Here is a 288,358-nt window from a genome sequence, read left to right as displayed (position 1 = left end):
GATTCTGAGTTCCTGTCGCCAAAGCTGCTGGTCCAGGAATGCACGCCAACCTCCTGTTCTCTTAATGAGAAACGGAGAAAAAAGGCCCCGAGTAGAGAGAGAAGCAAAGGAGGCGGACGGAAGCTGGGGGCAAACTGGGTGGGAATGAGGGATGCACAGCTAGCCAGAGGCCAGCAGAGTAGCTCCGTCCATCACTTCCTGACCGGGGGCAGTCCTGGGGCTTGCTCCCTAATGGCAATGTAGGAAGCAGGGGCCTGAGAATCTGCTGGACAACTGAGGGGGCACAGCTCTGCATCTCTGTAACATTGACTTTAGAGTGTACGTGCCAGCTGCTAAGGTTTGTCCCAAAGTGCACATCAGGAACTCCCTCACACACACACACACACTCACACACACAAACACACACACACACTGACAAACACACAAACACTCTCTCACACACACAAATACACTCACTCTCTCCCTCACACACACACTCTCTCTCACACACACTCTCTCACACACATACACACTCACACACACAAACACACGCGCACACTCTCTCACACACACATACGCACACACATAAACACACTTTCACACACACAAACACTCACACACACATATACTCTCACACACATTCGCACACACTCACACACACTCTCTCACACACATATGCACACACATAAACACTCACACACAAACACTCTCACACACACAAACATATACTCTCTCACGCACACTGACACACACACACACACACCTGCACACACGGACACCGGAATAACTTTGCAAAAGTTGCAACAGGACATAGTCATCCTGACCTGGAGAGCCCTGTCTCATGTTTTCCTGGCCCACTTTTGGTCAGCTTTTTCTGTAATAATGTCTTGGGAACAGGTGAAACCAGCCCTTGGGCTTCCTTTTGGCCTTTCATGGAAACCGGATGCTGGGAGGCCAAAAAATGAACACCCCTGGGGCAACCCTAAGTTTATAAGGAAGGGGAGCTGGTCAATGAAGGTTTCTCTTGTGAGCTTCATGCAAACCACATGGAGGTGCACTGGATCCCCCAGAGTGTCCCTGGTGGGAAATAGCCTCTGGTGTCCCCAAGGGTACACAGCTTTCAGATCTGTCTCCGAGGTTCACTCTTCCGTCTCTACAGTCCTGTTGCTTTAGTCACTTCCTGAATAAACTACTTCCATGTAGGCAGTCCCAGGCTTGCTTTTAACGGAGAGGAAATGAGCACTCTCCCCCAAAGCAGGAGAGCTGGAGATACACAGCCTCAAAGCTCCCCGGCTTCCCTGACTGCCAGCCCCGGCCAGAGGCTGCTCTGAGAGCAAATCACATTGTGTCTAAAAGATGATTTAAGGTTCTCTGTGAGTCACTGGGAGCAGAGTAAAGGAAAACTAGAGAAATTAGGCTAGTTTACCCTAGAGAAAAGAAAACAGACAGGGTTAATAAGTGACTTCAATAAAAATGCAGCAGTGTTGAGTGAAATGACGGTCACCCTAAGCTTTCCTCTGCTGGTCGGCAGGCCGGATATGGTGAGCGGCTATCACTTCACATAAAACCCTCTGTGATTATCTAGACACTTTTTCAGAATTCACAGAGCCCGTGGGCAGCAAGATGGCTCAGTAAAAGCTCTTGTCGAGTAAACCTTAGGATCCAAGCTCAATCCCTGCATCCCAGAGAGAACTGACTCCTGGAAATTGTCCTCTGATGTGCACATGTGAGCCAAGGCACGCGCGCGTGCACACACACACACCATACCACTCAAACACACACAACACGCACACAAACATACAATCATACAAACATAAACACACACATATCACACACCACACAAACACACAAACATACACACACAATCATACAAGCATATACACACAAATATATACACACACCACACATAGACACACACATACACACCACACAACAAATACACACCAAATAAACAGCAAAGCCTTGTCATTTAGGATTTTTCTCAAATGGGTCTACTCCCTAAAAGGTGGATCTAATTGATCTAAGACTCACAAATGTCCCTCGTACAGGATATTACACAACAGAATTGTAATTTAATTGGATTTTTTTAACTACAGCCTATGCTTTCTCATGAGGTCTTGTTGCCCCCTAGTGGCTTATTTGTTCATTACAACTTTTATCTGGCCTCCAAGTTTAAATACCCTAAAATAAACACTGATCAATTAACGCTTCAATTCAACAAAGTTGTGTTAGATAGAAGCTGGGCTGGTTTGTAAGAGTCAGACAAGTACACAATGCATCATTAGTTATTACACAGTGTGATGTCACCAGGAAGTAAAATTATCATGGCCCGGGGGATGATGTAGGCAGAGAGGTGGCTTTGGTTTTGGTTTTGTGTTTTGAGACAGGATCTCACTAAGCAGCTCGGGAAAATCTCGACTCCTTCATCCTCTGGCCTCAACATCCCAAGTGTGGGCATCGCAAGCATACACTACCACTGTCTGTAACATAATTTAAAAGGAGCAGCAGATAAGGCCATGAAAGCCAAGCTCAGAAGGGTGGGATGGAGCTGGTTGAGAATTCTGTGAAAACAGAGCTGGTCTGTGCAGAGTCATTGGGGGTCAAGCTCTCAAGTGACCGTGGCAGGAGCAGAAAGCCCTGTTTGTCCAGAACACTGTGAGCAAGGCCCAGGGGACCGCAAAGAGACTGGACCAAAACCAGGAGACTGTCCATAAATGAACGCACAGATGGGGAAAGGGGAGTCCTCTTGGGACAGAGTCTGGTTAAACTTCAGCGTTTTGAAAGGGTGCAGCGAGAGACTGGAAACACTTTGAATTGAGTTCCACACCTGTGCAAGCAAGAGTGGAAGTCAAGAGACAACATTTGGGGGTCAATTCTTTCTACCATGTGGGCACAGGTTTCTGTTTAACTAATTATCAAACCTACTTTTTTTTTTTCTTAAAAGATGTTCACTCAGCCAGACGGTGGTGGCATGCACCTTTAATCCCAGCACTCAGAAGGCAGAGGCAGGCGCCAGTCTCTGTGAGTTCGAGGGCAGCCTGGTCTACAAGAATTAGTTCCAGGACAGGTTCCAAAGCTACAGAGAAACCCTGTCTCAAAACAAAAACAAAACAAAAAAACCTGCCCCCTCATCTATATCTTACTATCCTGGATGGCTACAGGAAGCTAGCAGAAGTTCTCATCTGGGTGGTGAAAGTCAGTGTGGTTAAAATTATGGTGTTGTTAGCCAGGTGCAGCAGTACAAGAAATCAAAAGGCTTGGTAGGTCAGAGTTTGAGGCCAAGCCTGGGAAAAGAAAAATTCTTCCAGACACAAGCATTCATGGCTGAGGCAAGAAAACCACTGCAAAACTTAGGGCTGGCTGGGGCTACATAGGCAGTTCCAGGTCAGCCAGGGCTACATGGGAAGACTCTGCTTCAAACCACCAGAAGATACTTGTTAATTGCTATTGTCTTCCCTTTAAGATGAAAACAGCTGACTCGCATCCACGATCTACTTTTCCTGTTGCTGTCATTACCTTGACAAAATCAACCTACGGGAGAAAGGCTTCATCCAGCTCACAGTTCAGGGAAGTCAAGGCAATAGAGCGTGAAGCCTCTGATCGTACCTGTTCGCACTCAGGAAGGATGGGGATTGTGCTGCAGCTCAGATCTTCCTTCTTACACGGTCCAGGATCCCAGCGTGGGCTATGGCACCACCCACAATGGGCAGGTTTGCCTACCTCAGCTAACCTGACCTAGATAACCCTCACCCAGGCACATCGGGAAGCTAACCTAGTGCGTACAGGCTTGTCTCCAAACTGACCAGATCTTGACATTAACACTAACATCATGAAATATTTAACACTAGCATCATGAAATATTTGAAAGAATATCCCCCAGAAGCTGGAAATGATCAGTGACGCCTTTAATCCCGAGACTCAGGAGGCAGAGGCAGTTGGACCTCTGAGTTCAAGGCCAGCCTGGTCACACCAGTCGATCCACACAGAGTTCCAGGATAGCCAGGACTATAGGATACACAGCTTCCCCAAAAAATGGAATGCAAAATCTCCCAGAACTAATTCTATGTCCCACGTGTGTAACTGATCTGAGTGTTCCACTTACAGCCTTTGGGACACTGCTTGAATTGTGGCCCTTGACATCATTGCTCTCTCGATAAGAGAGTAGAAGCCATAGCCACTTATCCCATAGCTGCATGACTCTAGCAATCAATTCTGTTGCTATAGCGAACAGCCATCCTAATTAGTCTTTTTCTTGAGGGAGCTGGATCTTCACTTTTTCAAAGAATATTCCAGAAAACTTGTGTTCTCTGGACAATAGACATGGGGGTTGGAAAGAAGATCCCGGAAGAGAATTCTTCTCTGCAGAGTCTCCGCTATTTGAATGTGCACTGTGAATCTGCAGTGGAACACAGCTCCTTCCAGATTGACTTGGTAAAGGGAACATTTTTCCCAGACCCAGCGCTCCGGAAGGGCTGGCCTGTGCTCTCACCACACGGCTCTCTGACCTACCACCCACAAAGCAGAGCGACTGCTAATGTGCCGTCCTGAGAACAAGGGCAGCAGGCAGAGCGCTGTGCAGAATGCAGCACACTCAGACTTTGTTGCCATGGAAACCACTAAGCAACAAAGTGACAAACAGCCTAGGAAGCAAATGTGCAATGGCCCAGTAACTACTACGAACATCAGGTAGTATTTTTCTGTTTACAGACACCACTTACACTATTTTTTTCCCAGCTCATTTGAGTCGGGCACTAACGAGGCTGGTGAGAGGGACACCAGCCATCTCTGTGGCTCCAGTTTTGACTGCAAGGCCTCTGTCTTCTTTCCAACCCCTCCTGTCAAAGATCTCCGGTGAAAGAGCCCTAAAGAGCACTTACTAGGAGCACCAAAGTGCTGTGTGATATTTTGTTGGTGTTCTGACAAATAAAGCTGGCCTGGAGGTCAGAGGGTGGAGCTAGCCACTAGCTAATCTTGGAGGCCAGGAGGTGGTGGACACACCTTTAATCCCAGTACCTGGGAGAAGGCAGCAGGGAGATCAGGAATTCAAGGCCACCCTGAGCTACATTAGATTGAACCAGTCCTAAAAGAGAAACAGAACCTGGCAGTGGTGGCTCATACCTTTGATCCCAGCACTAGAGAGGTGGAGACAGGGTAGCCACCCATTCAGTCTGAGATTTCGTAGAGGTCTCTGGTGGCTGCTGCCCTGCTCCTCTCATCTTACAGCTTTCCCCAATAGCTGACTCCAGGTTTTTATTGATTGAGACTAATTAGATTCACGCTTCACCAAAGGGCTCTTTCTGGCCCCCTTTCAAGACCTCAACTGAACACTTGACTGCACAGGGGGTTCTGCTGTTTCCACCACCTCGCTGAGATAGCTGTTGTGTGTCCTGGTGTCACTATTAACTAACCCTACAAAATGTTCCTTAAAAAAAAAAAAAATCAGCACGCCTTTAATCCCAGCACTCGGGAGGCAGAGGCAGGCGGATCTCTGTGAGTTCGAGACCAGCCTGGTCTACAGAGCTAGTTCCAGGACAGGCTCCAAAACCACAGAGAAACCCTGTCTCAAAAAACCAAAAAAAAAAAAAAAAAAAAAAAAAATCAAAAATCAAAAAGTTGGAAAATATGCATTCTCACCTACTTCCTGGAGACTCCCAATGTCCACAACAACATGAAAGTTTCCAGAAATCCTTTAACTACAAAAAGAAATGTTTTTGCTTAACCTGAAGTATCTTAAATCAACCTGACCTTGGGTTCTTTTTGGGGGGCGGGGATCATATTTAACAGAACGTATCCTGAAAAACCTTCATGACCTTCAGAAATCATCTGTAAAAACAATGGGTTTTTGCTTATTTAGCAGATGATTTTGTTGTTTTGAGAAAGGGTTTCTCTGTGTAGCCCTGGCTGTCCTGGAACTTGCTCTGTGGACCAGGCTGGCCTCAGAGATTCACCTGCCTCTGCCTCCTGAGTGCTGGAGTTAAAGGTGTGCACTACAACCAATGGCTAATCAGGTGGTTTATTTTTATTGAAATATTTTCTCCTGTTGCTTCTTAACTGGCTGGCCATTCCACTGTACCACCGTTGATGTCATAGATGATGTCAGGAGAGTGGCAGCCACCCAAGCTGCAACTGCTGTTCAGTACCCAGGATCTCAATACCCAGAATGCTCTCCGGCAAAAGACTGGTGTCGCATCTGCCAAGGCAGTGTTGACAATCTCACCAAAAGTGTATCCCATGGTGTTTAAAAATATTAACAACAAAGCAATCAAGGGCTCATGACATAGACCGTAACACATTCTCTCATACACCCAGCCCTCCTGACAACAGGCTCCAACCTGTGACTTCATTATGGAATAAGATACTCAGTTCACCAGGATATAACTACGCACAGCCCACACAGTCTGGGCCTCGAGTGCAGAAGCCAGGCACTTACCATGTCTGCCTGTCTCCTCAGCTCTCTGATGCCAGCTAGGCTCAAACCCAGGGCCTCATCCGTGCAAAAGCTTGACTACCCAGTTCCCTAGACTCTTGAGTCGAACTTGTCAATGGTCATAGTTGCATACCGTATGACTGAAATTTTTTTCAGAGAGACCTCTCAGCTTTTTGTTCATAACAAAAACAGCGTGGGAGGCGGCACATAGGGGTCTGGCGTGGGTCACAGTTCTTTAATACAAAGTGTTCAATTAACACATTGAACAACTGAACATATTCCAGGTACAGGAAAAGATGGAAACAGATTATTAAGATAAGGTAAACAGACCGCCATCCACATAACTGTATCATTTTAATTCTTGTTTCAAGCTGCACACTGTAACAGATGACAAAAGCAGCCAAGACTCCTGTGGGAGTCAACAAAAACAGCTGCAGTCCACGTCCAGCCAGGCATAGATCTCATAGAACCCGAATTCACACCTCAATGGCAATTCTTGCAAACCGATACTGCAGAGAGCCGGGCGGTCGCAGCAACACCAGGCCTCTTGTGGCTGCCGGCTGGCTGGACAGCATTTCCAGCAAGCCAGTCACACTAACAAACCCTAAGGCTTCTCCACAGCCCACAGCCATAGAGAAATCCCCCTGTGTGACGAAGCCCAGGAGGACTCTGGAGCAGTGTGATGTCAGTCCCGGGAGGGGGCCTGACCAAAGCCCCCGTATCAGAGCTTCCTGCTCAGCTGTGGGTGCCCCTGCCAGGCCCGACGAGGCAGCGAGCTCTCGGCTCTGCCTCTTCTCCATTTTCTTCTTTTCTTTCTCTTTCAGAATCAGGCTTTTGAATGGGTCGCTGTGTCTGGATTCCCGGGGTCCATGGTAACACGGATCCCGGCTGAGCTGGAGCAGGTCCTCCTTGGACGGGACACAGATCATGGCGCGAGGCTCGGGGCTGCCCTTCCTGAGCAGGGACAGGCTGACCCACACCAGGGCTCTGGGGAAATCATCCAGAATGGACAAGTAGGCCTTTCTAGTCAGTTCTCGCTGGCCACTGCAGGGAGCCCGCCTGGCCTCAGAACTGGGCCCACACCAAGCAGAGAGTTGCTTCAGTAATTTCCTACTCCTACGTGAAGTAACAGACATATAAAATTATAATTAAAAAACATTTAAAGCATATGATATATTTATTTATAACTAACATTCCTCTTTTCATGTGCCTGCCATTCTGAAAAACTTAAAAAACCGTGCCAAACTTAAAAACAAAAATTTTAGAATTGGTGCAGAAAAAAATAAGGCTTATAGAAAAATAAGACAGATCTTAGGGATATAATCAAAGCAAGAAGATAGAGTTTAAGGACAAAGAAGGATATAAAATGAGGTGAAAGAGGAGCACTATTCAAATGGGAGCACATCACAGCATGCTGAGAAGCGGAGCTGAGTCCACAGCAGCATCAAGGGCGGTGATCCCTGCACATGGATGCTGCAGCATCACCATGCTCCCTGAATATGGACGCTGCAGCATCACCATGCTCCCTGCACATGGACGCTGCCGCATCATCGTGCTCCCTGTATATGGACGCTGCAGCATCACTGTGCTCACTGCATCTGAACGCTGTGCTCCTTGCACATGGACACTGTGGCATCCTCGTGCTCCCTGCACATGGATACTGCAGCATCACCATGCTCCCTGTATATGGATACTGCAGCATCACCATGCTCCCTGCACATGGACGCAGTGCTCCCTGCACATGGACACTGCAGCATCACCATGCTCCCTGTATATGGACGCTGCAGCATCACTGTGCTCCCTGCACATGAATGCTGCAGCATCCCCGTGCCACAATGAATGACTGATGGCCCACCCACACCCACTAATTCCCAAGAACTGGAAAGGCTAACTCAAAACAGAGGCTTGTCACCCATTGGGGTCCCTGGTTTAGGACAATATTTCCAATCATCTCATCAGTTAGTACCGTGTCTCAAATCGAAAACTGCTTCCCTAGGCCGCCTATCACACATCAAAGAACCAGCTCCCTTTCTCAGAAAGTCACCAATCAGCATAGGAGCAATATTAACTTTCACATCCCAAAGCACGTTCAGTACAGAGAACAGTTCAATGGATGTGGCAGCTGCCTGCACTTACCGCAGAACACAGAGCCGGCTGGCGGCGGCAGCGGCGGCGTAGCTCTCACTGGCACCGTGCTCTAAGACCATCTCGGTCCCTGCCTGTGCTTGACAGCCTGTGTCTTCTGGCTTTGCGGGGTGGTTTTCAGACATGTCTGCCTCATTAGACTGGCAGAGCTCTTCGGGGACACAGGGCACTGCGAGTTGTCTTGGGTTGTCTTGAGCACCAGGTACTGAGGTTATAGGAGATGCCTCTTGGGCCTGAACCCTGGACTCCCACTCCTGAGTCAGCTGCTCCCAGGGACAACAGAAAGGTGCCAACGTGCCAAACTTAACATAGTTAGGCCTTTTGGCGGGAGGGCGTCTGGTGAAAAAAGAAATCAATTGTAAACAACTGAACAGTGGAGAATTCAAACAGCCAAGACCGTTATAACACATCTGCAGCCAATACGCACACACAAGACTCCCCAAGGAATGCATGATAAAGATCACCAACCCTGCTCATGAAGCTCCCTGTTTCCTCTGGTCTTTTTTGTTTTGTTGTTGCCGTGTGCGTGCATGTGTGTGTGCGTGCAGTACTGACCTGCCTAGAGCGCACTACTGTCCACCAGGCTGCCTGCAAACTCTCAGAGATCCCCCTGCCTCTGCTTCCCCCTGTGCAGGGTGTATGCCGCTGCACCCAGACCTTTGGTTTTTAAACAGATTCCACATCTACAAATGTATGAGGCCTCTGAAAACTAAATGCAGTACCGCAGTGCTTACCCTGAGAGCTCCAATCACGGTGCCCCTGGGGCTGGGCAATGTTATCCCTGGAGATGCACAAGGGTCTCCCTCACTTCTGACCGGAGAACTGCACTAACTGTGAGTAAAGAGAAAGACTGTGTCCTGCAAACTTTTGTTACGGGCAGGGTACCTGGAAGGATGCACAGGAAACCGACACTGTGTGTTTGGATGGTAGCAGGAACATACCGGGTCAGAATTCAGGGAGAAGTTCCGCTGTAAACCACAGGCCCCTGGAAAGACTCAAACTACTGCAGGGTTCTCAACCTTCCTAATGCTGCAACCCTTCAGAAAGGTTCCTCATCTTGCAGTGACGTATTATAAAATTATTTTCATTGCTACTTCACGACTGTAATTTTGCTGATATTACAAATCATAATGTAAATATTTGATATCCAGAATATCTGATATTCAGCCCCTGTGGGGGTCTTGACCCACAGGTTGAGAACTGCTGTGCTAACTGGACCTGTCGTCAAATCGCCTTCTAAACATTTGTGTTTATATTTATAGACTAGCGCTGCTCTCAGCCACAGTCAGAGGAGCTTCTTCTGCAGTGGGTGACAATTAATGCAGTCTTACAACTTGCCAAAGTACCTAGAATAAGTGAGCACAGCATGCTCAGCCATAAACAGCACAACTACATGGCCCCTTCTATGGCTCAGGGAACTGTGGTGCAGACAGACACAGAACCGAAGGAGGGAATGGATGCTATGCCACGCCGTCTTCTGGACACGGCAGAGCCACACATACTATGCCACGCCGTCTTCTGGACACGGCAGAGCCACACATACTATGCCACGCCGTCTTCTGGACACGGCAGAGCCACACATACTATGCCACGCCGTCTTCTGGACACAGCAGAGCCACACATACTATGCTACGCTGAGCCACAGCAGTCATGGACACATGGAGACCATCCATACAAGTCCTGCAAAGAGCAAGCTTGTCAAAACTACAGCAGGATCTGGGAGGGGCTCACCAGGCCCTCTGAGGAGCTCCTAGCAGTTAGTAGTTCCCAAGAAGGGGAAGTCATTTTCTTCAGTGGTGCAGCCATTGTTAAGCTGCCCATGTTCCAGTACACAAGTCTATACCTATACAGACAGCCCTAATCAAAAAACAAGAAAGGACAGGAAAACAGGAGGACCTGGGAAGAAGTCAGTAGGAACAGGGAGGGGGGTAATAGAGGACAAGGGGGCAGCAAATACAATGTATGAAATTATCAAAAAAATAAAAAGTAAAGAAATTAACATTGGTTATTCTAAGGAAGAAAGGAGGGAGGGAGGGAGGGAGGGAGGGAGGGAGGGAGGGAGGGAGGGAGGGAGGGAGGGGAGGGGAGGGGAGGGGAGGGGAGGGGAGGGGAGGGGAGGAGAGGAGAGGAGAGGAAAGGAAAGGAAAAGTAGAGTCTCCATAAAGTCCGGGACAGACGGGTCTACTCTGTGCCTACAAGAGCCATGGTGTCTAGAGGGGTGTTGGATCCAACAGTAGGCTTGAAATAAATGTGCTGGATGAATAAATGATTCAAACAAAAATACACAGAGATGTATATTTTCAATGACTGAAAAAGTAAATGATTCTATTTCATGACACTGAAAATTTTACGAATTCCAAATGTGAGCGACCATACATAAGACCTGGCTGGAACTCCACCTCGCTCCTTTGTTTACATCTGTGGCTGCATCCCTGCCATGGAGACCAGGAGTCTACAAAGCCAACACTGCCATCATCCGGCCCTTTACAAAAGAAGCTTGCCAACATTTGGTTTATGATCATTGTTTGTTGATATGGAAACCAACACAATATATGATTAAATGAAAAGGTCAGGTCTCAAAATAGTATGGATAAACATTGATTTTTATAGAAAAATGTGCACTTTTGGAGAGAATACATGAAAAAGTCTAAATAGTGAAAACTCAACTACAGTCCGGGAGGTACACAGACACACAGCGCATGACTGCTGGAGACCTGGTGCAGGATCAAGTCACGACTCAGCCACTAAGTCACTCATCTGCCTATCTCTCAACAAACGGGCCAGACCCCTGCCTGTCTCTGTGGCTGTGGTAACGAGCAGGGATTCCCGACTTAGCCTTCCTGGTGCTTCCAGCAGAGTCACCGCAACATTCAACTGTCTTCTCCTTCATCAAACAGCAAACATTAGTGAGGCCAACTGCACACCACCTATGGCTGGATCCACAGGCACCACTCACGAGAGGGAGTTTCTGTGCTTCCGAGAGCCAACAGTTTAACGGGAATACAGAGTCCTATGGTCCACTTCTCTATATATCAGAAATAGAGGCCCTCACCACTCATTTCCAACGAAAGATCAGAGACTACAAGGATAAATACTAAAAGACTAAAAACAGCACATGTCTGTTTGGACGGCAGAACGGTAGCAGTATAAAGTGTTCTACCCACCTCCATGGTTTCATTAAACGCTTATAAATCAGCCTTTTAAAGCAGAATCTCCACAACAGTGGGGGTGGGGTGGGGTGAGATCTATTAGCAAGCATCTGAAATGCTTGTCTGCAGTTCAGATGTCCATCACACAAGTCAGAAAGTAACCGAGAGAAGGGCTGGACCATATGGGCCTCCAAAGGCCAACAGAGAAGCTCCTGGCTGAAGCACTGTCTTCTCAGCCACCTCTTGGTAAGAGAGAAAGAACTCAAAGGGAAGCAATTGCGAGGCTCCCCAAGCCATTAGGTGATTCAAACAGACACTTCTCCTTCCTGGAGACAGACCAGAAGAGTAGTCCCTTCCTTACCTTTTGTAGCATTCTAGAAGATCCTTAGCTTGATCTTCAGCAAACAGAACCCCAGCAGGGCAGTCAGGGAAGTCACCTGGGACGTTAGGTGATCTTCGATACTGAGAATGCACTGTCGTCTCCTTCAACCCCCCAACTCTTGCACCTCGGAAGATCTAAAAGAAACGACAAGAGGCCCTGTCGGTTTACTGATTTGAAATTGTTTAACTGTCTTTATAAGCTACAAGGATTAATCCTAAAATATTAAAATGAGAAATAAGCTAAAAGCCCATCAAAAAGGTAACTGGTAAATACATGCTAGGATAATCCTATAACCAAACACCACACAATAATGAATGAATGGACTTCAATACACGTGGAAAAATCCTCAGTACCCAGAGAATAACACAGGTTGCAGAAGCACATAAATAAGGCATAGAGACTAAAAACATGTACTTTACAGAGATACATGCATTTGATAAAGGTATGAGAACATGCACGGAGGAAAACAAACACCAAAATCATAATGGTGTTACTTCAGGAGCGGGGAGACTGGTGTGCCAGACGTGAAGCCCTGCCAGTTCTGTACGCTTAATTTTCTAAGTGGGACGGCAGGCCAAAGGTGCACAGCCCGTCAGTACATAGGACCTTATCTTTTCTATGTGAATGAAATAATGCCTAATGGTCTGGGGGATGTAGCTACACGAGAGCGTGCTTCCTAGCCTGCTAAGACCTTCAGTTCGACTCCTAGCACTGAAGAAAACAGAAAAAAAAATCCCTAATTAAAAGAAATTATAAGAAATTAAGTGGAACAACTTAAAAAAATAAAATAAAAAACCCTTCCTAAATGATAAACAGACTGCTCCTTGCACTAGGCATAATTGCCAAAAATTAACTACCTGCATGAGACCAGCAGTCTGACGCCGGCACGCCTCTTACCATCTCTAGCAGAGTCATGCTTAAACTAACCGGAAAATACACACAACACGGATTTTAATAAAAATGTTGGCTACAGTTAGGAAGACCAGGCAGGTCTTGAACTCAGAGATCCGCCTGCCTCTGCTGGGACTAAAGGCGTGCACCACCACCACCCAGCTATTGTTACTACTATTTAAAAATAAAATCATTCTACTTCAAAAACTTAGTATTGTTTATGACTAGGGTGTGGGAGGTGCCTGGGAAGAGTATGTGGGACAAGGGTAGACAGGTGCATATCAACACATAAAGCAAGCGCATATGGAAATATCGCAGAGTAGCTGTACAATTAATACATTAATCACTGTGTTTAAATATTGCAACCATTGGGTGAAATCAAAAGGCAACTTACAAATGGAATCCAAAAAGCCATGCCCCAACCCTTGGGAAGGAGGACATCCCAGCCACTTCCCCAGCCCAGCCGGTCTTCGCCAGTCACTTTTCCTGGCTGTTGGATCAGAAGAATAGGAATCTTGGATTCATGAGGCCCTAAAACAAGCTGTGACCCTGGCACCAGCAATTCACTTCTCATCCGATTTAAATCCTAAAGGGGAAGAAAACAAGTCAATATAAACAGTCACTGTCTTCTAGACCTTCCTTCTAGACCTTCCTAGACCTTCTAGACCTTCCTAGACCTACTATCTTACTAGATCTTCTAGATCTTCCTAGACCTTCTAGATTTGTAGACCTTTTAGACCTTATTAGACCTTCTAGATCTTATTATGCCTTCCAGACTTTCCTAGACCTTCTAGATCTTCTTAACCTTCTAGATCTTACTAGACCTTCCAGATCTTACTAGACCTTCTAGACCTCCTATATCTTACTAGATCTTCTAGATCTTCCTAACCTTCTAGACTTTGTAGACCTTCTAGACCTTATTATACCTTCCAGATCTTCTAGATCTTCTTAACCTTCTAGATCTTACTAGACATTTTAGTTTCCTAGACCTTCAAGATCTACTTAGAACTTATTAGACCTTATAGACTTTACTAGATCTTCTAGATCATCTTACTAGATCTTCTAGATCGCCATAAAAGGAAATTTACAAAGTGAGTTCCAGGTCAGCCAGGGCTACACAGAGAAATCCTGTCTTGGGGTGGAGTGGGGGAGAGAATATATAAATAGGTACATGGGACACTGAAACATAAAATCACTTTGTAGTCTCTAAGACAGTGACTCTCCCCGTCATCCATGATATTATCACTAATCCTGGCATGTTAGTTACCTGATCTGAGATTTTATTCTCTGTGACACTCCTACAGATATCACGGCTCCAGATGAAGCTGTGGGCACACTCCACGGGCACGCCCTCCAGAAGCAGCTGTCTAACTTGTTCATTATCTAAGAGGGAAGAGAAAGAGCCTTCAAACCACACTTTCTCTCCGTCAGTCCGAACACTGGCAGACGGCAGTGACGGGCATGTCCCAAACTAGAAGACAAAAACTAAGTTATTCTTATAGTTGGTTTCCTAGCCCTTGAAATAACAAAGGCTTTTCTTTGATATTTACTTCTGTGCAGACACACAATTATAATACTAATAATTATAAGTTGCCCCTTGAATTTGAGATAATCAATTTCTAGAAGACACTTTCCGTTACCCTCGGTTCTCTTAGAACTAACTTTACTGAGCTCGTCACTCCAGTCTGTAAAATGCACCTCTCCGTTCCTTTAAGGAGAGCAATGTTTGTGAACTGTCCTTAGAATATCAGAAAGGAGGGTTTTCAGTGATGGACACTTCCACACCATCACTTAAACATAACAGAAAAAAGTCCTTCAAATCTATGTTGTCAGACTGAAGAATTAAAAATCAGCTGGTGAGCCGGGCGGTGGTGGCGCACGCCTTTAATCCCAGCACTCGGGAGGCAGAGGCAGGTGGATCTCTGTGAGTTCGAGACCAGCCTGGTCTACAAGAAAGAGCTAGTTCCAGGACAGGCTCCAAAACCACAGAGAAACCCTGTCTCGAAAAAACCAAAAAAAAAAAAAAAAAAAAAAAATCAGCTGGTGAGGAGGGGACAGCTATTGTTCCAAAACGCCAACACGAAACTCACTCAAAAGCACATTCCTGTGTGGGTCTGCGGCTGCGGAAAAATAAGTTGGGAGTGACTAGGCACTGGCACGACAGATTCCAGGGAGGACAAAGCTGCAGAGAGAGGCACTAATGTCTACAAACGCTCTTTCTCCTGGAGACTGAGCAGCAAGGCCTAAGGTGCCGTGAGAGTGTTCACGAGCACTGGAGTCCATGGCTGCCCTGTACTGTGAGAGTGCTCACGAGCACTGGAGTCCACAGCTGCCCTGTGCCGTGAGAGTGCTCACGAGCACTGGAGTCCACAGCTGCCCTGTGCCGTGAGAGTGCTCACGAGCACTGGAGTTCACGGCTGCCCTGTGCTGTAACTGTGCTCACAATCACTGGAGTCCACAGCTGCCCTGTGCCGTGAGAATGCTCACAATCACTGGAGTTCACGGCTGCCCTGTGCTGTAACTGTGCTCACGAGCACTGGAGTCCACGGCTGTCCTGTGCTATAACTGTGCTCACGAGCACTGGAGTCCACGGCTGCCCTGTACTGTGAGAGTGTTCACAAGCACTGGAGTCCACGGCTGCCCTGTACTGTGAGAGTGCTCACGAGCACTGGAGTCCACGGCTGCCCTGTGCTGTAACCGTGCTCACGAGCACTAGAAAAGGAAAATATGTCTGCCCACCTGCCATTCTGAAGGCAACCAGACTCCTTCATGGCTGTGGTGGTGGCAAGGACATATGGCCAAAGAGTATTTCAAGAGCAATTTTTAGAATGAGCTACACATATAATGTAGCTCAGAATTTTCTTTCTTCCCTTTTGTTTTGTTTTGTTTGCTGCTAGCCGGTGAGTGAGAAGCCAGAGTGCACGCTTACAACACACACACTTAGAACATACCCCGCCACTGACCCCTACTTCCTGCCTCCGAGGCCAACATTAAATAAAGCAAGCTCTTCTCTAGCAAGAGCCAATCCAAACAATCTATTGAAGCATATTGGTGACTGCTACAGACAGTGAATGAAGGAGAGCACACAGCACAAAGGTGGTTTGGGGTTTTCCTTCCATTTCCCCAGTGCTGGGACTCGAACCCAGGCCTGTGCGATGTCAGGTACGAGCTCTAGCGCCACCCTACACCTCCAGCCTCAAAGACCGGTCACTTACACAGTGAACCGCTGTTAATGAAGCTGAGAATACAGCAGGCTCCTAGGAACCTTTTCCTCTAAGAGCTGCCCAAGCTTCAGTTTATTAAGAAAATATGGAGCTTGTTACCCAAAGCAGGCAAACTCTTTCAAGCTAGAAACATTTGAGTCGATTTTGCTATTGCTGCCTGTTCAAGTCAAAATGGACAGAGAACAATTTCGGATATAGGCAGCCTGGGCAGAAAAGGAATTAGGTCTGAGCTGTCCTACTGCTGAGTCTTCTAAGGACTGATCTTTCAACTGACCCAGCCCCCCGAAAGTGTACTTCTACCCTTTGTTTTGACTCAGCTTGCTATGAGAAAAAATACAGATATAATTAATTACTAATTCAGCTAATTCACATGAAGAGTGTACTCCTTGCCAGTCATTTGACTCATGCCTGCAAACCAAGCACTCAGGATGCTGAGGCAGGAATACTGACATGTTCAAGGCCACCCTGGACTTTATAACAAGTTCAGGCCAGCATAGCTACATAGAAAGTCCTTATCTCAAAACAACTAGGGACTGAACTAGGGCCACACACATATAGGCAAGCATTCTACTGAACCACATCCCCAGCCCGAAAGTATACTTCTTTACGTAGCTCAACATCAAATAAAAGTATCTTCATAGGAATTACAGTACTTAAAACACGTTCTAATGATCACAGCACTCAGGAGACAGAGGCAGACAGAGCTCTGTGAATTCAAGGGCAGCCTGCTCTACAAAGGGAGTTCCAGGCCAGCCAGAGGTACCCAGTGAGATCCTGTCTCAAAAAAAAAAACCAAAGTAATAGCAACAAAAACAGGCTGGAATGAAATCCACGACAGTGTCTAACAGTGAATCTTACAGTAGAATCCAGATCATGTTTCACAATAGACTTTAATCTTCTTTAACCGATTCATGCTAAACCTGTTAGAAAGGGTGTTAGAACTGCCCGTCCAAGCATAGATAACGAGGTAGTGAGAGGGATGCAGAGTCCACCCGTGGCTCTGAAGTGACCACAGCTCCACACGTAATTCTCTGGAGACCCTCCCACTTACGCGGTTTCACTAGACCACTGAATGAGACAGCCACAGCAAGGCAGTCTTAGGCTCCATGGTGACTAACTTACCTATGAGTCTTCAGATCCTCAGTCACCTTTTATGTGGACCTCTGACGAGGCCATTTATTGGTCCCTAGTAAGCTAGCTAACGACATGCAGAGAGGATGGAAACAAAACTGTGAAGTTGTTATGACACACTTAAATGTCCTCCCAAACTCAGAAGCTAGTTTCAATGGCTCTCCTAATTAATGTGTTTAAATGACACCATGCCAACTGCAGCCAATCCTGGATCAGTTTAAAACTTTAGTCAGTCCCAACCCACCTCCCAGCCAAGTAGCTCGTGTGGGTCCCTCTACTCTGTCAAAAGCATGTGGTCTGATACTTCAGCACCTGGGATGGCCTTGCCAGGATTCGAACCTGGATCATCTGTATGGTCAGACAGAGGCTTCCAAAGAGCACAAGACCAGCTGCCGGTGCGTATCCCTTCCTCACAGCTAAAGTCTAAAGCTCCAGGCACCTGGGAGACTAGAGAGAGACATACTAGAGAAAACTGAGGACTTTGGGGAAAACATTAAACTTGAGCAGCTAGCTGTGTGGTTTACACCTCCCTCAAAGACACTCTCCATGCCACGTCCTCAGACACACACCTCATGGGACCCAACAGCTCGACCAGGAACATGGCAACACCTTACCTTGGTGCCTTTCTGGATGCGGCAAAGCTCTGGACCGCTGTGGGGGCAAATTTGTTCTCGGATCCCTCACCGTCAATCCCAGAATAGTACCTGCAGGAATTTCCGCTGGTGAGGAGACTCCTTCAACAGAACAGAAACAGGGATGCGTTAAACAGAAGCTTATATAGAGAAAGGCTCGCATGGGGCAGGTGCGGCTCAGTGAGCAAAGGCACCTGCTGGAGGCTGATGATCTAAGTCTAAGCCGTGCGGTGAAAGGAGAGGACTGAGTTACACACACACACACACACACACACACAAATACAAATAAGTAAATGTAAAAAAATGTTTTTAAATCACAATATGTATCAAAACAATCTTGGTTATAGTTTGAAACCTTTCAGATTTTTCCTAATGAAACTATTTTCTTGGGGAAATTACTTTAAAATACGTATCACCTTTCCCCACTAATTTACTCAGAAAATAAATTAACGCTTTAAAAGTAAAGTTTCTTGCAAAATAAAATTTAAAGGACATAAAATTATCTTCCAACATGGATTGGCAAGTTTCTCATCAGCTACACATACAAGAGGCAGTAAGCACAGACATTGGGTGAGCTCCTGCTTGGCCGCTCACTTGTAACTTCAGAATGTCAGTGACTTAGAATATGAACAACCTTATTTCACAGGCATGAGCACAATGCCTCAATCTTGAACTCCAGCTTCTTACTTGCTTCTCCAGTTACATGACAGCAAATAAAGGCAACAGAAAGCAAGACTACTCACTGGGGCCAACTGCCAACTTCTCTGCCCCACTCCCCACTCCTCCCTTCCCCTCCTCCCCAGCACAGCAGATTCTCCCTCTTTCTACCTCCCAGCAACTGAAACACGGCTTCTTGTCTTTGATGAAGGACAACGCCATCAGAGCTCTTGCAAGTGTCGCTCCACCAGTGATGGGCTGTCTCCTCTGCATCCTCTTCCCCCTGGAAAACAAGAACTCCTCCTCAGCAGCCAGGCCTAACAACTGGTGAGTCAGTCCTAATGATCGCTATGTTGTACGAAGGTTGTAACACAGTTGGCTCCAATCCCTTTGTTTCTGAGCGTGAGAATAACTCCTTCACCAGGAGCAGCAGTGAGGATGCAACTTACTTGATAGAAATTACCACCAGACTAACACTCTAATTAGAGACGTCACACTTTTCAAAGACGCTATTTAATCAGGCACCGCCACTCTTCCTTGTGCGCGCTTCCTACGGAGGCGCCGGCCCTCCCCCACTCACCACCTCCTCTCTAATTTAACAATAAAATGCTCCCTTCTCACCAGGCCAGCGCTGTGCTACTCTTAGCAACACTGGATAAGATGCATACACACTTCACTAACGCCCAGGCAAGGCTGGGATTTGGCAAGGTTTCCACGGTGCTTCAAGTATGAGATACGTGACAGTGATTAGTGCTGGACCCCAAAGTGGTAACTTGTAAGACGGGGCCACCTGACAGAACACAGGCAGCAGAGCTAGGTGGTGTGGAGCACCGGCTCCAGAACCAAACCTGAATTCACATCTTTACTCCATAACTTATTAGCACATGGAAGATCCTATGCTAGGCACTATGCTAAGCCCTGGGGACAGAACAGAGGACAGAACCGGGCAGAACCGGGCCTGCCGACCATTATGAATCGCAGAGGCCAGTGAGAGACACAAGTGTTATAAGCACAAGAACCAGACTATACTAGTAAGCAGAGGAAAAGAAGAAGCACAAGGAAGGGTTCCAGAGGGAATACAGACTGCATGAGCCGGGCTGAAACTTAAACAACGAGGAAATTTTAGCCCAGCCAAGAGTAGCACAACAGAATGTTGTTAAAAAGGCAGAAAGGAAATAGGTACGAGTCAAGGGAATTGAAATGACACATTCTAGACCACAAAAAGCCAGCACGGCCAAAGGGTGAGGAGAGATTAAAAGTCTAAGATGACACAGGCTACACTACGGGATCTGAGTTTTACCTTAAATTACATGAGAAGCTACTTGAGAATTTATCATCTCAACAAGCAGTGAATTGACTGGGTTTGGAATATAGCTCAGGGACAGCTACAGCGACTGCCTGTCTAGCAAGCAAAAGGCCTGGGTTCCATCTACAAAAAGCAATGCAACAGAAACAAAAAGTGAATAAAATGTTAAAAGATCGCTGTCCATCCTGAGCAGGAATAACAAGGGAACGTCCTAACTCCACTCCAGGACTCCAGGCTGAGACAGCAGAAGGCAAAGGAGACAGAGAGGGGCTGCTGTCGTGTTTGTTGAGCAGGTGAGCCTCAGTTTGATTACTGTCTTTGCCCACATCAAATCTGAGGCTCACCTGCTAAATCAACTGACTAGGATGGAAAATAAAGAGATCTGAACCCAAAAGGAGACCCCTAACCACACCTCATGCTCTAGACCAGCACTGCCTATACGGCAGTCACAAGCCACAGAGAGAATTAATCTTAGTTAAAATTTAAAAAGGTACAAATTCAGTATCTCAACCATTCAGTTACATTTTTAAGTGTTCAATGATGTCATGTGAGTGGTGGTTCTCAATCTTGAGAACACAAAGGAATATCTTCCCTGCTTCTGATCCGAAGTGCTGAGTGGATATACTTAACTTCCCAGAAAATCTATCATAAGCTAAACTAAAAAAAAAAAAAAAAGAAGGAAAGGGGGGAAGAAAAAGAAGGGAGGAAGAGAAGAAAGAAGAGGAAGAAGAAAGAGGAGGAGGAGGAGGATGAGAAGAAAGGAGAAGGAAGAAAGAAGGAAGGAGGAAGAGAAGGAAGAAGAAGGAAGAAAGAAGACTAGCAGACAATTTCAGAGATTTTTTTAGAGGCATTCCATTGCTCATCAATGAAGGGGATATTACCTTCTATAAGAACCAGAAAAGCAAGAAAAATCTATAATTTAAAATTCAATTTGGCTAGCTGGGTATGATGGTGTAAACATTTAATCCCAGCTCTTGGGAGGCAGAGGTAGGCAGATATCTGTGAGTTCCAGACCAGCCTGGTCTACAGATCGAGTTCCAGGACAGCTATGGCTATAACAGAAAAACCCTGTCTCAGAAAACAAAAGAAAAAATTCAATTGAATTATCACATCCATTGAGATTTAATCTTCTAGAAGTGAAAGTTTAAAAAAAAAAAAAAACTTTGTTAACAAAACAAGTTGGGAAATACACGTTTAAGGAACAACCGATGGGTTATCAGATCATACGTTAGGCTTACAGCTCTGCCTGGACCAGCACAACAGTCACATTTACTCACTGTGTGTAGAGGAGCAGCCCTCAGCGCCGAGGTCAGGATGCAGTGGGAAAGAGGACCGATCAGCCGGAACCTGTTCATCTCCATCGTCAGATCACTGAGAAAAGGCCAATAAACAGAAATTCATTACTTATGATGTCTATACCACTGGCAAACATTGGGACAAGACACAGCAAACATAGCAGCACACAGGACAAGGCAGCCAGCATGACTCAGGAGGCAGAGGCAGGCAGATCTGAGTTCAGGACAGCCAGGGCTACACAGGGAAACCCAGGGAGAGCGAGGCCTTCCGCGGTGAACGCAGCTCCTACCTGATGACAACCCCTGTAGGAAGACAGACCCAGGAACGCGGCTGGCACGGGTCTCTAGTCCCATCGCCAAGAGTTCTCTTGGTGCGTCGAGCGCTCTCTGCATCGTCTTTCCTTTTCCTTTTCTGGCCTATGCTGTCATCAGCTCGTTCAGGCTGACTTTCCTCTTGGTCTGATGTCGGGAGTGGGTCAGGAACGGAGACACCTGAGCTGACGGGTTCTGAGCACTGGCACACTGCTCTCAACTCCTCCAGGACAGCCTACGGAGTCGTTACACGTGGACTTTAGATCCTCGGACTGTGAACACACACTCACTGCTCCTGCAGAGGACCCGGTGTCTCAGCACCTACACAAGGGCTAACAACTGTCTGTTACTCCAGTTCCAGAGAATCAGACAGCCCCTTCTGGCCTCCCTGGGCACCAGGCACATACATGGTGCACAGATATACATGCAAGCAAAACACCGACACACATAAAAAAATAAATACATTCTTAATGCCGGGCGGTGGTGGCACACGCCTTTAATCCCAGCACTCGGGAGGCAGAGGCAGGCGGATCTCTGTGAGTTCGAGGCCAGCCTGGTCTACAAGAGCTAGTGCCAGGACAGGCTCCAAAGCTACAGAGAAACCCTGTCTTGAGAAAAATAAATAAATAAAAATTTAAAATAAAAATTAAAAACGTGTGTGTGTGTGTGTTTAAGTTAAATGCAGTGTTACAAATTGAATTGGTGGAGAAGGGTATATTCATTGTGGTAATCATTACATTTTATATACATATATATATATATCAAATCACCATATTCAAGGTAAACATAGCCATTCTTTGTTCAATAGTTTTAGATAAAAAGAATTTTTTTAAATAAAGGAATATCAATCAGGTATGGCACATGACTTTAATCCCAGCACTTGGGAGACAGAAGCTGACAGATTACGCCAATCTGAAGCCAGTTTTGTCTCCATGGCAGATGCAGGACAGTCAGTGCTACATAGGGTCAGTCTCAAAAAAAAAAAAAAAAAAAAAAGGATAGAAGGAAGGAAACAAAATTTAACTGATTCATTAGTAAAAGTATCATACCAAACTGACAGTCAAACTTTTATACCACTGAAATTTCTAAAAGATCGTCTTCCGGTGGTAGTTAAGAATGTAACAGTGGGCAGATGAGACGGCTCCGCAGGTAAACAGGACTGCCACCATTCTGAAGACACGACTTTGATCCCTGGTCCCCACACGGTGGAAGAGCGGATTCACACACGCCGTCCTCTGGCCTCCACATCTATACCCACACACTGTATAATAAACAGAATGCGACAGAACAATATACCAGCTTAAGAGTCGGATGAAGCCAGATCCACAGCTGCCTATCCTCAGACGTATCCCCTGGGGTCTTCCTAGGCTTCCAGAGAAATGTGACAGGCCCCAGCGTTTCTCTGGGATACGTATTTGCCCGGTAAAGCACAAGACTCCCTTGTCGCTTTCCAGACAAGCAGTGAACCGCAGCGAAGGTCAGTCCTGCAACAAACACAAACAAAACCCGTGACTTCAAGTGCTCGCGAGCAGCACTGTTTCCTGAGGGCCGTACTATTAACCACTGTCGGTCTCCACGAGAGAAGAAGCTTTAGTTCCTTCATTTAAGTTACAGCTTAAAAGAGAACCAGACACACAGAGAGCTGTCCAAAAAGATTGGTTAAATGAATGACTTCGTGAGTTTCAAGTTGTCTCCACCTAAGTTCACTCCACAGAATAATGACTCACTTTACACAAAAGAATGCTATTAAAGATTTAAGTATCAACTCAACCTTTCTTACGTTAACACACGCACTAGGAAGAATATCTCACACACTGTCATATTAAAACTATGAAATGTTACAGTAGACACTCATCCAACAAATTTATGAACACACGAAGATTGAACAGTGCCCGGCTTTGGAAGCGATTACCTGTGTCTGTGCTACACATTTGAGAAAGCGCCCTCAGTATTTCTTCCTCTTTGCCCTTCAACTCCAAACAACAGTAATACGATACGTCCTGAACAAAGAAAAAACATAGTTAAATATGCTATGATGTGTTACGTGGCTTAAAAAAAATGCTAAGAAGCCAATGCTATATTAGAAAACCTGCTGAGAGATGCAGGAGGTTAAGAGCATGTACTGCTCTTGCAGGGGACCCAAGTTCAAGTTCCTGTACCCACTTTGGGTGGCTTCACAACTGCATAACTCCAGCCTCAAAGGGGATCTGATCTAACACCAGAAAAATAGAAAACCTGTTCTAAGACACAGATCAAACCATCCAAACTGCTTCCACAACTCAAAATCCACAGCCTGCCTATCACTATACATTAGCAGATATTCTGAAGCCAATCTGAGTTAAAAGGTCAAAATGAATCTTAATTTAATTCATAACATATAGAACTCTGACATTAGCAATGAACTTGCCCTGTCTCCCTTCCATGCTGTCCTGGCTATGCCAGTCTGACTAACGCACAAGGAAACCGAGAGTACAATCTTGCTACTGTAGTTAGGATGAAGAGAGACAGGGCTGAGTACTGAAGAACCCTGAAGAACTGTGGCAACAGCTACAGCCTTCCCTACAACCTCACAATCGGTTCTACCGTTCCCTGCATTGCAGGAGAGGGCACCAACACACCAAGATGGCTATTTGTGTAACGCTACATGGTTCAGCAGAAGCAGCATTCATGCCGGGACCACTGACACCCAGACCAACCCTAACCACAGCAGCTTGAAACAAGCCCATTTTACTCAGCAATCAGAACCAAAAGACAGAATTAGAGCTGTGCTTTGGACAGATCCCAAGCAATCTCTACCATCAGTGACCCAGAAAACTTCCTGCCAACAACGGCGCCCTCTCAGTTATCCGTGACCAGATGGACCTTGCTCAAATTTGTATAACCAGACTCCCAGCTCAGTAGCTGTCTGGTGAGTTACCCAGACCTCCGTAACTTAGTCTCCTCGTCTATAAACAGAAACTTCCTACCTCATGCTGTGGTGGTTGTAAGGACTGAATGAGTGGACACACGGAATGCATTGAAATAGACTGTCCTAGTCCAGTATTGACTAGTATGAGACCCCGTCTCAAAAACAAAGAATGGCACACATCCCTTAGATGCCCATCTCTCCCGCTAAGGCTGCTTCATCTCCAGCACACAGCCGTGTCCCAGTCCTCACAGAAAAGACTTATCACAATGATATTCTTTGGAACAATCAAAAGCAAGTTCTGGGAAGGCTCCCAGTCCAGCAGCAAAGCACACCTGAAGGAGGCAGAGGTTCGTCATGGCGCGGTAGCTGGCCCGATGGCTCTTGGACGTGGGCCTCTCCCCGAGGCAGTAGCCCCACCTCTTCACCATGTGAAAGCGTTTGGCATGCCAGATGTGAGTCTCCAACCATATGTTCTTCTTCTGTCTACGGTTAAATTCCAGCGTCCGGTTTATGTGACATCTTCGGGCTTTGTGGCATTTATTTTTTGAAAGTTCCTTTTTCTGATGAGCAGCTTTCTCTGCCTACAGTTTAAAGAAGAAAGGCTGACCCTGTTGGTAAGCACCTCAGGCCACGGCTGAACGTTAGTTCAAACGACTATAACACATGGGGTGGAGACCTCAGGCCACTTTGCTTAACTGGTTGGTTTGGAGTCTTCCCCACACTGGTCAGAGAGGGAGACAACGGAAAGTGAAGATTTCAGAGGCAGGAAAAAGGAAGCAAAGATCTAACACTTGCTAATGGGGCAAGCCTCATCTTTTATGAAGATACAATACTTATAAAATTTCAACACACAAGGCTGGAGAAATGGCTCAGTGGTTTACAGCACACTGTTCTTGCAAAAGACCCAGGTTCGATTCCCAGCACCCACACGGCGGCTCACAACCATTTGTAATTTCTGGCGCCCTTTTCTGACTGTCTGGGCACCAGGCATGTACATAGTACACATACACACATACATGCAGGAAAACACTCATACACACAGAACAAAGTAAACAAATGTAAAAGTGTTCAACATAGTAGCACAAGCTTCCTGTGGCTATTAGCAGACAGCAAGATCAATCAAACACTAGCTTCTTGCTTTAACCTTTACATAAGAAATACAGAAATGGGGTTGGAGAGATGGCTCAGAGGTTAAGAGCATTGCCTGCTCTTCCAAAGGTCCTGAGTTCAATTCCCAGCAACCACATGGTGGCTCACAACCATCTGTAATGGGGTCTGGTGCCCTCTTCTGGCCTTCAGGCATACACACAGACAGAATATTATGTATACATAATAAATAAATATTAAAAAAAAAGAAATACAGAAATGGAAACACCAATTCATTCATTTAAACATGCTACATTTTGCTAAGAAACAAACCTCACATTTGATTGATAAATGCAAAATTCCTGGTTAGTTTTCACACTTAAATCTCTTCTATTATTAAGCTAAACTTCTTTGAAAACAAACTCTTTATAGTTTGTAAACCCCTTGAAAGATAAGGATTTCAGCTTGCTGGATTCTAACCCGCTCCCAGCACAGTACCAACACACTGTAGGCATTTCATAAATACATCTTGATGCATATAGTAAAGACGGGTAGCTTAGACAGTTTTAGAGTAAAGCCCAAACATAATCAGATCTGTATAAAAAGATTAAAACCAAGTTCAAACTGCAATCCCAGCACTGGGGATGTAAAAGCAAGAAGATCGGTTTAAGTTCCTCCTTAGCTACGGATCACATTTAAGACCAGCCTGTGCTATGTGAGACCCTGCCTCAAAAAGGAAGGAAGGAAGGAAGGAAGGAAGGAAGGAAGGAAGGAAGGAAGGAAGGAAGGAAGGAAGGAAGGAAGGAAGGAGGGAGAGGGGGGCGGAGAACAGAGGGGTTCCAAATGCTGTAATTTAAACTCTTGGAGTGGGATAGGGTCTCACTATGTAGCCCTGGCTGGCCTGAAAAATCACTACATAGACCAGGCTGGTCTCACACTCAAAGAGCTCCCCTTGCCTCTGCCTCCTGAGCCTTGGGATTAAAGGACTACTAAGAGCAGCTATAATATCTAACTACCTGCTAATGTATCTAGAGAATGTGGACAGGGCTAGATAATCATCAAAACAAAAATATTCAAGCAAAGTTAAAAAAAAAAAGTTAATAGTAGGTGTGATTTCTTTCGGGCCAACACTTGTGAACCCTTCTGGGAACTACCAACCTAAACGTTAACACTAAGTGGATGCCCACCTCTTTTTTGGCCAACTCCTGCAACCGTCTAGGAAGGCGTTTGACATTGTGGCTCATGGCTCTTCGCCGCATGTGCCGTGGAAGAGTCTGGAAAACCAGCGAATTCGATGACTTCTGGGCCACAGCTTTTAACATAGCACTGATTTCAGCAGCACGTGCTTGAGCAAAAGTAGAGGCTGTAAGGGAAATAGCAAGGTCACTACTGGGTTTCAGCGGGATTGGATCTGAAACGAGCGCTTACAGCCAGACACCACGACTCCCACGAGTAAGCGCCAATACTGGTCATTTCTGTGTTGTAGTCCCTGGAGAAGATTCTTCAGTGTTAACGCTTTTTTCCAAGTTTTCTAAAAGAATTCTATTTTCAAGCTAGGAAAAATTTTTATCTTCCTAAATATTCTAGTCCGTAAATAAGGTTAGCCAACTTTGGAGTTGTGAAGAACAGAGACTGTAAGCTGTACAGTCATGGCACAGAATCACAACCTGTGCTTCCTATCTCTTTAGCTGTGCACTGTGCTGTGTGTACACGGCTACATGCACCCAGATTCATACGTGCAGGGGCCAGAGGAAGACATCTGTGTGTTCCTGTCACTCTCTGGTCTCCAGCTGAACTGGAATCTCACTGGTCTGGTTGGACTGGACTGGCCAGAGAGCTCCCGGGGTCAACCATGCCCAGCTTTTCACATGCGAGTGTCCCAACCCCTAATCACAATCGTTCTTAATCACAATGCTCACAAATGAAAAAAACAAAGGGCAAAACTTTATTAAGAGCTTGATTTCAAGGGGGTCATCACTTTCTGCTTTTTCAAAACCTGTAATAATTATTATTGGTTTTTTCGCTGAAAGCAGAATCAGTGTCAAGCTTCTCTTTCTGCATGTATAACTGGTGCTAGTGAAACAAATTCATCTAAAACAGAAATATCAGAAAGCACACCTAAGTCACGTTCACAGAACACAGAGTGTAGGTGACGGTGGGGACGGAGGTGTTTGTGGGGATGGAGGTGATGGTGAGGATGAAGGTGGGGATGGAGGTGAGGATGGAGGTGATGGTGGGGATGGAGGTGACGGTGGGGAACGGAGGTGAGGATGGAGGTGATGGGGATGGAGGTGACGGTGAGGATAATGGTGGAGATGGAGGTGACAGTGGGGAACGGAGGTGAGGATGAAGGTGGGAATGGAGGTGAGGATGAAAGTGGGGATGGAGGTGAGGGTGAAGGTGGAGATGGAGGTGAGGATGAATGTGGGGACGGAGGTGACGGTGGGGACGGAGGTGACAGTAGGGATGGAGGTGAGGATGGAGGTGAACCTGGAGGCCAGGCTTTCAATCCCGGCTTCTACACCATGTGCTCAGCCTCTGCAGGACTTTCAGAGGGAAAGGGAGAAGGAAGTTAGGGGAACAGCTTACAAACAGATTGATGAGAGGACTCAGAGAATCTGAAGAGAGAACACCAGCCTAAGGATGTAATGGTGGGAACTCAGGCTAGAGGTGAGCAGTGGTTAGAACAGAGAGGGGGGAGCCAGGCAGGGCAGCAGACGGCAGCGTGCCGGCTCTAGAAACAAAGAGCTCAATCTCCTTACCCACACCTACCGGTTATGTATTTGGGGATCTCCTGGGATGTGCCCTCAGGCCCCGCTTTCCAGCCTCCCTTTTTCTTAAACATGATTTTGGAGGAAGATTGCTCATTCCCGTCAGACTCAGGGAGCAAGTGGGGGCTCATCTTGTTCTGCCACTGCTGTGAGGTTCCAGAATGAAGTTCTAGGAAGTTTTCAAAAATAAAACAAAAGAAATACATTATGAGAGGTAGGATTACCATAGAGAATTAACCTATTAACCCTACAACCATAATACAATTTTCATTATTTGCCCATACTCGTGTGTGTGTGTGTGTGTGTTGGTGTGGGTGTGTGCACGCATTTATGCATGAGCACAGGTTCCAAGGACTGAACTCAGGTCTCCAGGCTAACCCACCAAGCACTTGTACACTCACAGGCCCCACTATCTTTTCTTCTAAGAAGAATCTTGGGTAGCAAGGTGACTTTCACAAGAACAAGCCCAAAGTCACAAAGTGAGTAGGCAGCACAACAGGTACTCACGTCAGTGTGACACAATGACAGATACAGCCGATGATCGTGTCAGTATGACATATTGACAGGTACAACAGTAATCACATTGATGCGCCAGGTCAACAGAAACAAGGAGATTTTCTCCTTTGAGATTTCCAATGTAATATGAATTATTAATCAAAGCCCTATAATTGTTATGGTATAAACATCTGCAGACAGGAGAGGTCAGGGAGAACTGCACAGGGTTCCTGGCTATTCCATTGGAATGTGAATTAGGCCTCTATAACCTTAAAACACATTGGAAGGTTTGTCACTGTGAGCTATAAATGAGATAATATTTGAGAAGGCTATACCACATAGCAAAGTTGCAGAAGATCCATTTTTAGATCAAATCTAGAGCTTAAGAATTTAAATCTAGCCGGGCGGTGGTGGCGCACGCCTTTAATCCCAGCACTCGGGAGGCAGAGGCAGGCGGATCTCTGTGAGTTCGAGACCAGCCTGGTCTACAAGAGCTAGTTCCAGGACAGGCTCCAAAACCACAGAGAAACCCTGTCTCGAAAAACCAAAAAAAAAAAAAAAAAAAAAAAAAAGAATTTAAATCTAGGGGCTGGAGAGATGGCTCCAAGGTTAAGAGCACTGCTCTTCCAGAGGTCGTGAGCTCAATTCCCAGAGACCTCATGGTGGCTCACAGCCATCTGTAATGAGATCTAGCAAAAAGTAATTTAACTCAAAATAAAGTAGAAAGAACACTGTGTGCATCTTACCTTGTTTTTGAGATTGGAAAGGTCTCCCCGCTCCAAAATTGTGCTTTCCACCTCTTTCAGCCCTAAAGCCAGAGGCTAAAGTCACATTAGTGGGCTGGTTCCTCATTTTCTTAGCATGTTTTCTTTCTTTTGCATTCGACATTTCTGGAAAGAAAGCAATACACTTAATAGACGGAGAGAAAACTCTTATTTCGAAAATAATGAATTGCCAGACATAGTTGTTCACATCAGCATTTGGGAGGCAGAGGCAGGATGCTCAAGAGTTATCCTTAGGCACACAGCATGAGAACAGCCTGCCTACCTGAGACCCTATTTCAAAACACAACAAAAGGATTTAATTTTAAAGCGGGCCAGCAAGATGGCTCAGCAGGTAAAGGGACTTGCTGACGAACCTGATGGCCTCCATTCAATCCCCGGGACCTACACAATGCAAAGAGAGAGTCTACTCCTTAAAGTTGTCCTCTAACAACTACATGCTCACTGTGACATACCCCTAGGCCCCCACACTAATAAACACCAAACGTAAAAACAATAAATTTAATAAATGTTTATACAGCTCAAAATTTGATGACACCAAAACATTACCATAGTCATCTATAGCAGATATTCCAAAAAAGCCATGAATGGTATCCATACCTAAAACTCATTTCAACAGAAACACACATGAAGCAGAGGCCCGGATCCCTCATCATCCTTCAGCCTTGCACACATGGAGCAGAGGCCCTGGATTCTTCTCTACTCTCCCACGGACAGAGTAAAGCAGAGGCATAATGACCAGCACTGCAGTGATGGCATGCCAATGACGGCATGCACGCTCCACTGTGGGATAAAGGACACCCGGAACCCTTAAACTGAGGTGATGGAATTTAGAGGCAGCGTTTGTGTTCCAGTCCCTGCGTGGCCACTTACTGCCACTTACTGTCTCCCTAAGCCTTAGCCTCTCTCTGTAAAACAAGAGACGAGCACCCACTCTCACGGTTTCTGTAAGTACTGGATAAGAATGCAGAGGGCAGAGTAGTGTGGCATTTAGTTTCCATGTGTTAATAGCTACACTGAAGCTGGACTTTTCCAATCTGGGTAACCAGTATCCTTAAAAACGTTTTTGCTGCCAGGCAGTGGTGGCGCACACTTTTAATCCCAGCACTTGGGAGGCAGAGGCAGGTGGATCTCTGTGAGGCCAGTTTGGTCTACAGAGTTAGTTCCAGGACAGCTAGGGCTGTTACACAGAGAAACCCTGTCTTGAAACCCACTCCCCCTGAGAAAAAAAAAAAGCTATTGAGGGGGTAGATTTGAGACAGGGTCTCTCTGTGTAACCTTGGCTACTAGCCTCATACCTACAGAGATCTGCTTGCCTTTGCTTCCTAAGTGCCAGGATTAAAGACATGCACCACAAAAAGAGGAAGAAAGGAAGGAAGGAAGGAAGGAAGGAAGGAAGGAAGGAAGGAAGGAAGGAAGGAAGGAAGGAAGATGGATGAAAAAATAAACAGGCACATCTACTTCAGAAAGTGCAAATTGGTTTTTATCTTTAATAAATAAACTCAATAAATCTTTAATAAATAGTAAATTTACACCAAATACACTAAAGAACTGCTTTAAAATAAACTTCTTTATGATATATTATCGGTAACTGATTTGTACATCTAGATCATATATCGGCGTCGTGAGTGGGAAAACGTTGAAGCCCTGAGCTAGAGGAAGATGACGCCCCTGACACCGGACCCCAGTCGCCCTGAAGCGATCTTGCAGAGAAAGGAGGTAGGGGATGACGAAAGGCAAACCATACCTCTGCTTAGTTCCCCCCCGAATGACCCACCCCGTCTCTTTAGGGAACCAGAATGGGATACAAGTGCATTCCCAGCGTGAGTTCTGCCTGGCAGAGCAAGGACGAGCATAAAGCTCCAGGGAGCGCAGCAGCCAGAGGCTCCGGGCTAGAAGAGGACCCGCCCGGGCAGCATGGACCTCGGCATGAGAAAGATGCCCTGAGCCGACCCCGCCACTGCAGGCCGGCGTGCGGCCCCACACGCGGCCCCCACGAGCTGACGAACCCCGCTAGGCACCAGCTCCTCAACACCAACCTGCCAAACTCTCTGAGGGTTCCGCGGGTCAGAAAGCTCCCGCCGCAGCGGCTGAGCGAGCGAGCTGAGGACGCATGCGCCAGCCAGCAGCTTCCTCCACGTGTCCCGGAGTCGCGCGCGAACTACAATTCCCATCGTGCCCTGCGAGCCACACGGGGGCGGTACCTGAGACAAATAGCCTGGTGCCTAGGGTTGTCTGGTCAGAGGAGTGAGAAGAGTTTCTGTAGAGTCTTCTTCTGGAGGGTCTTCGTGAGAAGATTAGCATGTCGTCCATAATCAAAAAAGTGATCAGCACCGCAAAAGCCCCGGCGGCCATCGGTGCCTACAGGTAATGATTCCCATGGTGGTAGCACAAGGACCGGGTGTGCACGGGTCGCCCATTTGGAACTGCGGCCACTGGAGGTCTCAGAACCGACCCCTTATAACACGCAAGGAAAATGAGCCCAGAAGGGGGGACATTGTATCCAGATACCCCTCGGGGAATAGGGGAGGCTTAGTGTGCCCAGAAGCTCGCCCTCCGGGGACTTTGGCCCCATCTGGAGCTGCCTGACTCCGGAGCCAAACTTGCCTAAACTCGCTTTCTTTGGTTAGAAGTGGGGACATTGCACCCAGATCCCCCTCAGGGAATAGGGGAGGCTTAGTGTGCCCAGAAGCTCGCCCTCCGGGGACTTTGGCCCCATCTGGAGCTGCCTGACTCCGGAGCCAAACTTGCCTAAACTCGCTTTCTTTGGTTAGAAGTGGTATCACCCACCCACACCCCCAGACCTTCGGCTTTTGCCTTTGTGGCTTCTGGTTTTGGCTTTCGTAACAACTTTGTTGAAAAATAACAAACTAGTCATAGAATTCTCATTCCTTTCATGGGTACAATTCAGTGGCTTGCACTGTGCGCAGAAGTTGTCCAGCCATCACCGCTTTCTACTCTCGAAACCTTTGTATCCTTCCTGAAATAAGCTTTCGTTCCGCATGACCTCTTATTTACTTCCCATCGCTATAGGATTTACCTGTTAAAGATGTGTCCTCACAAAAGTATCCTACATTATGTGGTCTTCTGTGACGGGCTTCTTTTACTAGCATGAAGTTTGAACTAATCCTTTCTTCGTTTCCGAGTAAACCCATCAACAGATGCTTGTTGCATGTGAACAGCTGATCACAGCAATATTCAGCAAGTTTCCGTATGTCTATCCAAGTCCTTGGTTTTTACAACATGTAGGCTTGCCCTGTGATGTGTGTGAATGGTTTGTTCATGTTTATTTATCACTAATATCAAATGCAAGCAACATCAAAGGCGATTTTCTGAGATGGCCCTATATACTATAAATACTATATACTATAAAAAAAAAATGCAAACCCTGTCTCGAAAAACAAAAAAAAAAAAAAAATGCATGTACTAGATGGAAAAAAAATCACCCTCTGGCATTTATCTTCACTTGCCAGAAGTGCTTTTACATAGAAATGTACTCCCTTCTGTGGGGGCCTGTGAAGGACAGGGTCTCACTATTGATGTAGCTCAGACTAATCTGGAACCTGCTGGTCTGTTTCAGTGTTCTTAGCTCTGAGTTGGGGAACAGCACACTTCTTAAAACCTCTCAAGATGCCTCGGCTTTAAAAGATCCCTGGATCGTATCTTAGGTGTTCTTGCAAACTTTCCCCTCATTAATTCCTTTCTAAATCTTCATTCACTAAAGTATGTCTAGAGCCAATTTTCCATTTGTAAGAGTAGTTTCTGATGTAGTATCTCTTCACTGTGAATCAGAGCTGCAGATTTCCTTTCTACAGCTGCAGCATTTGAAAAGCGGAAGATGTGTAGTGGGTGCCAAGTACTTAACTGATACGAAAGTGTGTAAGAAGTGATCTGGTGAGAAAGGTCTTCACCTATATAACAACAAGAAAGCATTCGTGGGGTGGCTGGAGAGATGGCTCAGAGGAATAGAGCACTGGCTGCTCTTCCAGAGGTCCTGAGTTCAATTCCCAGCAACCACATGGTGGCTCACAACCATCTGTAATAAGATCTGGTGTCCTCTTCTGTACTGCAGGATACATGAAGGAAGAAACCTATATACATAATAAATAAAAATCTTTTAAAAAGAAAGCATCCGTGGATGCTCCGTGGCAGGCACCTTTTTCTCTTCAAGTTGTCTCAAGGTCAAGCTAGCTGACTAGCTCAAGGTCATAGGGTCGGTCTGTAAGTGACAGCTTGGTTTGAACTCAAACCATAGCTCCCTGAATACCACACTATCAAGAGAAACAGCATTCAGGTGTGGAAGAACAGTCATTATTATTATTATTATTATTATTATTATTATTATTAATAGGGTTGGAAATGAAACTTGATGGTGTGAGAGACCAAATGAAAGGGAGGAAAACTGATTCTCTTATTTGGAGCAGAGAAAGAAAAAAAGATTTAGAAAACTCCTTGTGAAAGGTCTTTAGGTTAAATTTTCTTTCTTTCTTTCTTTCTTTCTTTCTTTCTTTCTTTTTTTATTTATTTATTTTTGGATTTTTTGAGACAGGGTTTCTGCGTAGCTTTTGATTCCTGTCCTGGAACTAGCTCTTGTAGACCAGGCTGGTCTCGAACTCACAGAGATCCACCTGCCTCTGCCTCCCGAGTGCTGGGATTAAAGGCGTGCGCCACCACCGCCCGGCTAGGTTAAATTTTAAAGGTTGAACTTCCCGTTTATGGCAGTGTTGTGAAGTTTGACTCTTTAAAGTTGAATTGTTGAGGATTTGCATTCCTACTGGAGGAACTAGCTGAAATGAGGGCACAGAGATAGAAGAATACAGGATGTACAGTTTTTGGGGAAAATAGTTTTGCAATTGAAATGCTTTATTTTCCTCCCAAACTATGTACTGGGTGTTTTATAACTTCATTACACATTTTCTTTGAAATGACTCACTTTCACTTAAATTAATTTTTTTTGCTTTTTTTTTTTTTTTGCTTTTTCGAGACAGGGTTTCTCTGTGGTTTTGGAGCCAGTCCTGGAACTAGCTCTTGTAGACCAGGCTGGTCTCGAACTCAGAGATCCGCCTGCCTCTGCCTCCCAAGTGCTGGGATTAAAGGCGTTCGCCACCACCGCCTGGCTCACTTAAATTAATTTTTAAAGGAAACTTTATCAGAATAAATAGGAAACAGTGCAACAGAAAGTAACTATTTAAAAAAACTCAAATAAAAAGTGTTAAGGTCAGCTCCTAAGTTGCAAAATTCTATTTACGTACTGCAGTTGGCTCAAAGCTTTGGGCTGCTCTTTTTGTTTAAAGTGTTTCTGGCTGGGGCTGGAGAGATAGCTCAGCAGTTTAGAGCACTGACTATTCTTCCAGATGACCCAGGTTCAATTTCCACATGGCAGCTCACAGTTGTCTGTAACTTCAGTACCAGAGGACCTGACACCCTCACACAGACATACAAGCAGGCAAAATACTAATGCACATAAAATAAAAATAAATTATCTTTTTTATTTAAAAAAAAAAAAGGCATTTCTGGCTGGAGCTGGAGAGATGACTCAGCAGTTAAGAGATCTTCCAGGGACCCAAATCTGGTTCCCAGCACCCAATCATCTGTAACTCCAGCTCCAGGGGATGCAACACCCTGTTTTAGCCTTCATGGGTATGCACATGGGTGGTGCACATACGCACATGCACATAGATAATAATAACAACTTTCCATGTGTTCCTGGCTGAGGGTGGAAATAGCTCAGTGGAAAAACCTGCTGAACATGTGTGACTCCCCACACTATTTTTTTTAAAGGGATAGTTTCTTAAACTTGTTTTCTGAAAATAGCCTTTTTAATCCTTAATAAGAAGGGTCAGAACCACAATTGCTACTTCTACTGATGCTTTCTTAGCCCTAACAATGTTCCATGTGCACAATTAATATTACAGGCTCCATTTTTAAATGTAAGAGCTGACATACAATAAGTTGAATAATTTGTCAAGGTCACCCCCTAAGTGATGTAACACAACTTGAAATCAGTGTGATGAACTCCGGGGCTGATTCCGAACCATTTCATTTGTTGTCCCAGCTTAGAAGAATTGAAAGACAACAACAACAAAAATTCTCTTCATATGATTCACTGTCCATGGCTAACCTTCTGGGAAAACATTGAAAAGTTGACGTTAAGAGTATCCCAGCAATCGGGAGGCAGAGGCAGGCGGATCTCTGTAAATTCGAGACCAGCCTGGTCTACAGAGTTTCAGCACAGTCAGAGCTACACAGAGAAACCCTGTCTCAAAACGAAGAGTTGGATTCTGTCAGGGAGAACAGAGTTGGACTTTGGATTTAAATTCTTACTTGACTTCTTTTTACTTGTGTAGCCTTGCAGAGAGACTTTGTCTTAGTTGCTTCTTTATCTCCTAAATAAACATGATAGTAACCCTAGTTCTTAAGCTTAAATAAGGAAGCGATCAATCCAAACAAATTTTTCCTGAAGCCTAGTAGCCCGGGTGTAAGCCTTCCTCTTCTGTTTAGAACTGCTCTACATAGATACCAGAGAGTCTGATCCCCATGCAGCACCCACACAAGCCCTGTGTGGTGACCCTCCTGTGACCACAGCAGGTGGGAGGCAGGGACAGAGAATCCCCAGAGCCAGCTGATTAGACAGACTAGTCAAATCACAAGTTCTAGGTTCAGCTGAGAGACCCTGCCTCAGTATAATATATAAGGTGAAGAGAGGTTGAAGAAGAAAGACTCCTGATGTCAACATCAGGCCTCCACGGGCACATATGCACCAAAACTCAAGAACATGTATACACACACACACGCTCCAAACATACATAGAGGGAGACAAGAAAACATAGCAAAATATTTCTGATTGACTTGGAACTGGTCAGGTCACTTTTTTGTCAAGCTGCGTGCAACACACACACACACACCACATATGCATACAAGAGAGAGAGAAGAAAACATAGTATAATATTTCTAATTGACTTAGAACAGGTGAGGTCACTGCTTTGTTAAGCTGTGTGCAGGGAAGAGACGCAACAAGAGCATGCCAGTTTGGGGGGTTGTGGGGTGGTGAAACGTCATGGTGTTTGAACTTCCCACCCTGCATTCTGATCAGAGGGAGTAAGACCTGCTAGAAGGCCATTTGGAAATAAAGGCTTTTGTGCATGAAGTTTGTGGTGCGCACACTGCTGAAATTCTAGGTCCTGCAGAGAGAATTCTAATGTGCTGATCTTTTCAGTCCACAGCATTGGGATGGATGGCTGTTGTCACTGCTTAGCCGGCTCAGCACATTTGAGGATGCCGAGGACAGAGTCTGGAGAGATGGCAACATCCGTGTGTGCCGTTCCATTTTGTTAGCACTGTCGTAATGCGGCACAGATTATGACTGGGAGCTTAATTGGAACGTTTTTGAGAGTTTTACTACCCTTGGTTTCGGGGTTGGTTTGGTGTAGGTATAGGTGTAATTTTTTTTTAAGACAATCTCACTCTGTCCTAACCAGCCTAGAATTCACCACACATACCAGGCTAGCCTCACACATGGTGATCCCAGGAATTCTAGGTTTGGATCATCATGCCTAGTGTATTTCTGGCCAGGAAGTAAAATAAAATGCTTTTAAGTGTCTGGAATCTGCACAGGTGAGATGGTTCAGCAGGGTAAAGCTCCTGGGAGCTACACGGTACAGGGAGAAAACTGACTCCTCCTCCAGTGTCCACCGTGGACACACACACTCATACACACACTCACACACACACACTCACACACACACTCACACACACACACACTCACACACTCTAAATAAAATGTATTTCAAAAAATGGGGGCCGGGCGGTGGTGGCGCAAGCCTTTAATCCCAGCACTCGGGAGGCAGAGGCAGGTGGATTTCTGTGAGTTCAAGGCCAGCCTGGTCTAGAAGAGCTAGTTCCAGGACAGGCACCAAAAACTACGGAGAAACCCTGTCTTGAAAATAAAAAAAAAAAAAAAATTAAAAAATGGGGAGCAGGAGAGATGACTCAGTAGTTAAGAGCATTCCCTGCATCTGCGCAACACCCAAGTTTACTTCCCTGTACCCACATCAGGTAACTCCAGGGGATCTGATGCCCTCTTCTGGCCTCTGGGCACCCACACACAATGTGGCGTACACTCACACAAACACACGTAAGTAAAAATAAGGTTTATTGTTTTATGTGTATGAAGGTTTCGTTTGCGTGTATGTGTACATATGCTGCATACATGACGGGGCCAGAAGAGAGTGGACTGGAGCTAGAGACGTTTGTGAACTACCCTGTGGCTGCCTGGAATCGAACCTGGGTCCTCTGCAAGAGCAGCTAGTGCTCTTAACAACTCAACCAACTCTCCAGCCCCCAAATAAAATCTTTGAAAAATAAAAATTACAAGACAACTTTAGAACCTAACAGCTGGAAGAGTAGGATTTGTAGGCCCCAAAAGTATCAAGTAGCCAATTGGTTTGTTTTTTGTTGTTGTTTTTTGTTTTTGTAACAAATCTCTTTAAGCTGGGCGGTGGTGGTGCACGCCTTTAATCCCAGCACTCAGGAGGCAGAGGCAGGCGAATCTATGTGAGTTTGAGGTCAGCCTATTCTTCAAACTGAGTTCCAGGACCCTGTCTCGAAAAACCAAAATAAATCAATAAACCTTTGAGAGGTGATTCATATAACTCAAATAGTCTCAGCTTTGTTATTCTGAATAAATAGATTTCTTTTTGCTATCATAAAGCTTTTGTTTATTGATACAAAGAGTTTTGTTTAAACTCTTTTATGTGTTGGGAGAACTGAAGATATTTTTGTGAAGGGCCTAGTGTGGGTGTCCTAGTTCCACAAGGGTCAGCTAATAGTTAACTAGTTAACTAATGGTACTGTTCAACCTGAGAAAACTCACACATTAACAAGCTCAGTAGTTATCTGTCTGAAGATAGAGGTGGAAGAAAGCCAAGAGTCGAGAAGAACCGTGGCCTCTCTGCGTTCTTGGTCGAACTCCAGCACTTCAAGGTCCTGCAGAGAACACGGCTTTGACAGCCAGGACTGGTGGTGCTGCGTGCTTAGAGGGCACAGCAGCAGTCGCAAACACAGCATGCGTGTTGTGTGCAGAAAATCACCCTATACAGCTGCAGTGTGGTTCTCTGCCCTCAGAAGTTTACAGTCTGGGACATTTAACATTCCTTAAAGCCGAGCATAGCAGCACACGCCTTTAATCCTAGCACTCAGGAGGCAGAGGCAGGAGGATCACCATAAATTCAAACCAGCCTAGACTACACAGTGGGTTTCAGGTCAACCAGGACTACATGATGAAGCCCTCTCTCAAAGGCAAAAGCAAACCCCCTCCAAAAGTACTATTTTGAGCTGGGCAGTGTTGGCACACACCTTTAAATCCCAGCACTTGGTAGGCAGAGACAGGCAGATCTCTGTGAGTTCGAGGACAGCCAAGGCTTCAAAGAAACCCTTTCTCAAAAAAAAAAATTTTTCAAAGAAAGTATTATTTTAATGAGGAGACCTCTGTGATCTAGTGGAAACAGAGAGGTGGAGGGTGGGGTTGTCTCAGTGTATGAAACCGCAATGGAAGAGAAGGTGATTAAAATACATCTTTATAATGCAATATGCTGTAGCTGTTAAAAATTAATCAAAAAAATGCTGGGCGATGGTGGTGCACACCTTTAATCCCAGTGGGAGACAGAGGCAGGTGGATCTCTGTGAGTTCGAGGCCAGCCTGGTCTATAGCTAGGACAGCTAGGACTGTTACACAGAGAAACCCTGTCTTGAAAAGCCAATAATAATAATGATAAATGAAAATTATACATACAGAAGTTCACAGTAAGCTCTGTGAGGAATGGCTTGCTCTCAGAATGCGTCTACAGCTATACAGCAGCAATAAGTCACCTTTCCTCCACCTAACACCTTTTCTTAAGGGCTCCTAACAGTTTGTCTTTGCTGGAATTCAAACCATGTATAGTCAGCCGCTGAATCCAGCAGTGGTTTGTTTTGTCTATTGGAATGCTGTTCCCAAACAGTCATGTAAAGTTTTTGGATGTGTTTTCATTCGCGTTTACATAGCTGCCCGAGGGATGGACTAACACTGGGTAGCATGTTGAGGATATGATGAACGTTTAAGAAATGGCCCTGTCATTTTCCAGTGTCCCTGTTGCCCGTGCGTGAATGCTCGGGCTCGGGCGCTTTACTTTCTCCAGTGCATTTCACTCGCGCAGGTGCGGTGTTTCTGCCACTGCTGTGATGTCAGTGGCATCTTAGATTTGCGCACGCTTGTGTGTGTGTGTGTGTGCGCGCGCGTGTGTGTAGCCCCTTTCCTGTACGCCTTAGTTGTTTGTGTATCTTATGGAGTATCTGCCAAAATCAATTGCCTGTATTTTATTAGGTTGTATATCTTAATATTATTTAGTTACAAGTTTTTCATATATTCTGGGTACAAGTCCTTCTTTAGATATATGTTGTAAATATTCTCTCCCACCCTCTGACTTTTTTACATTCTTAAGTATGTCTGTCAATAAACAAAATTTTAATTTACCAAAAGTCAAATATATCAGTTTTGTATTTTACAATTTGTCCATTTTATATCTTATTTATTGCTATTTTAGCATTGACTTTTATGTTATCTCTTTTACATGTATTATCGGCTTTTGTTCATTTCAGCCAAGCCGTGCTAGTGGACAGGACTGTGTACATTTCTGGACAGGTGGGCTTGGATCCTTCCAGTGGACAGCTTGTACCAGGAGGGATAGTAGAAGAAACCAAGCAGGTGAGTCACCTCACATTAGAGGCCCTTTCTGCCACTGATCGTCCATGGCCCTGATTAGTTTAGTAGACATCAGCCGATAAATGTGTTTTCAGTCACTCACTACTTGATATAAGATTTTGGAAAAAAAACTAATTTTAGATTTATTTATTCTATATATGTCTTAATTAGGGTTTTACTGATGTGAAGAAACACCATGACCACAGCAATTCTTATCAAGGAAAACACTTAGTTGGGGTTGGCTTACAGTTTCAGAGGTTTAGTCCGTTATCATCATGGTGGGAAGCATGGTAGCATGCAGGCAGACATGGTGCTAGGGAGGGAGCTAAAAGTTCTACATCTGGATCCATGGGCAGCAGGAAGAAAATGAGACATACTAGGCCTAGCCTGGGCTTCTGAGACTTCAGAGTCCACCTCTGACAAGGCCATAGCTCCCAATACTGCCAGTCCCTGTGAGCCTATGGGGCTGTTTTCATTCAAACTGTCACATCCACTCCGTGCCCTCCATGGACTTATAGCCACATCATAATGCAAAAATGCATTCAATCAACTTTTTAAAATGTCCCCATGGTCTATAACAGTCTCAACGTTGTTTAAAAGTCCAAAGATTGGGAAGGGACGGCGAGGGAAAGCAACGAAAGAGACATCTTGATAGAGGGAGCCATGATGGGGCTAGGGAGACTCCCAGGAAACCACAAGGATGACCCCAGCTAAGCCTCCTAGCAATAGTGAAGAGGGTGCCTCCACTGGCCTCCTGTTGTCAGACTGGTGACTACTCTAATTGTCCTCATAGAACCTTCATCCAGTAACTGATGGAAGCAGATGCAGAGATCCTCAGTCAAGCACTGGGCTGAGCCCTTGGAGTCCAGTCGAAGAGAGGGAGGAGGGATTATATGAGCAAGGGTGGTCAAAATCATGATGGGGAAATGTAATGGCTTACAATAAAGTAGTCCCACACTAGCTCAGAAGGGAGTTTAATAATAGGGGTAGACTCAGAGATCAACAGTCCTCTGCACCAGCGGGGAACAGGAACCGAATCCAGCAGCCAAGAGAGGCTGCGCGTGTTTTTACATCTATTTCTATAGTACCCAAGACCACGCCCAATTATGTGATTGTATATATTAGTATATTTTGTGTGTGTGTGTGTGTGTGTGTGTGTGAGTGTGATTATATAACATCGGCATCTGACCTTTCTGGCTTGATTCACAGGCTCTTACAAACTTGGGTGAGATTCTGAAAGCTGCAGGCTGTGACTTCACTAATGGTGAGCAGCTGGGTCTTTGTTCAGTGTCAGTTGGTGGGTTTTGTTGTTGTTTGTGTATCTGCAGTGCCCAGGATCCAACTCAGGGCCTCATGCATGTTGGGCAAGCAAGCATTCCACCCTTGAGTCATTTGATATCTCCTTGGTCTTTGTGAAGGACGTATGATGCCCAACAACATACGTCCCGTCTTAATTGTTAAAGATTGTGGTTTTAATGGTGTGGGAGACAGCACTGTTTCGTTCCACTTCTTCACTCCCTGCTTTCATCGAGATAGCCACAAAATCACACGCTGTTTTCCTAAGTCTTGTTTTGAGTCTGACGAATAAAAACTCTGTCTTCTAGTGGTAAAGACAACTGTCTTGCTGGCCGACATAAATGACTTTGCCACTGTCAATGAGATCTACAAAATGTGTGAGTAATTTGTCCTTATTCCTGCTTACTTTTCAAGGGAAATAAATCTGGTAATGTAAATGAGTGTCGTTGTCAAGTAAAAGTGACAGAGATGTCGAAATGCCATTTTATCCTGAACCATCTTCTGCTTGGAAGCATACAGTAGGCCTTATGGAAAAGATCGAATGGATTTCTATCACAGTTCCTAGGAATAGAAGTACATAAACCCTGCAAGTTCATTTTCCTAAAGCCTAATTTTATTAGGTTTCTTTGGCTTTTTAAACCCTTCCCCAAAATGTTTTCTAGACATATAGCCTTATTGCTATGATAAGGTCTCGCTAATATCTTTGTTCTGGCTCTCTCAGAATCAGTAGGGAGTTACTTAACATTCCCATACTTGGTCTCTTTGTATGTAAAGAGGGGACAGTCTTCCTCTACCTTAGGAGGCTGTTGGGATGATTAAATGAATTGCCCTGTAAAGCACTTGGAACAGATGCTAGCACTGAGCAGATGCTACTGCTGGTCGTTGCCATGGTTGGGGAAGCGGGTCCCTGTCTCCTGGTGAGATGACATAAATGTGTGGTGTGGGGAAAATAGCCTTATTCTCTGCAGAAGAAATGGCCATAGAAGGCCAAAGTTCGTAGGAGAGTCCTCACTGAAGATAAGGAGCCACTCCCTATTTTGATACCTGTCCTATGCGTATCATTTAAGGCCCAAACCATCCTCATCATTACAAAACAAAAATGCCTGATTATGTCTCTCATTGTTTTACAAAATATTTAGGAAAGCACTAGATGTCATAAAGTCATGTGGCAGAATATCTTGTCAGACAGTCTAAATTGAGCTTTCTGAGGTGTCATTTGTGTCTGGGAAACAGCCGGGCTGCGAGGCAGTTCCCGGACTCCCGCTGCTCCTGCTGAGACTAACCTGATGTTGTTCTACATTCAGATTTCAAGAGCAACCTTCCTGCCAGGGCTGCGTACCAGGTTGCTGCTTTGCCCAGAGTAAGTACGCTATAAGATGGCAAGTGCGCATGGGCATACGAAACCCGTCTTTCCGAAAGGACACCCAAGAATAGTACAGTCCTGTTTCTCGGAAACAAAGTCTAAAGGCAAAACCCTGATACTGCTATGTACTTAGAAAAAAAAAGTAGGAAATCTTATAAAGCAACACACAGGCATGACCCAATCCAGAGATTTAAATTATGAGGAAAAACCTTAAGAGCAACAGTTTCATAATGCTGCTTAGGGAATGAGATTGGTGCTGAGGGTTTAGTTCTGTAGTACAAGCCTTTCCTGGAGGAGTGGTGGGTTGCTGGGCCCCTCCTGTGTGTCACCCTGCAGTCTGACTTCCTGCCAGTCCTCTACCTTCCGTAAGGACTTCTTCAAATGGAACACAGTGTAGAATCAGTGGAGACCTCAGGACAGCCTTAGCTCTAGGTGGAGGAAGCTCTACATACCAGCAGGGTGTTTTAACACTCTTGCTAGTTTCTACTTAAGAGTATTGGCCAGAGAATTTGGGTATTGGTACTATTATGTATCCTCACCTGACTCTCATTGAATAAAAAGAGTCTAGACTTTCCACTGGAACGATGCTCTCTGAACCGGTGGCACACAATGCCACCATTATGGTTTTGGTGTCCCCTCACGAGGGCCTCTTTTCCTGTGTGTCCTGCCCAGGCTGTGTACCTAGAGCCCAGAGGCAGATCCCGCTCACTTTCTGTAACTTGCCAGTAAAGACCTGGTGTCACCTAGCAGTGTCCTTTGCTGTTTTAATTAGTTACTGTTAATTAGTTACTGGAAAGGGTCACTGGGTGTAGAGCTTGGAAGCAAAAGACATGGGTTTGGTCATCTGCTGTTTATCTTTGCAACTTGGGACCACTTGACCAGCCTTTCTAAGGCCAGTGTCTCATTTCATGACTAGGGCCGCTGCAGGTATCAGATGAGCTAACGCACCTGAATGTACCTAGCATGGTAGCCTGACCTGTGGCAGGGTCTTAGTGGATTTTTTTCTATTCTTTGCTTTCTGTGAAGAGACAAAAGGTAAAAAATGCTGTGTTGCCAGATGAGGGTGGTGGCCCACACCTTAAAGCCCAGCACTCTGGAGACGGAGGCAGAGGCAGGACGATCTCTGTGAGTTCGAGACCAGCCTGGTCTACAAGAGCTAGTTCCAGGACAGGCTCCAAAACTGCAGAGAAACCCTGTCTCCAAAAAGAAAAACAAACAAACAAAAAAAGCTATGTTTCCATTAGTTGCATCTGTTTTTAGAAGGTATTATTGAGCCTTAATTTATATCAAATGATGGAGAAAGTGACTCTTGTTTTCTTTCCAGGGAAGTCGAATTGAAATTGAAGCAGTTGCCGTCCTGGGGCCGTTCAGCTCAGCATGACTATAAGTGGCCACGCTGAAGTTGACTCTGGATCTTTTTAAAATGTCTTTCACACCTTAATTTTTACGAATGATGCTGGGAAGTATAAATGTGACCAAAGTAGCTGAGGCCATCAAGGAAACAACCTCACGCACGGAGAAATGAATTGGAGATTCCTAGGCACACTGGCTGATGTCCCAACTGTACTTACACACACTCACGTTGCTGAGTGAGGGAAGGCTCAGCACAGCTACTCATGTGAGTAGCAGGAAAGGGAAGGTGAGCTGTTGTTCATGACAAACAGTAAGAGCACAGCTAATTGATTAAATTATTAATTTGTTCATGTGAAATATTTAGTCCTCATGTTAGATATAGGGAACTAAATCAAAATAGTTAAACTTGAACAGTACAGGAGAATAAAGTGACCAAAATCTTACACAGATAATATTTTTCTAATGGAAATAAAAATAGATGTGTAATTTTACCCGGTGTGGTGGTGATCTCTTATTTTTTGACACTTTAATTATACATTTAAAAATACTGCCTAGGTGGTTTTCTGGTCTTCCTTTCCTGTCTTCTCTGGGGGGGTTGGGAAGCCATCCAGGAGCATTTGTATCCGTTAAATCTGGGTTTTTACTAATTCTGAAAAAAAAAAAAACAAAAAAAAAAAACACTGCCTAATGCCAGGCATTGTTGCACATACCTTTAATCCCAGCACTCAAGAGGCAGAGGCAGGCAGGCAGCTTTCCATGAGTTCAAGGCCAGCCTGGTCTACAAAGCAAGTTCCAGGACAGCTAGGGCTACACAGAGAAACCCTGTCTCAGGAATAAATAAATAAATAAATAAATAAATAAATAAATAAATAAATAAATAAATAGGAGTTAAACACATTACAAGATACCTAAAAAGTCACCCATATTTCTTTGCTATTATCATTTTTTTTTTCATTTTTGTTGTTATTTTTGAAACAGGGTCTTGCTGTGTAGCTTTGGCTGTCCTGGAACTCACTTTGTAGACCATAGTGGCCTCCAACTCAGAGATCTGCCTGCCTGTGCCTCCCCAGTGCTGGAATTAAAGGTGTGCATGTGTCACCACACCTAGCCTGTTGTCATGTTCGTATATGACCTATTCATATATACTCTCAGAGTATATAGAGCCTGCCTTGTTCTGAAGGGGACAATAGATCAAAAGGAATTTCTATCTGTGTATTAACAGTTCAAAGTAACACACCAGAGGAGGCTTACAAATACTTCATTAATTCTAATAACATGTTTGCTTAATCAAAGTTGTAAGTGCTGAGCCAAATAATCCTATAAAAATTTTGGCCATAATTTTTCCTGCTTAGTCATCAGTAAATGCCATGGTCACACAATGGTAAAGAACATTTGTCATAGACAAGTATTCTTATGATGCCAAATTTAGGTTGGCTCCTGTGAAGAAAAAGAAAGAAGAGCCAGACCTCAGAAAGACTTACGGTCTCCTAACTTCTGTTTGCTCGGCAATAGCGACCATTCAGGCTTCATAACTATTTTTAAAGAGAATTCCAAGCTGGAGATGTAGCTCAATGGATGAATGCTTGTCTTGGAAGCTTAAGGCCTTAGGTTCAGTCCCCAGGGCCACAGGGGAGAAGGTAGGAATAATAGTTTCAAAAACCCCATTCAGTTCACTGTCCAGCTATCACTCCCTGCCAGCCAAGCAGATCCACTTAGGCCCGGTTGCTTCCTCTAAAACACTAATTGATAGATAGCTATTGTTATAGCAAGTACCACTGAGCCATCTCTCACTGTTCTCTCTAGGGAGTTGAGTGAACAGACTCCAGAGAGCTGTGCTCAGTCAGTAGACTCAATATTCCAGCAGAAGTCATGTTTTGACTTCTTATAACAAGTTTTGAAAACAAAAGGAAAATAATCCTTTATGTACATGCATGTTAAAGGCAATGATTTTTAGTTGATTAGATCATGTATAACATTTATCTTCTGAAGTTTCTTCAATGAATGTGTATTCATTTGTTACTGAGAAAAAGTTTTGGTAAAAGCTTTCCCTTCACTTACAACCTAAGTACTCCATGTGTGTCTAGAGAGTCCCTACATAGAAACTTATTTTTATACCCCCTTCACCTCAATTGATTAACAACCTCTGATGAAGTAACTCCTCGGCCGTCCTACGACTGAGCCGCTGGGGTGAGGTGGCAGTTGGAAAGATCACCCCGGGCCCAGGATATCTCTAGTGAGAGCTGGAACCCAATTGTCTCTCTAGAAACACCCTGTGCTTGGAGTCTCTAAAAGCACAAATGTACACCCAGCTACAGTTATTGGACCAAGTCATCCGACATTCTCTGACCCTTTAAGTGTGGAGAAGGCACTTCCCTTTAAAAAGTGCCTCTTTTGGTTTTGTTTTGTTTGTTGGGTTTTTTGGTTTGTTGTTGTTGTTGTTGTTGTTGGTTTTTCAAGACAGGACTTGTAAGAAAACATCTGTTCACAGCGGATGGGTGTTTCGACTGCTTCCAAAGCCATAAGCTACACTGAGCTCTTACCATATAATATAAAGTACAAATGGAAAAGAATACCATAGGTACGGACTGTGGTTGATCCCAGGAGTCAGCCTCACACTTCCATCTGATGGTCCTCCCAAGTAGTTAACACTTCAGTCAAGAGTTTTCAAGGTCTGGCCTGGCTATTTCCTAGATTTGAGGCTAGCAAAATAATGGATTGCCTTCTGTAGAGAGCATTTATTCACCATTTCCTTCCCCGTTAGGTACAGACTCTAATAAAATTATCTTTTCTTAAGATTTATTCTTATTTGTATGAGTGTTGCGCGTGTGTGTATGTGTGATACATGTATGCCTGGTGCCTGTCATTTTCCACGGCACATGGAAAATGTGCAGCCTTTCACTGTAAAAAATGCCAAACCTTGCAAGAGAACGCTAGCAGCTCTAATTTCTATCACAAGCCAGAAATATTAAGTGTAGTTCATCCTGTGTCCTGGGGGTATTCACTCTCATCCCATCATTATTATAACTACGTAACTCTGCTATCATGAGTTCCTAAAGTTTTACTAATTTCTCTCTCCTACATCTAAAACTTTCCTTTTAGGGTCTCATTTTATCCTGAATGGACCACAAGGAAGAAAATCACCTTCACATTCTGAAATGATCTCACAGTTTTTATTGGTAACAGCTATTGTCACTTTGAATGCATAATTATCCTAGTACCTAAAAAAACTGTCTAGCTTAGCAGTCTTATGGCAAAACACAATAAAAAACAACATTATTTTCCTGGTTTCTACAGTCAGTCTATAACCACAGAAAGATGGCATCTGCCCCCAGAGCCTCAAATTTTCCTGCCCTTTCCTATAACAAGCTGTGTACAGTAGCCCTGCCGTCGCTGTCCCCTGCCGTCCCCAGGTCCGCAGCTTCTCCTGTTTCTTGTTCTTTGACTTCAGCTTCTTCACTTCCTTTCTTGTGTTTCATCTCTGCTTCCATCTTTTCTCCAGTCTCACCTAGAAAAATCAGCGAAAGGAGACACTAATAGTCGCTTGCTTAGCAGTGTGTCCTGGCTAGTTTTATGTCCCCTCGAGAGAAGCTAGAGTCATCTGAGAGGAGGGAGCCTCAAACGAGAAATGCCCCCATGAGATCCGTCTGTAAGGCATTTTCTTAACTCATGATTGATGTGGAAGAGGCCAACCCGTTGCGGGTGGTGCTATCTCTGGGCTGGTGGTCCTCGGTTCTATAAGAAATTAGACTGAGCAAGCCATGGGGAGCGAACCCGTAAGCAGCTCCCCTCTATGGCCTCTGCATCAGCTCCTGCCTCCAGGTTCCAGTCTGAATTCCTTCAGTGATGGACGACAAAGCCAAACAAACCCTTTCCTCCCCGACTTGCTTGTGGTCATGGTGCCTTATCACAGCCATAGTAACCCTGACTAAGACCCACCAAAACCACAGTAGGCTTCTCCCATGCTGTCTGCCAGCATTTCCCTCATTCCCCAGAGCCTCTGAAGACACAATGTCACGCCGCTGAACATCCCTGGGTCTTGGCCTGCTTATAAAGCTAGGATGAAAATTTCCCTAGGAAACGTTTTGTTCGGGGATAAAAGATTGCTCGGTGGATAAGATGTACGTTCCTGCTACACAAATGTGAAAACTTGAGTTCAAATCCTCAGTGCCTACATAAGAAACTCAGTACAACAGAGCTCATTTGCAATGCAGTGAAGATAGGCAAATGCATAGAGCTGATGAGTCAGAGTCATCACTTAGAACTAACGCCAGGCAGTGGTGGTGCACGCCTTTAATCCCAGCACTCGGGAGGCAGAGGCAGGTGGCTCTCTGGGAGTTCGAGACCAGCTAGGTCTACGAGAGCTAGTTCCAGGAGAGCTAGGACTCTTACACAGAGAAACCCTGTCTTGAAAAACCAAAGAAAAACTTGAAAAAGAAAGAAAGAAAGAAAGAAAGAAAGAAAGAAAGAAAGAAAGAAAGAAAGAAAGAAAGAAAGAAAGAAAGAAAGAAAGAAGCGATTTGCTGGGAGCTGAACTGAGCCTTGAGAGAATGTGTTTCCCAAATATGGAAGTCTTTTATGTTTGGGTGACATGAACCTCGACCACCTCTGGCCCCAGAGCTGGCCTCCATCCCCTTGGAGCCTGTCCAAGCAGTCAGGCTTCCCTCCTTTTACCTTCAATGTGTTGCTCCTCTTTATCGGTATGGATTTCTCTGGCCATATCCACGTTTGCTGCCGTCTCTGCAGCTCCTGCCAGCTCCTCCCTGCTTCCAGCGCTTGCTTCCGGTTGAGATCCCTGGGTGTTTCTGGTCCCATCAGGAGTTTCACAGAGTGACTCATTCACTACAGGAGTTTGCACAAGCTGGCTTCCGTCAGGCACTTGCGGTGTTTCACTCTCTTTGAGAATTCTTTCCAGAAGTTGGGGCTGCTCATCTTTGCACGGTGCTTCCTGAGGTTGCTGCTTCTCACTGCTTTCTGCAGACTGACCCCCTTCTGCTACTTCGGGAGAGTTGTTCTCTTTGGGAATTGCTTCCAGAAGCTGAAACTGTTTGTCCATCGAGGTCTCCTGAAGTTCCTTTTGTTCAGCATTTTCCACAAACTGATATCCTCCCGACATTTCTGGAGAGCTGTTCTTGGGAATTGCTTCTACAGTCTGGGGCTGCGCGTCCTTTCCCATTGCTTCTTCAGGCGGCAGTTCCGTTTCCAGAGGAAGAGCGCTCTCCGGCACCGTTTCTAGAAGTTTCGACCCTCCGGCAGCTTGTGGAATCTCAGAGTCCTCCACTGCTCTGGGGGAGTCCCTCTCTTCTGGTGTGCTCAGAGGCTGGCTCCCGGCTTCTGTTCCTAGAGGTTCAGTCTCAGCATTTCCTTTCAGAGACTGGGCCTCCGTCCTTGTTTCTACATCTTTCTTCTTTTCCTCCGTCCCCAATGTTTCATCGTTGCCTCCTGGTTGAAGTAGATCAGATTCTGACCCTTGCACTAGAGGCTCCGTCTTCTTTGTGGGTCCTGACGGCTCTGCGGCATCCTTTCCAGAGGCCTCATCATTTTCAGGGGATGGTTGGTGGCAGGATTTAACACCATTGGCTGTAGGCACCACGGAAGCCTTGGGCCTCTCTAACGGGACCTGGCCAGGCCGTTGTGCACTGCCGTAGAAGGGAGCTTTTCTCCCTGCTGTGCACGGCATGGGTTGGGCCACGCAGAACTTGCTTTGTTCTCCAGTGGATGAATTCTCATTTGAAGGTACTTTTTTTTTTTTTTGAGCATTTAGTTGTAAAATAAGTAGAACAGAGAGAACAGAGTTATTATTTAGCTATCTTGAGAAAGTTTATTGACATCAAGCGGATTTAGTTGTTCAATCAAACCACGACCCTCACTCCAAATCAAAGGCCTTTAATATCGTAAACCAAAACACCTCACCTTAATCATTAGCGTCCTGTGACCCAGCTTTCTCCTGAGCATCCCATCAAGGCTTCCGTCCCATATTCTAACTTACCACAACTACCTTGCTTCTCTTTTACTTGCCCTTTCTCCTCTTTAGCTTCCCCTGTGTGGTCCTCGGGCTGTTAGATTCAGAGTGGTGATGTGGGATTACCCTCTGTATGCTGTGAATACCATTGGTTAATGAAGAAACTGGTTTGGCCTGATAGGGTAGATAGGCAGGGAAAACTAAGCTGAATGCTGGGAGAAAGGAGGTAGAGTCAGAGAGAAGCCATGTGGCCCCGCCAGAGACAGACACTGGAACTTTACCCGGTAAGCCACAGGTACATGGTGATACACAGATTAATAGAAATGGGTTAAATTAAGATGTAAGAGTTAGAAAATAAGAAGCTAGAGCTAATGGGCCAAGCAGTGATTTAATTAATACAGTTTCTGTGTGATTATTTCAGGGCTGAGCAGTCAGGAGTGAAACAAGCGGCCTCCTTACAACAGAGAGGGCCTCTGAAAAGGAAAGGCTGTAAAACAGAGAAACTCCTACAGGTGAAGACTAGTATAGAGAGTATAGAGTATAGAGACATCCAAACCTGAGTTTCATGCCATGTTAGGGGGACAGGGAAAAGTGAAATTCAGAACATAGGGGAGCACATGGTCCACTTAGAGCTGCTCCAGCTCCTCCTGCATCTGCACAGCCTTGGGGGCAGAGATCTCAGGGCTGACGTGTGATGTGGTCACAGCCTTGGGGACAGAGCTCTCAGGGCTGACTGTGACGTGGCAGTGGGTGCCCCTCCATCTCAGATCCTGTGAGGCATCCCAGCACACTAAGCAATGACTCTGAGAGTGCTTGGGACAGCTTAGAGCAAACAACTGGGCAACATGTTTGTACTCCTGGGTTTGTGACCCCATACTCCTACTAGGTGACCTAGTACCCCCACTACTGGAGAGCCTTTAGAAAGTGATGCAGGGGATCACCCAAATGCTCTTTGTAACAGCAGAAGCTGGAAACATCTAAGAATATATTCCACTGGGTGAGATACTGCCCCATGAAAGAATATGGATGTGAAGACCGTGTGACAGAGCCTGTAAGTGCGAACAAAAGATCAGCGTGCACGCTGGGTTGATCAAACAAGGGGGAACAAATGGCGGACGTCAGAACAAGGTCTGCTGTGTAGCGGATAGCCCACAAAGTCAGGTTTTGGTGTTACAGGTGGTCACAACTAAGCTAAAAGGAAGGAAAGGATGGAAGAAGAGAAGGAAGAGAAAACAAACCAATTATGAAGGGAGGGAAGCTGAAAGAAAGTAACCCCTAGCATCACAGTGGGTCTGCAGATGATATTCTCTTCTTGCTGCTACCAGTCCTAAAAGGTGTCTTCCTTACTTTCCTGTTCTTTCCCTAGCCTGGTTACATACACACACAATCTAAAGACTGCCCTGACCCTCGGTCTCCTCTTCTGGTTCCCCCTTCTCTGGGGCAAATATTTTCGATCTTTCAGCTGTTTGGGAGGATAGTCTTTTGTTGTTGTTGTTGTTGTTGACGGAGACTGACCTCCTACATTGGCTTCACCTCCTAATGCTGGGATTGTAAGTGTGCCCACCACACCCCACCTGAAGAATGCTTTTCTTTAGGCACCTTAGGATATTTTGACTTGGGGCATTTCAGTTAACTCCTACTGTGGAAGAACAGGACCTTGCAGCTCATTTTTCTAACCTACTCCACCATCATCCCACCCTGTCCCATTACACATTCCTATCTCCTTTCAGGTCAGTGACTGTGCACTAAGAATCCCTTAAATCATGACTCTCTCATAATTTAGAGAGCCATGTTTTCAATCTGACTTCAACAGACTCTCTAATGAGCATGGTTTCTAACAAAAAGAAAATTTTCAATTAAACACTTAAGTGATACATAAAGGGAAAATCTGAACGACCATGAGAAGCACAGACTCCGCCCTCAGGTATCCGAGAGTCCTGTGAAACACGGCAACAGTCACTAAACACAGAGGAAAGAGATCTGGCAAGCTCTGAACCCTATGAAACAGCTTCTTTAGAGTGCCCAAGAATGCCAAGGAGGTCTGGAGGCTTCAGGGCAAGAGAGCTGGAGGTCAGACTAGAGTGAGGTCAGGGAGGCGTCTGTAGGTGGCGCCCATGAACTTAGAGTGAAGCTTGAAGAACAAGAATTGTGGCCAGGGCTTATTAAAGAGTTGACTGAGTATGGGGAGTGGCAGATAGCTCAGAAGTACTACCTGGGTCCAGAATTCATGAGACCCTGGGCTCGGTTCTCAGCAGCTCAGGTAACACATACACAGCCATTTTTCTCTTATTTTACCAAGAGAAAATAGTTGTTTATAGAGAGATGCGTACATAAATATTCACTGCAGCTGTTTGTGATAACCAGAAACTGTAAACTAAATTTTCATTGGGAGATGAATGTGTATATTGAGGTATATTCACACAGTGGAATGTCGTACCAAGCACGGTGGCTCACACTCGGAATCCCAGCACCCGGGAGGCGGCTCACACTCGGAATCCCAGCACACGGGAGATGGTAGCAGGAGGAACACAAGTTTAAGGCCAGCCTGGTTTCCATAAGGAGTTCCAGGCCTACCAGGACTACCCACTGGGACCCTACTCATACAAACAAACAAAAATAGCAATGTGAGTGCAACAAGCTGACAATTCATTAATTTTCAAACAACAAGGCTGCATAAATGAAGACAAAAGAGTATATATTCTACGATCATGTTTGTTATTTGTTTGAGACAGGGTTTCTCTGTACAGCCCTGACTGTCCTGGAACTCACTCTGTAGACCAGGCTGGCCTTGAACTCACAGAGAGCCACCTGCTTCCGCCTCCCGAATGCTGGAATTAAAGATATGCCCACCACCGCCCGGCTGTATGATCATATTTTTATAAACTAGAAAGCTAGTCCAACTTGCTCAACAGTGATAGAGTGCAGAACAGTGTTTGAGGCCTGGACCTGGGACAGGAGGGGAGACTTCCAAGAGGCACGAGGAAACGTTTGGAGAAACAGAAACAGTCACAATCAGGATTGCTGATTCCCATGGGTGCAAACCTTTCTGAAACATCACAGTAAACATGTGCAGGACATATCATCAACATAGCAAGACATTTCCCCCAATCTGCTAGTTTTAACACAATAAAACAATGTGGGAAAAAACAAACTGTGACCACGGGAGTAGTCAGATCAGAAACGGATTTTGAAAAGTCTCCTTCTTGCTAAGGTCTTAGTTCAGTGCTCTAGAACCCCCGATAGGAGAGATAGAGCGGGGTGCAATGGTGGTAAGAGGGAGAGTCTTGGGTACCATTGGTTAATCATGCGGATCCTGGAGACAGAAAATATGGGTGAGGGTTTGGGTTCAGAGAGAGAGAGAGAGAGAGAGAGAGAGAGAGAGAGAGAGCTGCATGGTTTTGTCAGAGGCATGCGGTAGAGGCAGGCATGGGTTGTGCATAGAGAGGCAAAGTCTGGGAGGCAGCCAGACCTTGACCAGAAATGCATGTTGCCTGTGTCTGGAAAAGGGCAGTTTTGACATAAGGCAAAAAAACGGGGTAGGTATAGGTGTGTGGGGTGTGTGTATTTGTGTGTGTGTGAGAGAGGAGAAGGGGGAGTGGAGGGAGGAAGGGAGAGGAAGGGAGAAGAGAGGGGGAGAGAGGGAGACACGGGGAAGGGGCAGAGACAGAGGCAGAGAGATTGTATGTCTCTACACCTTGCTCTACAGACTGAGCGTGACTCTTACAGGAAGGAGCTGAGATGAAAAAGAAAAACTCAGCAACAGTTTTTTGAGTGGCCAGGTACAGGCTGTCTGTGTTAAGGGCTCATATGACCAAACTGAGAGAGGTCTCTCTTCATCTCCCTTCCCCACCTCATTCATCATACATGAAACTTTCAAAACACCAGCAAGAAGGCATTGTAATGACAGTGTTTTCCTGGAACCACAGGGAAATCCATCGCCCCAAAGCAGCTCCCTTTGCTCCCACCCAACTGTCCTGGTAGGAACTGCCTTCAGGGTTAACACGAAAGTGTGTTACTGTATTAATCACAGATGTTTGCCCAGGGACATTTCCTAATGAAATAGCTACTATAGCAATCAGTACTGTCGGTGAAACGAAGCAAGCCATGTTCACCTCCCTGTGCCTGCTGGGTGCATTTCCAAGGTGTCCCCTTTCCAAAGCAGAAGGCTGTGAGGTTTAGGTGTTAACACACCCAAAACACAGGCTCAGGTTTTTATACAGAGTTTTGTCTTGGTTTTTGTTTGGATTTTCGAGATAGGGTTTCTTTGTGTAGCCCTGGCTCTGTAGACCAGGATGGCATTGAACTCAGAGATCCACCTTTGGGAGTAAAGGCATGCACCACCACCACCACCACCCAGCTTATACAGAATTAACAGCAAATGCATTTCAAACGAAGTTAACTATGTAAGACTAGAGTCAATTTGCTAAAAAGGATTAACACAAGCACCTGAGACTCCATAGTAGAAGGTGAGGGTTAAGTAATCTAGACAACATCTGAATTAAATCAGCATATATCTCCTAAGAACCTAGAGAGCTTAATATAGAGGTTTTGTTTTTTTTTTTTTTTTTTTGGTTTTTCGAGACAGGGTTTCTCTGTGGCTTTGGAGCCTGTCCTGGAACTAGCTCTTGTAGACCAGGCTGGTCTCGAACTCACAGAGATCCGCCTGCCTCTGCCTCCCGAGTGCTGAGATTAAAGGCGTGCGCCACCACCGCCCGGCTAGAGGTATTTTTTTATTAGCTGTTATTTGACAATCATGAGAGGGCTTTGGTACACAGGCCCCCGAACACTGTGAGTTGTCAATGTTGATCTACAAAAGCGTATCATTCTCACAGTGGGCTGTCAGAGGCAGCTCTGGGCTGGGCACTGGAATTGTAGCAGGCCACGGAAAGGACCCTCCCCGGCTACCTTAGTGCTTATCCTCTGTAAGAAAATTCAAACAATACCTACTTTCTCATCAACTACAACTCGGTACTCCTACAGTTCCTCACAGCCAAGCATCCCATGGCCTCCACATGACCCCCTCCTAAAGCAGACAAGGTGGAAGCACCTGTAGCACCCAAACTTACTTTGATCCACAGACAGGAGCCAGCCTGTTGCCTGTCTATATAGTTACATAATAAGTGCTGAGGACAGATGCACTGATTGCATCCAGAACTGTTTAAGGATACGTCGTCTTTCTGAGTCCTCGGTTTCATCAACGCCTACCCTGCTCTGGGCCTAATCCTTTGATGCCCATTATCTCTGACCCTGTTATAAACTGACAAATGTGCTGCGACAGCTAAGCCGGCAGACCTCTGTGGCAAGCACCCGTGGTGATAGGCACACAAAGAACCTAAATACCAGGCCGCATTACTGGAAGGACTGGAACCAGAGCTAACATACCTGAAATCCACATTATGGTGGAAGCTTTTCAATCAGGTTCATTGCCCTGATGGGAAGTGAAAAGTCTCTACCCAGCAAATACCCGGGTCAGTACTTCCTGTGCTGTGCCACGCAGCATCCGCAGCATCCCGAGCATCCCGGGCCTCCCAGGGAGTGCTCCTGGAGCGTTCTGTGCAGCTGCTGTAGAGGCGCTAGGTTCTTAGACCTTTTACCTTAATTCTTCTGTTGAGAAGTCCTTCCTCTCCGGATCACAGCACCTGCCATCTGTCTCACAAGCACAGTCACTGGAATTTACTACTAGGTGACTTGGGGAGTTAGTGTGCAACAGCATGAGCCCCCACAGAGTGCGCCAGCATCCTCAGGTTCTTTCCTCGCTTCCTTCCCAGTCCTAATCTACAGCCAAGAGCGTCAGGGAGCTATTCTGGATGATCTTACCCACCGCCCTTCACAGTGTGTGGATGCATCGTCCTGCTACCGTGACTCCAGTTCCAACCCCAACATGTGATTCTATCTACCAGTACATATTAATAGGGTCCTCACTTCGAGCAGAGATGAACTTAAAAGAATATTTCATGCAATTGAATTAAAACTAACCAAAAACACCTCTAGAAGTGAAATTTAAAAATCGATTTTTTAAAAATATTTATTTATTTATTATGTATACATAATATTCTGTCTGTGTGTATGCCTGAAGGCCAGAAGAGGGCACCAGAGCCCATTACAGATGGTTGTGAGCCACCATGTGGTTGCTGGGAATTGAACTCAGGACCTTTGGAAGAGCAGGCAATGCTCTTAACTGTTGAGTCATCTCTCCAGCCCCTCGATGTTTTTTAACTACCTGAATTTTTATTAAAATTCTTTTTGGCCATCAAAGCAAATGAAATAATTTTTATTTTGTTTTTCCTTTTCAAGACAAGGTTTCTCTGTGTAACAACTCTGACTGACCTGGAACTTGTTCTGTAAACCAGGCTGACCTCAGACTCACAGAGATCTGCCAGCCTCTGCCTCCCGAGTACTGGGGTTGAAGGTGTGCACCACCACCACCCAGCTAATGCAAAGAAATTTAAAGGCAAACTTAATGTAGAGATTTAAGTACAAGCTTTCTCATCTTGCTGTCCTGAGAAAACAGCCACAGAAAATGCAGAAGGAATCTGAGTCTGTGTTCCACCCAAACTTTACTTAGAAAACAAGCAGTCAGCTGCATCTGACTGGCAGTCCAGTTTGCCATCCCTGTCGTGGGAAGTAGCTAAGCTCTGTCCAGATGCACTGTATCTGTTAGCTCTTTGATTCCTCAGAACAACTTTAAGAAACAGGCATCACTATTAACCCAACTTTACAGATGAGGCAAAGAAGTGGGAGTGACTGGTTTGAAGTAACACAATCAATAAATAAATTTGAGCCCAGAGAGTCCATCTATAAACTCATATTCTTTCTTTTCATTTTTGAAACAGGGAGTATTATTCTTTTGCTGTATCTTCCTCATGTTGGAATTACAACTATGTGCCACCACAGCTAGCAGGACCTACATTTTTCTTTTTTTGTTTTTTTTGTTTTTTTTTTTTTTTTTGAGACAGGGTTTTTCTATGCAGCCCCAGATGGCCTGAAACTCAGGCTGGCCTTGAACGCAGAGATCCACCTGCCTCTACCTTCCAAGTACTAGAATTAAAGGCGTGCGTCACTACATAGGCCCTGCTTACCCACATTCTTTTTAATATTCATTTTTCATTTTTAAATATTTATTTTTATAATTTTTGATTGTGTGTGTGTACATGATTGTAAAGCCTTTAGAGAGCAGAAGTCACTGGGTCCCTGAAACTGAAATCACACTAGTGGGGCCACCATATGTATGCTGGGGATTGAATTTGGGTCCTCTGGAAGAACAGCCAATGCTCTTAATTGCTGAGCCATCTCTCCAGCCTCTAGTTTAAAAATTATGTATCTATAATATGTCTGTGGTGGGGGTGAGCCTAGCATACATGAATGCACAGCCTAAGGAGGCTAGGAAGGTGTCAGGTCGTACATCTTACAGGTGTAAGCCTCCCCACGAAGGTTCTGGGGACTGAGTATAGACCCTTTGCAAGAGCAGTGCATGCTTTTAACCTCTGAGCTACCTCTCCAGTCCCCAAAACCTGCACTGTCAATCAATGTGTGCTGTTTCTCATCGTGTTGAAACATATACACAAATATGTGTGCTCCGTACACACAAAGTGCATGGTAACCAAAGCTTCCAATAATACCATCTATTCTAGGGCAAGAAAAATAAAAGGAATTAACTGAGAGAAACTATGTGTTTTTTAAAATCAGAGAAATGGGAAAATATAAAAGGACAAGAAAATCGGCATATAGACAAAAAAGGAAAAAAGTCATTGCCATTATCAATGATAATAGAGAAATAATCAAAGAGAATGCCTTCAGGAGGACACAGTAGCACTGGTCTTTATTGGCTAGTGTGGCCGACAACAGAGAATACACTGGTAGCTATGAAGGAGCCATGGCTGCACACACCAGTGCTGACCTCCTTGATGTACATGGAATAGGACAAAGGAAGGAAGCTGCTCCCTGAGGGTTGGGCCCTTGACACCCTGCCTGGCTGTTTCCTGAGGACTGAAGGATCCCTACCACACCATCAGCCATTCCTTTCCGCAGGCTGAGAAACACAGACAACATGGACAGCACCTGGTAACGCACGTCAGCATCACCTGGCAAATTTCACCAACCTCTGCAACGCTTAATGCCTAGGGGCACTTTCTTCACATCTTCATTCTTAGAGAGCAGAGGTTGGACACCCTTGGACTCATACCTAAGAATGCAATACTCCCCTAAAATACACTCATAACTTTAAGGAAGTTCCCAAGGAGAGGGTCAAAGAAGGTAATTAATTACCAAACCTTCTGCGGTCACTGAGGACCTGGGAGACTTTTACACTCATTACACGCATGTGTCAATACCACATTCTAGTACTTCAATTAAAAAATATCATGACCCCGTCCTATCAACACACACACACCAGATCTCACCCATGTGGAGCTGATGCTTTAAAATACATGTTGATTTGGGTCCTCTGGAAGAACAGCCGATGCTCTTAATTGCTGAGCCATCTCTCCAGCCTCTGATAAAGCTTTGAGCGAGCCTCTGAGACTGTGCATGAGCCCGGATGGGCCAGCCTCGCGGAAACTTGGCTTCATGTTGTGCTTTACTTCAAGTTTGTTGTAGTGCTTTTCTTTCCTACAAGCCAGAGAAATTGCCATGCGCCCAACAGTCCCCCAGCCTAGTGTGGCCTGAGCTACTTTTCATTTTCTTTCTGTGTTTCCTGGATCCCCATTCTTCTGCTTTTTCTGAGTTCTCTTATCTCCACAAATCCCTCACCGTTCACTTGCGATAGTTATTGGCTCCACTCTTCCTACAGGTAAGGTCATGATATGGTTAGATCCAAGGTTCTGCAGGGCCGAGGCCAGACTGCAGGTGAACTGGAGGCTCTGGGCAAAGTAGGAGCTTTGGGTCACACAGGGGCAGCTGCTCGTCACAGGGGCAGATGCTCGTCCCTACACAGCTTCCGTTTTCCAGCTATAATTGGGACTTAAGATTGCTTTAAGGCCTCTGAGAACGCTACAGTAGGGCACAAAATGAAGCTGGAATCAAACAGTTGCCCCCTTTCCCGCATCCTTGCCTTCAAGCTTATGTCCTGAGGTGGCCATCTAAATGTCTGAAAGCTTTCTGTTGTGAAAGATTTAATGTTAAGGCTACCAACTTATGCTACTGTTATGGAGGCATTTGGGCAGTTTTCTATTAAAGTTATAAACGTGCACCCCCTTTACCCAGCAACACCACTTCTGAGATTGGTCTGTAGATACGCTTGTCCGTAATCAAAGTGATGTCTGCACAAAGGAATTCACCAGAGGTTGTTCACAACAGGAAAAGCTGGAGACAGATCAGATGTCTCTCAGTAGGGGACTGATCAAATAAGTCACACGACAGATTATTTTGCAGGTATAGAAGGGAGAACAATGCCTCCATGGTGTTAGGCTAGATAAAGGAACATTGGGCAGAGCACACTATGTTTTTACAAATAAAGACAGGGAAAAAATATTTGCAATGCATTTTAAAAAATACCTCTTAGCTGAGGGTGATGAGGACATTTAGAATCCCAGACACCAGGATGTTGAGGCAGGGGCATCACCAGCCTGGCCTATATAGTGTGATCTTGTCTCAAAAATACCAAAAATGATGGCCTGAATGGTTTTTCACCAGATGAGGTCCTAGAGCAAAAGAAGTGGATAGAAGCCCTTATCCACAACCCAGAAGAAATCTCCAATGGATAACCATTAGCAAATGACAGTCTGGTTTTCTCCAAGGGAGACTTACTGAAGAAGCCAACCACTCTTAGGGGTAGGCCACTTGCCCAGTAGGAGATGGCCAACAGAAAATGAACTCAACGGCATCTTTGGAGGTTCCTTATCTCATAATGTCCTGTCAAGCCTTTTTTTGACTTTGTCTTATATTTTTATTTATATTTTTCTTCTCTTTTTTAACCTTACAGATTCTTTGTTCCAGCTTAGTGTTTTTATGGTATCCCTTATTGTGCAAACACTCGTGTGTCTCTGCATCTATATCTGCTTCTTGTGCCTTTTCTTAGGTTCTTTTTCTTCTGTTTGCTGTGTGTGTGTTTTTTTAATCTTATTACATTATATTATATTTTATTATTATTCCCTAGAGTCCTACTTATTTTCTAACGGCAGATGAAAATGATAAAGCCAGACTGGGTGCGGTGGGGAGGAGTAAAGGGAGGGGAGCCACAATCAGGATGTAATGTGTGAGAAAAAATATATAGTTTCAATAAAAGGAAAAATACCAAAAATAAAAAATAAAAACAAAACTCAAGGGAAAAATATAATAAAACAAGCAAACAATTGAATACAAGCAAACAAACCAAAATCCTGCCTGTGTAGGGACAGCACATCTGTAATTCAGCATTTAGGGACTCGAGGCAGAAGGAGATCCAGAGGATAGAGGGGAGTCCAGGCAGGAGGAGAGCCAGAGGATGGAAGGGAGCTGAGGCAGGAGGTGAGGCATAGGATGGAGGTGAGCCTTAGGATGGAGGGGAGCCCAGGCAGGAGGGGAGGCATAGGATGGAGGGGAGCCCAGGCAGGAGGTGATCCATAGGATGGAGGGGAGCCCAGGCAGGAGGGGAGCCAGAGGATGGAGGGGAGCCCAGGCAGGAGGGGAGCCAGAGGATGGAGGGGAGCCTTAGGATGGAGGGCACTGTGGTCTATGCAGTGAATTCAAGGTCAGCCTGAGCGACAGAATGAGAGCTTAAAACAAAATAAAGCACACCACCACCAACAGAAACACCCAAACTAATAAATGTTGGTGACTAAAGAGTCGGTGCTGAGGGGAAGGCGATACTCTCCGTACATGCCTTCTTCAAAAGTCTTCACGTTCTGAACAACACATTCTCATTCCCTGTATTTTATCTAAATTGGTCATGGAACACCTAGGTCCATGCCAAAGACATTCTGAGCATTCAAAACTCAATCCAAAGACTTTTAACACCTGAAAAACAATCCTGTTCATATAATATCTGTATGGAAGAAAAACACTCTACAAATTAATGTGAATGTTAGTGATGCTCTCCAACTACAAGGTAACAGTGATTGAGCAGGCAGATCTCTTGAGTTCCAGACCAGCTAGGGCTGTACAGGGAGACCTTGTATCAGAAAAAAAAGCCACCCCCAAATAATACAGTTTTGGTGATCTGATTTGAGTATTTTCAAATGGAACCTGACTGCAATTACATAACGTTTCCCATAATAGCTCAGAACAGAGAGAAGGAGGTGAGCGTCTGGTAGTCTTTCATACTCTCCTGCCATTCTAGACTAACTGCTGTTCCCTTTGTAAACCTGCACTTTTGCCATCTGGAACGGTTCTCCAGACTGAAGCTTCCTCTTCGACTTAATTTTTCACCAAGAGCCTATTACAGACTAAACATTGTTAGGCACAGGAGCATGCGGCTAGTGAATGCATGTGACGGGCATTTAATAAACTTGGACTGTCTTTACCTAAAAGCACAATACTCCAGCTTTAGTTGTATCTAGGATTTAAAGAAATTTTAAGCTGTAGAGAGAGGAATGAATTATTTATAAGGCCTCTAAGATCACAAAGTTGAAATGCTGAAAATACAATAGTATTCAATTACAAGTGTATTGTCCCATGGAGACTCACAGGCAGTACACCTGTTGGTTGATTCAGTATATGTTTCGAGGAATTTATGCCAGATAGTTGACCAATTTTATACACACTTCGACTTGATGGCAAGTGTTTAATATTTCTTTTCATGAAAACTTACAACAAAAGAAAGCAAGGGTAAAAAACAAGAGTTTAACTCATATGAATTGTTAATACAGTGATCAAATATTTTCTGAATGAGAGAAGTAAAGCTCCCATTCTATTGATTAGATACATTTGCCAGTCCTTGAGTTACATAGTTACATTTCTGGTGTGTGTGTGTGTGTGTGTGTGTGTGTGTGTGTGTGCTGGGCATTTTGCCCAGGGCCTTGGGCATAGCGGCCCACAGGCTCTTCCACTGAGCTATACCCACTCTAACAAAGGGCTCTGCTTTTTAACCCAAAATACCACCAAGAGTGGATGAAAGAAACTGTGATAATATCTCATGAACGCATCAGTGTTTCTTATGTTTCGCATGTGGATACCAGTAAGGAATTACCATGGAGCAAGTGCAAAAATCCATCTGGTTTTATAAAATGAGGCACGAACATGAAGACAATTTCTGAGTGCACTGGCCTCGAAGGAGCCTGTTGAGCTATGAGTGTTTCCGAGCTCTTTTAGGGAAAAGACTCAGGAGGCACTGTGCACTAGGAATAGACTTTCCATGTCTTTATACTGTCGGTATTCAAGGGATTTGAATCATTTGCACATACTGTTTTGTCTACTTCCTCGCTTTCTACTTGTTTACAGAAGGCAGAAATCTCATTGGCCACACCGCACAAAAAACAACAGCTACATGTTTCTGAGTAGAACATATTATATAGGCTGAGCTCTAAAGCAGCTTGCATGATAATCTTAGGGTCTCTGCCACCAAACAAAACAATCAAAAATCATTGCTACTGTAGTAACACAGGATGCTCACACCCACGAAAAGGAATCAGAAGATAAATTTGCCCTTAAAGTGAGCTTTGATGTCCCAGCACTCGGGAGGCAGAGGCAGGCGGATCTCTGTGAGTTCAAGACCAGCCTGGTCTACAAAAGCTAGTTCCAGGACAGGCTCCAAAACCACAGAGAAACCCTGTCTCGAAAAACCCAAAAAAAAAAAAAATTATAAAAAAAAAAAGTGAGCTTTGATGAAGACTACAAGCTGCTTGAAGAATCCACTTAACTATCAATGCCCTAAATGCTAGCAAGTTATAATTTAGGAAGTGGGCTGACTGTGAAATGCAGTCATTCTTGAGTTCATTCATCTACATCTGTTCTTTCTACAGTGTCTATCACTGTCAGAATGCACTTGATAACTTGTCTCCCGTGTTTAGGCTGCATTCTCAGCTTCCCTGAGTTACCGGGGCAGCTCCGGCATCTGTGTACAGTAAGCAGATGATTAAAAGGTGCCGGCAGAATTTCTTTACAGCAATGAGTGATGACTACCTTCTGTCACGCACACATGCCTCAAGAAAGTGTGTGTGACCTTTTAAAACCTCTGGAGGAAGCCAGGCGGTGGTGGCGCACGCCTTTAATTCCAGCACTCTGGAAACAGAGGCAGGCAGATCTCTGTGAGTTTGAGGCCAGCCTGGTCTACACAGTGAGTTCCAGGACAGGCTCCAAAGCTACACAGAGAAACCCTGTCTGGAATAACTGAAACCAAACTAAACCAAACCAAACAAAAAACAAACAAACAAAAACTCCAAAATCTCTGGAGGAACCTAGTATATGGAGGGGGAAAGCACAAATGTGTGTGTTCTCTACATTTTTATCAATCCGGTGATGCTGAAGCGTCCACGGGAGAGCAAACTAGAACTCTCAACGGGACATTTCTCATATATATGGTGAAGAGAATGTCGCAGCTAGGTCAGTTAGTAATTTATCGCCGAACCCTCGTTCCCGCCTCGTAAGGCAGTTCCCAACTCTTGGCACCGCAGCAGAAGCACCCGGATGGACACACCAGTTCCAGCGCTCTCTTCCTCAGGGAAGGAGCTTGCCCCCTGCTGGCGAGGTTGTGCCAGGGCTGCACCCTCTGCATCTCTGGGCAGCAGAACACTGAATCCCCCAGACCTAGTTCTCCGAGCCGGAGTGAGTCCGGTATGGGGCCCTTGCTCACCTCCGCTGCGGAACCTGCTGCCGTTGTCCGCCTTGTTGAGGGCGCTGCTGGAGCAGCCCATTGCGCAAAAGGGTAGTCACCTGGCCCAGCCTCACGCGAGTATCGGTCGCGAGGCTTGGATGCGATGCTCACCGCAAGCCCAGCCGCTGAAGTTTCTCCCAACTGTGTGATCTTGCTGCCCAAGAGTTCAAGGCGCACGCGCACAGCGGGGGCCCTGGGTACTGGGTGCGCACCTGGAGGGGCGAGGAGACAGGCAGATAGAAGCAGGGAGAGCGGAGTGCAAGACAGCTGGAGGACCAGCAGGTAAGAGAGAGTAGGGACAACTAAAACCAAGGAACCAGCTGGACAGGAGGTGGAGGGTGCGGGGAAGTAAATGGGAAAAGGCTCCGAGATGGGATGAGGGACCGAGCTAAGCACTGGGAGGGCTGGTGTGAATAAACGTCCTAAATAGCCAGGGAGGGGAGGCGGCGGCTGTAGCCAGAGGCTATTGATTGGTAGACTAGATGTGCAATGACAGTCTTATCCTCTTACATAACTCCTACATAGTTACCACAAGGAAGTTCAACAACGGATCTGAACTGTTAGACCTGTCGGGTTCTTGATCCATCCAGAGCTACACCCATGGCTTTGGTACCGTGCTTCTTTTTGGTTGCTTCGATCTGGAGCAGTACCCATAATCTTGCTTTGTCCTTTTAATTAATTAAGAAGTTACTATTTTAATTTGTTTCTTATTTGAGATAGGGTCCCTACATAGTCCTAGCTGTCCTGAAACTCCCTATGTAGACCAGGCTGGCCTAGAACTCACAGAGATCCACCTGCCTCTGACTCCTGAGTGCTGAGATCAAAGGTGTGCACTACCACGCCAAGGCATTAATTTTTATTTTTACACGTCTGGGTGGTCCGTGTGCTACCTGTGTGCCTTGAGCCCATAGAGACCAGAATAGGGCATCAGATCCTCTGGAACTGGAGTTAGAGATGGTTGTGAGCCTCTACGTGGGTGCTGGGAACCTAACCTGGGATGTCTGGAAGAGCAATTTATGCAAGTGCCCTTAAGTGCTGAGCCACTTTTCTAGCCTGGTCTACAAGAGCTAGTTCCAGGACAGGCTCCAAAGATACAGAGAACCCCCCCCCCAAAAAAAACCCAAAAATAATAAAAAAATGAACCTAAGAAATATCAACTTTCTGGGTGGTGCACACCTTTAATCCCAGAGGCAGGTGGATCTCTGTGAGTTCGAGACCAGCCTGGTCAAAAGAGAAAGAAAGAAAGAAAGAAAGAAAGAAAGAAAGAAAGAAAGAAAGAAAGAAAGAAAGAAAGAAAGAAAAGAAAGCAAGCCAATTAACCCAAAGACCAAGTTCATAGATAGCACTTTAGTTTCCAGAAGTGTCCACTATAGCAAGCGCACAGAGGAAGTATTCTCGCTTGGTTCTTTATATCAAAGGGTATAAAAACCTTATGCTACCTTAGATAGAAAATGGCAAGATCAAACAATATTAGAGAGGGAGAGCATTACTCTGGCTGGCTTTCGATTCAAGGATATGAAATGTGAAGACAGAATCAGAAACACCCCTCATCTGAGCAGAAAGGGCTACAAGAGAAGTATTTCTGCCTCTACTATGGGTAGAAAGGGTGGGTAGGTGGGTAGCTGCCCTTTTCTCTTGCCCCTTCAGTGTTCAGAATGCTTGGACGAGGGCACATTGATCATTTACCAAGTTTTCATCGTCCCCCTTCTTATCAACATGTTTATCAGCATGGTTAACGTGCAGGTGGCTGGTAAGAATATGAAGGCTGAGTCACACAAAGCACCAAGGCATGCCTTACCGTAAACATCAAGTGATTGTTAATGAATATGATCATTTTAACCGCAGGACAGCAAGGTTCGATGCACTGAACTAACAACCAGCAGATGAACTTGCTAGAGCTGTTTGTGCTCTCACAAGGAATGCAGCCTGCCACTTCTAATTCTCATAGCAAGCAAGAAAGGAAAAACAAAACAGGGAGCACGATGCATGTAGGTGCCTGTGGTTTTCAGTCTTATTTTGTTTTCAGAAGCCTGGGGTAGAAATTTTGGTGAAGGAGAAACAAGGAAGATCCTCATGTTTTTTCTCTCATAATTACCTGTTGTTATTCTCTCAACATTCCACTGAAATGCTAGATACAAAGAAACAATTCAAGAGCGATAACATCCAGATGCCAAAGTCAAAACATGTACATTTCATAGCTTTGGTGTGGAGGGTTTTTTTTTTTTTTTTTTTTTTTTTTTTTTTTTTTAAGACAGGGTTTGTATGTTGTAACCTTGGCTGTCCTGGAACTAGCTCTGTCCTTTAACTCACAGAGGTTTGGCAGGTGGTGCTGTCTACATGCTGAGTGTTACAGCCTGGATGATACTTCCATCATGGAGTCAGTTGTGTTAAAGTCTTCGAGCCTATTAAGCCTGGGGCCTTGTTACCTAACTGATGTCTTACAAGACACCAGTTTGAAAATACAATACTTAAAAAAAATAGTTTATTATTTAAAAAGAACTTTTCATGCATGCTATAAAATAGCTCAAGCAGAGCTGAAATATATTACAATAAAATTGTCCAAAACAGGAAAAAAAAAAAAACAACAACCAAAACCAGAGCTGGGCATGGTGGTGCGCGCCTTTCATCCCAGCACTCTGGAGGCAGAGGCAGGTGGATCTCTGTGAGCTCAAGGCCAGCCTGATCTTTCCTCTCGTGAAAATTATTTGCCAGTTAACTCTGCTTGCCACTGTCCAGCCTTCTGGTTTTGCCTCCGCTCTACTTTTCAAGGCTTCATTTGCACCTGCCTCCAAATTTCAGTTAATATTTCAGACTTCAACTTTCAATCCTAATTTATTTTTGACACATGATCTTGAGTGGCCCAGGCTAACCTTGAATTTTCTCTGCACGCAAGGATAGCCTTGAACTCCTAACTCTCCTGTCTTCACCTCCTGATTGTTAAAATCATAGACATGGGAGACTACATTTGGTTTTACTTAATCTTTGAAAAGTTAATCACTTTCTTTCTAGTGTTATCCTCCATAAAAAAGATTAATATGGTCTATGACATTTTTATGACCCTAAGTTAAGGTTTGTTAAATGAATGTTCACACTTGTGAACAGCCATTGTTCTTTAACTATTCTACCTTTTTTTTTTTAAGACAAGGTTTCAAGCCTTTGAACTTGCTATGTAACTGAAGGTGACCTAAAACTAGAGCTTCTGATCTGGCTCCCTCCGCCCCCCCAAGCACTGGGGTTACACAGTAAGTATCAGCACACCCAGCTTTGGGTGGTACTGGGGATTGAATCCAGGACTTAGTGTATGGTCAGCAAGTACTCTACCAATCAAGATACAACCTCAGTACTTCTGAAAGCACCTCGAAGGTGCCTTCACCAGCAATACAAAGGACCTGGTGCATGGTCTCATTTGGGATGAGTACATGATGTCCATAACAAGTTCTTCACATAGCAGTTAGACTTACACCTTACACCGTGTCTTAGCATGACTTAGTTTTGAGTGCGGTCCATTGGACCCAACTACCTACCAAGAATATCTGAGCGTGGGGAAAGGTGAAGATGCATACCTGAATGTCTAATGTGAACAGGAGGACATCAACATTCCCAAACTGTACCTGAAGAGAACTGTAATGCAAAGCGCTCTTAAGCAGACATTCCATTTCATAATAGCATGACAACCACAAACCAAAGAGGTCAGCAAAGAAAAGCACAGGATTTAAGGCCTGGGGGGGGGCGGGGGGGGTGCTGATATTTTAACCAGAAATGTCACTACTCTAATCTAGGCTTGTCATTGAATTTCAGATGAGTGTTTGTTAGACTTAAAGTTCATTTAAAGATTAGTATGTTGACAGAACGAGGATAGTAGAAGGCAATTATCTGGATTTGCATAACCTTAAGTAATTTATGCCTAAATGTTAAAGCAAATAGTATGATAATCTAACATTATTGTTTGGTCAAATTCACATCAAAATGGGCCCCAAGAGTTGAGTAAGTTTTAATTGTAAAATTATCTAATCTACATACCTGGTTCTGTTCCTATTTTTGCAATACATTTGCAGTAAAAGCTTGAGAATCTCATAGGGTGTGTGTGCATGTGATGGTTAGTTAGGTTAGTTTCTTTTTTTATTTAAGATCAATTTACTGAGATTGCTTGCCTCTCCTGGGATTAAAGGCATAGGCCACCACGACAACAAGGCTCAAGGATAACTTTTAAATTATTTTTATGTCAGGGTGGAACAAACCCAAACCTTTCATCCCAGGCAGAGGCAGAGAGATGGATCTCTGTGAGATGGAGGTCAGCTCAAGCTGTTACACAGAGAAACCCTGTCTCGAAAAACAAAGAAATTATTAGGGGAGGGCTGTGAGTGTGTGTGTGGTATTCTTCCCTCTCCCAACCTCCAGGGCAAAGTAATATACCATACAACTTATTTACTAACCCGATCTTCCTTTTTTGTGCTATGTTTGCTAGGTAGAGGCCATGGACCAATTTCTGATGTGCTTTCCAGTAGCTGGCCAGCTAGTCTCAGGGATCGGTCTATGTTCGGAAACGAAATTACATGTACAAACATGCAAAGACGTGTTTGGGGCATAGGGTGGAGATTTAGGCATAGAATTCAGGTCCTCACGTTTACCGGCTTAACACTCTCAGCAGCCCCGGGCTTGTTGGTACTAGTAAGTAGTAAAAAGCTTTCAATCTTTTTTTCTCTTGAATATCTCACGTTTCATTTATACGACGGTCCAAGTTTCACAACGAAAATTTTTTAAAAATAGTTTTATTATGGTTATTTCTTAACTTCTGTATACGAATGTGCGTCCAAGCGCAGATCAGAGAACAAACTGCTGGAGCAGGCTCTCCCTTTCCACACGTGGGTTTCGAACTCAGTCCATCCGCTTGGCGGAAAGAGCATTTACTCGGTGAGTCACTTCACCGAGTTTGGACTCATTGCCGGCCCCGTGCAAAGGTGTCTGGGGAAGCCTGCGGCCGGAGGACAGAGTTGCCTGCGCTCACGAAAGGCAGACACGGGGAGAGCTGGGTCTTGTTGTCTTCCCGGAGCCCGCCGGGGGCGACGTCAACCAGACACTAACTCAGCAGCGGCAGGACCCAGGTCGCCGCCGCCTCGGCTGCCCTCGGAGTTCCCATGCAACTCCTGTTCTCCGCGGTCTCAGCCCGCAGCATCGGAACACAAACCGAGACCGCCAAGCTACACCCGCGGCCGGGTCATGCTGGACCCTCGGCTGGGCTACGCTGAACCCGCGGCCGGGCTACGCTGCACCCACGGCGGGCCATGCTGGACCCGCGGCCGGGCTAAGCTACAGCGTCCGCCCAGCCACCGATCTAACCCGGTCCCCATAGCAACCCACCGCGGCCGTCCGCTCCTACGCGGGACCCTTCCGCTTGGGCTCGGCTACTACTTCCGCTTCCGGTCCCAGCGTCCCTCGGCTCGCCTAGAAGGGCTTTGCATTGTGGGAGCTCCTTCCTTTCTCGCTCCCCGGCCATCTTGGCGGCTGGTCTTGGTGGGTGAGCTCTGCCGGGTGGGGGGGATCGGGCGGCGCGGGGAGCCCCGCTGCTTAGCGCTTTGCGCTCCCGATGCTAATCCTCTCTTCTGCCGTCTCTGTGTGCTAGGTTGGGGGCCGTCCCGCACCTAAGGCAGGAAGATGGTGGCCGCAAAGAAGACGGTGAGTGAGGCCGCCCGGGCCCGGAAGCCGATTCACGTGGAGAGCCGGGCCTGGGCCGGGGCGGGTGGATGGGAGCCCCGTGGTCGTCCGCGTGCCGCCGGCGTGCAGAGAAGCTCACGGTGCCTTAGAGGGTCCAGTTCCCGAAGTCTGGAACCGGGTTTGGTTTTGAGATGGCTGCACCCGGTTTTCAAGTCTCCGATGTTTGCCTTGTAGAAAAAGTCTCTGGAGTCGATCAACTCTCGGCTCCAGCTTGTTATGAAAAGTGGGAAGTACGTGCTGGGATACAAACAGACTCTGAAGATGATCAGACAGGGCAAAGCGAAATTGGTGATTCTCGCCAACAACTGCCCCGCCTTGAGGTAATGGAGGGGACCGGAGCGTGTGGGGCCAGCGCTGGGAAGAATGGGTTGGATGGCTGCTGCCTGGTGTTTGGACCTTGGGTGTGTGTGTGTGTGTGTGCTGTAAACGTGCCTTTGGAAACGTGTGTGGCAGGAGGAAGACAAACGATACACGTTTAGAGAAGCACTGTCTTAGTTCAGAAAAGTTCTGGCTGTTTTATGGAGCTGAAGGTGTCATAAGATCACCCGTTCAGCGGTGCCCAGTTTTCTGAACATATGTTTACCCTTGGTTCACTCTGAGTTTGGACCTGTTGAGTGTTGTAAGTAAGCTAGAGAAACGTGCCGACTAGAAGCCCCTGGATTTTCTGTGGCACTTGCGCCCCGTTTCAGTCTTTTATGTAGGGAGTCTATACGTAGGGGCAAAATTTGGAGTATTTGGCCTTACTTTAAACCTTTCAGGTGTGTGAGGGATTTTTTTGTTTGTTTATATTATTTAACTGATCCTTTATAATAGCAGTATAGACATTCATTGTTAAATACAAGCTTAGACCCGGGTACGGGATGGATGGGGTTCAGGTTCCATTTTCTTTTCTTTCTTTCTTTTTTTTTTTTTTTTTTAAGATTTATTTATTGCCGGGCGGTGGTGGCGCACGCCTTTAATCCCAGCACTTGGGAGGCAGAGGCAGGCGGATCTCTGTGAGTTCGAGACCAGCCTGGTCTACAGAGCTAGTTCCAGGACAGGCTCCAAAACCACAGAGAAACCCTGTCTCGAAAAAACCAAAAAAAAAAAAAAAAAAAAGATTTATTTATTATGTACACAGTATTCTGTCTGCATTTATGCATGCCAGCCAAAGGAGGACGCCATATCTCATTACAGATGGTTGTGAGCCATCATGTGGTTTGAGAGAATTGAATTTAGGACCTCTGGAAGAGGAGCTAGTGCTCTTAACCACTGAACCATCTCTCCAGCCCCAGGTTCCATTTCTCATAAGCTCCTTGTGGCACTATTGATGGTCTGTGGAACTTTCACATTCTAACCATCTGTGTCCACTGAGCTGGCACTGAAGCTGTTACTCTTTAATAAGTGGTGTCAAACCCCTATGTAGTCCTCAGGGTGCTAGTGGGTGAGCCTACCTTCCACTCTAATTTGTTAGTTAAAATAGTACGTAGTACCTGTTGTTGATTTGACAAATACATAAAGTTTTGGACACTGCTAAGTTTAACTTTTTTTTTTTTAAGTTTATTTGTAATTGTGTGTGAGAGAAGAGTGAGTGCATGTGACCTGGGACTCCAGAAGAGGGTGTCAGACCCCCTGGAGGTGGAGTTGTGAGTGCTGGGAACTGAACTTGGGGCTTTGGTAAGGAAGGAATACCTCCAGCTTTGTCTGAGCTGTTTATCCACATTGACTTTTGAATGTCTGTCATACCCTTTTCTGCTAACCTGGATACTCGTAGTTTTTAAGTACCTTACACATCTTAAACCTGTTTAGTAGTTTGAAACGTGAATACCACATACTTGGAATTGAACACCACACAAACCAAGTAGGTATTTATAAGCTTTACTTGGAAGTGATCAGTTACTATTAAAAGCCTCATCAGTTTGTGGTAACAGTCTATGAGTATCTTGGTATGGCATTTTATTTTGCTTTTTTGTTCCCAAAGGAAATCTGAAATAGAATACTATGCCATGTTGGCTAAAACTGGTGTCCATCACTACAGTGGCAATAACATTGAGTTGGGCACAGCGTGTGGAAAATACTACAGAGTATGCACACTGGCCATCATTGACCCAGGTATGCTTTTTAAATCATACAATGTTTATACAACAGTGCTTCTAGTAAATCTCTGTGGCTTGGGAATAAACAGTTTGGGGCGAGTGCCTGCAAGTACAGTCTTGTGCTTTGAGCTTAGGGTCAGTGCCTTGCAGAGCACTGCGAATCTTCTCGCTGTTCTGGTTCTGTGATAACCAGGGCAGGCTAGACATTCGCTACAGAAAGGCCGTGCATGTGTCCCCAGACCTAGGTCTGTACCTAGGCCTGGTTTTCTGAATGCTGGTGACAAGACCGGTCTGATTGATGACATGTGTTCTGTGTTTTCCTAGGGTGGTCGAGATTAGATTCTAAGGTATTTTTAATAGGTCTCAAGAGTGACAGCAACCGCTGTAATAATCTGTGGATAGGGGCTAATCTGTCTCCTTGACTTAAGAACACATAGCCAGCCGGGCGGTGGTGGCGCACGCCTTTAATCCCAGCACTTGGGAGGCAGAGGCAGGTGGATCTTTGTGAGTTCGAGACCAGCCTGGTCTACAAGAGCTAGTTCCAGGACAGGCTCCAAAACCACAGAGAAACCCTGTCTCAAAAAACCAAAAAAAAAAAAAAAAAAAAAACCACATAGCCACTCTAGGGAAGTTCTGTGATTATCAGTTGCCATTACATGAATTGTAAAACTATTATTTTTTATTTTTTAGGTGATTCTGACATTATTAGAAGCATGCCAGAACAGACTGGTGAAAAGTAAAAAGTTTTCCTTTAATAAAACTTTACCGGAGCTCCTTTTAAAAACTGTGTCCGTTTGGGTTGTTTCTTCCTAGCTTTTGGTTCTCTTACCTTGAAGGTAGGATTAGTCATTGAAAGCAAATACCAATTTGCTGGGGTTTTTTCCTTTTGGTAAAGTAGTACACTATCTGTGTAAAATGTGGGATCAGAAGTGTTTTGTTTGTTTGTTGAGACAGGGTTTTTCTGTAGCTTTGGAGCCTGTCCTGGAACTAGCTCTTGTAGACCAGGCTGGCCTTGAACTCACAGAATCCGCCTCTGCCTCCCAAGTGCTGAGATTAAAGGCGTGCTCCACCACTGCCAGGCCCAGAAGTGTTTCAAAGTTTGGATTTCCAGTGTTGAATACATGTACTCTTGTGTTCATTTAATATGTATCTAATCAGAAGGCCGTGGTTTGGGTACTTTCTGTGGGTGGGTATGTTTCGAGTTTCATAACTACCTTCTGTACCTAACCGTAAGTACCAAGGCACGACCTCTCACTTAAACCTAGAATTTGGCAATTCCAGCTAATTTAGCTAGGCAGCTTCCTCTGCATCCTCTGTGTCTCCTGAGAGATGGCATTGCAGACTGAGTACCCTGCACATCCACCATTTTATGTGGGTGCTGGAGGTTCTAAGTTTCAGCCCTCAGATTTGCACAGGAAGTGCTTTGCCATATAGTTGTTATTCCCAGCCCCTGTAAAGACAGGTTTGTGATTTTAGTCTCGGTATTTATTGTGTATTTGGGTATGTGTGAGAGGCATTGGTGTAGCAAGACTTGTGATTGACAAAGCTGTGTGGCACGGAGAGGAGTGCTGTTTGAAGTGCTTAACGTCTAGAGTATAAGGGTCTTCCGAGCTTGCGTGGAAAGGGGTCTCGGACAGCCCTAGAGTGAGCCTGGGTCTTCAGCTAATGAAGTTATCCAGGAGGGTATTCTGTCACTCCGCTCCAAAACGTGAAAGTTGGGATTTTGGACAAAGTACATCTCAGCCTGGTACGGATGCCCTGTGTAATCTAAGCTTTTGAAGGAAGCTTTAGGAGTATCAGGCTTCCCCAATGCTCTCCTTCCATCCACTCAGGTTTTTTGTGATTGAATGAGACATAGGAGCTGAGGATGCTTTCTGTGTATTGTCCAGAGAGTCAGAGTGGACTGGCCTTAATAGTACATAGCTGGGCGTGTCTCCCACTGTGACAGGTGAGACTGGTTTCAGAAGTTAATCTAAGGTGGATGTGCTTTGGAGAATGACCTTATCTTCATTATTACATCTCCCGTTTGGGAGCAGCAAATAACATCAGAGAACCAACCAGTCTCTCATTTCTGCTTCTATCTGGTTGTGCCCCCAGTTCCCATCCCCACCCCTAGATTTTTTTTTTTTTTGAGGCAGGGTTTCTCTGTAAAACAGTCCTGACTGTCCTGGAACTCAGAGATCTTCCTGCCTCTGCCTCCCGAGTGTGTGAGTAAAGGTGTGCGTCCCCACTCTCACCCCTGATTTTACACTAGAATGTTTCCAGGTTAAGGTACTGGCTGAGTTGGGTTTTAAACGTTCTAAATTCTTGGTGGTGTGCTCAAAATCAGGTATTAGATCTTTTACACACATTGGTTAGGTCTGCCTTTTAGAGCTATTTCCATGGTTAAGAGTGTTTCTTTAATGAATGGTAAACCGGAGAATCCCAAAGCACAGTTCTTAGATACTATCTTGTGGGGTTTGTATGTAGTTAGTGACATGGCTACAGGCATTTAGAATATTTCTTTAATGTGTGGTTTCTAGGGCTTTGAAGGTAGCGATCATATGGTATAAGATTTGGATTTTAATTTATACATAGTTTTTGTCTAGTCATTGTGTCTGCAAGAAGGGTTAAAAATGAAGAGGAAAGTTTAAAACCAGCCGATAGGAAACACCTTGGGTGTGTTTGTGGGATAGCTGATAAGTGCTGTTGTGCAGTGGCTGCTGGGAAAGAAGCCAGATCAGAGTTGAGTTGCTCTAATGTGAGGAAGTGCAGGGGATTCTAGCCCAGTGGACTTCTGTTAGGTGTGGAGACAAGTGCCAAAGAAGTTGATGTTGAGGGGGCTGGAGAGATTGGCTCAGCGGTTAAGAGCATTGCCTGCTCCTCCAAAGGTCCTGAGTTCAATTCCCAGCAGCCACATGGTGGCTCACAACCATCTGTAATTGGGTGTGGTGCCCTCTTCTGGCCTGCATTCATGCATGCAGACAGAACATTTGTATGCATATACATAAAGTTGATGTTGAGTATGTTAAAAATTGCAAGCAACACTCTGTGGCAGATGAACAAACTGTCTGACACAATTTGAGCTTGCTAAAGCAAGAAAGTCTAACCTATTCCCGTGTTCTCTTCCTCGTGAGACAAGCCGTTATATAGGCTCAAACAATATTTAAGAAACAAAAATTGCATTTATGGAATTCGCCAACAGTGTATGACGAAGAAACCACATTTTAGGCAAGTTATGAATGGAGCTAGCTATATAACGTGGAAGGAAGATAGTCATGTTTCAGGGAAGATTTTCTCTGGTTCATCTTTGGAGCTTTGCTGTGCTTTTTCCTATGGTGACAATGTTTTCTGCCCCCATCCTGGGCTTACTTGTATTTGATTGGAGGACAAGTCCAGTCGAAGCTAGATGACATCTAGGTCGTTAAAAATGAGGGGGGTCCCCCTTCCACTTTTTTTGTTGTTTTCCGAGACAGTTTCTCCGTAGCTTTGGAGCCTGTCCTGGAACTTTCTCTTGTAGACCAGGCTGGCCTCGAACTTACAGAATCCACCTGCCTCTGCCCCCCAATATCTAGTACATTTGCCACTTAATTTGCTGTCTCCCATCTGGTTCAGAGAGGACGAATTCATTCTGTCTTCATCTACTCAGTATAAGCCCCATCTAGTGAGGCACTGACTGCTGAAGAATACAGATATCACGGGTGATACTGAGCATTTAAAACACTGGCGAATGGGGGGGCTTGCAACCCTCTCCTACAACCTGGGCACCTGCATACGCGGCATTTGCGTACACATGTGCCTAAGAATTGTTTTTAGATTTATGAGTATGAGTGCTTGGCTTGCAGTTATACTGCACGCATTCCTGGTGCTCCTGGAGGCCAGTAGAGGGCATCAACTCCCTGGAACAACTTAATGGATGGCTGTGAGCTGCCACGTGTGCTGGAGAACAACCTGAGTCAACTGTGAGAACAAGTGCTCTAGATTGCTGGGCCATCTCTAGGACAAAGGCATGTTTAGTGTTGCCCACATGCATTTAAGTGCTCCATGTGCATGCCCAGTGCCCAAGGGGCCCAGGTGCTGGTGCTGGCTCCTCTGGAACTGCAGTTAGAGGTGGTTGGGACTCATGGGTGCTCAAGACTGAGTCTGGGTCTTCTGCAAGAACAAGTGCACTTAGCCACCAAGCCATCTCCAGTTTTGTTTTTAAAAAATGTATATGAGAAGTGCGTTGCTGGATGGTGATAGCATTTGCTTTTACTCCCAGCTCTTGGGACGCAGAGGCAGGTGTTCCAGGACAGCCAAAGCTATAAAGGGGAACCCTGTCTCATCCAACAAATAATGCTTTGAGTTGCTAGATGTGAATGTACCCAATTCTCAACCCAGCAAGATAGTGCTGTGAACCTGATTTTACAGATGAATATAGGTTTACAGAATCAGCAGTGAAATGGAATACAAAATGCTTAACCAGTTGCCAGTGCAGCTGGCAAGCCCAATGCTGAGAACACTTATGCAGACAATAACAAAGCTAAGTATCTTGGATTAAACTACATAATTTAGACATTCATTAAAACTATTATAAACAACTTATAAACAAGCACCACGCATTGAAAAGAACAAGTTAATTTTAAAAAGACCCCCATGTGTCTGTTTATGCATGCCCATTGGGTCCCTTGTAGCTGGAGTTAGGACTGAGCACAGCTGGTAACCCTGTCCGGCAGCAAACGCTCTTAACTATTGCATCCAGTCCCTCATCTGCAAAACATGATGCCTTGCCTGTAGGCCTTTGTTTCTCATGAAGCTTTCCTGTGTTGTGTGTGGTTGTGCCACTAGAGGGAGCTTGAATAAAGGCCAGGCAGTATGGGCATGGTTCTCCCTCAATCTTTGTCGTGAAAACATTTATTCTGAGTTAGAACATTTGCACCTGGGAAGATTCTTCAGATAAGATGGAGGAGGCCTAGGAAATTATTATTGCACTCAGCTCCCTGTGGGAGGACATTTGATGAGAGCAAAGTATCCATATTTTGGAAAAACAAATGATGGGAAGCTGTTACTTGTTAAGTGCTGTCTTGAGGTGGTCTGCACATACATATATATCTTGAGCGGCTGATTGTGTCTGTTCATAGAAATTACTGAAATGCTAGACTTTGTCTTTGGATTTTTTTTCTGATAGGATCTCAGTATGTAGATCAGGCTGTCTTTGAACTCACGAAGGTATACCTGCCGGTCTCCCAGATTGTCATTGACTTTTAAAATTGATTTGAGGGCTGGGATGTGACTCAGAGAGTGGTTTCCTCCATGCATAATCCTTAGCACCACATAAACCAGGTGTGGCGGCACATTTCTGTAGTCCCAGCACTCAGGTGAGGCTTGAGGACAGCCTGGGTTACATGAGATACTGTTTAACAACAACAAAAAATTAGTTTTGGGTTTCACTGTGTCTTGGTAGGGATTTTGGAATTTCTGCAAACAAATAGCATTTCTGTGGTATGGACTACCCAGTGACTCAGTTCTGATGTTTAGGCTATTCCTAACTTGTCGCTTTTGTACCCTAGTGTCTCTGCTCTGCAGGTCTCTCTCTTGTGTATGTTAAAAGCCATTTGGTTTGAATCAAATGGTATGGCAGCTGCTATCATTACAGGTCTCTGTTTCCAGAGCCTGCCCGTGTACTCTCCCTAGCAGCCTGTAAGAACCTGTATTTCTGCATTGGTAGCCACCGCTAGTCCAAAAGTGGTCGTACCAAGCTCATGAGCAAAAAAAAAAAAAAAAAAAAAAAAAAAAAAAAAAAAATTTAAATTTGTTTTATTTTAGGGGGTATAATAGATTTTTTTTGTCATGTATGTATATTTTATATTTAAAGTTACAGTGAGACAGGGCTTGGTGCCACATGCCTGTATTACCTGCCAGTGCAATGAAGCAGGAGAATTGAGAGTTATAGGCAGCCTGAGTTACAACCTCAGCAAATTTGAGACCCCATCTCATATTTAAACTAGGAATTTTACTCAACATCATTTTCTGGAGTGGTGAATTTTAATGTGTAAGACTTATTGCAGAACATAGGTCCCATGACTTTATCCATACGTCCATATACATCAAGGTAAATTCTAGTACAAAAACATTAGCAATTTGTGGGGTCAGTTTTCTGCAGAATTGTCAAATGAGATTTCAGTGCTAAGGCAGGAAGGCAGAAGCAAATTGTACCCACAGCAGGTCACATAACACGAGACAGCTCACTTATTTTCAGGGTAAACTCTTTAGACTTCAGAGGGACCCCTCCCCCTTAGTGTCTCCATTTTCTCTTTGTACAGCAGTCCAGTGTCCTCTGTACTGGTTGTGATTTGCTTTACAGCTTAGAGATTTGACTCTGGTTGAGCTTTGAGGCTCCACCACGTTTTTTTTTTGAAATCTTTTTGTGATGTATAAACACAGGAGAGCATTTTTTTTTTTTTTTTTTTTTTTTTTAATTTTCGAGACAGGGTTTCTCCGTAGCTTTTGGTTCCTGTCCTGGAACTAGCTCATGTAGACTAGGCTGGCCTCGAACTCACAGAGATCTGCCTGCCTCTGCCTCCCGAGGACTGGGATTAAAGGCGTGCGCCACCACCGCCCGGCGACCGGAGAGCATTTCTAGTCTTCATCTGTATCGTAGGCGGTTTTCCAAGGCTTCCATTCTCTGAGTCATTTCTTCTAGTAAATCTCATTAAGGAAGAGGAACCTGGATGCCTGCTTTAACTTACAATCAAGTACAACTTGAAATGATTACTAAAAGTTATTTTAAAAAGACTTTGGGCTTAAAAGCAAACTGTCTCATATTTTAAAACCCTTATACATTTATAGTGATTCATTTAACATGCCATTAAGACAATATATTTAAAAAAATTCATGTTAAGCTCATTTTCAAAACATCAAAGCCAGATATTTCAGTTTGAATTTGGGTTTTCCTTAAGATTTTTAAAAATGTTTTCTAACTACATCCATGTTGCTTATAATTTACCATAGTGCTACTCTGGGAGCCAAAACTGATTTGGGAAATATATAAAGAAAAGGATCGTGCCTTACAGGGTAACGGGAAGTCAGCAGAGAGGTATGGGAATTGGGTTCATTGATGGCAGACCAAGAGCTGAGGTGCAAGTGGCCTTGAATGCTCTTTCACAGCCTTCAGAAGGGGTCGAGAGGGACAGGAAGAAATAGTTAAGTATTTAAGCCCCGTAATTCCTATCTGCTCCCACGACAGAGTGACAGCCCAGTTTTATCTGTGTCATTTACTGTCAGGAAGATTTATTCCACATGGAGGACCAACCCCTCTTTCCCATCCTTACAGGAAGAATTGCATGTTCTTGGTAAGCCTGTTGGCATGGGTAGTTCAGAATTAAGCTATTTCTCTGTGGACTAGTTGATGCTCCCTGAGCTCCGTATCAGCCAGCTTCAGTAAGCTTACTGTAGTTTTAAGTTCAGAGCAGCTGGCAGTGTGTTCAGTGTGTAAAAGCACCCATCACTCTGTCATCCCGGAGCATTCCTGTTTAAATGAGTCACTGGACTTTGTTCCCTTGGTAGAATTTTTCATCTCTTAAGAGTGCTGATATAAAGGATCTCGGCTGCCAAGAAGAAAAGGGAAACACCCTGTTCTTCAAAATCTGCACATACATGCAGCTTCTGCATGGTTAGGTTAGGGTTGAAGGTTTAGAGATTAAACTGAACCTCTTCATTCTACAACACACTTTGCCTAGACCTGCATTCCTAGTGTTTATGCATTAGAGTTAACTGCCTCCCCACTTAGGCTTTATATACTGCCTGATGCCCTTAATGCTGCTGTTCCTATCCTTGCCAGCAGATGACAGCTTGACCATGGCCACTAAGCTTGGCTTGACTTCCACTCTCAACACTGATGAGGCTGCCTGTTATAGAAAGGGCCTTTCCTGGTTCAGCGTTGCTGGCTTGGCTGATGAAGTCTGCACAGTTATCTGTAAAGTTTTGCTACTCTTCTTTGCATTGCATACAGAGCATCTATTGAAAAAGGATATAGCGCTGGGTTAGTTTTCTTACTTCTTCATTTGCAAGGTTCTGGAACATTATAAGGTTTTCACATTTGCATTGGTCTTGGCTTTCTTCCAAAGGACTTCCTGAGGAAGCAGATGGAAAGAGTTCACCTCTGTCTTTCATACACTTCCCAGACACATCATAATGGTGCTGAGTCAGTACACAGGAAACCATAATGAAAGAAAATGCTCAGCCTCTTCCACACATCCAGACCCAGGGAATTAGGTACTGGGAAAGGGGCTTTCGCTGCACAGTGGGAGTCAAGACTACTGCTTCTTTTAGTTTAGCTTTTACTTATTTACTTAATTTCCTCTTTTTTTTTTCCTACTTTAAGTCTGTTGGCAAGCTGAAAGGCTGTTGCAACTTATCTGGTAGTGATATTTCACTTGGAATTACCTGAAGACTTTGTTGAGTGGGAAAGCTTTTGTGTAGATCGTGAAAGATTGTCTTCTTCAAACAGATATCTATGCTGCACTGCAAAATTAGAACAGGAGAGTAGGTCTCGGATATTTATGGTGATTGGCTCAGATTCTGTAAGGAGAGAAAACCGAATTCAAACCTGCTTCACGCTCTTGTGGTTTAAAGCAGGCACCAGCTGGTGCAAGGCATTGGGTATTCCTCAGTAGAGAGCTTTGCTTTGAAATATTCTGTGACGTAAGCTGTCAGGATAGGTGGTAGCCACCAAATATGGCGTCAAGGACAGTAAATCCCTTGGCTGGCATTTAAATCTATGGTCACTTTACAGCTTGTGTCTGCAGGGAGACGGAAATGAAGCTTCTGCTTCAGTGTGGGTGGATCATACAGCCTTTGGAAGCTCACCTGTTGGCTGGTGGACCTGCTTTGGTGGTTCCCCTGCTGGGGAGTCCTGTCTTCCATCAGAGTCTTCTAGAGCTGGGAGGAAAGAGATGGCTAAAGAGTGGCGGTTTCGCACCTGCTCTTTAGAACACTGCTAGAACCCAAAGATTCTGTGATGTATGACCATGGTGGAACAGTTCTCTCTCTGAAGAGAACATAAATAGCATCTAGAGAATGCTCCCCTCCCCGTGCCATGTCAAGGAAGGGAGGCAGAACAAGTTTCTGAAAGATACTTGTGTAATCCCTACAGCTCTACCGGCGACATTTCCCTGAGAATGAAAGAGCAAAAATGTGCTCCCCGCTTTGGGATCTGGAAGGCTTTCCCCTGTGGCTCCCCTTCACCCCAGGGGAGAAATAAGACATCATGGGCTGCATTGTAAGTGTGTCTGAACCCAGGATGTGAACAAAAGGGGAAGTGGTAGAATCCCAATGTAAGCATAACTGGATTAATAAGTGAACTGGAGAAACTACACAAAATGTCTGGAATCTAAAGGATAGTCGTATTTTTTAAATAGAAGTCTCCTCGAAAGGCATTTTTTAGGTGAACTTGTAAGGATAGATATCCCCTTCCACAAATACCCTGAAATAGTACTTCTGTTCTGGTTTCTTAATGGTGCCTTCTTGCTTAAATGATCCCTTCTCTAGGTTTGATGAGGATTAAAAATGGCATGTTAAGACATTGGGCACAGAGTTGGTGCTGAAGACATGGCAGCTATCATACCTGTCTTTACCTCTCCTGCATTTTCTCCGGCTGAAGTGTCTCCAGTTGTCGCCTGTCTTGGCCAGCAGGGTGGTATTTTCTGAGGCCCTGTGGCCAAGGCCCACCCTAGCTATGTTCTACAGTACCCTGTGGCCAAGGCCCGCCCTAGCTATGTTCCACAGTACCCTGTGGCCAAGGCCCGCCCTCGCCACGCTCTACAGTACCTTCACAGATGCCTTGCTTCAGCTTTTCACTGATCTCGCCCATTGTGCTGAAGTCCTCTGCGTAGAAGAGATGCTTGTCTGTGGGTTCAGAGGCAATCTCCTGTAGTTCTTCCTCAATGGCTTTTCCTACCCCAACAGCATACACAGTGATACCTAGGCAACAGGAATTAGGATAAGATACAGTTGCACTCCCAGGGTCTGGACATTGTACTGTGCTCAAAGCCAGTGAGATGTTAAGTGATGTGATTTGAAACATTAATATCAACACCTCTTTATGTTTTTCAGCAGGAGGACTGCTATGAGTTTAAAGCCATCCTGTGCTACCTTCTAATTCCTGCCTCAGCCTTCCTAGTGCTCAGACTACAAGCATAAGCCACCACGTGAATATTCTTTTGATCCACTTAGGGCACCTGATAGTGCCTTTAGTGCTAAGGAGTTTGGGCTTACAAGCAGACTGGTGGCTTATGCTTGTAGTCCTGTGCTACATAGTGTGCTTGAGGTCAGCCTGGGCTAGAAAGATCCTGGTTTGAAAAAAAAAAGTGTATGTCTGTCAGTAAAGTTGTCACCAGAAATCCATTAAAAAATCTTCAGGTGACTCTGTAGGGGACCAGACTGCTGGACCAGCTGCATGTTGTAGTTAAATAGCACAGGCTGAGGTGATTGCACTGGAGGTCACACACTGAGCACTAAATCTTATTACTCAGGCTCGAACATTTTATTGAGTGTCTTCAGGGTCCCATTACAGTCTCTAGATGGCAGTCTAGTCAAGGTGAATTTTTAATGGCAGTTGCCAAACTGACTTTCTGTACTCAGACTCCTAAGGCCAGCTATGAATCCAAAAGACCAGAACTTTGGGTAATATAAACCACAACGCCACCCCGTATTACCATTGGCCTTGGCTTTGCTGGCCCACTCGGAGACGTCGTCCTGAGCCCGTCCATCGGTGAACACAATGGCTACTCTGGGCACCCGGGTAGAGAGGGGCCTGGCCCCTTCTACTTGGGTAAAACTTCTCTCAAACATGTGTTTCAGGGCCAGTCCAGTCATAGAGCCTTTGCCCATGTATTTCATGTGGACCACAGCTTTCTTCATGTCCTTGGCTGAGCTGAAGTCCCTCAGGGTAAACTCCGTGCGGACCTGTGTGGAATACTGCAGCAGCCCCACCCGAGCCGCTTTGGGGGAAACTGCCAGGGAATCTATAATCCCAGTGACAAAATGCTTCACGATCTCAAAATTGTCTTCTCCAAGACTCTTGGACCCATCAATCACAAAGACTAGGTCAATTGGGCCTTCAGTGCATCCTATAGGGACAGAAGGAAAAGTGGCCTGGTTACAATGTTAGAGATCAGCTACATACAAAAGTATAAAGAAGCATGCTTCAGCAGGAGGCATGGCTGAGTTCGGAGATCTCTGTTCTTCAGCGAGCACACAGGACAGAGGAGTAGGGAATCTCACAAGCTACACAGTATCCACACATTGTAAAGGAAACCACATGGTGATCACTGGTAGCCAAGCCTTGCAGTGACTGCATACAACATGGTAAAGAATTAGAGCAGTGGTTCTCAACATTGCTAATGCTAAGACCCTTTAATAGAGTTCTTCGTGTTGTAGTGACCTCCAATCATAAAGTTATTTTTATTGCTATTTTATAAGGCAACCCATGTGAAAGAATCAATTGACTCCTAAATGGGTTGCTACCTACTAGACGACTATACCAAGGCAGTTCTTTTTGCTTTGTTGTGGGAGGCAGATAGATAAACACAATAATTGATATATAGTATTTTGACTGGCAGTTGAGATGATTAATTTTTCCTCAGGCATTACTTCTCCCAAGAAGCTTCCACAGTAACCCAGCTTGTGTCAGCTATTCTCTGAATAAAATCCCCAACACATTAGTTTATTCGATCAAAATCAAGTTTCTGAGTATTTGCTTTGTGAAAGGCAGTGGACACAGCAGGATCATGTTTATGACTAACACAAAATATCTGACACCGTGTTGCTTAAGTCCATTGTGTCTTAAGCTGTATCCATGTGGGAGGATAATTATTTAACAATGGGTCTTTCTCCCCTAGTCTAGATTGTCCTTCAGTAGATACTATTTGTCATTTATTTTTGTAGCCATAACTGTTTGGCACACAATAAATACTCAATACATTATTACTGGCAGAATAAAAGAACAAAGTGGTATGTATCCATTAGGTAGTACAATTTAAGTACCCTACTGACTTACTAAGGCTTAAAAATGTATGATTACTGAATTCTTTACCCAAACCAAGGCTTTTTGGGCACCTTTGATGGTTGACAGTAAAAAGTGAAAATGTTTTATGCAAATATGTAGGCAATTTGGATGCCGAGAGACTTTGTTCTGTAGGGCTGCATAAGAGAATTGTAACAATCCTAAATGAATGATCTCATTTCAAACAATCTACGGTATGTTATTATAATAGATTCTCTTTTATATATCGAGCAGCTGTCTAATCTTTCAAAGAGAAGCACAGTAATACAGCAAGTAAAGACATATATATGCAAAAATACTTCTGTGCCCAGTCAGCAAAATATGCTAATAGGAGTGTGCATGTGTGTGTGTGTGTGTGTGTGTGTCTGTGAGCATTGGGGTTGGCTTCTTTATTTCATTAAGCTCTTGTCCTAATTAGTTAATCTATTGATTCTTTAGCCATGGAAGGGAAATCAGGAAAGACTCGTGGCATGTATGTGGCTCTCCAGCAGATGTCACGGGTATTGAGTGAGTCGTGTATGTAACTCTCCAGCAGATGTCACGGGTATTGGGGGTATCATGTATGTAACTCTCCAGCAGATGTCATGAGTATTGGGGTGTCATGTATGTGCTCTCCAGCAGATGTCATGTGTATTGGGGTGTCATGTATGTGGCTCTCCAGCAGATGTCACAGGTATTGGGGGTTATCATGTATGTAACTCTCCAGCAGATGTCACGGGTATTGGGGGTGTCATGTATGTAACTATCCAGCAGATGTCACGGGTATTGGGGGTATCATGTATGTAACTCTCCAGCAGATGTCACGGGTATTGGGGTGTCATGTATGTGGCTCTCCAGCAGATGCTTACGGAACAGAGTCAGCCATTGTGATTCACTAACACAAATCAAAGGTGTTCGGGCTGCTGTTGCTGAGCTTGGCCCTGCCTTCAGTGTACACATCTATGTTTATGGGAGAAGCAGGGCTAAGGGGTCTATTGCCTGAAGATGCTCCAGAAAGAATTGCTCCACAGCCAAATGGGAGCAGAGAGTCAGTTCTGGTCACTCACTCTTACAGCGCTTCCCATCCTCAGCCAGGACAAAGCCCTCTGAGCACCGGCACGTATAGAAATCTCCGTTGTTCACACATATGTGCTCACAGCCGTGGTGGGTCGACTTGCAGACATCCTTTCCTGGAGAAAACGTGGGGAGATGAAGGAAGTCATCTACTTTACAGAATCCATCATTGCAGTCCATGCCAGGCAAAGATCAAGGGCAGCTCCCCTTAGAAGTCTTGCTCCTCCTGGCCCTGGATTTGTTGTTTAATTTTGAATGACTAGATCGGCTTTTGCTTCCGATTTTTTAGTAGAGATCCCAAATACCCCATGTCGGTTATCTAATGAGCTTCGCAGAGGTGAGGTAATTTGAACTCCTTGAAGTAGTTATGACCCTTTAATCCCCACAACACCCCGGAGACACGGCTAGGTATACACAGGGAATAAAGGAAGCAGGGGATGCCATGTGTCTGACTGAGTTGTGCAAGGTTGTCCAGCCAGACGGTGGTCCAGTTGAGGCACACTTCCTCCTGATTGTACGACACCCCAGGGCTTCGTCTACCCTTTAAAAGTAGAAACCTTACATGAAATTGGGATCTGTAACTATGGATACCTCTAGGAAGTGGGGAATAGTGAGAGTTAATTGAGGGCTCAGATTGCAAAGCTAGAAAGAGTTCCTTTTATACAACTGCTCAATGTATTGACCAAAACATATGCTGACTGAATAGGAAAATACGACTCAGGCAGACCGTGGATGGTCTCCATGAAAGAAGCAGGGCAGTCTGCAGCAAGAAGCCCAGACAGTGCAGTAAGGCTGGGAGTCAGGCCCCACCCACAGCACTCTGTCAATCACAGAGCCTCTCACTAGACACAAGCCACGCCCCTGGAGAAGAGCGCCTGATGAGTTGTCCTGCCCAACTTTGCCGAGAGCTGGAATGTCCCATGGTCTCAAGGGAGAAAACTGCCCACAAAGCAACCTCAAAGGCAAGTGAACTTACTTAACTAAAAAAAGGACACCACAGCAGTGTTAAAAACAAGTAGCTGTTATCAACTCCCAACCCTTAAAGAGGACTGCCTTCTAGAATGGGAGAAAGTCTATGCCTATATTCCAATCCCAGCCTCATTGGGCTGCTCTTGGGTGGTGCAATGGCTAATTCTATGTAAGCTTTGGCTAGGCTATGGTGCCTGCTGTTTTGTAAAACACAGGTCTAGACATTGCTGCAAAAGTCCTTGTGCATGAGGTTAACATTCAAATCAGTAGATTCTGAGTAACGCAGACTATCCTTTGTAGTGTGTGTGGGCCTCATCCAATCCATTGAAGGGCCTAAGGGTAAAAGGCTAAGATTCCCAGAGGAAGGGAAGCCGTTCTTCACCTGTAACATCAGTTCTACTGGATTCCAGCCTCCCTTACAGACATCTTCCTCACTAGCCCTCACAATCCCGTGAGCCAATTTCTTAAAGTCAGGTTTTTTTTTCTCTTTCTCTTCGTTCAGCCACAACATGTACATACATGTCTCTCCTGCACATAAACACTATAATCTGCTTTTTTTTCCTGGAGAATCTCTGTGTGTGTATATGCACGCTTGCACACGTGTGCATGCTTGTGGAGGTCAAAGGTAGGTCAGTGTCTTCCTCAGTCACAATCCAGTTTATTTTTTGAGACAAGGGCTCTTACTGATCCTGGAGCTGACCAATTCAACTAGACTGACTGCAAGCAACTGGGACCCTCCGTTCTTCCCCTCCCTGGGATTCTCTCCTACTCCCCTCCCAGCACTGAGATGGCAGGTGTGCTCCACCATGCTCGCTTTTACACAGGTCCTGGGGATTGAACTCGGGTCCTCTTGCTTCCACAGCAAGCACTTTGCCAACTGAGCCATCTCTGAAGTCCCTCCTAACACTAAAAAAACCACAGAGCCTCTCTCCAGCCCCCTCCTACCTTCATCTTACATATATGGTCTGCCAAGAAGAAAAAGCACTGAAATTATCTTTTTGGTCCTGGTAGCCAATTGCTACCAATGATTCTAGTTCTGCCCACCAATTTGCTAGGCACTTCACTAGGCCCGTGCACCCATCCAACCACCACACAGAAGGCCAAGAGCTGAGAGAAAACAGCATAGAGCCTAATGACTCAGGACTACCACCGAGACATTCCTGACTTGACCCCCTGGAAACACTTGCAGAGCACCCAGAGTTGGGGACTGAGTTTGTGATAGTTAAGAACTCTCCAAAGGGAGGTTGTGAGGATTAAGCCGAGCGCCGCAGCCAGAGTCCCACAGGCAGACACACTGTCCACCCAAGCTACTTACTTCTACAGTGCTTCCCATCCTGAGCCAGCCTGAACCCTTCCAGACACTTGCAGACGTACGACTCGCCGCTGCTTACACAAAGGTGCTCACAGCCGTGGTCTACAGCCTGGCAGACGTCTTTCCCTGAGGAGAATGCAGTGATTAGAACAACCACATCAGCATAAAGTCTACGTGCATTGCCCCTGGACGATCCATCCACCACGACCTCTGGACTCTAGTGTCGCCTGAGTAGGAATGTGAAACGGGATAAAGCTTGGTGGCTCTCGGTTGGGCTAAATCTTCGAACTTTTAGTCTTCAGTGTCGGGATGCAGTTCAGCCTCAGCTGTCTGAGATGCTATCTGACGGTTATGTAGGAGAAAGCCTCAGTGTAGCTCAGCAGCAATAGAATCTACTCTTGCCTTTGTCCCTGGTGTAATTATGATTTAGGGGGAAAAAAAATCACATAACGTCTTGGAATCTTAGCTTTCCTGTCTGCAAATAAGAATGATTCCAGGTGCTCATCTTTTCTTCACAGCTGTTTGGGAAGAGCTTCAAGAAGCCTGAGAAAAGGAGGACTGAGAGATGAGAACCGTTTGCCCAGATTTGCAAACTCCTCTTTGACTGCTATTATTAGGGTGTCGGGGACTTAACCCAGAGCCTTGTGTGAGCCTGGCAGGCACATTTATTTATAATGTTTATTTATGTGTCTGTGCATATGAGTGCAGTTGCCTGCAGAAGCCAGGAGAGGGCATCAGAGTCCCTGGAGCTGGAGTCACAGGAGCCTGTCAGCTGCCTGATATGGGTTTGAGCAACTGAATTCAGGTCCTTGGGAAGGGCAGCAAGTATTCTTCATCACTAAGCCATCTCTCTATCCTTCCATTTTTATTTTATTTTTTATTTTGAGGCAGTGTCTCACTAAATTTAGTGAGACCAGTATGGCTTACAGCCCAGAAAGTCTTGGATTTGCCACGTTCCTGCTTCAGCCTTCTAAGTAGCCAGACTTATAGGGGTATATCAGCTGGCCTACTGTAGTATGTTATTGTTATTGAGAGAGGGTCTTGCTATGTAGAGCTGGTCTAGAATATGTAGATCAGACTGGGCTTGAATCCGCAAATGTCAACTACATCTCTCTGCCTTCCAAGTAATGGCAATCAAAGCATACAACACCACACCTGGCTTGAAGGGTTATTATTTACCAAGCATACCATTATATACAGCTACTTTGTTTTCCACAGTAACCCTCTTCTGTCCCAGGATCCCACCAGGACACCACATGATCTTTGATTGTGTGGTATTGACAGCTGAGAATAATTGTCTTACACCCAAGCTGACATGGTGGACCTCAGGCATGGTCATGTGAGCTAGCGCTAGCAAACTTACTTCTACAAGTTTTCCCATCGTCACGGAGGGTGTATCCCTCAAAACACTGACACGTGAATGAGTCTTCACTGCTTACACATGAATGTTCACAGCCGTGGTTCCCCAAAGCACATGAGTCCAGTTCTGATCAGAATTACAGAAACAGAAGAAAATTATTCATAGATTAGTGACCTATTCATTCATAAAAGACATTGTGAAAGTCTTAAGTTAAAACAGCCTCTCTTCCCATACAATTTATTTCAGGATAGAAAATATCTACGAGCAAAAATTATTATTATTATTATTATTACTATTTATTTACTTATTTATCTTTTTGGTTTTCTGAGATAGGGTTTCTCTATGAAACAGTCCTGGCTCTGTAGACCAGGAACTCACTCTGTAGACCAGGCTGACTTTGAACTGATAGAGATCTGCCTTCCTCTGCCTTAATATATACAAAGCATGTACATCCCATTCCACAGGAAAAAGGGAACAGCAGAAGACAGTTTCCAAAAGGAGATGTAAACGTCTATGACTATGAGAGAAGACACCTAATGCCAACTTTTCTGTGGATCTACAAATGCATGCAGAACACGTAGCCGAGTCATTCATTTATTCAAAGGCAGCAGAGTTCTTTGTTGTTTTTGAGACAGGATATCCCTAGGTATCTTTTGCTTTAGCCTGAGGGCTAAGGTAAGCTTCAACACACCTAGATAGTCAGCAAATTTGTGAGTTCTTATTGTGGGCCAGGCATTATTCTAGCCACTAAGGACAGAACAACCAGTTAAAAAAATGTTTTTGCTTCCATGGGACTTTGCATTTGGCAGTGGGCATCAGGAGTACATGAGAGTGGGAGGTGTGGAAGACAAGAGACAAGCAGAGATGAAAGATAGTGGCTGCTGGGTTGGGGTTTGACATCCCACACAGTATCAGATAAAGAGCAGAGCCCTGGAGATGGAGAGGAGGTGAGTACATGGGCAAGAAAGAATGGCTACACACTGCAGGTGGAAGAGCATGCTCATTATGTTGTGGGAGAGACAAGGAACCCAACATGGTAGGAGCAGGCAGGACACAGCATCGGGGCATACCAGCAGGGCATGTCTGAGGGAGAAGGGCAGTCACAGGATGCTTCGAGCAGTAGGGCCCCAAGTCTGGCTGTGTTTTCAAGTACAGAATAGTGTAAGGGTAGAGAAGGAACATAGGGGACAGATTCAGCCTACTGCCACGATCCTGCTGGTCCAGAACACTGGCAATGACGTGGTCGGACTGGCTATGTTTTTTTTTTTTTTTTTTTTTTTATGTATACAGTATTCTTGGTATTCATTACAGGTGGTTGTGAGCCACCATGTGGTTGCTGGGAATTGAACTCAGGACCTCTGGAAGAACAGGCAGTGCTCTTAACCTCTGAGCCATCTCTCCAGCCCCCTGGCTATGTTTTGAAGGTAGAGCCTATGAGATTTGCTGGTGAACTGATGTTAGAACACAGATCTTCTAGCTGCCTTTCTCCCCCTTCTAGAAACAGGCCACCCCTCCCTGAAGCCTGACTCCCTGGTAGTTTTCTCCTTCCCTCTTACAGCTGTGAGAAAGCCCAGCCACCCTGATTCCTAGACCACAGGCAACCCTGGAACGCTAACCACTCTTGTCGGTGGGCATGGTATGGAGGCAGGCCATTTCCACTGTCCTCTAAGAATGCCCTTTGTTCTTCAGAGTGGAGGGCTCTCTCCTCAGCTTCTCCACCCTCCCATGTCCTGGCCTGATCACAGCTGCCTGTGATCTCTCCTGATGAAGTTCATCTAAAAGGGTAACTTTGTGTCAACTCCTGTTCTTTAACAATGAAATGACGAGCCCACCTTCACATGGCCAGGACTGGCGAGCCAAGGATGACCCATGGCCAGGATGGAAGAGTCAAGGATGACCCATGGCCAGGATGGGAGAGTCCAGGATGACCCAGAGGTCACTGGACTGAGCTACTGAAGAACATCATTGCTGTTTATACAGCTGGGTGACTTCTGGGAACTAGAAGGTTTGTGCCTCTGTGGAAACAAGGCTGATGGTTCAAAGCTTGAAACTGAGGACTGGGGCAGTGACATTTGATAATAGCCATACAGTTAACTGAAAACTAACCCAGCCCTTTAGAAAATGAACAGGATTTCAATGAAGGGTGTGCCCCGAAGTGTGTAAAGGCACTTGGAAGTAGTGATGCTCAGGAAGAATCCACCTACACCGTTTTTTCTCAGAGAAGGGGAAGTCCTCAGAACTGCCCTGCAGGCTCGTTAAGTGTTATTCTCATCAGCCGGCAGGAGAAACTACAGTTGAGGAAAACTGATTACAGCTTGCCAAGACCACTTGCTAGTCAATGGAAGAACCAGATGAAAGATGTTATTTTTCGGTAATGAAGCCCGTGACTTTCCCCAACGACACACAGCATTACCGTCTGCTAAGCTTTCAGACATGGGGGGAGCCTTGCATGTCTTTGGGCAGGAACACTGCCCAAAGCTTTGAACAATGGGGAAATGATGTTAGCTGGAATTTTAATGGCAGAGGAGACTCTAAGCAGAGTTGGGCACTCCAGTTTGCTCTAAGCGTGATTTTCTCCTCTGGGCGCATTCCGGACTCATTACTCATGCAGAACATTTCCCTGTGGCTGGACTAGTTCCTCACATAGTTAAAAGTACCACTAAGTGATCCAGAGCACCAACAGCTGGCTGGCACATGGGGCAACATTTCCCCTCCTTCACCATGAATTTATAAGAATACTCCAATTTCCAAGGTTATAAAACAGCAGAAGGTCTCTCAGGACACTCTTGCCAAGCCCCGATACAGAGCGAATCCTCTGAGCACATTCTTCTCTCTGGGACTCCCCAACCCAGCCCTGCTCCACTAGCTATAGCCCAAGCTCCTCTCATGAAGATTACAGGGGCTTTCTCAATGGAGACATAGACTACTGAGCCCCAGCATCCCAAGCCTGTGCCTGTCAGGTGGCAGTGTTCTTTATCTGAGGGCAGCCCGTGCCCACAAGGTCACGTCCCTCAGCCTCAGCTATATGTCGTGCCAGCAGCTCCTGGCTCAGCTCCTTAGTTCTGGAAATGTTATCCTGGGCATGCTTTAAGGTAATGGAGTTTGCAAGCCTATCTTTTCTTCTGCTCATCCCCGGGGCATCTTCCCAGTCAGTCCTAGGAGGCTTCTGCAGCTGACTGCTCCAAGACCAAAGTCAGCTGTACTAAAGGGCAAACCTGCCTACAGAGGGTGCTGGGCAGTGTCTACAATGCTACAGAATGCACCTTTTACACTTTAGCTTCACTTAGGGACTCCCTTCTGCAGGTGTCCTTGTACCGCGTAAAGGAATGTACTTTCAAGTCATTTACTGCTTCACTGTTTGTAAGGGTGAAAAGCAGGAGTCAACCAAAGTATTTAGAAACGGGACAGGCCAAACGCAAAGGAACAGTACATAGCTATGAAAAGAACGAGGACCTTCCAGAGGTAATTGTGGTGGTTTGAATAAGAATGCCCCCCATAGGCTCATATATTTGAACAGTTAGTTAGCAAGGAGTGGCACTTTTAAAAGGATTAGGAGGTGTGGCCTTGTTGGTGGAAGTGGGTTATTGGGGGAAGTGGGTCACTGCTTAGGAAAACTGCCAACAGGGAGCGGACCCAGCCCAAGAAAGCAAAGTACCTTAGAGTCAACCAAGCTGACAGAAACTGGAGATCTGAAGGGTACTTCGACATCAGACCTGAGATGCAGACTTTGGAGTCTGCACAGCTGGCTTAGCAAGCATGTGTGGGATGGTCAATGTATACAGAACTCACTTCCTCCCCACAGGCTCTGGTGCTTCCACTTTGGAAACCAACTTGGCCTCAGCTTCTCCCAGAGCTGATGACACTCCATAGTGGGCCTGTGCTTCCATGCCTCCTGAAGAAAGGAAAGCAGCCACCACCGCCATCTCTGACTCTGCACTAGAGTAACCACCAGCCTGGGGAAGCTGCGTGCACCTTGACTGTACTTGGTTAGCAAGCATTTGCAGACTGATGACCCATGCCCACTACTATCTATATTTGGAGGCTGTAAAGGACACTGGAAAAATGCTGGTCCAACTCCACCTTAGAGGGGAGGAGACTGATGGCCTGCAAGCAGAAGTGATGCTCTCAAGGCTCCCTAACCTGCAGATGTGACTTGTCTTGGCTGTACTGACCCAGGTAGGTCACAGATCTATCCCCGCTGTGTCTCCTGGTCATCCCAGATCCACGGGGCTAATCAGTCTGGCTAGACTCTTGGAAGACAAAGGAACAGTTTGCTCAAGGTAGGCTCTACAAAGTTTGTCACCTCTCTGTGCCACAGGTGACAGTTCCCACCTGCTCCTGTGGCTCCTCTGACACTCAATGTTCTGACCTCCCCATGGCCTGTCCAGATCGTGAACCTGCACAGGCTGTGGACCATGTCTGGGAAGCTCTTGTGTTGCACCTGTGGCGGTCTCCCATGACGGAGTCTCTAGCATGGGATTAAACATCTTTCCCTGAACTCCATGCTCTCACGGCAGTTCTGTCTACATCCCGGTGGTCACCATCCAGATTGGGTGAGTGACACATCTTAAATATCTCTTCCAGAAAAAAGTTAACCACTGATGGGGCAAAAATTGAATTAGTTCAATCCCAGGAGCTACCAGCACCTGACAAAATATATGCAAAGATGTGAAAGATTAAGTTCTTAAGCGAGCATTGAGACTCCAGCCTGGGGAAGGGGATGAGTCAGACTCAGTTACTAATCAGTGCTGACGTAGAATGGGGTGCAAGACTTGGAAGTCTCAGAACAAAGCATCCCCCACTCAAATCCCTTCTTGTGTAGGAGCCCACTCCTGCAAAGTCAGCTGAGGTTCCTGGATAGGGGATCCTCAAGACCAAAGGAAAGCTGGAAGAAAGAAACAGAAGACAGGACATAATCGGGAGGTCTGTCTGGTCATGCCGAAACAGCCAAACGGCCCAGAGTTTATTTCAAAACTTGCTTATGTATAAAAGCAGAACGAAGCACAGCACAGACGGTCAGTCCGTATCTAATCATAAGACCATTCCTGTCCTTGAGTGAGCAGCCTCCTAACTAGCATGCACTTGCTGCTTAGGAGCAGCCTTAGTTTCTCTCTTGGGGTTCCTGAGGTTTGTCGGCAGCAGTATCCAGTCTACTAGATAGAGTGTTCTTTTCTCACAGGCTAAATCAGAAGTCTCTCACAGCCCTCAAGGTCGTAAGAAAAAGTAGAGCAGGCAAACTTGAAGTCAAATGACTTCTTCAAGCCAGAATGACTCCAGATGGAAACTGAGTCACACATGGGCTCCCACATTCTTGGGGATTGAGAGATGACTCAGTGGTTAAGAGTGACTGCTCTCCCAGAGGTCCAGAGTTCAATTCCCAGCACCCACATGGTGTCTCACAACCATCTAGTGGGATCTGATGCCCTCTTCTGGCATAAAATTGTATATGCAGATAGAGCATCATATAAATAAAATAAGTAAATAAATCTTAAAAAAAAGAAGTTTAAGAAGAAAAGAAATGTCTTTCTCTTTTCTGTTCACATGGGGGGAGGCAGGTCACACATTTAACTAAAGCCTCATTGTGAATGGAGTCTGCCATCTGCGGCCAGGATGGCTCGAAGTTTCACAGTATAGCTCAGGTTTTGGGGTCCTGGAACTGTGTTTCCCACATCTAAGTTATATACCAGGTGAATCTTGCATGTGGTACGGCAGTTGCAGGAATTGGGGGGTGATATGTCCAGGGTACTCAGACTTCAGCAGCAAAGACAGATAGCAACCCCAGGTCTGGTTCTCCCTCTGGAGTCAGTTTACCCCCTCTATCTCTGTGCTCACCAGGCTCGCATGGCAGGCACTTTACTGAGTTATCTTGCCAGCCCAGGGCTAGTGTTTTTATTTATTTAAAAAGATACCAAAGAGCTCAGTCATTTGTTCCCTGTCTCCATCTCTCTCTCTCCATGAGAGAACACAGTTGTCAGTGGGGGCAAGCCCTTCCCAGAGCATTTCCGTGCTGGCATCAGACTTCTAGCTTCCAGGACTATGAGAAAGACATTTCTGTGGTTAGGAAACAATACAGAGTCTGTATCTAAGCAGACTTAGACACTGGGGGCAGGCTGGAGAGTTAGGACTTTGGGGCTGAAGGGGTCTTTTTAGATCAGCCTGTGGTACCTGGTCTGGAAGTGTGGCCAACTGGATCTCTGAGGTTTAAGAGTATGGCTTCTATCCAAACAGTGTCCTCCTAGGGCGGTGCATAGACCACTGAGCTTGCCAGCTTCCAGAGTAGGGTATCTCTGAGCCCTGCAAGGAGAGTGTGCCTGGGCCTGTCCCTGGGAGATGGGTCTCCAGACAGCAATTACACAGAGCTCGCTTTGGACCTCTCTGTAAAGAATCTGAAGCTGAGGAGTGAGAACTGACATGGAGTCTAAGGCCCACTACACATTCTCAAAACCTGTCTATGAATATATGTTCCTGTGCCACCCAGGGACTCTGAAAGACAAAAATAACTGTTCCCAGGTTGAAGGTGAGCGATCAGACACACAGGAAGGCTTTGGAGCCCAGCTCCATACTCTATATTCTACCTGTTCCCTTTCACACCTGTGCACAGGTGTCCAGTGGGTGGGAGGAAGAACTCAGCACCCGTTGGTCAGGGAGTCAGAAGTTTCCATGAGGCTGCTTCTGGTGACAGGTTGGGTTTCTGTATGCAAGGAGGCCGTCCTCAATGGAGAGAGAATAGTGTTTGGTCAGGGACTGTTTTAGCTGACACCTAGGGAGCTATGAGGACGTCCCAGGAAAGGCCTTCACAGGTGGAAAAAGAGGCTTTCCGAATCAAGGATTGTTGTTGGAATTTGTTCTGGGAGGTAGTAGAGAGCCCTGAAGGTGACTGAGGGTGAAGTGGAGGCTGCATCAGGAGTCAGAGCCAAAGCAGAGCGAGCTAGTCTGTTCATTCCCTACCCATTCCACCCACTACCCCATCACTTTGCAAGGCTGGGCCCTGGGAACCCTGACTCCAGATGACACCTGACCTCTGACTCCCAAGGACTTGCAGACAGCAGACTGTGCATAGTGGGCCTATGGAGTCTTGTCTGGCACTGTGTTGATCTTGCATGAGCTGCTTTTAAAAGAAACTTCTAGTGAGGAAAAAAGAGCCCTAAGCTGCAGCTGGAAGAGGACACCTCCCTTCTCCCCCAGTCCACTCCCAATCTATACAGCTAGAACTGGCATCAGAGGACTGAAAGGATAGGACATCTTCACTCCAGTACCCACTACAGCTGGAACAGAGGACCAGGAGAGGACAGGATGGCTTCACTCCAGTACCCACTACAGCTGGAACAGAGGACTAAGAGGACAGGAAGACTTCACTCCAGTACCTGCTACAGCTGGAACAGAGGACCAAGACAGATAACTTCACTCTAGTGTCTACTCGGTCCCTGGGGCCCAGAAACTTGGACGTTGGCTCTCTACACTTCAGGCAACTCCGAGAACGAGTGAAGGGCTCTTCAGATCACCTGTTGTCAAGGAAACCCTCATCTATTGATGAAGGCCTAGCAGCCCCAGCTGGCCCCCATCTCCTGTCCACCAGGCTCTAACTGAAAAGGTACAGTCATGTTATCTGGCTGTGTGTCATCTGGCACGGGGCAGGGGAACACTAATCCCAACCGCTCTTAGCTATGACCACACTGGAAACCTAGGCCATGATTACAGGATGGAGCAGCTGTACTGAATCACTGGAGAGCAGACAGAAAGTCTTCAGTGAGGGGAACAGCTCTGGCGGTACATACATGTCTGTCCTGTGTCGATCTGAGTTAAGTTCCAGCTCATCTGAGTACCTCGCACGTCCTCATAACCATGCAACCAGACACAAAGTTCCCTTCCAGTATCTGGACTTTCACTCATACAGACGATGACACTACGCCTTTAGTCACAAAGTTTACTCTTTAAATGAGAAAACAGGTGGTGTTTAAAGATGGTGAAGGCAAAACTCTGATTATGAGAGGGGCCGGAGAATCAGCAAGGGTTTCAGATTCTGTGAGAGGATTTTAGAGGTGCTACAATTATCTCCCTCTCAGCTCTTGATTGTCAGACCGAAGAGAATAAAGACGGGGTGCAAGACGATGGGGAATTACATCCATAATCCCCTTGCATCTGACTCTGGCAGGCAGGCAAGTATAGATGGTATTTAACTTACCCTTTTCCACACCCCCGGTGCCCAGGCCCTATTAGAGTTGGCTGCAGCGGCACCGTGTGAGCCGCTGGGCAGGGATCCACAAGCAAGCTGCAACACGGACTTGCCAAGATCCAAGAATCCATCCCAAACTGGGAAAATATTTTCTCACAAGAAGCACAGTCATTGCCACACATCTGTGCAGACAGCTCATCCGCCCATGTGAGCAGATGATGATACAAAAAGGTGGACCCAGCATGAGTGCCGGACCTACAGTTGTATCAGTGGCCAAGGAACTTGGTCCTATAACCAGAAAGGCAGTAGCCAGAGAAAGCAAAGTATGGTCTTTGCTTCCATTTTGACACTTTCTCTCAAACAGTTCTTAGTCTTTGATCTCGGTCCAGCTGGAAATAGGAATGCAGGGCAGAAAGCACAATGGCTTTCTTGAGTGGGAGAGACGACGGAGCCTGGAGTTTTGGTTGTGGTTTTTTTTAAATGGAGATGGGCGTTAGAGCCAGCTATAAGGAGACATTTACCTAGACACTGTCACTGCTGACCTGGCCTTGTGCTGAGAGATGAGAGAGAAGACAAGGATTTCTCAGACATCTCCTGTTCAGAAGTAACTGGGGTCTCATAGAGAGAGAGAGCCCCTACTTAGTAGAGGCCATCTCAGACTTTTCCCTGAGTCTGAGCTGCAGTTATTCCATCTGTCCATCTGTCCATCTGTCGCTGGAGTGTGACGGCATGTGCTTCGCACAGTGCTCAGCCTGGCCTGGCATGCAGCCAGCTGGCAATTGGCAAGTTTCTGTATTGTTGGTCACGGGCATGACTGGCTGTGGGTGGAGTGTGTCTGAGAGTGTGTGTTCTCTGCGGTCCTGTTCACAATACATGGATAGAATGATGAAGAAGAGCAGAAGTTTAAGATGTTAGGGCTTTATTCTGCTTCATCTTGCGGTGGGAACAGCCCAAAGATGAGGAATTATGAACAAAAGAGGTGGAGACCGAGGGGCCGATCCCACTTTACAGGAGTTCATTCTCTATGACCAGTCCACGCCCCTGAGAAAGGCATTAATCCTTCCTGTCGACATAATTGCCTTGGAAAACTTTCGTGTCTCAGATGTGTCATAATGGCAACCAAATTCGAACATAAATCTAAGTACAGCCAAATCACAACTCATACCACAGCCACATGCCAAGAGCGAGAGCCTGTTTCATAATGGTGGTGAGGCAGGGGGTGGAGACTGCATAAGCCATTTCCGGGAGCATGGGAAAGAAAGTCTGGCTTTGAGATGGAGGCACACATATAACCAGGGCCCCAGTCAAGCCTGAGCGGACACTCAGTCATGAACACGTCTCAGTCCACTGGCTCCTACAAGGGCCTGTGATGAGTCCTGTCTGTCCCAGGATCTCACAAGCGATCAGACTTACTTGCACAGGTCTTCCCGTCGCTGCGGAGCACGTGACCCTCAGGACATTGACAGGCAAAGGACCTGTCTGTGTTGACGCAGGAGTATTCGCAACCGTGGTCACTCAGCAAGCAGTAATCCGCCCCTGTAAAACCAAAGCCATGTGAGATCCCTGGGACCGTCCGCAAGGCCTCTGGGCTGCGATAGGAATTAAGTAACGCTTCACATTTATGGCTACTAAAAACACTGGTCCCTTGCAGAATTCCCCATAGTCTCCCTGGAGGGCAGAGGAGAACATGCTGATCTTGGCATTGTCTGTACACTTCCCTCCTGTGGCAAACCCTTCGCTAGTGGAGAGGTGGAAGGGGACTCACTGGAGCAGGTCTTGAGGTCATCATTGATGAGGAAGCCTTCAGAGCACTGGCAGACAAAGGATTCCTCCGTGTTCAGACATAGTTGCTCACAGCCGTGGTCTTGCTGTGCACAGTGGTCCACCCCTGCATTAGTCACAAACACAGGAGAACATAAAGGGACTGAGGTGCCAATGCCTTCCTGGTGGCCACAGCAGCCACAGGGAAGGGTCCACTCTACCTCATACAACTGGACTTGCTGGGAAATCAGCCTTGCTCCATGTCATAGCCAGCTCCAATGGACTTGACACAAACCTAGAGTCACTTGGGGAGAGGAACCCTCATTTGAGGAATTGCCTCCACCAAACTGGCCCGTGGGCACGTGTGGTATGTTCTTGATTGTTGAATGATCACAATCCACTGTGAATAATGTCCACCCAGGGAAGGTGGTCCTGAGTGGTGTAGGAACATGAGCCGAATATGAACTGGATGTAAGCCAGCACACAGCATTCTTCTGTGGCCTCCGCCTCAGCTCCTGCCTTGACTTCCCTCAGTCATTAACTGTGACATGGGGGTGTAAGTGGAAATAAACCCTTCCCTCCACAGGTTGCTTTTGGTCATGGCATTTATCAGAGCAACAGAGAAGCAAACTAGATACATCTGAAGCCCTCCAAATAGCGGCTGTCATACAGCTACTGTTTAATGAATGGTTGTTATTATTACTAAGTAGTGCTCAGGAAGAATCATTGTGTAATTTATTTTTATTTGAAAAAGAAAATAAGTGATTTTTTAATTCTCTTGATCAGGACATCCAGATTCAGACAGTAAACAAAAGCCTTGCTGCCTGTGTGGCCCCTTCTGGCACCCAAACCCCACACAGCTGGTTCTTGAGCAGGGACCGGGAAACACATGGCTGGGGCGGATGCTCCCATAGAGAGCCCCCTGAGCTGCCTCCCAGATTTACTGAATGGAGAAAGTGCACCCTCCACCACCTGGACAGACACTGAAGACTTCATGATGGCCCACTGAGGTAAGCCTTTTCATTCTTGTGTGGCTGAAGGACCAGCGGCTTCTGAAACAATCCACCAGTAGACACACCCCAAAAACACTTACAGCATCTCAGGAGCCACCAGCCCATGCTCACATCCTGATACTGCCATTTAAATTGTCAGGAGGCACGCGAGAGCTAGGATGTTGGAGGTGCTCACAACTGTGCCCGCCGCGTGAGTGCTCAGAACGCTGTGTCATCACGCCTGAGAACGGCGTGGATTTTATTTCCCTGGGAACTTCTGGATGGAAATATCTTGGTTTAAGAGTTCTGAAAGTTTTAACAGAGGAAGACCCCCATCTCTTCTGGGCTCTTCTAGACTCCGCAAGGTGTTGCAAGATATTTGATCACACGTGAAACTCTGAGACTGTGTTAATAAAATTAAGCTTGGATGGGGGGTGGAGTGGACAAGAATTAGCCAGAGAGAGAGCGAAGGGGTAGGGAAGGTTGTGGGTTTTTTTTTATATTTATTTATTTATTGGTTTGGGAAAGTCAGTGGGTTACTTCTCAGCTTCTCTGATCTATCAGGTTTTCACCCTAACATCTGACTCCTGAGTCTTTATTGATAAATAGAACAATAGAGACATACATTTGGCCACAATGGCAGTTCAGCCAGTGCTGGTAGGACCTGAAATCCTGCCAGGCCATGGTCTGAGGGGTGGGGCGCTGACTATGGGGTGCAGGACTCAGACAGTGGTTAAAATATGAGTAGATTCAGGTGCAAGTGCTAAGCTGAAAGAAAAACAATCTCCCTGTCCCCCATATGGATTCTCTTCATTATTACAGTTCAACCTTTGACGCAGGTAGTATTAACGGTACCACTGGATGGGTTATAAAATGCAGGAAACCCTGAAGCTATAGAAGGGCATGGCTGCTAAGAGCCCAAAGGACTGCGCATGGACCCCACCCCATCAGCACCCATACCCCTGGGCACACTCACGGCTGCAGGTCTTGCCATTGGAGTCCAGGGTATAGCCCCGACGACAGCGGCAGTAGTGGCCTTCCTCTGTGTTGACACACTCGTGTTCACAGCCCGGCTTGTTTAGTGCACAGTAGTTGATCCCTGAGGGGAGAAAGTGAAGACTCTCCTTCAGACACTGTGAGGTGATTAGGGCGGACTCCAGGGTTCCCACAGCCCCCACGGAAAGAGCTGGTGGGTGCTGCTTGCTGAGGCAAGCCAGGAATTATCCTTCATTCAGTCATTCATTACCAGGCAAGGGCCAGGCCCTAAGTTAGAAGTGTAGATGCCAGTGTGAGTATTGCCGTAGCCCCGCTATGGTTTGTACTCTGGCAACACAATAGAGAGGAACCAGAAACATTAGACACTAAAGACACAATCGAGTGTCAAAATGAAGTGAGGGTATTGAGGCCTCCTACACATTCCACTGCTGGTTATGCCACAAACTGAGGAACAGGGTAAGTGGACCAGGCACAGACGTAACTTCATCCGGGTAGGGTCTGGTATGCCAAAGTCAGATGTCAGAATTGTTAGATAATAAATGTCCTTGTTACGTGTCAGTTCATAAAGTTGGAGGCTGGCTGCAAAGTCCGTACTGAAACCATGAATGATGACCAATCCTGCATATTAAGTTACGATGTCAGATGAATGGCCAGAGAAGAAATTCCAGAAAATCTGGAAAGGCAAAATAAAAATGTTGAAGCAAAGAGTCCAAACTCTTCATTTAGGGAGTCCAGGTCCAGAGAAGTAAAAGGAGTCGGTCTGAAGTGACATCGCTGGTGTGAATGGCCGTGCTCGGATGAGACCTCGTGACTCGGAGCTCAGAACAACTGGGGAGGTCACACCACTTTTAAGAATACTGTTTCAGCTATGATGAGCCCCAACCTGAGACTAGAGTCCAGAATCTCCAAGTCCACCCCCTGGACCACATCTGTCATTGACTCAGCCTCAGAATCTGCTGGGGTTCCAGGCTTTGCATCACCACCTTTGTGGTCAGTGTTTGACCGATGACAGCACTCTCTGTCCAGGGGGAGGTGACGGCCAAGGACTTTCCTTCAGGATGAGGCTGCCCTGAACTACTTTCCTCAGTTTAATTGAATGATATTGAGTACTCTCAAAACAGATTTGTTTTTAATTAGATTTGAAAACAGCCACCAGCCTCCTGTCACATGTAAATGACCCAGCATCTGTAAGACCCAGAGCACTTGGGAGATCTGAGATTCCTAATTACAAATCTCAGATTTTAAGCCAGTTGCTTAAATCTCTGCCATGTAATCCTCTAGAGACCACGAGCGCTCCCTCCCGCTCCCAGCTGCCTGCCATAATGAAGGACTGAGTGCAAGCTTTAAGTCAGGGCGGCTCTGACAGACCGACCTCAGAGGTCCAGGCCCAGGCTCGCGGCAAAGACAACGGAAAATGTAATGACGAGGAGAAAGATTGAGAGATGGGCGGATGAGGACACTTGCTCTTAGGAAAAGTTCTAGTTCTCCTGGGTTAAAAAAGCAACCAGGGCACCTGACTGCACAGGAAACGGAGCTGTCAGATAAACATCATCATGATAACCATCAGATAAACACGGATGAGCTTGAGGGACCCTGGCAGGAGCCACAGTCTATCAAACAGCCCATCTTTGGGCAATGCCTGTCTTTGGAGTCTTCTCTTCCTCAGGTGCCTCTCTGGTGGAGTGTGGAGGGGTGGCAAAGGTGAAGGAAATCCTTGAGATCTGGCACAAGATTCAGAATCTCAAGCAAGAGCTCCATCAAGGCTACATGCCTGACTTGTTCACATGCCTGCTCCATTAGTAACACACCAAGCATGCTACCATGATGCCTCTGTGCTGAACCAGATCTAACTATCTCCCTAAGCACCCTCATCCCCTGTTACTGATTTCCCATGGTGCACTCAGTCCCCCAAACATCCATCCCTGGAAAAAGGTGTCTGTAGCACACAGGGGAGTGGCTAGGCCCTGAGGCTGGCCTCACACATACCACTGGGCATGTGTGGTCTAATTTTCTTCACGTTCTGAGTGTTCTCCATTGAGGCTGTTATTTAACGCTTGGCTGTTTCGAGGGTTTGTCTCCAGGCTTGGCAGTGGATACACAACGTTTGGTACTTATTAGGACGCATGTGGAACTTAGTCTGCGCCATGAACAGAATGTGATTTGTTTAGAGTCAGTTTCACACATGGCTCATAGTGTTTTCAGAAGAGGTCTATGGTACATCTCACCAGTGCTTGTGACAAGCATCTGAGTCCTCACCCCATCCTGCTGATGCCCTGCTTTCCTTGAGTGTGGCTGCAATGACCTAGAGCATTACTCTCCTTCTTCCTTCCTATCAAAGAATCCAGAACTTTAATGTCCCCACACTTAGCAGCTCCTTTAATGTCCCATCTCCGTGCCCTGCCTTTTTTTCCCTCTCTCAAAGTTCCACAAACCCTAATCCTAACTCACCCCCATTTCAAGAAGATGCTTCAGCACAGACAGAGTTGCTAAACAAATCTCGTGACCAGAGCCAGTCTATTCAATCTTTAGGAAAACATCCCACAATAGGTTCTAGTGACCACAAGAAAATAGGAGCAGAAGAATGTTAACGAACACCAGTGTCCACTGCAAATGCAGTGAGCTAAGGGTCTGCCAAGAGAAGAAGTGTTTCGGTGGAAAGAAACATGGTGGATGGGCACTTACTTCGGCAGGTTTTCCCGTCTGGATTCAGCATGAAGCCCTTCAGGCAGCGGCAGAAAGCAGACTTCTGGGCATTAACACACTCGTGCTGACATCCGTGGTTAGACGAGGCACAGTAGTCTATCTCTGGAAAGAAAGCAAGGTCCTAGGAATCATGAATAAGTCAATATGACTAGCCATGAAAACAAGGATTCTCGGCCCCCATTTTCCCCAAGTGTGTAAAATACAGGCCTCGAGGTTTAAGTCCAGAAGAGCCCTCTTCAAAAAGCCATTTCCATGTCTTTATTATGTCCTCGTCTCAAATGTCTTTTCGTATTTGTTTTTTGGTTTTTGGAGACAGGGTTTCTCTGGGTAGCTCTGACTCCTGGAGCCCATGCTCTAGATAGACCAAGCTGGCCTTGAACTCACAGAGATCCTCTGCCTCCCAAGTGCTGGGATTAAAGATGAGCACCACCACATCAGGCTTCCAAGAGCTTTTTGATGTTTTTATTTCACAAAATATTTATATACCAGTTGCTTCTTGTAAAAGCCACTGAAATTCAATCTGCATTGGGAGCTAGGTGTGGTGGTGCACACCTTTATTCCCAGTCCTTGGGAAGCACAGGCAGGCAGATCTCTGTGAATTCAAGGTCATCTCAAAAAAAAAAAAAAAAAACATAAGGGGGTTGGAGAGATGGCTCAGAGGTTAAGAGCACTGCCTGCTCTTCCAAAGGTCCTGAGTTCAATTCCCAGCAACCACATGGTGGCTCACAACCATCTGTAATGAGGTCTGGTGCCCTCTTCTGGCCTGAAGGCATACACACAGACAGAATATTGTATACATAATAAATAAAAAAATATTTAACAAAAAAAAAAAACATAAAAGAAAAAATTGCGTTGGGTAAGGATGGCATTTAGGTTGGTACTGGAGTTCTGAACTCTGGTCCCAATACTCAGCAGCAAGGGCTTTATGCACTGGGTCATATTTAGCTTCGTTTTCAGTGCTGTGCAGTCTTGCACATGCTACCCGATTTCTTTACTGCTGACATACTTTCCCAGACCAACATAATTTTTTTCCTCCCATCATGTAGATCCAATGGATTGAACTCAGGTCACAGGTTTGGCAGCAAGCACTTTTATTGATGAGCCATGTTTCTTGCTGTTTCTGATCTTATAAAGAAATAATTCAATCTCCCATCACTAAGTATGACAGCTAATAGTTTTTCATTAATAAAGTTTTTGTGTATTCTGTGTGTATAACCTGTGTATTGTGTGTGTGTATGTGTGTGCACATGTGTGTGGGTGCAAGTGTGGGGATCAGAGGTCAATCTCAGATGCCTTCCTCATTACTCCCAACTTTATTTTTTTTGAGGCAGGGTCTCTCACTGAACCTGAAGCTCACTGACTCAGCTGGAATGGCTGTTTGGTCAGCAAGACCACAGTTCCTCCTGTTTATGTGGGTGTCAGGATGGATTTACTTAATCACTGATGCAGTTACCTCTACTTCTAGTTCACAGAAAGATTTTTATTGTATGTGTATCATATATTATATGTGTATCATATATTATTTGTGCCCTTTTCTGCATCTAATGAAATGGCTTATATGGTTTCTTTTAGCATGTTAATATTGTGCATTGCATTGATTGAGTTTTGAATATTAAAGCCAACCTTGAATTCCTGGGCTAAATCCCACATGGTTATGATGCATTGCTCTTTTTGTATATTGTTGACCTGACTGCTAAAAAAACAAAGATATTTCTAGGTAAAATTTTCTTACAGCTTATTCTGGTTTGAGCATTAGGGTAATGCTGACTTAGGAATGAGCTGAAATGCATTTATCATTAATATTGAGGAGTCACTTGTATAGAATTAGCATTAGTTATTGCTCAAATGCTTGGTAGGCTTAGTAGTTAAGTCAAATAGGTCTAAAGATTTCTCAGTGTAAAGATTTAAGGTGTAAGTTAAACTGATTTAAGAGACATGACTATTAAGGTTGCCTATTTCTTCTTTGTGTTGTTCAAAGGATTTGCCTATATCATATGAGCTGTTGGCATATATGTGTGTGGTAATATTTTTCCTTTCAATGGACCAATAGTGATTCCCACATTCTTAATATTTTGGGGGGATTTGTGTCTGCTCCCTCCTTTTTCTCCTAGCTAGTCTGGTAAGAAATTTAACAATTTTCTTTCTTTCTTTCTTTCTTTCTTTCTTTCTTTCTTTTTTTTTTTTTTTTATTTGAGACAGGATCTCACTATGTAGCTCTAGCTGTTCTGGAACTCACTATGTAGACCAAGCTGCCTTTGAAATCACAGAAATCCACCTGCCTCTGCCTCCTGAGTGCTAGCATTTTCTTGTTTTTAATTTTTAAAATTAAAATAATTATATCATTCCCCTTTTCCTTTCCTCCTTCCAACCCTTCTCACCCTCACTTCCCTCCCTCTCAAATTTTAGTTCTCTTTTCCTTATCATATATATGTGTTTAACATATATATGCTATATATGTGATACATATATACATACTTTTAACACACACATATGTATATGTCTTTAACATATATGTGTGTGTGTGTATCTTCAACACATATATTTATATATACACATATGTGTGAAACACATATACATACTTTTTAACATATACATGTTATATATGTGTGTGATACACACACACGTTCTGCTGAGTCTGTTTCACATTGCACGTGTGTGATTTCAGGGCTGACCATTTGGTAGATTACCCATTGGGCTCTCCCTGGGAAAGACTTAGACTTACTGGCCCACTCTCCCATTCCTTAACTGTGACTCTTTGTAAATGGGCGGGGCCTCATGAGATCGGCCCATCTATAGGGTGGCTCTTGTTCAGATCTTGCTTAGGTCGTTATTGTTTGCCTTTTTGATTTGTTTCCTAATTTATTTCTACTTATCTACAAGGTTTTATTTTGATAAACTGAATGTATAACTAGACAGTTTTATAAAAAAAATAATAATAAAAACTCGGTAATTACAACAACGAGAAGAAACTTGTCCTAGATGATTAGTATGTTATGAAAAAACAAACCAAAACCTCTCACCAGGTAAAGTGGTATGCACCTGTAATCCCCGCCTTCAGGAGGGTGAGACAAAAATTACCAATTCAAGGCAAGCCTGAGCTACATGATGAGAACTTGTTTCAAAACAAAACAACAAACAAACAAAAATCTCATCTCCTCAAAACATGTATGGTAGACCATATATTGATACAGTATTTTAGAAGTTAATTTTGCACACACATTAAAAGACCTAACATGTGTCTTGGTTTGGTTTACTTACTACTACTGTAATGAAACACTGTGATCAAAGCAACTTGGGGAAGACAGGATTCATTTGGCTTACACGTCCATACCATAGCCCATCATTGAAGGAAGTCAAGACAAGAACTCAAGGAGGGCAGGAACCTGAGGCAGGAACCCATGTAGAAGTCACAGAGGAGTGTTGCTTACTGGCTTGCTCCCTATGGCTTGCTCAGCCTGCTTACTTAAAGAATCCAGGACCACCAACCCAGGAAGGCACCACTCACAATGAACTGGGCCCTTCCTCATCAACCACTAATTAAGAAAATGGCCTACAGGTTTGCTTACAGCCCCATCTTATGGAGGCATTTTCTTTTCTTTTTTTCTGGTTTTTCAAGACAGGGTTTCTCTGTGTGTATTTCTGGCTGTCCTGGAACTCACTCTGTCAACGAGGCTGGCCTTGGACTCACAGAGATCTACTTGCCTCTGTCTCCTGAGTGCTGGGATTAAAAATGTGTGCCACCATAGACCAGCTGAAGGCATTTTCCTAACTGAAATTTCTCAGAGGACCTTAGCTTATGTCAAGTTGACATAAAACTATCCAGCATGACATGTCAATAATCTTTGACTTCATAAATTGTTTTGCATTTTGTTCCTAAGAACATAAAAACACAGGATTTATGCATATTGGTGTGAAAAACATATCACAAAAAACTGTTCAGTAAATTATACCAGGTAATATACAAAATATGATGCAGACATTAAAATGTTTTATAACATGCAAATGATGTGCTAAAATGCTCCAGATTCAATGGTTATTATATGTTCTAACACTATAAAAATATATCCGTGCGTTTACACTTTAAAAGGGGAGGCTGTTGAGATGGGTCAACACTTAGTAAAAGCCTGATGATCTGAGTTTGATCTCTGGAGCCTGTGTTTGGTGGTTTGACAGAGAACAGCCTCCAGAGGCTTGCATATTTGAATGCTTAGTCATTAGGGAGCGGAACTGTTTCAGAAGGACTAGAAGGAATCAGGAGGTGTGATGAAATCAAGAGGACCTTGTTGGAGGGAGGTGTGACTTTGTTGGAAGGTGTGTGACCTTGATGGAGAAGGTGTGACCTTGATGGAGAAGGTGTGACCTTGTTGGAGGGAGGTGTGTCACTGGGATGTGGGTTTTGAGGTTTCAAAAGCCTACATCAGGCCCATTCTATTGTCTCTCTCTTTGTCTGCTGCCCGAGGATCATGATATAAAGCTCTCAGCTCCTTCTCCAGCAGCTTGGCTTCCCACCTGCCACTGTGTTCCCTGTCATGATGCTAATGGACTAATCCTCTGAAATTGTAAGCAACCCCCCAGTTAAATGCTCTCTTCTATAAGAGTTACCTTGATCACAGTGTCTCTTCACAGCCATAGAATGGTAACAAATAAAGGCGGAAGGAAAGAACTAACTTAATAAAGTTGTCCTGTGACTATATGCGATGGCACACTTAGCCCTGCATTCACACATCATAATAAAAATTTAAAAAAAAATTAGAGCCAGCAAATGTCTAGACAAATAAAGATACTTGCTGCTAAGTTCTCAATCCTTGGAATCCACTGACACCTTAAAGTTGTCTTTGATCTCTACATATTTACCTTGGCGCACACAGCTATCTACACACACACACACACACACACACACCAAAACAAACAAACAAACAAACACAGGCTGGAGAGATGGCTCAACGGTTAAGAGCACTTCAGAGATTTTGAGTTCAACTCCCAGCAATGGCATGGTGGCTCACAACCATCTATAATGAGACCTGTTGCCCTCTTCTGACATGCTGGCATGCATGCAGATAGAACACCTTTACACAATATAAGTAAATCTTAAAAGGCCCAAACAAATAAATGTAATCCTATTTTTAAAATTTAAGGTCTAGAAGGAAATGAAACAAACTGTGATTAATGATACTTGTCTCTGGCTCATAGAGTATAGATGGTTTTATTTTATATAATTTCATTTCTGTAAAAATCAGTTGTCTACAATAAACTTATTTTACTTTTTTTTTTTTAATTATTTATTATGTATGCAATATTCTGTCTGTGTGTATGCCTGCAGGCCAGAAGAGGGCACCAGACCCCATTACAGATGGTTGTGAGCCACCATGTGGTTGCTGGGAATTGAACTCAGGACCTTTGGAATAGCAGGCAATGCTCTTAACCTCTGAGCCATCTCTCCAGCCCCCTTATTTTACTTTTGTAATAAAAAATAAATATATGTGCTCATAATTACAAAACTAGTTGCCATGGAAAATAATAAATAATATAGAAAAAAGAACAGTGTAGGAGGTATCCAGAGATTAAAAAAAAATCAGTGAACATGGCTAAGAATACTATATATAGCCAAAGATGTCACTATTAAAAATCCAAAGAGGGGCTGGAGAGATGCTCAGTGGATAAGATAACATGCTGCTTTTGCAGAGATGCCAGGTTCAGTTTCCAGAACTCAGGCTGGATGGGTCCCAACAACCTGTCACTCCAGCTCCAGGAGATCCAACTCAGCACACACATCCCCACACAGACATGTCACCCCACCCCACCTCCTATGCTATGCATGCACACAAAGTGAGTTTGAGACCTGAAGTAGTTTGAATGGGAACGGTCTCTATAGGCTTGTATATTTGAATGCTTGATCCCCAGTTAGTGGAACTGTTTGGGAAGGACTAGGAGGTGTGGCCTTGGTTGGGGGAGGTGTGCCACTGGGGCTGGCCTTTAAGGTTTCAAAAGCCCATGCCAGGTCCAGTCTCGCCCTTTCTCTGCTGCCAACTTGCAGACAGATGTGAGCTCTCAGGTATTGCTCTGGCACCATGTCTGCTTGCATCTCACACCCCTGACACCTCTGCCCACCATGATGATCATGGATGAACCCACTGAAACTGTGAGCAAGGTCCCCATGAAATGTTTCCTTTTAAAAGTTGCCTTGGTCATGGTGTTTTATTACAGCAACAGAACAGTAACCAAGACAAGATCTCAGTCTAGGGTGGAACTAAAGGGTTTACAGGCATGATTGGAATGGGGCGGGGTTTACAGGCTTTATTGGAATGGGGCGGGGCTTGGAATCCACCACAGAGCCACGAAGGGAGAAGGGCAAATTGTCCTAGTTCACAACGGCTCCTCACAGCCTCTCCTAGTCCTACAGATGTCCCAGCTGTCTTCAGCAGGGTCTCACAGTTCCTGCCCGCAAAGTGTTTGTATTGTTGCTACACTCCCTGTGCTAAGACTGTCTTCTACCTATCTCTTTCAAGCCTTTGATCAAATGTCACTCTTTTCTTTTTGTTGTTGTTGTTGTTTGTGTTTGTTTTGTTTTTCAAGACAGGCTCTCTGTGTAGCCCTGGCTGTCCTGGAACTAGCTTTGTAGACCAGGCTGGCCTAGAACTCAACAAATTTTTTCCAGGGGAGCAGGTTTTAAGATAGGGTTTCTCTCTGTAACAGCCCTAGTTGTCCTGGAACTTGCTCTGTAGACCAGGCTGGCCTTGAACTCACAGAGATCTTCCTGCCTCTGCCTCCCGAGTGCTGGGATTAAAGGCGTGCACCACCATCGCCCGGCTATTGGTTTTGTTTTTTAATACTTGATCTTAGCCAGAAGTGGTTGTTTATAGGTTTGTTTGGTCTTGGTTTTGGTTTTTCAAGACAGGGTTTCTCTGTGTAGCCCTGGCTGTCCTGGAATTTGCTCTCTAGGCCAGACTGTCTTTGAACTCAGAGATTCCCATGCCTCTACCTCCTGTGTACTGGAATTAAAGGTGTGTGCCTCCAGAGACCAGGTCTTGCTATAGAGCCTGGATGGCTTGAAATTCACTACATACACCAGGCTGGCCTCACACCTGTAGTTATGCGCCTGTCTCTGTCTCCTCAGGGCTGGGGTTACAGGTCTGTGCTGCCACACCCCACTATGTGGACACTTTTGGATACCACTAATCTCTGTTGAATTTTATTTCTTGTCCTTCTGTAAATGTGTTGCTTTTATTGACTGATGAACAAAGCTGTTTCAGCCGATGGCTTAGCGGGGTAAAAAGAGAGAAGAAGAGAAAAAGAGAGAGAGAGAGAGAGAAAGAGAGAGAGAGAGAGAAAGAGAGAGAGAGAGAGCATAGAGTTGAGACTCCATATAGCCACGGAAGAAGGATGCTAGAACATTATCAGTAAGCCACAGCCTCATGGCGATGTATAGATGAAAAGAAATAGATTAATTTAAGATGTAAGAGCTACCTAGGAATACAGCTAAGTCATTGGCCAAACAGTGTTGTAGATAATATAACTTTTGTGTGATTATTTGGGTCTGGGTAGCAAACACGAGCACATTTTGGCTCAGTCACACATTAGTCATGCTTGGTGTACTGCCTTGACTAGAGTACCTTCTATAGACAATAAGTGTACAGTTACCAATTGGATTGACTCAGCAGAGGACCCAAGTTTGGTTCCCAGCACCTATACGTAGTGGTTCACAAACCCCTATGATTCCAGCTCCATGGAATCCAACACCATCTTTTGGGCTCTGTGGGCACTTGCACTCACGTGGGCATAGAGTACCCCCCACCTCCCCCCCCCACACAAATATTCTAAAAAAGAACAATAAGTCTTCTAAAAATAGGGACTGAAATGTAAATTATTTTTTTTTAAAAAATTTTACTCATCTTTTGGAAGTGTGCAAGAACTGGATTTTTTTTTTTTCTTCCACCACACAGCAGTGGCTACAGGAGGCTGGGGCTGTGACATATCCAAGGTACTAATAAGGTAGCTGCCCGGCGGCTGCCTGGCTGGCCCCCATGTCTCTGTCCTTGCCACTGGCTGTCTCTCAGCTCTTTCCTGTCCTGCTGTAGACAGGAGACTCCAGGGTTGTATCTGCACAGGCCGGCTTTCTCTTTACTTCTCTTACCCTTTTCTGAGTGCTTGGAGCATCTCTTCTCTATGGCCAGGCTTTCCCATCTGGCTCCTGTATGCTCCCCAGGATGGTGGGAATGTGGCCTTTCTAGGGGGCAGTTTTCCCTAGTGCTGGCCTGGACTCCACAGCTTTCCGAGCATTCTTCTCTGCCCACGCACTGGGCTGGCCAGCTTCACAGTTTTGCCTCTAACACAGTCTGAAGATAGCTGAGCTGCTGGCTCCCAGCCTAACTGGTGAGACCTCCCAGCTGGAAGAGCTCTGCCCTGACTCCCAGTCAGACCTCTCTCAGGCCCCCACAAGGCAGTTTCTACCTCAGGATCTGATGGCAAAGCTCAGATCTCCTTGTCTGTATCACTCTTGAGTCTGGAATAGGGTCTAGTCGTAGGGGACATGCTGAGGCAGGTGGGGAGATGGTGCCATTCTGGAGAATAGGGTGGGAGTGAGAGCCAGGACTCCCCCAAGGAGGAAGATCTGAGAGTAGACAGGTGTTTCCCCCGTTCCTCTGATCACGGGACACGGCTTCCACCTGCCCTAGTCCAGCCTGGCTGCATCACATGGGGGCCCTGGGTTACACCTGCCCTAGTCCAGCCTGGCTGCATCACACGTGGGCCTTGGGTTACACCTGCCCTTGTCCAGCCTGTTTGCATCATACCGTGTGCTGTGGATCACACCTGTCTTAGTCCAGCCTGCCTGCATCACACCATGTGCCCTGGGTTACACCTGCCCTTGTCCAGCCCGCCTGCATCACACCATGTGCCCTGGGTTACACCTGCCCTTGTCCAGCCTGTTTGCATCATACCATGTGCTGTGGATCACACCTATCTTAGTCCAGCCTGCCTGCATCACACCATGAGCCCTGGGTTACATGCATCCTGGGTTACAGTGACTCAGCTGCTTGCTCTCTGTGGTGGGACTTGGTTCCCACCAACTTTCAACAGAAAAGTCTTGAGTTTGTATGTACTTTTATGCTTGGTCAGGACATATGTTACATGTCCATTAATACTAAAATTCTTTGAGGCCAGTACTATCTTTAGGTTAGTGTGTATGTGTTCATGTGTGCACATGTGTATATGAATGTGTGCACGTACATGTGTTTGGAGGTCAGAGGTTAACATTGTGTATCTCCTTCAATTGCTCTCCATCTGATTCTTTGGAGTCAGGGTCTTTGAACGTGTAGTTCACCCATCCATCTAGACTGGTTCCACCTCCTCAGTGTGTGCCCCCCTTTTTTTTACAGGGGTTCCAGAGATTCAAACTGCATTGCTGGCACAGCAATCACCTTACCAACTGAGCCCCCTTCCCAGATGCCAGTATCATCCATCGTTCATAAAAATGTAACTGGCACCTGACAATTTGACCAATCTCTTCTACAGATGATCTTATTTAGTCTTCGAGACAAGAGTGTGGATTACCATCTCCTGTTGCTGTTGAGGAAACTGCAGCGTGAGCTTTTCCCCAAGATCACCCAGGGGAATTGACCTAGGAGCACAGGGTCCCTCTTTGATGGGGATACTGACTCATGGGCCCGACAGCCACAGCTCCCAGCCGCAGCGACAGCCTGACTGTTGTTCATAGTTCAGAATGTGGTTTCTTGGGCGTGGGGTGGGAAGAGGTGGACAGCATCTTGCTGAGGACTGCTCAAGTTTTGTACAGAGAGGAGGGGAGCCTGGGAGGAGAGCAGTCTACTCAACCTTTCTACTCAGACTAAGAACTGTGCATGAGCTGTGTGCTGGGCGTGGAGGTCTAAATGCCCTTCTGGTGCTGTTGCAGAACTGCTTTCCTTCCCAGCAAACCCACTTTAAAATCCAGCCATGGTCTGTGCCTCCTTCATTTGGGGCTCCAAGAGCATGTCTTGGATGTAATGTGCCAGGCCCCTGGGGTTTGAAGCAGTTGATATTAAGGAATTGAATAGAAGGAGGATGCTTTTGAAAACATGTACAGAAGCACACACTGGATGTACCTTTAAAAGATGGAAGGCACACAAACTTTTTATAAACTAAAATCCTATTTTGTCATTGATACACAATGCAATGGTACATTTATTTATTCTTTTTTGTTTTTTCGAGACGGTGTTTCTCTGTGTAACTGCTCTGGCTGTTCTGGAACTCCATTTGTAGATCAGGCTGGCCTCGAACTCAGAGATCCGCCTGCCTCTGCCTCCCGAGTACTGGGATTAAAGGCGTGCGCCACCACCGCCCGGCCCTTATTTTACTCTTAATTGTTATTGAACCTCATTAAAATGCCACTGGGCCCTGAGACTTGAGAAGCAGGCATCTCTCCCGTGGTCTTTCACTGTACTGAAGGATAATAATCTACCCACAGAAGCCCTGAAGACCCTTGCACCTTTAAGTTTAAAAGAATCCTTCTGGCATCGTTTTTAAAACTGGGGATCATCTTTAGTTTGTAGATTTTCTGTTCTAATTTTAGGAGTTCAAATCAATTTCAATATTTATGCATATAGCTAAAGTCAAACAGAACTAAAAAGACGAAGGTTCACCTATCCGCACCCCACCCCCAAGAAACCACATTCAATTCCTTTCAGTTCAGCGATTCTCTGGTCCTCACGTGGACTCAGAGCTGGAGCCCACAAGCCACAAAGCTTCAGTGAAAATATCCCTCAGGCCCTGTTATAATGACAGCCACAGCCGCGCTGAGGCAGCATGTGGGACAGTTAGCATGCTAGCAGATGCTGGGAGAGCATGCCCGCACGGAGTCCCCAACAAAAGATGCCTTCAAATATTTTGCCTGGAGACATCGAGACCAAGTAAGCCACAGTCTTAGGGTGATTTAGAAAGGCCTGATAGGAACAGGGGCAGAGCCCCATGACTTAATATGTGATAATCCATTCATGGGAGAGTTATAAGTCCCCAGTGTCCACAGCGATTTCACTCTGTGTGTGTGTGTGCGCGCGCGCGTGTGTAACTTACTTGTGCATGTTTTCTTATCTGGGTTGAGAGCAAATCCCTCATGGCACTGGCACAGGTAGGAACCTTCAGCATTTACACACTCATGTTCACACCCATGATTTCCTGAGGCGCAGTAGTCCACAGCTGCAGAAAACAACACACGGTCACATCTGGTTAGAAGCACAGAGAAGGGGACAGTAGAATGTCAGGATACCTATAACAAATACAGTTAGAGTTAAATTGTCATTTGCTGCAAAAAGCATGAATAAATAAACAACACCCCGAGATTCCCCTTGAAAAAAAAAAGAATCAAGATTTTTTTTTTGATTAGGTTTTCATTCCTGAAGATGGACAGATATATTTAAAAGTCAGAGAAAGGCTAATAAAAACTATCACAAGGTACATTTATACCTACTGAACTGGGGGAAACAGAGATAAGATGAACCCTAAGACCGGCGCAATAAGGGTAACTCTTGAGCTTCTCTTCCACCTCCTAAGGTGTGATCAACCCTCTTTCAGAAGCTATGGAAGGATATGCAAGGTAACACTGCAGAGAAGCAGCCGTTGACACCACGTAAACAATTCTTTTTGTTGTTGGTGTTGGTTTTTTTTTTTTGGAGACAGGCTTCTCTGTGTTAACAGTCCTGGCTGTCCTAGAGCTTGACTTATAGACCAGGCTGGCCCCCAACTCACAGAGATTCGCCTGCCTCTGCTTCCCAAATGCTGGGATTAGAAGCGTGTATCACCATAGCCCGACTCATAGCCAGTTCTTGATAAACCGACGCTTTCCTCTCTAAGGCCTCTGGGATTCGATGTGACTGATGCAGTCTGAGCCCCTGCGTGCGAGACTGTCGTCTGTACACACCTCACCCTGATGCAGTCTGAGCTCCTGTGTGTTAGACTGTCTGTATACACCTCACCCTGATGCAGTCTGAGCTCCTGTGTGTTAGACTGTACACACCTCACCCTGATGCAGTCTGAGCCCCTGCGTGCGAGACTGTACACACCTCACCCTGATGCATCCTCGTAAGCAGCTGTGCTGTAACACTTGTTCTCTTGAACACCTTTGTTCTTCCACTGACCGTGTGGTATGTCTATCAGGCGTGCACTGTCAAGGTGTGGTCTGTGAACTGCTTACATCAACAATCGTTTGCAAACTTGCCCACCATATCAGTCCTCAGATCCTGCCCTACACAAGTGGAATCAGAAATTCTGGGTATGGGAACCTAGAATCTGTGTTAACAGCCCCTAGGGGATTCTCATGCAGGCTAAATTTTAATAGTCCCTGTTAAAAAGCAAGAATATACTATACAAGCCATAAAAATTAAATCAGCAGCTTTGGAGAATCTTGAGGTTGTGTGCTGATCAAAATTACAATGATTTATGCTATTATAAATATAAAAGATTGAAATATTTTTCATCAATATCAAAGATTATGACTCTAGATTATTTTTCAGAATTTTTCAAATTCTGTGCCTACTTAAAGAACTCCAAACTGAAAAATCAGAATGGGAATTATTTAAACAATGAAGACTTTAAATATCATATTTTTCAAATAAGCCTATTTAACATTTTGAAAATATTATTAAATATAACTTATTAAATGTACACCTGTTTTTAAACAAAAACAATTACAATACAACTGTATATAGGCAGATGTTTGGGGGTGGAGTTGTTTGTTTTGGGTTTTATGGCAGGGACAGAGTCTCAGAATGTAGACGGGTTTGGCCTGGAACTGTAGCAATGCTTTTTGAGTGCTTAGATTACAAGCTTATGTCACCACGCCCACCCAGCTCCATGTGTAGCCCAGGATATCCCTTTTTGGATGGTATTTTCCATTCCTTAGCAGCCACGGGCCACTTTCATAGACGAGCTTCTCCTCGGCCTTGATTCTCATGCTGCTTTATTCTCTGTGTGCACACCTGTCTGAACTAGGGAAAGGCAGGGTTCAGAGACTGTAGGTTCCTAAGACCCTGGTCTATAAAATCTCACAGTATCAAGGCTATCATTGATTCACTACCAGGCCACTTAGGGATGGCAGCCCAGACCAGCACTTGGCAGTCGAATGTGAAGAAACACATTTCCAGTCATCTGACCCTCAAAGAGGTGTAAGGTCCGGATAGTTCTGGTCCACTCCGATCAGGCATTCTTCACCAAATATTTTGGATTCGTTACATAACTTCCTTAGTTGTGAAACTGCATTCGTGAAAAGGAAGGCCAAGGTTAGGGGCAGACATGGAGCGCCTCTTCAAGTCAGCAACACCTCCACTGTTCCTCACCGACTCCACCAAAATCCCTTCCATCGTCTCTGCCTGGAGTCTACGTGCACCTCCATAGACGGAAAGAACACAGTAACTCCAGGCTGTCATCCCTTGTCCAGGCAGATCACAGGGGCTAAGGTTACAGAATCAAAAGTGAGCCTTGCCACATCCAGGCTCTGCCCAATGTGTGATAAACAACTCAGCTGACCTCGGAGATAAACAGCACATTAGTGCAAAGCAATAAAGGCCAAGATGGACATTTGTCACTATACTTTATCACATGGGCAATAGAAAGCCCATGGAGAGTCTCTCCCCACCATATTCTGCAGTTCCTCAATGCACTTTCTCTTTCTCCCTCCCCTCCACAGCCTTAGATGGTCATCCACAGACATTTTCTTGCCCTTAGTTCTTCCTGCTTTCTCTATGGCTCAGTCTTCCACCCACTTCTCATTCCACAGTTCATCCCTAGGCAGGAAACAGTCACTATCATGGCTATTTTCACAGTCATGACCAAGGCCTAGTGCACACCGGGAACTTTACTCAGTAATTTTTCCTCTCAAATCGTCTGTAGTAGCTGTCATGACTCCTCATTGTGGATGAAAAAAAAAAAACACTCAGAGATTACATGAAATAAAGATGTACTTCACTGAAGACTGGTATGTAAGGCTTGAGGGTCCAGATGCCTTCAAAACAAGTAAAGACACATAGCCATTTAAACTCATAAAACCTAAATGCACATTAAAAGGAACAAGGGAAAAACACGTCGCTTCCTGCCTGCATTGTTGGCTTTCTAAGCATCCTTTTCTGCACTGGGCTATTCCGCTCTCTCTCTCTCTCTGACATGTCCTTGCCTTGTCCCATAATTCCAACCTTGCTTTGTCCAAAACTCCAGGCTATCTTTCCTTGAATCCATTCTCATCTCTTTCTGTCACTATGGCATCATTCTTAGAGTCTTAAAAGTTCAAGATCATAAAGTTTCAGTGTCCAACCCAGGATAGTCAAGATGTGGCCCAACACAAAATTGTAATCTTACTTAAAACACGATGAGGTGATTTTGCTTTTTTGTTTGTTTGTTTTATGGTATCTTATAGCTCCCGGAGTCTCCATCTTTGAGAGCGATGTCTTTGTAGGGCTGCTTGTGTAGCTTCTAATGATATTTTACTATGCTATCTCTCTTGGAAACACTTCCACCTCCATACCATCCCTGCCCATCATATAGGTTCTTGCTTGCTCATCTGTCCGATGGATACTCTTCTTTCTAGATGCAGCTCTTCTAGGCTAGTCCCTCAGATGTCTCTCTCTTCTCTACCTCTCAGGATTCTCTGATTTCCTGGGCTCCCAACACAGCCCCATGGAACAGTAATTGACTTTTGAGAATTCTGACTCCCTAGCTGAGGCTACTAGTCACAGAGATCTGCCTGCTCGTCTCATGGTCTGCTTCCCCCAGAGGCTTAGTCAATGGCTGTCAAGGATAGCTGTGAAGATGGTAATGCCAGCATCATCAGAGGGACGAGACCCAGGTCACATTAGGATACACAGTTTTTCCTGCTTGACCGCCTAATACAGGCAAGACATTCTTGGCATTTTGGTTGTGAGCCTGGCCTTTAACGGCTGAGTTATCCCTCCAGCCCAACACATTCTCATACGCTTATAAGCATCAGTAGGGAAAATACCCGTCTTGGCTGAATACGGCCGGCACGGCTCCTGGCAAACACAGTGTGTTCTCGCTCATTCTTTCAGCTCCTCAGCAAATGTCAAATTCCAAACTTACAGCACAATCCTGAGAGACACAAAGATTCTCTACTACACTAGGACAATCAGGCAATTATTCAATAATACGCAGAGAACCGGGTTCCCCACCACCCTCTAGTTTCCCAGCCTCCCATGGACTGACCTCCTCCTCGTCTATCCCCTGGGACTCCCACAAGCTCTTAGTTTATGCTGTGTCTTCCCCCACTCAGTCAATCAGAACTGTGTTCCCGACACCTTGATGCTTATCCCCGTCCTTCCTCACAGAGGCCCATTCTCCACCTTTTTTATTTTTAATTTTTCAGTTCACAAAGTTTCTACTTATGTAACATCATCAGGAAAGGGCAAAAAAAAAAAAAACCCAGCTGATAAAAATAAACAGTATAACTTCTTGTTCATCATGGACCAAGGTTTTATAGTAGATACTTCTAGGGGAAGTATGGTAGAAATGCGATGAATTATTAACAGTGATTTTCTCATCCTTTAAGTACCAGTTTTACAATAAAAAGTAATGAAACAAAATAATTAGTATTGGTGGTTATGTGTTGGCTTCTTTTTTAATGATGGCCAACAGAATATCCTGCCGCTCGGTCACGGTCGCCACCAGCAAATTACCGCCCCTCCCCCCGCCCCCCCCCCCCCCCCCCCCGCCCTAAATAGCTTTAGGACTCAGTACTCAGTAAACCAGTTCCATTCGCTGATCTCTGATGAGGGGAGTTTTCAAACCTTCCAGTATGGAAAACAAAGTCACATTACTCTCATTATTCCCAAGCAAATAGCAAGTGATCATTTTTTTTTTTTTTTTTTGTCTTTCATACCCCTAACTAATAATCAGGGCATGCTGGGAAACACACATTTGAAATGCAAAAGAATAAACATATACTGTGGACTAATAATCAGGGCATGCTGGGAAACACACATTTGAAATGCAAAAGAATAAACATATACTGTGGAGGGGAACAAGGAATGAAGGGATACAACATGATCTCTGGAAGCAACGGGATATAGAACAGAGAAGCAAGACTTGGTCAGGAATCTCCGTTCACTTCCGTCCAGTTCATTGAACACCTGGCATTTACCTACCATTTCTTGCTCTAATGATGAATGAGACCAGGCAAAGGAATTGCAGCTAATCAAGAAGGGGCTTCATACATCTTAGGGGTTTGCTGGCCTGCTCTGCAAGGGCTCAGGAAAACTCTACCCCATCTCTCAACTGATCAGTGTGGAGATGCCAAATGGGGAGGGCGTTCAACTGTGAGCTGTGCCTGCAGCTCCGAGCACTTCATAGAGAGCCCTTCCCTGGCTCTCAAGGCTGTTTATTTTCTGTGACCTTGATGTCAATACAGACAGTTGGGCCTTTCTCTGAACTGCAGGTCCAAAATGAGGGATAAGGCTACTAGGTCTTTCAGGTACTGCATAGCACCCCTGCCCATCACCAAGTAAATTTCATATATAACACTTGAGCTATATAGTTAGGTCCCCAAACTATGCTCTAAATCCACCTTGCTTGTTGGTGGAAGTTTCTGTCCCACCCACCAGTTTCCAAATAACCGACACAGAGGTTTAACATTAATTATAAATGCTTGGTTGGTAGCTCAGGCTTGTTACTACCTAACTCTTACATTTGAACTAACCCATATGTCTTCACCATGTGGGTCATGGCTGTTACCTCATTTTGTACACATCCTGCTTACTCTGCAGCTGGCTGATATCCCCGTGACTCTTTCCCTCTTCCTCCCAGTATTCTCAGTTTGGCTATCCAGCCCATACTTTTTGCCTAGCTACCAGTTACTCAGCATTCTACTAAACCAATTCGAGAGGCAATTCTTTATGGTGTACAAAGGGCATATTCCACAGCACTGTCCCTTACAAGCAGTGATGTAACAGGCAATTATATTTACATAGACTGTCATAAGCGTGCCTCATGTGAAGGGTTTGGAATAAGCAAATACTGACCTCAAGCAAAAACGAAGTCTTTAAAGTTCAGTTCTGCCTAAAAACTAAAGCACAGCACCGACTACTTCATTAAGACCTAAAGGACTGTTTGGGCCTCGTGCATGCTGCTCTCCTTCCTGTACTTCTGCGTCCTTTCTCAGCACGCATGATTGAAGAGACACCTACCTGTGCATCGCTTCCCATCCTCAGCCAGGGTGTAGCCACTGTAGCACTGGCAGACGAAGGAACCCGGCAGATTCACGCATAGCTGCTCACAGCCGTGGTCCTCTGAGGCACACAGATCCTGGACTGAGGCAAAGTTGAACCATTAGCACACAGCTCAGGAGCAGAAGTGCTCCTGGCCCACAGCAACTCAACTCTATAGCACTTATGACAGTAACCTCAAATAACATTGCACATTTTAATAGATTATTGTAGAAGACTGAGGGGCAAAACACATAAAAGGAAGCTCCACCTGCAGTCCTACCACCCAGAGCAACCACATTGTATCCATTTTAGTGTAGATAAAAACATTTTTCTTTTTTGTTTTTGTTTTTGTTTTTGAAGACAGGTTTCTCTGTGTAGCCCTGGCTCTCCTGGAACTCACTCTGTAGACCAGGCTGGTCTAGAACTCAGAAATTTGCCTGCTTCTGCCTCTGGAGTGCCTGGATTAAAGGCATGCACCACCACTGCCCCGATGATAAAACCATTTTCAAAGTTGGAATTATCTGAAAATTCATGAAATAATTTTAATTAAAATCAATTTTGTATTTTTCTGTGGTCATGAAAACCACTTTGAGCATGATTTTGAGGGCTCATGAGAGCTGGGTTGTGAGCAAGAGCTTCTACTTGCTCCCCTAAGGCACCATTCCTAGGCTTTGGGCATACAGGAGGTGACTTTGTCTTGTGTGAGCCTTGACATCATGCAGAAAAGGCAGCCAAGGGAGCTACAGACTCACCACTCGGCTGCATGTGGTGGTTTGGGTACGAATGGCCCCAATAGCCCCATAGATTTGAATGCTTGGTCATAAGGAGTGGCACTATGAGGAGGTGTGGCCTTGTTGGAGAAAGTGTGTCACTGGGGTGGGCTTTGGGGTTTCAAATGCTCAAGCCAGGCCCACCCAGTGCTCTCTCTTCCTGCTGCCTGCCAATCAAGATGTAGGACTCTCAGCTCCTTCTCCAGCACCCATGTTGCTATGTTTCCCAACATGACAATAATGGACTTCTAAATTTTAAGCCAGCTCCAATTAGTGTTTTCCTTTATAAGAGTTGCTGTGGTCATGGTACCGCTTATAGCACCAGAACACTGACTAAGACACATGGCAAGTTGTAAGTACAACTTCAATCCCCAGGTCCCACCAGCCTTTCCTCTACACATCTGACTACAGGAGAGGTCTTCATGCACTCAACTCATTCATTCCCCACACTGGGTGAGGAAAATGGAGAAGCCAATGCCATGGGAGGAGCTAAGGACGGTTACAGGGAACCACGGAGAGGATACTCTTCATGCCCTTGTTTGAGTCAGCTAGCCACCACGTATCCACAAAGTGCTGAGCTAACTCGTCACGGGCATGCGGTGTGGGAATGCGCGTATGGGCATGCGCATCCTGCCGTGGGTGTAGGAATATGTAAGAGGGTGGTAAGGTTAAAGGCACCTTCAACCCTCCACTGACTCAGCCTCTCCTTGGCACAGATGGGCAGACATGATGGTGCTGTTTCCTGGCAAGGAGACTGCTCAGATGCCGTGAAATGACTAGCTCTACCCCCAGTCCTGCCATTAAAACCAGAGAAAGTCAGGGAGCATTAAAGGGACTGCATGGAGATATTAAAGGGATTGGAGGTATTAAAGGGAAGTTCCTTTGGTTAAAAAGTGTCACTACATCAAGGGTGATAAAATTCAGGTATTCAGAAAGCTCTGTTAGTCCCTGACTCTCACTTATACTTAAAAAGAAGTCTATATCGTTTAAACGAAGGTTGATTTTAATTTTAGCCGTGTGTTTGTTTGCATGTGCTCACAAGCACAGCTGCTTGTGGGTTTCAGTCCTCTGAAGCTGGTATTGCAGGCCATTGGGAGCCACCTGACATGGTGCTGGGAAATGAACTCAGGTCCTCCTCTCCAGCCTCATCATTCTTCCTTGTTAAAATATCTTTTATTGCCAGGCAGTGGCAGTGCCCACTTTTAATCCCATTAATCCCAGCACTCGGGAGGCAGAGGCAGGTGGAGCTCTGTGAGTTCAAAACCAGACTGGTCTACAGCATGAGTTCCAGCACAGTGAGAGCTGTTACACAGAGAAACCCTGCCTCTAAAAGCCGAATACGTTTTATTAAATTTGACCTCTGACAATCTCAGACATGTACTGCTACCTGATTACTCCCCTCGTCCCCCTCACTACCAGCCCCTTTCCACACTCATGCCCGTGCGTTCTGTTTGGTGCCCCATTGCGTTTACCCAGGGTGTCTGTGGAAGCTGGAGTTTGGAAATCCATTAGAGCCTGGGGGTGGTGTTACCAACAGACATACAACTAAAGAAAATGACAGCCCCTTCCCGGGAACCCATCAGAAGTCAGTAGCCCAGGAAGGAAGGGTAGGGCCCATAAGTCCCTCCTGGATCTGTGATTAACTCTGCCTGATGCTGGGATGCCTTGTGCAGGCAGCCACGGCTGCTGTAAGAACGTGATTGCAGCAGTGGCTGCTGTCCCCTGGGGACAGCATTCTGCAGCCCTTTGCCCTGTATTTTGGCTCTTACATTCTTTCTGCTTCCTGTTCTGTGATAGTCCCTGGGCCTCATAGGGGGTGTCGTAAAAACCTTGTTTAGGGATAAGCCCTCAACTGTCACTCATTCTCAGCACCATGAACATCCATGAGTCTACACTTGGTATCGTTCATGGCAAAAACAGCTTCTCTAACAGCTATGGTTGGCTGTCACCTCCAAGGGGCTGGGGAAATGGCTTGGTCTCTGAAGCTCTTGTCTTGGCAGCATGAAGACCTGCATTTAATCCCCAGAATCCCACATAAAAAGCCAAGCTTGGCCGGGTGGTGGTGGCACACGCCTTTAATCCCAGCACTCGGGAGGCAGAGGCAGGCGGATCTCTGTGAGTTCGAGGCCAGCCTGGTATAGAAGAGCTAGTTCCAGGACAGGAACCAAAAGCTAAGGAGAAACCCTGTCTCGGAAAAAAAAAAAAAAAAAAAAAAAAGCCAAGCTTGTCATCCTGGCAGTGAGACAGGAGATAGAGATGGGACAGCTGGCATTCCCTGTTAGCTGGCCTTGTCCCCCTGCTGAAGACACGGGCTAGTGACGGACCCTTGAGCAAAAGGTGCACAGTGCCCAAAGAATGACAAGGAAGGTGTAGGTGTCCACTGACCTCCATACGCATTACACACACCTGTAGGCACACACGTGTGCACACACAGAGGAACACACATAAATAAGTAATATCACCTACATGGTCTTCGAATTTTGTATTGTGCTTTTGGATAAACGTATTAAGTTGGTGAAAAGATAAAAAATTCATCTGACTCAGAATTTCCATTAAATAAATTGAGCACTTTTTCACTTCTTTTTTTTATGGATGTTTGTCTGCATGTATGTCTGTGCACCACGTCCATGCATGTAGTGCCCATGGCCAGAAGAAAGTGTCAGATCCTCTAGAACCAGGGTTACAACAGTCATGAGCAGTATGTCTGTGCACCACGTCCATGCATGTAGTGCTCATGGCCAGAAGAAAGTGTCAGATCCTCTAGAACCAGGGTTACAACAGTCATGACCAGTCATGTGGGTGCTGGAAGTCAAACCTAGATGCTCTGGAAGAGCAGTCAGTATATTCTTTACCACTGAGTTATCTCTCCTTAAAACAAAAACAAAGCCAGGCGGTGGTGGCACACACCTTTAGTCCCAGCAATGGGGAGGCAGAGGCAGGTAGATCTCTGTAAGTTCAAGGCCAGCCTGGTCTACAAAGCACGTTTCAGAACAGCCAGGTCTGTTACATAGAGAAAGCCTATCTCAAACAACTCTCAAACAAACAACCAACCCAAACAAATTAATCAATTAATTAAATTACATCTATACTAGTACACATTAAAAAGAAGAAGAATGGGGGCTGGAGTGATGGCTCAGCGGTTAAGAGCATTGCCTGCTCTTCCAAAGGTCCTGAGTTCAATTCCCAGCAACCACATGGTGGCTCACAACCATCTGTAATGAGGTCTGGTGCCCTCTTCTGGCCTGCAGACATACACACAGACAGAATATTGTATGCATAATAAATAAATATTTAAAAAAAAAAAAAAAAGAAGAAGAAGAATGAAGCCTGAGGGGCCATGCTGATACGGAGGACAGGGTTGGCAGTTGTATTCTACTCTGGGAGTTCCCTGGCAAGTGGCAGACGAGGCTGGGAGGGATCACAGACACCAGATGGCTGAGAACCCTCCAGTAACCCGAGAAGCCGAACTCTCCTCAACAGACGACAGGGCCACACTCAAGGGAGACACCAGTGACTCCATCCAAACTGTGTTTTGTGTCTGTCAGCATCTGTCACAGATATTCTCAGCCCTGGGAATCTCGTCTGACTTCCAGCCTAGCACAATGAAAACCGTGCAATGTGGCCCTGAGTCCCAGGCTTTGGTGTGCCTGTCGGGTGATGGGACGTTTGCCTCTTGCTGCGAGGAGCTTGAGCTGTGCGGGGCTTTGGGCTCCCACGCTGGCTGTCAGTGCACTCCTGTTCTTTTCCTCCCCGGCATGTAGCATGATATTAACGGTATATGTGTTCATGTCGTGATGTGGCCTCTGTCTCCCTTACTATACTCTAAGTCCCTCTGCAGGTGGCCAGCTCTCTGCACTGCTGCTGGGGAAATGGGCTTCCTGCTCACCGGCAACAGCTGCCTCTAAGCCATTTCTGCAGGGAGGCAGGAATTCCTGCAGCCCCTCGCTCTACCCAAGTGTCACCCAGTCCCCCGTCCCCCTAGAACCCCTGCTAACCATGAAGAGCAAGTGGGGGGGGAGGTGAGGGCTTTTATTCATTTATGTACAGTTGCCTGGCTTAAAAATTCTTAAGAAGAGCTTTTAGAAAAACAGGAGAAAAATTAGCATATTATAAAAGCCCCACCCTCACCCCACCCAAGACAGAGTTCTCTGTGTAATAGCTCTGGCTGTCCTGGAACTCACTTTGTAGACCATGCCAGCCTCAAACTCACAGAGATCTCCTTGCCTGCCTCTGTCTCCCGAGTGCTGGATTTAAGGCATGTGCCTCCACTGCCCAGCACAAACGAACCTTTTGAAAGTTGTATTTTGAAGCCAAATCCTAGCACAGGGTGGGCAGAAGCAGGTAGATCTCTGTGAGGCCGGCCTGAATTCTTTCTGGACAGGCTGGGACTCTGCAAATTCCAGGTTATTACTGTGTGACCCCGTCTATCGAAGCAGAAGGGTCTTAACCCAACTGCCTATTAGAATTTTCTGGACCCCTTCTAAGATGCTCAGGCGGCAGAGCACCTGTTGGGCAAACTTGAGGACCCGAGTTCAATGCCAGGCAATGTAAAACGTCCAGGTGCTTGCAATCCCAGCACTGCAGAGACAGAGACGGGAAGCATGTGGTGTCTGTGATTCCAGCACTGCAGAGACAGAGACGGGTGGATCCGTGGGCTCACCAGTGGGCCAGCCTGCTGTGGAATAATCCTCTCTGCACTAAGATACGTATTACTCTCATTGGTTAATAAAAAGCCGTCAGTCCGGTGGTTGGGCAGGAAGTTAGGCTGGGAAGCCAAACTGAAAATGACGGGAAGAAGGAAGGCAGAGTCAGGAGAGACGCCAGCCAGATGCTGAGCAAGCAGGACATGTAAGAAACGAGGTCACAAGCCTTGAGCCACGTGGTAAAGCGTAGATAGAAATATGGGTTAATTTAGGTGTAGGAGTTAGCTGGTAACAAGCCTGAACTATCGGCCAAGTATTTATAATTCATATTCAGTCTCTGAGTTGATTATTTGGGACTGGGTGGTCAGGACAGAAAATGTCCATTTACACCAGCCTAGCCTGACTGGTAAGATCCAGGTCCCAGTGAGACTCTGCCGGGGGCAAAGAGGAAAAGGAAGAGAAGAGAAAAGGAAAGGAAGGCAAGGTGAATGGTTCCCGTGAAGAATACCCACGGTTGGCTTCTGGCGCATGCACACATGCTCGCATGCCCCATACTCTCTCCCGATGCCAAGACACACCCCTTCCGTTAAACCTGAATGCCAGGGGCAGTAGGATTTTGGCAGTAGTGTTTGCTAAACATCCTTAAAGTCCCCAGAGTGCAGCAGGCGAGAATCACTGAGCCCATGGATAAAAGTCCCCATGATCCTCTGGTGTGGGAGGTACTCAGACTCTTATTAGGACCTGCGACCCCACAGCTCAGCTTTCTCTCTGCAACAGCTCCCAACCACAGGGTGATGGCAGCCGCCACTGTTTTCTCTCCAGCCACACAAGAGAATGTGGTAGGACCAGGAAGGATCATAGCTCTCATTCCCAAAGAACTGTCCCAGGAAAGCGAGCTTGCCAGTTGGCGCTATGTGGCTTTTTCTTTCATACTGTTTTTAGGACGTCGGGATTTATGGCCATGAGTGATTTGTCCTGACCCAAGGGAGACCACTGGCGGATTAACCTAATTAAACAAAGAGAAAGGAATAAAATGGAAACTGGGTTCTAACAAAATGACTTCTTGTTTTCCTGGCAGTGGTCACTTCCATTTGAAAAGAAAATGCAGATGTTTTTGGACAATTCCTTATGCTTTTGAAAAACAACTTTTTTTTTTTTACCCCCTTCCTCACAGTCTGGGTGGACTTCACTGAAGGGTGATAAAAACAACTCAGGGGCATGGGAGAGGCTGTGTTATCCCGGCACAGCCTCCGGCCTCCTCTGTCTGGTGACTCCAGTTACGGCTCATCTCTCCCAGGAGCCTACTCAAAGCCTTCTTCCTCTGGGTCCTGCAGCATTACCATTCACTCCTGGTGTGGGGAGGCTGGCGCACATCTGCTGACCCATGGGAGCGTGAGCTGGTCTGTCGATCTGATTCCTCAGAGCCCCTGTACTGTCCCTGGGCGTGCGCTTCATGACGGAAGGGACAGTGACAAAGATCCAATGCCCTGCCTTTCAACTAAGATGTTCCTAACTCCCCAAGGTCCTTTCCTCGAACAGAAATGAGATCCTGGGAAGGTGAGAGAGAGGAAAATGAAAGTCTCCATATCTCCACGCCTCTCCTCACACTCAGCACCACACACTCCTGTCCCTGAGGACAAGGGCATGCAAGCAGCCGTCTCTAGTTTCAGATACCAGAAAGGCCGTCATGATGCGTAGGGAATCTGTGTCTGTCTGCTACATGCCTTGTACCCATTACGGTGCCTGCTACATGCCTTGTACCCATTACGGTGCCTGACACATTGGAGTTGCTGAACAGGTACTTGTCAGATAGGTAAATAAATCCACATCTATGTCACAAACACAGACTTGTTGGGTGTTTCTATCTTATTCTTCTTACCTGGGTTATAAGCTCAGTGAGGGACCAGACCAACACTAAGAAGTGTGGGTGTCCCTGTGTGTAGGCGTCCCTGTGGTGTGTGGATTATACCATTAGTTCGACCTTTGATATCCCTTTCAGATTAGCAGAGGATGCCACAGAAACTTGGAAGTTATGGGTGTTCCCTCCTTCTGTGCCCTTCAGAGCCAATCAACTCTTTGGTACTTGTGACGTTTGAAAGAGAATGGCTACCACAGCTAGTGGTACTATTAGTAGGTGTGGCCTTGTTGGAGGAAGTGTATCACTGTGGGGGTGGGCTTTATGGTCTCCTTTACTCAAGCTATGCTCAGTGTGACAGACTCCTCCGGGTGCTTGTGGATCAAGACATTGACCTCTTATCTCTTTCTCCAGCACTGTGTCTGCCTGCACACAGTCACGTTTCCCGCCATGATGATAATAGACTAAATCTCTGAACTGTAAGCCAGCCCCAATTAAATGTTTTCCTTTATAAGAGTTGTCACGGTCATGGTGTCTCTTCACAACAATAGACACCTTAAGACGGTACTCTTGGCTACTGTCACTTATCTCCCCTGCCAAGAGGAGCCAGAATCAGCTCAGCGACCATGGCGATCCGCTCCCTGACCTTCTGGTGCCTATGCTAGCCTACCCGAACAATCTGCACCACTTCCCCTCTGCCTAGCATGCCTATGGGCTTCCTGCTGCTCTAGCATGGCATACAAACTATCATGAGGCAGAGTGCCGCACAATTACCCAGCTCATGTTGCTCGATTGCTCCTGCTGCACCATATTGTCCTCTTTATCCCACAAATCAAGCGTTCTCTTGCCCAGGACTTCTGCACGTGCCTTTCTTTTTACCTCAGATGCTCACACTCCTCCTTGCCTGCTTTTTGCCTACCTGACTCTTATGTACACATCTTAAAGTCTATTTTCCAAGGGGACTTCGGTTGCCATTAGTTAAGTCCTTCCTTGTAGTCTCCCTCTGCCGTTTTCACCACGATGTTAGTTTAATGCTTAATTTGTCAGCGACGTGACCCCATCCTGCGCATCACACAAGGGCAGACACATCCTCACGAGTACTCGTTTGACTCGGGACTCTAGCTCAGTTATCTAGCATGCACTTGACATGTTCGTGAATGACAGAATCAGTCTACTTGTTCATTCAGGAAAATTTTCATTGCATAAGGAAAACAATAGTGAATCAAACAGAACAAGAAAATAAAAGATCTCTACCATCACGAGCTGTGAGTCTAGTAAGGAATTCATTGGTGTGCTGGAGTTAGCTCATCCGAAGAACAGTTAACTGGCAGCTTGAAATGGCCATGGTGGGAGTGTTTACACCAAGGAAGCCTTTCTGTCTAGAAAGATAGTTGTGAAACACCGACCAGCACATCGTTGATGAGGGATCAACAGCACTATCTCGCAAGGGACTCAGAAGTGTTTAAGAACTATCACTTTAAACAATGTGATGGAAGCGGTGGTCTTGCTGAGGTGGCTTTGTGTAGAGACCCGAAGAGACGATGTGGAAACAGCCATGTGGTGGTCACCATGGGAGCACGGCAGTTAAGTCTCTTTGGGGGAAGCAACGGGTGACTATCATCTTTGGAAGTAAACCTGGCCCTAGCTGGGACACTTCAGCAAATGCCCTTCAAGAAACAGTTTTCGGGAAGACGTAAAATTACCGAGTGTAGAAAGCACCGTCTATGCAGAGTTTAAGGAGGTAATAACAGATGGAGAAGCATGCGGCCCAGAGCGGGCATACCAAACGCCAGCCTCCTCATTTCCTGTCTCAAGGCAGGGTAGAGAAAGGTCTGCATGACACAGGCATGACCTTCAAAACAAGATTTGCCCAAGTCGCAATTCCATAAAGACAGTTTCATTTTATTGGGCGCTTAGGGACGCTTCAGACATAGATTATTACATTTACGAATATTTTAAAAGTATCTTTGGCTAAGTTCGGTTGGCTAAATGGATCAGATACAGCAACATTGGCGTTTTGGAGCGCATAATAAAGGATCTGGCCAAATCCAAGCTCCACCTTGCCGGGGGCAACTATGCGCACCCAGCTTCAGTCAGCAAAACTAACTCGTCTCTCAGTCTCTCATCAGTCCTGGAGAACTGCAAAGGCAGGTGAGATCAATTAGAAAGGGCATGCTCGCTGCGAGCCTCAAGGCTGTGCTGAAATGCATCCACTGAGTCTCCCCAGAGGGTCACATGCACCCTGGGTTTAATTTTCCCTTCATTCATATCCAGATCTCAGTGCTGGGTCGCAGCCCAGAGAACTCGGGATGTGCATTTCCGTGCCTTGGAGGAGGGGAGCCTGAGGCAGAGGCTGTGGCTGCTTTGGCTCAGGCCACCACCCAGGGCTTAATCAAAGGGCTTTTGTAGATGTTTCAGAGAGGTAGACAAGCCACAGCGCATGCCCCTGACACCAATGACAGCTTAATTTCTCCTTTGGAGTTAAAGCAAATGAACACCTTCACTAAGGCACTCCAGGGTTTTGGTTTTTTTAATAGTTCCTCCTTTTATTTAACCCAAGATGCAGACGTCAGAAACTGTTTAGCACAGCAAGAGAGGGGAGAGAGCTACCACAGTTGTGATTCCACTCCTCTGGCAACACCAGGGTCTCTGCCTGCCTCGGCCAAAGGCTCACCCCTTTGTAGAGATCTACAAAGGCAAGTCAGACCCAAGCCCACATTTTGGGGACCATCCCCTTTCTTTCAGCCTGCCTGAAAGCACTAATCTTATTTTGACAGCTGCAGTTTGGGTTTTAAGACTCAACAGTAAATATGAGTCATCAGCCTTGTGCTTCTCTCTGCTGAAAGAAACAAAATGAACCCAAAGTCGCAGAGAAAATAAAGCTGCCCTCTCTGGCAAGCCCCAGCTGGACCTGCGCCTTTCTCCCCAGAGCCCTATTTTGGGTTTCTTTGGGGTTAGGAAAGTAAGGATAAGGGTAGGTCTCCAAAACAAAATACTAAAACCCCAGCAAGGGGCTAGAGAGATGGCTCAGAGATTAAGAACAGCCAGTGCTGTTTCAGAGGACCTGGGTTCGACTCCCAGTATCCCCATGGTGGCTCAAAAACAGCTCTGATTCCAGTTCCAGGAGACCCAGTGCTCCCTCCTGACCTCCACAAGCACCAAGCACACAAAGCTCGTACAGACATAGGCAACATACATATACATACATATACATTCATATACATACATATACATCAAAGGGGAAAAAAGATCCTGATTGAAGTAATCAATGAAATAATACTCGGTAGTGTTGCTTTTTACTTTCCAAAGTTATTACATCATATGGGTCTTAACACACACACACACACACACACACACACACACACACACTGGGCTTCCTAATGGAAGTAAAATGTCTAGGTTCAAGGGCTTCAAGGTAGAATAGAAATTAGAGTTCACAGGTGGCTTGTGGCCCTGCTGGGAGGTCCTGACTTAGCCAGGTCTAGGCAGGGCAGGGAGCCTCCATTTTTTTTTTTTTTTTTTTTTTTTTTTTTTTTTTTTTTGGTTTTTCGAGACAGGGTTTCTCTGTGGCTTTGGAGCCTGTCCTGGAACTAGCTCTGTAGACCAGGCTGGTCTCGAACTCACAGAGATCCGCCTGCCTCTGCCTCCCGAGTGCTGGGATTAAAGGCGTGCGCCACCACGCCCGGCGGAGCCTGCATTTTTTAACAAGCTGCTTAGACAGCCAGGGGGACCACATTTGTGGAAGCTGAAGTCTGGTGCCTGTGGAGACTGTTACGCAGAGAAGTAGCTCAAGGTTCAGGCTCGTCTCCCCGTGTGTGGAATTCTTTCAAAACTAGGATTGTGCCGGGCGGTGGTGGCGCACGCCTTTAATCCCAGCACTCGGGAGGCAGAGGCAGGCGGATCTCTGTGAGTTCGAGACCAGCCTGGTCTACAAGAGCTAGTTCCAGGACAGGCTCCAAAACCACAGAGAAACCCTGTCTCGAAAAACCAAAACTAGGATTGTTTTGTGTTTGGTCAGTTCAGTTCTCCCAGAGGACTTTCCCCCCCCCAGATTTCTTGTTTCAACTCTGTGCCTGGAGATAGCCAGAGGCACAGACAGCATGGCACGGTCTCTAAACTCAGGGCTCAGCAGCTAGGATTAGGAAGATGAGCTGCAAGGGTTTACCCTTCTCAGCAAGTGTTCTGAGCACATACAGGTGGGTCACTTCTGCGGCTGATGCCTTGCTCTCTTGCCCGTCCTGTGTGTGTATGTGTGTCTGTCTGTCTGTCTGTCATGTTCATGCTTCCGTTCTTGTCCCTTCCCCTGCCTGTGTGTGTGTGTGTCTGTCATGTTCAGACATGTGAACTGCTCCAGCATTTACTCCTTGCCCCTCACCTTCCACGCACACCCTTCTTCCTCTAGGGTTCTCTGGTCAATCACCACCAACAAGCATGTCCAGCCTAGGTTTTCCCTTGAGTGAACATCTTCCTTCTCTAGGCACCTGTATGGCTTAGCTCCCAGACTCCACAGTTTGCTCTCAAAACCAAGTTTCTCTGTGGGGAAATCTGCCAGGCTCAATGCTACCACCTACCCACCCACCCACCCTGCTTCATGTCACAAAGACCTCCTTGGGACAAACAGTGGCAGTGGCCTAGCTAATTCTGCAGGTATAAGGAATGCATAGTGTACTGAAACTGATCAGAATCATGTCCTAAGCTGCATGGGGGGCTTACAGGAAGCTAAATTTTAGTTTAAATCTCACACATACAAGGGAAATGCCCAGTAAGAGAGCCCGCCCACAGAAAGGAGCCCACAGGGAAAGAGGAAATGAATGACATCCTTGAGCCATTCTCTGCCTTCTAGTGCAGAGCATACATTGTCAAAGCCAACTGTGATTTTAATATGCAGGACTAATTGCAACTTTGCCCTTGACACACATGTTCGGCTCCTTCAGTCACCAAGGACACAGTTGGAACTCAGTTCGAATTTCCAACTGCTCCATCCTGTGTCCCAGCTCACATTCATTGTTGGAGGAAGTGTATCACTGGGAGCTGAGCTGAGGTTTCAAAAGCCCATGCCATTCTGGTTTTTCTTTTGTTTTCCTGGACAATGTTCTTTCTTTATGTTTTAACATAAAGACATAGAGTCACTTCTACAGCATGGAAAAATTGTGTCAGGAACATTTCTCAAGAATAAAAGCAACATAATGCCTTTGGTATGGGTCCTGAGACAGAAACAAAAGCAAATCCACATACAAAGTTTATATTTTTCTGCCAAATGAGATTTTATAAATGTTGCCTTTTCATTTGCTCCTGCATAAAATAAATGACCCAAAGGGGAAGGAAAGTTTTCTTTCACATTTTAAGTCAGAGGGGCAACCCTTTTCACCAAGATGGCGCTGAAAGTGAAGGAGGAAGCTCCTGCCCTTCCCCAATCCAAAGCCGAAGTGAAGAAGCCAAGAAGAAAACCAAGAAGGCAGTGCTGAAAGACATCCACAGCCATAAAAAGAAGATCCACATGTCACCCACCTTCTGGTGGCCCAAGACACTGAGGCTATGGAGGCAGCCCAAACACCCTCCAAGAAAGAACGCACCCAGGAGAGACAAGCCTGACCACTATGTCATCATCAAAATCCCCCTGCCCACTGAGTCAGCCATGACGGAAACAGAAGGCAAAAACACACTTGTGCTCACTGTGGACGTCAAGGCCAAGAAGCACCAGGTCACACAGGCTGTGAAGAAACTCTATGACACTGATGTGGCCAAAGTCAACACCGTCATAAACCTGATGGAAAGAGGACGGCGGGTACTCAGTTGGCGCCCGATTATGATGCTCCAGGTGTTGCCAGCAAAACTGGGATCATCTAAACTGAGTCTAGATGACTAATTCCTAATACACACTTTTACACCATTAAAAATATTAAGCTGGGGTGGGGATGCTGGAGAGAGGTCTCAGGAGTTAAGAATAGTGGCCACTCTTCTAGAGACCCAGGTTAGATTCCCAGCGTCCACATGGCAGCTCACAATCACGTTTATCTCCAATTCCAGGGGATCCAACGTCCTCTTCTGGCCCCCGTGAGTATGGCATATAGGAGGCACACAAATATACTTGTGACCAAAAAACCCATACACATCATTAAATAATTTAAAATAAAATAAAATTAAGTTGGATGTGGTGGCACACTCCTGTAATCCCAGCACTCAGGAGGCAGAGAGAGGAAGACACATGTTTGAGGCCAGCCTAGGCTAAGAGTGAGCTCCAAGGCAGCAGGGAGGACTCCATAGAGAGACCTTGTCTCCAAAAACCCAAAGGGGGGGGGGTGTCTTATTAGTGGAAAGGTAATTCAAAGGGAGATGGTTATGGGATGTGGACATGTGAAGCATATACTTGAGGTTTTCTTCCTCCCACCCTTCAACATTCACCGCTGCAGTGCTGGGTAGGGAAGGTCTGTGAAAGACACAAAGAATCAGTAGCGTGGACCTCCAGTGCACACCATGTGTGGGACTCAGAAGGCAAGGCTCATGTGTTGGATCTAGTTTTGAATGGAAGGGCATTTTTCAGTACCTTGTGTTCCACCAGATGAAGAACAGACATTAGTGGGTATGGGTGGAGCAGGTGGAAGAGTCTTTTGTAACTGAGAGGATGCTCATTTGTCTGGAATATGGCTTCAGATGGCAGAAACAGAAACAAAGGTGGAAAGGAATGACACAGGACAAAGTTTCAGCTCACCTGCAGATACAGGGTGTCTAGATTGGGATCCAGGTGCTGCTTCACAGTAAGTGACCTGTTTCTCCAGATCAGTTCCCATCTGAACACTAAGGGAGACATGTTGAAGAACAGAATATTTGTTTAACTATGTAACTATGTGTTGTATTTGTGTTGCAGAATAATTGTTTAACTATGTAAACATGTATCACATTTGTTTGTATTGCAGAATAATTGTTTAACTATGTAAAGATGTGTCTTATTTGTTTGCGTTGCAGAATAATTGTTTAACTACGTAAACACGTATCACTTTGTTTGTGTTGCAGAATTGTTTAACTACATAAAGGTGTGTTGCATTTGTTTATGCTGCATTTGTTTAACTATGTAAAGATGTGTTGCTGTTTTCTCTTGCCTGCCTAAGGCATCTGATTGGTCTAATAAAAAGCTGAACAATCAATAGCTAGGCAGAAGAGGTATAGGTGGAATATCCAGGCAAGGAGAATAAGTAGGAGGGGGAACTTAGGCTCAGGGGAGAGAGAAAAGAGACACCAGGGAGCAGCCAGGCAGGGGCCAGTCAGACAAGATGGACAATACATAGGTAAGGTGAACAAGCCTGGGGCAGCATACGGATGAATAGAAATAGGTTAATTAAGTTTAAAAAAAACTAGCAAGAAACAACCCTAAGCTAGGGCCAAACATTCATAATTAATAATAAGTCTCCATGTCATGATTTGGGGGCAGGCGGTCCAAGAAAGCCTGCTACAGGGATAGAATTCTGGGGTGCATAGCAGAGGGAGCTATGAGTTTGAGACCAATGTCTATGATCACTCTGAGAATCTATGGATCAACTGTGCCCATCTCCTCTCTCCACAAAAGCAGAGTCTAAATAGAAAGTTGTGTGGAAAGTATACTTTACAAGTCTGTCTGTAATGTGTGTATGTGTGGGAAGGCAGCGGCCTCAGGGACCCACCCACATTTTATATATTGACAGTCACACAGTCAGTGGGATGTTAGTCAGTTCTGAGCCTCCTCCCAATCATCAGGTCATGATTCCTGTCAGTCCTGGGCTTGGGGAGTCTCTGCTTGCAGCGCTCTGGGACATAGAACACCATAGAGTGGCTAAGAGCTGAGTATACTATTTGGATTTGGGTTTGGCCACATTTCCTAAACCGTCTAATGTTTTTGTCCCTTGTTTTCCTTATCTGTAAGATGGCAGTGATGAAGCCTACTTAAGAACTCATTGTGACAATTGCACAAGGCAGTAGACGAAGCTCACAGGGAACTCCTGGCTCTCGTCAAACACTTGAAGAGTGGCAGGGGTTAGACTTGGCCTCATATCCGAAGCACTGAGCTGGGCAAGGGCTGCACTGAATGTCGGGTGCAAGTACAGTGTGCGATTCTCTCCCAGTAAGAAAGGAAGCTCCAAACAGAAGCAGTATTCTCTCACCTTGGTTCAATTTCTAATACTTCGTATGCAACCTAGTAAGTGTCTTTGTTCAAACTTGACAAGACAAAAAAAGACAATCGGACCCACAGGTGAGCACACGGAAGAGCGAGCAGAAAATGCTGAGAGAGCATGAGACGCTTCAGGAACGAGCCATAATCCCCGCTCCTTTTTAACTGGGAGATTATCTAGCTATATTTAGGACAGGATAGTAAAAATGAAACATAACCATTTCTCGTTTCCCTCTAGGCCTGGGCAGTTGTGCTGGTGTCTGCAGGGAGGCAGCCTGTAAGCAGAAGTCACTGGTGCTCAGCTTCGCCCTGCTACAGCTTCTGTTACCCCAGAGGCCAAGCACAGGAGCTAACACCAACCTATCAGAAAGGTAAGTTCTAACTTGTGACCATCGGTCCCACTCCATACGTGAGGAAACTGAGTGTCAAGGAGTTTGAATAAGCAGGTGGGGTTGAGGCAGTCACAGCCAGAAGATGACAATGTCTGAGCCCCATTTGTCTCAGAAGCCCCATTTCAGAAATGCAGTTGAGTGAGCTGGATTTGCTTCTGACAAGACCAACGTATGCATTTACCTCTGGCGCTGAAGGGCTGGTAACAACATTAGGGCAACTGGCCTGGGCAGAGGACAAGGCTGAGCTGTTGGGGGTTGCAGCCCCCTGGCCCCTGACTTTCTTTGCCTGCTGGAGTGAGCAGAGTAAACAACTTGTTTGCCTGTGCCTGCAGCTGCTCTGAGCATGAGACCCTCATCAGTTCCTGATGGCAGGGAGTGGTTTCTGGTGGGTTTTACAGATGAAAATCCCAAGAGCTGGGGCGTGGCTACCAGTTAAAGATCCCTATACAAGCTTCCCTGGAGCACAGTAAAGTTGGCATTCTTGTTTCAAGGATGACCCATGTCCCCGTGTCTCTGTCTGTGTATGTATGTGTTTAAATCTCCAGCCCCTTTCCCGGCTCGCAAACCACCCTGTAGTGCAGGCACTACACTGAGTCACACTTCAGCTCCCCCACGTTTCCAGGCCCTTGGTTTTGGGACCTTGAGGGGCAAGAGCAATAGGGCAGAAGTTCTCTGAAACTTTAGACCTGAAGCCAGACATATTGGTGCAAACCTGTAATTCCAGTGCTCAGGAGGATGGAGAGTTTTAGCTTCACTCAGAGTGAAACCATCTTTCAGAAAAGAGAAGAGGCTGGAGAGATCATTTAGAGGGTAAGAATACCTGCATTCACTTCCCAGCACCCATATTAGGTAACTCACAATCACCTGCTCATAGGGGGAAATAATACCTTTGGCCTCTATGACACAGATATACCAATAATTACAAATAACAGTAAGATTTTGGGAAGAGGAGCAGGAAGGAGAGGAAGAAGAAGAGGCTGAAGAGATGGCTTAGCATTAAGAGCACTTGTTCTTGCAGGGGACCCAAGTTTGGTTCTCAGAACCCACATGGCCCCTCACAACCATCTGGAATTTCAGTTCCAGAGGATCTGACTCCCTCTTCTGGCCTCCGTGGATACTGCATGCATATGGCGCACAGACCTTAATGTAGGTAAAACACCCATACACAAAAAATAAATAAATCATTTTGTAAAAAAAAGAACCAAGAGAGCTAGACAGTGGTGGCACACACCTTTAATCCCAACACCTGGTTTATAGGGTGAGTTCCAGGGCAGCCAGGGCTGTTACGCAAAGACCCCTGTCTTAAAAAACAAAAAACAAATAGAAAAGAACAAAGAGAAAACCTGAACTTGCAGAGTCAGAATCTCTGAGGACTCTGGGAATTGCTTTCTGAATCGCTCCTGAAGCTCCTGTTTCCTGCTCCTTTTCCTAAGGATCTGTGTAAAGACCAGGGAGTTCCTGCTTCAAATTCTTTGATGCTGCTGCCCTAGCAAAGGCCGACTTCAGTGCTTTCCTTTTTCCCTAAGGCTGAAGGCAAGGACATCAGGACCTATAAGGGGCCAAGGCAGGACTGAGGAAGGACAGCTCTTCAGCTTTATCTGTCTGTCTGTCATCCATCCATCCATCCATCCACCTACCTACCTATTGGTGTCTTAGTTAAGGTTTTTATTGCAGTGAAGAGACACCATGACCACGGCATACTCTTATAAAGAAAACATTTAATTGGGGTGGCTCACTTACAGGTTCAGAGGTTCAGTCCACTATCATGATGGGGAGCATGGCAGCGTGCAGGCAGAGGTGGTGCTGGAGCTGAGAGTATTACATCTTGCAACAGGAAGACAACTGAAAGTCACGCTGAGGGAAGCTTGAGCAAGAGACCTCAAAGCTGCTACCACAGTGACACACTTCCTCCAGCAAGGCCACACCTTCTAATGGTGCCACTCCCTTTGGGGGTCATGTTCTTTCAAACCACCACAATTGGTGTCAGAGCTCATCTGGCATGTTTAAGCCAGCCCTGGGCTCCCAGGCACTGCAGCTTCCCAGATCCCCGACAAGTATAGGTCACGAGACACAGAATGTTTTGTGCTCCTCAGGGGAGGGGAGGGAGGGAATGGGCAAGGTGTCTGGATGCACCTGAAGAGGACAAGGTGACCAAGAGATGTTCCAGTTGTCTGCTGAACAGTGTGAGATGATTCTAGATGATCCTTCCTCTGCTCGTCAGTAGATTTTATTAAACCCATGAGAATTTTCTGTGACTGAGTTTTGCTGTAGAACCTGAGGAAGTGTCAGAGGTTCCAGTAAAACATGGTGGCGGCTCCAACTGAGTCCTGGGACCCCAGAGGAGCCTACGAACTTTCAGGGACCCAGAGCAGAGAGCCCATCAGATAGGACCTAATATCGGAGGACAGGGAGGTCCTTCCATCAACCCCTCAGTGCTGAAACTAAGAAATGAGAAGGAAAGTGGAAACTGTGGTTTGGATTTATAAATGCAGCGCTAATTACAGCCATTTGTGCAAACTGCTTTCCATTAGTGCTTGATAGCGTGCCATGTGGTATAATAACAGTTCTGCATTGCATGAACTACACGTCAGACCTAGCGGAGCTGTTTGCTTCCTTGCAGCCAATCTTCTCAGGCCTCGTGTGCCTAGTCCAGGCTTTGTGGTTAAAGCACTGGCTACACATACAATGTAGGGAGAATAATAATTATAATAATAAAGGGCGAACACTCATTGTACGGTTAATTCTATTCTTGAAGAGCTAGGGTACCTCCAGCTTGCTTAAATTGTCTAGTTTCGGGAGTCAGGCCAGAGAAGAACAATATAAATTCTTTTTGTATCTGTCCTTTTTTAAATTAGGAGAACAATAAAATGTCGATCACTGAAGCAGCCAGATTCTGCTCACCTCTAAAACGAGTGTGCAGAATCACTCCCAGCTGAGGTTAATCACATCTTAAGTCCATGACTTGGGAAGAAGATAAAACAGAAACAGCTCCTTAGGGCCCAGCTAATAAAGCCAGGATGGAAAGACACTTGGCCCGCTTCCACCAAGAGGCAGCACAGACGTGAAAGACTATTCTGAGACAGTATGTTCCAACCTTTCACACGCTGCCCGGCGGCCTGCAGCACTGGGCTTAGGCACTGTGACGGCAGGGTGAGGGCAACTCCCAGAAAATACACAAGCTGCTTCTTGCTTGGAGGAGGTGGCACCGTGGGTGAGTAAGACGCACCTAGCTAAAGAGCAAGCAACACTGACACATCCGCCAAGCGGCCTTACTTCTGCAAGTCTTCTGGTCCGCGTTGAGAATGTACCCTTGCTTGCACCTGCAGGTGTACGAGCCGGGTGTGTTGATGCAGAAGTGGGCACAGTTGTGTTCCAAAACACTGCACATGTGGACCGCTGCAAAAGAAGACGGAGAAAGTGAGCAGAGACGCCTTCCCTTGGCTTCGTTCTATCCAGCAAATGTGCCTTGGGAGCCCGTGAAGGAGAGGACTGAACCCCAAGAGAAGCAAACTGCAGTCTCTGTCAGCAGGGAGGGTCACTGTCTCAGGATAACAAAACAGATCCTGATAAATGTGCCAGCAACAAACAAAGGACCATGCCAGCTGAAAGGGGAATAGCTGGACTATATGAAATCACTGATATCTGTTTGGTTTTGGCCTACGAATACAGAAGTTTCAGGTTCAATTAATTAATTTATTTATTTATTAAAGATTTATTTATTTATTATGTATAGAGTATTCTGCCTGCATGTAGGCCTGCAGGCCAGAAGAGGGCATCTGATCTCATTGCAGATGGTTGTGAGCCACCATGTGGTTGCTGGGAATCGAACTCAGGACCTCTGAAAGAGCAACCAGTGCTCTTAACCTCTGAGCCATCTCTTCATCCCTCAGGTTCAATTTAATAACACCATTTGACAGGCAGAAACATCAGAATTCTGATTTCAGAATGTAACCTGGAACCTTGAATAGGCAGAAGTGGAGGGGTTGGGGGAAAGCTACTGATTAAATAAAGATGTATTAAAGAACCCACAATCTCCCAAGATCATAAATCCTAAGAACAATGTACTTTTAAATCCATATTAAGTATAAAGAGAATTTGGAATAACAATGCATTTAAATGCTTCATACTGCCAAGGTAATTGTGTTTTAATTTTAAATATTTCTGCATTTAGTTTCTTAAAGTACCTAAGCTTCAGACACATAGATTCTTATGTAAGTCTTCCTGGACCTCATACAATTCTTGTTGTTTGTTAACATCTCCATTTATGACTTTTATCAATCTAGTATAACTTGAGCATATTTAAAATGAACAGGCATTGGTGTTAACAGAACACATTACGTAAGTGTTCTCATAAACAAAAGATGTCCAAATGAGAAAATAACCTTCTCAAGCTTATACAATAAATGGAACTTTGAGGAGCAGTCCTGTGTTTATCTGGTAGATAGGGAGGGAGTAGTCCATCTCAGCTACACACACCTCTAATATACATCTCTTGGCATCTAAGTAAGAAATGTCATGGCCAAGTGTGGTCACTTGGGAAGAGTGAACTTCAGCTGAGAAAATGCCCCCCACCAGATTGGCCTGTGGAGTATTTTGTTATGGCTGAGTGATCTGAGGGCCCAACTCTGAGGAAGGGAGGGAGGGAGGCAGGCAGGCAGGCAGGCAGGCAGGCAGGCAGGCAGGCAGGCAGACAGGCAAGAAAGAAGGGCCCATCTCTGAGGGAGGGAGGGAGGGAGGGAGGGAGGGAGGGAGGGAGGGAGGAAGGAAGGAAGGAAGGAAGGAAGGAAGGAAGGACCAATCTCTGACGGACAGAGGGAGGGAGGGAAGGAGGGAGGGAGGGAGGGAGGGAGGGAGGGAGGGAGGGAGGAAGGACCAATCTCTGACGGAGGGAGGGAGGGAGGGAGGGAGGGAGGGAGGGAGGGAGGAAGGAAGGAAGGAAGGAAGGAAGGAAGGAAGGAAGGAAGGAAGGAGGAAGGAAAGGCCAGCTGAGCCGTAAGGAGCAAGCCAATAAACAGCACTTTGCTTCTGTTTCTGCCTCCAGGTTCCTGCCCTGTCTTCCCTCAGTATGGATCTTGACCCAAGAGTTGTAACCTGCCTTTGGTCATGGTGTTTTATCACAACAATAGAAACTCTAAGACAGCAATATATGAGCTAGGGGAATGAGACTTTTATAACAGTGTAATTTAGAACATACTGTTCTGAGCTAAGGGCTGTGTTTTAGCTCCTGTTAGGATACAAATCACATAAGGGAAGCTGTAAGCTAAATTAAATTATTTTTACTACAGGCAGAAATGGGTGACCTTTTTGTGACCCTGAGAAAATTTTAATCTCTTTATATTAAATAAAGATAAACATCGCATCAACCTCCTAAGGGTCTTGCGAGAGTTAACTGAACTTAGAGTGGCCAGCACAGATCTCAGTGCCTGGGGAATACTTAATACCTATTAACCATTTCATAGCAAAGGGAAAGTATCAGGGTGGGTGTTTTTTAGGGTGTCTTTTATTCTATGCGTATGAGTGTTTTGCAGACATGCATATCTGTGTACCACACGTGTGCCTGATGCCTGAGGAGGCCAGAAGAAGGCGTCTAATTATCTAGAACTGGAGTTACAGATGTTTGGGAACTGCCACGGCGAGCTGGGAATTGAACCAAGGTCCTCTGGAAGAGCAGTCAGTACTGCTAACTGCTGAGCCATCTGTCTCTCAAAGTATCACAGCGTTTTATTTTACATATTTGGGAACATCATATATACTTCTATCTCTAGCTATTGACTTGGGTTTTCAGTCAACATTAATCACACATTCTATTTGTGTTGACTCAACCACTGTATTTTTACAGGCTCCAAAATGTGCTCTAATTTCAAAGACATTAAAATGAGAGGCCGTATAACTTGATTCCACATCTGTGAATGCTCCTATCACTGAAGGGTCCTTGTATCCCAGATCAATACAGCTCTTTCACGAGCATCCATTGAGTGCCGGGAGGTGAAAACTGCATGTCCCCTGATTTGGACATTCTTGTCTGGGCTGGACAAGGTAGCATTGCTTCATAACAAATGGTTCTCATATTCCAGGCAGCAGTGAACTTTTTACGTTTTTGTGGGTTTCCTGTTTGAAATGACCAAGTACAAAAAAAGCTATGATATGCCCTTTTGGGGAAATGAATATATTAAAATATTTGAATCTAGAATGCGCTGTTTTAAACAAAGTTTCAGTCGTTCAGTTTTACCAATGAAGACTCAGGAGCAAAATGCTGGGATGAAAGTCGGATAGCTCGGAGAGGCGATGAAAGTACCCAGCTGTCCTTCCTCCTCTGTCACCCTCAAACCTCTTCTCCCTCCTACTGTCTCAGCAGAAGTCTCTTGAAACTCAATGTCCCTCCCTTCTACTTCCTGTGTGTCTCTCTAGCCATCCTCCCACCAGCTTTATGGGTTTTTTTCTTAATAATCTTCCTGTTAATTGGTTGTTTGCTCTACCTCTTGACCTATGGTTGACTTTATTTAATCCTGTTTACAATATTCAAGCAGAAAGCTCTTGGACTAAAGGTGTGTGCTAGGGCTGAGCCACACCACAACTAGAAAGAGGTTTTCCAGTAAATAAAGCAATCTGAGGGTTCACAGAGTGATCAAATATCCTGCAATGAGAATGTGTCAGGGTCATTGCTGGCCATGAGCTCAAGGTTACTGAGTCAATTATAGCATTGAATTTGTTGTCTCCAAATGGATTGTATATTGACCAGCTGACAAAAATGTCATGTGACCAGAGGCACACTGCAACCAATCCTGCCTGTACGTTGCATAAGAGAAATAATTCCATATTTATTAAATCAGTGTTTCGGTAACTTCACAGAGCAAAATCACCTTGGACGATGAAAACCAGCTCTAGCCTAGATTTTTATCTCCCACGTGAGCTCCAACATAACCTTTGTGATTGCAATCAAACCAACTGGCTCTAGCCGGACTTTGCTTGCTTTATTATGCATTGGCCCCATGGCCATTTCTCATTTTACTTAGACATCTACCTGTTGGTCAGCACAGGGAGGTTTCTAATCTTTCACTTTTACAGTGCTGTGCTAAGCATGTTTAAACACATCCCCCAGAAGGCATGCCGTTATTCTCCAGGATTGGCTCCCAGCTTAGATTAGCCGCTACACCCAACTCAAGTTGAATTTCTGTCACTTTCAACCAAAAGAATCCCAAATATTTTTACTGAACAGAATAAAAATTGTACATCTGTGGAATCCTGTGGCCGAGACCTGAGTGCCTCAGTGTGCATCTAGGCCTTGTGCCTTCTCATCTCCAAGACAGGCCTGGGCTATGCTGTTAAAGAGGAAGTGGTACCCGCCTCCTCCATGGAGCCGCAGAACTGTGTGGGCCCATTAGCACCGTTCCTCAGAAAGAGTCAGGTTTAAACTTGATTAAAGTTTTTTATTCAGGGGAAAGAACAAATCGCTGGTTTTAAATCAGTATCAGGACTAGATTTTTATTTATTTATATAATTATTTTGGGTTTTTAAGACAGGGTTTCTCTGTGTAGTCCTAACTATCCTGGAATTCTCTTTGCAGACAAGGCTGGCCTTGAGCTCAAAAATCCTCCTGCCTCTGCCTCCCAAATGCTGGGATTAAAGGTGTGAGCCACCACCACTTGGCTTGGATTTTTAAGTGTATGTGTTCATTTATCTGCTTCGTGGTGTCCAGAATTGGATTACAGTCAAGGCTGACCTTGAGTCTCCTGATCTTTTGCCTCTGTCTGTTGGGTGCTGGGGTTACAGGCTGTACCAACAGGCCTGGTTTTATGCAGTACTACAGGTGTAACCCAGGGCCAAGAAAGCACTCTGTCAACTGAGCCATATCCCTAGACCATGGGAATGAATATATATTCATTAAAATATGAACCCATCCAGGCATAGTAGGTCATGCCTTTAATTCCAGCATTCAGAAGACAGAGGCAGTTAGATGTGTTACTAAGCCCAACCTATATAGTGAGGTTCTGTCTGAAGGAAAGAAGAAAGATAAAAGAAAAGAAAGAAAGGAAATATAAGCAGCTAAAATTTTGAGGTGGGGAGCCGGGCGGTGGTGGCGCACGCCTTTAATCCCAACACTCGGGAGGCAGAGGCAGGCGGATCTCTGTGAGTTCGAGGCCAGCCTGGTCTACAAGAGCTAGTTCCAGGACAGGCACCAAAGCTACAGAGAAACCCTGTCTCAGAAAAACCAAAAAAAAAAAAAAAAAAAAAAAAATATTTTTGAGGTGGGGTTGTTTATTTTGACTTATCTAAAGTTTTTGGACTGGTCTAGCGGTCATCATCCTCCTGCCTCAGCCTCCTGAGGGCCGGGCTTAGAAATGTGCACCACCACACCCAGCGGGTATGAGACAAGTATTTATTTAAAATGTGTGAATGATCAGGTGATCAGGTGAGCGTTCTGCTCCAGCCGGAACAATTACTGTATGTGTGTGTGTGTGTGTGTGTGTGTGTGTGTGTGTGTGTGTGTGAGCAACTACGCAGGCCTACCTCCCCTTCACAACAGGGCCTCCAAGGGGTGAAGTCAGTGTAGACTTTGCCCAGACCTGTTGATGAAGGCTGTGCCTTCAGAACACCCTCAGGGCCTTAAGTTGTACCCTGAGTGGGAAGGGGTTGTTAGGGAAGGGACAGCCTTGCCCTGGCTGATAAAACAGACACCAGTAGATTATTTAAAAGCCCTGTTCAAACTGCACTGAGTCACCCGATTGCGGAAGGCAGACTTGGGGTTTTCAGCTTTGACAGTTGGCCACTGTTTTCTGTGCCTGGGCTGCAGAAATGGTTGCCAGGACATGTGGGGTTTGGTCAGTTTGTACAAAGGACCTTGATTCACAGGACTCTGGTCTCTAAGTCTTTTTGGTGGGCTTCAGGGTGGCCTAAGAATATGCTCTCATGATTCCCCCGCGCTGAGGCTGTAGTGGGAAGTCCTTGTCCACAGGCCTAAAGCTGTTGCTGTGGCCAAGTTCAAGGCCATAGAGCCAGCCAGAGCCAACGCTGGTTCTTCTCATTCAGAACAGCCTAGCTTCAGAGCCTGAGCAATGCCAATGCATGAGACCCCTGCCCTGGGTACTCTGGGCAGAGTCTGCCTCTACCATTGCCGGCTGGAAGGTGCCATTAGCACTCCCTCCCGTAGTCTGTTCCCTGGTGCACACACAGTAGCTGCCGTTCCTCAAGCCTGGCCCTTCATTACCTCTTCCCAACTGTGAGTCATAGCCCCTTAGTGGGGCAGTGAAGTCAGCTAAAGAACCAGGACTGGCTTTTGCATTTTTTAAAAAAATAAAACAGAAACAAGACTTAAAATAACATCATTCTTTGCCTGGAGCACGGTGCTCACTCTCCCTACACAGCCCTGCCCACAGAACTGCTTCCCTGAGTCTGAGCAGCACAGTGTGGTTTGTTTAACTGTATCTTTGGAGCCAGGACACCCAACTCCCCATCATCCTCCACCGAGAGCTGAGTGACCCTTGGCAAGGCAGTTAAGTCTTTGACTTCACAAAAATACTTACTTCTCATGTTTGCTGTGTGGTTTTACATATGCTAAGAGCTCAAAAAAGCGTGTACACAGAGTCAGGCACGCACACGCACACCTTTGAGACAGCTTTCTGTTTGTAGCTCAGGTTGGCCTGGTGATATATCCTGGGCTAACTTCAAACTCTAGATCCTCTTATTTCAGTGTCTTTAAAAGCATTACTTATCTTTTTATTTTGCTTGTGTGTGAGAGTACTCACTCATACTCTCTGTGTCTCTGTGTCTCTCTCTCTCTCTCTCTCTCACACACACACACACACACACACACACACCAGCACATGCCAATTAGTCATATGGAGGTTGGGGGACACACTTGAGGAGTGGGGTCTCACCTCCCCGCTTGTCCCTCCTGTGCTGCCGTATTCTAGGCTAGCTGGCCCAGGAGCTTCTTATGGGTTCTCCAGCCTCTGCCCCTCACCTCACTGCTGTATCCAGCTTTCCAGCTTTCTTTGTGAGTATGAGTTGTGGGGATGGAACTCATGGCACCAGACGACCGTGCCTAGGTCTTTACCCTCCGCTTAGCCTCGAATGCACGGATTACGAGAGTGTGCCACTTCTCACTACATGTACATACTGATAACAATAAATGTTAGTGATCAATCTTATTGATTCATTTTAAAGGTTTTCCTGGATTCCCGAGGCAGAGCCAGGTGGCTCTTTGGGATAAGTCTCTTGGTCCAGATGGCTTTCCTAGGGCTATGAAGTGTATGTTGTGTATCTACTCTCCCGCTGTCCTATAAGGATATGAGAGTATTTTCTCACTAATTCTGGGGCTCATGCAACGAGAGTGAACACTTAGGTTCTGTATTTCTGGAGCTGCTATTAGAATTGCTTATTTTTTCTAGGCCTCACTTTCCACTTTTGCAAGTAGATGTAACAAGAATACCTATCTGGGAGAACAGCTTAAATGGAACAATACAGAACAGGATGTGAGAAGCTATGATCATCAGGGTGTCGTCGATGTTTCAGGAGCAAAGGAGACCTCCAGAAGATGCTCAGAAGATGCTTGTGGCTGTTGTCTGACTGCCAGACTGAGTCCAGCAGAGAGATGCCTGTCGCCCATGTGTGGATCCTGAGTGTCTCAGACTGTTAATAGTGTGTGCATGTGGAGTGGGACCCCACATCCACCTGCCTGTGAAATCCCCGCCTTCCAGATGAGCATCACACAGCCAGTCCTGTCCTAGGAGTCCCTTCCCAGTTTTACCCTCGTCAGGTGAGGGCCATGAGCAGAGCTGCTATCCCCATGGGGGCTGTTCTCGGCAAACGGTTCACCCTGAGTGGAATTTATAACTCCCAGCTTGTGAAGGAGTGAACTGAGCAGGAACCTGGAAGTCAGCAAACTTGCTAACCTGGAAGAAGGGAGGGCGGTGCTGTCCGACTTGCCTCCCTGGTTTTCAAGAGCATCAAATGAGAAAGCACGAGGGAGAAGTGCTTAAGGAAAGCTAGTTACTGTGGTCTTTAGTGTGTGCTTGACAAAGAGGCTCTGGGGCCTCCTCAGCCTTTCAAGATAGTTGATGAAGCCGCTCAGTAGAGCCTGCAGTACAGGGCCTGGAGCTCAGCTGTGTTCCAGCAAAGTGGATGCGAGTAGTCCCAGGGGGTTCATTTCTCAGGCCACACAAAGGAATGAGATAATACCAGCGTTTTCTTAAAGCTTCCAGATTAAACAAAGATGATGGGGCGGAGGGTGTCCACACAGCCTTTTAATCTCGCTGAATTGCCTCAAAGCCCACAGAGAAAGGCTCTCTGAGCACAAGTCCACATTCAGCCCCATGGGGGTCGTTTTATTGCACAGCTCCTGTCTTATCATCTTTCCATCTGCTGATGGATGCAGAATGCTTATAAAAAGCTCCCTCCATTAAAGTCGTCCAGTACACATGAAGAAGCTGTCAAGAGTGTTACAGAACCAATTTCTTTTTTTAATATTTCCAGGAAAGGGGGAGCGTAAATTCTGCTGAAGTCATTTCAAGTCATAAAACCTTTAAAATGTTTGCAGCGCGTTCCAGTTGATGCAGGCCACGGTGCACTGGGTGCACTGCGATAACGAGCCTCGCTGTGGCGCCAGGGAAATGGCACTTCTGAACGGTTTCCAAATGACATTGCTCAAAAAAGGTTATTTTTCCTTCGTGGGATTGATTTCTTAAGTAAATCATTTGACTCTGGAGTCAAGAGAAAATGGAGTCCTTGTCTTTTGAAGTTAGTTCTTGCAAGGGGATTTTATTTTATTTTTTTAAAGATGCATCAAAAGTACACCCCGGAAAAAAAAAAGTACACCCCGGGGCTGGGGGTATAGCTCTGTCAGGAGAGTCCCTGCCCAGCATGCATAGAGATCTGGGCTTCATTCTCAGCCCCCACACAAACCAGGCATGGTGCTGGCACATACCTGTAATCCTGTCATGTGAGAGGTGAAACAAGAGAAAAAAAAATTTAAGGTTATTCTTTACTACACAGAGAGTTTGAAACCAGTCTGGTTTATGGAGACTTTGTGTCAAAAGAATTTTAAAAAATGTTTTTCCGGGCGGTGGTGGCGCACGCCTTTAATCCCAGCACTTGGGAGGCAGAGGCAGGTGGATCTCTGTGAGTTCGAGACCAGCCTGGTCTACAAGAGCTAGTTCCAGGACAGGCTCCAAAACCACAGAGAAACCCTGTCTCGAAAAACTTAAAAAAAAAAAAAAAAAAAAAATCTTAAAAAAAAAAAAAAAAAATGTTTTTAAGTACATCTTGTTTCCTTTTCTCTAAGCACCATAGCACAAGGGTTTGCAGTCTGTCCCAATCCAAGGTTCAGTCTTCAAAGGCCACACCTCAGTCCTTCCTATGTATTGTCTCTTGTCAGTCAACGGAACACCCACTGCTCATCCCGCTCACACCATCATGCTCAGTTAACAGATCATCCACTGCTCACACCATCACACTCAGTAAACAGATCATCCACCGCTCACACCATCATGTTCTGTTAACAGAACATCCACCACTCACACCATCACGCTGTTAACAGAACATCCACCGCTCACACCATCACGCTGTTAACAGAACATCCACCGCTCACACCATCATGCTGTTAACAGAACATCCACCGCTCACACCATCACGCTGTTAACAGATCATCCACTGCTCACACCATCACACTGTTAACAGATCATCCACCATTCACACCATTACGCTGTTAACAGACCATCCACTGCTCACACCATCACGCTGTTAACAGATCATTCACCACCACTCACACTATCACGCTGTTAACAGACCATGCACTGCTCACACCATCACGCTCAGTTAACAGATCACCCACCACTCACACCAACATGCAGCGAAGATGTCTTGGTCTCCCAGACAACCCATGGGTAAGCTCCTCTGAACCCTGCCTTCTGTTCCCCGACTCCAGCTCACAAGTTTCAGTTTCGGGAATACCAATGTGTCAGCTCAACGTGTGTGGGGAAACCTTCATGCTAGCCTTACTCATTCTGCCTTTTGAGTTTAAATGTCCTTTGGGGCTGTCAAGTAAAGGGACTTGCCACCATGCCTGAATTTAAATCCCAGGACCCATAAGGTAGAGAGAACCAACTTCTGTAAATAGTCTTCCAACTTCCATACCTGTGGATGCACCTACACAGGCGCGCGCGCGCGCACACACACACACACACCCTTTCCCCTAGGTAAGCCTTTATAAACACCATGGTCTAGATTAGGCCCTGGGGTCTTCTGTCCCACCATGCCCTGAATTCTTCCCCCATTATACTGTTAACAATTGAGGCTACTTTTGTATTTGTATAATTACATGCTTAACACCTGTCCCTTTGGCCAAAGTGTAACCCATCAAAGAATGATGCATTTCTCTTTGCCCATGGCCATGAGCGCAGAAATAGGCATTAAAGAAAAACAAGCCACAGAGGCACAGAACTTACTGCACAACTTGTTCTGGAACACAGAGGTCAAAGATTCGATCTGGCTGAAATTGGCCACCAAGAAGACATGGTCCTTGTGGGGCTCACTCCCAATGGCCTTCAGTGTGTTCAGATCCACCTGACCCACGCCAATGGCAAAGATCAGGATGCCTGTGTCCCGGGCCTTTGCAGCCACCTCAGCCACCGAGTCCTGAGGCCTCCCGTCAGTCACAATCATCATGACCCGGGGCACATTCTCCCGCAAGGGCCGGGCCCCCTCTGCTTCTGAGAAGGCAATGTTGAGGGCATACTGGATGGCCAGTCCCGTCATGGTGCCTGTGGACAGATGCCTCATCCTCCTGACAGCTCGCTCCACCTCAGACTTCCTCTTGAAGGTCTTCAGGGAGAACTCGTTCTTGACTGTGCTGCCGTACTGGAGCAGGCCTACTCGGGTGACATCAGGACCGATATCCAGGAACTGGAGGATATCCAGAATGAACTCCTTGACCTTTGAGTAGTCGTGGGCATTGACGCTTCGGGAGCTGTCAATGATGAACACCAGATCCGCCCGCTTATTCTCACAGGAGCTCTCTGGGGAAAGAGCAGAGGTCGCAAGCATCAGAGGGGAAGTGTTCGGATTTCCTCTTCTGTGTCTGTAATAAAACACTGGCCCAAAAGTAACATGGGGATATTTGGCTTACGGGTTATAGGTCAACGTTAAGGAAAGCCAAGGCAGAGACCATGGAGAAACGCTACCCATTGGCTTGTGTCCCCTGGCTTTCTTAGCTGCTTTTCTTATTCAGCTTGGGAACTGCCCAGAGTCAGCTGGGCCCTCCCACTACGTCAGCATTAAAAAAAAAAAAAAAAAAGTAAAAAAGTCCCCACAGACATGACCACAGGCCAACCTGATGGAGACAAATGCCTCAATTGAGTTTCTCTATCTCCAGGTATATATAAATTTGTGCCAAGCTGGCCAGAAACAAGAGGTGAGGACCCGATGCAGATTGGTTTTTATGGAAAGTCCTGGGACTCAGAGTCACTTTTGGAACCTCCAAAATTCAGCTTTATTCTTACCAGGAAATTTCTCAGGCAAATCTGTGCCTACTATATGATCATGACCCTTAGTTACAAACAGAATTTCTTTTTGCAAGGTAAGTCTACAAAGTCAACAATGCAGTTTCAGACAAACCCTTTATCAGAGTCAAAATTATTTTACTATCTGTGGCACGGTTCCTAAGTTTGAGAGCACTGCAAAGACTGGGAAATGCTTGAGAGGGTCCAGTATCAAATGGCTAGCCATCTGTTCTGGAAGATGGAGCTAAGACGGCAGTAAGACATGTTAAACTGAGCTTCTAACAACAGACTAAGAGAAAGATCAGCAGTAGATCTGGAGAGATGGCTCAGCAATGAAGAATTCTGGCTGTTCTTGCACAAGACCTGGGTTTAATTCCCAGCACCCACACATTGACTGAGAACTGTTTGTAATTCTAATTCCAAGGGGATCTGAGACACTCTTCATACCTCCAAGGGCCAATGTATGCACATGGTGCACAGGCATACATGCAGTCTAAACACACATAAAATAAAAATAAACACATCTTTTTTCCCCAAAGAGAATTAGAGAGAGAGAGAGAGAGAGAGAGAACTGATGTACAAGGGCTGTGGACAGATGAGGCATGAGCTTCCCCCTTGTGAATACAGAGTGTCTGGCTTGAAAGAACACACGGACAGGTGCTCATGAGCAAAGCCCTAGCCAGGGAGAACGGCGGATAATAGAATAAGCATCTTTAGAACATAGGGAATACTAGGATCTACTGGTTTGGATTATGTGAGAATGTTCTGAAGCCAGCTCTAAAAGACCTTTCAACTGAGTCGGAAATCTGTGCAGCGGTCACAGATGGCACGGCGTCTTAGCATCATATTATACAACGTCTCTTGTAGAGAAGCTGCATAACTGCAGTCAACAGAATCAGGGTTAGGGGATGCAGCGTGGTGGGAGAGCATGCGCCTAGCATGCACGAGCCCCCAAGTTAAATCCTCAGCATGGAAAGTCTGCCAGAGATTCCAGGTGCATGACCCACACCACTGTTGGAATTTCTGAGAGACATAAGTGACAATCCGTTACTGTTTGGATGCTGTTTGTCCCCAAAGGCTCATGTGCCCAGACTTAACCCCTGTTGTGAAGCATAAGGAGAAGAGAAGCTTGGTGTAGCTATGGTGTCCAGAGGGTAGACCTTCGCTAGGAGCTAGGATTGAGTGTGTCCTTGGACAGAGCCTCGGTGACTGAGCTCTCATGACTTTTTAAGAGAGCCAGAGGCACAGTCTGCACATACACTTCCTTATCATCAATGTCTCCTTGCATGTCTAACAGCAAAAATGTCATTTTTTGACTCACTGAACTTTGAGTCAAAATAACCCGCTGTATTTTTATTTTACAAGTGTGCATGTGTTTGGGTTTGAGTTTGTGTGTGTGTGTGCGTGCGTGTGTGTGTGTGTGTGTGTGTAAATGTGGAGGCCAGAGGCAGGCCCTTCTCATTGCTCTCTACCTTAATTTGAGGCAGGTATCTCACTGAACCAACAGAACAGACCGCTTATCCATTGGCCAGCCAACTGCAGGGATCCACTGGGTTGTAGACATGTGTAGCCATGCCCAGCTTTGTGGGTGCTGAAAACCCAAACAGGTTTTCATGCATTCGCAGCAAGTCTTCCACCAATGGAGCGATCCCCTCAGTCACTTTATAAAGTCACAAGCTACAGCTGTTTCCTTAGCTCAGAAGGAAATATACTGACACACTGCCTTTAGGCAGGATAATCCTCCCCTTCCCCCTTCTCTATGCCCTTCCCGGACTTTGCAGCTCAAGCAGGATTTGAAAGGGATTAGAAAAAAATCCCAAGTGCTTGCCCTAAATCCCAACCACCACAGCTGCAAGAATGAGAGAGAAAGCCAAAAAACGAGACAGCGAAGCCAGTCATAAAAACGGGAAGTGGGAAGGCCTGTGAAGTCGCCCTGTCCAGGCTAGCTCGCCAGGTGGTGACTTGTCACGCAGAACTGGCATACACATCTCCTCGTTGCAGCCATTTGAGTCCAACGGTCTTTGAAGAGGGGGTGGCCCCAACACCAGTAGTCTGGCAGGAAGCCACATACAACACATTCCCATATAACATCTGAACCCGAGACTGGGAGCCAGGCGCAGATAAGGTGAGCTTCCCTAAACAGAGGCTCCACAAACTGCCTTTCGGACCCTGAAACAACAGCAACAGAAACCTGACATTTGCAAGATGTTCTATGCTGTTTTTCAGAGTGATTTCCACAGCAACCGAATTGCACTCTCAGAACAAACCACGGAGAAGAGTTGCTAGAACTGGACCCATTGCATAGATGAGCAAACAGAGGTGCCGAAGAGTCTGCCTAACTCAGAAAAACAGAAGACACAGAAGGGACAGAAAAACCCATTTCTCAGAGCAGCTGTGAACAAGGAGCCAGCAGGTGAGCTCCCCCTCCTTCCTTAGTTTTGCACTCAGCTCAAGGCTGGGCAGGAGCAGGGCTAACGCTTATAGTTGCTCAGCTGGTACTAGATATAGGTACCTGAACACACACCCAAGGCAAGGGAGGGAACTAAACACCAGGTAAGACCTGAGCCCCAAGACTGTCTGCCTAGGACGCAACTATGCTCCTCATCTTCTTGAGGGGACCCATGATCTAGCATGTGGCCCTAGGCTGGAGCTAGACACTGTCAGGATGACTCAGGACAGTCCCCCTCCAGAAGCCACACTTGTTTGCCCATTCTAAGTAAGTCTGGACTCATTTCTGGGATAACGGTCCCATGCTCTCCACCTGCTGAGGAGATCGGCGAATTGGGCTTAGACCTCACCATAGAGAGTCAAAGGGAGGAGAATCCATAGAGGACTAAATCCCGAAAGCTCTCTTCTCCCAGAGACATTGGTAGCAAGGGTTTTTGCTCAAACTGAGATTTTACTGTGAGTCTTACTCATAGCATCAACAACCCACCGAGCATCACCATTTGAAGGAAATCCTGAAAGGTCCTTGTGGAATTGTATGCTAAACTGGAGTGGTTCCCATCAAAGCAAATGGGTAGTCTCCACAGTGCTTGGAACATTTAACAAAAATCCCACAATGGTCCAAACTGTGGCTAGAGATTCCAAGAGAGTTCACTGTAGCTCTGAGCTGAATTCATGTTTTAGCGATCTACCCTTGTGGATTCAGTGTGCCCCAAGAAGGCTAGTTCAGTGGTTCTCAAGCTTGACCATGCGCCCCAATTCCCTGCAGGATATCTTAAAAGCTGTCGCATCCCTAGAGCTGCTGCCTCAGTGAGTTTGGGGAGGCATCTGAACACTCACCTTCCTAACAAGTTCAATGGTGATACTGATGTCACTGGTCCAGAGATCCTGGTCTGGAAACACTAATCTAGGCAATGGATCAACTCTGGGAAGTCCTGACTTCACCGCTTCCTTGTGAGTCCCACAAGGTGGGGCTCTGAAGCCCTGTGGTGGGAAATACAGTGAGAATTCCATCAACATCTGTAGAATCAAGTGGAATCTCGGGTGGTTAAAAGGAGTCTTCAGGGGAAGAAATTAATTCAGGGCAGTCAGTAAAAGGAAACAATAACAACACAAAGTCAGAAAGTTCTAGAAGATGTGTGTATCCTGTTTGTGTGACTTAATTTTAGTTCCTACATCTTCGCTGTTAATCACAGCGTCACCATGGTTGAAGTCTCCTTGGTTCACAGACTTTCAGACTACAAGCCAAAGGACCCCAGGGGTCTTGGCTTTACAGAAGGGGAAACTGAGGTTTACGGAAATGGTCTTCCCTCTGAGGGCTGTCATGCTCACACTACAGTCAGGCTGGAATAGCAATGGTATCTTTCCTTTAAGGTCCCCTTAAGACATCCCCAGTGTAGCAAACATGCAATTTGAGCAAATTTGCAATAAGAGCTTTGCAAATGCTTGAGAACACTGAGATACTTCCTGTGGGAAATCTGTAGCTTCTCCACAACAGCCAGCTGAGAGAAGTTTCCAGAGAAATGGACTCTCTTTTGAGTGATCCTCTCGTGTTAACTGCTGGTGCTGAGGAAGGATACCCCTTCTCCTCGGCCCCGGGAAAGACACACAGTGATCTTCCTCTTGGCCCCTCATGACAGGACACTCAGCCGCACTTGGATGAGGTTTTTTGAGTACATAATAAAATGTCATCCCTCTCGCCGTAAAGCAATGGTCTGGACTCTGTCAACAGCACTTCCAATCTTGTCATCTTGACTCAATGTCCTGGCATTGAGAAAATAGTCTCTTGTTCTTCCAGAGGGGAATGGGAGCCAGGAGGAGAATTTTAAGAGCATTTCTACCCTGCAGGATGACAGTGTGCAACCTCACAATTATTTCCTCTCCTTGGGCTGCAGCTTTGTCATAGACTGACTCTGGTAAGGTCAATCACAGCATCCTAAATATTTCCTGACGCCTGCCTGGACTGGGGCGGGAGGTGAGTCTCTTTAAGAGTACAGAAATGTCATCTGGAGGGGATGCTGAGGTTCTCAGGGAAAGAACAGTTAGTCCTGTGATCTCAGGTCAAGTCCACGCTCTGTCACTTTCTGCCCAAATAGCCTTGATCATCTCTGTGAGTTCTTAGACCCTCTGCCTCTTATGAATATGTGCATGCGTTTGTGTGTGTCTGTGTGTGTGCACATGTGTGTGCATGTGTTTGTTGTGCATATGTGTGCATGTGTGCATTTGTGTGCATGCGTGTGTGTATGTATGTGTGTGCGCATGTGTGTGCATGCCTGCATTTGTGCATGTGTGCATGTATATGCATGTGTGTGCATGTGTGTTTGTGCATGCGCATGCTTGTATGTGTGTGAGCCAGAGGACAACCTTGGCTCATTCTTCAGCACCATCTATTTTCATGCTTGTTTATGCTGTGCTCTGTTTTGAGACAGGGTCTCTCTCACCAGGGAAGCCAGACCTCCTGGCAGTGAGCCCCTGCGACCTACCTGCCCCTGTCACCCCAGCGGGTCTTTGGGCTTGCACGATAAGCACCTTACCCACTGAGCATCTCCCAGGCCCAATCTTCAGTCTTCTGAAAGTGAGACAAGAAAACCTCAAAAGACTTGTGAGATCGAAAGAGAACATCACAGTAAGTTGTGGATCATGCCGAGCTGTCCGGCCTTGTTTGGAATGTTTTCCATGTGCTGGCCTATTTATTCCCTGGTCACCTTAGGAACTGGGTCATTTCTGTCTCCACTTTATGGATGAAGACATGTCTCCAGAGAGTCCAAAACCTGCTCATAATCTCCTTCCTGCCTAGGAAGCAGAGAAGCTGGATCTGGACTCTGGCTACACTGGTGTGAGTGGCAGACTCAAACTCTAACCACCAAGCTGTACTCAGCCAATCCTATCCACTTTCCATTCCCAGAATCCTCAGGGTCCACCAGGACTGCGCCTGCTCTCTGGGGTCAGTCCTTTCCCTTCCTGGAATGACAGACTGAGCTCCAAGGCCCACACTTGCCTGCCATCTGTCCAGTGTGTGGTGTGTGTGTGTGTGTGTGTGCGTATGTGTGTATTTAATTAATAAAATGATGAAAACAAACACTTGCCTACCAGAATACGAGAAGCCCAGAGCTTTAGGCGGCTGGTAATTCACATCTACGTTCACCTGACAAGACTTATTGAGGGTTCAGCAGGTGTGAGATCTCAGAAGAGACTGAGGATGGGAAAGGGACGTGGAAGGACAGATCACTGGCCTCACAGTGACTGCAGGGAGTAGAGGCAATGTAGCTGGGACAAGAGAATGGATCTCAGAGACCTGAGTCTTCCTATCAGCTCCCAGAAAAGTCCTACAGGCAGATGGTTTGTGGGCACTAAGAGAACTGAACATTTTAACGATAGAAGAGAAAAAAAAAACTGTAATGGTTTCTGGGGCCTGGATCAAATTAGAAACTAGACTGGGACTTTGAACAGCCTGAAGGCTGCTTGAAGATAGACAGCATGATGTGTGAGACCAGAGAACATGTTTGGGCGTCTCATTACAGCCACTTTCAACTACGCGATATAACAGAGTTATTGTGTGGATCAGGACGGGGACAAAGGTTGACAGGGTGAGTCAGTGGTTTCCTCTGGCATCAGACCTGGGAAAGGAGGCAATAGGGGGAGTGAAGGGTGAAGAAGCAGCAAGGGCGGCGAGATCAACGGATGGAGAGTCCAGGTCAGGCCTCACAGTTGTTGGGATGAAGTGCAGGTGTGGGCTGAGACCTAGAGAGCGGGTTACTACAAGCAGGGGAGGAGATAAGAGACGCTGACACCTGAGCTCAGGATAGCCGCGCCATTGGAGGGCCATGCATATAAATATTGAGCTCCTCGCATCATGGCAAGAGTAACGCTGGAGCCGGTGACCGTGAGCTGAGTGTAACGCTGGAGACCACGACGGAGAAGTAACAGCTACAACTGTTCTAGTTCTAGAGTTATCAGAGGGGCTCTGAATTACCTAAGGCCGGTGAAACAATACCAGCCGCAATTTAAAATGTGACTAGAACATTATAGAGAAACAGAAGAAAAGATGAGCTCACAGAGATTTTCTACAGAACACAGGGGAGGTGAGAAGTGGGGGGAGGAGCTAGAGTGAAGACCACCATGCAAGCAATGCTGCCGTGCCCCTCACCCATGCCACAGGCCACGTGTGGTTCTGTCCCCGTATTCCCCTTGGGTGTGATTGACGTGCAGGCCTTACAGAGGGTTAAAAGGATATTTCGGAAGTCATTTTACTCATCTTTGACTCTTGTCTCCAGTGTCACCTGACCTGTAGTTCCCACGTATCTAGGTCTTTATTAGAGTGCCATGGACCTTGGCCAGGCCTGGAAGACATCGACTCTTGTTTCCCCAGCTCCCTTGTTAGCCAGGAGCCAGCTGCTGCATTACCTCAGATTAGACACTGTACAACGCCTGTGAGTCATGGCTTTCTCTGAACCCATCACTTCCATTCAAATCTTCCAGATGTACCCTTGGGGATAGCCCGAACCCCTGACTCTGGTGCCTAGGACAACACTCTCAGCTGAAGGGTCCAGGACATCGCTTGGACTCATTGACAAACCCTTTCTTCCTCAGTAATACTTTCCAAATACTTCTCCAAATTCAGGGGGAGAATCATGAATACATGAAGTAAAAGAGTCAAGATCATGAGTTATTTCTAGAATAATGAGTCAGAACTAACATGATGAAACCTAACTGAAGTCAGTGCTACATACTTTACATAGGGTTCAAAATTCTTTGGATTGACAACTGGTCACAAGTTAAAATCAGGACCAGAATGGCAGGAAAATCTAAGCCACTGCATCACAGCCTTTATCCACAGCTCAAGCTCCCGGGTCTTAGCATCAAATGTCAGCTAAGAATTCCCATCAACACCAATCAGACTCCTCGTAGCCTTAGAACCTCAACCATCTCATCAATGACCCTCCTGGCACAAGGGACCTCAATCTTCTCTTTGTATCAGAACTTCTCATGAATGAGTATCTGGGATACATTGTCCATCTCAGTCACAACAGTTGGTTTTGTAGCTGTGAAGTGCCCAGAACAATTAAGCCTCAGGGAGCTGTTTAACAAAGCCACCATCCCAAGGCCACTGATGTATGTACCTTCCCAAGGTCACCAACAAAAGGGTCACCAATGTATGCACCATCCCAAGGTCACCAACAACAGGGTCACCGATGTATGCACCTTCCCAAGGTCACCAACAACAGGGTCACCGATGTATGCACCATCCCAAGGTCACCAACAACAGGGTCACTGGTGTTTGTACCACCACAAAGTCACTGACAACAAGGTCACTGGTGTTTGCCAGCTCCTCCAAAATCACTGATGTTTGCAGGATGCTAAACATAGGAACGTTAGTGTCTCCAACTCTCCCACCACGCCCTATCCTTAGTCTTCTACCCTACGATGTCTGGCTGCCTGTCTGTGTTTCTCTGTACACTAATCCCTCTGCTACAGATGCCCTCAGTCCTGGGGTCTCTTATGTTGAGCCCTTTCCCCCATGTTTCATGCATGAAGCTATGAAGTCACATGCATCATCTTCCATGAATCCTGGGACTCAGCAGAGTGCCAGGTCCCTCGAGGCTCTTCTCTGAATCTATGAGTACATGGAAGCAAAAGGAGTGGAAAGGAAGCAAAATGAGAAGTTTGGGTAGCCCTCCATGAGCGTGGATGGATGGAGATGCTGATCTGGAGCTACAATGAGGGACAGCAATAGCAGAAAGCCACAGTGGTCAGATGATGTTAGAAACACTCGGCAAGCGTGTTTAAAATGCTGAGTCCAAAGCGTGATGAGTCAGATTCTTTCTGGATGAGGAACTGCACTTGTTCCAGGTGGCTCTTGGGCACAAGCCTGAGAACTCTGTCTCTAGGGACACGTGGGTGTGAGAGGCTGTCTGCCAAGAGCCTAGAAGAAGGGATGGCAGCAGAGTACTCTATGCCTGAGCCCCAGAAACCACTCCCCACCAGGAGTGAGTGGCCTTAGAAACATGGTGACCCCATACCCTGGATGATTCCTGCATGTCTTCATGCAGATATTGTTCCACGGCTGCATCATGTGTGTGACAGATATGCCTTAGTTTTCAGTTAGAACAAGGCAATAAAGAAGGTAGATTGTACAATTGTAACAAAGGAAGGAGAGGTTCCATAGCAAGTCCATGGGGCTGATGGGAGACGGTGAAAAGGAATTAAAAACCCATCAGCCTGACTCCACCACTTGCATTTCTGGGCACTGTTCCCATAGACAAGGCACCTCACCCTCTTAGTCACCAGATAACACATTAATGTACTCACACCTTAGACCTGAAGGAGAACCAGAAGATAAAGTACAACTCAAGACACTTGCCTTTCTGGTGTGGGAGAATTGTCTGTATTCTGTCAATCATGTTATAAATAAATGCTAATTGGCCAGGCAGGAAGTATAGGTGGGAAAACCAGACAGGAAGTAGAAATGATGTAATGAGAACAGGAGAATTCTGGGAAGGAGGAAGTTGATTCCTCCCACTCCTGCCCAGATCACCGAAGCAGCAGGATGTGATTTGCCCCCACTGAAGAAAGGTACTGAGCCACATGGCTAACATAGATCAGAAAAATGGGTAATCAAGATGTGAGAGTTAGCCAGTGTGAGGCTAGAGCTAATGAGCCAATCAGCTTTATAACTTACAGAGATCTTTGTGTGATTTTTCTCTGGGACTAAACAGCTGGGTGTACGGGCAGGACAGAAAACCCCAACAAACAAGCAGACCTGGCCCCTTCATGTTACACCTTTCAAATTATCCCAACTTCATACCTGCTGTGCAAAGACGTGTTTCCGTTACTGGGTCGCGATGGCGAGTGAGTGGTGGCACTTAACTGTCCAGTGTCCACCCACAAACATAACGTTTGCTAGACCAGAAGCCCAACAAATCAGACAGCACCTTGACATCACAGCTGGACTGTGTTTGTCTTCATTTCATGAGAGCCTAGCTCAGAGGTGTACACAGGGAGTGGTGAACAGAAGCCATTAGGGCAAAAGAGAGTGCAGGCGCTGCGGGGAGATTGGCATTCTAGGACACAGCCCCAGCCTCAGGAGACTACAGGGCTCACTAATGCAAGTAAAGAGGACAGGCAACCACAGAGCAAGGCGGGGTGAGATGAGGGATCACTCGGGAGACATATAATGTGTACTTCACACGAGAGCCTCACCCTAATCACAAACAACAGTACCTAGACATCTGACATCCGACTGAAAGACTCAGGGAATATTTCATGGACCCGTGACAAACACATAGCACACACGCTCTCAGGACCCACCACTGAGAATAAGTCACAGTGTATGTCAAGACAGAGACGGTGTTCATGGTCTCTCCACACCTAAGCAGGCTAAGATAAAAAGAAGAGGATGGCGGAAGGGAGGGAAAATACAGTAGCTAGACTCCGTGTTCCGTCAGACATGCCAGAGACACCACTGAACTTACTATGGACCACGGCGTCCCTCAGGAATTCCCAGGACACTGTCTAAATGTCAACCTGCACATTCTTCCTAACACCTACAAGTAGAACCCAAGGTCAAAGGCAGAGACGTGGCGGTTTGCTCTGTGTGCGTGTTAACCCAGAAAGGCGTGTCTATACACTGAGACCGACACCATTGGATGAATTCTTCCCAACCTTGAGGCACACACAGGAGTGTCCTGGCAAAACACACGTGTTTCTTTCTCCATTATTTTACAAAGATTCTAACGAGTGGGCGTCTTTTTTTTTTTTGGTTTTTCGAGACACGGTTTCTCTGTGGTTTGGAGCCTGTCCTGGAACTAGCTCTTGTAGACCAGGCTGGTCTCGAACTCACAGAGATCCACCTGCCTTTGCCTCCCAAGTGCTGGGATTAAAGGCGTGCGCCACCACCGCCCGGCACGAGTGGGCGTCTTTTCATAGCAATCTGTTCAATAAGGTAGAGTCACAGCAGGGGCCCCCTGAGGGATCCCAGTTGACGCTAGCTCCAATGTCAGTTGTTCCCATGACTATCATAAATTCCTCCAGGAACACAGCTCTCTAAGGCCCTCAGGGAATATGCACCAAGGAGCCAGAAAAAGGAAAGGGGGGGGGGGGAGTGCCACATCACACCAGTCTCCTCTGGTAGCTGTTACAGGAGCTGAAGGGCTGCATCGTATGAAGCTCAACTGTAGTTTCCAGAACCCTGGATAAATTTCTGGACAAAAGAGCCAAAGAAAAGGCTGCCCCCGTTTAGCCCTGGAGAAAACAGTTTCCAGTGACTTGAAATTTCCTTGCAAGGTAAAACAGTTTGCTCAAACCTCACTAAGAAATGCCCAACATGCCTTTCAGCTTGCTGCAAAACTCTCCTGTAACTGATAAAGACTACCAACAAGTCCCAACGTAGTCAATGCGTTTCAGGCCTTTTAAAAAACCAGTATTATTATCAAACACTCTGGCCATTTCTCTTGCTTTCTCCAATCAAGAAGTAGCACCATCTTCAAGTACAGTGCACACATGCACACACATTATCTGAGGCTGCACGTGAGGCACTTCCTGGGGAACAGCCATGTGGCCTCTGCTCCCCATAAAGCATCAAACAGCATAGGCAGCTGTCCAAAGCAGACTGGCGTTGACCCACGGGGGCATTCAGACTGACAGACTTGAGCGGTTACCTCATCTGCTTTCTCAGAGTTCAGCAGATGGAAGCCAGGAGCAGGGCAGAGAGCCCTGTCGACAGGAAGGCAGGGTAGCTAAGCCCTTAGAGCCAGGAGGGAGAGGCCCCAGATATCGGCCTCGTGGCATGGGGTCCCGGTATCTCTTCCCTGGAGTAGAGATGAGCTAAATGACAGAGAATGCATTTCTGAAGTCTGCATCTCGGAAGCAGCAAAAGAGACACTTTCTCGTTTCCATTTGGTTGAATTATACAAACACAGGAACTCCCTGTTTGCTCCAGGTTCTGAAGACACCATATAACAGCCTCACCAAGACGTCTCACAGAGAAGGCGCATTTGGAAGGTTTACAAAAGGCATGAACAGCTAGAACCTCTGCACCACACTGAGTTGGGAGCTGGGGGCGGGGTCCCCTGAACAGCGTGATATTGCATTACGATTTTATGGTCTGATAGAGTGGGTGAGGCCAGGGGTTGAGTAGACATTTTAGGGCAGTATGAGCATAGGCTTAGAGCCAGACTGCATTGCAGGTAGAGTTTTTGATAAGAACGAGCCAAACAGCTATTAGACACTGTCATGGAGGATGATGTGAGACAGAGGTTGTCTCTCCTAGATTTCAAGGCTGTAGAAGACAGCGAGCTACAGCGGCAGACATGGAGTCCCAGGGTCAGCTCACCAGCATCCTGGTCAATGATGGTGACAGCAATATCCAGAGGCCATAGATGTGTGTTTGTGGTGAACTCCACGCCCCCTTGCTCTAACAGCCATGCAAGCAGTTAACGTCCTATACTGAATCTCTTTCTACTTGGAACGTATTACACTCTGCTTCCCTGAACTGGCTCTCACGCTTTCTCAATAGTTACCTCTGTCCTTAACACCTTGTCCATCCACACAGTACTCCAGAGGAGGGCTCCAGTTCCTTGGGGCAGAAAAATACAACTGAGCATGCTTAGTACTGTTAGAACTCCACCTCCCCAGGCTTTGTGGAAACAAGCTAACCTTCTGGTCACCTTACACTTCTGCACACCCATCTTCTTCTACACCTTCCTACAGTGACCCCTAACTCTTTGTGTGCATTCTCTAACTTGTCTGAAAATTGTCCTCTCTCCACTTTGGTGTAACGCTTTGTTTCCTCCATTCCTACTTCACTTGGCTTCGGTCTCAACCGCCTAAACACACTGGGACAGTAATTACTCCAAAGGAAAACTATTGGGCAAGCAATTTGTTTCCTCGCTGCTCGCAAGGCTTTAGCAAATGCTCTTCTCCAGCTGCTGTCGCTGACTCCATCGAGATTGCCGCCCAATGTTAGGGTTGCCATGGAAGCCAGGAATAACACGCTGGGAATCTACACCACACAGATCTGGTGTCTTTGGTTTCTAGCTTGTTTTACAAAAAGCCTTTCTTGTAGCTGATCATTAACAGGAGTGACTAATAAATAAGATAGCAGGCTAATGAGCTGGCATGGTGTTTCTTCAAGGCTCAGAATCATCAAGCACGTGGGACTTGTACATTTCAAAGTCAAAGGGGGACTTTCAATGTTTCCATTCTTCTGACGGAGAGGGCAGGTCCTGCTGTGTTGGAATGGAACAGCCTCCTGACTCCTAGCCTGCCCCTGTCCCCAAACCACACTTCTCCACCAGGGGCAAGTTGTTGGGTCTGTATAATCTTCAGTTTTCTCTTCTGAAAAATGCAGACAATAAGTTGTCATGTGGACTGAATGAGAGACCATGTGTTAAGGACTGAGAATGGCATTGGACACAGAGTAAGAATCATGATAATTTGCTATTTGTAGCAATTAGAATAGTAATTTACCTTTAGTATTCTCACCTACGTTCTGTGGCGGTGGTGTATGGGAGAGGCTGCTGAAAATCCAGAGACCTGCATCCTAAGTCTAGCGAGGGGACACTAGCCACCTCATAATTCTTTTACTGCATCACTTTCCGTCTCTACCTTTTAGCCTTTCCTGTGAAATGAGGGTGTTGGATGAAATGGTACGTCTTGGTTCTTTCTCAGCTCTAGTGTGCTATAGTTTTTAATAAAAGAAATCAAGTGAAAACTGTTCTCTGGCCCTTTACACATGGTTCTAGCCTATGATAGCTAACATTTCTGAAGCGATGGTTATAGGCCAACAGAATGCACTAGGGATTCCCATGGCCTCTCGTGGCCTAGTGCCCACACAAATTGTGTCTTTCCATAGGCCCCTACTGGCTCTGAGCCCAAACTATCCAAAGCCAACATTTGTACTGCTTCCCTCAGCCCTTCCCAAACTTAAACTCTTGGTACATTTGGTCACTCAGATCCTCCTTTGAAGTTTGGACTTATTTGCTCACTGTAGGACTTATGAGACCTCCTCCCTCCTCCCTCCCTGGCCCCAGGAAACTCTGAGCAACCAAAATACACACACTGTCTGCCTTTCATCATGCCCTACCTCCTTGGATATATGAAAAAAAGACTTTTCTCAACTTGAGTTCCTCATTTCTGGATTTTGAAAAAACTTACTCAAATTGGTTTCACCCCTTGGTTACATTATACCGGCTTCCCTTCTGTAGCCCCAGATGTTGCCTAGGCAACTGGATGGGAGGTTGCTTTAAAGACTCAAAGCTGCAACTGGACATTGCTAAGTACCACTCTGCTGAAGTTAGGGAAGTCAAAGGGTGACATATATTTCTTCCACAATCCAGGAGAGTGGGAAGTACAGTGGCTTCCCAGGAGATAAACTGAAACTTCTAAGAATTTATATGTTGAAATCCTAACCCCCACTACTTCAGAAGGAAACCACATTTGAAAATAAGATCAAAGAGGTTATTAAAAGCTAGGTGTGGTCACTCACAATTATAATCCCAGAACTAGAAAGAAGTGGAAGGATTAAAATTCAGGGTCATCCTTAGATACATAGTGTTTGAGGCCAGCCTAGGCTGTATGAAATCTTATTTCAGAAAACAATCCAAAAAACGTTATGAAGAATTGGGTGTGGTGGTTCACACCTGCATCCCTAGTACTTTGGAAGTTGAGGCAAAAGGCCATCCCAAATATGAAGCCAGTCCAGACTATGTAGTGAGTTCCAGGCCAGCCTGTGCTACGAAGTGAGACTTCTTTAAAATAGATGGTAGATAGATAGATGATTGATAGATAGATAGACAGACAGACAGACAGACACACACACACACACACACACACACAGAGTTATTAACTTAAAATGGGATCATGAATGTGACTGTTCATGTTTTTAAAGGAAGAAATGTAGAATCAAAAAGGTCCATGAAAAGAGGCCATGTCGGGGGCTGGAGAGATGGCTCAGTGGTTAAGAGCATTGCCTGCTCTTCCAAAGGTCCTGAGTTCAATTCCCAGCAACCACATGGTGGCTCACAACCATCTGTAAAGAGGTCTGGCGCCCTCTTCTGGCCTGCAGGCATACACACAGACAGAATATTGTATACATAATAAATAAATAAATATTAAAAAAAAAAAAAAAGAGGCCATGTCAAAACACAGGAGTGGAGGTAACTATGTACAAGCCCAGGTCAGAAAGTTCAGAAGAAGCCAGACTACCAACACCTTAACCTCAGCTCCAGCCTTCCAAATTAGGGGACAATGCATTTGTGTTGCCTACACCCGCAGTCTGTGGCCCACTCTTCCGGAAGCTCCAACAACCTGACACACCACTCCAGTCTCTATGCTACTGTTTCACGAACACAGTAAATATTTATAGACCAATTGTTTGTGTAATGTTTAAAACAAGCTCTTTTTTTGCTTTTTTCCATAATACTCATTAAATATTTAGGTATGATTTTAAAAAGTGAAGATGATAATCTTTATATAAACACTTTGGAAGAATATGAAATATTGTTTTATGAAAGAAATCGTGGTATACGGGCATCATAAATTGAACTCAGTGGATTACTTAAGAAGGGAGAACACAGAGGAAGAGTGAGAAGTGGGGGTGATTTAAAGGGAATTAAAAAGAGGGATGGGTGAATATCAAATACATTGCATAAAGTTCTCAAAAAATGAGTAAAACTTTTTGAAAATAATGAAATTATGACATCCAAAGGAAAATAGATAGAAATGGAGTTTTAAAAATTGAAATAACAGACCAATACCACATTTTCCCTCATATGCACAAAAATCTAGATTTAAATTTATGATTATGTGTGTGGTGTGTGCATGAGTGTGTTTAAGATAAGACAATAAAGAGGGGAGATAGGAGGAAGAGGTGGAAAGGAAGGGTGAGGGGGGACAAGGGAGAAAATAATGAAATGGAGTCTTGATGAGAGCAGGAGGGGCTATGATGGGGGAGGAAGGGGAGCAGCACGAATGGGGAGTCCCTGGGGGTGAAGAACAACAAACACAGTGATACAGATTACAGGTGTGCTACGACGCTACAATGAAGCCCACTCTGTATTCTAACCCAAAGTTTCATTAAAAATAAAACAAATTTTAACAAATATTATTTTAATATTCTCAATGGTGACTTGAAGATACTAAAAGCATCTTGCCAAATCCGCAAGTGATCCTCACTTGTTACACCAAGGAGTGAGAGAGCTAGAAGGAAGGAAGGAAGGAAGGAAGGAAGGAAGGAAGGAAGGAAGGAAGGAAGGAAAAACAATGATGAACCCAAGCAAAGAAAACGGCAGCTAGAACTGAGCATGGTGGGACACCCTGTAACGCCAGCATTGGAGAGGCTGAGCAGTGAAATCCTGTCTTAAAACACAAGAGACTAGGGACTGTGGAGGGGCTCGGTGGGTAAGAGCTTTTGACCTGCATCTGGGGCCCAGCAGCTATGTAAAAATCCAAGTTGGGGTACATTTACGTGTGAAATCCAGTGCTGTGGGGGTGAGAACACTGTGATCAGTCAGCACAGCCAAATGGATGGGATAAACTCTGTCTCTCTGAGAGACCCTGTGCTGGGTGAGCTGTCTCCGTGACCCTGTGCTGGGTGAGCTCTGTCTCTGTGACCCTGTGCTGGGTGAGCTCTGTCTCCGAGAGACCCTGGGCTGGGTGAGCTCTGTCTCTGTGAGAGACCCTGTGCTAGTAGTTTTTTTGTCAACTTGATATAAGCTAGAGTCATCTGACGGGAAGGAACTTTAATTAAGACTATGCCTCAATGAGATCAGGCTGTAGGCAAGTCTGTTCTTAATTGGTGATTAATGTGGGAGGGCCCAGCTTATTGTAGGTGGTGACAGCCCTGGCCAGGTGGTCCTGGGGTGCTTTTAGCTCCTGCCCTGACTACTTTTGATGATGAACTGTAATGTGGAAGTGTGAGCTAAAACAAACCCTTTCTTCTCCAAGTTGCTAGTGGTCGTGGTATTTTATCACTAAGACAGACTGTGCCTCTAAAAAGTGAGGTGCGCAGTGATTGTGAAAGCCACCCAACATTGATCTCTGGCCTCCACTTGCAAACACATACACACACACATAAGCACATGCACACATGCATACACACATGCATGCACGCACAAGCATGCACACATAGACACACACACACAAGCACATGCACACACAACACACACATGCACATGCATATGCACACCCACAGAGAGCACCCCACGTCAAGTTTCCAAACTCCAGATCTTTAGTTCTTTCAGCTATTTACTGTATTCCTGGCCTTTGGAAACCTTCATTAGCCCGGGAGTTCATTTACTTCTTCCTAGGGATGGACTGAGTGCCTGCTGTATACCAGCCTCACTGCTGAACTGCTGAACCACAACAGCTGACAGAGCGGGGACTCACTCTGCAGGCAAAGAGTACCAGTGAGGGTGCAGAGCCTGCAGCGGGAAAGCAGTGAAGGTTTTAAACCTTGACCCAGACCTCAAAGATGAGCCCAGTTCAGGTGGATGGAACAGAAGGGAATATCTAACACCATAGGTAAAGAATCATTTGGGCAGAGGAAACACATTCTATCTCTGGCCACCGGGTAGTTGTTAGGAGTTTGAATGAAATACCCGACTTCTCAAGGCTCAGCTCCTTCACCTATAAAATGGGAATAGGATCACGGAGATGAACGAAGTGTGAGTCACCCAAGCACAACACCAAGCAGGTGGCAGATGCAAAGGAGAAATAACAACAAATTAGACAAACAGCCCATAGCAGCCAGCATTATCATCCCTGTCATCATTACCATTAGTTATGAAGACCAGAGACACGATCAGCTCGTGATTGGCCCTCGAGAGAAGCAGAGCAGCAGCACAGTGGCTTTGTCACCCACAGAGGGGACCCCGCCCTACTCCACACCACAGCCACATACTGCAGATGCAAAACCCACAGGCAAACTGGGGATACAACTTTTGGGAATTGAGGAAGGCAACGAGAGAAGGAGAAATAAGAGATGAAAGGAGGCTCTAAGAAAGGAAAGAGATGGGGAAAGACTTTCACAGGGAACAGAAGGAAAGAGGCTACATCGGAGAGAAAAATCAGCTTATCTGTTGGCTAGGAAAGCATTCACATCTGTGGCTTATTGGAAATCAGATACTCACTTTCTAGGGTTCTCCAGCATTAATCACAAGACAGGAGAGAGGAATTTGTTTTATACAGTTTATTAAAAATGGATGATATCAGAGGTTGGTTTATATATTAATCAGGCATGAAAAATGTATTTGATAAAGAACAGCATTCCTGTATAGAAAGCAATGATTCCCTCTGTTGAGCCCACACACAATTCTACGGATTCTGCTGAATATGCAGCGTGACTGGGCACTGGGGGAGGATTTACTTCAAAAGTCTTTTCTATTTTTAAGGAATCTCATAAACTATACATCAACCTTCATTTTTTATGGTCAGTTCTAATGATAAAGACACACTCCAGCCAAGCGGATCCTGTGGAAACCCCGTACCCCCCTCTGCATTGGCACTGGAAGAGACTGGCTCCCCTCACAGGCCTGGGTCTTAACTCTGCCAACTTCTCCCTGGGTAGGAAAATGCTAGCAGCTTATTTTCGAAGTTTCAGAGGGGTGGGCCCAGCCTGAAGCTAGTTAATTCTCCAGCTGCAATTTTTCCTGCAGATGTTATTCATCTCGAATCTTCTTCCTGGCTCACATTCCACAGCATCTCCCAAGGCCTTCCTCTTGCCCATTTCCACCCCACCTCAAAGACTGCTCTTCTGTGAGGGATCTTATACTAGAATCTTCAGAAATCAGCTGTTTAAGCTTGCAAAACCAGCGAAAGGAGACTTTCTGAGTGTGGGGCTGAATAACCTCTATTCCAACAAGCCTTCCAGGGGCTTCTGATGCTCTTGGTCCTGTTGCCCATCCTCTCATAGCTCTTCCTACCCCAAACTTCTCCCTCGTCTTCCGGAATGTGGAAGACTCTTACCTGGAGAGAGGGAAAGACAGCAGAGGATTCTGCACATCATAGATGGGTGTGGAAAGAAAGAATTAGTGACCTCACATTCTCTAGATAAAACCTGAGGGATCACTGACCTCCTCCTCGTCTAGAGCGGAGCAAACTGAGTCTCAGAAAGAAAGCCATTTGCCTACATAAGAAGTAGTCAGATCAAGACAAGAGTCAGTGCTGGGAGGTGGCTCAGCAGTTCAGAGCGCTTGCTGTACAAGCCTGAGGACATGGATGAAGATTCTCAACATTCGGAAAAAGCTGGGTGTGGTGTGTGCATGTCTGTCACCCCAGCACCATGGTGGGGGTCGGGGACAGAGGAAAATCTCTAAGACAGACACACAGAGAGGTTAGGAGACAGAGAGAATAGATAAGACAGTGAAGAAAAACACTTGAACTGGAATCATCTGGTAGCAGGGATGTGGCTCAGTGTCTACACAGACATCAACCTTGCATGTATAAAGTCAAGGGTTTGATGGCCACCACCACTAAAGAAATGAATGAATAAATAAGTAAGCAAATAAATAATGATCCCAATGGCAAAGCCAGCCATCAGATATTAATCCTCTGCTTTGTAGGCAGGAACACTGCCAAGACTGGAAGTGAGTGGGACCCCCATGGAAGAATAAGCCCAGGCTGAAATCAACATATCTTACTGTAGGCCACATATCTTTTTTATATGAGTACAGGCGCAACAAAACCACACAGCCCTTTAATAAGGCTGAGCTTGGTTTCTGTGTGGTTTGCAAAGTTTTGACAAGTTGATAAATTGCTTAACCTCTCAGAGACTGCCTCCTCATACTAAGAGGCACATAACAAGACTCAGCTTGCAGTGTTCCCCCCAAAGCTTAAATGAAACAATGTCTGTCCCAGGGGTTCACAGACCAGCCGCCCACTATGTGCCGTGATCCATGAACAATACTCAGCCCTCTTTCCAAGCGAGTCACAGTCTGGTGGTAAACATTAATTACAGAAAGAACTGAATGCCAGTCTCCCTGAGGTAGGAACCATCGCTCTCCCTTAGAATATAACGTTCTGGGGTGGACACCTTGGCCGGCAACCCACCATTTGTGTGGCCTACTGAAGGGGGATCTTGCCTGGTTGGGAGAGGTAGGAATTGGCATTTGGCTTGACTCTAGCTGATAATGGGTTAGGATTTCTTTTTTTTTTTTTAATTATTTATTTGTTTTGTATACAATATTCTGTCTGTGTGTATGCCTGCAGGCCAGAAGAGGGCACCAGACCTCACTACAGATGGTTGTGAGCCACCATGTGGTTGCTGGGAATTGAACTCAGGACCTTTGGAAGAGCAGGCAATGAGCCATCTCATTGCCTCTGAGCCATCTCTCCAGCCCCATGGGTTAGGATTTCTATTGCTGTGATGAAATACTAAGACCAAAAGCAGTTTGGGGAGGAAGGGCTTTATTTGGTTTACACTTATAGATTGCTGTTCATCATCGAAGGAAGTCAGGACAGGAACTCACACAAGGCAGAAACTTGGAGGCAGGAACTGATACAGAGGCCATGGAGGGGTGCTGCTTACTGGTTTGCTCCTCATGGCTTGCTCAACCTGCTTTCTTATGGAACCCAGGAGCACCAATCCAGGGGTGGTATCACCCACATGGGCTGGGCCCTTTTCCTTATCAACCACGAATTAAGAAAATGTCCTACAGGTTTGCCCACAGCCTGACCTTATGGAAGCATTTTCTTAATTGAGGTTCCCTCCTTTCAGATGACTTAGTCTTGTGTCAAGTTGACATAAAAATATCCAGCACAATGGGTCTAAAGAAAGACACTCCAGGCAGAATGAAGATAATGAAACCAGAAATCTTGGGGAAACTTGAAAGTAAAAATTGTAGCCACCTCCACCCCGCCCAAATAGCCTCAAATGATATAAGATAGAGAGATTAATGAAGTCTCCTCAAGAGCCAAGGACTCTCACGGCTGTTGGCACGCTTTCTTCCCTCACCAGGGGCACCAACAAATGTCAATCAGGGTATTGTTTGAGGCTGTGCATATATATCCTCCTTCATTACTGGAAGCCAGTGGTTGAAAATGTCATTAATTATCAAGCTACGTGAAACTGGCTTGGCAGCAGAGCAGGGCATTCTCAGTTTCATTCTGCAGGCCCGCCCGCTGCTTCCTCCCGTCATGCCACTAATTTAAGAAGGTTTGGTCTTCTAATGCAATGCATGGCAATTTTACATGGCGAGGCATGCTCAGGGCCAGACTGTTGGTTGCCTGGCTCTGTCACTCTCCACCTTATTCCCTTGAGGGATTCTCTGAACCTGGGGCTAGGATATCAGCCAGCAAGTCCCACTGATCCGCCTATCTCTGCCCCACAACACGGGCGTTGCAGGTAAAAGTGTGGCCACGCACAACTGTTCGCGTGGGTGCTGGAGATTTGAACTCAGGTCCTCACGCTTGAACATCAAACTCCCTTACTCAGCCATCTCCTCAGCTATCAAGTCTACCTCTATTTTAATGTCAGACTCAATTAAAGGTGTATGCAAAGGAGGTAAATGCCTCATAGTACATTGTGATTTCCAAAGAGCAATGCTTAGAGTTGTATAAGGTACATATACATACATCTTAGACTCTGTGATAGCTATTCTTGGTTGTCAACTTACTACATCTGGAATTAACTAAAATCCAAAAATGGTGGGCACACTGTGAGGGATTTTTGTTTAATTTGAAATAGGAAGATCCACTTCTGATCCGATCTTTGAGGTAGGAAGACACTCCTTTAATCCAGATCCCTTGTTTGTTAGTTTAGTTTGTTTTTGTTCTTATTTGTTTTTGTTGTTGGTGGTGGTGGTTTTTATTTGCTTGTTTGTTTGTTTGAGATGAGGTTTCTCTGTGTAACAGCTCTGGCTATCCGGGAACTCGCTTTGTAGACTGTGTCAATCTTGAACTCACAGAGATCCGCCTGCCTCTGCCTCCTGTCCTGGGATTAAAGATATGCACCACCACTGCGCAGCTTGTTTTTTTATAATACAACTTTTTTAATGATTTTTTTTTTTTTTTTGGTTTTTCGAGACAGGGTTTCTCTGTGGTTTTGGAGCCTGTCCTTGAACTAGCTCTTGTAGACCAGGCTGGTCTCGATCTGCCTGCCTCTGCCTCCCGAGTGCTGGGATTAAAGGCGTGCGCCACCACCGCCCGGCTTAATGATTTATTTTTACATGCATTGGTGTTTTGCCTGAATGTATGTCTATGTGAGGGTTGTCTGATCCCCTGGAACTGGAGTTACAGACAGTTGTAAGCTGCCATGTGGGTGCTGGGAATTTAACCCGGATCCTCTGGAAGAGCAGCCAGGGCCCTTAACCACTGAACTATCTCTCAAGCCCCAATCCAGATCTTTTGAACTGGGAAAAAAAAACCCAACTTTATTCTGGGTCTTAGGTGGGAAGACACACATTTATCATGTCACACTTCTGCTGGAAGCCATATATAAATAAGGACATGAAAAAAGGGAGTTTTGCTTTTTGCCTGCTTGCCCTCACCTTGCTGGCAAATCCATTCCTTGTCTGGCACCAAAACCCACTTCTTCAGGATTCCAGTGCATACTTAAGACCAGCTGAGACATCTGGACTGTGGACTGAACAACTTCTGAATTTTCTGACTTTCTCTTTACAGCCGGCCATTGCTGGATTAGCTGAGCCACAGCCTGTAAGTCATCTTAATAAATACCCTTATTTACACACACACACACACACACACACACACACACACACACACACACAGAGAGAGAGAGAGAGAGAGAGAGAGAGAGAGACTCATTCTATAAGCAACATTGCAATATTATTCTAGAGAATCCTGACTAACACAGATTTCTTCATTAGCTGAATTCTAAGTAGTAAAATAATGTTTATAAAGAAGTGTCCCTAAATCCTGATGCCTGTACCCTGGAACACCTCTGTTATTTTCGCTGACACTGTCCTTCTGGGAGGAGAGTAGTGGTCCTGCTCCCACATGCCCAGGCCAGACTAAGGAGCCAGCACCCCATTTTCGTCTCTGTCACTCACTTCTTGAGTCGACTGCCATATTGTCACCAGACGCCCTTGTAAAACAAACATGAATTCTACATGGTGGCAGGGAAGGTCGAATACTGGGAAAGGAAAAGATCTCAAGTTAGTTTGTAAAAACAAAGCAAGCAAGACTGGCAAACGTAGAAAGGAATGAACCCTTCAACAACACCTGGGGAGAGGCAACACTAGGAAGGAAAGCTGGCAGCAGAATACCCACACGGAAAGACCATTCAGAGGCTGTCTTGCCACAGGAGGCCACTTCCTAAATATAACCCCAGTAGCACAGACACTGAGAGCAACAATTAATAAATGGGGGACCTCCTGAAACTAAGAAGCTTCTGTAAAGCAAAGGACATAGTCAACAAGACAAAACGACAGCCTACAGAATAGGAAAAGATCTTCACTAACCCCACATCGGGCAGAAGACTGATCTCCAAAATATACAAAGAACTCAAAAAACTTAACCTCAAAAGAACAAATAATCCAATAAAAAATGGGGTACAGACCTAAACAGAGAACTCTCAACAGACTAATCTCAAATGGCTGAAAGACACTTAAGGAAATGTTCAGCATCCTTAGCCATCAGAGAAATGCAAATCAAAACAACTCTGAGATTCTATCTTGTACTTGTAAAAATGGTCAAGATCAAAAACACTGATGACAACTTATGTTGGAGAGGATGTGGAGTAAGGGAAACATTCCTCCATTGCTGGTGGGAGTGCAAACTGGTACAGCTGCTTTGGAAATCAGTATGGTGATTTCTCATAAAATTAGGAAACAACCTTCCTCAAGACCCACCAAATACCACTTTTGGGTATATATCCAAAGGATGCTCAATTGTGCCATGCGGACATGTGCTCAACTATGTTCATAGCAGCATTGTTTGTAATAGTCAGAACTGGAAACAACCTAGACACCCCTCAACCAAAGGATGGATAAAGAAAATATGATACATTTACACAATGGAGTACTACTCCATGGTAAAACAATAATGACATCTTGAAATTTGCAGGCAAATGGATGGATCTAGGAAAAAACATATTGAGTAACCCGGACCCAGAAAGACAAATATAATATGTACTCACTCACTCACTCACGTGAGTGGGTTTTAGACATAAAGCAAAGAAAAACCAGCCTACCATCCACAACCCCAGAGAACCTAGACAATAAAGAGAGACATACAGGGATCTATAGAGGAAGGAGAAAAAGACAAGATTTTACTCAGGACAGTAAATTGTGAGTGTGGGGGTCATGGGGGAGGGTAGAAGGAGGGGGGGAAGGGAAGGAAGCAGAGAAAATGTATAGCTCAATAAAACAATTTTAAAATGCAAAAAAAAAAAAAGAGAGATCACTCTCAGGAATGAAGACATCAAGAATACATGAGCATTTGAGCAAGAACAGTGAGGGTTTCTACAAAGGCTGTTGTGCTATATTGGTTGCCTTGGAAATGGTACCCCAGCCCCCGCCACCCCCACAGGACAGCGATGCACAAAAGAAAACAAATGCGCACGGATGATGTGGCAGCATCTGTGGGCAGGACAATGTGTCTTGCAGCTAGCTTTGCCTGGAGGAGCCTGGGAAAGAGCTGTTCTTCGGGGTTTGTTTCCTTTTCAGATCCCCCACCATCTTCAGGCCTCTGAGTGTCATCCCTTTGCTGCCTGCTCAACCCTGGGGCTCTCCATTGTCTCGACCTTCACAAGTAGTGTTCCCTTAAACTGCTATCTTGAAAGTGGTTTGGGGACCCCGAGGTTTCCTGGGGCGGGGGACTCCTTCAGAAGATGCATGAGGTCAGGCCTGTGTTCCTAACACATATGTTCTTCTTTCATTCTTGCAGATTTTCATGCATGAACTGGTGTGGTTTTAGATTTCACACTATGACAAATTTCAAGAAAGTTCTGTCTGTCAAGTCTCATGCCCTGTCGAAGAAGACTCACACGAGAAGACTGCTACAAGATGCCTCTCATTTCTCCAACTACATGCAACATGCGTACCTATGCGGGATCTAGGTATGGCCCAACCCAAACATCCCATGGCTGGAAATACAGCTCAGAGGTAAAGCGATTGCCTAGCATGCCCAGGGCTCAGTGCTCAGTCCCCAGCATTACCCACAGCCCCCCAAATCATCACAGATTAAAATACCCACAGCCCCCCAAATCATCACAGATTGAAAGAATGAAATGAAATGCAGGCATCCAGGAATGTTATATCAAAGCAGACACTAGATAGATTTGCAAAATTTAAGACAGAAATACCATTTTCACTGATTTTTATTATTGATAAAAATGTTTGTTGTTTTCCAAGACAGGGTCTCTCTGTGTAACCCTGGTTGTTCTGGAACTCGCTCTGTAGAACAGGCTGGCCTCAAACTCAGAGATCCCCCTGCCTCTGCCTCCCCAGTGCAGAGTATTAAAGGCCTGTGCCACCACTGCCTAGCTTGATAAAATAAATTTTAATAAAATAGCTTATATCAACATAGTATGGATTTATTATTGTTTTTTGTTAATGTTTTTTAAGTTCTTCACTTTAGTTCCTGGTACAGTGAGTCATGATATTTCTAGCCCACAAGAAGCTCTTTGAGATTCGCAAGTTATTCCCGAGTGTGTGAGGAAGATTCCTGAGGTCAAAAAGCTGGCAAGATCATGCTCAGCCGGCAGACTGGTTAGTTTGGAGATGCCTGCACAGTTGCACACTGATTCCTCCAGATTATTGACCTTCCTATAACCTCACTGCACACTCTTCAGGGAGGCTATTGATCTTATTGATTGTAAGCCTTCCACCCTCTATCTGTGTCTGTCCCAGAGTAGAATCCCATGGATGGATAAGGGGGAAAAGTAAGCCTTTAGATAGAGTGATGGCCTACAAACGCTGACAGGAGGAATGGGTATATACATTCAATTTTGTATATGTATATTTGTATATGATGGGGGTATATGTGTGCATATATGTTTATGTATGTTTAGGTGAATGGGTGTGCATGTGTGTGCAGACCAGAGGTCAAACGTTAGGTGTTGCTCCTCATGACTCCATTCACTTTCTTCCTTTGAGACAGTCTCTGACTCGCTGAGGCTGACCGAGTAGGTTAGACTGGCTAGCCATTGAGCCCGTTGTCTCTCCAATCTCCACCTCTCCACTACTGGACTTACTAGCCCACACTACTTTTTTAAACGTGAGTTCTGGGGATCTAACCCATGACCTCATGCTTGCTCAGCAAGCACTTTAACAACTGAACCATCTCCCCAGCCCCATTTGTTACTGTGACTCTGATTTGAATACAGATATAAAAAGCACACACACAGGGTTTTTTATACTTTTTCTTTTTAGCCAGGCATGGTGGCACACTCCTTTAATCCAAGCACTCGGGAGGCAGGAGCAGGTAGATCTCTATGAAAATTTGAGGCCAGCCTGGTCTACAGAGTGAGTTCCAGGAACAGCCATGTCTGCACAGAGAATCCTGTCTCAAAAAAACCAAACAATAATAGTAATAATAATAAATCTAAAAGTTTTAAACAAAAGCTTAACCTAAGTAGGTTGGTCATGGTGGCACATGCCTTCAGTCCCAGCATTCAGGAGATAGACATAGGCATATCTCTGGAGTTTGGGGCCAGCCTGGTCTACATAGAGAGTTCTAAACCAGAGACAGCTATGGACTGAGACCCTATCTCTAACAAAATAAAATAACCTAAGAGACAATTTTGCTTCTACTCAAAGTTCAGAGAAACTCCTGTAAGCAAATAACCAGGGACTACATCATGCTGAGAGACACCATAAATGTGGCCAAAGTAACTTGTTCCAGGCCTGCAGTGTGCCCTGGAACTCCTATAAAACACAAGATACCCTATTGTGAGGAGACGGTCGGTCACACCATTGGACTAAGGCCAGCCAACAAGTGTGGCATCTCCACCCTGGTCCCCTTCAAAGTGCCATCCAAAGCAGACTGTCACCCAGAACCCTGGCCAGAGTTGCCATGTTTGCTGCCCTCCTTTGTGAGCAAAGCCACCTTTCTGCAAGTCTGGGGACATCAGTGTGCCAGGCTCAGGGAGCAGAAAGGCAACTACACACAGCATGCCATGTCTGGGCCTCTCCCCTTTGTCCCTAACACGTTCCCCGGTAAACTGAGGAAGAGAGAGTGATGCTAGTTGTGGGGTGTCTTAGTAACTGTTCTATGACTGTGAAGAGACACCGGGACCAAGGCAACTCTTATAAAAGAAAGCATCTAACTGGGGACTTGCTTACAGTTTCAGAGTGTTAGTCTATGTCCCTCATGGTGGGGAGCATGACAGTAGACAAGATGTCACTGGAGCAATAGCTTAATGTGATCCACCGCAAGAGGCAGAGAAAGAGAGCTAACTGGGAATGGTGTGGGCCTTTGAAACCTCAAAGCCCAAGCTAACTGGGAATGGTGTGGGCCTTTGAAACCTCAAAGCCCACCCCAGTGACACACCTCCTCCAACGAGGGCACACTTCCTACAACAAGGCCACACCCCATCCAACAAGGTCACACTTCCTACAACAAGACCACGTTCCTTCCAAGGCGACACCAGCTCCAACAAGGATTTAACCCCTCCAACAAGGACTTACCTCCTAATCCTTCTAATCCTTCTCAAACAATTCACCAACTGGGGACTGAATGTGCAAATGTGTGAGCCAAAGGGGGCCGTTCTCATTCAAATCATCACATGGGGAACAATGCCTCTGGCAAAATAGGTGTGTACCTCTTGCCTCAGAAGTTTTAAAGTTACCAATTCAGAGACTGGTTAAGTGTGTGTGTGTGTGTGTGTGTGTGTGTGTGTAAGAGAAACAGAAAGATAAACAGACTTGGACCCAAAAGGAAAAAAAAAGAGAAGGCTATGCTTTTCCAGTTAATTCAGGAATGGCTCATCCCCAAACCAGCCTTTATCAAAAACTCCTTGTGGGGCGTCAGACACGGCTCCTCCTTGTCTGAAGTGTAGTGCTCCCCTCATATGTGAAAGGCTCTGGGTTCCACCCCTGACATCATAAGAAAATAAAATAAACCCAACTATGCATTCACAGATGGTGATGTAGGAAGCATCAAGATATGCTCAGTTATACATACACAGTGCTAATCATATAAATATCTTGACATGGTTTTCTTTAACCCTTTAGCCAATGTGCTAAACATTTCCCGGCTCTTTTCAGTGTATTCACAAGTCTTGTGTTTATGGCACTACCAACCGGGGACTCTCAGGGGACTAAAGACAGGGTCACTGTTCAGTCAGCATCAGTATAGGTTCTGCTCTATCAGAACAAGGTTCTTCAGTCCTGGCTGTAGCTTGTGGTCCCCAGGTAGCATCTGTCCAAAGGGCCCAGGTCTAACAGCTGCCCACAAGCTATAAAGTGTTTTGAGCATATCATACAGAATGGCGCTAATGCCAACGTTTACCGCACACTTAGAATTTACAGAAATTGGGTCATCTACTCCCCTGAAAACGCTCCAAGGCCAACGTTTCTGTGTCCATTTTATAGGTCAGGGAACTGAACCTCAGGGAGGCTACCTGGTAGGAAAGAGCAACGGGACTTGAATCGGGATCAGAAAGGCCACCCAGCAAGAAACAGAAGCAGGACTTGAATTCAGGTCCACGCCAAACTATGTTCTCGCTACGCTGGCCAGCCTGCTTGCCAGACCAGACGGTTTGTTGGTACTCTGTATGTTTTGTGGCATTTTCTCTCTGGAGAAAACAGGTTCACTAGATGGAAGTAATAACCGAGACCTGTCACTTTCCAGTCCTCAAGTCTCTTCTTCTCTGCCATGCATGCTTCTCCCTACCACACCGTACACCGGAATATGGACAGACTTATCCAGACAAGTTTAATACAGTTTTTCCCCATAACGCCTCATCCAGGTGAGTTCAGCAGGGACATTTTCAACAGAAAACCTTTTGCCCTGTGCATTGGAGCAAAGTCATGAGCCCATCTTAGACCCAAGGGTTTAAAATAGAAGAAGTTTAGTTGTAATTTGAAAACCTGGATACTTTTCATCCTCAGTCCAGATGTGCCAATCACCCGTGGGATTCCCCCAGTGCCCAGCACAGTTAGCAGAGGATCCAGAGGCAGGAGCCTCCCCAACCCAGGTCCTCTGGTCCAGGACCTTCCTCGACCCGCATCGCTGCCTGCTGCCGCGGGCGCCCCCCACTCACCCAGCAGTGCCGTCTGGGGATGTGTTCGGACATGGCGGCCTCTGGAGGGAAGTCTGGCTTGCGGGCGATCTCTGGCTCCAGCCGGCAGGAGGAAGAACTGACCAAGCATCAGCAAGCACCCCAGCAGCATCTTCTCCATCTTCAAGAGGAGCAGGGGTGTGGCTGTAACACAACACAAGAGAGGCAAGTGAGATTTCTTGCAGAGCCAAGCTGTGAGTCTCCATGTGGGTGCAGGGAACTGACCCCTGGTCCTCTGCCAGTGCTCTGGGCTGCTGAGCCATCTCTGCAGCCTTCCCCCTTCCTACTACTTTCATAATTTCTTGATATTAATCACACAATTTGATACGATACTCTAAATGTGTGGCACCATCTATAAGTGATTTACTGTTATTTTATCTTCCTTTGTCTGATTTGCCTCATGTAGTAGAACGTCCTCCAGTTCAATCTGTTTTGTCCCATAAATAAATAAAATCCGAAGTGAATTCAGGTTACCAGGCAAGTCCCTTTACCCACGGGGCCAAGCCATCAGCTGTTTTGTTGTGATTCTTACTATTCCGCATTTGAGCCAATTATGGATACATGTTGCTCTACGGTCTTTAGAATTTGCTTTTTGAGACAGGGTCTCACTGTATAATCCCAGCTGGCCTCTAACTCACAGACATCCTCCTGCCTCTTTCTTCAAGTGCTGGGATGAAAGGAATGTACCTCCACGCCTGGTGTAGCTCTAAGATTAAAATGGTTTAAACACAACTTTACTAAACCAGCACAATGCCTAACTATACTCTAAATTTTTATTCTTATATTCACAGATAAGTATGGTTCCCACCCTGTATCAAAGAAACGTGTTTTTGCAACAGAGACTATACAGAAAACCACAACTAAGAGATCAAGAGATGTGTGGCGGCCAATCCCAGCTGGCACACATATAATGTGTTTTCACACAGCAGGCTCAGGAGTCACTGTGGAAGACTGGGTGAAAAGATGGTAAAAAAAGACAAGAAGGTCGCCATGAGGTTGGGACTCCTAAAAATGTTGCTAGAGAGACAACACCCATGAAATCTCAAGGCTTCCTAAACAAAACCTGAACACCACCAGCAGTGGGCATGCTAACAAGACTGGGGAAAGCTCCTGGGGCCTAAACCCTAGACAAAGACCAACGAGCAACTGGGAAATGCTGAGAGTGAGAAATGACCTTCCTCAGGGAAAAGCCTCCCCCTTCCATGTTGGAAACCTCATATTTTGTTGGTAAAAATGCAAGGTGTGTTCCTTTAGAACATAATTTGGCAGCTTCTCATAAAGTCACACCCACCAAAATACCACAGCACAAGATGGCCCATTGTCTCTATTTACCCATGCTTTCAGGGAAATCCCATCCCCTGGAAAAATCCAGGAAAAACAACCCCAGGAAAATCCAGTGTATTGTCTATCGGCCCAGATCCTGGATACTCAGACATAAGAGCGTGCATCCACACAATAAGTATTTCTCGGATGCCTACGGAGGCTGCATTTTTAAAAGCTGAACACTGGAAACAATCCAATCACTAGCAGCTGACGAATGGGAAACAAATTGTGGGACATCCGTACCATGGACTCCCACTAAGTTATCAGAGGAGGGGTCTGCTAGATAAATCTCGGAATCACACCAAATGAAAGCAACCAGACACAAAAACACTATGTTCTGAATTCTTCTGATTATATGAAATTCAACGAAAGGCAAAATTACATGGCAGGAAGCAAATCAATGGTTATAGAATATTGTGGTTTAAAAAAAAAAAGAAGAAGAAGAAGAAGAAGGAACCAGCTGTGGAGGGGCCAAAGGGAACCTAGGAGGCTATGGTTATGGTGGAGCGGTGTATTTGCTGAAATTTATCAAGTTGTAACCTTTAAAATTAATGAATTGCACTGTAAGTTAAACTTCAAAAAGCCATTAAAAAATAAAGGAATGGCATCAGAGAGCTGGAAGAAGGGTGGAATGCTGTGGAATGCTGTCTTCTGGGCAGGGCACAGCTGTGCCATTTGGGAACTGTCAGAAGCTGTGGTTACCTATACAAGACCTCCACGAGGTTTGGTGGGGCCTGTTAATATTCCCCCGTGGAGGGGAGACCAGGTTCCAGGCCTTGTCCCCACTGAGGATCTCTAGGTAGCTATGGTTACTAGCAGAGGGGGAGACTTTTTTCTAGTGGTGCAGTCATTGTAAGCTGCCCATATTCCTGTATGCATCATTAGAACCCACAACACAGCCCAGAGAGATAGAGATGGGGAGAGGGAGGGAGAACCACAAAGACCAGAGAGAGAGAGAGAGAGAGAGAGAGAAGGAGAGGGAGAGGCAGGGAGAGGAAGAACCACGAAGGCCAGTGAGATGGATCAGAAAATATAACTGCTTGCTCTCAAGCCTGGAGATCTGGTAGGGAAGAACCGACTTTACAAGGCTCCCCTCCATGTCTGTGTGAACCCCATTAAAGACTTTAAGACCTGAGAGTAGAAAAGGAATTAGTAGGAAGAGGAAGGGAACAAGCAGGAAGGGAACAAGAGAGCAATGGGGGCAAATGTAGTCCAAAAATATCGGATATGTGTATGAAAAGTCTTAGTGAACCCATTACTATCCATAATTAATATGTGCTAATAAAACAGAAAGAATACTCCATACATACACAATAATGGTATTATTAGTATCAGACAATGCAGTTTTTTTATACAAAAAGCTGAGTCCTGTCCTGAGGTCAACGGTGGTTTCTTGGTTTGGCATTTATAGCTGTTGGCCTCTAAAGACTATGCATCATCTCTGAATGGAAAATGACGTGGCTTCTGAGGACAGTCCTTTCAACTCCGGGCAGATGAGAACAGCTGTGTGTGAAATAGAGGACCATTGGCTCTGAGCGGCTTCAGTGACATCAGGGAGCACAGAAAGAATGTTTTTGAATTCATACAAGTGCTTTGACTTTTGTTTTAGCCCTTTTTCTCCTTTCCATGAAACAATGAGTTCTTTCATGTGGCTTTCCTAAGAAGCTGGGGCAGAGGAAAAAGGCTGCTGAGAGCTGAGGTTCTTCTGACCTCACCATTCCGACTCGCCAGGCAAGAGGGATCCCCCTGGAGCCAGGAGCACTTGCTGGGGCCTTGAGCTGAGAGATCTGGCTCCCGATGACTTCACTTGTGTGTGGTAACACACACACACCTGGCTTTAATTACCCATAAGAGGCAAGACATGAAAGTGGTGTCTCTACCTAAACAAGACCCAGAGAACCCTGCTATAATGAAGAAATCTACAGGCAAAGTTAATCCCCATTCACGTAAAAAATGGAAGTGGGGACCTGGGGAAAATGTCTCAGTGGGTAAAGGCACTCACTGTCAAACCTGACAATCTGAGCTATAACCCCAAGACCCACGTGGTAGAAGGGAATCAAATCCCACAAGTTGTCCTCTCACGCCCACATCTGTGCGTACATACACACACATACACATGCATACACACACACACACACACACACACAATCAGACACACATGCATATACACACATACATACACACACAACAACCTAAATACATACAAATACATACATATACACATACATACAACACACAAATACATGCACACACTAATACATACATACACATACATGCACACAAGTATATACAGACACACAAATACACAGACACACAAATACATACATATACAAAAATACAGGCATACATACATATACTAATATATATACAACAAATTTTCTAATGTAATTAAGAAAAGAAGTGGGAAGGGCACGAGTGTTGATTTCATGCCTATGATAGGCCAGGCAGGGAACCCGGCATTTTACAAATTGCCATCTCATTTGTTCCCCACCACCATCCTGCAAAGTAGGTAAGATTTGTGGGGGGATCACTAAGGTTTACAGAAGGAGACCCTCCAAGGACTCAGAGCTAGTTAACTGCTATAAACCAAGAAAACTCTACTCCTGCCACCTCTCAGGCAGCTAGAGAGAGACAGAGAAACATTAGGTCAGCAGCGCTGTCCCCCACAGATGTGGGTCAGCATACGCCAAGAATGAATCTCAGAGGCAAGCCCCTCCTGTCTTCCTTCCACCTATCTTCAGAACCGCCATCTCCTGCTTGGCCAGCAAGTAGGAAGCAAATGTATTCCAGGACACAAAGGCACCCGTGGCACAGAGGAACAGGAAATTTTAGAGCCTGCTTTATTATGACCTGACATGACTGTCTGTGACTCCCATCCAACTCAGCTTGTCCAGACTCCAGCTCAGCACCTCCCTCTTGAGCCTTCCAAGGCCAAGGTCACCCTAGTCCTTCACACCAAGACCAGTAACTGCAAACCTGTTTCCATCCACCCTCTGCATCCTGGCTGCATTCAGGAACGCACAAACTTCCTTTTCCTGTCTCTGCTTCCTTTTTGCTTCCTCGTTGCTTCCATGGCTGCAGCCACTTTTGCAGCCCAGGTCTTTGGCACCCAGCCTCTCCCAGGTGCTGCCGAATGCTCTGTGTGCAGCTCCTTTGCCTGCTTGTGGTCTGTTGCTGGCCTCACTGAATAAATGCTATATTCACACCCCTCCATGGCTGACCACTGGACATCTCTCCAATAAGGATGTCCTCACATTTACCCTAAGCTCACAATAGAGTCTGAAGTACTAAGATTGCTTTGCAATGGGTGCCTTTGACCTCTGAGGCCTATGTTCTTATTAATCAAGATGGTATTCAGCTCTCCATGTTTGACTCATGGGTCACCAGGCAGTAAAATGTCCTCAAGTTTTCACAAGGATTGACCTCCACACACCACAGATGGGCTTGTCGGCTGTCAGTACTTCATTATTTATTATTTATTATTCTCTTGTTACCATGAATCTCTTTTTTTTTTTTTTTTTTTTTTTTTTTTTTTTTTAGTTTTTCGAGACAAGGTTTCTCTGTGGTTTTGGAGCCTGTCCTGGAACTAGCTCTTGTAGACCAGGCTGGTCTCGAACTCACAGAGATCCGCCTGCCTCTGCCTCCCGAGTGCTGGGATTAAAGACGTGAGCCACCACGCCCGGCTACCATGAATCTCTTCCTGCATAGACATGAGCTACCATTTTGGATGACATCCTGTTGCCTATATTCCCCCACCTACTGTCTTCCAAATTTTACAGAAAGGTTGGTAGATAATCAATGTGTTGGATAAATGACTATTTAATAAAAGATCAATAAATGTCAAAGCAAACTGGTTGCCCAAGTCCATGTCTTTCCTTATTACATTGGTCTTCTGTAGACATGCAGACAACCCTCATAGAAGGTTCTCATTTTCCTAATGGCAGGGTCCTCACCTGCAATTTCCATTTATGCTGTGGGACAATGGTCTTGTACCCTGTAAAGATTTGTCACTCATACTAGTTTAATAAAATGCTTATTGGCCAGTAGCCAGACAGGAAGTATAGGTGGGGCAAACAAAACAGGAGAATTCTGGGAAGAAAGAAGGCTCAGTCTGCAGTCATCACCCAGACACAGAGGAAACAAGATGAAACTGCCACACTGATAAAAGGTACTAAGTCACGTGGCTAACATAACAAGAATTATGAGCTAATTTAAGATGTAAGAGTTAATAAGAAGCCTGAGCTAATAGGCCAACCAATTTATGATTAATGTAGACCTCACTGTATTTCTTTGGGACAGAATGGCTGTGGGACCAGATGGGACAGAAATCTCAGGCAACTCTTTTAAAATAAAAAATTAAAACATAGACTTATTTATTGTATTTATGTGTGTGAATGTTTTGCCCCCGTGTATATATATGCACATGTGCATATAGTGCCCTCAGAAGTCAGTAGAGGGTGTTGGGTCCCCTGGAACTAGAGTGACGAGTGGTTATGAGTCACCACAGGGGTGCTGGGAACCGCACTCTTCTGCAGGAACAAGTTGTCTTAACCACTGAGCCATCTCTTCAGCCCTTCATATGCAATATCTTTCCTTTTAAAAATTATTTTTACTTTTATTGATTCTTTTACTGATTACTTTTATGAATTTCACATCCTGCATTCTGATCCTCCTTATCTTACTGTCTTCTCGAATATGCCCTCTGCCCCAGAAAACTCCCCAAATCAAAACCAAATTTAAAAGAAAACCAAAAAACAAACAAAGAAAACCAAATCAAAAATGAACAGAAATTTTTTTAAAAAAGAAGACTCTTGTCTTGGAAACTGTAGTGTGGCCCAGAGTCTCAGTTCACCCTTCAGTCTGCTCATCTTTGCTCACTTGCAATGTCTTGACAACCCAGACACATCCTTTTTAAAGACTAAAGATAAACTATCAAAATTCTTATGTGTCAGTTGTTATAGATCTATATTGAAAACATTTTAAATTGTAAAATAGAGCTTTTTGATGTAAACTATTCTTTGTTGTTGTTGTTTTTAGTGTAGTCCTGGTTGGCTTCGAACTCACTCTGTACACCAGGTTGGCCTCAAACTCTGAGATCTGCCTGCTTCTACCTCCTGAGTGCTGGGATTAAAGGCATGCACCACCACCGCCCAGCTGACAGAAAATATTCTATGAAACAAAGTTCTCTGTTTCATAAAACGATGTTTTTGAATGCCTCTCCAACACAGATGGCGTATTAGCACTAAAGATGCTTTCTGGGGCTCTCAGCAGCTTCCCTTCTGGGCTGTTGGGACACAGCCAGTTTTGAGTCCATATATTATGTCACTAGAAATGTTATCCCAGGTCAACAGTCCTAATTTATAAACCATAAAGGCAGTCAGATTTTCAGTATGTTCTGAGTTCATACTGCAGACAACTTAGCTGCACATCCTGTCACCTCTTATAAAGTCATCCTTAAGGGGCCGAGAGATAGCTCAGGAGTTAAGAGCACTCGCTGCTCTTCCAGAGGACCGAAGTTTAGCTCCCAGAACTTATTCTGGCAGTTCCCATAATTTCAGCTCTAGGGGGTCTGATGTCTTTTTCTGTGTTGCCCATGAACATACACATATACACACGAGCATGCTCCCATGCACACACATACACAAGCATGCTGTCACGCTTATACACACATACATATACACACACGCATGCTCCTGTACACACACATACACACACACACACACACACGAGCATGCTTCCATGCTTGCACACACATATGTATACACACACTCATGCTCCCGTACACACACACACACGCACATGCACACTGTCTAAATGACTTTTACAGTACAAAGCACTAGTCAACTCCTATCATAATGACGTTGCACACTCAAGACTAATTACTGAATTCTAAGTGGAAATTCCTGGCACTTTTAAACTCAACTGATTTCTGTAAGCACCCTCAAACAACCACAATTGGGGTCATTTTGGCAAACATGCCTTCCTTGAACAATACTTGGCTCAAAATATAGTTGACAAAACTCCCTTCGAGGACTCACGTGTAAGTCAGTTCCTTCTCTTGCAAGCAATCACATTTTGGGAAAACCCATCACCACACTGTGATAGACATGGTAACATCTCCCCTACCTCTCCCTTCTTTAATCTCACACTGAGTCTGGATCTCTGCCTGCAGTTTGTCTTCCTGTCCATCCCCCACAGTCACAGCCCTAGATCTGACCTGCAGTCACACCAAAACTGCAAAGGCCTCGGCAGACATTGCCAGTCAATCCCAGTTCCTTTTCCACCCCATTTCTCTTACTGCAGAACCCTCACTTTCAAAGTGGGCACATGAGATGCCAGAATGATGACCCTGATTCTGTCTTGGCCCTGCCAGGTACTTAAGTGCTGGTCTGAGGTGTGCCTGGCACCTGTGATCTCAGAAGAGTGTGCTTATCATTGGGAAGACCATGGTGAGCTTCCTAGTTCATTCTTTTGCAACTCCTGAATGAGAGTCCCCATCCTCTTTGGGGACCGAATAATTATCTTGAACCATAAGGCTCCACAGAATTGGAAGTCATACCCAGGAGAAGAAACAAGGAAGTTAGGTCCCCACCCTACAACTGCTTTGGACTCCCAACCCTCAGATTTCTTGAACCCAAGACAGAAATAAAGTTCCTCTTTAAAAGCATGCTATTTTATCCAGGTGATGGTGGCACAAGTCTTTAATGCCAACACTCAAGAGGCAGAGGTAGGTGAATCTCTATGAGTTCGAGTCCAGCCTGGTCTACAGAGTGAGTTCCAGGATGGCCAAGACACAGAGAAACCCTGTCTTGAAAAAACTCAAAGCAACAACAGAAAAAAAAAATCCACCAACACCTGCAATTTTGATCTTTTCTCCAACTTGCAGCTGAACCTAATCCTGTCTGTTTCACTGCCCGCCCCTGGCAGGGGTGCTAACTTCCACTTTGTCGATATAGTATCATGCTTACCACACTCCTAACAAAAGTGGCTCTCACATCCCAAAGAATCAAATCTAGACTGCTCTGCTCAGCATTTAAAGCCCCATAGCCTAGCCCTGTGTCACAATGCTGACTGCAGCAACTCCTGCATGGATACTACAGGCATGTGCACCTGTGTGCACACTTCAGCATTAAGCCTCCATTCCTCCACACAGTGTCTTCATTTCCACCTGAATGGAGTTTAAGACAGCTGAGGTTCTGGGTAGGTTATCACCCTTTCAAAATAAAATGTAAATAGAAACAATGTAAACAGCCCTTAACAGCTGAGCAGATAAACAGTAACAGTGAGATACTCTGTGGCAGGACTCGCTGCTTTGTATGTAACATGATACACAATGTGCATGATAAATTGTTAATTTAAAAGTAAACAAGATAAAATATAGAAATAGCCTACAGTTCTAGATATCAGTGTGGTGGCTATATGGGAGGAAAAACACACGAAAGTGGGTATGAAGGAGTCTGGGTGCTGGGATTATTCTATTGATAAATCAGATTCTTGTTTATACGCATGTTTAGATCCAGCAACACCCTTGATTTGTACACTTTTTATATGTACACATCTTAAGAATTTACTTCTAAAAACTATCTTTGAGCCAGGTGGTGGTGGCACACGCCTTTAATCCCAGCACTCAGGAGGGAGGCAGAGGCAGGTGAAACTCTGTGAGTTTGAGGCCAGCCTGGTCTACAGAGTGAGTTCCAGGATAGCCAGAGATACACAGGAAAATGTTGACTCGGTAAAAGGAAATCCTGTTTCAAATCTGGTAGATTTGGGGTTTTTGCTCGCACAGTCAAAAAAAAAAAAACTAAAAGATACACAAAAGAAGAAATCCAAACAGAAAAATCTTTTAACAGGTTCCAGTGTGTTTTACAATGTGTGTATGCTTAAGAGAGAAAGAAAGAAAGAAAGAAAGAAAGAAAGAAAGAAAGAAAGAAAGAAAGAGTATGTACAGTCATAGAAATAAATAAATAGTTTAAAAATAATAAAGTATTTAAAAAGAAAAGTAATATAAAAGAAAAAAAGCCACATAAGATGGGAAATACAAAGGGAGTTTAGATCCTATATGCTGCTGTGTTGATTTTGACAGCTGCTAAGAGACCTGTAATTGAAAGAGGGACTGTTGAAATAAACCAGCTTATATACTTTAGGAATGCCTTAACTTTAAAATGAAAGCCAAGCCAGAAAGTAGTGATGCACGCCTTTAATCCCAACGCTTGGGAGGCAGAGGCAGGCAGATCTCTGTGAGTTCAAGGTCAGCCTGGTCTACAAAATAAGTTCCAGAACAGCTAGAACTGTTACTTAGAGAAACCCCATCTTGAAAAATCAAATAATATTAAAAAAAAAAAAAAAGGAAGTCAAACATACATTTGTCAAATGAAAATCAAAGCTACTTTGGAGGAGAGGTTTTGCTTTTGTTTCCAAAGGAAGCAAGAGGCTGTGGATTCCTTCCATGCTAATATGGTTTGATGGAGGAAGACCCCCGAAAAACTCTGATGGGGACAGATGGTCAAGGTGATCCAACATCCAAAACAGCTTCAAGGCTGCTGACTGAGCTAATTCCAGTCTCACAGAATACTACAGCCGAGATTTAACAATTATCCTGATTTTCTCAGGGTCCCTCAAAGATTACCAGTGCCCCCTAATCAACAGGAAGTTGACTAGAAAACTATACTCATATTTCCAAAATATTTGTTATAAATGTTTGTTTTTGTTTAAGGGGGATTGGTTACAAACTGTAATTAGTCATACCCAATCTCTTTCTAAAAGAAGAAAGGGGCATATGATATAGAAATGATGGGAGGAAAAGGTAGATTATTGAATCTACTTTAATCCAAAAAACAACTGTTAATCTCACAATATTTTACATTGGTATAGATTTTAGTTTATTGATATAAATTTGAAGTTAATTTTGTTATACTGTATGTATATTTCTACTCTAAGGTATTGTGTTTATAAAGCTCAATTAAAAATGTAATGTATATTGGGGGGAGGGGAAGGAGTGGGAAGTTGGATTAGCATATTTTAAAAATATAATGAATTAAAAAATGTAATATAGGGCTGGAGAGATGGCTCAGAGGTTAAGAACACTGACTGCTCTTCCTGAGGTCCTGAGTTCAATTCCCAGCAACCACATGGTGGCTCACAGCCATCTGTAATGAGATCTGGTGCCCTCTTCCGGCCTGCAAGCATACATGGAAGGAATGTTGTACACATAATAAATAAATATTTAAAAAAAAATGTTTAAAAAAAATGTAATATATAATAAAAATACAAATTAATAGTCACCTATAATAGTCATTTTAGTTAGGGTTTCTAGATACACAAAGATATATTTCCAAAAGATAACTATTCTTCAAACATTTTAAAGACCTAAAGAATATGGCATTTAAAATGTTTTAATACCTTAGACTTTTCATGGCAGTGAGCACCAATGTAATGTATTCCAGAGAAGATGATGGGCACCAAAGAAACTTCATAAGGAGTTTGCTTTCTTTATGACAAAAGCTAGCCATTTGGGCAAAGAAACTGCCCTTGCCTCAATTGCTGACGGTTACTGTCCAAACTGGACCAGCAGGATATCAGAAAGGTGACTGTCAAGCTTTGCCAACACAAGGTAGGACAGTCCTTCAAAAATCCTGCTTCACAGAAAAACCTGTCTGATATTTTAGGATTTTAGGCCTGCAGGTCAAAGATTGATGCCCCAATGTTTGAGATGATGAAGTGAGCCTTCTTTTTCCTCATGGGCTCAATGTCATCACAAGAATCTGAGAGACAGTGATGGGAGGAGAGCAATTAGAAGGGAGGGGGAGAAGGAAAGAGGTACCAGGGGGACAGGCTAACTGGGAAGGACAGAGATACAGAGACAGAGTGGGAGACAGGACAGAGAGATTGGAAGACGCTCTTCTTGCATTTGAAAATGGAAGGAGAGACTTGGAGCCAACGATGCAGGAAGTCCTAGAAGTCAGAAACCACAAGGGGCCACGTTTTCCCTGGAGCTGACAGAAAGAATGTGCCCTGCTGACGCTTCCATTTAGCCCCTCGGGGACCCACTTCAGTTTCTGAGCTCTGGGGCTGCCAGACAATGAATTAGTGGAAAGTCATTACACGTGTGGAGGCTTGTTTTCATGCCATGGGGAGCTCTTACAACAACCCTAAGTGGCAATGAGCATTCCAACAGTGGCTTCCCTGCCAGGGCTCTTAGAACCTGCTTAGTCACTGCTTTTAATGCACAGCTATTTCGTAAAATTGTCAGTTTCAACCAGCTCACTCTGCAAGCTAGAGTCCTGGACAGATTCACATTAACTACATTTGATCCACAGAACATACGACATAATCTAGGACCATCTCTCACCTGCTGGAGGAGTGAGCTAACCGCGGCCAAGGTGGTGGTAAGCACCAAGCATTTGCTCAGAGCCAGCCACTGCATGAAGCATACATTCCATGTGTGTAAACTAGGTCAGTTTTCCCAGCATTCCTACTCCTGGTTTACAGATGGGGAACCTGAGGCACAGAGCCCACAGCACTTTTAGTCTTTACAGGCGTGAGGAGCTGGGACAGATATTAAGAACAGTGCTTTGAGCTGTAGCCCCCTCATCTGTCCAGATCACTGTCATTTCACCACTTGACAGGGGTGAGGGCTCAGCCCAGCCCTGCCACCAAGCCACCTTCCGGCTGTGGTGACTGTGACTGCTGAACTGTACTAATTGTCCTGCAGAATTCAGAGATGACCTCACAGGCTCCAAGGGCTGGCCAGACTCTTGGTAGAGCATCCAGCACTGTTTCCTAGCAACACTACAAGCACCACTTTCTGGGGTATCAGCCATCCCCACGGTCTTGTGCACATTTAACAGGGAAGGGAGTCCTGCTTAGGACTGGGACTCCCAGGACAGGAGGCTACGCATGGTACAGAAGCAGCAAGCAAATTCCAGGGGAACTCCTAGAGAGGCCCTGGTTGCCCTGGCTGTTCTCACCTCTCCATGCAGTCCTGGCATCTCCTTAGCCACTGCCCACTCAGCCAGCTTTCCCGGAGACCACGCCTTCTCTCCCTCTCTCCTTCCCCACTCCTACATCTCTCTCTGCCTTCTCCTAGTTGCCAATGAGAACTGCTTCTAGGCAAACTGAATTTTTTTTCCAGACTCTCCAGTGGTTTATATTCCTCCCCTGTCTTTCAAAGAGCAATATCTCTTTGCTTTTTCTAAAATCTTAAGCTTTCAATTGTCTTTTTTCCTTCTTTTTTTTTTTAATTGAGAAAGGGTCTGATGTAGTTCAGGTTGGCTTTGGACTTACTATATAACTAAAATGATCTTGAATTTCCAATCCCCTGACCTCTCTACATTTCAAGTGCTGGGCTTATAGGCATGCGCCACCATGTCAAGCTTTCAACTAGCCTTCTGCTGTCAGAGAAGGATGGTCTTAGCTGGTAGGACCAATTGTCCAAGGGTGTCTCAGATTTCAGTTATGCTATGGTACCTCCAGCAATGAACCTCAGGCTTAACGGTTCCTGACTGCCTGGATCTGGACTCCAGAGCCAGGACCTGCAGAACCCTGGCTTATAGAAAAGAGCTGGCTGGTAGTATAGGGGCTTGAGGCTGAGTTCTGTCGACTGGAATGAAAGCAGGAAGAGAAGGGAAACAGAAGATGAAAACCTGTGGGCATTAATTAGCCTTCAGAGGTGTAGAGGAAAACTTCCGGGCGGCAAACCCACCTTGGTATCTAGATTGGCTTTGTGAAACTATCCCTTTGAAAGCAGGCAGGGGCAATGGTGCTAGAACTTTGGCACAAAACCCCATTAACACATATAGACTACCTGCCTTCTTAGTGCATCCCTCAAGAGATATTTCCCTAGAAAGGGGGTGGGGTGGGCGTGAATTCACTGTTCAAGAGACGTTTTTCTTTACCCAGAAAGGTGGGCGGCAGAGCTCACTAACCGTAGAACTACTCTCCTGACTTCTGTTGAATCTCATTTAATCCTGTAGGATTATAATCCCCACAAGATGGATGAGGAAACTGAAGCCAACGGTTGATGGTTATCTCCAGCACTCCGGCCTGTAAGCTTGGCAGCTGGAGTATAAACGAGGCCGAACTGGTTCCCAAGCATCTGCTCTTCACCCGGGCTCTGCAGCTTCACTGTCTGTTCCTCAAAGGCTGATGGGAAGTGCACTCTGCGGATGCGTTGTGAGAGTGCCACAGTTCTCACTGTTGACTCAATTGGGTTTGTTCAGGATAGTGGAAGCATGTCCCTGAGCTGAGCATTTCCCAGGACACCTACTCCCTCACCAAGGGCTATCTCCATATTTTTCTGTACTCCCCGCAAACTGTTCTCTAGGTTTCCAGCAACTACCACAAAATGCCCTCTTCCTATCCCTCTTCTGCAATACAAAGAAGTCGGAGCAATTATAGAGAACGCAAAGAAAATCCAGACGACCCTGGCCTTGGGATAACCGTCTACAAGGGGGAACCGAGTTATTTTCTACCTGGTAATTAGGACTGTCACTACAAAACCGCTCAACAAGTCCCCAATTCCCTAGTCGGTGTGGAGAGGGTCTGGGTGTCCCTGCGGCGGGGTACAGCGCCCCCGCGGGGCACTCGGGGACCTCTGCTGCGCCGTGCGTCCTGCGCCTGGCCCAGCGTGGCGGGACTTCTCCCGGCTGAGGGGACCCAGCAGTACCACCTCCCTCACCCACGCTCCCCAATGGACAGCGGCTCCCCGACTGCGCCACGTGCGTGCGTCTGTCGGTCAGTGGGTCGGTCTGTCAGCGCCCGGGGCAGCGCGCCGCGCTCACCTGCAGCCACTGCCGCCGGCACCAAGGAAGCGAGGCAGGGGCGCAGCCTCGTGGGTCTGTCTCGGTCGTTCGCCGCCTCGCCCCGCTGAGGACCGCGGAGCTCCTGGAGCACCGCTCCCGGGACGCGACGAAGAAACCCGCGCCAACGCCGTGTCCTGAGCCGCCGCCTTCAAGTCCCATCCCAGAGCGCTCCCCGCGCTTGCTGGCTGCCTGCGAGGCTCTGGGCGAGGGCGGCGCGGGGAGGCGGTACCGCGCGAGGGTGGGGAGCGGGCGGGCGGGCGGAAGGAGGGGTGTCCTCTTTGGAGATGGGGAAGGCGGGGAGAGGCGGCGGCCAGAGCTGCCCCACCCTGAAGACAGCCCCCAGCCCCGACCGTGGTCGCGCTCCCTGCCTGCTGGCAACCTCACTCTCCCTGTGCGTCCCCAGCCCGAGTAGGATGGATGGGTCTCCAGAGTCAGGAGCAACTGGAGGCTTTAGGCGCTTGTTGGTCGGGGGTGGGGGTGGGATTCCTGGTAACAGTAGTCATAGCAGGAATACTATAACCTGAACTGGAGACTATTTTTTTGGCTAGAGGCATCCATCGACCACGATGATGAAGAAAGAAGTGGTGAGAATTGAAGATGACTAGAGCCAGGAACTGTCTTGGCAGTCTGGGGCGGCCCCTCCAGTGCCAATTCACATTAACAGTATCTATCCACTGGCCTTGGACCAGCCCCTGGAGTAGGAAAGGAGATTAGAATGCCAAGGTTCCTCCCCTGAAGGGGCAGAGTCTAGTTCAGGCAAGACTTAAAGAAATTATGGGCAAGACTTCTGTAACTTTGTTAAGTGAGGGGAACCTTACCTGAGCGAGGGGCCTTATTTGGAGGGACAGAGAAAATATGCCTGACCAGTAGCAGGGAACCGAGCTGATTACCCCACTCTACCGTATCTGGGCCGACAGGAGTCTACAGTAGTCAGGGATATTTCCCAATAAAACCCTGAATCCTGCAGGGCGGTGGTGGCGCACGCCTTTAATCCCAGCACTCGTGGTGGCGCACGCCTTTAATCCCAGCACTCGGGAGGCAGAGGCAGGCGGATCTCTGTGAGTTCGAGACCAACCTGGTCTACAAGAGCTAGTTCCAGGACAGTCTCCAAAACCTCAGAGAAACCCTGTCTCGAAAAAACCAAAAAATAAAAAACAAAAAAAACCTGAATCCTATCGTCCAGCTGCTAAGCCAATACACCTCATCCGGGTTTTACCAAACTACCAGGGAAAATCAGAGCTAAACATATTCAACGTATCTGTGCTTTTGGCTGCTGCCTGTGTTTTGTAAGTACCCAACAACTCCTATTCGATGAGAGGCGGTCCCTGGAACATAAATAAATGTCCTGTGCAAGACCCATTCCTCCCCAAAGCTCCAGGGGTGGGTAATTAAAATCTCAGCCACGGCACCCAGGAGATAAAGGCAAGTGGATCTCGGTGCCTATGAGGGCAGTGTAGTCTACACGGTGATTCCAGGCCTGCTGAGGTGCCATAGTGAGGCAGTCAAACACAAAACAACAAAAATGTAAAATAAAGGGTCGGCACACTCAGGCCTTGCTGACAAGAAACAAGCAGGGGCTCACCCTTTTGTGTTCCTCACCTGAACCTTAGCCCCACAGGCTGCTGCTGGCAGCCTGCATTTATCAGGAATGTTTTCCTTTGGTCTTTGGGAGGAAGAAGGTGGAGGTCATAAAACAGAGCAAAATCTCCAGGAAATGTTTGGTCTTGGAACCCACAGAACAAAATTCTTCCTGAGTTGGAGCCAGTGAAAACTCCCGAAGGGTTGGAAAAGCTGAGCTACAAATTATGAAAACGTATTTGTAATATGCATCTCTAGTCCAAGACACCCGTAGGATCCAGTCATTTACCAGGGAAACTATAATCTGGAAATGCTTCTGATTTTTAAGGAGGCTCTGGCTTAATAATGATCCCCATTATCTGGTTTGGGCCAGTTAAAATGGGTGTTCCCCACCCCCCAGGGAGTTCTGTGGGAATTCTTCGGAATAGGAAATCTTGGGTGGAGCAGGGCTGAGGGCAAGGCAGAGGGGTCAGGCGAGTGGTTCTGCTTGGTGGGATGCTCTTCAGGTCTGCAAATAAATAAAGATAGTGAATCAAACGCAGGTTCAGTGAAATACAGAGTCAGAGCGTGGTTTACCTCTTTGGTACCTTGTGCAGGGCAAGGCAATAAATGTAAATTGATGAGAAGGACTCTTGGAGGAAAGGCCCAGATCTGCCCTTCTGCCTGGGGCTTCGCTGCAGAAAACCTCATTTAAAAGAAGCATGGGATGAAATTTTTAGGTCACATGAACAAACCAGAGTGAAGGCAGCAGGAGTTGACAGAGTTCGTGAAGTGACCATTTGGTCAGACGTTGGTAGCGAGGCTGCAGGTCCACTGGCCTTGCTCTGTCTCCACAGAGGGTCTTCCCTGGTTAGTGTTTTATCAACTTGAGAAGCGTCTGGGAAGAAGGAATTGAGAAAATGCCTCCATCAGACTGGCCTGTGTAGAAGGAGCTGTGGGCAGGCCTGCTTTTTGTCCCGCCTGGCTCCCTCTGCAGTGAGGAGCTACTGGCCCTTTCCCATCGCCCAGCTCTTGCACAGCTAGCTTTACCCAAAATAATTACACGGAAACTGTATTCTTTTAAACACTGCTTGGCCCATTAGCTCTAGCCTCTTACTGGCTAATTCTCACATCTTGATTAACCTATTTCTAATAATCTGTTTAGCACCACGAGGTGTTGGCTTACCAGGAAGGATCTTAACCTGCGTTCATCTTGGAGAGGAGAGCTATAGCACTGCCTCACTGCCCTTCTTCCCAGCATTCTGTTCTGTCTACTCCGCCTATCTAAATTCTGCCCTATCAGGCCAGGCAGTTTTCTTTATTAATTAACCAATGAAAGCAACAGATTGATAGAAGACACTTCCACATCAGGCCTGCAGGCAAATTTGTGGGGGAATTTTTCTTGATTAATGATTGATATGGGAGAGTTCAGCCTACTGTGAGTGGTGCCTGGGTTGTATTTTAAAAAGCAAGCTGAGTGGGCATAGACAGTTGTGTCTTTGAGTTCAAGGCCAGCCTGGTCTACAAAGAGTGAGTTCTAAGGCAGTCAGGAATACACAGTGAGACCCTATCTCAAAAAATAAAAATAAATAAACAAAAGAAGAAAGTAATGCAGAAATCTAGTCATTAGCATTTTGCCTGCATAGTCTCTGCTTCAGTTCCTGCCTCCGGGTTCCTGTCTTGACTGACCTCTATGGACTGGGATTCAGGTTATGTAGAACAAACAAACCCTTTCCTCCTGATGTTGCTTTTGATTAGGGTTTTATCCCAGAAAGAGAAAGCAAATTAAGCACAGGGTCTATTTGGAATTGGAGGGGTGTGTCATTTCACACAGGCCTCAAACTTATGAAGGGCCTCAAATGTAGACTTTTCTTTCAAGATTTGTATATATGTGTGTGTATGTGTGTGTGTGTGTGTTTTGCCAGTGAATGAAAAAAAGAAAAAGGAAAGGACATGACTGCTCCTAGGTGTGGTGAAGGAGAAAGTTTATTATAGGTATGTGGGAGAGCATAGCCAGATACAGGGATATCTGGGAGAGTCCAGTTATCAGACTGAACTGGGCCAAGTAGGGAGAGGGGTGGGAGAAGGGAGAAGAGAGAGAGGAACCAGGTACAGCAGCCAGGAGGCCAAAAGTACAAAAGGGAAGGGGGGAGGTAACTAAAATGTCTGGATTATATAGGGAAGAGCCTCTGGGGGAAGGGCAGCCCACCCCCTGATCTGGAGAGTTCAGGGTAAAGGGTGGGGTATGCTGTGAGCCACACCTTGTAAAGGGAGGAACTGAGAGATGCTGGGAGGTCCTGGCAGCCAGGTCTGCTTTGATATGTTAAAGAGGCACCTCCCCTGTTTGTCCCAGGTTTTAACCAGAGGTGTGACTAGAGCCCTTGAAGATCAGAAAAGTCTGAGACTGGAGGTATGAGTGTTTGTGAGCCACCATGTGGGTCCAGGGAATCAAACCCAGATTCTGTGCAAGAGCAGCCAGTGTTTTTAATTACTGAGTCATCTCTCCACCCACCCACACCCACCCCTCTTTTTTTTTTTTTTTTTTTAGATAGTGTCTCCCTATTGCTGGCCTGGAACTCACTATGTAAACCTCACTAGCCTCAAATTCACAGGTATCTGCCTTCCTCTTTTTCTGCTGGGATTAAAGTCCTGCACCACCACACCCAGCGAGAAAGATTTCTGAACAAACACATCCACCTACCTTAGAAAGACAAGATGAGAGGAACAAGGAAAAGTAATAGAACAAGTCAAAACCTTGTTGAAGAAAACAAAACATTGCAGAGGATTCAGATTTGTGTGTGTGTGCACGCGCGCATGCACTTGCACAAGAGTATATGGACATGTGTGTTTGTGTGCATGCTCACAGGTAAATGTGTGTATCTGTGTGCGTGTGTGCTCACAGGCAAGTGTACATGCATGTGTATGTGTGGGAGGTGTTAGTGTGTGGTTATGCATGTAGAGACAGGAGGACAGTCCTAGGTGATTGCCTTAGTTTCTGAGACAGGGTCTCCCATTGACCGGAACTCACTGCTTAGGCTGGACTGGCCAGCCTGCTAGCTCCAGGGATCCACTGTGTCCTCCAGAGATCCACTGTGTCCTGCTTCCCCAGTGCTGGGAATATAAGCGCATGTCACCATGCCTGGGCCTCTTCTTGATGATGTAGGCTGAGGATCTGATTCTGTTCCTCATGGTTGCAAGGCAGACACTTGGCCAACTGAACTATCTCCCCAGTCTATGGATTCCAATATGTTTTGGGTTTTGTTTTTGTTTGTTTGTTTGTATTTTCTAAGATTGAATTTTTATTTATTTTATTATTATTATTATTATTATTATTTTCGAGACAGGGTTTCTCTGTGGTTTTGGAGCCTGTCCTGGAACTAGCTCTTGTAGACCAGGCTGGTCTCGAACTTACAGAGATCCACCAGCCTCTGCCTCCCAAGTGCTGGGATTAAAGGCGTGCGCCACCACCGCCCGGCCTAAGATTGAATTTTTATTTATGTCTATATGTGTGTATGAGTGTGAGTTTGTGCATGAGTGCAGTGTCAGGAGACCAGAAGAGGGCACTGGATCCCTGAAGCTGAAGCTATAGCACAGCCGTGAGCTCCACAGCATGGATACTGGAAACCAAATGGCTACTCCTCTACAAAGCAGCATGAAATGCTTTTTTCTTCTTCTTCTTCTTCTTCTTCTTCTTCTTCTTCTTCTTCTTCTTCTTCTTCTTCTTCTTCTTCTTCTTCTTTTTTGGTTTTTCGAGACAGGGTTTCTCTGTAGCTTTGGAGCCTGTTTAAAGGATTAAAGGCGTGTGCCATCACCACCCAGCTTTACTTCTTTACAAAACTTGCCCTATGCCATCTTAGAGGCTTCTCAGCTCTAACCTGGAGTTAAGAGCATGTGGTATTTGTGGAAACCGACCGTAGAATGAGTCAAGAGGCTTGCAGAGGAGTCTTTAAGCAAGTGATGTGTAGAAGCATCCTTGGAAACACATTGCTGTCTTTTCATCCAAAACATACAAAGAACTGGCATGAAGTGGTCATACCTGTCTTCTCTCAGAGACATTACTGAGTTTTGGCACTGGCTGCCTGGTGTTAAAACAGGTTGTGAGGTACTTGGGCAGTGACTATATCCTCCTGTCCTATAAGACCCCCTCTCCCCGCAGCACTGGCAGAGCACAGTAAGGAGTCAAGAGTAACAATATAGCAAATGTGAAGGCTTCCCGCATCCTCCTTTTCCCACGAAAGCCAGCTGTGACATGGTTAGCACCAGAGCCCAACAGAAGAAGAAACACTACAAATAGTTAATGGGAAGAATAATGCGATAGTCTGCCGAGAGCCACATGTACATCACCAGATGGAGAAAACATTTGCAGTGCAATAAAATGAATAATTTCATTGATAGCGAAGTCTCCAAGCAATGGAAGAAGATGCAGTAACCAAATTCTGGGAGAGTCGAAAGGGTTTTTGGTTTTTTTGAAAGATTTATTTCATGTGCATGAATGTTTTGCCTGCATTTATCTACACACGCACACACACACACACACACACACACCCCACATGCATGACCAGTACCTTCGGAGACCAGAAGAGGGTGTGTTCAGTTTCCTGGAACTGGCATTATAAGCCACCATGTGGATGCAACAGGATTCTAGTCTTCTGCAAGAACAGCCAGTGCTCATAACTGCTGAACTCTATCTCCAGCTCCAGTTGGGTTTTTGTATTTGTTTCTTTGTTTGCTTTGTTTTTTTTTTTTTTTTTTTTTTTTTTTTTTCTGAGAGCAGACCTTCTGCAAGAGCTCAGTCTTCCTGATCAAGCTAAGTGAGGTGATACCAAGTAACACTGCTTCACAGTGACAGAAAGCTTGTCAGGACGATGTTTAAATATAATGTAACATACCAATAGGCTAAAGGACAAAGCCCACACAATCTTCTCCACGAAAGCAGAAACATACCTAATAAAATACAAAGCCCCAAGAAAAGCACCCACGAATGAGAAACAGAAAGGAGCTTTGTTAACCTAATAAAGGGTATTCACAAAACGCAGTGACCAACTTGGTGTCTGACACCGGGAGACGGGAAGCTTTCCAGGGCTGGGAGCAAGACTCTCCCCACTGTCACTCACTGTTCCTCTAGAAAACAAAAGGCACCTGGATGGAACAGAGAAAAAACAAAACAAAAAACAAAGCCGGATCCATTTGCAGAGAGCCTAATACATAGTCATGCTAAGGCACAGACTACGGAACCATTAGGATGAATACGACAGCTTGGCAAAGCTTGGGGATACAAGATCAATGATCCAAAGCAGAGCTAGGTATTGAACTCAGGGCACTGTGAACTAGGCAAGTGTTCTACCCCAGATCATCTGCTGGTGGAGATTACTGTACAAGAACACAGGGAACTGACAGGAAGAAATTCCATCACTCGCCTTCTGGAATCCTGCAAGATGTTCATAAAACATGAAGGACAAACACTACTTAGCCCAGCCGCACAAGACTGCACTTTGAATCTGAAGTGCCAGGAGGTATGTAGACATGTATCTGAGCCCCATATTCTGATCAGAATTCCCCCCTGGACACCTAAGGTCTCAGGGTTTAGATTTGATCACTTACTGCTTTCATGATATAGAGACAGAGAAAAGGAGAAAGTCCTGGAGAAAAAGGTTTCCATGCAGAGATGCACAGATTAAGGTCACACTGAAGGAACATGATCACAAGAATAGTAAGAGCTGGGTTTTTTGTTTTTCTGATCTCAAATTTAAGCAGAGCATTAGCTAAGCTCTTACCTTAGCAGTCCTTTGATCTTTCTTCAAAGAGCAATCCTTTAATGACTGGGTTGGTGTCCTTTCCCTGTAACCTCTGGTTCTCTTCTAAAAGTCAACACACACATGCGCACTCCCACACACACACACACACACATAAACGCACATGCACGCACGCACGCGCACACACACATAGCATAAACACTCCTCCAGCTGTGGCTTTGGTGGGTCTGCCTGAGGGACCCTTCCCTTAGAATGCCCCATAGGAATGCATTTCCCTGCAGTGGACTCCTCTGTGAGAACTCTTCTCTGTGGGATTCAAGCTTAGCTGAATGACGGATCTGTGGTGATTACTGGGAGTGGGATTACAGCTGGCTTTAATTTTTCTCATGTGCTTATTTTCATCCTAGTAAATACTTTTTGAGAACCTTCTATTTGCCAGATGTGTGCCAGGCACTGAGAGAAAAATGAGCAACACATACCCAACTGGGGGATCACAGAGAAGAAAATAACAGTAACCAGAATGTACCATGTGATTTGATGGGAGATGCTGGGCATGTTATGGGCATCACAGAACAAATGCCTCCAGATCAGTGCTTCCTAAGACTCCCAAAATGTGAGCCCCAACAAATGAGTTATTGGCTTTTCTACTTCATGTCATTAAATTCCAGTGCCAACAAGATGGCTCAGTAGGTATAGGTCCTTGCCAACATCACCCAAGTCCAACCCCCAGATCCATATGGTCAAAAAAATTCCCAAAAGTTGTCCTCTGACCTCTACCCATGCATTGTAACGAGCATGTGTGTGTTTTAAAGATTTAATTTTTAACTATGGTTGTGTACACGTGTGTGCATGTGTGTGTGCATGTGTGGAAGTATGTGCACACTATTTTGGATGCACAAGGAAGTCAGAAGTGCAGGATCCCCTGGAGCTGGAGTCACAGGCAATTTTAAGTTGCCTGACATGGGTACTAGGATTTGAACTCAGATCCTCTGAAAGATCAGTCCAGGCTGCTCTTAACCTCTGGGCCATCTCTCCAGCTACACACACAGTAAAATTTTCAAATGCAGGCTACACAGAGAAACCCTGTCTCGAAAATAAAGCAAACAGAAAATTTCAAATGCAACAAAACCCACAAATATACTATGTTCCCTGATGTCCAAGATACTTGATTTTTAAAAAATAACGTGGAAGAAAATGAACTCTAGCTGGAGTCTGGCTGGAGGTCTTCGGGTCACTGTGTGCCCTTGGAAGGGATGGCGGGACTCTAGCCCACCTTTCTCCTCACAATGAGAAAGAGTTCTGTCACGCCAGAGTGTGCTGCCCTGACACAGCACCAAAGGATAATGTACAGAAAACCCCCAAACAAAGAGCCAAAGCAAGCCTTGCAGCAGTTAACGATCTCGGTCGGCTATACCGAAAGATTCCTGTGCTGCGACAAAAACTGTGCTGCCAATGACTTTGCTGTAAAACATGTGGATATATGGCATAGGATAAAGCAAGCGAGTCCACTGTGCTATTGTAAGGCAAACCCTTCATCCCGAGGCAGCAGCTGCTCTTCCTAATTGGGGTCCTCTCATGGGCCTAAAGGGCTCAAAGCTTCACTTTGACGGAACACATTCTAGGAGACAGCTTCTCTCTCCCGTCTTGGTGTTCTCTTCTGCAGAAGGCAAGCATGGGCTGCTGGGAGACGGGTGTAGATATGGCTGGTTTCCATATACCATGAGCCATTTAGCAGAGAACTTGGCCACTGTGCAGGAACACTTGAAGTGAATTCCATGGGTGTGGAGATAGCCCTGTAATGTCTCCTTTTCCCTTTCCTTTTAGAACACATGTATAGGAGCTGCCAAGCCCCATTTCACACAGCCACAGGCACTATTTTTGGTTGTTAAGGCTGGAGGCAGGGAGCCCTGAAATGGCTTTGCCTATGCTGTCAGTTCTGTGAGAGCTGCTCTTTCAGGACCTTGGCAAAGACATCTGCCTTCTCCCCTCCAGAACCTAGGCCTGCTTATGGGCCTGCAGCATGACAAGGCAGTATATAAGTCAGCTTCTACACTGGCTGAAAACACACAAACACACACAGACAGACAGACAGACAGACACACACACTTTAACACTTTAAAAAGAAAATGTTTTCAGTTTCATTAATTTTCCTCTATCCTGAAGCTCGGCCTGATCTCCCCCTCCCCCCCCTCATGATGACTATTTCAAATGCAGTATTTCTCTACGGATAAAGCTACTTTAATAGCAACAGCCTTGCAGACTGTCCACTGAGATCATTAGTAAGGACTGTGGTTATTAAGGGTGGAGAGACAAATGACCTGGGCTGAGGTTTTGTTTTTTTTTTTTTTTTTTTTTTTTTTTTTTGGTTTTTCAAGACAGGGTTTCTCTGTGGTTTTGGAGCCTGTCCTGGAACTAGCTCTTGTAGACCAGGCTGGTCTCGAACTCACAGAGATTCACCTGCCTCTGCCTCCCGAGTGCTGGGATTAAAGGCGTGCGCCACCACCGCCCGGCCTGGGCTGAGGTTTTTAGGTTAAGTAAAACTAAACAAATGTTGGAGACGAGAGCTTTTTCTTTAAAAACTAGGAGACAAGAAAGGTGTGAGTGTTAAGTGTTTGTCTTCTTGAAGACGGTTGGTGAGGGAAGGGCATGGGCATGGACAGACTCTGGGGGGCGCTGCAGTGTAAGCAGGGAGAAACAGGAGGTGGGGACCCATTGGCCTCAGCCTCTCCCTGACAGCCCAGCAGTCTGAGCAGCTGGTTCTAATGAGAGCTGTTTCTGAAGTGGACCAACTGCCACTCAGTAAATGGGTTTAATTTTAAGTTAAAATCATTCCTTCCCTGTAGCCTAGCGCATGGCCTAAAATCCCCTCCTGCAGGGGCTGCACAAGCACAGCCCCATTTGTGAACTTTGAGAGGGAGAGTTTGAAGTTGAGACCTTAATTAAAGACTTGAGTGTGAAGATGAAAACCCCGAAGGATCCTTAGGCAGTGATCACAGGACAGGAAGCATCTAGGTATGGCTGCTTTCTATTACTGGAGATCAAGATGGGGTATCAGTCAGTACGTATCAGTCCATAGTCCTTTCCAGCAGCCCCACACACTCCAGAGGCAAGCATGCCTCTCTATTTGATCATGTGGCATTTGCAGAAAGTATTAGGCAAAGGGGAACAAGCTTACAGCTGTGGTTTCCTTATGCACCCTCCATGGGGATCATTAACCACCAGCTATAGGCCCTTTCTACTCTAAAGGTTCGTTGTGTCTAACCTTGTGTAAATCTTAGAGACACAAAGCTTCAAGGGGCAGAATTGTTCTAATTAAAAAAAAAAAAAATCCCTGAGATAAGGCTGATTCTCGGGGATAGAACACATCATTCCCTGCCTCCCGTCTTTCCTTTTCATTTCCTGTATCTTAAGTGATAAAGCTCTAACGAAAGGCCAGGAAGGGTTTATTCTGGCTCACACGTCCAGGGTTCACTCCCATCGCAGCGGGAGAGGCAGCAGGAAACTGGTCAAAGTTCGTCCAGTCAAGAAAGCAATGTATGCTGATGCTCAACTTTCTCTCTCCACTTGTATGGGGTCCAGGATTCGCTGCCCAGAGAATGGTCCCGCCCACAGTAAGCAGGTCTTCACTATGTCCATGAACATAATCAAGACAGCCCAGAGGCCCATCTCCCGGGAGATTCTAAATCCTGTCAAGGTGACGATTAACACCGACATCACATCTCGAAACACAGTAATATCACATTTGCTTATTGAGAGTGCTTGGTGACCAACTGTGCCAGTAACGTGCCAGTAACCCCAGCATTAGGGAAGTAAAGGCAAAAAGATCTTGAGTTGGAGGCCAACCTACCTGGGCTATACAGCAAGCTCCCGGCCAAGCTTTTAGAAAGCAAACCCCATCTCAAAAAAATAAAAGGGGGTGGGTGGGTTTTGGGTACTATGGACACAAAGATATCACACACCACCGGTAGATACCCAAAGTGTGAAGGACAGGTTAGTGACATCGGATGCTGGGTGTTGTTGGCTCCTGGCTCTTCTTAGTCCAACCAATCCAATTTCACCAGCATTTAAATATTAAAGATAAATCTGTGCAGTGGTTGAGCCGTGTGCATTTGTGTAGCTGAGGGAAGGGGAGAAGGGCTATGCACAATCATCAGAGCCAGGGTTGTTTTCTTGGATGCAGACAAACTTTAATTGCAAAGCTGTGTGTACAGCACATTCTGTGACGAAACAGGCAGGACAGCTGCTCGCTTTCAGAGACAGAAACATTTTTTCCAATCCAGTCTCGAGCATCCTCAAGGGAGCGATCCTCCTCATCTTTCTGAAGACCACTTGACATTTTAATAGGTGATTAGACATACTTAAAAAGAAACCCAAAGTAGAATGTATCTTCCGAGGAGAGAGGGTGAAAAACCCTTTTCCATTCTTCTAGACAAACACTCATGGGCACTTCTTTTGCTGGGGCAAACACACTGAGGAGAAGTGGGCTCTTCGGTGCCAAACAGGCCAACCCTGAACAGACACCCTGGGCAGCAGGTTCCCACCCGCTCTGTTTGGTGTTACTTCTCGGCCTTTATTTAGCACAAGGTAAATCCTTGACCAGCAAATTCAGAATAGAATTTGGGGATTGTAGGGAAATTCTTCTATCATATATGTAAGGGCTCCTTACTACCTAATTAGAACAATTAATATTATTTGTATTAGGGTTTGTTATATGTATATATTGGAATGGTTTAAGTACTATCTAATTTTTATTTTATACTTTCAAGAGAGTCAGAAGGAATGGAGAGAAACGGTGTGACTGAGTGCCCAGCTGTGGGGCCAGGCAGCTACAAACCAGCCTCTGGGAAGGCCACCTACAGCTCTGGGAAAGACTAAGAGAGATCATTGAACCAGACCCCCACCAAAATCTACAGCTACTCTGGTGTTCTAGCTACAGCAGATGTTCCAAACAACAGAGGCTTCAACTTAACATCTAAATTGTAAAATGTGGTATTTTAACAACAGACAGGCTCAGAGAGCTCATCTGGGAAGTGACATCACAGGAGGAAGTGACATCACAGAAGGCAGCTGCAGACTCAACTGCTGCTCCCAAATCCTCTGCTCCGCTCAGGCAGACACGTAAGGTGGTGGTGGCTCCTTGGTTGTACCGGTCACAGCATTGGCGTCATCATACGGAGGCAAAAGCACCTGGAGAGGAGAGCCCAGAGTCAGTATTGAAAGCAGGTGTACAGGTACATAGTCCCGGACACGCACGCAGATAAACCCTGCCTGCGTCCTGCCCTCAATTCAGCTTCTCACTAAGTGGATACAGTTAATGATACTCTGCATCCTTAGAGCAGCACCTGGGAGGGACTTCCTGGGCCTCTGCTTTCCCTGCCACTTCCTACCTGTGCCTGCATAGCTAGACTGTGTAGTGCAAAAGAATAAGGGGGTGACAATGGTTCTCCACGGGGTGTGCACATGGGGCAGGCCCTAGGTCGACGGCAGAACCCACAGCTGTGACCTCGAGAGACGGGGGAGGACCGAATCCACACTCCTTGAGAACATTATGTCCTCGGGGGTTTTACATCTGTAAAACAAAGACCCGAGGACCAGAGGTCTATATGCTTGGTATGAACCTGTAGAAGCCGGAGCTAAGGAGCTGGTGCTGACAGAGAACACCTCTGTGCTCACATTTCAAGCACAAAACCAGAACTTCTCAAGGTTATTCGCTGTGTGGGAAGAGAAATAACATGAAAATTACACTGTGTACTTTCTATTCTAGATCCATTTAGACTTTAAGTAGTAAACAGTCACACAAGCCATAAAGGTGCCTGTCCCGTAGGCTCCTGGAGGAACACCACCACTAAAACCCCTTAGTTCCTGTCACACCCCGCTCTCCCTACCTCACACATACAACACTTCCACTCCAACTTAACATAGGTCACCATTTTCCTCTTTTCCACTCCTAACTCCCACAGGCTGCAGTCATTATGCCACCCGAGAGGGGGACCTGGTATCCACCTGATAGCGGGACTCACTGTCTGTCTCTTGAAGCTTCCCCTGTGAGGAGGTTAAGCTGGCCCACCTAGACAGTTGTCTGGATTGTTCTGATGCAGCCAGAAGTCAGAAGCCACAGCGATGTCATTGACGAGGGTCTGGAGGAACTGGGACTGGATTCAGAAGGTGTGGCTTTAACTGCTGAGCGGACAGCAAGCTTTCCTGCTGGAGCAGGGCAAAGCTACGATGTGTAAGAGCATCCTGCTCAGATCTCTCCAGGCTAGCCACAGGAAGCAGTTATGTGCAGGGGAATCCCTGACACAGCCAGGTACTGCTACCGCTCACTGCTTTCCCTCCTTCCTGCTCAGAGACACGACCCCTCCTTCCTACAGTGCATTTGACTGGCATGGCTCATGGGCAAGCAAGCGACAGACAACTGGCAAGGTCTAGCTCCAACCAGACTAACGGGCAGCACTACAGCGCAGCCAGGCTCCCAACACGGCATCCCAGAAGCAGCGGTTCCTGTCAGCTTGGTGGTCTTTGTTTCCACAGGGGCCAGTTAACGCTGTTCCTGGGTCCTAAATACTTCACAAACTAGGCAAAGGACAGAAGCACCTGAGATGCTGGGTCCAGGCGATTCCTCTCCAGCAAGGAGGTACCTGCAGGTCTCCCCACAAAGGAACCAGCCACTCTTCTACCTGGCAGACCTGCACGCCGAGTGCTGGAATGTTCAAGGCACTCACACCTGCCACACACACCCAGTAAGACACCGTGCTGTATGGTGAGGAACATATGATTTGGGAGGCAGAGCAGGCAAACTAAAGAACAGGGGGGTGCCAGTACAGACTGGACATCAAAGAAAGCATCCCAGAGGGCAGAAGGAAGTGGCCAGACATTAGCGAGAACATGAAAAGGTGTGTGTACACTTGGGGGAGGGAGAAAGGAGACGGGGAGATGCAGTTGGGAAGACATGCAAGGCTCTGTACATATGGCTGTGGCCTGAGCCTCCAGCACATATGTGTGTGCTTGCATCAGCCAGGGTAACCTATGGCTGGTGGAAGCCATGAACGGCACTAGGGACATTACTGTAGAATGATGGTGGGTCAGCATTATCCTCCACAGTCTCCCTGAGGAATCAACTGGCCTGTAACTATCACTCACTGTCTCTGGAGAAATCTTACACCGCGGGGCTGCTGGAGAAATGAAAGCAGCGAGCAAGCCAGCACATCCAACTCTGTTTCCTTCCTTTCTCACAAAAGGAAACGTTCAAGCCAAATTTCTCCAAAATGCTCATAAATTGAACGGAGCATTTTCTTTCCAGGGAGGCACAATTATGTTCTGTCAAAATAAAACTGTCACACTTTGGTATTCTCGATGTTCACTATCAAACCTGATAGTGAACTGAAGTTTCACTGGAAATCAGCATCTCAACACTGATAATCTTTTCTCTGAAACGCTCTGCTGACTTCTGCTTGTCATATGAAGTCAAGCGGCCTGGAGAATTTCTCCCTTCACCGAAGCTGGTGACAGACACTGTTTCACTGTTCCATGTTAGCTGTGAAATATTCTTGACGTGACATCTCTGGCCATCAGAATACTTCTGAAAGTTCTCCAGATGAACGAGTTTAAGTCCTCAAAGGCTCAGCATCATCTTACCCAACAGATGCTGAGCCTGATACTGACGGGAAGGCAGGATGGTAAGGACCACCACTCTGTGTCCTACTATGGTCTGCTAACACTGAGGACACTCCTTTTCTACAACCAAGGCAGATGAAGTACTTGGACATCAAGAGAAATAACTTGAATAAGAGTAACACAAAATTTGCCAACTAGAATGCCATAACATAAAGAAAATGTGATTATATTGATATTTTTATCACTTGGCATTTAGCTAAATGAGGTCTTTTAACTGTTCACAATGAACCACCAACAAAGGGCCAAGAACATATCCTACTTCAATGTAAACTTGCTGCTAGCGATCAGAAGCTAACGGGCGAGTGAGAACACGCAAGCCACGCAACTGTGGGTCACTTTACATGAAGTCCAACACAAATTCTACACACGCGCAAAAACCCTCTTTCTCTCCATACACACGCACAAAAACCCTCTTTCTCTCCATACACCCTCCCCGGGGCAGCTCGCTCAGCCAGTAAAGTGCTTGTCTGTGGTAAGGCCAAGGAAGACATCCAATGCCACCTCTTGCCTGTATGTGCACACAAGTGCACACACAAACACAACACCATACAAACAATAAAATCTGAAAAACAAAATTCACTTTATCAGGTAATAAATGGTAAAATGCCAGGGGAAAGAACTACAGCTGTACCCCATGCAACAGTGGGGCTATACGCCAAGAAACAGACCATTAGGCAATTCCATCAGATGTGAACATTCTGCAGGGTATTTATATAACAAAATGGCTACATTATCACCCAAGCAATTCAGTTATGGGGATACCATGTAACATGCATGTTGTAGACGGGAGCATTGCTGTCCACTACCTAGGTATTTAATGGTAAAACTAGAAAATGTTTAGGCACCAGGGTTAGGGCTGGGCTTGAACCATAATATTTGAATTTAGCCAGTAGAGGTTTATCTGTAATTCTGCGGTTGCAGGGCATTGTGTATAAGCTACACACGATCTCCGACAGTCTCAAAAAAGTATCACGAAATGTTAAAACATAGGCTGATTATCAACCAAACTACCTAAGGATCAATTGAGAGATTGGCCAGATCATGTTGGTCTACAGGCATCTCTGAGAGTCACTGTCTTAACTGATAAAGCTCCATGCCAAGTTTTGTGTTAATTTCTTTTCCTGGGTAGAATCACCAGGTAAGCAGCTGACTGAAGAACAAGCCTCACCTGTCAGAGAAGGGACTTTAGATATGAGGAGGGGCAGTGGGACTGAGCATGGGCAGTCTAGACACTAAGCAAAGCGACTGGAAAGTGATATGCTTTCTGATGTTATTAGTTCTGAGGTTAACAGGTTTCCACAAGGAAGGATCCCCAAATCTCATTCTCACTTATTCCCATGTCTCCTCGGCAGAGCTACATAGGAAGCTGAAGACAGCTAAGGATACATGAGACCGTAATCTCAAAGCCCCCCCAAAGGAGTGTTATTGCCAACGCTCACACAGCAGGTCATTTACCAACTGAGCCATCTTCCCTTACACGGGAAAACTGAACCCTTTCGTTGAGTGTATTCACAACACAGAATTCATACTTCAAACCGAAATTGGTCCTGAAAGTTCCCACAGGTACAATGCAAAGGCTGGAACTCCACCATAACATGGCAACCTGAACGGGGAATAAAAGCAGTCCGAGGAGGACACGGTGAGCTAATACCACAGTAATCCCATGGGCGGCGGCTCAGTCACTTCCTTCCAGTGAGAATGTGCAACACCACCTACTGCCCTACAGCCTTCTAGGGCTGCAGCCCCACCTGGGCTCAAGCTGCAGCCACAATCTCAGGCGGGAAACAGAGCTGCCCTGCACCCCAAGTCTCCACATTATCTGTTCCCTGCTTTGCACTAATGGAAAGGGAGAAATACCTCCAGTAACAGCACCCCCAGACCCTCTGTACAGCCTAACCTGTAATTTTCTGTTACAGCCTAACCTGTGTCTACCAGCCTTGCTTCTTCGTGACCACAGCACACGTTCCTTCCCATACTGCACTTTGAAGTATCATAAAGCTTTCTTTTGCTATTATACTGCCTGTGACAATTTAAAGAAAATAGATGTATTTTGCCCTTGTAGATACACCCATATTCAACCAAACCATTCTCAGGTTATTATACGATGAGGCTGGAATGCTTTTGTTATTAAAAGCCAAGCCGCAACTTAATGACGTATGGAAACGTCACAATGAAACTCGTTATTTTGAACATTCGTAAATAAATAAGCAGATTTTAGTAACAGAAAACAAGACTAATGTGGACGTCCTTCCACAATGCTGGAAGGCCGAGTTAATCCATATAGAGAGGGCTCAGTGCCTGGCAGATGGCAACCCCTCCGTGTCTGATGAAGCCACCCCAGAGCAAGGAGGGTAACACAGGAGAAGAGCTCACGGCTGACCACATATATGCACGTGGCAGAGGACTTGGTGCCGGGCCAGATGACCCTGAAGCTATTGTCCTGCCTTTCCAGTAAGTGGTTTAAAGTTGCAGTCGCATACAGGAGAGGGCCTTTAAGTATCCTGTCACTTTCTCCCATCACCACCAACTCTCATTTCCCTCCGAGGCTCTCTTCCTCCCCCTGTTCCTCCCCCTGGAGCAGACCTGCCCCTCCCCCAACCTCCCAGCTGAGCCCTTAGTTCAGCTCAGATACCAGGTCCACACCAACTTCTCACAATGGTCTTGGCCTTTTAGAACCAAAAGGGTGAGGAGTGGGGGCGAGGACAAACTACTTAGTTAAGAAAAGACCCCCTTAAAAATGCCACTGGAAATAAGACCTCCCTTTTACATCATTTCACAGGCCAGCAGGTTCCAAACCAGCAAATTATAGGACATGGTTCTAAACCTCGAAACCCAGGAGTTTTCACTCCTCAGTCCCACACTGCAGGATTCTTGCTCCTTCCCAGGCCCTCTGGGTCATGGAAACAGATGTTCTTAAATCTGGCTAAAACGTATCTGAAGCTCGCAAACTTGTCCAGCCCATTAGTTATGACTTTTCTGCAGAAAAGACTTGTTTACATTTTAGGCTGCTGACTGTTTAGTTCTTGGGGATGAATGAGCCTCAAAGTCTAATGAAAGATCTTTCTGGTTGCCAATTTGATCACCCTCTCCTTTCTTCTCTCTATGGTTAAGAAAAAATGCATAAAACCTGGTCAGGAACCAGCCTCTAACCATGTCTAACTTATACTAAGAAAACCCAGACTAATAAGTAGGTAGAGGAAAAGAAAAAGGGAAATGGGAAAGGGAGGGGAGGGAAGGGGAGGGGAGGGGAGGGGAGGAAGGAAAACCAGCGGGAACCACGCCCAATTACTGAAAGTCTCGACTTGGGGACCACCATGACATCACTTTCACTGCTAAGCTCCCAGAGCGGTCTGGTGGGCAAAGGTTGACCTTAACCGACCTTCAGTGTGTCAGAGACTTAGTTGGGATATGGCTACCGGGGAGATGGTCTGCCCTTCGCCTTTTTTTTTTTTTTTTTTTTTTGGTTTTTCGAGATAGGGTTTCTCTGTGGTTTTGGAGCCTGTCCCGGAACTAGCTCTGTAGACTAGGCTGGTCTCGAACTCACAGAGATCTGCCTGCCTCTGCCTCCCGAGTGCTGGGATTAAAGGCGTGCGCCACCATCGCCCGGCTCTGCCCTTCGTCTTTTAGCTGTATTTTTAAAGCAGACTCAAGAGGAAAGCTTCACACAGTGAACTACTTCTGAAGCAGGAGCTTGCATAAGGTGGTCTGAATCAGCACCTGCGCTGGCACAGCATAACCGACCCCGAGAAATTTACACTTCTCCTTTAAATTATTAAAACCCTTCCTCTCATACCCAAGACTATAATGTTTTTATCTGGAATCAGAATTTCAGACATCGTTTTATCTTAAACATTAAATCTCACTGGTTTAGAGGACCCCGGTCCCACAGGAATTGGGTTCCATACACTTGGGAAAACGCTGCTATGATAGGAGTTGTAGGGTTATTATTGAAACAAGGCTACACATATTAAGTTCCTAAAAACCTCAATTTGCTAATGTTTAATATGAAAAACGCTTCTACAATTTACATACTTATCATTTTAATGTATTTTTCCCTCCAGGGAGAACATCTTCACGGCATCAGGAAGAGAATGTGCTGTTACATAACGTATCCACCACATGGCCTCTCCAACATGGGGCTCTAAGGGGAGGATGCATCTCCCTAAGGCACCAGCAGCGCTGGGGCCAGGCAGCTGCAGTGATGCAGAGGGGCACCTTGGGATATTTTAAATTCTCAAGGGAAACAAGCCGTGCATACATGACAGCTTAATGCACAGAAGAGCTGAGTATTTATCCCACGGCCTGAACGAATCACTCAGACCTCAAGGCATTGTGTTCGGGACCTCTGCCCTGGGTGTTCCCAGCACGGTCTCGCTGCAGATGGAGGCAGGGCTAAGCCTGGGAATGATCCCCATTATCCAGAACTCTTCTGTCCTCCCCCTGAGCAGACCACAGCATGAGCACTGTCTTAGAAAAGGAGACAACGCGTGTTTACTTTCTAACGAGAGCCCCAGTGTCTTCCCACAAAGGTCAACACGAATTTATTTCGCCTGGGAGAAGAGCCATCTGGCTCAATACTTAATACGAAGTGAAAGCCATGCAGGACGTATTATTATGTCGATGTGGGTGCCCAGCGCTGACTTGGGCAAAGAAGAAGCTTATATCCCTGTGTGCCACGAAAAACTGGATCACTCCAACCTTCTAGAAGGTCTCCGGGGTAGGCATTGGCACATTTGGTTTTTAAATTAGAAAGTCAAAATTAAAACCCCTAGTTCTTGTCAAAAAAAGAAATCTTTAAAATTACGGAATCTCTGTGTGATGTGTTTGTGTCCAGGGAAGCCTGTGTTCTCCCTTTCTAAAGATACAGGAATCATTTATACAATTCATCAAAATAAATGGGGTTTGCAGTGGAATCACCTGTTCTTCATCATCTTCTGTTGTGTGAGTATTTTACATTTATGTGTGCTAGTGTTTGGCTGTGTGCATGTCTGTATACCGTTTACGTGACTGGTGCTTGTGCAGAGGTTGGAGCCAGATCTGGACCTGGAGCTACAGAGAGAGGGGCTGTGAGGCGTGTCGTGCTGGGAAAGGAACCTGGTCCCCCTGTGTTCTAACTGCTGAGCCATCTCGCCAGAGTTGTTTTGGTTGGTTGTTTTTTTTTTTTTTTTTTTTTGGTTTTTTCGAGACAGGGTTTCTCTGTGGTTTTGGAGCCTGTCCTGGAACTAGCTCTTGTAGACCAGGCTGGTCTCGAACTCACAGAGATCCGCCTGCCTCTGCCTCCCGAGTGCTGGGATTAAAGGCGTGCGCCACCACCGCCCGGCTTGTTTTTTTTTTTTTTTTTTGAGACAGCGTTTCTCTGTGGTTTTGGAGCCTGTCCTGGAACTAGTTCTTGTAGACTAGGCTGGTCTCGAACTCACAGAGATCCACCTGCCTCTAGGTTGGTTTTTTGTTACTGTTTTCCAGGCCCAATTATTATCTATTTCATGGCTTAGATGGGAAAGACTCACAACCTCTCAGTAACCTACTGATGGTTTCAATCTGATGTCACTACTGGGAAGACCCTCCGTAGCGCTCTCTGCTTCTTGGCTGCCCCGGACTGAGCAGCTTCGAGCACCACAGGGTCTGCTGCCATGACGTTCTTCCTATCCACCACAAGCCCATGGTAGTGGAACAAGTTCAATCACATGACGGAAATGTCTAAAGTATAACCAGAAGAACCGCTCTCCTCCTAAGTCATTTCCTTTAGGAATCTGTTACACTGACGACAACCTACAATGTGGTGGACTAAGCAGATGATAAACAAGTCTTAGCCAGGTACGGTGACGCAAGCCTTTAATCCCAGCACTCGGGGATTAAACAGAGGCCAGATCTCTGTTGAGTTTGAGGCCAGCCTGATCTACAGAGTGAGTTTCCAGGACAGCCAGAGCTACACAGTGAAAGCCTGACTTGAAAAGACAAACACACCACATACACACACACACACACACACACAAACACGTCTCAACAAGAAGCCGCAAACACTAGAACATTAGGTACCATCACACAGTAGACAGCGGGGGAGGTCTCACCTTTGGTGACATCACACCTACCGTGGTGTCATTGCTGGTAACATAAACCAGGACGTCAGAGGAATTCCTGCTATTGATGTATCGGTAGCAGCTCCAGACGCAGCTTATCAAGTAACCCTGCAAGTAATGATCACTGCGTTTTGAATTTTCAAATGGCAGACGGCTTAAAACAACATAAAGTAACATCAGAAAGTTTTTATTTGCATACCCAGGCTAATGTTACTAAACCATATGCATTTAAAATCGCAGAAGTCGGGTATAGAAGCTTTCTGGCAAGGGGCGCCCTGGCAGACACTGGTCATATTTATTAAGCCACTTACCACTGTATTACTTAGCCTTTGGTAAGATGTGAGTAAACCTGCTGTTTAGCCCAGGCTAGCCTCACTGCCCCCCCACCCCCGCTTAGTACCTGACTTCTGGTTATTATAGGTATATACTACTTGACTATTTTTATTCTACAGGACTATCTCATTTTATTATACCATTTTCAAAATGAAGTATCTGCAGGTACTTAAGGTTAACACCAGAAGAACAATGTGCCAGAAATGATGCGTGAGAGATGTTCGTTAGATCAGGGACGTTCTCTGTGCTCCTGCTCCAATCATCTTTAATTGGATTAGAACTCAATTATTTCAGAATGCCTCCCTAATTTTAAAATTTTTTGACTAAAAAAAAAAAAGGTTAAACAGAGAAGGAAAACAGAAATGTAACACGCTGTTATTAAAGATGTCAAACAGTATAGTGACCCCCCCCAAATTTCAATCAAATTACCACGGGACCCAGCAATCCCACCACAGGACATGTATGTCCACAGGGCTGGAAACACATATCCATCCACGCTTTATGCATGAATGTGAAGGATAGCATTGTTCACGCAACTGAATGCCTGTCATGTGCAGGATGGACACGTGGCATGTCACACACCAGGGCACACTGCCACTATCCCGGTGAATGCTGTCAGCCTGACATAGCCAGGTCACCTGAGAAAATACCTCCCGCCCTCCTGCGAACTGGGCTGGAGATAAGCCTGAAGTATTTCTCTATCACACAGACAACAGAATAAACTGTAATGTTAGGAAATCAAGAGGCAATGGACAGATTACTTTACTTCCTTTGAGTTCAGAAATACATTTAATATTTAGTCCATAAGGAGACTATTCATGCTTACCTTAAATGTCAAAATAATGCCGATAAACAGAAGAATAATAAGAACCAAACACGTAGGATTCACAGACATTATATCGTCTCTGTAGGGAAAGTTGGGAGGCTGAAAAAAAAAAGAGGCCTCATTAGCAAATCTCATTCACCTTTCAAAGGTCTGTTTCACCAGCAGCAGCCCAGGGTGCTCACTTGAGAGCAGATATTGTTATTTAGGGCAGATACAAAATTTTCTTCCACCTCTACCCACCAGAGAGCAGCAAACAGTGAACGAGGGAGGCAATGTGTTCCTAACTCAGACACTCCAGCAAAGAAAAGTCTGCAGAGAGAGAGAGGGAGCCATGGCACCTGGCAGTGATACCACCTAGGTTTTAAAGGAATCTTCTGCTTAACTCAAGGACTGTTACTGAGTTGCTCTTCCTAAAGGAATTTCCGAATCTTTGTACAACTTAGTCTTTAAACGGACCTGGCAAACAAAGAGGTCTCCTGTGGCTAAGAATTGCTAGGGTAATGGAATGGTTCCTTCAAACAACTCTTAGATAAGAGGTTTTGATATACCAGTATTAGTTTGCTAAAGGTGGTCTTTGTGTAACAATAAAAGAGGCTTTTGCACAACACGAGAGGCAGAGACAGGAGAATTCCTATGAGTTTTGAGTCAATCCTGGTCTATTTAAGTTCCAGGACAGGCAAGGCTACACAAAGAAACCCTGTATCAGAAAACAACAACAAACAAACAAAAAACAAAAGAAAGAAATAAAGAAAGAAAGAAAAGAAGAAAGGGAGAGAGAGAGAGAGAGAGAGAGAGAGAGAGAGAGAGAGAGAGAAAGTTGCTTTTGTAAAGCCACAAAGCAGTCAGCTTATCTGAAGGGGGCTCCCTGCTGCTGCATACATTCTGCAGGGACTCTCCCCAGTTGACCCACAGAACACAGAACCAAAGTCAGAGGAAGGGTCCTCTCAGTGCACCCTGGAGTCCACCATCAGTGTGTGGTACTTGGTACACTCCTGGTGCAACTGGGTAGTGTTTTCCTGATGCTCTTCAAGTTCAATATTCTAAAGGGTGTGTGCAGAACAAGGAGAACCTAGTGAAACAAGCATCTTTGCTAATGGCACATCTTTCTAAACAGATTCTCTTTGTTTTGTAAACAATGACAATGAATTCCTAGGTTAAAAAAAATCAAAAGCGTACATCTACAAAAAGACATATGTAATTATATTAACTGTGTTTTACAGGACTCTGCAGCATTCTCAGATAAATAAATGCCTTTCTAACTCACTGTATTTCAATTTATCTGCAGTAGCCATCAGGGGAAATGTCAATATTTCCTTTCATTGGTGACAATGTATGCGATCTGAGTTTTGGTTTTGTGGAGACAGGTTCTCACTAGGTGGCCCAGGCTGACTGTGGACTTCTTTTCCCTCAGCCTTCTAGGTGCTGGGATTATAGGCAACCATGGCCAGCTCAGAATGACCATTAAGTAGTATAGAACCTTTTTTCTTTTTTTTGGAGGGGTAATGGGAAGTTGAGATAGGGTCACACATAACCCAGGCTGGTCTCAAAATCACTACGTAGATAAAGATGACCTTGAACGCCTGGTCTTGAACCCCTGGCACCTCACCTGGCTTTCTGAAATATTTCACTTTATTATTGTTTGTCATTACAACTAAGAGTGAAATCTCTCTCTCTTTTTCTCTCTCTCTCTCTCTCTCTCTCTGTTTTTCAAGACAGGGTTTTTCTGTGTAGCCTTGGCTGTCCTTGAACTTGCTCTAAAGACCAGGCTGGCCTCAAACTCACAGCGATCCACCTTAGTGGGATTAAAGGTATGCCACCACCACCTGACTTATTCTTTTCTTTTTTTCCCACAGTATTATCATTCTACTCAGCTCCAGTGTGTTGCTGTACCACATGGTGGCTCCAAAGAGAATGAAGAGCAACAGAACAAGGCGGGGTTAAACAAGATGTCACCGAATGTCCTCTGTGCCGTGCATGTTGGGCTCTATAGAACTGGCAGCATCTGCAGCTCAGGGAACGTAACACACAATAGCCAGAGCTGCTGTCAGCCCACCCTCATCCTTATCATCACCCAGTCCAGCCCACACGTGGTGAGCTTGCTGGGCCCGGGTTCTGGCTCGTTTCCAGTGCCATCCGAGGAGCCTGGCAGACGATTACCAGAGTCAACACCAACCCCCAGGCAGTGGCCAGTTCTCCTCGTGCCCACCACAAATCAGCTCCTCAGAAGTGTTCCACGTCACAAAAGGCTACTCTCAAAACTGCGCATGGAACTTCTTAGACACGGCAGTACATCAAAGCAGGGTCCCGATTCATAATAAAAATTACGACAGTGCAGACATTTCTTTTTTTTTTTTTTTTTTTTTTTGGTTTTTCGAGACAGGGTTTCTCTGTAGCTTTGGAGCCTATCCTGGAACTCCCTCTGTAGACCAGGCCTCGAACTCACAGAGATCCGCCTGCCTCTGCCTCCCGAGTGCTGGGATTAAAGGCGTGCGCCACCACCGCCCGGCCAGTGCAGACATTTCTAAGGAGGAAAACCCTGAGGCCTCTGTGCTGGAAGGGACAGGTCGGAGCACAACTGTCTTAAGACGGCAAACTTCTCTGCTCCCAACCCTCCCTCCCCGTCTGCTGGCCTTTCCAGTTCCCAATGTCCCATCACATCTCGCAGCTTTGCCTCTCTTTCTAGAAGAAGGCTGCTCCTTACTGGAGTTCAGAGATGATCACATATGTCCCGATAATTATGTATGTCCTGATAATGATGTATGTATGTCCCCATAATAATGTATGTCCCAATAATGACGTATGTCCCGAGAAGGCTCTGTCCTTTACTTGGCTAGGCCCCTCAGGACACAGGCAGTGGGGGAGGGTCACCTACCAACTGTCGTATGTACTCCTGAATGGAGTTCGGATAGACGAGCACGGTGATTGCAACCAAGGTATTCAGAGCGAAATCGAAGATCTGGTAACAGAAGAACGGGATGATCCAGGCAGCGTGTTGCTAAACACGAGAAAACGGATGTTAATGGTGAATCTAACAAGATTTTAAGTTCACCAATCCAGAGGGACCTGGAACTGGCGATCATCAAGCCGGGTCATGACGGCAACTGTCATGCCAAGCTGGGGCCCTCAGACAAAACGGTGAGTGTTCATGATAACACTGGTTTACCAGGTCTCCTAGTACCGTGAGGTATTAGAGATTTCTGAAGATTCTTACAGAAAACTATGAATAACCACATACTGCGAGTAGGCAAACCTACAGATCACCCCAACGCAGCAGTTCTCAATCTGTGGGTCAAGACCCCTTTGGGGGTGAAATGAACCTTTCATAGGGTCACCTAAGACTGGAAAACACAGACATTTATATTACTATTCATCACAGTAGCAAAATTACAGTTATAAACTGTAGCAAAAATGTTATTACTGGATCACCACAGCATGGGAGACTGTATTAAAGGATTCAGCGTTAGGAAGGCTGAGAAACCCCGCACCGCACCGGGGGAAGGACCTGAAGAGGGGCCAGGCACCTCACTGCAGCGTTAGGAAGGTAGAGAACCCCTGCACAGGGTGCAGGGGTGGGGTGGGGGGAGGACCTGACCGCGGCCACTTACCTTGTACGCGCCGTACGTGGCCATCGCACATATCAGGATCATGAGCAGAGAGATGGCAATAGCGATGCACATGTCTGGCAAAGGTCAAAGGGGGGAGGTTAGACACAATTAGACCCGCTTCCGAAGACACTGAATTCCTCTTCAAAGTTGTTTTGTTTATAAACCAACTACAGGTAAAAGCTTTATGCTGCCTCGACCACCAGAGCTAACGAATGCCCAGATGGTCTCCCTAAACCACTGCAAACGGACAGAGATACTAGAGTGGCCTTCTAGTCCACTGGCTACAGAAACACCCATTAACTATGTTTCTGAGGAAGCTCTGAAGTAAACCAGGGTTGGTAAGGAGCTCGGAGAGAACACTCAGCTCCCTCGGCGTAACTGGCATCCAGACTGAGCCCTGCTGCCATACACATCTAAAGTCAAAACTAGTGCTCGTCCTAGGTGTCTGTCCATCCCCCTTCGCCAGACACCTGAGTCACCTAGTCAAGTAGAAGAGATGCCATCTCTGATTATCCCCTCACCAACCCATGTCCAAGCCCAGCCACTCTCCCATCCCCAGTGTTTCCAGAATACAGAATCGTCTCTGAGACCAGAATCCTAGGCTATGCTCACAAGCCACACGACAACAGAAGGGATCACCCTTACCATATATACCAGTTCACTTAACTTGTTTCACTCTGAAAATAAAATCCACAACACCTGGGGGCTGGAGAGAAGGCTCAGCGGTTAGGACCACTGGCTGCTCTTCCGGATGCCCTGGGCTTGATTCCCAGAACTCACATGGCAGCTCACAACCATCTACAGCACGAGCTCCAGGGGATCTGACGCCCTCCTCTGACCCCCTGACACTTGTGGTAGACAAATATACATGCAAGCAAAACAACCACACACATAAAAACAAATTTTTAAAACCTCCAACACTCTCCACTCTTTCAAATCCTTGTAGTTTGAATCTCCCTTCCCACATCATTTTGTGTTCCAGATACACTTTCTTAAACTCATCAAGTTCTATAGAACTGATAATAAATCAATTTGCCCAACCTCCTGCTTTGGAGTCACGCATCACACTGCCTGTCACTCAACCAAGATGCAGCAGGACTGAGCAGACTAAGCAGACAAGGTCTGTGCTACAGGTGTCCCTGGGCTGGCCTCACGCCTGACTCCATTGCTGGGGAAAGGCTCCAATCTTACCAACTAACCAACAATCACTTCCCGGAAGAAGGCAACTCCTGGAGCTATCAGACTATCCAGCTCTGTATCTCCTTTTCACCTTCTTCCCTGCTGTTTATTCACCCTCCTCTGCAAGAAGCCCAAGTCTAGACAAAGCTGGGTGTGGTTGTGCACATCTATACTCCTGGCATCAGAAGACGGAGACAGAAGGGTCAGGAGGAGCTCAAGGTTAGTTTTTGCTAAATATGAAGTTCCTGGTCAGCCTAAGCCACATGAAATCCTGCCTCAAAAAGTCAGTGAGGAAGTAACAGCTTTTAAAATATATAAATTCCAAGTTGGCGTAGTAGCAACTGCTTTATCTTAGCACTTGAAAGCAGAGGCAGGAAGACCAGGGGCTTCAAGGTCATCCTTGGGATGTAGTGAATTTGAGACAAACCTGAGCTGTATATAATACATGAGACTCCTTCATAAAGATGAAGGAAAAGGATACTCACATAAGACGTGAAAAACTAAAGCCCTGATAGTCATTAAGAACAGAGCCAGAGCATGGGCAGCACGTAAGTACGTGCTGATTTGATTTGTAATGATGGAAAGAAAATAAAGTTAAAATAGCAGCCCAAATAGGCCCTTGAATCAATATTTGTAATTTAACAGAAAAGACAGACAGCCAGACTCCTTGTCCCAAGAAATCCCAAAATATCACCGGCTGTCATTTGACATACTTACTGGCATCATCCATGAACTCAAATTCCCCTCCAAGTTCAGAGCTGGAAAAGTGATACTGATCAGGATCTGCCAGGGCACTCAGCAGGATCAGCAGGACCACGGCATTGATGATCTGTGGGAAGAAGAACGGGGTAAGACACCAGGCCAGAGGGTCGGACTACCCACTACCCATGGGGCTTCATTCTGCAGCTGAGCGACGTGCAAAGGCCCCCAGGTGGAGGACACCCGCCAACTCGGAGGCAGCTAAAGTGGGAGGAGGCTCGGTGGGTGAGACCTCCAGAATCCACTTAAAAAGCACAATGGAGATCGGGCAGAATGGTTCAGTGGGGAGAGGCACTTGTCATCAAACCTCATAATATCAGTATGAGCTCAATCCCCAAAATCCACATGAAAGAAGAACCAACTCTTGAAGGTTGGACTTTGACCACCATTATGTGCACCTACACACACACATACACATAAATAAGTACAATTGGGGGAGGATGCAGTGGGGAATGGGATGGTCAGGTCCCTGGAACTTATTGGCCAGCCAATCTAGCCAATCAAGTGAAGGGCCTTATCTTAAAAAAAAAAAAAAAAAATGAAGATAGAGAATAATCAAGGAAAGACACTCAAATATTAACTTCTAACCTCCACACGCGTGCCCAGGGAAATGGCACAAGACCAACAACACCCCCGGCCCCAGTCTCTCCCTGAGGACAGTGCCTTTAAAATCACTGGGGTTTAAACCCAACCTATATACATGGGAATGATCTTCACTGACGCTCCCCACCCCTCTACTGACCCTTTCAAGCCCTACAAACCCTCTCAAGTTAATCAGAGCAATGCAGAACGGCCCCCATTGTACAGAGGAGAAAGCTGAGGCTCGAAGGTTAAAAACACTGCTCAAATCAGAAAGTTAGACTGTAGAGGGGGATTTGTCAGGAACTTAATCCCAAACACAGCTTCATGTCTTCCGCTAACATGTGTGACTTCATTATCCCTGGGCTCACCATCTCCCTCATCCCCCACGCCCCACCCCAAGTCAGGAAACACGAGTGTGCTCTGTTTTACTCCTCTCAAAATGGAGAGAAAAAGCCTTTTCCTAGCACTAACTAAAGCACATCCCACTGTGTGGACGTACCTATCACAAGAGATTCGAGTCGGTGGGTAAACACACTACAGAAATGTTTAGCGTGACAATCTCAAGAGATTATTTTAGGAGTTGCTGTACGACTTGGATTTTTTTTTCCTTCTTCTATTTTCCACATTGTCAGATGTGGTCTGATGAGAAAAGCAATTCCTGAACACATTACACACACATGATTAAACAGACACGACAAGCAGAGGTTAATGGCTTGGTGGGTTGAAAGAGGGTCTCACGTAGCCCTGGCTGGCCTTGAATTTACTGCCCCCACCCCTCTAGAGGGCTGGGGATCAAATCCACGGGAGGCAAGCACTTGGCAACCTGATCTTCATCCACAATCCTATTTTTTTTTAAGATTTATTTATGTATTTTATATATATGATGCTCTATCTGCATGTACACCTGCACACCAGAAGGGAGCATTACTTCCCACTACAAATGTGGCTGCTGGGAATTGAACTCAGGACCTCGGGGAGAACAGTCAGTGCTCCTAATCTCTGAGCCATCTCTCCAGCTCTCCCTTTGGGGGGCGGGGGCAGGTTCTCACAGCTGCAGTGGTGCATGCCTTTGATCCCAGCACTCAGGAGACAGAGGAAGAAGTCTCTCTGTGAGTTCAAGGCCAGCCTGGTTTACAGAGCAAGTTCCAGGACAGCCAGGGCTACACAGAGAAACCCTGTCTCTAAATAAATAAATAGAAACAAAAAGCTAACAAGCCAGACTGTGAGTAGGCTAATGCCTCCAAAATACCTCCTGGAGCCAAAGCTCAGGGATACAGTATGTTTAAAGACAAAACCCACAGTTTACATCGGTGTTAGGGGTTTTGCGGGGGGGGTACTCTTACAACATCTGTCTTTTTGCATAGTTTAGCAGTATTTTCCAGATAACAATTATTTTTTATTTGCACTTCCTCTAGCTATTTTAGTTTTACATTTTAGTTTGCACAAATATTAATTATTTCGGTTAAGATGTCTAAACCATGGTGAGGGTCATAGTTCCCAAAGCGGTGCTAAGGAGGATGTGGCTGCTGGGGAGGAAGGCTGAGCAGCATCTAGGCAGATGCCGGCTGGGGAGACAGATTACCTTAGTGATACCACAGTCATTGCTGACACGAGGATGAGGGCCTGAGGCAGGGACTGTGCCAGGTGGTGGAGAATCCTGAAGGCCAAGACAGGAATGTGGGGCTTCCTTCTAAACAGTTCATCCCCAAGACAGGGGGTGACCCAGTCAGAGCCCTCCCTAAGGAGACTCCGCTCTCATCCCCAAGACAGGGGGTGACCCGGTCAGAGCCCTCCCTAAGGAGACTCCGCTCTCATCCCCAAGACAGGGGGTGACCCGGTCAGAGCCCTCCCTAAGGAGACTCCGCTCTCATCCACAAGACAGGGGTGACTCGGTCAGAGCCCTCTCACTCAGGAGACCCTGTCCCTGGTCTGAGCCTTCTGCTGACACGGTTTTAGCCACTTTCTGTCCAAGTCTCACATCTCTGTGGAACTGTCACTCCATGTGATGTGGAGTGGTCTTAGGTGCTAGGCAAGTGTCGCGGAGCCAGAATCCTCAGAGACACCGTCAGTGACCAGATGCAAAGATGAGGGCAGAGAAGCAGCAACCCTGACTTCCAGCCTGGGTGAGGCAGCATCCTGCCACTACTGGAACGATGGCCGGGAAGGCGAGAAGGCCCCACATGATGCCTCGTCAAGTAACCGTGTTGCCGGCTGCTCCGCCTGGCCTCTAACCCTTCTAACCATCCATGCCTGCCCTCTTTCCAGCTTCCCTCCCCAAATCCTGACATTCCCCTCTTGGTCCCTGACTCTCCTCGGGGTTTCACGAGAGTTCTGCTGGTTTGGTGTGTCCTCCTCTCTCCCTAGAATGCCCTGCTGCTTGACAACGGCGTCCAACCCATCTCTGTATCGCAGGCACCGCCCAAGTTTGGCAGCCTCTTCCCCATGTCCCTGTACTTTGGGCAGTAATTCAGATCAACAATCAGTGGTTGAGGTTGATGAGATGGCTCAGCAGGTGGAGACACACAGGCATCATGACTTGATGACCCGATTTGATCACTGGCAGGAAGAGAACTGACTCCTGAGTTGTCCCCTGACCCATTTCCGTGTCACAGATACACACCTCACAACCCACAAAGACAGAAATAATTTTTTAAAATGTTTTTGAGAGACAAGGCCTTATGATGCAGGCCTGGCTGGAACTCACGGAGATCCACCTGTCTCCTGAGGGCCAGGATTGAAGTCATGCAGCAGCACCATGCCGGCTTAAATTATAAATATATTAAAAGGAAGAGTGGCAAGCTTCTTGCACATCCAAACGACTGACAACAACAACAAAACACAACTCTCACTTCACAGGCCTAAGAGACAGCTTATTCTGGAGCCAAATATGAATGACTCCAAATTAAGTTTTATAATGACAGAACAACGACTAAACTAAATGACGCCACTTTCACAAACCCTGGTGGAAACATCAGGTAGGTGGACGGGGAAAACAGGGGCATCTCAGCTCTAAGTCTCAGGGGCTGACATCTTTCGCCTTGGGTTGGTGGGAGCCTGGGGTTTGTCTGTACATCCCAAAGGACTCCCTAACTGTCAGAAATGTCAGGTCACTACAGAGGCAGGTAATAAACAGCTATTAAGGAGGCTAAGGATGGACTTACAACATTCTTGCCTCCCCACAGTGCTGAGGGTATAAGCAGATAACCAGACTGTAGGAGGTTCGTGGAAGGCGTGGTTCTTCCCAGGAGCCCTCCTTCAAGTGACTCATCCCCGTGCCTCTTCTCTTTGAGGGGTGAGATCTTCCTAAGAGAATCTGTCTGACTTGTCTTTTCTGTTTTACTACATAAAACCTCAACAGCTGGCCGGGAATTTGCACCAAGGAGGGAATGAATACAGGAGTATCTATGAGAACTTGGGTCAACACAAAGAGTGGGGGTTCATCTTGCCATGGCAACTATTAAAGACTGTCAGATGGAAGACGCCAGATACAAGCTAAAGCCCCCAAAAAGTGGATAAGAACTTCCTGCAAGAAAAGACAGATGCCATTAATTAGATCACCAATTCTGACCAAGGGTGAACTATCCGCACAAACGAGAACTCAATAGTGCTAAAACTCGCCAGGAGCAGATTAACCACAGCTCATCTCAGCGCAAACGACCTAGCAGGGACATCCTAGCTCTTGTAACTGGCTCCCCTGTATTGGGGCTGTGTCTCTTTCAGTGAGGTGGGTACCAATTATTCCTGTGCTGCCACACTTTTGTTTGTCTTGTTCTTAATGAATATTTCCACATGTAAATAAACTTAACTTCATCTGTCCGATTACTGAAGTGGTGTGTTAGACCCTTGTACACTCTCCAGACGCCCAAAGTTCTTCCAGCCTCAAGTCGCATGTCAGATCTCAGACAGCACACCAGCAACCACCAGCTGCACTGCCCACAGAGCAGGGCATGGTGATGCCACGGCCTTTGACCCTAGCACTCCGGAGGTAGAGGAAGGTGGATCTCTACGCATTCTCAGTGAGCTCAGGCCAGCTAGAGCTACATAGTGAGACTCTGTCTAGTCTTGGGGGGAAGAGAACCTCAATAAGAAACCTTAAAAAAACATTCAAGCCTAAAAAGACAACCAAAACGTGTGAACTTTAGAAAGTTGAGTCCAACAAGAACCAATCCTGACACCTACAGCAAAGACATGACACAGAAGAGCACAGAAGCAATGAACTCTCCCTCTGCACAACACTCAGGAGCCAGGTCCTCACCCAGGAACCTCAGCACGTAAGGGCACCTGTCATGAAGCTTGACGACCTGAGCTTGGCCCCCAAGACCCACAGGATGGGAGGAGAGAACTTGTGCTCTGACCCCCACATGTGCACCCTGAGCCCACATACATACACACACATGCACCCTGAGCCCACATACATACACATATGCAACCTGAGCCCACATACATACACACACGTGCACCCTGAGCCCACATACATACACACACATGCACCCTGAGCCCACATACATACACACACGTGCACCCTGAACCCACATACATACACACACATGCACCGTGAGCCCACATACATACACACACGTGCACCCTGAGTCAACATACATACACACAACGTGCACCCTGAGTCAACATACATACACACACGTGTACCCTGAGCACACATACATATACACACATGTACCCTGAGCACACATACATACACACATACAATGCACCCTGAGTATACATACATACACACAGTGCACCCTGAGCCCACATACATACACACACATGCACCCTGAGCACACATACACACATACATACAATGCACCCTGAGTGCACATACATACACATGACAAATGAATGTAATGAAGAATTTATTATAATCATGCTGTCAACTGTGAATTAAAAAAGTTTAATGAGTACAAAATATAAATAGAAACAGATTGACCTCTATGGTACCTATTAAAACAGCCAGGGACGAGAGAGATGGCTCAGCAGTTAAGAGCATCAGCTGTTCTTTCAAAGGCCCTGGATTTGGTTCACAGCACCTACAGGGCAGTCACAATCATTTGTAACATTCCAGGGGAGTCAATGCCCTCTTCTAACAGCCGTGGATACTGCACACATGCAGTGCAACACACACACACACACACACACACACACACACACACGGGTTATATACATGCAGACAAAACAGACAAAACACATACACATAAAGTCTTTTTTTTTTTTTTTTTTTTTTTGTTTTTCGAGACAGGGTTTCTCTGTGGTTTTGGAGCCTGTCCTGGAACTAGCTCTTGTAGACCAGGCTGGTCTCGAACTCACAGAGATCCGCCTGCCTCTGCCTCCCGAGTGCTGGGATTAAAGGCGTGCGCCACCACCACCCAGCAAAGTAAGTCTTTTTTAAAAGAAAGCCATATTCCATGTATATTTACTTTGATAAATGTAACACGTACATTTACTTTGATAGTTGACCTATTTACATTTTGTGTACTTTACTATATATGTGCAATATTCACAGAAAAATGGTTAAATATACATTGTAATCTGCTATTGTTTTCAGATAATTTGCTAATTTTTTCTTTCTCACACAAACCATAGGAGGTGCCTGAGAACTAACACCTGAGGCTGTTCTCTGATCTCTACACACTCACTCCAAGTGGTGGGAACACACACATGCCCATGCACAGGCACATACAAACACACACAATTTTAGAATCACAACACAAATGTGCTTTTTAAATTAAGATCCTCACATGGTCTTTGTTGTATTGAAATAAACTTCTGAAATTTACTATTTCAACTCAAACAATCACAATATAGTTTATGGTAAACCCTGTTTGTCTATGAAGCTGACTTAGTTTGCCTGTGTTTCTCTGCACAGTGAGTTACATTACAATTGAGACCTGATTGCTGCCACTGCGGATTAATGCAATGGAGAAGAACACAAATGAGCAAGCAGCCGAGCAAATACAGTGCACTGTGTGCATTCACTAACGCATCCATCTGTTCAGCTGCACAGTTCTAAACAGTTTGTGTATCCAGGAGGTAGGCTAAGTATCCCATGCACGGCTAATGATCTAGAGGGAAGAGAATCACAGGAACTGTATGCTCCACTCAGAGTGAAAACTGTTGGGTCCACGTGGGTTGCACAAAGATGGGGACAGATCCCGAATTCTAGTAAACCAGAAGCAAACTTTATTCCAGGAAAAAAATTAAATCTCCATGGGACACAAAAAACTTATCAGCTAACTGAGACCACAGCCAGAGATGAACTTGTAAGGCTGTGGCAAAAGCTGGCTTTTGAGCTCCCCCTTTTACTAGCAGGAAGCAACAAGCGTTAGGCAACAGCAAAGAAATTCTTACAGTTTTGAAGTAAAATTCAGATACAAATCGCCCTTCTGTGCAATTTGCTTTAGCAGAGTATTTTAGTCACACTAGTGTCTGTATTTAAGCCATTGTTCTTCTCTGGCGCTCCCTGATGTGTTTACCAAAGCTCTGCTCTCCCCCGCCCCCCCCCCCATAGTGCTAGTTTCGCATAGCAGGGAAGGGTACGTATAGGACGTACATCCCACCCTCTAAAGCTTAACTCAGCTCATATCCTTTGTTGATCACGGGTGGCCGGGGTGTTATCTTAGGGCTAACTCTCAGTTTGCAGAGGGATGCTTTGGTATTGTAAACAGAGCAGCCAGTTGTGAAGCGGAGTAACCCACTGTTAAAACTTAATCCTTAAGCTGCTGAGAAAGCTGCCGACAGCCTGCTCTCATTCTCCTAGGCTTACGGCTTTGTACTTTGATGGAGGAAGGTCATTGGCTAATAAAGAAACTGCCTTGGCCCATTTGATTGGCCAGCCTTTAGGTGGGTGGAGTAAACAGAATAGAATGCTGGGAGGAAGAGGAAGTGAGCTCAGACTCGACAGCTCTACTCTCTGGAGCAGACGCCATGCTCCCCTCTCCCCGGCAGATGCGATAAAGCTCCGACCCAGGATGGACGTAGGCTAGAATCTTCCCGGTAAGCGCTCCTTGGGGTGCTACACACATGAATAGAAATGGGCCAAGCAGTGTTTAAAAGAATACAGTTTGTGTGTCATTATTTTGGGGCATAAGCTAGCCAGGCAACCATGAGCCGGGCTGTGGGAAGAGGCCCGCAGCTCCCTACTACAGATGGCGCCCAGACATGGGGCACTGAATCTACAGAAAGCTTGAGAAAGCTTGGGAAAGAATAGAGTAAAGCATGTTTTCTTGGTAGCAACAATTTCTCGGGTCTGCTCTGCTTGCTAGAGGCAAGCAAGCACTCTCATCTAAGAGAGGCTTCCTGACTCAGCTTCAGCTGTGAAACCTTGCAGCTCATTTAAGAGGTCCTGCCACGAAATACTTAAAACGGTGTTGGTGAAAAGCTGAAGGCATGCTTTTTGGTTTTCAGCCGTAGCAGGAAAAAAGTTGTGCTGTTTTAAAATGCCGGCTTTCTGGGCCATCCTGCCAGGGCAAACTCTTGACTGTTTGAGGCAGGAGGGCCGACTACAGAGAGAGGACTTGATTGTTGTCTGTGGATGTAATGCTGCAGTTTGCTTGTTGGCAAAGACCTTGAAACGCCACAGAGTTGTGATAAACATGGCTACAGCTGGTATCTCCGCCATGAGGCTGGAAAGCTAAGGAATGGCACGGCTTTCGTCCTACTGATATTGCTTGGTAAATTAAAGACTCATGTGGTCAGAAAAAGAGAGATATACAGTAAAGAGAGATTCAAAGACAAAGAAAAGTTTAAATGATTTACAGTGTTTTTAAAAATATATGCAGGCTGAAAGATAAAGTTCTTAAAAGTAAAAAAACAAAAATAAGGAAGTAGTTGGGTGTGGTAGTACACACCTTTAATCCCAACACTTGGGAGGCAGACGAAGATTGACCTCTGTGACTTCAAGGTGTGGTAGCACACGCCTTTAATCCCAATGCCTGGGAGGCAGAGACAGACAGATCTCTGAGAGTTCAAGGACAGCCTTGTCTAAAGAGTTATTCCAGGACGAAGATAAACAGAAAAAGTAAAAATAAAAGTAAACAAAATAGAGTTAAAATAAAGCTGCACAAAGATGGAAATTACCCAGAGAATCTTGATACTGTATGCTATTATGCTCTCTTTGAATTGTTTGAATGCTGAGGAAGGAGCAACAGATGCTAAAAGATATTTGTTTATAAATGCTGCTGAACTAATCCAAGATAGATATTTTCAAAATACCTTGACTTCAGAATTTGGATCTAAGGATATGATACTTTGGAAAAGAGTTTCTTCTTTTGTTTTCACAGAAGATGAGACACTGTGGATTGCTTCTTTGATCACGATATGGTATGATAGACCACGCCCTCCTGAAGGGTTGCTGTGAACACCCTTAAAAAATTGCTTCACTCAACTGCCAACTGAGATGAACCTAGCACACAGGTTATACCATGAAAGACCTGATTAACAGCGCCCCCATTCAGCAGGAAGCAGTTGGGAGAGAAAAAACTGCGCCCATGTTCCCATATATTGTTTATAAATGTTCTTTTACATTTCAAGAGGGAGATGATATAGATGTGAATAATTTGCATTGATATGAATCTTGGTTTACTGACATTAATTTAAGGTCAATTTTATTATATGTATATGTATTTCTGATATTGATTAAGGTATTGTGATTGTGTAGTTCATTTAAAAATGTAATGTATATAAGTTGCTAATGGATAATTATCAATAATAGTCAAGCTTGTAGTCATGTTAGTTAGATTTTCTAGATGTACATAGATATATTTTAGATAGACATTCTTCATATCTTTCAAAGATTATAAAATATGGCATTTTAAGTGTTTTAATAACTTAAGGTTTTTCATGACAATGAGACACTCTGCTCCTGGCAGCACCAATCTACTTCAAGAAGAAAGAAGATGGGCATCGAAGAGGCACCTTATGGAGTTTGATAGCCATTTGGGCAAGAAACTGCTCTTGCCTGGACTATTGTATAAACTGGACACAAAGAACCCACAGAGAGAGGACTACTGAACTTGCCTAAAGGTGAGATGATCTTTCGGGGTTCCTGATTCATGAAGGAGTCTGCGAGACATTCTGCAGGACACAGCAGATAGTGACTGAACTGCCTTTGAAATTTCCTGCTTCATGGAAATGTCTTTGGATACTATGGACCTGTAGGCCAAAGATGGATGCCCCAACGGTACAGAGGAACTTTAGGTGACTGTCCAGGCAGCAAGATGTCTCTGTGACTTCTAGAGTTTTGGAAGTTTCTTACTTCTTGTTTACTTAGGTAATATTTTCTTCTGGAGACTTTGATGGAGTTGAAGAATGGTTAGTTATAGTTATAGTTTTCCTTAGTTATGATAAATATAAAATAGATGTAAATATTGTAACTGTAATTCTTACTTGATAACTGTTTTGCTATATGTAATTTTGCTATGTTAAGGTTAAAGTCTTCCTTTTTTGTTTAAACAGAAAAAGGGGAAATGATGGAGGAAGGTCATTGGCTAATAAAGAAACTGCCTTGGCCCATTTGATTGGCCAGCCTTTAGGTGGGTGGAGTAAACAGAATAGAATGCTGGGAGGAAGAGGAAGTGAGCTCAGACTCGACAGCTCTACTCTCTGGAGCAGACGCCATGCTCCCCTCTCCCCGGCAGATGCGATAAAGCTCCGACCCAGGATGGACGTAGGCTAGAATCTTCCCGGTAAGCGCTCCTTGGGGTGCTACACACATGAATAGAAATGGGCCAAGCAGTGTTTAAAAGAATACAGTTTGTGTGTCATTATTTTGGGGCATAAGCTAGCCAGGCAACCATGAGCCGGGCTGTGGGAAGAGGCCCGCAGCTCCCTACTACAGTACTTCTTTATTTCTACATTCCTATTTCTGGAATCTACACTTCTATATTCTTATTCTTGGACTCTTCAAAAGTGAATTAAACCCACAGCAGCTGGGGGAGGCATGCAGCCCAAAGGCTCCACAGAAAGGTGCTGGCATACCAATACCATACGGTAATGTGCTTTGAAATCTTGACAATATCAGACTACCTGGTGAAGAACTGACTGGTAAGAGAAACTCCAAGGAGCTGGGCAGTGGTGGTGCCCACCGTTAATCCTAGCACTAAGGAGGCAGAGAGGCAGGGGGATCTTGAGTTTGAGGCCAACCTGGTCTACAGAGTTCCAGGACAGCCACTAAGGCTGTTACTGAGAAACTCTGTCTCAAAAAACCAAAAGAAAAACTCTGAGAGCAAAAACATATAGTATTTAAACTCTCTGGTATTCCTGTGAATTGGATAATAAGTGCAGGTGAAGCTTGTGCTCCAGAGGCTATGATTCAAAAGACAGTTTGGTGATGAGTTAAATTAACCCACTAGACAACTGTGAGCACATTTATGAGTCGGGTTAGATAGGAGAAAATCCTCCCCTCAACAGATTGTATCAGAAACAAAAGCAGTCAGAGACAACAGAATTACGTATTCCAAGATAGGAAAGGAGAAGAAGAGGTGAGCTGGCCGAACTCATGTAGAGGAGGACCTGGAGCTCCTGGTCCTCATGGCTCCACTCAGGCTAGGTCACCTCCTTACCTAGCTAGGAATGCCTACCTATATTTCTTCTCTCCTCTTCTCTGCCCCCACCTTCTCTCTCTCTCTCTCTCTCTCTCTCTCTCTCTCTCTCTCTCTCTCTCTCTCCAGCTTCTCCATGATAAAAAATGGAAAAAGGAAAAAAAAATGTGGACAAGACTAAAGAATTTGTCCCTAAAATCTTGTAGTCAAAAACTCAAGTTATAGCTGGATGGTGGGTGGTGCAAGCCTTTAATTCCAGTACCTGGGAGACAGAGGCAGGTGGATCTCTGAGTTCAAGGACAGCCAGGACTACACAGAGAAACACTGTGTGTGTTGGGGGGGAGGACACCTCAAATTATGAAACAGCTTAAGGAATGAAGTGGCAGCCGTGCTTACCAGACCCCCACGTCAACAGGGGAGTGTCTAGAATGTAAAGGTTTTTGTGACCCCTCAACAGGTCGTCTGGGCTCTTGAGACACCGGTCTTCCTGAGTGATAAGCCACGTCACTAACTCACCACACCCCCACCCCACACCCACTTCCGATGGCGTCATAGTTTCCTTTATCAAAGTGATTATGAGCTTGGATATATGGTACAGTCAATATGTACATTCTGTATCCACAAAGCTGCATATGGTTTCCAATAAGAATCTTTGGCCTATTGATCACACAGAGGCTACCACGCCCTGTTTTCATACCTCGCCCAGTTCTGCTGGTTTGAGGCAGCAAGTTCAGAATGCTTTCCCAGGGAATGTGTCAAATGTGCCAGTCAACCACTGGCAGTCACGCGGAGCAAAGCTAGCGCCAGGCTGCCAAGGCGGCAATAGCAATCCCAACCAATTTCTTTGAATGGACTTGGGTGGATTCTAGGCATTATTCTTAGGCTGAGACATCTTTATATACACTCAAAAATGCAGGACCAACCGGATGTGGTGGTGTATACCTTTAAAAGTGGGAGGTGGCAGGACCATGTAATTAATGAGAAAAATTCTGGACAGCAGTTGGAGCGATGGCAGAGGATCTAAGGTTCATTTCCCAGAAACCACCACCTGTAACTCCAGTTCCAAGGGATCCAATGCCTTCTGCAAGTACCAAAAATCGTACACACAAATCACCCATACACATAATAAAAATAAATATTTTTTAAAAAAAGAAATAAATTTTTAGCTGGGTGTATTGGCAAATGCCTTTAATCCCAGCACTCAGGAGGCAGTGGCAGGTGGATCTCTGAGTTTGAGGCCAGCCTGGTCTACAAAGGGAGTTCCAGGACAATCAGAACTATACAGAAAAACCCTCTCAAAAACAAACAAACAAACAAAAAAGAACTATATGTGCGTATACATATACATGTAAAGGTATGTATGTACGTATGTATGTACTAGGTAGTACTAGGTATGTACTAGGTATGTACTAGGGCAAATGCAAAGGATGCCCTCCCCTGAAGCCCCCAGGAAAGACAAAAACAAAGTGTGAGGTTGTCTTGTGCCCAGACCCTCGACCCCCAGAGAGACCATCGGAATCCAAGACTTGGATGCAAAAGCAAGGGTTTATTCCAAAGCGCAATACAAGCCAGACAAGGAGCTCCCCTCCTGGGGTTGCAGGGACTTTTATAGCCACAACCCCTAGGACCACCAACTTTCACTTAATTTGCATATGTGGACCTAATTGAGAACTGCAAACCTGTTACAAGGTTACAAAAGGGCAAGAGATTAAAAAAGAATGATGTCATTATGCAAATGAAGCGTGGGTATGAGTACATCTTCGTTTGATTGGCCCGTTCCTTGCTGTCCTTGGGGTATGTAAATGAGGCACAATATGAGCAGATTTCTGATTGGCCAGTTTCTGGCTATCCTTGAGACAGCAGCATTCCAGTTCTTATCAGCCTCCGTGTTTCCTGAAGTGTTTTTCATTTAGGCAAGGTGGCCAACTTAAGAAAGAAGCAGCAGGTTGCTCTGACCTTTTTTATTTTTATTTCTCTCAGTCTTACGAGATCGATGCTTTGGAAGGAAGAAAGCAGCCACATTTACATCATGTAATGTGGTTCTATGAATGGGATGAGGCAGCCTGGCCCCAAGTCCAGCCAAGGCTGAGAACGATGGGGACCTAGGTTCATAATTATAAAAGTACCAGCACTAGGAGCCTGGCGCTGGGATGTGGAACAGGGAGAACAAAGTACAGAAGGAGTAGGCTACAATGGCTCACTCTCGGGAGGCTAAAGCCCAAGGATTTCTGCAGGTAAGGACTAATTTCAGTTCTATAGTGAATCCAAGGCAACCACAGAATAAGAGGACCCTGTCTCAAAACACACAAACACGCATACGCATGCTCTTTTGGTTTGTGGTACCCACAGCATCTGGGAGTCCCTAACGCCTTTTTGTAAAACTTGGATAATAATACACTTTAAAGACTATAACCATTTGTGTATTTGCTCTTTAACATAAAAAGAATGCTATCATTCTGTAGCTGTTTGCTTAAGATCTAAGAGAAATCCGTAAGCAAAATCTCCTTGCTCGGAGAAGAGAAAATGGCAACCTTAACCAATTAGTTAAGAGTCCTTATCCTATTTGGAAATGCTGTGGTTAGATTGTGCTGCAGTTAAAATCTCCTAATTGGCAATACATTCAGTACATTCAAAACCAAAATCTGGTAGGCTAGGGAAATAGCTCGGTGGGCTAAGTGCTGGTCATACAAGAGCTTGAAAGATCCGAGTTCAGCTCCCGGCCCTGCACCCAGGGAACAAGCCTGTCTACCACTGGGAAGATCTGCTGAAGGACTGAAACCTAAGGAAGTAGGAAGGTTTGTTTTGGCAGGACTGGGGTGTGATGTTAACAAAGACTGTGATCTTGACTGGATCTAGCACCTCCTAGAAGACAAACACACCTGGGACTATCTACATCAGGTTAGCCTCTGGGGCTGCCTGTGAGGAATTAGCCTGATTAGGGTAATTTCAAAAGCTTCCTTAACTTCCACCACAATTATCTGAGCCCTTGAACTACAAGCCCAAACCAAGATTTCCTTTTTTGTTTCTGTCAGGGTACTTTATCATACTAAAAAAAAAGTAATTGATAGGCCAGGCAAGCACTCTACCCCATTCTCCATTCCCGGATCCTAATAGTCAATCTGTTTGTTTTGTTTCTTTTTCGAGACAGGATTTTTCTGTGTAGTCCTGACTGTCCAGAAATTCACTCTGCAGAACCAGCTGGCCTTGAACTCACAAAGATCCACCTGCCTCTGCCTCCTTAGTGCTGGGATTAATGGCATGTATCACCACACCTGGCTCCTAATGGTCAATTTTTAACTACAAAATATAACAAGGAGGAAAGGCTGGGACATAGCTCAGTGTCAGAATGCTTGACTTGCATTTGGGAGGCCCTGAGTTCAATCCCCACTACTGCAAAAGAAAAATAAGCTCCCGACACAGGCAAGATTTTTTTTTTAAAAAAAATATTTATTGGGCTGGAGAGATGGCTCAGCGGTTAAGAGCACTGACTGCTCTTCCAAAGGTCCTGAGTTCAATTCCCAGCAACCACATGGTGGCTCACAACCATCTGTAATGAGGTCTGGTGCCCTCTTCTGGCCTGCAGGCATACACACAGACAGAATATTGTATACATAATAAATAAATATTTTTAAAAAATATTTATTTATTTGTTTGTTTGTTTGTTATGTATACAATAGTCTATCTGTGTATATGCCTGCACACAGATGGTTGTGAGCCACCATGTGGTTGCTGGGAATTGGACTCAGGACCTTTGGAAGAGCAGGCAATGCTCTTAACCACTGAGCCATCTCTCCAGCCCCCACAGGCAAGATTTTAAGGAAAGCTCTGTGCAGTGGGGTGGAGGCAAACCAGTCATTTTAGTACTGCTTGGACACTGCCAAAGGAAGAAGGTTTGCATAAAAAAAAAAAAAAGTATGTCCACTGAATCCACTGAACCATTGCTAACCAAAGTGTGACCTGCAGGCGGGCAGCTTCTGCACGCCCAGGAGCTTCCTGCCAACATACTGTTCCTACAATATACATAGGCAGACCAATCAGAAACCTGTTAATCCAGCAGACGACCTCTCTGAAGCAAAGCAGAGGTGGAAAAGGCCTCAGACAGCTTCAGTGTCTTAGCAGTTAACTATCGCCCTAGAGTTGTGCACATCTAGGAAGTCTTCATGTAAGGTCCCCAGACCTTAGCACAACTGACTCCGTCATGGAAGTCCCTGCCATTCAGGCTGTAAAACTCAGCGTGTAGACAACACCACCTGCCAAAACTCAAACAGACAAACAAAACCTCCAAATAGCCATTGGAAAGTTTCTAAATGCACTAACCTTGATTTTTGGCTTCTGTAAGTTTCTGCTTGGCTAAACGTCAACCCAAAACATGGTTTTTGTACTTAAAAGCTCACCCTGAGAAAGGCTGGGTACTACATGGAATTCTGAACACCCAGTGTAGTTGCTGGCTGACAAAGACTTTCTATTGGTTTAAAGCCATGTTTTAGCAGTCTTTTCTGGTGGAGGTTCCACTGAGACACCAGGGGTCTCAGAGCCCCTTAGACTGAGGAGGGGTGCGATGATGGTCCAAGAACTACTAAAGGATGTGCAACCTGAGATGCTCCAGGTGCCCAGGGCTCCCTTTGGTGAACTGCTGCCTGTCCTGCAGAGGGGTCTGTCACCTCCACCCCAAAAGGAAACAAATTAGAAAGTCACCTGGTCTGCCCAGTTCAGGCACTTTCTTCAGTACACATAGACGAGGTCAGACATGGTTACTGATCTGGTGTCTGAGCTCCACGCACGACACTCGATCTTTCTGTCTGTTCAGGTGTGTGAATGTGTGGTGATCACCCCTGTAGTCATTACTATGTCTTTCTATGTGTTTTTTGTCAGTTTTGTTTCCCTGTATTGGCCAGTGGCTTTCTCTGGTATGAGAAGCCCCTGTCTCAAGACCTGTGTCCCATCCCATTGGGTGTTGTTCCTTTGGTCCACGCCCCTTTCCACGCCCACTCCCAGCGACCTCTGACCACTCGCCTCATCTCAAGACTCTCTTCTGGTGTGTACACCTGTCTTTGTCTCTCTTTTCTCTTCTCCTTCTCTCTTTCTCTCTCCCTCTCTCCTTTAATAAACGTTTACGTCTATTTTCTGTGTCTATGTGCCTTTACCCGCCACTCGGCTCTCCCGGCCGCGTGGGCGCCCACCTGCTGCTGGGAATCTGCAGCCGCTTGGCTCTCGCGGCTCCGCCAGCCCGAGCCACCGAGTGTAGTTTACAGCTCGCTTGGCTCTTCCTGTGGCATGGGCGCCCACCTGCTGTTGGGAGACTGCAGCCGCTTGGCTCTCCCCGGACCCGCCACGGGCTGGCCCTGCCCGCTGGCCGCTTGGCGGGGGCCGAAACTGCAGCCGCTTGGCTCTCCCCGGACCCTCTTGGCGGCCCGCTGGCCCGGGATGAGCCACTGCTCGTAAACTGCCCGGGGATCTTGCAGGGACCCACAACCGTCTCTGCTGGGCTGGCAGCTGCTCCGCTGACATTTTAAGAATAAAATTGGAGACCCATATTCTTTTGGTTCTCACGTTTGCTCTGTTGCTTGGCTACTGCTCAGGGGTGGGGTTGGTGCCGGTGTGGGGATGGAGAGAGGCCGGACGCTCATCCAGGCCCTCAGTCATCTAAGTGGAATGCACACGAGGAGGGGAAAAACGGTTCCTCCAGGTGAGCATTCCCTCTCACCTGCTCTGCTCCACTCAGCACAGGAAACGTTCCCTGGGCTGAGCCCAAAGGAAAGAAAAAAGTTCCACTCCTTTCTCCTCTGTGATTTATGACGCCCTTTAAACCAATGACCCATAACGTACCATTCTCTGAAGAAGACTAAAGAATAAATAAATAAATAAATAAATAAATAAATAAATAAATAAATAAAAAACCTGACTTGAACTGGGCAAGAGGGTTGCTGCCAGACAACACTGCCTGAACAAACAGATTTTCCTTTCTGTGTGACCCTGATCAAGGAGACTTGAAGCAGTTTTCACTGGATTTTAGAAAAATTATGGACAATTGCTGAGATTTCCTGTCACCCAGTCGGTCCCAGATATTTTTTTAAAAAGTTATAAAAGTTTTAAAAAATTAAAAATAGGGGGCTAGAGAAATGGTTCATCAGTCACGAGCACTGACAGCTCTTCCAGATGACCCAGGTTCAATTCCTAGCACCCACATGGCAGCCAAGAGCTGTCTGTAACTCCAAGATCTGACTCTTTCACACAGACATACATGCAGGCAAAACATCAATGCACATAAAATAAAAAAAAAATAATTTTTAATTTAAATATAAATAGGTCTCGATTGCTGGAGGTAGTTCAAAGGGTGTTTAACATCAGAGAACTGGTTGGGACCTGATCTTCTGCATAAACAGAAAATCACCATCACTTCTCTGGTGACAAACCCAGCATAACGCCAGTGTCTTACCCTCTATCAGGAGAACCTGCCTGGCTGAAAGTCTTGCCTCCCATTAATACAGTTGGACTACCTCTCAGCTTGACAACAAAGATTTCCAGGGGTACGGGCCAACTCCCAAACCAACTCCCCCAAGACTGGCCCAATAGCAAGCTCCTACAATTGTTCAACTAACCAGTTCAGCGACCTCCATCCAGATTAAACAATACCCAGTAACCCTGGACACAAAAGGGGGAAACTGCAGTAAATATTGCCTGGCTTGAAGAGACAGGCATCCTGGTGCCCTTCCAGTTACCCTGGAACACGCCTCTCCTGCCTTTGAAGAAACCTGGGAACTGATTCTCCTGAGTCTGATTCTGCTAGAGAAATGGGTGTACACTGTCTTGGACCTAAAAGATGTGTTCTTCAACCTCCCGTTGACAGAGGAGAGTTGACCCATCTTTTGCTTTTAAATGGACAGGCCCAGTGCAGAGGTTTCAGTGGGCAACGTAGCTGGGTCAGGTTGCCCCAGGATACAGAGACACTAAATGCAGACTTCCTGACCTTCCCTCAGAGGTTTCTGGGAAAACACCGAGGGACTGGGCAAGAGTTACAGACCTCGGGCTATAGAACGCCAATTAAGAAAGCCCAACTTTGCACTGGGTTTTTGATCCTACTGCACGTACTGGCTTTGTGGGAGCCTAGGCAGTTTGGATGCTCACCTTACTAGACCTGGATGGAGGTGGGAGATCCTTGGACTTCCCAAAGGGCAGGGAACCCTGATTGCTCTTAGGACTGATGAGGGAGCGGGACTTGATTGGGGGAGGGGGAGGGAAATGGGAGGCGGTGGCGGGGAGGAGACAGAAATCTTTAAGAAATAAATAAATAAATTAAAAAAAAAAAAAGAAAGCCCAACTTTGTACATCAGAGGCTACCTATCTTAGCTACCAGATGAAGGGAGGCAAAAGGAGCCTGTCCCAGATAGGATTGCTGCCATCCTACAGACCCCAACTCCAAAGACTCAGAGACAGGTTCAAGAGTTCCTAGGTGCAGCTGGATATCGCTGCCTCTGGATACAAGAGTTTGTGAAAACAGCAAATCCTCTATATACCAGCAGCAAGGGCGGGTACTGAGTTCCCAGTCTACACTGAAATTAAACAAAAGGCTTCTGAGACTTTAACAACATCTCTGACACAAGAGGGGTTTTAACCCAAAATTTGGGGCCATGAAAACACTCTATGACGATCGGACCCTGTAACCACAAAATGAAATAAGCTAATGTCATCGGGAAAGAAGAAAACTCAATTAAGAAAATGCTTCCATAAGATAAGGCTGCGTGCAAGCTTGTAAGGCTTTTTCTTAATTATTGATTGGGGAGGGCCCAGCCCATTGTAGGTGGTGCCATTCCTGGAATGGCAGCCCTGAGTCCGATAAAAAAGCAGGCTGAGCCAGGCGGTGGTAGCACACACTTTTAATCCCAGCACTCGGGAGGCAGAGGCAGACGGCTCTCTGCGATCTTGAGGCCAGCCTGTTCTACAGAGCTGGTTCCAGGACTGGCTCGGTAGCTACTGAGAAACCCTATCTCAAAAAACCAAAACAACAACAAAAACAAAAAGCAGGCTGAGCAAGAGAGAAGGAGCAAGCCAGAAAGCACCTTCCTCCATGGCCTCTGCATCAGCTCCTACCTCCAGGTTCCTGCCCTGTCTGAGTTCCTGTCCTGACTTCCTTCAATGATAAACAGCGATTTGGAAGTATAAACCAAGTATAAATTGAATAAACCCTCTCCTCCCCAACTTGCTTTGGTCATGGTATCTAATTAAGACATAGAGGGTGACTATAGCTGTCCACCTGTGGTCACCTGTCCCCGAGAGCGGTGAGTCGAGATTGACAACAGTGATCTACAGCTGCAAACACTAGAGGCAGTCAGACAGGGCCATCACATCCACCTAGCTAACTAAAACCATCAGAGTTGCTTCCCGTTGGGATCTAGGACTTCCCCAGTCACAGACTTTTTCTAGTTCACAGTACCAGATGTGAACTCCCTGTGGAGCAGGCCTTAAACCCAACCCAAAGGCTGTTTGTTAGTCTTGCAGACATAACCTGCTAGCATGTTGGCATGTTAGTATGCAGGGTCCAAAGCCAAGCAGAAATGTTGTTGACACTTCTCCATGAGCAGCCTCCATGTCCTGCAGTCATAGTATGCAGGTGCCGTATCTTCAGCAACAGGGTCTTATTGTCTAGTCTGGTATACAACCAACAGCAGCAACAACAGCCTTTATGGTTTGTGGAGACCTGAGGGGCTCCCCTGGCCAACAACTCCTAGGAGGGAGCCCACCCCCTGGCATGGAGTTTTCATTCAATAACCTTATGGCTTCTGGGAATGCCCTTTTCCACCCATATAGGGTGCCCTTTGGATTTTTTTACTTTCAATTAACCCAGTCCCAGTAGGGTTGTAGGCAGGAGGAAGCACCATTGTATCTGGTTGTCTTTCCAGTGGCTTTCCACTCAGGGGTATATGCCACTATAACAAAACATGTCCGGGACAGGTGGTGGTGGCGCACACCTTTAATCCCAGCACTAGGGAGGCAGAGGCAGGCAGATCTCTGTGAGTTCAAGGCCAGCCTGGTCAACAAGAGCTAGTTCCAGGACAGGAACCAAAAGCTATGGAGAAACCCTGTCTCAAAAATCAAAAAAAAAAAAAAAAAAAAATCTCCAAAGCAAGCAGGTCAAGGCATCGCCCTGAACCACTGCCCTGTAGCTAATAGTGGGGCTATAAGATGACCTTGGTGGAGCACTCTAAAGGTCTGCTGTCATTTGTTCTCAGCAAGTGTCAGATGATCCCAGAAGCTCACAACTGAGACACTAAAGTGAAACATACGCAGTCTCTAATGCAGCAAGGGAAGCTCCGTCACTTGTAGCCATTGCTTCCTCCACACAGGTCAAGGTTGGGTGGAAGCCTGGACAGGAGGCACTAACTGAGCTGGTTTTCTATCATCCTCAGGTATTCTCTCTGACCCATTATATTTCCACATCCTGAAGTTCTTCCACGGAGCCTCCCTACAATTCTATAACCCTGATGAACTCGGTGGGCCTGGCTTAATCTGCTCAGATCCACTCAGCAACAACAGTGGGTATAACTCTCCTCTCCCTTGCTGTGCCTGCTGGGTCCCTGGCTTGGCACTGTGGCTGTGGCTATCCCTGTTGCCTCTCCCTGAGTACACCTTTGATGTGGAATTCCCCTCTGTATGCTGTGAATGCCGTTGGTGAATAAAGAAACTGGCTTGGTCTGATGGGGTTGAACAGAGCTAGGCGGGAAAAACTAAACTCAATGCTGGGAGAAAGGAGGCAGAGCCAAAGAGAAGCCATGTAGCCCTGCTGGACACAGACACTGTAACTTTACCCGGTAAGCCACAGCCTCGTGGTGATATACAGATTACTAGAAATAAATTAAATTAAGATATAAGAGTTAGCCAATAAGAAGCTAGGGCTAATAGGCCAAGCAGTGATTTAAATAATATAGTTTCTGTGTGATTATTTCATGTCTGAGCTACGGGGAGGCTGGGAGACAAGTGGCCTCCTTACAACACACCTTGGCTGGGCAAATCATCTTCACCCCTAATATGACCTCCTTCTGGAGGGACATGTAGTCTGGGGGATACTGATCCATTCCTGGAACCGGCTTGATCAACTTCCCCTGTATTATTCTATCAGCTGTATCTTCTGTGAACTGCCCCTCGGGCTTTGAAGCCTTCAGAACATTCCTGAGCAAACGCTCCCTCTTCCTGAAACCCAGACAAACCTCTTCCTCCTCTATATCTTTTCCTTATTTCTTCTGTGCTGCTCCCTTGCCTTAAGAGTTCCTTTGCATGCTGTCTAAGTCACTAAGATCTGCCGAAGCCTTTTTAATTTATAAAGATCGTGTCCCAACGATGGACTCAGCAAAGCCACTAAGGGTCAACATCAGCCTTGAGGGCCCTGATGGGTCATCCTTTTCTTTAGCTCCTCTGTGAACACAGCTCTATCTGGCCCAGAGAACTGCGGTTCAAACACAGCTCTTATTCCTAGTTCCCTCAATAGCATCTGCCCCTCCTCTATGGTTCCCAACCCCTGCAAACTGTGGGAAGCCAAGAAGCATAAAACCAAGTGTTTTGTAATAACCCAGTCCATCAGGGGCTGATTTCATTCTCATTGCCTCACGTCTCAGGTCATGCAGCCTTTGGTTTAAGGAAAGATGGTAACTTACTGTAGGATAAAAGGGCTAGCCAAAGAAACCCGCCCTGGCCCTGAAACCAGTGCCAAAGAAACATACTTTGGCCATAGAATCAGAGTCAGTGAAAGAGATATGCCCTTTCCCTGAAATTAGAGCCAAAAGGAGAAAAAGAGTCAGGGGAAGAAACATACTTTGGTCCTGAAAGCAGAGCCAAATCTTCCCTTGAGCAACTACTCAGACAACCAACCAATCCCTGAGCAGGAAAGTGAACCAATCCCTGAGTAGAAAACCAACCACTCCCTGAGCATAAAAATCTAGTCAACCTGAGCTCAAGGGACTGAAATCTGACCAATTCCCACCCTGAAAATCTTCTCCCTGGAAAAACTCCACCCCTAAGAAGCCCTATATAATTAGTTCTGTGCCCGTGCAGTTTGCTGCTTTTCCAACCTGGCAGCGGCAGTCGCTCTCCTGGATTCCTCCTTCCCAATAAATCTCTTGAATCCTGGATTACAGGGTTTCCCTTTTTTCTACTAAACGTTAGACTCAAGAGAGATCTTATCACGTTACCATCTCTCATCCTTTTTATCTAATTTATTTGTCAAAACAGAGGCTAACACGGAAGATGCCAGGCAGCTGCATCTCCCTTTCTTATTGTAATTGGCCACCATCTCAGTTCAGACGCATTTCTAACTGCGCACAGAGGCGGCCACCATCTCAGCTCAGAGGCATTTCTAACTACACACAGCAGTGGCCACCATCTCAGCTCCAATGCATTTCTTTTTTAAAAAAATTATTTTTTATGGTTAATTTAACTTCATTTTATGTGCACTGGTGTGAAGGTGTCAGATCCCCTGCAACTGGATCTTCAGACAGTTATGAGCTGCCATGTGGGTGCTGGGAATTGAACCTGGGTCCTCTTGGAAGAGCAGTCAGTGCTCTTAACCACTGAGCCATCTCTCCAGCCCCATCCAACGCATTTCTAACTGTCCAGCAACCTCCACAGCTGCTTGATGAGAGTTGACTCTGATCTCAAAGACTGCAAAATTTTCTCTGAGCTTTTCACTGTTCTCAGGACATCTCTGTATTCACATGGTGGACTCCACTCATCAGTCAGGCATGCCACCCCACACCACACAGATGAAGACTGACACCCTAGGATCCCTCCCACAGATACTCCTAATCCTGACGGTTCAACCTTGGGTGAACCATGCACTTCCTCGTAGCACAAAGGCACATGAACACACACCATACGGGAAAGAACAGGTGGACTGGAATTTCCCCCGCCCATGCTCCCCACCATGCACTCACTCCTTCCCAACTCATATTCGGTTCTTTGGGGTGCCCGTCAGTTATGCTGTGTAATGAAACTTATTAGTTGTACTCCCCCTAGATAGGGCGCCCACAACAGACCAAAGTACAGACACCACCAAAGTCAAACATGGTGAAACAGGAGTTTTATTGGGATTACTTATAGGAGCAGAAATGACTCAAAGACAGCGATATCACCAAAGCCTACTCTAATGTGGGTAACAGCTCACAAAGCTAGGAAATATGAAAACATTGCAGAGTCTGCAGGCGCTCAACAGGTTGGAGAGGGTACTTCCCAAGTGACTGGTCTAAACTTGTTCCAGGAAGCTCAGCTGGTTTCTGCTTCTCCCAGGCAGCTGGTCTGGTTTCAGAGCCTTCTTTGCTGCTCAGCTAACTCCTCTGAGGGAGAGGGACTCTGCCTTTACTCCTGCCTACAGCAGGAGGGAGGGGCCTAATGAATCTGGTCAGTTTCAGGGAGTTCCTGAAGCTATCTTCAGTTGTTTAGTTTCCTCTGTAATGGGTGTCCAGGCAGGATGGATGGAATGCTCGTTTTGGAGATAACTGTTACACAACAGGGTTATCCTGGAACTAAGAAACAAGAATTCTGGTGGAGAGTAGGTCAGCCTAACAGACCTGGGACACAGCTCCATGTAGCCCGAGTTTTTCCAGAAACTCCTTGCATGAAGTTGGGATTCTTGACTTCACAGGAAAAAAGAATCCCATGGTGAGCCAGTATCAAGCAGAATCAGTGTTTATTAAGAGAAGATTCAAAGAGCCAGTGGTGGTGGTGCAATCCTTTAATCCCAGAACTTGAGGGGCAGAGGCAGAGGCAAACAGATTTCTGTGAGTTCAAGGCAAGTCTCATCTACATAGCCAGTTCCAAGTAAGTTAAGGCAATATAGCCAGATCTTACCTGGGGGTGGGGTGGGGAGGACAGATGTGGGGCTGGAGAGGTGGCTCAGTGGATAAGAGCAGTCACTGGCTGTTCTTCCAAAAGACCCAGATTCAACTCCCAACACCCAAGTGGCAGCTTACAACTGTCTGTAACTCCAGGTCCAGGGGACTGACACCCTCACAGACACCAGTGCACATAGAATAAAAATAAATCATTAAAAAAGAAGAAGAGGGGGCTGGAGAGAATGGCTCAGTGGTTAAGAGCATTGCCTGCTCTTCCAAAGGTCCTGAGTTCAGTTCCCGGCAACCACATGGTGGCTCACAACCATCTGTAATGAGGTCTGGTGCCCTCTTCTGACCTGCAGACATACACACAAATATTGTATACAAAATAAATAAATAAATATTAAAAAAAAATAAAAAAAAAATAAAAAAGAAGAAGAGAGAAGGAAGGAAAAGAAGTTTCAAGTCAGTATGATGGTGCATGCCTGCCATCCCAGCACTTGGGACGTACGGGCAGGAAGATTCGGAAACCAAGGCCATCACAGACTTTAGAGCAACTCTGAAACAGCCTGGAATACACAAAGAGTCAAAAGAAACAATTTCCAGAAACCATGGGCTATTAAGGGAATACCAAGTGGCAGGTACAGGCTGCCTGCTACAGGTTATCTACCAGAAAGAGGCTCCCGAGGTTCCTAAAATAATTCATAAAATGGCCACCTCTGCCGGTTGCTCATAGAACTGGAAGCTAAGACTAGAAACGCCACCTGCCTTGGCCATGGAACACAGGGAAACTGAAAGGAGCCAGGAAGGCTCCTGGGATAGAACATCACCAGCTGTCTTACTTGGGTGAGGATCCTGATGCAGAAGAGGCAAGTCTGTTCCAGGAGTAACCACCGGCCTGCCTGGACCAATGCCTGGTCCACAGAAGGACCTTTAAATCCGGTATTGTACCAGTCAATCAGAAGCTCATGTCTGGAAAGTCATAGACTCTCACACGGACGCTACTGAAGTTGTTTTATCAAATGGACACGATGTGCCGATCACCTTACATTCCAAACAACTGTTCCAGCCCAAAGAGCAGTGTGGCCATCGGCTGTGGTCCTCTGTAGCACCTCTCAAGCCTCCAAAGGAGGAAAGAACAGAAAAGCCAGAGGAAGATGGGAGAGGTATGGTCCTGGAGACAGATGACAACTGCACTCCTTTAAAATATATTTTTTATTATTTTTAAATTGTGTATGTGTGTGTGGGCCTGGTGCTATGGAGGTGGATCTCCTGTGTCTAGAGCTACAGGTCATTGTTAGTCACCAATACTGGTATTGGGAACTGAATTAGGGTCCTCTGCAAAAGCAGTACCACAGTCACTCTCCAGATAGCTATTACAAGCCTGGGTCTGTCAACACCCTGTCATGAAAAGGGAACAGTTCATGAGACTCTATCCCTTCCTGAGGATTTATGGAAACCTGATGGTTGGCGGGAAGCTGATAGTACAGCAGCTAGTAAGGTGTCCATGCTCCCGTAAGGAAACCCTTACCTCATTTCTGGAATCTCTCTCTCTAATTTTTCCTTTTAGCTTTTGGGCTTTCCCCCTGGCCTCCCCAGCCCACTCCTATTCCCATCAGTGTTTTTCCTGTATTAATTATTTTGAGACAGTCTCACTATGTTGCCCTGGTTGGCATGGAACTTAGTAAGTCAACCAGGCTAGCCTCAAACTCAGAGAGCTTGGATTAAAGGCTTCCATGGTCACATCTAGCCTGCTTTCCCTCTTGTTAATGAACTGTCTCTAATGCTAACCACTTGTCCTTGGTGCAATCCTCTGTCTCAGCACCAGAGTCTGGGAGCAGGCGCCCTCTGAACTCAGATCTGAAGCCTGCAATGTGCTTTTTTTTTCCCTTCTCTTTTCTGGATATTAGCCAAAAGCCTAGCATGCTTCCCCTGACACTTCGGACTTTTTCTGAGCTCCATGCCTAACTTAAAGGCAAGGCTTTCTCTCCATTTTCTTCCTCCTGGCAGCTGTCATCAGGATCCTGCTATATTTATCTCAAAGCTTAAAATGATTTTTTTCTTTTACTATTACTATGTGTGCAGATCAAAGGCTGGAGTAGGGGATCTTCCTCACTGCTCTCCAACTTATTTCCTGCAATTTATCTTTAATTGCGCGTGTGTGTGTGTGTGTGTGTCCATCCAGGTAAGTACACCTGAGTACAAAGATACCTGAAGATGCCAGAAGGCGTCCAATTCCAGGAACTGGAGTTCCGGAATACGTAAACAGCTCAAATCATTTCCAATAGCAGTCAGCACTGAGGAGCAAGCGCTCCAGCTCCTTTTCAAGACAGGGTCTCTCTGTGTTGCCCTGGCTGTCCTGGAACTCGCCCTGTAGACCAGGCTGGCCTCTGCCTCCGGAGTGTTGAGATTAAAGGTGTGTTCCACTACTGCCCAACCACAATCTTTTCTTATACAGTGGGTTTCTGCGACATTCCCAGGAAACTGCAGGTTTACGGACAGGAAGAGAGAAAGGTGTTCGGCCTCGTCAAGCCCTGCTTCTCTATGGACAAGAGGCTTCAACTGGAAGCCTCTTTTCCTCTTTCTCATGGCCCCCAAATTTCCCCTGCCTTCATTTTCCACCTTTCACAGGCCAGGACCAAACATGATGGTGAGAGGTCCCCCACAAACACGATGGAGAAAAGTCCCAACCACATACAAAGATGATACAGAAAGGCCACGGGTCAGGCAGGATGTGGTCCTGTCCCATTACCCTGTTCCTCTAGCCTCTGGGAACAGAAGAACCAGACAGCAGCAGCTTTACCTATACCAGACACAGAGGCTGAAACAGGCGGCTCTTGACCATTATTTGACCAAGTGTAGAAATAAGACAGACGGCACAAAGGGCGAGGGAAACAAAAGGAGACCTTAACACAGGACCGTATAGGCGGCGAGCCCATCTCTTACTCTCCTGGGATGGAGAACTGTTCCTTTAGTACTGGGAATTTGTAATGTCATTTGTAAATTAGATTCACCAGGCTGCCCTGACGAAGAGCAGAACTGAAATGGGTCCGCCATCGTTAGCCTCCTCTGAAGGAGGACGCACGCCACGGACAGCGGAATTCATCTCATCTCGGAGACAGTTTCCCCGTACTGACGTAGCAGTGTGCTGGTTTCACATTCCAGGAGCTCACCACACGTGAAATCTGGCATTCCATGTCAAGGGACAGATAAGACACTATCTCCAGAAAAGCTGAGGGCCCCTAGTGAGAAGGCGCTGTCTGGCCTGGTCTAATTTTAACTGGAGCCCGGTGTATGGGGATCCCTACCAGAAATACCGTACTGGGAACGAAAACGACCTACACTGAGGGATGGGGAGACTGACACGGGACTAAACTGAATGCTGGGAGGAAGAAGGCAGAATCAAAGAGAAGCCAGGTAGCCCCGCCTGACACAGATGCCAAAACTTTACCCGGTAAGTCACAGCCTCGTGGCGATACAGAGATTACTAGAAATGGGCTAAATTAAGATACAAGGGTTAGCCAATAGGAAGCTGGAGCTAATGGGCCAAGAAGAGATTAATTAGTTAATATAGTTTCTGTGTGATTATTTCAGGGCTGAGCAGCCGGGAACCAACAAGCAGTCTCCTTACAACGGGACAGATGGCTCTTGCAGACAACTAGGATTCGGTTCCCAGCAGCCATATGTCAGCTCACTGTCCACTGCCAGAGGGCCTGTAACCTTCTTCTGACCTCTGCGAGAACTGCATGCACATGAAGCAGGTACATACATACATGCCGTAGATGTTCATACACAGAATTGTTTAAAGTAAAAATATAGGCATTGCTCTGGGGAGTCTAAATCTATGGTCAGAGACAAGTATGGGAAAACTTGGGCAGCAGGGGAGGATGCCAAACGCCTCCAACGCTTACGTCTTACATAAAACGGCTTTGCATGTCTCCTTAGAGCGTGTGTTTAGCTTACTTACAACCAATACTATGTAAATATCACATAAATAACTATATCGTATTAGTTAATGGATGATGGAGGACTGCATATATTCATTACAGCCCCAAACACTGAGACTGACTACGTTGAACCCTTGAATTCAGGGGACCTGTTGGAGAGAGAACATTCCAGAACACACAGCATCACTCTACTACTGTGCATTTCTTTCTTTCGTGAGACCCAGGCTGTTCTAAATTCATGGCGGTTCTCTTGGTTCAGCTTCCCGACTGCTGAGATTACAGGCATGAGCATGCATGCCCCATGCTTAGCTTTAAACTGCTTTTTTGAGTAAGCTATGGATGACAGCCCCTACCTCACAGGAAAGCTAAGACCACGGCTTCTGGAAAGAAAACACTATAGCCTTCGACCTCAGAGGATACAGAAAGTATTAACTTTGAAAACTGAAGTTAGTCTTAAACTTTTTTTTTTTTTTTTTGGTTTTTTCGAGACAGGGTTTCTCTGTGGTTTTGGAGCCTGTCCTGGAACTAGCTCTTGTAGACCAGGCTGGTCTCGAACTCACAGAGATCCGCCTGCCTCTGCCTCCCAAGTGCTGGGATTAAAGGCGTGCGCCACCACCGCCCGGCAGTCTTAAACTTTTGAGTGATTTCTGATCACCAAAATGATGTCGGTCAGTGGGGACGCACACTTTTAATCCCAGCACTCGGGAGGCAGAGGCAGGTGGATCTCTCTGAGTTTGAGGCCAGTCTCCTGGTCTACAGAGCTGGTTCCAGGACAGGCTCCAAAACTACACAGAGAAAACCCTGTCTTGAAAAACAAAGAATAAAAAATAAATAAGTAAAAATAAGTAAGTAGGTAAGTAGGTAAGTAAACAGAAGAAAAGAAGGGAGGAAAGATGGAGGAGGTTGAGACCAAGCATGCAAGAGTATGGAAACCACAGTCTGGAAGATTACAATCACACATACATATTTAAGAACTAGTATGTAAAGTTACTACAAATTAATGGGACAGAGCCCAATAAAAAGACATGCAACCGGTTCATAACCAAAGTCAAACCCTTCCACATCGCTCACTCTTCACGAGAGAAATGCAAGGTACACTAGCACACGACTGCACACCTAGAATGCCAAAATCTAGGAGAGGGACAGCACCAAACCCCGGTGAACAATGAGACAACCAGTCCTTCACCCATCTGTAGTTAACAGCAAACTGGACCTGAACCGACCTCTTTGGAAAACTGGCTAGCACTGGGCAAGTCAGACTTTACCCAGTGAGCAACGGTTCCAGTCAATAGTATCTACGCATTGCAAATACAAACATATATCTAAAAACAAATCCTGGCTTATGGCTTAAGGATGTTCAGAGCAGCTGAAGAAAAAATAATATATATAGTACATATGTATACACACACACACACACACACACAGCATCCCCCAAACTAGAAACTGTTCAATCCAGCGAACAGACAAACAAGGTGTATTAGTACAACACCATGAAGCAACACACATAGACCATTCATACATTCCAACAGGAGGAAGCGCAGAGTTACGCTAAGGGGAAGGAACAGAATACAAGTGCATACAGTAAAATCTGTTCAAAGTGACCTGCTCCCCGGCGGTGACAGGCTGAGCTGGGACCACATAGAAAAGAGGAAAAGAAAACTTCAAAACCTTCTTTAGTCAGACAGGAACATACATTTGCCACTGAACCGTACAAGGAACAACCGGATTTCACTGTACGCGGATGGCCATTTCATAAAAAACAAAGAAAAACCCTAATAGCTGAATTAATGTTTTATTTCTGGAAAACTTTGATAGTCATGGCAAAACCACAACTTCTTAAAGGTTTAACGGGGCGGGGTAGGGCCAGTTAGCACTTGAGCTGAAACCAAGGACTATGTGTAAGCCACAAACTCTTAACCTCCGTTTTCACCAGGAATATTTAAGTTTAGCTTAGCGAGCACACTACATAGTATGCAGAACCTAGTTAGTAAACAGCAGGATAAGAAACTGCAATTAGAAAACACGCAGAAAACGATCATTTCATCTGGCACAGTCTACGGCAGGCTCTCATCTGAACCCACCCACTCTTAAGTCTTTCCCAGAAAACTCTCCTTTCTCACGTCGGACCACGCAGCTAGTGAGAAATTGGTGTTGTGGAAGGAGGGGGAGGGCCGGTTTTTCCTTAGGCCTTATACCCCACCCACCTCAGCCTTTTAAAATGGAAATCAAGGTTTTAGAAAACCAAATTATATTTAAAGCTATACAGGAACTCAACTAATAAGGAAATTTTCAATAGTCTTGTGAAATAAAAAAGATGTTTGCAGAAACATGGTGAGTACTTAACCCTGGTTTCCTGTCTACTTGGAAGCTATCTTGCAGAAGGTCTCAGTTCCAAGCGCACATACCCCACAAAGGGCAGGTTCCTACGGGAGAGGAAGCCTGAGGAGATCTCGGCTTTTATCACCAATGCCGCCTGGTTGGACGACTGCCAACTGCAGGGCTCAAGTAGATTTATCTCTCCTGGAGATCATGTAGTACATTTGCCTAATGCAATGCCCTAGATTTTACAAATTGCATCCACCGATGATGCACTTGCAAGCCTGCAGATTTGAACGCTTCCAAGGAAGACCCAGACATCTGCAGACGACTGTCTGCCCTGGCCATCCGCAAAAGCGCTGCTTGAGACTGCTTACTCCAAATCTGATTTTAAATTTATGCGAATTCCTTGGCTTTCAGAAAACTCGGTGTTGAGCCAATGCACTAATGTTCAATCTACATTCACACTACACAGTCAGAACCCACACATATCAACGATCTTTGGAAAGCTTTTAAGGCTAAAAATTTCTATTATGTGGCCATAATGAGTCCAACTAAAGGAAATCTGAGACTATAAATAGCACAATAACATCACCAGGAGGGGAATGAGCGCTTTGCTTAAAATGGCACAAGGCAGTTTATAATTCGATATACTATATATTTCTTAAGCTATCAAATATTAAATACGAGCCACCAAAAGAAAAAAGACGATTCGTGCTGAGGGAGATAAGAATGCATTCTCATAAAAAAGTTACATATGCCACATAACTATCACTTTTTAAGGCACTTCTTCGTCTTGCAGCGTTATTCACTGCAAAGGAGCTCGGATCTAACTCCCAAAAATGATGTCACAAAATCCCAAATGCAAAGCAATCGACTCAAGGTTGGTGCAGTCCAGGGCTGCCAACTATCAGCCAAGGGTAGCGCCACAGTGCAAGAATACATCAGGCTTCCCCGCTGCCCACGAGAATCGCCGCTTGTTTTCTATACCAATAAGACCTTAAAAGCGCCAAAAACTGCATTTGCCCGCCGTGCCGGTTTAGAGGGATCACCTGTCCACGGGCAGGAACCTGAGTGGGTGTAAGATGGCTTCTCCAGGCCGGCTGGGACGCAGTCACACGACGGCGCCTTCCCTGTGTAAAGGCTTTAAAACAAGTATGTGCGGGAAAACCCACTCAAGAGGGGCGAGAACTTCCCAACCGTTTCTGCTGGGACGCGAACTCACGGCGATGCCGCACCGAGGTGGACCCGCCCGCCGCGCACGCCCAGGACCCCGCGCTCCCTCCCCATGCCCCCGCGCCCCTCCCCATGCCCCCGCCACTGCAGCTTGCTTTCCCCGAGAATTAACTTTCTAATAATACAACTTTAGGCGGATGATCGCGGTCGGCACCCCAGGCCGAGGCCGACCTGGAAGCGACTCAGTGGCGCCGGCTGCGCAGCGCGCGGGATGGGTGCCCCCTCGTCGCCCGGCCGCGCTCACCAGGTACCAGACGCCCAGCAGGATGGTGCCGGTGCGGACATGGCAGCACAGGCAGCAGCTGTGCGAGTAGAACCGCGTCCAGGGTGCGACCATCTTCATCGCTCCGACGCGCGCACAAGTTTACGAGAGCGTCGTCCGCGTCGGTCCCGGCTCCGCTAGCCCGGTCGCCCGCTCCTGGACCTCTTCCCCCGCACGCTCCGACGCTCCGGCCCGCTTGCCCCGGCCCTTGGCTCCGCGCTGCCCCGAGAGCTCCGAGTGGCGGCTGCGGCGGGACACTGAGCTCCAAGACCGCGGCGACGCGAGGGGGCGGGGGAGGCGAGGCCTGGGTCACGTGGCCTGCCTGGGCTCGTGATGTCACCGCCGGCTCCAGCCAGCTGCGGGCGCCGGGCACGCTGCGCGAAATAGTTGCGGGGTTGCTGGTCCCTCAGGGAGGCTCTAGAGGTTTCCTTCGGCAATGGGTGCAACTTTGCTTGGGATTCGGATTCGTTCCGACTGTGTTTGCCTCGAATCTAGCTTGCAGATAATCGGTGGATGCAGTGCTGGGACCGTAGTTATCTTGCAAACTGGAGGAAGGGAAACGCGTGGTATGTATGATTCCAGTCAACTGCGGTACTTTGAACCACTGCGGAACCCGCTGAGAGCAATTTGTCTCAGCTTCCCAGCTCAATTACTCTGGTAGCAATCTTTTCCCAGAAAATAGGCTGTATGTCAAGGGCATCCTCACTGTGCTTCGGTAGCATTTTTAATAATGACTGAAGCTCTAAAGAAACAATTACTACCGGGAGATCTTTGCAAGACCCAACACACAGCGTTGAAGCGCCCAGAGGATGGGGGTGGGGGGTACTTCCTTCCAGCTGGTGTTTTGTCTTGAAGGCTTGCATCTAAGGTTTAGCCTCTGACCACGGTGATAGCTAAGAATCTCGGATAAGTGAGATTAAAAGTCCGTGTGAAAGTTTAATTTCAGACTTGGAACAAGAAATAAAACGGGTTCGATTCTAATTTAAGTACATGTGAAATAAGATTGGTTAGTTTCACAAAGACATGCACCTACCACGCTCTTGGTTTATAGTTTAAACGTAGGTTCTATCCCAAGGTTACCAAATGCAGGTCCTTGAGCGGAGCTATTATTGTGGGAGGACTTGGAAAAGCTCAGTATTTGTTATTTTTCTTTATTACACTAGAGATAATTTTCTCTTTGGGATCTTTATGGGCTGGGGATTTCCTCTCCTGGCAGAGTGTTATCTTAGCTTGCAAGAAGTTATGAGTTTCAGCCTCAGGGTTGCAAAAAAAAAAATAGTATATAATTGTGTCCGCAGCCACTTGTAACTGGAAAAGCATTAGTGCTCAAAGAAGGAATGGAAATATAGGATGGGGAATAGTGCATTGAAAGATGCTGACTGTTCACAGCCTTGGTTTATTGCCATAGTTACCTCTCTCTTCCCGCCAGAATTTCAGATTTATTAAGCAAATGACACATCAATTCAAATAAACTTTATATTTCAGAAAATTTACTATTCAAGATATGAAGTCACGGTTGCCAATTTGCTATAGATTTTCAAATACAGAGTAGAAGCTAGCTGGAGAAAGATGTGCACAGGAGAATCTTAGTAAACCAAACCGCTCCAGTGTCTTTGGGGTGATCTTACTGGAATACAATAGAACTGAGAGAGGCATGGTGGTGTGCACCTTTTATCCCAGCACTTTGGAGGCGGGAGGCAGAGGCAGGTACATCTCTGTGAGTTTGAGGCCAGCCTGGTCTTCATGGTAAGTTCCAAGGTAACCAGGATTATGGAGAGAGACCCTATCTCCAAAAACAAACAACAACAAAAAGGACTGAGGCTTCCCCAGAAACTTGGAGAGAGCCGGGTTACTCCCTTTTCTTTTTTGTTTGGGACTTTCTGAGGAACCATGTTGGCTTCAGTTCAGAACAGGGGTCACGTTGTGAAGTTACCACACCCTATAGGATTAGTTTCCAGTTCTAGTTAAGAATAACTTTCTGGCCAGGGATACACAGAGAAACCCTGTCTTGAAAAACTGAAGAAAAAGATAAAAGAAGTTTGTTACCTGATGTGTCTTGCAAAATATGTTTTTGAATCTACACTGAATTATGACTGCCAACCCCATGACATATGACTCCCCACCTATGTGATGTATATTCTAGCATGTTCATTCTATAGAATTCTTTTGTGTTTGTTTGTTTGTTTGTTTTTTTGAGAAGGGGTTTCTCTGTGTAAGAGCCCTGGCTGTCCAGGAACTCACTTTGTAGACCAGGATGGCCTCGAACTCACAGAGATCCACCTGCTCCGCTTCCCGAGTGCTGGGATTAAAGGCATGTGCCTCAAAATACTGCCACCACTACCTGGCCGAAATTCTTGTTTTTTCATTGTAATTTTCTAACGGCCCATGATCTCACCCCTGTAAACACATCAGCAGCTACTTGTGTTGTGTTTGGTTTTGTTGCTGTTTGTTTGTTTGCTCTATTAACCTTGTGGGGTTTTTCCCCATAAAAGGACCTTAAAAAGCTATCCTGACCGTGTTCTCTCAATCCCAGTCTAGGGTGAGACAGCAGACTGACCAGTGCCTGAGCACCTTAAAATACACAGCTTGTTATAATAGGTCGCTTGTGGAAGTGCCGTTCTCCTTGTATCTGGGAGTAACCATCCTTGGAGCCGAGGGCAGCTGCCATTTCACAGCAAGAAATAGCCACTAATAGCAAAGAGCTCACAGTTTAGCTGCGGAGGAACACAGAGAAATAAACACAAAAGGACGTAAAGCAGGCTAGGCACTTGTGTGTGTTGAACACTGCATACCTTGGAAATCCACATCAAAGCCTTGGGGAGATCATGGAGGGCTTTCCCAGAGGTGCTGAAGTCACAGCGGTTGTTAGGGTCAGAACCTGGTCTCTAGCAGCCCTGACCACCAGTCCGCAATAGGACAATTAAATTGGCAAATACTAATGAGAAACATAAAAAGGAGATTTGTTCAGTGTGGCATTGGGAAGAGGGACAAAGAGGTCCAGTGGCACTCCCAAATCCACCTTTGGGGGCCTGAATGAAGGTTAGGTTTAAGCAGAAGGCCAGTGCAATGTGAATAATCAGGCAAGCTGGCACCTTACCCAGCGTGGTCTCTGCTCTGTCTCCTGCAAAGTGGCCTGACAAGTTGTATGAGCTCTTTCTCTAGGAGACAAGTTCCTCCTCCGATTGGCACCAGTTTCAAGCCTCTTCCTTTCCCCAGCACGAGATTCCTGGGGAAGTTCCAGTTTGAAAGGGACCATTGTTTCATAGTCTGATAAGCCAAGAGACACAAGCGTCTCTTTAGAATGCATTAATTCCTGCCAGGACAGCAATTGTCCTGAGGAAGACACAAAAGAACCAGGATGGGAGACGGAGATGCCAGGGCCACAGCTGGCAAGCCTATGGCTGCAGAAACACCTAACTCAATATTTGGGGTGCAAAGTCCAGAGAGGAGAAGGATGTTGCAGTAAGAGGTTGGCAACCACCATGGCCAGCAGAATAACAATCTCCAGTCCATGGGACTTAGTAGCCAGTGTTAACTCTCAAACTTTAAGACAAGCGGTGGTGGCACACACCTTTAATCCCAGCACTCAGGATCTCTGAGTTCACAGCCAACCTGCTATTCCCAAATCCACGAAGCCCCGCAAAAGCCAACAAGGAAACCAAGAGTCCCGTATGTAAAAGCAAAGTCTTTATTTTAATCAAGTTTGCAAACTCTGTCTCTCCGCATGTCCAACGTATTGGAATATCTGGAGAGCCCCGAGCTTAATTAGAATTGGGTTTTTATAGTAATAAAGGTGGGGGTGAGGAGTTTCTGAGGTTCAGGACCCCTGATTGGCTGACATTTGTCTAGGGGTGTCTTGGTGAATGTGTGCTGGCAGGTGATCCTATCTACAGGTTGCAATGTGTGCTGGCAGGTGATCCTATCTACAGGTTGCAATGTTAGGCATTTCCTTTGGATGGTCTCTTCTTGGGCAGTGGTCGGGTCCTGTAACCAGGTATTGCCTCAGGGTAAACTACTGAGACTCAGGCCTCTTATTAAATTTTAATATCACCACCTCTGCAGGTGATAATGGTTGGAAATAAAGAACTTCCTTTGGGTGACCTGTTCATACTTAGCTTATCATAGCTGGCCCCCACAGTCTACAGAGTGAGTTATAGGACACCTGTCTGGGGTGTGTGTGTTGGGGGGCTTGGGGAGATGGAACACCAATAGAATGTGATCCTGACCCAGTCAGGGTCAGGACTATGAGGCACTCCAGACTGAGCTGCAGCCAACATGAACGCATCAAATTGATGTACCTTCAGAGGCCTCGTGATTAATCACAATCATTAAAGCACACATTGGGGGTTTGGTCAGGGCTGGATTGGAGGCTGAGAGACAAAGCGCAGGAGATGCAATCCCTGCCTCCGAGGGGAAAAATAACGAGAGATATGAAGATGGGCAGATGCAGTCATTAGTGGCGGGTCATGTGACCAGCAATAAAACAACAGACCCTGATTAATAGTGATACTAATATGCACTCTGTACAATCCATCAGTGTCCAAAGATTTGTATTGCGATCAGCTATAGTTGTACTGGTCAGAGTCCAGTCAGGAAAACAGAAACCATTCTAGGTATTTCAGACAGAGAATGTAACACAGGACTTGATACCTGAAACACTGAAAATTCCCAGCTTCCTTTTACAGTTGGCTAAGACCCTTCTCCGACTGTCTTTCTTAAAGATGATTTTCTCTTTTAATGTACAATGCATCTGCATGCCAGAGGAGGGTTTAGGATCCCATTATAGATGGTTGTGGTGGTTGTACGCCACTATGTGGCTGGTGGGAATTGAACTCAGGACCTCTGGAAGAGCAGCCAGGGCTCTTAATCTCTGAACCATCTCTCCAAACCCACCAACTGCTTTTCTTATCAGGCTCTCACCGCGTAGGAGTTAGCAATGTGACTACACCCAAGACCAGACTAGTTCCTCCCATGCATAATATTGGGGGATAATGGCGACTGCTTCATTCTTGAATGCAGAGAATTATTTAAAATTCCCAGCCCCTCAGAAGCCAAGGGACTGGCTTATTCCCCCAGTTTGCTCTACAGAAGGCACGCACACCCACACCCACACCCACGTACATCCCAGCACACGGAGGGAGTTCCCAGAGAAGAGGTCAAGGTTCACGGAGAGAAAGACAGCTGTTTTATTGCAGTCGGAAAGGAAAGTTGTTGTAAGGTGGTGGGAGGTGGTGGTGCCTGCCTTAAATCTGAGCATAGGCAGGTGGATCTCTGTGAGTTCAAGGTCAGCCTGGTCTTCAGAGTGGGAAACCCTGTCTTGAAGAAACAAAAACAAACAAAAAAAGAAAGAGAGAAAAGAGAAAGAAAGAGAGAGAGGGAGGGAGGGAGGAAGGGAGGGAGGGAGGGAGGGAAGGAAGGAAGGAAGGAAGGAAGGAAGGAAGGAAGGAAGGAAGGAAGGAAGGAAGGAAGGAAGGAAGGGAAAGAAAAAAGTTTCTGGATTTTGTCAGATGGACATCCCTGCAACAATCCTCTCTGGATGATGAGACAGACATCTCAGTAGCTCTGAGTTTGCAGTGTGGATTGTTTCTTCTAGAGACCGGCAATCTGTGTTAAGCAGGCATGGGTCACCACGGGTCACTCTGAGTTTGCTGATTCAAGAATGTAGTTCTCTAGGTTGGTTCAGGATGACCTAACATAGATTACAGCTGGTCTTGATTATGTTAACTCTTTCCGGTTCTGTTCAGAGGCAATAAGGCCTTTGCGCTGAGCTAATACCTGAGGCCAAAGCAACTTTGTTTAAAGGTTAGAGTAGCTTGGCTCAATTATTCATCCCATAATAGTAGCCACAACAAGAGCATAAAATTCATACTACGGTATGGATGAACCCGGAAAGCATTATGCTAAAAGAAATATGCATATATAAGAGAATGAGCATTTCTGGGTAGTGGTGGCACACCTTTAATCCCAACCCTTGGGGAAGCAGGTGAACTGTGAGTTCGAGGCCAGCCTGGTCTACAGCGTGAGTTCCAGGACAGCCAGGGCTGTTACACAGAGAAACCCTGCCTTGAAAAACCAAAAAAAGAGAGACAGTGTTTTATGATCCACCTATGTGAAGTATAAGTGATGGCAGAGAAACTCCAAAACTAGGATTATTGATTGATTGATTGATTGATCGATTGATTGATTCGATTGATTGATTTTGGATCAAACAGCCACAGCCCTAGTCATCCATCAGGGCTGGGGTGGGTCTGGGGAGAAAAGAACAAAATGAGGGGAAAGCAAACAGATTTTATTTGGCTCTCAGCAGGGTGGGGAATCTGAGTTGATACCGGCTGCCTGATTGATCTGGAACGAGGAATACCCTTAACCTAAGCAGTTGAGCTTGGGAGAAAGGCTAATGGAGGTTTCTGGAAGATTAAAGTGGTTAATCCAGGAGGCAGACAGAAGCCATCTTCCCACCATTCCAACAAACAGGATCAGCTAGGCTTGTTTACCCAATAATAATCCTTCTGTTTACCAGACCGATGTCCTTCTTTTTAGGACACTGTCACCAGCATTGCCATCGTGTGTGTGCGTGTGTGTGTGTGTGTGTGTGTGTGTATGTGTTGGGGTGGTGGTGATTGTAATGGTGAAAATAAAACAGTGCCAAAATAAATAAATAAATAAATAAATAAATAAATAAATAAATAAATAGATCCAGCAGCGGGTCCCAGGTAGGGAGAGACAGATGGACAGGCACGCCATGCAGAGTGAGGTTGGATAATTATTTAGTGGGTTATGGAAGGGAAGGGGAAAGGGAGGGAAAGGGGGATGAGGAAAGAAAGGGGGAGGGGGAAGGAGTCACAGCAGCAGCTATCTATCTCTTTGGGAGAGAGACTAGAAAGCAAAAGATCAGCTTGCCTTGTTTGGGGGTGGGGCTTGCCTCTTAAAGGGACAGGACAGACCATTACATTCCCATCTCTTTTTTATAATAAAAAGGCAGGAGTTTAGGCACCACAGGTTGAAGGAGTTGGGACAGCGGATTCTCAAGACTGCTTCCTGCTTATTTGTGGGCGTCATCTTGGCAGAGGAAAATCTGAAAGAACTGGGTGTTGGTGACATCCTGGCATAGCTGGTCTCTTTGTTCCTGTCTGGTGTTTGTGGTATGGAAATGTCTGGTGTCTCTTATCCTGTTTAAGGTACTGGCAGAAAAAAAGGACAAAGTCAAGTTTAGGGGAAAAAATTAGAATCAGGATGTATCTGACCTGTTTAAGGTGGATCCTGCAATTTGGCTCCCTGAAACTCACAAGAATTTTGGGGGTTTGTGAAGATTTAGATAGCAGCATATTTGTATCAGAATGACTGTGACAGATATTTTTTACATAATGAAAAATGTCTTTAAGACTATGAAAGGCAGCGTGAGAGAGAAATTTGATTAACTTGTATTTGTCCTCACACCTTAATAACTTGCATTATTTTTGCTGAAATTTGTTTGCTGAGGTTGTCCTTTTAAACTGACAGAGCCTCTCAGCCATCAGAGATCTTTGAGAAGGATAAAATTTTACTTGAGTTATTGATTAAAAAATGACAGAGAACTTACTCATTTAGCACCTAGAGCCCCTCCTCAGGGTCCTCCATGGTTGCTGAGGGTTGTATTTTTATTTTGCTGTTTAGCACAAGGCCTGCCAGGCTCCAGAAGATCCTGTGGGCTAAGAAATCTATAGGAAGACAAGTCTACCTTGACCTGAGCAGCTAGACTGTCAATTCCAGCAATTCTGGCCACGTCTGGAGATCTTCAGTTTAGATGAAAGTCAGTCTTGCCCAGTGGTCATCACTTGGCAGTTGAAGTGAAGTGTGGATGGACATTGTTCTGTGCCCATTTGTCTTCTGTCTTCTTTGGAGGAAACAGAGTGCTGTTGATAGGAGCCAACCTGCCTCTTTTTGTTATGAAAAGTCTTTTAATAGTTAAATATTTAAATGCCATATTCCCCAGATCTCTGAGCAGTTGTGGGCTGTGTATCAGGTATAACTACATTATCGAATACCTGGAGAGCTGAGTCCAAGCTTGACTGTACTGGCTCTCAACAGGTAAGATTTACACTCATAAAAAGAAAGAAGAAAAAACTGCTTGCAATAGAAGGTTAATGGCAGAACTGACAATAGTAGAGAACAGCTTAATATATTTTAATGCAGGGTTGGATTAAACATAAAGCATTTTTGTAAGAGACTTAAAAGTACATACCAGTTTAAAAACATGAGACTTATTGTTTTGTAGTCTGGAATGAGATACAATGAACAGACAATTATAACATTTAACAGTAAACATAGGTGTATTTCAGTTACATATATGCACACACACAGTGAACAGGATTTGGGCGAAGTAGATGCTCTCGGTGGGCCCTACCAAAGGCATGCCACTGCACAAAACACACATGTAACAGAGTCAACACCGGGGAACCAGGCAGGGAATACCTCAGTAAAGATGGCAGGACATGGTCACCTGACCTGGCTCTCAGTTAAAATGGCAGTGAAGTCACCTGACCTCAGTCAAAATGGCAGCAGTTACATGTTGTATGGAAAAGCTACAATTTTTGAGCTGCAGGGATTTTAAGCAAAATAATGAGAGACCTAGAGGTGTGATCTGCCCTGAAGCCGCAGCAGGGAACAAAGTCTGGAATTAAAAACAGCTGCCTCATGGTTCTGACCAATCTTGTCAGCAGCAGTTTGAGGAAAAGCAGGGCCAATGGGACACCAGTGGAGCATGGTTTGAGGGTTTGTACCATAGTTGAAAACCTGTGAAAAACACTGCAGGGCCTGTAGAAGAGCGTCTTCTCTCCATAGGCGGGGTGTGAGGCAGCAGCAAACACTGCAGGGCCTATAGAAGAGCGTCTTCTCTCCATAGGCGGGGTGTGAGGCAGCAGCAAACACTGCAGGGCCTATAGAAGAGCGTCTTCTCTCCATAGGCGGGGTGTGAGGCAGCAGCAAACACTGCAGGGCCTATAGAAGAGCGTCTTCTCTCCATAGGCGGGGTGTGAGGCAGCAGCAAACACTGCAGGGCCTATAGAAGAGCATCCTCTCTCCATAGGTGGGGTGTGAGACAGCAGCAAACACTGCAGGGCCTGTAGAAGAGCGCCAGTGCCCAACTGCAGAATTAGGAGCCTTTATGTGCTTAATGGGGTTGTGAAATTTCATAGATGGAAGAAGGCGTTTGGAGTCACTTGAACTAGTCAATTTACACTCCTGAACTAAGGCCACGCAACCGGTCCAGGGGCTCACAGCTAATCCATGACATCACTAGAGTTTGACCCTATACCACCTCACCTCCGAAAACTGGTAAAGAAGGGAGGCTTGGTGAAGGAGAACACTGGTCCTAAGCACAGTGCAGCTTTCAGAGAAGTGAGAATAGCAATCCTACCATATCACAAGTGGTGCCTAAAAATGGAGCCGGGTGGTCTCGTGTTTGTTCGTAACTGTTCCCTTTCTGCAGAGGTTAGAGACCTTCAAAAGTCCAGAAATGCATGGTCTCTGTGCCCTGAGACCATGGCCTCTAATAGTGACTGAAGACCAGATGTTGCCTGCAGCTATGGCCTTGACCACCAGGGGCTTCTTGCTAGTCTGAGCTGGTTCTGGAGCAGTAGATTGTGAGGCTGGGAAGCCTGTGCTTCAGTGCTTCAGTCTGGGCCACACAGGCAGCCTCATGCACCGGGACTACTGTTTGCTTTGTTTTTTATCGTCTAGAGCAGGTGTTGTCATCCGCTGTAATTTAAATAGCAAGCAGAAACAAAGAATGCATTTAAATCCTGCTTCCCCATTGAAAGGGAAGTTTAGGTTAGATTATATTAAACAAATCCTTGGGAAGTTTTTGCAAGGGAATTTTTGTCTAGTTAGTCAACCGGTTCAGATCGCATGATGTAATTCCTATGCCACGATCCTAGCCACACAGGATTTAGCACACTCCAGAGAGGAACTTTGAAATGAGGCTGATGTCATTTTGTTCAAGATGTTTATTTTAGCATCCTTTCCAATTTTACCCATGAGGAGGGAATCACAAATTGCTTTTTTAAAAGACGAACTGCGTTAACATTTGGAATCCATTCTGATCTAAACAAATGACTGGAAAAAAAGTAAACAAAATGGGGAGAAGAGGCAAACCCTCCGTGCAGAAAAATTCCAAATAGTTTCGGTAGCTCCTCCGCCAGGAGGACGTGGTGACTGCCTTCAGAAGAGCACAGAGTGGGAGAGAATGCCTTCCATGGAGGAACCGGTCCTGTCGGTTAGCTTTCCCTCAGAAGGAGCCACCTCAGGTAACCAACTGAAAAAGAGAAAGGTTTGCTTTGGCTCACGTCTTTAAAGGTTTTGGTCCCTGATTAAGTGGATGTTTCTTTGGGCCATGGTGGGGAGCAGCTGTTGTGGAGGAACAAAACCATTCTGCTCACAGTCTAGAGGTGAAAGACAGGAAGAGAAGGGGGTTCGAGCCCCCGTACCGCCCTTTGGAGGGTAGTAACCACACTGACCTACGGTCACACAAGATCCCACTTCTCCAAAGCCTTGCCTCGACCACAACCAAACTTTTACCTCAGGGACTGTTGGGGGAACGTTCTAGATCCAAGCTACAGAACCTGCTTTTTTTCTGAAAGTAGTCTTGTACCGCATAACGTTTTGCCTAACTGTGCCTTCCATGCAACGGTGGCTCCCAAACTTGTAATAGAGATGAAGATTATACAGCCAGGCACAAATGGAGCCGTTGTAAGGTGGTCCAGCTGCTGCTGTAAATGAGCCCACCACACTACAGGTGGTAGACTCACCGTTTCCTGATCCCATGCAGGCTTTCTGCTGCCTAGGCAGTTTCTCAGAGCCTTTCTTGTCTCCTGCTTTGGCTCCTGTCGGGGAGAACTGGCTGAGCTGCCCAGGCTTCTGGTGACCTGTTGGCCTGAGGCAGGCACTGTCATTGCAGAGACAGTGTTCCTTGGATAGCCCCTACTGTGCATAGGAAGGAAAGCGATGGGCCAGGTTTAGCCAGGTGAGATATGGTAGATCCGGACCTCAGATCCTAAGTCTGCAATCCCCAGTAAGTTATGTTCCTCCCACGCTGTGAATCCATCTCCCTGAGCTGGTTCTGGTTGGTTCCAGGTGTGTCCGAGCACGTCAAGGGAATCCCAGTGAAGGTCAGAACTGGGCTCCTCAAGTGCTGCACAAGGCCAACAGGGACCCAAAACCTAGGAGGCCCAGTCTTGGACGTAAATTCCACATCCCTCTGGTCACATAGTTATGGCAGGAGGTCACTGTTCCTGACCTTGGCTCCTTGTCTTGTCGGTTTCTGAATGGAAGAAGTTTGTATCCCTTGGACAGATGCCTGCGTGAGCCCAAATGCTGCAGAGGGTCAGACAGAGATCATGGCCTCTGCAGGAGCTCCTCAGAAGGAAAACTGGGAGTCTGCTTGTAACCTAACTTGTGGGGGCTCAGGATTGCTGCTCAGCCTGCTAGGTGCCATTTCTACCTCACTTTGTTCCTGCAGAGGACCCCAAGGTTGACCCCACTCCTGCCTGTGAGCCAGGTATAGGCCCACAGAGGCCAGGACACAGTCCTGGATCCCACTCCTCGGTTAGGCTGGACTTTCCACTGATGTAGTCATGGAAGTACGTGACGGTTATCTATTTGTTCTGTCTCAGACATACACAGTGTTTGTTATTATTTTACTTTGAAACCGGTAGCTGTAGAACCAACTAAACCAGCTTCAAGGCATTCACAAAAAAGCACCTAGGATGTGAGGCCCAGGGTGGCATGGGTAGTCCCTGGTTAGGCACTGTCTATTTGACTTTAACCGCCTTAAAAGCAAAGGACATAGAAACTTCAGGCTTCCTAGTAATGTGAGTCACTTTTGAAGGGCTCTCTAGCTTGTGGCTTCCAAGTGAACACTGTCCAACATCATTAAGAGTCCTGAGGAAGAAGAGAGGGGGTTCCTCTAAAGTCCCTTATGGCCAACGGTCCTGGGCAGGGTCCACCTCTTACTGACAGCAACATATTGCTTGTTTGCACCCAGTCCTATAGCAAATCTGGGTCTTGGACAGTATACCAGGTACTTATCAGGCATCTAGGTCCTTAAACTCCACCTTGAACTCTGAATGAATGGAGTGGGGGTGTCATCTGTGGTTCAGTAACCAACCAGGTTTGGAATGGGTCAGCTTGATTTAATCTCTGGCGAAGGAGGTGGAGTGTCTTTCTAGCCACTTGAGGGGGTCAAGGGGTTGGGCCTCAGACCCTGACACTTGCTGCTGGTGCAGCATTGCTCAGGGAAAGGCAGAGTTTGTCATAGGCAGTGCTAGCAGTATTGGGTATTCCTCGGTAGTTCAGATGGTCATTCCCATCTTCATCTGCTCTCTGTGTGGACGTAGGAAAAGGCAAGAGCAAGGTCCTCAGACCAGAAAGATGGCTTCACCTTCCCCTCCATCTCCCTAAAATGAAAGAGTGGGGATGGGGGAGAATGGCGAGTTCTTTCCAATAGAAAGGACTGGTAGGCGAGGCCTTGGAGTGGGGTGTGTTTCTGTTCTATTTCATGAGGCAGGGTCTCGTGTCTCCCAAGCTGCCCTCACACTGGCTTTGCAGGTCCACCTTGAGTTCAGATCATCCTGCTACCGCCTCACAAACGCTAAGATTACAAGTGCGCCAGCAAGGCCAGCAAGGCCAGCAATAGTCATGGAACTCAGGACTTGTTATATGCTAGGCAGTTACTCTGCCAACTGAGGTATCTCTACAGCTGCTGTCTTTATTTTCCCACCATCCTTTCTCTTCCCCCAAGAAGCAGAATCCCATTGTAACTCACAGAGGCCTGTAACTGATCCTGCTTTGGCGTCTTGGGTGCAGAGTGGAAAGCACCACACTCAGCCTGAGGCCTTTTCTCTTGGTGGGTCCCCTATTTCTGTTTCCTCTGCCAATAGGATCATCACACTTTTGCCAGCTCCCTGATGGCTACATCCTCTGTCTGCTAAGGAATCCTCTGGAATTTTCTAAAGTTAAGCACATGGCTTCCATTACTGTACCTTAACCCAAATCCCACACTGTAACCAGCCCTGTAGGTTCCCCTGAATGTGTTTTCAAACACTTGTCCTTGAAGAAGATAATCTTTCCTTGTCTACTTTCATCCTAACGTGGCTTCTCAGTATTATTTAAATCTCATATTGATGAATAGAGGGATTTTGAGGAGGGGATGAGACATTCCTGGGCAGTGTTTGGAAGGTATAACTCAGCTCTCAACACGGGAAGTGCTACAGGGCTTCCAATCAAGCTCAGAGAACTCTGGTTTCGGAAGGAGGAAGTGCTGAATGGCTTCCCCCATGTTCCAAGAGAGGCTCCTGTAAAGGGAACCTAGACTTCCAGTCAGTTCAGTGAGAACTAATTAGCAGGCTGGCAAAGGCTGTTCCCCTTGACACCAGCAGTCCCTTCTCCCAACATTCTACTGTATCCCAGAGAGCTCTTGGCGTTCCCTGTGACGTCACCAGTGTTGTAGCAACACCAGCTGCCCTTGGGGCATTCCTTCAGTGCCTAAAGGGTACAGCATTAGACACGTTGTCAAGACTGAGGAGTCTATGTGGGAGAGAGAATAGAGAGTGTCAAGAGACCAGAGAGAGGCGGAAGGAAGCTGATGTTCAGTCTCAGAGTAAAACAGGATCAAATAAATCATTCTGGCATAGGCTCAGTGAGTGCTGGGCTGGAGATGGGGACCTTCCCCTCCTTTGCTCTCCTAGATAGCTAAATATCCCAGGTGGGTTTTTTGTTTGTTTGTTGTTTGTTATTCGTTTGTCATTTTCCAGAGACAGATTTTCTCTGTGTAACAGTCCTGTCTATCCTGGATGGAACTCCCTTTGTAGACCAGGCTAGCCTCGAACTCAGAGATCTGCCCACCTCTGCCTCCCAAGTGCTGGGATTAAGGGTGTGTGCCATCACTGCCCAGTTATGGTCTTGAGAGCATTCAGTCATTCTCAAAGACTAGTCTTGGGGTGGACTAGTTGACAGTTGACCCTCTTCACCCAGCCTGCTCTGTAATTGCTGTGAAAGATGAGTTCCAGACCTGGGATGTAACTCAGTGATCTAATAGTTGCTCAGCATGCACAATGTCCTAGGTTCAATTCTAGCTCTAGGGACTAGAAGGGAAAGAAAAGTTAAGAACCCAATTACACCCAGAGTGTAGCTTACAACCAAAGGGGAGGCTCCACAGAGGCTTTTAAGTCCTCTAACCTCCAACATCCCCACCCCCTGCCTCCAACCTCTACAGCACCCTCCATGGACTCCATCTGTTGAACACATAATTCACTAAGACAATCATTCATCTTGGGGATGGTGGAGAGAATCTATATTTATTAATAAAGCACAGGGAACTCAGAGAACATAAATGTTGAGGCACAACTTATGAAACCCCATGGTTGAGGTGATCAGGTGGCGAGATGGCTCACTGAGTAAAGGTACTTGCTGCCAGACCTACACACCCAGAGTTCCTTCCCTGGGACCCACAGGGTAGAGAGAAAAACCTCCTCCCAAAGTGTCCTCTGGTCTTCATGTGTGTGTGTGCATGCGCACTCTCACGCCCACCAAAAATCACTCTGAAGATCATGGTGAAAACGATTGTCAAGGAGGATACAGATCTCCAATGTCAATAATGCCCATGGTGCCTTCACCCACAGTGCCTAACCCTCACACACTTCTTAGTAGATCTCAAGGATGCCTTCTTCAGCCGATCACTGGCCCTAGACAGTCCTTCCTTGGTCACCTTCTAATGGACGGACACAGAAGATTCAATGGGCAGCTGACTTGGACACAACTCCCCAGGGGTTCGAAAATGCTCCCACCATCTTTGATGAAGCCCTCCGGAAGGACTCGGGTGAGTACCGACAGACCCACCATAGTACCAGCCTAACACGGTATGTGGACGATTTCCTGATACCTACCAAGTTGCCACTGAGGAGCTGCTCAGAACTTTGGGAGACCTAGGGTGTCGTGTGTCCGTGAAGGAAGCTCAGCTCTGCCAGACTGAGGTAACTTATCTGGGGTACACACTCAAGGGGGGTGAGAGATGGCTATCCACAGCAAGACAAGAAACCAGCCTGAGGATCCCCAGACCCAGCAACTGTGGAGAGGCGAGAAAATTCCGTGGGTCTGCTGGGTTCTGTAGACTTTGGATCCTGGGGTTTGCTGAGTCGGCACAGCCCCCTATACAAGGCCACAAGGGGAGGGAAACAGATGGACAGATGGACAAAGCCTCTGATGGAAGCAAGGCGGCTCTACTGAACGTATCCACTTTAGAACTGACAGATCACCAAACCCTCCCGCCTATATGTGCGTGAAAAAAACAGTTGCCAAGGGGGTTCCTTAGCAGATGGAAAAGGCTGGTGGCCTACTTACCAAAAAACTGGACCCAGTGGTCACCGGGTGACCCCTTTGCCTCCGTATAATAATAGCAACGGCCTTGCTAGCTAAAGACTCAAACAAACTGACTTAGGGACAAACCCTTAAAGTAACAATCCCCCATGCTATCGATGGGTTCTTAAACACCCTTCCGGTAGATGGCAAATGCTCGGCTGACCCTTTCTCAAGCTCTGCTTGTAAATCCACCCAGAATCCAGTTCACCAGCACCTGTGCCTTGACCCTGCCACGCTGCTGTCAGAGCCACACCTGGACCAACCTCTCTATGACTGCGTGGACGTCCCGAGTCACCTCCGTGGGATCAGACCAGACCTCGTTAGACGTCCCTCTAATGAGGAATGAGGTAACTTGGTGTACCGACGGCAGTACCTTCATCAGGGATGGTACCAGGTATGCAGGGCAGCAGTCACCACCGAGGACAGGGTCATATGGGAAGAGACGCTGCCTCTTGGGACATCATCTCAGGGAGCTGAACTGATAGCTTTAACTAAGGCAGTGCAGCTAGGAAGGATACGAGACCTAACATCTATACTCATAGCCGATACGTGCCCGCTACAATACGTGTCGATAGCGCCATCTACAGGGAAAGAGGGTTATTAACTGCAGAAGGAAAGACTATAAACAGATTTTAGATCTCTTATATTTTTGGTTGTGAGCCTAGCCTTTAGCTGCTGAGCCATCCCTCCAGGCCCAGATTTTAGATCTCTTATAGGTCATATGACTGCCCAGGGAAATAGCTGTTATGCACTGTCCAGGACACCAGAAAGGAGAGGACCCCATTGTAGCGCCTGCACTATGGGCCTGGATGTGAGCCGAGAAAGGGGCTGGAGACTTAAACACACAGACAGAGACACGGGGACACAGGTCATCCTTGAAACAAGAATGCCCTCTTTATTGTGTTTGGGGCAGCTTATATAGTGCCCTGGCCACGCCCCAGCTCTCGGGATCTTTCAGCTGCAGGCCCACCAGAAATCACTCCCCTGCCATCAGGGTCTCGTGCTCAGAGCAGCTGCAGGCTGCTCATAGCAGAGGAAAACAAGTTGCTTACAGGAAATTCAGGGTCTGGGGGTCTTACACTGATCAAGAGCTCTGGGGACCCACATATACACAAATACCTACAAAGAGGATGGTTCAAGACCCCAGGTGAACGGATAACTCACCCATCAGGTTTGCCACTCAACTAGTCTGGCAGGTACGTCAAAGGACCCACCTGGGAGAGAAGACAATACAAGACCTCCTGGAGAGGACATACCTTAAGGTTTTCGACCTTAAATCTAAGACAGCAGAGCCCATAAGCCAGTGCCCAGGTGCCATCTCGTGAACGCAAAGAGGGGAGTCACAAGGACAGGGCGCCAGGAAAGAGGAACCCCCGCCATCATCCTGACTATGCCCACAGCTGCTAAGGTGGATGGGATCCCCACCTGGTTTCACTATTCCCAGGTGAAGCCTGTGGACACAACACTGACCTTGAGGGCTGTGCTCCAGACGCCAACCTTGGACTTTGGAAGGTTATTACCCACCCGCAGGACCCTCTCAAACTGAGAATGTTGGTAGGCTAAACATTGACTATGTCTGTCCTCCTCCTTAGCCTGTACTTGCTAGGGTACCCCCATTACTCTTAAATGCTGGGCGGAATAGCTACACTCCCCCATCGACCCTACCACCTCACCTGGGTTATTATTGATTCAGGAACTGGGTAAATCCTGAATCAAACCTCCCATCTGCCCCCATGGGGACCTAGTTCTCCGGCCTGTCCTTTGACCTATTCACTTTGGTATCCCATCATTCCTCAGGTAATTAATTACACATGGCCCTCCAAGGAGAATATTTCTGTATCTGTCCTGGCCATAACAGAGACAGGGAATCGGAAAGGAAATGTGTGTGTGGGCCAGATAAATACTATCGTGCCTCTTGGGATTGTGTTTCCATGGGCCACATCTGGTGGACGGTCCCGCAACATGGAGACCTCACCACTGTCCCTAGGGCCAGTCACCCAGCCTGTGAATGGGATTACTCTCTGTTGAAGTGTATCAGTCTGATCCTGACTCAGTTCACCAAGCCAGCCAAGAAAGCTACAGGACAGATGTCAGGTAAAACCTGGGGCTTGAGAGTCAAGCAATGGTGATCCACAGGAACTGTTTTCTACTCAGCTGTATGCTCAGCCTCCATTATCAACCATACCTTTGGGTCACAATAAGGTACTGACTGCTCCAACTAAGCCAGGAGGCACAAAGAGCCCCGATATCTACTACTGAAACCCTACATTCAGACATGCCCTCTGGCCCAATTTCCACTGTGCTTTTTATTAAAGTCATTGCATTTTTCATTGTTAGAATTTCTTTTTTTCTTGAAAATACTCAATACTGGGTGGGGGGGAATGGGTCGTGAGAGAGGGTCTCACTATGTAACTCTGCTTATTACAGAACTCACTATGTAGACTGATGTGGGATGCCCTTCTGTATCCTGTGACTATGTTTTATTACCATTGATTAATCAATAAGCTGATTTGGCCAATAACCAAGCAGAATAGAGCCAGGCAGGAAATCCAAGAAAGATAAAAGGAAAAAGAAGGCAGAGTCTGGGAGTCACCGACAGCCACTGGAAAAAGCAAGATATGAGGTAACGCCACGGCCATGTGGCAATACATACAATAATAGAAATGGGGCCGGGCGGTGGTGGCGCACGCCTTTAATCCCAGCACTTGGGAGGCAGAGGCAGGCGGATCTCTGTGAGTTCGAGACCAGCCTGGTCTACAGAGCTAGTTCCAGGACAGGCTCCAAAGCCACAAAGAAACCCTGTCTCGAAAAACCAAAAAAAAAAAAAAAAAATAGAAATGGGTTAATTTAATATGTAAAAGCTAGTTAGTAATAAGTCTGAGTCATCAGCCAAACAGTTTGCAGTTAATGTTAAGCCTTACAGTATTCATCTGGGAACTGGTGGGCGGGGAAAGAACCCTCAGGCTACAGTAGACCAGGCTGGCCTCTGCCTCCTCAGTACTGGGATCAGAGGTGTGCTCCACATAACTGGCTAATACCTGATTTCTTGCTGCATTCTTCTGTCATGTTGTTGGCTTTTCATCCATAATGCTTAAGTTTAGCCATTAGGGTTCTGTGCTGATTTTCATATTATGTTCATCTCTCTTTTTCTCTCTCGGTGTGTTCTCTTTGAGGTTATCAATACTTTTTGTTAGGTTTTGGCATCTCCATCTGTGAATTAAGTAAGTCAAGGGTCAGGGTTTTTTTGTAGGAATTTCATGTCTCTCCCCTCTCTGTGCTGTGACTTGTGCATCTGTTGATTTCAGTATCTCTTCCAGTGATGGGGGAATATTTTTTTTAATATTTATTTATTTATTATGTATACAATATTCTGTCTGTGTGCATGTCTGCAGGCCAGAAGAGGGCACCAGACCTCCTTACAGATGGTTGTGAGCCACCATGTGGTTGCCGGGAATTGAACTCAGGACCTTTGGAAGAGCAGGCAATGCTCTTAATCACTGAGCCATCTCTCCAGCCCATGGGGGAATATTTTTATGAGCTGCCATATGAATGGCAGTAGCTGGGAGCCTAACTGGGTTCTCTGGAAGAGCAGCCAGTGCTCTTAGCCACAAACCCTTCTCCAAGTTCTCAAGTGTGTTTTTTTTTTTTAATTTATTTATTTATTATGTATACAATATTCTGTCTGTGTGTATGCCTGCAGGCCAGAAGAGGGCACCAGACCTCATTACAGATGGTTGTGAGCCACCATGTGGTTGCTGGGAATTGAACTCAGGACCTTTGGAAGAGCAGGCAATGCTCTTAACCTCTGAGCCATCTCTCCAGCCCCCAGTGTTTTTTTTTTTTAAATCAGCTTTGTCTGTAGGCATGCCTTTGATGGCTTGTCTTTATTGTTAACTGATGTAGGAATACCCAGCTCATTGTGGGTGGCACTAATCCCTAGGAGTAGAGCGAGCCCAGAGCTATCTGAGATAGGAGACAACCAAGATCAATACAGAAGCAGAAGTAGGCGCATAGGTACCTTTGTTTCTCTCTGCTCTTAAAAAAAAATAATTTTAGCCGGGCGATGTGGTGGCGCACGCCTTTAATCCCAGCACTCGGGAGGCAGAGGCAGGTGGATCTCTGTGAGTTCGAGACCAGCCTGGTCTACAGAGCTAGTTCCAGGACAGGCTCCAAAGCCACAGAGAAACCCTGTCTCGAAAAACCAAAAAAAAAAAAAAAAAAAAGCAAAAAAAAAATAATTTTATTTATTTACTATTTCGAGGGAGGGTGCACACATGCACACTAAAGTATGTGTGTAGGGGTTAAGGATACCTGTGGGAGAAAGCTTTTTCCTACCGTCTGAGTCCCAGGGGTTGAATTTAGGTTGTCAGTCTTGATGACAAGTGCCTTTACCCACTGAGCCATCTCACTGAGTTTCGTCTGTGCTCTGAACAGTGGGTGTGACGTGACTATCTGCTTGGGACATGGGCTTCCCCTCAATGACAGAGCTGTAAGCCAAGGGGACCCTTTCCTCTAATTTGCTTTGGGCCAAGGTGGTTTTTTTTAATCACAGCAACAAAAATGAAACTAGAACAGGAGGTACGTTCATTAATTAAAACCCACACATACATCAGCAGCTGGCATCTAATGGAAATGAGAGATTTAGAGTAATTAAGTAGTAAATGTATGATGAGAAGGAGGATCCCGGGAAGGACAGTGGAGCAGACGTAGGTTAACAAGTGAAGGGTGATGGGGAGGGTGGGGAGGCACGCTATGCAGAGGGAGAAAGGGAGCAAGAAATGAGGAAAACCGGACAAGAAAATAGAAAGGGAAGAAAAATCTGCTCAGCCAGAAAACCTAGAACCAAATATAAGATGTGAAACAAACAAATAAAACCTACAAACCTCTTAAAAATCCAAAAAGATAGTCAAAATACTTCTCTCGAGGGCAGCTTGTACTCTCCCATATCTGCCGGGAGCCGCACGGTGGAGGAAGATGAGGCATGCTGGCTTCTTCCTGTCTACATTTCTTGCTCTGTTTCTTTGAACTTTCCAGATGTACTATTGCTTATTTTCATTTTTTTTTTGTTTTTGTTTTTTGATTTTTTGTTTGTTTGTTTTTTGAGACAGGGTTTCTCTGTGTAACAGTTCTGGCTGTCCTGGAACTAGTCTTATAGACCAGACTGGCCTCGAACTCACAGAGATCCGCTTGCCTCTGCCTCCTGCGTGTTGGGATTAAGGGCATGTGCCACCACCACCCAGCTTGTTTTTGATTTTCAAAACTCTTTTTCTTTTCTTTGGGTTAGAGATGATGATGATGATTACTATTTACTTCACTGGTCTATACAGAGGTTCCTTTAGTCTGCATCTTGACCAGTGGTCCTTGGTCCTGAGTTATTCTGTTTTATATTCCTTCTGTCTGTGCAACCTTTGCTGTCCCGTCTAGGTCTAGTTCACACCCTCCTCTGTCTTGTCCTCCCCAGACCCAGGGCTAAAATGGATTACAGACATGCACCATCAAACCCTGCCAGACACGATCTTTTAAACAGAGCTGTGTTTAGAATTCCTGGCAGATCAGAATCTCCCGTGCCCACCTTCCTTTCTCCTTCAGAACTGTCTTAATTCTGTCCACTTTACAGTAAGTACTCAATAAATCTCAACTGAGCTGCCCATGAACCAAGGAGGGCAGAGTGGGAGGTTTTAAATGTCCTCATTATCATTCCAATTTCCTCTTTTTAAAATGCCACTTGGTCACTCGTCCCCTCTAAGTTTTATAGATCCAAAGAAATGAATAATGGAATAATATGCATTGGGTATAATTTGAATTACATTTCCGGGAACATGTCTTAGTAACATTCTGTAGTGTTTTCCTTTGAGTTTGGGGTAATGGAGAAATGTATGCAGAAGAGGTTTCCTGGAGCAGCTGAGCCACCCAGCCTCACCTAATGTCATCGTCCCTGGGTCCAGGTTCTTAGCACTGAAGATCTAGCGTGGCATGGAGGAATCCAGCTACCACTGTGGCTTCTGCATAAACCCTTCAAAACCTTAGTTCTCTGCGTGTGATTCCGAAGAAACTCAACTGTTTCTCTAGTTAATCATTGAAATGAAAATGTTTCTCTAGCTTTAAATCGTGTACCCATTAATTTCTTCTCAGCTCACTTGCTTTTCTAATGATGATTTGATGAAAATGAATGGAAACATATATAGGTCAGAGGCTGCTCAGACAGATGCCTGTGTCAATGAAACTGGGTGCAAGATGAAACAGGTTTCCTAGACAACCAGCTGTTCTGACCAATCAGAGTCAGCATAGCAGGGTCAAAGCCCTGAACAACCACTGATCTTCGGAAAATGTGTTTCTTAAAGATAAGCTAGAAGACTGTCACTTGCCAGTCACCTTCAGTCTGGAACCCCACGTGCATCCGTCGCCTCCCCTGGACTCGGCTAGGCTATCCTTAGGGATCTTAAAATAGAGGGATTCCACTTTTCTCTCACTCTTTGAGGGGCTTCTGATTTCCTGGGGGGACTTCTGTCTTTCATACTCCAGCGTCTCTGATATGTTAGGACCACCAGATAGAAGGGTCCATTTTTTACTCAAAGGCTTATTTTGTGTTTTGTTTTGGAGATTGTGATGATTAATTTTATGTATCAGGCTGGTAACCACCTGTTTAGTCAGAGATCAGTCTCAAAACTGGGTAGAATGCCAACACATTCCCATAATCCCAGCCCTGGAGAGGAGGCCTCTGAGTTTGAGACCAGCCTGGTCAACAGAGCAAGTTCTAGGACATACAAAGCTTACTCAGAGAAACCCTGTCTCGAAGCAACAACAACTAAGATCAAACCAAATCAAAGCAACTCTCCTGCTCGCGATGTGTCCTCCTCAGAGCACACACTACTTTTTCAGAGGGCCCAGGTTTGGTTTCCAGCACTCACGCCAAGCAGCTCCAGGGGTTCCACACCTTCTGGTCTCCTCAGGTGTCTGTGCTTACATCTGCATACCTGCACACAGACATAGACACAAAAACAACTTCAAAATGAAAGATGTTTTAGAGGAAGAATTTGTCTTTTTCCATCTGCCTACATCCACACACATTCTTCTATAAAGTTCTTACCATCCCCTTTTCTTAAAATTAACATACAGTACAGTGGGTTTCATTGTGCCATTTTCATACATGCATACCATGTACTTTGTATATTTACTGCTAAATGGTCCTCTTGTCCTTCCTTCTGCTAGTTTCTTTCTTCCTCAGTTTCTCTTCTATTTTAATGTCGCACACACACACGCGTGCACACACTCATTTGTGAGCATGTAGTATGTGTATATACATATATGTATACATGTATGTGTACATACATAAGATTGTTCTCTGTGGCCCATGCTGACTTGGAATGTGTTGTGTAGGCCAAGCTGGCTAGGAAACACAATTGTTGTATATCTGGCTTTTAAGTATATTATAGTCATGAATCAGCAAACCTAATTTAAAGACATTTCTTTTTCTTTTTTCTCTTTCTTTTCTTCCTTCCTTTCTTTTTTATTTGCTTGTTTTTTGCTTCTCAAGACAGGATTTATCTGTATAGCCTTGGCTGTTTTGGAACTCTATCTGTAGCCCAGGCTAGCCTCAAACTCTCAAAGATCCGTCTGCCTGCCTCTGCCTCCCAAGTACTGGGACTAAAGGCATGCACCACCATCTACCAGCTATAATTCTGATTTCTTAAGATTTACTTTTATTCTGTGTATGAGTGATTTGTCTGTATGTCCTATGTGCACTGTGTGCATACACAGAACTGGAGTTAAGGACGGTAAGCTGCCATGTGGCTGTTGACAACAGAACCCTGGTTCCCTGTAAGAGCAGCAAGGCGCTTAATGGCCAAGCCATCTCTTCGGCCCCTTAAATACTGATTTTAATTGTATTATTTAAGAGAATTTAGGGTTTGAAATCAGAAAGGTCAACGGCACTAACCATTTCACCATGAAAAATACTGGTTACTTTAAAAATAAAAAAGTATCCCAAATTATTATGATAGGTGAAAGCCTGCCGGCCTCACCACACTTTTATCAGCTACCCAAAGATGCCCGAGGCAATGGCTTTTCACAAACTGCTGACAAGTGGAACGTGTCCACTGGCCGCAAGTAGAGTTTATGAGCAATCACGCAGCAGCAGAATCTAATACTCCAGAAATTTCCTTATCATTAGTATATTCATTCTAATAAAGCCTAATAGGAATTAGATTTATTTCAAGTTAGTCTTATTTTTTTTTTTTTTTTTTTTTTTTGCTTTTTCGAGACAGGGTTTCTCTGTGGTTTTGGAGCCTGTCCTGGAACTAGCTCTGTAGACCAGGCTGGTCTCGAACTCACAGAGATCCGCCTGCCTCTGCCTCCCAAGTGCTGGGATTAAAGGCGTGCGCCACCACCGCCCGGCAAGTTAGTCTTATTTTGAAAGTCTTGTGTATGTATGCATGCACACATGTATATATGTATGTTTGTGTGTATGTATGTATTTATTTTGAGAGAGGGTCTCATGTGTCCCAGACTTAGCTGAAATTGTTATGTTGTTGAAGATGACCTTGAACATCTTATCTTTCCCCCTCCACCTCACAGATCCTGGCATGTGTCACCATGCCAGGTCATACACCAGGTCATACAGTGTGGTGGTTGGAACCCAGGTTCTCCTGCACCCCAGCTAAGTCCTCTACCAGCTGGACTCCACCCCAACCCCAAAGCCTCACTGTTTAGGAGTGTAAAATAGTACAGCCACTCTAGAAAATACTTTAATGGGTTTTGTTGTTTCAAAAGATTTATTATTATTTTCATAGTGTGTCTGTGTATGGGTGTGTGTACCTGTGAGTGCAGGTGTCCATGGAATCCAGAAGAGGGCGTTAGAGCCCTTAGAGCTGGAGTTTCAAGGAGCCTAATGTGGGTGCTGGAACTGAACTCAGTCAGGTCCTCTGCAAGAGTATTATGCATTCTTAACTGCTGAGACATCTCTCCAGCCCTCTTGCTTTTCAATAAAACTATATGAGCAATCACCATACAACGAAGTAATTATATCCGAGAGCATTTATCTTAGATTCATGAAACTTCTGTTCATACAAAAATAGCTACAGGAATGTTCACTGACTAAAGCTTAATTTAAAAAAAAATTAAAAGCTGGAAATGACAGAAACGTCTCCCAGTCGATGGTTAAACAGACGGTGGTGCATTTGTAACACATTAACAAGTATCTGTAGGCGTGAACTACCTACAGACGATTGAGCTCTTTTCAAGGGAATTACTCTGATTGTATTATTCACATACAAAACACTCCTTTTTCCCCCTCTTTAAAAAGTTTTGTTTGGGGGCTGGAGAGATGATGCAGAGGTAAAGTGAACCACTATCCCTGACTCTTTATCACTTTCGCCACCTCACTCTCCTGTTTGTATTTTTGGGACAGGGTTTCTCTGTGTGTCATTGGCAGTCCTGGAACTCTGTAGACCAGGCTGGCCTTGAATTTACAAAGATCCACCCCCTCTGCCTCCTAAACGCTGGGATTAAAGGAATGCACCACCACCACCTGGCTGATTCTTGGAATTCTTATATGTGATAGAAACGCTCACAGGGCAATCTAGTAAATTTATTGAACTTACAAATTTCCATATCACCCACCACATCAATGACATGACCTAAGAATTTTACCTTCAGCCATACTTATCCATGAAGGGATTTAACAGGTAAACAATTAACTCTTGGCATCAAGAGTTCAAACCTAGGGCTGGAGAGATTGCTCAGTGGTTAAGAGCACTGACTGCTCTTCCAGAGGTCCTGAGTTCAATTCCCAGCAACGTCATGGTGGCTCACAGCCATCTATAATGAGACCTGGCGCCCCCTTCTGGCATGCAGGCACACATGGAAGGAATGCTGTACCATAATAAAAATAAATAAATCAAAAAAAAAATGTTCAAACCTAAAAGTCCTTCCATGGGAAGCTGATTAGATGATTAAGTAACAGCGCTGTGGTAAAAAAGAACTGATTGTAGATGTTTGTGGAATGATCTGGAAAGACCCCCAAGATACACTGTGAAACAGTTAAAGCAACAGGCATACTGCTGTTATAATACACCAGTAGAGTTTGTCTGTTGTTTTTCAAGACCGGGTTTCTTTGTGTAGCCATGGCTGTCCTTGATCTACCTCTATAGACCAGGCTGACCTTCAACTCAAGAGTTCTACCTGCCTCTGCCTCCTGAGTGCTGAGATTAAACATGTGTGCCACTACTGCTTGATATATTTGATTTTACTTTTTAAAAATAATGCATTTCTCATCTCTTCAAGTGCAGTATATAGCCAAGGATGACTTTGAACACATGACCTTCCTATCTCCACCTCCCTAATGCTGGGATTACAAGCGTGTGCCATACCCAGTAAATATTAATTTGGGGGGATAGAGAGGTGGTTCATACTTAAAAGTGCTTGCTTCTCTTCCAGAGGACCTAAGTTTGGGAAGCAGTAACATGAGGTGGTGCACACATGCCTGTAACTCCAGCTCCAGGAGACCTGGGGGCCTCTTCGGGCCTCTGAGTATGCCCACAGACCTGTGGCATGCATGCATACACATGAAATATAAAGTATTATCTTTTTTTTTTTTTTTTTTTTTTTTTTTGGTTTTTCGAGACAGGGTTTCTCTGTGGCTGTGGAGCCTGTCCTGGAACTAGCTCTATAGACCAGGCTGGTCTCGAACTCACAGAGATCCGCCTGCCTCTGCCTCCCGAGTGCTGGGATTAAAGGCGTGCGCCACCACCGCCCGGCCTAAAGTATTATCTTTTGAGTGAGTGTGAAGGTTAGTCACCAGAGAGGGAAAAGAAGAACACAAAAGTGTGTGTGGAATGATGTCAGAAATTAGAATAAGAGAAAAAAGACCCATATGAGGAAAAATAAAACTACAAAGAAACAGTGTAAGAGAGAAAACCAGGAAATAACTGAAACACAGCTCCAGGGTGCAAGCAGAGGCACTGATGCAGGAGGACAACCACGTTGGAATTCAGGCAAGGAATCTGGCTTCCAGGTCTTTGCCCTTGGTGTCTATTCAAGTCTTACCTGGTCACATGCAGCTTGCAGTCTCTCTCTCTTTTTTTTTAATTTAATTTAATTTAATTTAATTTAATTTATTTATTTTTGAAAAAAAATTTTCCGCCTCCTCCCCGCCTCCCATTTCCCTCCCCCTCCTCCCACCCCTCTCCCCCTCTCCCCCCACTCCTCTTCTCCTCCCTCTCCAGTGCGAAGAGCAGTCAGGGTTCCCTGCCCTGTGGAAAGTCCAAGGTCCTCCCCACTCCATCCAGGTCTAGGAAGGTGAACATCCAAACTGGCTAGGCTCCCACAAAGCCAGAACATGAAGTAGGAATGCAAACTTGTGCAACCACTTTGGAAATCAGTGTGGCGGCCCGGCGGTGGTGGCGCACGCCTTTAATCCCAGCACTCGGGAGGCAGAGGCAGGCGGATCTCTGTGAGTTCGAGACCAGCCTGGTCTACAAGAGCTAGTTCCAGGACAGGCTCCAAAGCCACAGAGAAACCCTGTCTCGAAAAACCAAAAAAAAAAAAAAAAAAGAAGAAATCAGTGTGGCGATTTCTCAGGAAATTTGGGATCAACCTACCCCTGGACCCAGCAATACCACTCTTGGGAATATACCCAAGAGATGCCCTATCATATTACAAAAGCATTTGTTCAACTATGTTCATGGCAGCTTTATTTGTAATAGCCAGAACCTGGAAGCAACCTAGATGTCCTTCAATGGAAGAATGGATGAAGAAAGTGTGGAATATATACACATTAGAGTACTACTCTGCGGTAAAAAAACAATGACTTCTCGAATTTTGCATGCAAATGGATGGAAATAGAAAACACTATCCTGAGTGAGGTAACCCAGACCCAAAAAGAAGATCATGGGATGTACTCACTCATAATTGATTTCTAGCCATGGATAGGGGCCACTGAGTCTATAATTTGTGATCCTAAAGTCTCTTGTTTGAAAAGCACCCCTGGAACTGGCTAGCGGCAAGGAGAAATTCCTCATGGTCAGAGCGCCCCCTTGTGGTGGTCTTTTTTTTTTTTTTTTTGGTTTTTCGAGACAGGGTTTCTTTGTAGCTTTAGAGCCTGTCCTGAAACTAGCTCTTGTAGGCCAGGCTGGCCTCAAACTCAAAGAGATCCGCCTGCTGCTGCCTCCCGAGTGTTGGGATTAAAGGCGTGCGCCACCACCGCCCGGCTCAGATTTATTTTTTAATGTTATTTTATTTTAAATATTTACTTTTATTTGTGTGTGTGTGTGCGCGCGCGTGAGTGTATACTTGTGTTCAAGTTGCAGTGGATCACTGAGGCACCAGATCCCCCGGAGCTGGAGTTGTAGGTGGTTGTGAGGGGCTTATCCTGAATGCTGGGAACCAAACCCAGGTCTTCTGTAAGAGCAGCATGTGTTCTAATTACTGACTATGTCTCCAGTCCAGATTCCTTCTTATAAGCTGCCCTGTGATTCCTGACGACAGATACCCGGGGCTCACCAGTCAGGTCAGTTGCTGTCAGAGTCCATCCTCGTGTTCTTCCTCTTCATCGGTGACCTGTAACTGCCACCACTGGGGGCCTTTCAAAAAGAAAATAAGATTTTGTTTTTGAGAGGATGAGGGAGAGGGGAGGAAGGAGGAGAAGGCCAGCTTCAACATACCTTGGCTGGGAAGTCCTGAAGTCATTGGCTCTTCCAGAGCTCGGGTCACAGCAAGTCCTGGGCCTCCCTCCATGGGAGCGGAACTCCAGTAAGAGCTGGAAGAACTCATCTTAACTGCTGAGCCAAGGTTGCGGCTTCCCATCGGAGCCTGAAATGGGCTTTGGTTGCTCTGTGTGTACAGTAAAGCCCTCTGATCTGAGCTTAGAGTATCTAAGCTTTGAGTCTGGAACCACGCACGGCTTTTTCTCCCTTGGACCGATTGTAGTTCCATCGTCTCCTGCCTCAAAGCTCAGAGACTGGGCCCCTTAAAGCACCTCTACTGCTTTCTGTCTTGGTCTCATTCTACAGTTTTAAATCATTTTTATACTTCATATATAAAAAAAAAACCGAGGCTTACAAATACACTGTTTATCTATGTGCTCAGGGGATATACTGCAATCTCTGTTCAGGTGTAATGGACTGTCCTGTCAGCTTCCAGTCTGAGCCGTCCCCCACCCCCCCACACACACACCCCCTTCCCCGCAGCTTCTGTCTCTCCCTTCTCCCCTTCCCCCTGTTTCTCTCTCTCCCCCTCTCCCTCCCTCAAACATGTATTGCTCTTGTAGAGGATCAGAGTTCAGTTCCCAGCACCCACCAGGCAGGTGACAATCATCTGAAACTCCCATTCCAGACGGTCTGATGCCCTCTTCTGACCTCCCTGGGTACCAGGCATGCATGTGGTGGTATGCACGCATACATGTAGCCAAACACTCATACACATTAACATTTTTTATTTAAAGCTCCACAAATCTTTTTTATTTGTGTGTGTATGCTTTCAGAATGTTCTCTATTTCCACCATGTAGGTTTGGGGATGGAGTTCAAGCTGTCAGGCTTGGTAGCTGTCTCCCTGGATCTGTATTTTTCTTTTCTTTTCTTTTTTTTTTTTTTTTTTTGGCTTTTCGAGACAGGGTTTCTCTGTGGCTTTGGAGCCCGTCCTGGAACTAGTTCTGTAGACCAGGCTGGTCTCGAACTCAGAGATCCACCTGCCTCTGCCTCCCGAGTGCTGGGATTAAAGGCATGCGCCACCATCGCCCGGCTTCTTTTAGTATTTTTATGGTTTGATTTTTTTAAATTTTACAGTGGATCTATGACCTACTTGGAGCTTAGTCTTCGCATGGGGTGAACAAGTGGCTGGTTTGTTATGGACCAGTGCCTTATAGAATTGGGCTGCTAGGTCCTCTGGAAGAACAACCAGTGCTCTTCTGAGCATCTCCCTAGTATTTGATAATTTTTCAATTAATCTTGGTTTGTAATAGAAATTAAATTTTCTCTTATCTATGCATGTTTTGCCTGCAAATATATCTCCATACTATGTGCATGCCTTGTGCTCAAGGAGGCCAGAAGAGAATTTCAGATCCCCAGAACTGGATATACAGATGGTTGTAGACTACCAGGTAGAGGTGTTGTGCAGGCAGAGTTTTCCTGTGACCCAGCAGTCGCTCCCACATAACCACAAGAGACTTAGTGTTAATTATAGATGCTCGGCCAGTAACTCAGCCTTATTACTAGCCAGTTCTTACATCTTAAACGAATCCATTCATATTAATCTACCTTCTACCATGTGACATTACCTCTTTCATCTTGCACCTCCTATTTCCCTTCCCTGTCTTGTTGGTGACTCCTGTGACTCTGCCCTTCTTCCCAGTGGCCTTGGTCTGGTTTTCCTGACTAACCTTATCCTGTCCAATTACTGGCCAGTCAGTGGCTTTATTAAGCCAATCAGTGTAATTTATACAGTGTGCAAAAGGATTATTCCACAGCAGTGCTGGGAATTGAACCTGTATCCTCTGGAAGGAGAGCCATTGCTATTAACCCCGTAACCATCTCTCCAGCCTCCTATATCACACACGTTGGGAGTGCAAACAGCCTTGGCATGAAGGCCAGAGCACAACCCCAGCTGAGAGTCCTTACCTTTCACCTTGAGTCAGGGGCTCTCATTTTGCCAAAGGCTAGCTGCCCACCAAGCTTCTGGGAGTCCTGTCTCCCATCCTATCGCAGAAACACTGGCTTTAGGTGGGTTCTGGGGACCCAAATTGGGGTTCTCTATCATGCACAACAAATGTCTCACCCACTGAGTCATCTTTCCCACTTTTTTTTTTCCTTTATATTTTAGACAGGGTTTCTCTGTGTAGCCCTGGTTGTCCTGGAACTCACCCTGTAGACCAGGCTGACCTTGAGCTGTGAGATCCGCCTTTGCCTCCTCCCAGCTGCTGGCTTTATGATCATTTTAATTAACATAACTGGAAAAGTTTCCACTTTGTCTCCTATCAGGGGTCGAGTTTTTTTTTTTTTTTTTTTTTTTTTTTGGTTTTTCGAGACAGGGTTTCTCTGTGGTTTTGGAGCCTGTCCTGGAACTAGCTCTTGTAGACCAGGCTGGTCTCGAACTCACAGAGATCCACCTGCCTCTGCCTCCCGAGTGCTGGGATTAAAGGCGTGCGCCACCACCGCCCGGCTCAGGGGTCGAGTTTTACGTATTCACCATGTGCTGTTCGATTGGTACTATCTTCTTTAATAATCAAGAAGTTAGCCGGGCGGTGGTGGCGCACGCCTTTAATCCCAGCACTCGGGAGGCAGGCGGATCTCTGTGAGTTCGAGGCCAGCCTGGTCTACAAGAGCTAGTTCCAGGACAGGCTCCAAAGCCACAGAGAAACCCTGTCTCGAAAAACCAAAAAAAAAAAAAAAAAAAAAGTTATCAATAACCTTTTTCAACGTTTTATCATTGGAGTTCCTTTAATGACTGCTGAAGAGCTCAAGACGTTGTTGACTAGCTGATTTTGAGATGACTTCTTTTACTTTGAGATGGTGTCATTATGTAACCTAGGCTGCTCTTGAACCCACGTTCTCCTGCCTTAGCTTCCCAGTGCATAGAAGACTCTCAGCACTGCACTTTAGTTTTAAAAAGGGCTGGGGAAGGGCCTGGCTATTAAATTGTTTTTCCAAACAGGTTCTTTCTACGCCTGCTTCCCTGCTGACCGAAACTAAGTACACGAAACTGACCTTGAACTCAGAGACCTGCCTGCCAGGGATTGAAGGTGTGCTCCACATTGCCCAGCTGCTACTGAATTTTGTTAAATACATTTTCAGCCTAAAGTCACAATCTTGAATCTGTTACAATTTATGATGAAATCAGAGATTTTTGACATCAGCTCCATATGCATCCTTGATCCGATTCTACTAAGAGACAACATATCCAATGCCAGGAGGGCTCCTTTGCAGGCCCAGGCTTAGGTGGGTTTTCTCACACTTTTATTTGGGATATTTCAATTCTGATCAGATATGGGAATTGTTACATTAACTTCCCATTTTTAAATAATAAAAGCACTTTAGAAGAGAATAATTTGTAATTCCACTGCTTTAAGTCTCAAAACAACACTTGTTATTTATTTTATCATTGGTGCCAAACACCGTTGTCTTTGGTGTTTGGCAGATCTCTAGCCAAACTTCCTATGAATCTCACTCTAGGTGGGGCACTTGCTGCTCCCTTAGGAGAGCTTTGACCTCTGGGACACCACTTACATCTAGCCATCGTACCTAAGCGAACCCAGGAACTTACTCAATGTCTTAAGGCTGGCTATGTGGCTATGTGAATAGGCTGAGACCAGAGTACACATCACCTGGGATCCTCTCTCCAACATCAGGCATTTCAGAGTAGTCATTTTCATCCATTATGAAACAGTCAAGCTCATTCCTGAAGTTCCCATACAGGCAATGTTTCATTTAAGCAGAGTGGTGGTTTTAAGAGGAACTTTTTTTTATTGTTTTAAGTGTTATATTGTGAGAGCCAAATTACATTTTAAGTTTTAGATGTCTCTGACCAAGAACAGATAGTTTCTGAAATGCTGGAGGCTATTAATGGAGATAACGAGCCACGTGTTTTCACTCCCTAAACAAGTTTGTTTGGCCCATCTGTACTGGAGGTGCTTGATCACGTAGGGCAGGAGGTTCACAGGCAGAACACTGGAGCTTGTCCAATACTGGCTGGAGGTGCGTCGGGATGTGTGCTTGCCCTTGATTGGACCCGATGAGAAATGCAATGAATTATGGGTTTTCCTTAAGCCAATGCAAACCTTGACTCAGATCATTTCCCAGGAACCTGGGTATGGACCTGGCCAGAGTCCATCTACCTGGTCAGTATTTAATTAAAGCTTGCTTCAAATTTGGCTTTAAATTGTGGTGGTGGTCTTATTCTCTTGGGATTAACAACACATATTTCGAATACAAATTTGGCACAAATTAAAGGGAAAGCAGAGACACACAAATGGTTGGGCATGATGGCTCAGTTGATAAAAGTGCTTGCTGTCAAGGCTGGAGACATGATGAGCTTGATCCCTGGGACCCACAGGGTGGAAGGAGAGAAGACTTCTGGTGTGCAAAGTCCTGTATAGGTGTTGCTTTTATTGGCTAATGAAGAAAGCTGCTTTGGTCCTATAGCAAGGCAGAATAGAGCTGGGGTGGGGGGAGAACTAAGCTGAATGCTGGGAGAAAGTAGGCGGAATCAGAAAGAAGCCTTGTAGCTGGGAACTTTACCAGTAAACCACGACCCTCGTGGTAAAATATAAAATAATGGAAATGGGTTTAAGATGTAAGAGGTAGCTAGAAATATGCACAGGCTAATAGGTCAAGCAGTGGTTTAACTAATACAGATTCCTGTGTGATGATTTTGGGTCTGGGCAGCTGGGAACGAACAGCCTCCGCCAGCAAACATCTCTTGAAGTGGATCCTCTTAACCTTTATGAGTGTCACAGTACGCTTGTGCCCTGACACACAATACTGTGAAAAATACAACACATGTGTGTCTTGATGCTGGAGTTAGAATCGTGTACTGCTAAAGGTATTTAGAAAGAAGAGTAGCAGTGTTTTTGGTTTTTTGAGACAGGGTTCCTGTGTAGTCCTGGATGCCCCAAAACTCAGAGATCTGCCTGTCTCTGCCTTCTGAGTGCTGGGATTAAAGGTGTGCGTCACTACCACCTGGTAGTTTAAATTGTAACCATTTTGCATGGCTAGTCACTTATTACAGTGTGGTAATTGTTTCAGCTGTCTTGAGAGTTTTAAACAGTTGCTGGGTATGGTGGTGTGCACAGTCCTCAGCCCAGAGTGGGACCCTGGGTGTCTTACTCTGTTACTTGCCACCTTATGCCCTAGAGGGAGGGTCTCTTTGGGAACCTGCAAACAGGCTGCCTCTAGCAAGCCACGGTCCTGCTGCTTGTGCTTAAACTCTTACCTCAGTCAACCTCCTAGCCCCAAGGCTGTTACTGACAGAAATTCTTTGAGAATCTAAGTAGACAAGGGAACCAGGTATAGTGGTATATATATCCTGTCTCAAAAAAAAAAAAAACAAAAAAAAACAAACAAAACAACAACAACAACAAAAAAAAACCCCAGAATTATCCCTTGCCACTACAACCCTATTCTGTGTGGCCGATGGGACGATCAAGCAACTTTTGCAAAAACAAAGTCTCCAGTGTAATTTCTATGAACATTTTTCTGGGAAATGCTTTTTTTTCCATGGGGCTCAGGTGCTGATACAAAGAGTGTAGTGAAAGCGGCTGTCCTCAACCATTAGGAAGCAACACAGAAGAATTCCAACTGCTGTATGCAAACACTAGCACTGGGCTACTTCCTAGACCCTTTGTATATGTGTATGTCTGTGTGTGTGCATGCATGCCCGTGTGTAAGCCAGACATCGACAACAGGCGTCCTCTTCGATAACTCCATACCCTTTTAAAAGGCAGAGTCTCTGTAAACCTTGAACTTATGAATTAGGCCTCGCTATGTAGCTCTGGCTGCCCTGAACCTCACAATGTAGACCAGGCTAGCCTTGCACTCTGCCCGCCTCTGCCTCCTGAGTACAGCGAATAAGGGACTAAAGGTAGACACGCCAGGTGTAGCTGCTCATTTGACTTTGGTAGTAAAGCCTGAAACCATGGTTTTAACAGAAAGGAAAAACAAAACCCATGAACAAAAGACCTAACTTTTTGTTGTTTTTTTGAGATAAGGTTTTACAGTGTAGCTCTGACTGTCTTGGAACTTACTTTATAGACCAGATTGGCCTCAAACTCGGAGATCCAGCTGACTCTGCCTCCTGAGTGCTGGAATTAAAGGCAGGTGCCAACAACCGTCTGCTATCTTACCAGACCACAATATAAAAGGGCACAATCCCTTCCCACAGAGAATGTAAGAAGCAATTTAAACAAAACAAAGCCGGTTTGTTTTATTTACAACACTCAGTGCATCTTACACATGACATATTTTCATTCCCCAAATCTTTTGAAAGCAATTCCAATTCCAGTTTGTGCAATGAGTTTACAGGAAAACCTTAAGACAGCCACTAGACACTTTAGAACCTAAATGCTAAATTTTGATATTTCATACTATATTAATAGAGGACTGTTTTCAATTAAGAAAAGCTAAACTCTGCAATTAATTAATACCCTCTGGGAACTTTAACTCAAATACAAACTGGATTAGCCTATGAAATAATACCATTAGATTTGGATAAATTATTCCAACTTTCCCTCCCCAATAAAATTCATGCACAAATTAAACATGGTAAATTACATTAATGAAATTTTATTTCAATACTTTCTTTTTGGACTCTCTCAACTGTTTCTCAATTTAGGGTACGGATGGGGAGAATGCAGTTGGAGAACTCTGATATGGCCACACTCATGGCAGGGAGGCAGGTGGCTTCAGGGGCCCTCACCCCAGCCAGCACAAAACAGCAGGCCCTCTTTATTGCCACCCCCTCAATCGCCATTACCTAGGTTTCAGTGTTTCCTGGGTTGATGACAGAAACCAGTTCCTCGGTTCAGTGACAAGAAATCACTGTCCTGCTACATAAAGATCTATAAAGAGGCAATGAGCAACGAACACTTGAATAGCTGCCTTCTGAAAAACAAAATAGCCTGGCTCATAAGCCAGAGAGAAGGAAGGCACAGAGGCCATCTCCACACTGACCCACCCAGGGTACCACTGTGCTTGGTCTACTCCCATGACACATTGCTGCTCACGAAGACGGTATTGTTGGTACCTGGTGTAGGTGCTGCCTCCTACAGGAAGTGATTAAATCGGGAGAAATAAAATTTCACGTTTGACCTAGCCCAAAGAATTAAAAGAAAAAGGAACAGTGAGGTAGAGTTGAGAGAGTTCAACTAAACTTCTGAGCACTGACCTTTTGGCACACTCTGAAAGTGCAGACTCCCCATCCAAGCCCCCCTGAGGGAACGTGAAGTTCACAGAGCCACCTGAAGGCTCCAGTCCTGGCGTATCAGATATTATTTACCCCAATAGCAAAGCAAATAAAAACAATGCCATCCATTTCTGAATTTATTTAAACAAGTCAATTAATTTAGAAATCCCATTCAAACAACACTTCTGACGACATGTAAACACACTGCCGTGTTCCTGAAACAGATGCTAACACCTGAAAAAAAGC

General features: G+C 45.8%; 6 protein-coding genes and 2 non-coding genes across 10 annotated transcripts; 4 read left to right on the top strand and 4 right to left on the bottom strand.

The window, feature by feature from the left end:
• Positions 1–6,741: 6,741 nt before the first annotated feature.
• Positions 6,742–31,663, bottom strand: Pop1 (POP1 homolog, ribonuclease P/MRP subunit). The gene is made up of 16 exons (XM_057792058.1): positions 31,612–31,663; positions 29,537–29,680; positions 28,297–28,464; positions 26,712–26,887; positions 24,771–25,019; positions 23,443–23,530; positions 22,827–23,014; positions 21,509–21,765; positions 21,201–21,294; positions 18,789–18,900; positions 17,943–18,062; positions 14,241–14,356; positions 13,368–13,559; positions 12,062–12,216; positions 8,543–8,887; positions 6,742–7,522 (listed from the first exon to the last, which is right to left on the bottom strand). The coding sequence occupies exons 2-16, from the start codon at positions 29,676–29,678 to the stop codon at positions 6,883–6,885; spliced, it is 3,042 nt and encodes a 1,013-aa protein (XP_057648041.1). The 5' UTR covers positions 29,679–29,680; positions 31,612–31,663; the 3' UTR covers positions 6,742–6,882.
• A 119-nt stretch (positions 31,664–31,782) lies between these two features.
• On the top strand, positions 31,783–44,807 carry Rida (reactive intermediate imine deaminase A homolog). The gene is made up of 6 exons (XM_057792416.1): positions 31,783–31,939; positions 40,208–40,313; positions 41,520–41,574; positions 41,915–41,983; positions 42,911–42,966; positions 44,294–44,807. The coding sequence occupies exons 1-6, from the start codon at positions 31,875–31,877 to the stop codon at positions 44,348–44,350; spliced, it is 408 nt and encodes a 135-aa protein (XP_057648399.1). The 5' UTR covers positions 31,783–31,874; the 3' UTR covers positions 44,351–44,807.
• A 2,689-nt stretch (positions 44,808–47,496) lies between these two features.
• Erich5 (glutamate rich 5) lies at positions 47,497–64,339 on the bottom strand. Its single transcript, XM_057792656.1, has 3 exons — positions 63,987–64,339; positions 48,994–50,058; positions 47,497–47,827 (listed from the first exon to the last, which is right to left on the bottom strand). Exons 1-3 carry the CDS (start codon positions 64,045–64,047, stop codon positions 47,679–47,681), a joined length of 1,275 nt encoding a protein of 424 aa, XP_057648639.1. The 5' UTR covers positions 64,048–64,339; the 3' UTR covers positions 47,497–47,678.
• Positions 64,340–69,378: 5,039 nt separating this feature from the next.
• Rpl30 (ribosomal protein L30) lies at positions 69,379–72,581 on the top strand. Of its 2 annotated transcripts, none has more exons than XM_057792657.1 (5): positions 69,379–69,518; positions 69,628–69,680; positions 69,894–70,039; positions 71,680–71,810; positions 72,485–72,581. In XM_057792657.1, exons 2-5 carry the CDS (start codon positions 69,660–69,662, stop codon positions 72,532–72,534), a joined length of 348 nt encoding a protein of 115 aa, XP_057648640.1. In that variant the 5' UTR covers positions 69,379–69,518; positions 69,628–69,659; the 3' UTR covers positions 72,535–72,581. The 2 variants fall into 2 exon arrangements, with proteins under 2 accessions (XP_057648640.1, XP_057648642.1); XM_057792659.1 differs by having other exon boundaries at positions 69,473–69,522; positions 72,485–72,572.
• LOC130889262 (small nucleolar RNA SNORA72) lies at positions 71,949–72,080 on the top strand. The gene has a single exon (XR_009058529.1). It is a non-coding gene; the product is annotated as a small nucleolar RNA SNORA72 (small nucleolar RNA).
• A 2,231-nt stretch (positions 72,582–74,812) lies between the features above and the next one.
• On the top strand, positions 74,813–74,937 carry LOC130889264 (small nucleolar RNA SNORA28). The gene has a single exon (XR_009058531.1). It is a non-coding gene; the product is annotated as a small nucleolar RNA SNORA28 (small nucleolar RNA).
• A 2,654-nt stretch (positions 74,938–77,591) lies between these two features.
• Matn2 (matrilin 2) lies at positions 77,592–193,620 on the bottom strand. Of its 2 annotated transcripts, none has more exons than XM_057792171.1 (19): positions 193,355–193,620; positions 179,235–179,396; positions 149,573–150,142; positions 139,404–139,526; positions 120,310–120,432; positions 114,200–114,322; positions 103,115–103,237; positions 100,413–100,535; positions 98,449–98,571; positions 98,097–98,219; positions 88,514–88,636; positions 87,154–87,276; positions 84,863–84,985; positions 82,468–82,881; positions 81,581–81,733; positions 80,621–80,692; positions 80,198–80,275; positions 79,786–79,884; positions 77,592–78,454 (listed from the first exon to the last, which is right to left on the bottom strand). In XM_057792171.1, the coding sequence occupies exons 2-19, from the start codon at positions 179,371–179,373 to the stop codon at positions 78,399–78,401; spliced, it is 2,811 nt and encodes a 936-aa protein (XP_057648154.1). In that variant the 5' UTR covers positions 179,374–179,396; positions 193,355–193,620; the 3' UTR covers positions 77,592–78,398. The 2 variants fall into 2 exon arrangements, with proteins under 2 accessions (XP_057648154.1, XP_057648153.1); XM_057792170.1 differs by having other exon boundaries at positions 80,198–80,332; positions 193,355–193,618.
• Positions 193,621–204,859: 11,239 nt separating this feature from the next.
• Laptm4b (lysosomal protein transmembrane 4 beta) lies at positions 204,860–253,114 on the bottom strand. Its single transcript, XM_057791222.1, has 7 exons — positions 252,817–253,114; positions 221,097–221,208; positions 219,201–219,274; positions 218,468–218,590; positions 215,596–215,694; positions 214,449–214,544; positions 204,860–205,872 (listed from the first exon to the last, which is right to left on the bottom strand). Exons 1-7 carry the CDS (start codon positions 252,913–252,915, stop codon positions 205,792–205,794), a joined length of 684 nt encoding a protein of 227 aa, XP_057647205.1. The 5' UTR covers positions 252,916–253,114; the 3' UTR covers positions 204,860–205,791.
• Between the last annotated feature and the right edge of the window lie 35,244 nt (positions 253,115–288,358).

Source organism: Chionomys nivalis, chromosome 17, assembly GCF_950005125.1.
Source record: "Chionomys nivalis chromosome 17, mChiNiv1.1, whole genome shotgun sequence".
NCBI classification, from domain to species: Eukaryota; Metazoa; Chordata; class Mammalia; order Rodentia; family Cricetidae; genus Chionomys; species Chionomys nivalis.
The sequence above is the reverse complement of the archived record's forward strand: the minus strand, read 5'-3'. Positions and strand labels throughout refer to the sequence as shown.

What these genes read in the sequence shown, in the direction of transcription:
- Pop1 (XM_057792058.1), bottom strand. Translation starts at nt 29,678, where the DNA reads ATGTCGAATGCAAAAGAAAGAAAACATGCTAAGAAAATGAGGAACCAG. An exon ending in GCATCCAGAAAGGCACCAAG is followed by an intron (nt 14,357 to 17,942) that starts GTAAGGTGTTGC and finishes CTTCCCTCTTAG; the next exon opens with ATAATGAACAAGTTAGACAG. An exon ending in AGAATAAAATCTCAGATCAG is followed by an intron (nt 13,560 to 14,240) that starts GTAACTAACATG and finishes CTTCCCCTTTAG; the next exon opens with GATTTAAATCGGATGAGAAG.
- Rida (XM_057792416.1), top strand. Translation starts at nt 31,875, where the DNA reads ATGTCGTCCATAATCAAAAAAGTGATCAGCACCGCAAAAGCCCCGGCG. An exon ending in GCGGCCATCGGTGCCTACAG is followed by an intron (nt 31,940 to 40,207) that starts GTAATGATTCCC and finishes TGTTCATTTCAG; the next exon opens with CCAAGCCGTGCTAGTGGACA. An exon ending in CAATGAGATCTACAAAATGT is followed by an intron (nt 41,984 to 42,910) that starts GTGAGTAATTTG and finishes TTCTACATTCAG; the next exon opens with ATTTCAAGAGCAACCTTCCT.
- Erich5 (XM_057792656.1), bottom strand. Translation starts at nt 64,047, where the DNA reads ATGGGCTGCTCCAGCAGCGCCCTCAACAAGGCGGACAACGGCAGCAGG. An exon ending in CAGCAGGTTCCGCAGCGGAG is followed by an intron (nt 50,059 to 63,986) that starts GTGAGCAAGGGC and finishes AAAAAAAAAAAG; the next exon opens with TACCTTCAAATGAGAATTCA. An exon ending in AGAGGAGCAACACATTGAAG is followed by an intron (nt 47,828 to 48,993) that starts GTAAAAGGAGGG and finishes TGATTTTTCTAG; the next exon opens with GTGAGACTGGAGAAAAGATG.
- Rpl30 (XM_057792657.1), top strand. Translation starts at nt 69,660, where the DNA reads ATGGTGGCCGCAAAGAAGACG. An exon ending in AACAACTGCCCCGCCTTGAG is followed by an intron (nt 70,040 to 71,679) that starts GTAATGGAGGGG and finishes TTGTTCCCAAAG; the next exon opens with GAAATCTGAAATAGAATACT. An exon ending in ACTGGCCATCATTGACCCAG is followed by an intron (nt 71,811 to 72,484) that starts GTATGCTTTTTA and finishes TTTATTTTTTAG; the next exon opens with GTGATTCTGACATTATTAGA.
- Matn2 (XM_057792170.1), bottom strand. Translation starts at nt 179,373, where the DNA reads ATGGAGAAGATGCTGCTGGGGTGCTTGCTGATGCTTGGTCAGTTCTTC. An exon ending in AGATAAGAAAACATGCACAA is followed by an intron (nt 103,238 to 114,199) that starts GTAAGTTACACA and finishes CTTTCTTTCCAG; the next exon opens with AGATAGACTACTGTGCCTCG. An exon ending in GGATGGGAAGCGCTGTAAGA is followed by an intron (nt 82,882 to 84,862) that starts GTGAGTGACCAG and finishes CTGTCCCTATAG; the next exon opens with GATGCACTGAAGGCCCAATT.
- Laptm4b (XM_057791222.1), bottom strand. Translation starts at nt 252,915, where the DNA reads ATGAAGATGGTCGCACCCTGGACGCGGTTCTACTCGCACAGCTGCTGC. An exon ending in CCACGTACGGCGCGTACAAG is followed by an intron (nt 218,591 to 219,200) that starts GTAAGTGGCCGC and finishes TCTCGTGTTTAG; the next exon opens with CAACACGCTGCCTGGATCAT. An exon ending in AGGAGTACATACGACAGTTG is followed by an intron (nt 215,695 to 218,467) that starts GTAGGTGACCCT and finishes TTTTTTTTTCAG; the next exon opens with CCTCCCAACTTTCCCTACAG.